At 36.8% G+C, this 288,358-nt stretch overlaps 2 protein-coding genes across 2 annotated transcripts; both read left to right on the top strand.

Moving 5' to 3' along the window:
• Positions 1–5,123: 5,123 nt before the first annotated feature.
• Positions 5,124–105,469, top strand: LOC131063249 (uncharacterized). Its single transcript, XM_057997037.2, has 7 exons — positions 5,124–5,375; positions 5,466–5,703; positions 6,201–6,493; positions 83,504–84,043; positions 84,205–84,339; positions 84,482–84,577; positions 105,455–105,469. The coding sequence occupies exons 1-7, from the start codon at positions 5,124–5,126 to the stop codon at positions 105,467–105,469; spliced, it is 1,569 nt and encodes a 522-aa protein (XP_057853020.2).
• A 26,981-nt stretch (positions 105,470–132,450) lies between these two features.
• On the top strand, positions 132,451–253,620 carry LOC131063258 (nicotinamide adenine dinucleotide transporter 1, chloroplastic). Its single transcript, XM_057997046.2, has 9 exons — positions 132,451–133,082; positions 173,355–173,450; positions 174,781–174,887; positions 189,032–189,083; positions 189,258–189,367; positions 252,124–252,218; positions 252,322–252,410; positions 252,528–252,622; positions 252,979–253,620. The coding sequence occupies exons 1-9, from the start codon at positions 133,007–133,009 to the stop codon at positions 253,342–253,344; spliced, it is 1,086 nt and encodes a 361-aa protein (XP_057853029.1). The 5' UTR covers positions 132,451–133,006; the 3' UTR covers positions 253,345–253,620.
• The last annotated feature ends 34,738 nt before the right edge of the window (positions 253,621–288,358 follow it).

The raw sequence follows: 288,358 nt of genomic DNA, 5'->3' as shown, positions 1-288,358 counted from the left end.
AATTTTAATATCACTAGAATTGTCTTGGGATCTCCTAGCAGGGATGTTGACTTACATAACTTCCAAGTTAGTACAACCAAATTTATGGAAAGAGTATAGAAATATAAAATGGATAAAGAAAGTTGGAAGCCCATGGTAGAGGTATTATTTAAATGCCTAAAGTCTATATTGAATCTATCAACATCACAAGATTCTTGTTTCTGAAAGACTATATTAAATCTATTTTCTGATGTAAATAAGGAATTGCTCACTCAATTACAGGTCAACAGTCATTTTGGTCATGTTGTTCAAGAGTGGACAAAAAAGTTAAAAGTTAAAAGTTAAAGGTCTTCCTTTCATTGACAACTTGAGCAAATCATATAATTCATTAATAATAGCAAGGAATGGTGTATATTTTAGGATTACTATTTCAAAAATGGAAGAGACCACACACAAAGAAACTTGGAGGTTGTTGTAGGAGATCATCAATGTGGACACGAATAGAAGCATAATTCCTTAAAACAACACTCGATGTGGTATGTGAATTCAAAGTTTACATTGTAAATGTGTGTGTCTATAAAATAACATTATGGAGTAGAGCAAGTTGTTGAAGGAGGCTGACAAAATGATCACTTAGGTAATTCAAGAATTCAAAGACATTAGTTGTCAACTAAAGAGAAAATATAATTTTGGTATTGCCTTAGCAGATGAAATGAAAGCATATTTTCAAAGTAACATAGATACATTGGTTGAACCAAAGACCTTTGATGATGATAAGCTTGATGAGTTGGCAAGGATAGATACATCCTTCATTTGGTGCATTAATCATCATAAGGTGTTCATCTTAAAGGCCAAATAATTTTTAAAAAAAAAGGAAAATCTTATTGGACATTGCAAAACAAGAATGTAATCATTCCTGATGAAGGTGGAATCCCAAGTGTCATCAAAGCTTTACATTATTTCAAAGGTGAGCAGGCTTAACATAAATCTACTCAACTAGGAGATGCAACCGCCATGCAATGAAGCCATTTCTAATGTTGTCATTTGTTTTCTTCATCTTTATTTTTGTAACTCTTGTTTGAAAACTTGTAACAGTTCTTCAAAGAATCATTTTTCTTTAAAATTTGTGGGACAATTTTTTTGGGGGGTTTTATAAGAGGAAGTAGAATATAACATAAAGGATGGACAAATTTTGATCCCTCTTGTCCTTTGAGACATGAGTGAGAAACAATCAGTTTTTGTAGATCATTTGTATATGTCTTGAGCAAGTAATTATTGAGTTGTGATATCTAGGTGCATATGGTTTTTAATGAACTCATGTTGATATGGAACTTGTTGGCAAGAGACACTATTCTGATGAAGATTGGTGCATGATAGTTGCTTAGGGGTTGTCATTGATGGCAACTCAATTCACAGATCGCATCCGATGTACATAGAATTGGTTTACCGGAAGTCATTTTGCTCACAGGCATAAGTCTAGAAGATGGAACATAGTTACCGGTAGAACATGAGATCATGGTGCACATCTTGATTTTGGTGATGTATTTTGGGTTGCGGTGATCAAGGAAGTTAATTAAAGGTTTGAGATAGATTACTGCATGATCTTAATACCCAGTGTTGAATTGTGTGCAATTTTAGGGCTCTGATATCTGGTAATTCAGTTAGGGTAGAGTTATTTTGGAGTAACGTGTATTGTGGATCTATTAGCATGATTTTGGTGATTAGTTTCATGTTTGAGATGATTGGGATGACTTATGGGAATCATTTTACCAAATTTTTTTTGGTCCACATTTGGATTTGTGATCGGATTGAGCCAACTTGGTGGAACACGTTTCATGTTGCGTGTTATGTGGTTTTTGGAAGCCGACCTAGTAAATTATTATTTTTTATGATGTGGATATATAATATTAATTTGGTTGATTATTTTGGTGTGTGTGGTGAGTGAAGGAAGTCTCTATAAGAAAGTTTGTAATTTTGGTGGAGTTTTTCTTTCTCTAGTATGTGACAGAGCATTTTTACAGAGAAAAATGACAAATCGGTTGCAGGAGTCAATCAGAGCTTAATCAGAACTGTATTTTGGCATAGTTAGATGCTATACTTCAGTTCAGATACCATTGTATTCATTTTTAATTAGCCTATAAGGAAGTGAGCCTTCCTCTGATTTGTAGACCCTTTTGTAATTGAGCAGTGAACTCTAGGCAGTGAGCCTGAATGCAAGTGCATTGCACCTTTGTAATATTGTTTTACTACTGGTCATAGTATAATAATATTGTGGGTACTCAATCCCACCGTGGTTTTTCCCTTTTTGGGTTTCCATGTAAAAATCTTGGTGTTATGGTTGTGTGGTTGTTCATATTATGTTTTTGCACTTTGATTACTCTCTCATGCATCCGGTGGTTTAAGAATCAGCTTGATAAGTTTGCTAAATATAAAACACTGATTCACCCCCCCCCTCTCGGTGTTCATTGATTCCAACAATTGGTGTCAGAGATTTGTGCCTCGAAAGAAGCCTAATAGCTTGAGGAAGATCCAAGAAGATTGAATCAATGGACTCTGGTTTGTAGAGACAGCTTAGCGTGGCACTTGAAGATCTTGATGCAGCAAGAAAAGAAGTTCCCTGAAAAGAAACCTGAATGCAGTTGAAGATTTCACTGAGACATTGAAAGATCAAGTAAGCACATCAAGAGAGAAGAGAAAGGAATTGATGGATAAGTTGAAGGAGAAAGAAGATCAAAGTGTTGGCAATCAAACCCTACAAGACAAGACAGATGAATGTGAGAAGTTGGCCAAGGAGATTGCAGTTTTGAAGAATGAGATGCAATCTATTGTAATGAAGCTCACAAAGAAGATTGAAGACCAAAAGAAGAATGAAGAAACCCTAACTCAGTCATTAAAGGATAGATCTAATGAATGTTGCAGATTGACACGTGAGAATGATCAGTTAAAGCTTGAATTGATGCAAACAAAGAATGATGGACAAGAACTTGAAAGACAGATCATAATTTTGAGAGATGAGCGGACTACTGCAAATGAGTACAAAGAAAATTTTAAAGATAGTTCAACCCAGTTGGATGAGATATTGGAAATTCAAAGACATGTGAGGACTTGGATTTGAGAAAGGAGAATCCTCCAGTTTTGGTCAAAGCAATCATAAGAGGAACAAGAAACCTTCGGTAAGACAGCCTAATGCTTACAAATTCAATGGTAAATGTTTTGTTTGTGGTAAATTTGGTCATATGGAAAGTCAATGCAGAAGTAGGATGAATAAAGTGATGAACAATGGTCCTACCTTTACTGATCAATGTTTCATATGCAACAATTTTGGTCACAAGTCAAACATGTGCAGAACGGTGATAAACAACTTTCTAAATAAAATATTATATTCTTGTGGTATGTCTGGGCACATTTCTAACCAATGCGGGATAAGATCAAATCATATGAACTTTAGGCCTATGCAAAGAAGTGTTGTTTGTCATGAATGCAACAAACCTGGTCATCTTGCAAGATATTGTAGAAGTAGGAATGCTCTGATGAACAAGAACAAATCAGATGAAAAAGGAAAAGTTGAAGTGGAAGAGATCAAAGATCAGCATAAGAAGATGTGGGTGTAAAAGGAAGATTCGAATGTGCAAAATGGCTTCACACTTGATTTTGGTGTAGGAACCTCATCCGGTAACTAGGGCATTTTTTCCTTAGGAGGATATTATCATGCAAATCTTTAAAAACCCCTTCTGGAGATCTGTAACCAGCCAAGGATTGTTGTAGATGATGGAGATTAGTTGTCCTATTGTTATTTGGAAGATCTCATAGCAGTTTGATAATCTGATGAATGAATTCATGAAATAAAGTGTATCTGAAAGTCATTAGGGTTGTGCATTTGTTACAACTTGAAATTAGGATTTCGGTGAATAAAAAGACATATCAATAACTCAATCTTCAAAATGTGAACAAGAGAGAAGAGCAGAGTAGTAGAGCGAAGGAGTTTTAGCAGCTAAATCCGAGCTTGAAGCAATTTATCAGCGATTTCTTGCACCCAGTTGAGAATCAAAAAGTAGTTTTTGTTTGCGAAGCTATCTTTTCATATCCATATTTTAAAATGGCATCTGCATCTGTATCTAGTGTTGTGACACCATTGGTGGTTGAAATTTTTAAGAGAGAAAGACCCGTTTTCAAGAGGCACCCATTCAAATCCACTGAGAATGATCCAAAGGGTGCATTTTCCTCTATCCCATGTGGCGTACTTCACAACAAAGATATTAGGGCATATATCCATTGCAACATTGAGGAGCTTGGGAATGTAGACATGATCTCACTTTACACCAAGCACATGATGGATAGTTTGGGAAATTTAAAGCCAAAATTCAAGTTACTGCACAACAAGGGTTTTATTCAATTTATTCACTTCCCGATGTTCAATGAATGCAAATGGGTCTGTTACATTCTTAGTCGAATCCATGATGAATTCATGTGGTTGGACCGACCTCATAAGATCACCAAGTAAGCCATTGAAGCAGTTACCTATTTAAGTGTAACTAGTGAGGTCCCTAGATTAAGGAAAATATAGAATACAACACTAACAAAGATTACCAGATCTTAGTTTGATAGTCGGTTGATGACTATCAATGATATTATTGAGCATGATGTTAGATTTGCCTCGATGGTGATTGGATATAAGGTATATCAATCAAGCGGGCATAATTTTGTATCTGGCATGGCTATATTTGTAGCTTATGAGATGTTGAAGGAAGGCAAGAGGTATGATCTTTGTTTAGTACTTTTTAGTGAGTTATTAAGGAACCTAAAGAAGATTAAGCAGGACAAGAAATATGTATTCAATTTTGGTTCCTTGGTAGTTTTCTTGGCTTTATATTTCCTAAATGAGATCCCTGGTATTGGAAAGATTCGATGGGGATATGATAAACTGGTGGTAGTTCAGATCAAGGAAGGATTGCAGGGATTAGGTGATACTGTTGCTCAAAAATCCGCCTTGTGGGGATACTTCAAATCCTTTCATGAATCAATGAATAATAGGGAAAGGATCCCTAAACAGACTGTAGAGAAGTATGAGAAAACTATCTGTTTCATGATTGACAAGGACCAATGTCATATGGAGGTAGTTGAGCCGAGAACTGTGGATCATACCCATGGGTTTTGAAGTGGATGTTGTCACACTTGATGCATATGCTCAACATTTGTTGATTCAACTGATAGATGACAAGGAGGAGAGGAGAGGTACTTGTCAGGAAAAAGACCTTGATTTACACAAAAAGTTTACCGAACTTGCTAGGAAGAGGAAAGTCAAGAAAGAGGTAGAGGAGTTGGCAGAACAGATGGGTATATCCAAGGAGGTTGTACAAAGGGAAAGAGAACAAAAAATTCTGAAGGAAGAAGACATGGCAAATCCAAAGAAGACTAAACCTGTTTCCACCCCTCTAAAGTAGGCCAAACCAAAACAGTCTCAGTCTACACCTACTTCTGGTATGTAGAAGCCCATTCCTCCACCCAAATCACAATCTACATCATCAACCGATGGGGAAAAGAAGAGGAAAAAGGAGAAACCTCAAAGAGTATATGTTGCTACTACTGTTGAGGACATGGAGACGGAGTCTGATGAAGCAGTAAGAGAGGTGAAAAAGATAGCCACCTATGCAAGAGTGATGATGAAACCACAATCTGGTGGAGGACAACCATCCAAGAAGCCAAGAGTAGAAAGTGAATCATCTAGTAAGGCCAAGGCTATCAAGAAGCAAAAATCTGAGATTGATACCGCTCTGAAATCCGATAAGATTGAAGGAACATTTGAAATAGTGCTCCCATTGACTTTGAAGGAGTTTTGATGAAATTCTTAAGGATGGGAATCTGAATAATTTATCTATGTATTATAAAAATTTTGATGATAAGGATCAAAGGGAAATTGAATAAGCAATTGTATAATATATGGATGTATATAGTAAGACATTAATAGAACTTGCATCAATGATCCCTAAAAGTCTATATTACATTTAGGATCCAAGAAGGTTTACAGCTAGTCAAGAGGATGAGAAAATAAAAGAATATGTGCTAGTAAATATATCTTCTATTATTTCTAGAGATGAGGTTATCAGATTATTGAAGCTTGCCAAGGATAGATTCTGAAGAAGAAGAGGGTGAATAAGCTTATGGTAGGGAAGAAAGATGAGGTGATAAAGGAGACTGAAACAATTTTGAGACATTTTTTATAGATCAAAGAGTTGATGTAAATTCAGAAGGACGGTCTAATAAGCAAACTTGGGTTGAAAATGTTGATGGAGCAAATGATACCTCTGGTGATGTTGTACATGATCCTCCTGTTATAGGAGTTGTCTCAAAAAAACTAGTTGAGGAGATATTGGATGTGGAAAAGGATAAGGGTGATGGTGAGAAAGATGGAAAAGGTAAGAGTGCAGAAGTTGTAGATAAGGAGAAAGGAGAGGAGAAAGAAGATCGGGCTCTAACAACAGTGGCAAGAGACATTGGTGTTGTTAAAGGGAAACAAGTTGTTATTGATCCAAATGATTTTGGTTAAGGGCCGATTGACTTGAGTTCCTTATCTCCCATTCAATAACTTAAATTGGCAACTCTAGCTCAAGCCAAATCCAGTGAGGACCTTCTCAAGTCTCATTCTGCAGACAAGGAATTAATATCATTGGTGGGGGATATATTGGAGAAGATTATCCCATCTTTCAAATTGGATACATTTGATCCCTCCGATAAGCTCAAGGGTTTGTTAAGTGTTGTTGGTTCTCATTTTGAGTCTTTGGAGAAGGCAATAGATATTAAAGTTTTGAATCGGTTTAATGCTATGAGGATGAAAACATTTTTGAAGATGATAGAGTCATTCTAGTTACTGCACTAAAGAATATTCAAGATGCAATTGATGGAGGTAATATATAAAAGTCATGTCTAATTTTGCCCAAATTTACTATGGGCATTGACAAGAAGATAAGGGAATGTGAAGATCAGCTAGCAAGTATATCATAGTCATATGCAGCACAATCTGCTCCGGCTAGCAATTTTGAACCCCAAGTTTTGAGTTTACTGAATAAAATCAAGAGTCTAAACCATGAAAAGGATATAGTTTTGGGTAGAGTGTTTGAGTTAAGAAGCCTTATCACTCCCCAGATAGATTCTTTAATGAGGAGTATGCAAGATGCTAAGGATGCTCTAGATTCCAATGTTACTGAAATGCTCGCTTATCTTTTCAGTGGGATGATCAACATTTTGGAGAGCTTGAGGAAAGCATGGGATAAAAATTTGTTGTCCCTTGGGACAGTTTTTGCAGACATCTTCAAATTTTTGTGAACAGTTATACAAACCTTTGTATATCAATTTTGGTGGATCATTTATCTTTGGCATTGTTGTCAAAGGGAGAGAGATCATAGTGAAAAATGGTGTAAATTATTAGGGGGAGCTTGCATATTCTTTTACATTCTTTGAGAGTTTGAAAATTTTGAAAATTTAGTCTTGCAGTATTGAGTGTACAATTCATTTTTCACAGTGTTGCCATCAATGCCAAAGGGGGAGCTTGTTGGCAAGAGACGTTGTTCTGGTGATGATTGATGCATGATAGTTGCTTAGGGGTTGTCATTGATGGCAACTCAATTTGCAGATCACATCCAGTGTACATAGAATCAGTTTACTAGAAGTCATTTTGCTCACAGGCATAAGTCTGGAAGGTGGAACACAGTTACCGGTAGAACGTGAGATCATGGTGCACATCTTGATTTTGGTGATTTATTTTGGGTTGCGTTGATCAAGGCAATTAGTTCAAGGTTTGAGATAGATTACTTCATGATCCTGATACCCAGTGTTGAATTGTGTGCAAGTTTAGGGCTTCGGTATCTGGTAATTCAATTAGGGCAGAGCTATTTTGGAGTAATGTGTATTATGGATCTATTAGCACGATTTTGGTGATCAGTTTCATGTTTGAGATGTTTAGGCTGACTTATGGGAAGCATCTTACCATTTTTTTGGTCTGCATTTGGATTTGTGATCGCCTTGAGCCGACTTGGTGGAACGTGTTTCATGTTGCGTGTTTTGCAGTTTTTGGAAGTCAACTTAGTAAATGATTTTTTTTATGATGCAGATATATAAGATTGATTTGGTTGATCATTTTGGTGTGTGTGGTGAGAGAAGGAAGTCTTTGTGAGCAAGTTTGTAAGTTTGGTGGAGATTTTCTTTCTCTGGTATGTGACAGAGTAGTTTTATAAAGCAAAATGACAAATCAGTTGTAGGAGTCAATCAAAGCCTAGCTAGAACTATATTTTGGAATAGTTAGATGTTATAATTTAGTTTAAATACCATTGTAATCATTTTGTATTATCATGTAAGGCAGTGAGCCTTCCTCTGGGTTGTAGCCCCTTTTGTAATTGAGCAGTGAGCTCTAGGTAGTGAGCCTGAATGCAAGTGCATTCCACCTTTATAATATTGTTTTACTACTGGCCATAGTATAATAATATTATGGGTACTCAATCCCACCGTATTTTTTCCCTTTCTGGGTTTCCACGTAAAAATCTTGGTGTTATGGTTGTGTAGTTGTTCATTTTATGTTTATGCACATTGATTACTCTATCATGCATCTGATGGTTTAAGAATCAGATTGATAAGTTTGCTAAATATAAAACATTGATTCACACCCCCCCCCCTCAATTTTCATTGATTCCAACAAAACTTTGATTTCATTTTAATGAATATTATTGCTCTTTGTGGTGTCAATTATTCTCATGAGTAATCTTCTTTCCTCATAAATCTGTTTTAACTTAGAATGTTATGAAGTGTATCTGAGTGTGGTTATTGATCATTGAGTTAATATTGCATTCAAAATCATTTTCTACAAAATATTCTTATGAAAACAAGTTATTTATCCTCAAAAGATTTATTCAGTTCTTTGTTGTTCACATCCCTTCCATGGTGATGAGTAGGTGTTAGTTCCTTTACTACTTTCTGGTCAAAAGTATATCACCTTATCTATTTCAAAATTAAAAATTCAATTGATCTTAAGAAGGGAGTTGTATCTTTATAAGGAAACTATTAATTAGTTTACCCAATGATTGCTTGACTGATTAGGTCTTTTTGGGGGGATAAAGTATTGATTAGAATTTATTTGCTAAAGACCAATCTTGTTAACCAACAATTTTTTGTCGACTCTGTTGGGGAATGAATTAATAATTTTAAGATTAGTTTCCTATGATGAGCAAAGATGGCCCTTCCACATGAAAATGTGTTTCCAATCCTTCAACCTGGTCTAGATTAGGTTCATGTAAAACAAGAAGATATTGTCTAACAATTGAACACCCTTGTTGATAACATAGGAGGAACACCATTGAATAGATGTGAGTCAATATTGTGTTAGAAGAGGAAGAAGAAAAAGCAAAACAACTAGTTGCAATATTTGAAAGGGTGATTCAGAGGTTCCTTGTGGTAATCATTGAAAGAAAACCCAAAGGAAATCCAAATCAAGTACAATGGAGAAACCTAAACCAACAACAAAATCAATAAAGATAAAAGGATTTCTCATCTTGGAAATCGAGAGGTTTACAAGAGGGGAACATAGTAGAGGAGTGATTGATCCTATTTTCAAAGAATAACAAGAGGCGAATTTTTCTCATATTTTGAATTTGAGAAGGGCTAGGAGTAGACACCCTCCTCTAGCTAAGAAGTTTTTACAATCACCCACTTTCTGAGAATTGTTGTTGCATGACATAAAGCTTCCCACTTCTGTAGTTCTCTTTCCAACCATGGCTCAGCCGGTACCATGGGGAGAAACAATAAGTCCCCTTAATTTGAGAGAAATTCTAAATGAGCTGCCTAAAGGCTTAAGGAAAAATTTGCCAAAATTTATGGGAGATGGAAAATTGTTATAGATGAACACCTTGCTCCTTTTTTTCTACATGTGGATTTTTGAGAATGCAACATGAAGATGTTGCATTCAAGTTGTTTGTCGAATCATTGGTTGAGGATATTGATAAATGGTTTTATCATCTTCTAATTGCGTCCATTAATTCTTAGAATTCAATGAAGACTCAGTTTGAGGCTAGATTCAAGAGTGTTGAAGATGAGCATTCATTATTAGCACAACTCACTCAAATAAAGAAGGAGATTCATGAGCCTATGAGGGAGTTTGTAGGTAAATTCAATAGAATTGTGAATAAAATTAGATTATCCAAGAGGTTGATCATAGACAACCAAAAGTGCTTCCTTTATCAACATCGTGCCACCTGATATAAGTTCTCATATAAGATGAGCCAAGGTAACTAATTTAACAACAACTTAGAATACTGCTATAGAGGTTGAGGATGATTTCATCACTATAGGAAAATGAAAGAAGGAAATTCAATCCAGAAATCCTCATCCAACTACATCTTTGGGTCCCATGATCCACAGCCTTGCAAATGATATTATTGCATTGAAGAGACAATTACCTAAGGTTGACTAATATTTTCAACAACCTTACCAAGACCTTCCAAGATAAGATCTGGGCTATAAACCTACTAATAATAATGGAAATAGATAGTTACATCTTCCACCAACTCAACAAAGGTTAGCAATAGAAGCATCGTTGGGAGCAAGTAAAAGTAATATGTGCAGAATTCACTTTACGATCAATCATGATGGCAACACCTATCCTGAAATGAGAAAATACATGTAGATAGTTGTTGTAGAATCCTAAATTGTACTCACCTAAAACAAATTCCTTACTTAGGCCTGACTTTGGTGTTTTGTCCTTCAAAGCCTAATTGCAACATTGAATTTTCTCACACCACTCGTTTACCTCACATTTTCATCAAATTTCTAGCTTGATCCCTAGTTTGGAGTCTTGATTTGTAGGACCAGGATGTACCACACCCCAGTCCCAAATTAGGACCAGGACATACCATGCCCTAGTCCTAAATTAGGACAAAGGTGTATACATTGTGGGCCTCCTAATCTGGCCCCATATTGGCCCCCTCTAATGGTGACCTTTGATGAGTGGGAAATCTAGCCTCATGTTGGCCTACTGTAGATTTTTAATCAGATTTTCTACAAGTATAAAAGGAGGTCTACCCCTCTCATTTTAACCCCAATTAAATTTGTAATCAACTCAAAAAAAAAATTGAGATCCTACATTCAAGTCAACAAACAATTTATTTTATATCGAATGTTGCAGCAAAAGTGAAGTGAATATTAAGCATTAGAGATGGAATTCATGTTCTATGTTAAACAAAACTTCATTACAAGTATATCTTTAGTGTTTTAGTCATTTTCAACCTTTCCCTCAAAAGGAAAGTATTTTACTGCAATCTTTCAATTCAATTTCATGGTTAATTACAAAATCGAGGTTTGACCTAAGGCAAACCCCTATTCCCAACATATTTACCCTTTTCACTGTGTGCAGGAATAGGTACATAGTTGTGTTTGGGAGGATTGATAGAATTCGTAGAGATGAACATGTTCATCTTTTGATGATGAGAAATTCATAGGACCATGGTGAATTGATACTACCCGATCTTCAAAAAATCAAGTCGATCTTCTAGGAACAGATCCAAAACATCTTCTTCTTCTCATTTCCATGTTGGTGGTTCCATACAACATCTGTAGCTCAATGTTTCTATCAGATTGCTTCAATAGTTCACTCTCTTCCCTTAATCTTCTACAATTCAATTCAAGGAGGATAGAGCCTTACCAAAGGATCCTGGAATCTAATTAGAATCTTGATCTATCAAGGCTAGATCTATTAGATTCATCTCTTCCCCAATGCAATGGTTAATTAGGAGATTTAATGGTTTTATTATTTTAATTTAACCTTAACCCTAATTTTCCACCATTACAGTTGCTAACAATGAGAAAATAGAAGAAGTTGTAGATGAATGACATATTCCAGATACCAATGACGACTCTATAATTCACTACTAGGAATAAAAATCTAATTCTAAAAAAGGAGGTGATATTTTCACAACTTTGGATGAGCCTGCATGCATTGTACTCACCAAGAGTCAACAAAGAAAAAACCAAAAAGGTACATTAGCTTTCTAGAAATCCAAACCTGTACAATCAAGTAGTGCCCCTCCACCTAAAACTACATAAGGTATTCCTAAGATTTTGATAGCACAACTTATAGGTAGGAATACCAATAGTACTTTTGATATTTTTGAGTTTTGTGTCTTCTAAAATTCAAATTTCTCCTACTAAATATTAAAAAATGACCCCAAGTGAGTTAGATAGGTTAGTCAATTATGTCAAACTGGAAGCTACTATGGCTAACTTATGCAAAGACCAACCTACCAATTCTAACGCATCTACCTTGGGCCTTAAATTAGAAACTAAGCATAATGCTCCCACTTTATCAAATATCAAGCCAAAACCATTTTATGTATCCCTTTTCATTAATGGTCATAGGCTTAAGAATTTTATAATTGACTCTGGAGCATTTGATAATGTAATGCCCGCATATGTAGCTAAAGCCTTAGGTCTCTCTCTGACTAAATCGTTCAATAAATGTTTTGATTAAGTAAAAGCAGGTATTTGAAAGGTACCCGAACCTTTTACAAGCCAGGAAAATAGAACTGATAAAAAAAGTGTCTAATCACTTCAAAAAGACAAAATGAACCCACCGGAAGGGAATAGCTTAACACATCATTACATTAAAAACTCAAAATAGATAGCAAAAGGAAAGCACAAAGACAGCAAAGAGATAGAACCAAGGATAGCAACTGAAACTAAATACTATTTAGAATTTCCTCAACGTGAACAACCATTTGTTTCATGTTGTTCGCTGAGGTCTTCATATCCTCCAGCTCACGACCTTCGATGTCGTCCTTATTCTTAGTGTTAGCTCTGGTCCTCCTTTCATGACCCTTCTTATTCACCTGCTCTTTATCACCATCCTTCTCTGCATTATTCTTGAACCTGTTGATAAAGATGTTCATGTTGTCCACCGAAGATTTGAGGATTTGGAAATTTTGATCAGCAATCTGCTTGACGTTGTGCTCCAGCCTGTCAATTCTGCTGCCAAAATATTTCATTTTGTTTTCCATTTCCTTTCTATCTCCCATCTCATTGACCTTTTTTTCCATTTCTAAGATTTTTCCAACCATACATTCAATAGCTTCCGCATTATGTAGAACGGCTACTAACTCTTTAACATGCTCCGCCAAGGGCTTGTCACCAACTGTAATTCTTGCCATGGCCTGTGTATCAATTTTCAAACTGTTAATATCCTTCACCATAGTAGCTATGGTCTCACAAAAGGCCTTAATAGTATCTTTGTCACCAATGTCACTTTGACCCCCTTTTTCCTCCTTATGCAGACTAGTGGTATTCACGGTCTCCAAATTGTCCTTAACTGGGTTACCCTCCCCTTCTTTGTCCGGACTATCAATCCTCTTATTTTCTTCATCCTCCTCCTTAGATTCAACCAGAACATAATTGAAATCAAAATTGCTACCCTTTTTGGTGTTCTTTTTCTGAGCCTTCTTTCTAGTGGCTTTCCCTTTCCTCTTTTTAACAAGTTTTTCCTCAAGGGATTCAGTTTCAGAATCCGACATTTTAGATTCCACAATAATCCTCCTCTTCTTGGCCCTAATCCTCCTTTTTTTGCTAGTTTCTTCTGACTCTCCCTCGGTCTCCGAAACAAAGTTGAAACCACTATCCTTACTTGACGTACTCTCATTTCTAGCATTTTTGCCTTTAATAGGCTTTTCAATGCACTTCCCCTTTAGCATTTTATAAACCAGGACCATAAGCCCCTGGTGGAGGGCATGATCACCTTTAGGGTCCTTCTAGATATCCTTTATAGTATGATCCATTGAACAGGCAAGGTAATAGGGAAGCCTAACCCTTTCTCCATGATGGAAATGGTTGAGAAGGATGAAGTGATGCCCATATGCCCTGGTAAACCTACCATCTAAGGTAATGTATTCAATAGAAGCAAATAAAACAAACCTCCATGGCCTGCAGATTCTCTTCGGGGAGGGGTACGAGTTGTCAATTTTGATCATCTTTCTTCTCTCACCATCCGTAATAGGAAACTTGTCTACTACTTTATCTGATATCCCTCTGTCCCTATAAAATTTCATACCCTCGGTAGTCATCCCCGTGGCCTCAGCGATAACCTCTTCGTCTACATTCATCATATGTGATCCAGTCAGAATTTTTCCATTTTTCCAGTTCTTGATGAAATAGCTGGTGATTGTGGGGTCCTTCCCATTTAGTCGCTCCATGAAAACATTGGGACCCCCCTGCTGAAGGATATCCCATACTTCTTCGTTCTTTCTCCATTCAGAGCAAGAAGCAGGTTCAAATATTTTCTTGTTACCTCCCATTTTTCCAACACCTTCCTTGCAATGCCTTCTCTCATTTTGATAACTTTTCCTCTAGTTTCTGTGGTTATTCTGTAAGAGCACCCATAATTTGTGCCAAATAATAATGATAAGACACCTATTTAATAGCTCATTATCTTCAAGCAAGCCCTGCATCAAAAAAGGCAGAAAGGTCATTATAAATAATGATTAAAAGTACCACGTTGCCTTGTATAGCTTCGGTCCTGATTGAAAAAGGATTTCATTTCACTTGTAATCTCCATTTCACCATAACTAGTAATGATGTCTCCCGATTGGCAAGCCAGGTTGGCTGCCCAATCAGCGCAAGAGTTGGCCTCCCTGTAAACATGTGTAAAAACACACATTTCAAACTCTTCGCTGATTTTCCTAGTAGCTTTAATAGCATTACTAATTGACCAAGATGGCAGGAATTTCATATTTAAACAATTGATAATGTTTAAGGAGTCTCCTTCACACCAAACTTTAGTGCAATTGGCTTCCTTGGCAAGGATAATCCCATGATAAGCCGCCATGGCTTCGGCAACATGATTTTCTGATTTCCTATAGGAATAGATTTTATGATTTTGCATATTCCCCATTCATCCCTTAGGACCACTCCACATCCTGCAACCCCTGGGTTTCCCTTAGAGGCCCCATCAAAATTGATTTTCATCCATCCCCTAGGCAGGCTGATCAATATCACTCCCTCTCTAGGATTACTCTGGATGCTCTCTTGAGCTTTTAATCTCCATTTTTTATAGATAAATTGATCTTCCTTAGTGTTAGGATTATCAATACCACCTATAATATTCATATTTTCCACTATACTTCTTATTTTTTCAAACACAATGTTAGCCTTAGTATTCTTTTCTCTGAAAATTCTATCATTTCTCTCTTTCCATAAACCCCAGCACATGTGAGGTAAAGCAATTGTCCATAATAAGGTAGTGGTTATGTTTTTTGAAGGATGATACCATGACTTGAAAATCTCCTGAATCGAGTTGGAGAAGCTCCAACTGATATTGAATTGATCCAGACAACTTCCCCAAACATCAGCTGAGAAGGGGAAATGAAAGAGCATATGATTTATAGTCTCCTCATTCTGCTTACAAAGAGTACAGAAACTTGGCATGCTGATATCTCTTTTTCTGATATTCTCAGTAGTAAGAATTTTGTCTTGAAGGGCTATCCAAAAGAAAATGTTGATCTTGGGGGTAAGACCTTTCACCCAAGCTTTAGCCCAGCAAGGACTTTCCATGTTATTGTATTGTTGATGATATAGAGAGGCCACAATAAAAGTACCACTAGCTATGAGTTTCCAAATTAACTGGTCTTCTTCTTCAATCCTCACCATTGAGTTCATGACTTTGTTCAAACTACCCAAAGACTGATCCACTTGGGATAAGTCTTTCCACTGTCCATCTTTCCAATAATCCTCCACCTTGGTTCCAAATATTTCCTTGCATTGGTTCTGATATCTGTTCCACTCAGGGTTTTCATTTAAAGGGGGCTCCAGAAGCCAAGGGTCCTCCCAGAACTAAATAAGATTCCCTTTCCCCAACTTCCATTTTGTGCCTTTGATAATTAAGTCTCTAGTCCTAGAGACATTTTTCCAAATATTGGATCCAATTGGGATAATCTCCGCTTTGAGGAAACTTTGAAGATTCAGACATTGGCTTTTATATTTGTTGTCCCATATTTTTTTCCACTCTCCTTGATTTCTATATCCTCTCCAAATCTTCTTAGCCATAAGGTAATCATTTATGTCTCTTATTCTTCTAAGGCCCAGACCGCCTTTATTCATAGGCTTACAGACCTTCTCCCAAGCAATTAAGTTCATTCTCTTCTTCTCCTCAACCCCTGTCCATAAAAAGGATCTCTGAATTTTTTCAATGGCCTCAGCATACTTAGTAGGAATCCTAAACAAATTGATGGCATAAAGAGGGATACTTTGAAGAGTGGTTTTTAGCAATTGAACCTTACCTGCTTGACTAAGAAGAGCTCCCTTCCATCCAGACAGCCTTTTATGGAATCTATCCACCAAGGCTCCCCAAAAGGTATCTGGAGGATCTTGGCCTAAGGGGAGCCCCAAATAGGAAGTAGGCAAGCTCCCAATTTGGCCGCCTAGAATGTTACTAATTTTAATCCTCCTTCTCTCTGGGGTATTGATAAAATAAACAAAGCTTTAGACCAGTTTATAAGCTGACCAGTAGCCTCTCCATAGTTATCCAAAGCCTTTTTTAGTCTTCTAGCGTCCTTCACAGTGGCTTTTCCCATTATTATAGAATCATCAACAAACTGCTAATGAGAACATATTTGATCTGTCGAAGAAGGATTCAAACCACAAAACTCCCTTTTCTCAACTAGCTTTCCAATACATCTCCCCAAACGTTCAATAAATGTTATTCCATGGAATTTAAACAAATTCCTCTAATAAGTCAAATTAAGGATGCTTGAGTATCATTAGCCTCTTATCCTAGAAAGGTAATTAAGTTAACTATTTTGGTTGTCGACATTCCGGCTAGCTATGACATACTACTCAGTAGAAGTTTCTACAAATATTTGGGAGGCAAAATTCAGATGGATTGGTCTCATGCTCTTATTCCATTAGGAAATAAAAAAGTCGGGTTAGAACCAAAAACTAAGGCCAAATTCATGGTTATAAAGTCAAATGACCTAAGGTATCAAATTCTTTATGAAGAAATGGATTTTGGAAATTCCAGGCTTTTCTCTAGAGGTGCATCAGTAAAAGAATCATTGGGACCTAACATTTATTTAGAATTGTGGATTCTTAAATATGATGGTAGTTGTTCATCTTTTGGTTTTTGTGCAGGGGTTATATTGATTTCACCAAATGGAGAAAGTTTCCCTTTTTCCTACAAATTGGAATTCTAGAATACAAATAACATGGTTGAATATGAAGCACTGCTTTTAGGAATAACTATGGCTAGAGAAAGGGGTATAAAGGTGTTGGTGGCTAAATTTGATGTTGAACTGATTGTGAAGTAAGTGGGAGGAATGTTTACTATTAAAAATGAAAGGTTGAAACATTACCATAATTGAGTTTGCGATGAGATTGAGTTCTTCGACACCTTTTCCATTGAAGTTGTCCCTGTAGAACAAAACTCCAGCGTTGATTCACTAGTTACATCATCATCTTTATTGCTACCTCATTTAGATTTTGAAACAGGTTCTTACAAAATTGAAATTATCTACAGACAAAACATACCTGGCAATGTGGAATCATGGCAGGGATTTTAGAATGATAGGCAGATCAGAATTTTTCTTGAATATTCTAAGACATTCATGGAGACCTTTTCTGAAAGAAGTGAATTTGATTGTAAAGAATTATGTCTAGATAATAAGGAGCTTGAAGAAGGTGTAATGCAACTCAAAGGTAACAAAATTCATAAAGGCTTAGTTTCTCTTAAACGACTATTTGACAAACATGATGGGTATATCAAGAAAAAAATGATTGAATATGTTAACAACTCTAATGAATTTGAGATTGTAAATATTGAAAATATAGGTGATCTAAAGCTAGTATGCATCAGTAAGTGCTATACATTTAAATAAAAGGAAAGTTGATAAAAAATTTAATTAAATATAAAGATGTCTTTGCTTGGTGTAATGATGATTTGAAGAATTTCAAAAACACCTCTCAAACCAGGAACTACTCCTTTCATATAGAAACAGATGAATTATAATAGAAAAATCACTGATGTCATCTTCAGGGAGATGGATAAGATTCTTAAATCTAGGATTATTTATCACATCCACCAATCCACGTAAATAGCTAATATTGTCCTAGTGCAGAAGAAAAATCGAGAGATAAGGATATGTGTGCATTTCGGAAATCTTAATCAGTCATCCTTGAAGGATAATTACCCTTTCCAAATATGGATCAGGTATTGCAAACTATCATTGGTGCAAAGATGATGTCAATGCTTGATGAATTTTCAAGATATAACTAGATTGGGACGAACAAGAGTGACTAGCATAACACATATTTTATCACACCTTGGGGTACTTTCACATACATTCATATGCCTTTTGGTCTTTTCAATATTGGGGCCACTTTCCAGCGAGATGGATTTTTCTTTTGATGATTTGAAAAACAAAAAATCATAGTGATATACATGGATGATCTAACAGTGTTCTCTAAGAAGAGAGAGAATCACCTTTCAAACCTTGAAGTAATTTTGTAAAGATGCGAGGAACATGGTATCTTCGGGCTTAATCTGAATAAATCTGTGTTTTGTGTCACAGAGGGAAAAATCCTTGGTCATGTTGTTTCAAAATAAGGTATAAAAAATGATCCCAAATGAGTAAGAGAAATTCAACAACTAAGCTTACCTTCTAGTAGGAATAGTGTAAAATCTTTCTTTGATCAAGTAAATTTTTGAAGAATTTTTGTCCCTAATTTTTCTAAAATCACTAAGAACATAATCGATATGTTGAAGGGAATTAAATTTTCAAGTGGAATGAAGCTGGAAAGAAAGGCTTTTGAAGACATTAAGAAGGCCATCACTCATGCTCCTATGCTGGTGCATCTAGATTTTAGCAAAGATTTCATTATATATTATTACATGTCAGAGTACACTATGTCAACCATTCTTTTACAAGTGAATGAGCATTGAATAGAGGCACTCATTGACTTCATGAGTACTCCCTTGAAGAAACATGAATTGAACTACTCCCAAGTAGAGAAGCATGCCTTTGTAGTAGTCAATGCAGTGAAGCAATTTAGATTCTACACACACGATAGTGTTTGTGCCCGACCTAGTCATCAAGAGTGTCCTTACCCAACAAAAAAATGGTTGTAATAAAATAGGTGCATGGGTGATGTAGAGAGTCTTGGAGCTAATCCTATTCACCTTCTTGGTTTCTTGTCTTACTCAACCCTCTAACTCCTCAAGCCCATCCAATGGTACTTGGTTAGGGTTTTTCTATCTAGACTTCCAAGGTCTAATCCACTTTGGCTTTCCTCCAAGGTATATCCACTTAACTCTTTCAATCAACTCTTCCTATTGAGGTTGCCACCTCAATCTCTTCACACCACTCCTAAGGCTCCAACAACTCTTGCAAGGATCACAACACACCAACTCATTCAATGGGTTCAAAATACATTTACTTAGTTTCTTTGAAGTCTTTTAGAGGTTTTAGCACCTTCACACCCATCTCCAAGATTTCCTAACCTCTCTTGGTCTCTACCAGCTCCAAATAGGCCTAATCCAATTAGCCCTCCTATGTCAGTTTTCAGGGCTTAGTTTACAAAATTTCCACACAAGGCCACAAAAAAATTGCAGATTCGAGTACCCTTTTTAGATTTTCATACAATATTGAAGAATTGCATCTGGGTTTTCCATACACCTGTAGGAACCAAAACTATCCTATTTTTAAGGGTTTATGCCTACCCAAGTGACTCACAAATTTGTGCTTGAAAAGGTTCACCAGTCAAAACATCTGCCAAATCTATTTAGGGATTCTTCAAGGGTACTCAAATGGATTTCCAACCATGCCTCATTTGTGGCTCCACCAATCCATATGTGCTCTCAAAACACACTTCTCTAGCTATCCTGGACTCACCCACTCCTAGTTGTGAGCCTAGGGCTTCATTGCATAAACACCAAAAAGGCCTACAAAACAAAAAAACCTACTCTAATCATATCTATATACCCTAACCTATCATTCCACTTTATTTTAAATATTTCCATCAATGGATGCTCAGGTTAGAGCCATTTTGCTCTTAAACCCTACTTTGCAAGGGTTTTGCACCTTGTAACAGAGAATGGATGAAATATCTGCAACCAATCACAATCAGACTTCCTAATCTACCTTTATGGAAGGAAAATTCAACAAACTCTCATGCCCTACAATTAGATTCTACTGTAAAGTTTGTACTGGACCGTACAATGCAACAAAAAACAAAGAAAACTGTCAAACAGTGAAGAAAACTGTCAAACAGTGAAGAAAACAAGATTTCCTTGCAACTCAAAAACTTGTTTTGCATTCCAAAGTCCTCCAACCCGTACAATGAATTTTTTTTGGCTTATATGCTCTTGATTCAGTTGGTTGAACCAACTTTTCAACACCAACATCCAAAAATGCAACTTTTGCAAAATGTTGCTCAGCAACTTTTGCATTTTAGTGTCCTACAAGGCCCTCAAACATCCTAGAAGACCTAAAAACAATACAATATACCCCTATTACATGATTACTATGATCTAGAGTACTACTCCTATGATCAACATTAGCATTACAACCTCCTAGGCTGATAGCATCCTGAACACAAATGACACAACCAGAAGCTTGGACAACTCAACCATGGCTCTACTGAGTCCCAAATGGTTGGTCCATTATTACATCATGAAAGACGACACAAAAACTAAGGAAAAACCAAAAATTTCTTGCTTGGAGTGTTAGGTGCCCTACACCAATGGGTGGTTAAAGTTTAGGAGTATGATATTAAATTTAGACTAACTAAACTAGTTAGAGGTTAGGGATTATGCAAGTTGATGGCAGAAGATTAACCCTTGATAGAGGAAGAAAACCCTCATGTTCTCCTAGTAATTTTACAAGACCCATGGTTTTCCAATATTGCTTTTTATCTCACCTCTAATGAGTGTCCTTCTAGCTTGTCTCCTAGAGGAAGAAGAGACCCGAACTTAAAGGTGAGTAAGTACATGACCTGGAATGATCCTTTGTACAAAAGGGGATTGGATGGAACATTTTTTAGGTGTGTTGATAAAGATCAACAATAAAATCTTTTAAAGGTTTTTCACAATGAAGCCTATGGAGGTCACTACTCATCAACTGTCACAACATTTAAAATCCTATGACAATGTTGTTATTGGCTAGGAATGTTCAAAGATACATGCCACTGGGTATCTAAATATGAAAAATATTGACATTTTTCTAGAAAACCACAACTTTTCTCACTCCCACTAAAGCTTGTGGTGATTGAAGGACCTTTCCAACATCAGGTCCTAGATTTTATAGGGTCAATCAACCCCTCTTCTAGTTCAGGCCACACACATATTCTAATGACAACTAATTACTTCATAAAATGGGTAGAATTTGTCTTGATAAGGTGAACCAGCTCAAAAGTGGTTTGTGATTTTATTAACGAGAATATCTTGGTGCATTTTGGGGTCCCCTTGAAATTATTGACTAACAATACTACTATTTTTTATTCACCAAAAGTGATGCTTTTATGTTATGAAAATGGAATTACTCTAGCTCACTCATCAAATCACTATACCCAAGGGAATGGCCGAGCATAATCTAGCAATAAGAATTTGGTTACACTAATGAGAAAATTGGTTGCTAAAAACTAGAAGAATTGACACAAAAAGGTTTTTGAAGCCTTGCGGGCATATTGAATAACCCCAAAAAGAGCTATAGGTATGTTCTCTTTGAGCTAGTTTATGGGACTAGAACCACATTACCATTGCCATTAGAATTAGCTACTTCCAACTTACATATTGTAGTTGAAGATCAAGAATTTTAAAATTCTTTGGAGAAGAGAATTATGTTCTTTAGAAAAATTGAAGAACAAAGGGATGATATGGTGGAAATAATTACTCTCCATCAAGCAAGAGTAAAGAACATCTTTGACAAGAAGGTAAGACCTTAGATTTTTATGAAAGAAGATATGGACTTGCCATGGGATAAGAGGAGAGAACCCAAAGGATAAAATGGTACGTTTGATTCACTTTGCAAGGGATTGTTCAATATTCATCAAGTTTGTGGGTGCAATGCATCCAGATTGGTGTACCTGGATGGGACTATCTTGCGCCTTACTTTTAATGGGCAAGAACTCAAACTATATCAAATGTAAAACATGTAACAACTACCTTGTATTATAGTAGTTTAGGTTTCTCTTCTTTCTTTTTCGTGTGCATTTATTTCTTTTGTTGGTTCCCTTTTTGTGTTCTATTCTTGTCCTAAGCTTTGAAAAACTAGTGACTCTAGGTTTATGACTTCATCATTTCAGTCTTCATCTACAATTAGAGCCAGTTGTTCCATATATTTCACTCCCCATTTAATTATAGCCTTGTCATTTTTGAAGTTCAGTGTAATTCATTTGACTCATCTTTTAGTGTGTTAGTTTTTCAAATCAGTTATTAAAAACTTGTTGGAGTTCGCCAAACCATTTGGAACTATTTCAAGTCCTTTTTTTTTTTTAAATTATGTCCTATCAATCTAGACCGAGTTCCACTTCCAATGTCACTTCCCAATATCTACTATGGTCCTTTATTAAGCCTATGTTCTTTATTGTTCAAAATTTGTCGACTTTTTCTTAGTTACCAATGTCATGTCATCACTCGACGCCTTATGTTTCACTAAAGATCTAACTTATTTTTCCTTGTTTGTCTTGAGTACAAGTTTTAACTAAGCTTTATTCAATTTGTGGAGATTTGGCTTCAAGTCTTGCAATAAAAAATTGAGCATCAAACTCTGACAATGATTCTCAAACCATGTCAGAGCTCGATCTTTCAAATGAAACCTAAATGGAAAATAAAATAAAGTTCTAGTATTGCAAGAATGAAGTTCAAATGGCTAAGTTGGAACCCAATGGCTTTGTAAAGGCAAATTAACAATAACTTCAGGCCCAAAGAAGAGTTCAAAAACTAAAGTCTCTCCTCGACATTACAATATGAACTCTCCTTTTTAAAGCATAAAAGGAGAAAAAGATAGAAGATTTGAGGAGAGCTTCACTAAGGTTAGTTGTTGAACCAAATGCAAAGACTGATAAAAGTAGTTTGTGGAAACTCTAAAAGTGATTGAGCGACATTAATGGTGGGAGATATTGAACATTAATTGCATAGAGAGGTAGTAGATGTTGAATTGAATGAGTGTGAAGAGATTTTGAAATCCCTTCTTAAAGATGTTGTTAGTGATTACATTTGCATTGAAAGGAGAAAAAAGAAAGAAACCATCTTAGGACATCAAGAAAGGTCATACTATAAGTGGTGGACCTAAATCTCCCTTTCCTTTTTCTATGCAAGATATTCATAAGACTCCACCAATCAAGAGGACCCTCTTCCTTATCCTGGATGCAATGTAGTGTGCTATAAAGACTTTTTCTTCTTCTACTTGGCTTGAGACATCATTGTCCAATAGGATAAATATGGAAGCCATAAGTAACCCCACAAAGGATGTCATTTCTCAAGTTTTACAGTTTGCCCCTTTTCCCAAGAGAAAAGGGCTTAAAACCACCTCTCTCTTAGTAGATGATGATAATTCAAATAATCTATTCTTAGAGATTTCACAACCTAATTCTAAAAAGGATCCTAGCCAGGCTACTATGGTTAATTTCAATATCACTAGAAGGACCTCCCAATAGAGATGTCAAATTACATAACACCCAGGTTATTGCAACCAAAGTTATGAAAAGAGAAAACAAATATAAAATGGATAAAGAAGGTCTGAGGGACATGGTAGAAGCATTGTTTGAATTCCTAAAGTCTCTATTGAATCCATAATCATCACAAGATTCCAGTTCCTTGGAGACTATATTAAACATGTTTTCTGATGTAAACAAAGAATTGGTCACTTAGTTATAGGCTGACAATAATTTTGGTTGTGTTGCATGAGAGTGTATCAAAAAGTTAAAAGTTAAAGGACTTCCTTTCATTGAAAACTTGACAAATTCATATAATGCATTGATAATGGTAAGGAATAGTGTATCTTCTGAGATTACTATTTCAAAAATGGAAGAGAACACACACAAAGAAACTAGTAGGTTGTTGCAAGAGATCATCGATATAGGTATCGATGTGACATCGACTAGAGGTATAATTCCTTCAATTCACACTCAATGTGGTATTTGGATTTAAATTTTTGATTGAAAATGTGAGTGTTTTTCAAAAAAACATTATGGAGTAGAGCAAGTTGTTGAAAGGGGTCGATAATATGACCACTCAGGTAATTCAAGAATTCAAAGAAATTGGTTGTTAGCTAAAGAAAAAAGATAATTCTAGTATCACCTCAATAGATGAACTGAAAGAAAAATTTCAAAGTAACGTAGATACATTGCCCAGCCCAAAGACCTTTGGTGATGATAAGCATGATGAGTTGGCTAGGATAGATACATCCTTGATTTGGTGTGTTAATCATCACAAGGTGTTGATGTTAAAGGCTGAAGAAATAAAAAAAGGAAAATCTTATTGGGTGCTATGAAATAAGAATGTAATTGTTCTTGATGAAGGTGGAATCCCAAGTATCATTAAAGATTTGCAAGATTTCAAAGGTAAGTAGGCACAACAACAATCTACTCAACCAGGAGATGCAACTACCACACAATGAAGTTATATCTAATGTTGTCATTTGTTTTCTTCATCTTGATTTTTCGTAACTCTTATTTGGAAACCTATAATGGTTATTCAGAGAATTGGGTTTCTTTTAAATTTTTGGGGTGATTATGTTTTGGGGGTTTTATAAGAGGAAGTGGAATAAAACATAGAGTATCAACAAATTTTGATCCCCCTTTTCCTTTGAGGCATGAGTGGTACATGATCAATTTTTTTAGATCATTTGTATATGTCTTGAGCAAGTAATTTCTAAGTTGTGATGTCTTGGTGTATCTATTTTTTAATGAACTCATATTGATATGGAACTTTGATTTCATGTTAATGAATATTGTTGCTCTTTATGGTGGCAATTATTCTCATGAGTTATCTTACTTAGAAATTAGTTTTAATTTAGAATGTTATGAAGTATATTTGAATGCGGTTATTGATCTTTGAGTTAATACTGCATTCAAAATCATTTTCCATAAAAGATAATCTTATGAAAACAAGTTGTTTTTCCTCATAATATTTATTTAGTTCTTTGTTGTTCACATCTATTTCATGGTGATGAGCAGGTGTTAGTTCCTTTACTTCTTTCTAGTAAAAAGTATACCCCCTTATCTATTTCAAAATTCATAATTCAATTGGTTAAGAAGGGAGTTGTACCTTTATTTCAAAATTCAAAGGGAAACTATTAATTAGTTCACCCAATTGTTGCATGACTGATTAGGTATTCTTTTGGGTATAGAGTCTTATGAAAGCAATGAAAATGTGAAAGGTTAGTTGAACATGTTAAATTTATAAAACAATGCAAATAATCAAAATCAACTAAACTTTAACCTTCCAAGCTCCTCCGATTTAGCTAGAAGTGGATGCGTCCAAGATCCACTTGATTTTCTCTTTTGATGGCTTTGATGTGGATTGCTCTCCAATTGCTACACAAACATATGCTCAAAAAGGATAGATTGATGAAGAGATGAATGGATCATAATGATGGATGAAGATGGCAATTGGGCATTATGATTGTAAGATGATGGATTGAGTAATAAATTAGGCCTAATGGTGATGCAAAAATGAAATTGTTGTGGATGCAAACTAGAAAAATGCAATTGCTAATAAAGTGGATGATTTGTGAAGGGAGGAGACACTAATTTATATATTTGAGAATTGAAAATGGATGGTTGAGATCAAAAGTTAATGGAGGGTTGAGATTGAATGTGAGGAGGTAAGGTGGCTTGGGCTCTTAGTCTTGTGAAAAGTGTCACAATTTTAAGTGTCTTGGGAAGAACATTTAGCATGGTGAAGAGGGAAAGGTGTGCTCACACATGTGTGAGCACATCTTGGGAAGAACATAAAGATGACAAGTGAAAGCATTTTTGGCAAAGTGTAAGAGTCCTAGGTTTAGGGAGGATGACATGTGGTTGGAAAGGGAAAGTGTAGGGTGGCTGTCATGGGGAAGAGCATTCTCACACATGTGTGAGCACCCTTGGGTCAAATATGAGGTGGAGGAGAAAGTGACCTTTGAATGCAAGTTCATTTATGAGGGGGAGTCGCATGTGGAACTAGGTAGGTGGGATGAATTTAAAATTGGGGAAAATGCTAATGATGATTAGGCTTGGGTTAATTAAGCTTAATGAAGGGGATTAAACAAAGGACTTTTAGAAATTAGGATATTAGTTAATTAATTGTACATTAATTAACTAGTTGGGCTTAGAAGAAATATTGAAAAAATTGATTAAGGTTGGGGATTAAATCAAATTTTAGAAGAATTAGATATTTATATAATTAATTGATAAATTAATTATATGGCTAGGGGATAAATAAATATAATTAATTAATTTCAGGAAGAATGAGGACTAAAATAGTTAATATAATTAATTATTTGGGGAGAGATTAATTAATTAATATTAAATTAATTAATTTTAGGTATTTACATCTTGATTAGAAATCATTTGCAAAAGGCTAATATGCTAACCAACAATATGTAAACCAGATTAAACATATATTTTTTACAAAGTTTTTTTGATTCTCCAATCATCAAGGATGTAGGAGAAGAGAATATTGTGTTTTTTAGGAGATTTTGGCAATATATTAGCCTCAAATCTCTAAAAAAATTAGATAAACAAATGAACTGTACTTGAAAACTTGGCTTTGATACCCTATTAGATTCTTCGAGAAGCAATAATCAAGCCAAGATTTGATGTCAATCATAGATCACATGCAAATCCACTTGATAGATGACTGGAGATCAAAATGGAAAAGTGAAGAGAAAATATAAATTGGGAAAAATAAAAACAAAGAAAGAGAAATTTTCTCAATACTTTCATTGAGTTGTCACCTAACTAGTGAGGTGAGGGGAGAGTTTTGTATATATAGCAATAAGGGAATATTTATCTAAGAGGAGCATTAAATCCTACTACCCATATAGGTGAGAGGTTTTACCTACTTGGTAAATGTCAAATCATGTGGCATAACCTCCTTAAGTGAAGATATAAAAGAAGTTAAGAGAGGTGACACATAAATCCAAAAGAGGGTGAGAAATCATGATGAGTTATAAAGCTTAAGTTTATCATGAAATTCTCTATTATATTTCCTCAAGTCCACCCCTCTTCACCATTTAGCTTTCCTTTCCTCTCTTGTCTCCTGAAGCTTGTCATCTCTCCTCTTTCTTCCCCTTATTTATTTTTTGCTCCCACTTCACCCCCCTCTCCTATTTTTTACATAACTCTATAATTTGGTTCTTTTCATCTTTTTGTTCCCACCTTCATTTCTCTCATTCAAAATTTATCCTTCCTCCTTTTTTCCTTCTATCTACCTCTCTATATCTTGTGGTTTGTGCATACCCTTTCCCCACTTTTCTCTCTTCATTCCCCATATTTGGTTTCACTTAAATAACTCTTAGTTTCATCACCTATTCCATCTCTCTTTATTATTTATTTTCACCAATTATATAGCATGATCCTCCCCCTTGTTCCTTAACCCTTTGTCTGCTTGCTTTAACTCTCTTCATCCTTCTCTTGGCTATATTGTTCTTTAACATTCTTTTCCAATTTTTGAAATTTTTTAGCTTGTTCTTTCTTATCTAATCCTATTTTAGTTTTCCCTCTTTTTTATTTCAATTTTTTCCTCTTATTTTTTTAGCTCTTCTAAATTTTTGGTATCATCCTCTACAAATTTTGTTAATTATACTTTTTTGTTGCAAATGTGATGTTGATGGTTGTCATTAATGATTGTCATTGATGTCAACATATGAGTTGGTGATCTAAAAGATGCATTCCCGAAATCTTTGGTGCTCCAGAAGATGTGCTACAGTTGATATTCAGTGTTGATTTTTTGTGATGTTGGTGATCCAGATTTCTCTATTTACCAGATATGGTGTTGAGCGATTGTATCCATGAGAATGTTGGTCCCATTCTTATTTTTTATGGGTTGGGCAGTGCTATTTTGGGTCTAGATTAAGTTCAAAATTTGAGGATGAGTAACGGCATTTGTGTAGCATGTGAATCGTGATTTGGGTCCAGAATTTGTGATGGATGTAGCGTGTTGATCTTATCGTTGATGTGTGTTGTGGTATGGTATACTTCTCATTCCTTCCCACCACCAAAATCTTTAGTGTTGACCTATATCAAATATTTGTCTTGTCTGACTTAGAAGATTATGTTTCCCATAGATAGTATAAATATGTGATGATCTAAATGTATGAGATATGGAAGATGTGTGAGACTGAAAAATAATCCGATTGATGATGTATGAAGTGTATTATTGCTGAGGCACTGGAAATAGTTTTGGTATTGCAAATTGTATTACAGTAGTGGATTCTCTTTTTCTTCCTTCTCCCTTCGGAAGTAAGCCTTTTTTTGGGCAGTGAGCCCTCCTACAATGAGCATTCTGGTAGTGAGCCACCCTTTGTAAAAATCACCTTAACCGGTGTCACTTTAACCAGTGCTATATATTGAGAACTAACATTCTCTGTGGTTTTTGCCTCCTTGGGTTTTCTACATCATATCTGATGATCATTGTGTTATTTGTTTTGTATATTTTCTTTCATGTTATATATGTTTTAATTAATTATGTTGGGTATTCCAGATGTGTGAATGTATTGAAGAAATTTTTTAAGTTGTCAACTAATTAACCCATCCCTCTCAATTGCTTGGATATTTAAAAATTGGTATTAGAGCTTTGGTTCCTTGGAGAAGAGCTTAACCACTTGAGGTAGATCTTGATCCGATGACACATAAACTAACCATTCATGTCTTTGAAGGATCCAACTATAGCTTCTGGAAAGTGAAGATGAGAGGTTACACGATCTCCTTGGGATGCAACACTTGGAAAGCTATGGAAAATAAGTATGCACAACCAACAAATGGTCTTACCACTCTAGATGAGATTCAATCGTATGAAGAGAATGAAAAAGTAAGGTATGCTATCTTTAGTGCTTTATCAAAGATTGAATTAACAAAGGTTATTTCATTGAATACTACTTATGAGGTTTGGGAAAAGTTGAGAGATATCTATGATGGAAATGACAGAGTCAAATTAATAAAGAAGCTAACAACTAAGCGTAGATATGAGAACTTAAAAAAATGAAGAAGGAGAAGATATAAAAAGCTATTTTCAGAAGGTTGACAGTGTAGTAAGTAAAATCAAAGAATTTGGTGGCACCTTGATAGATGAAGACATAATTGAGAAGATTTTAATGTCTCTACCAAAAAGCTACAGTGATAAGATCTCTGCTATTGACGAAACTTATGATCCCAAAAAGTTTACTAGGGAATAACAATATGGCACCTTGTCTACATTTGAGATAAGGAAGTTTAGAAAAGACAAAACTAAATCTGAATCTTCTTTTAAAGCCTCTGAGGAAGATTCGGAAGATGAAAGTTTAGATGAGATGGAAGCAAACTTTGTAAGGAAACTAAAGAAAGTCGCCGACAAATATAAACATATGTTACCTCTAAAATACTTTAGATGTGGGAAGATTGGTCATATAGCTACTAGGTGTTTGGGAAAAGGAACAAAACAAAAGTTTAGATAAGGTAAAAGGAAGTTTAATAAGAGAACCTACTGTGTTAGAGATGATGTTGCTATTTCAGATGATGAATCAAACTATGAAGATGGTGATTGTTTGTTTTTGGTAGAAAAGAATGTACCTAAGATTGATATTCCTAAGACTTTTTCTATTGCCTTACATGGTAGAAAAGATAGAAATGAATGGTTGATTTATAGTGGATGTTTAAATTATATGATTGGTGATAAAAGTAAGTTTGTAAAACTTGAAAAGTATGATGGAGGATCTGTTAGTTTCGAAGATTATCAGACAACACAAATTGTGGGAATTGGTTCTATGTCTTTTGATGGAAAACATAATACTGACAATGTTTACTATGTGAAGGGTTTGCATCATAATCTCTTGAGTGTTGGGCAACTGTGCGAAAATGGTTACAATGTTGTTTTCCAGGATGGTTGTTGTGAGATCTGGAAGGGATCGAAAATCGTGATTGCGACAGGGAAAAAGACTGGTGGAAACATGCATTTGCTATGAGTTACAAGACATTGTTTGTTATCTCAGATCAATGATAGTTGGCTTTGGCACCGGAGAATGTGTCATATCAACTTTGATAATCTAGTAAAGATGAGTTCATCAAGTGTTGTGAGAGACTTACCAAGGTTGACCAAACCAGATAACAATATTTGTAGAGAATGTCAAGCTGGAAATCAGATGAAACGAACAATGATCAAAGGAGTATAACTACCAAAAGTCTACTGGAGAGAAGCAATCCACATAGTAGTATATACTCTTAACAGAATTTTATACCAGAAAAGACATGGAAAGACATCATATGAGCTATGGCATGGTTGAACTCCAACAGTAAAATATTTCAAGGTATTTGGAAGCAAGTGCTATATCCAGAGGGATGAAGATAATCTTGGAAAATTTGATAGCAGAGCAGATGAAGGTATATTCCTAGGATATTCTACAAGGAGCAAGGCATACTGGTGTTATAATAAAAGGTTGAACAAGATTGTTGAAAGTGAAAATGTGAAGTTTGATGAAGACATTCCTAAAGACACTGACAAATTGACAGGTTATGAATTTGATGAATTAGCTGATAGAAAAAGATAAAAGAAAACTAGAGAGGAAGAAAAAAGAAAAGGAAACTTAGGATGCTCTGGTATTTACATCTAAAACCCCAAGATATGTTCAGAAGAATCATTTAGTAGATCAGATTATTGGAGATAAAAATAAAGGAATTATCACAAGAAGCAAAGTATCTCAAGAACAAGTTCTTATATGTTTACTGTCTAAAATTGAACCAAAATTAGTAGAAGAAGCTTGAAATAATCAGAATTGGATAACAGCAATGAGAGAAGAGCTGGATCAAATTGAGAAGAATCAAACATAGGAACTAGTTCATAGACCGGTAGACAAAAATGTAATTGGAACAAAATGGGTATTTCGAAACAAGTTGAATAAGGATGGAAATGTTGTGAGAAATAAAGTAAGGTTTGTTTGCAAAGGTTACACATAGGTTGAAGCCATTGAATTTGAGGATACGTATGCACTTGTTGCTTAGATGGAGGCAATCGGGATGTTTTTGGCTTTTGCAACTTTTAAAGATTTCAAGGATTATCAGATGGATGTGAAGTCAACATTTTTGAATGGCGAACTGAAAAAAGAAGTCTACATTGAAGAAACAAAAGGATTTAAATTGAAAGATGATCTGAACATTGTTTGCAATTGAAGAAGGTCTTGTATGGATTGAAACAAACTCCTAGAGCTTGGTATGGAAAGTTAGATAAGTATTTGATTGACAAGGTTTTCAAAAGGGATCGACTGATAGCAATTTATATTTCAAAACCGACTCAGGTAAAATCTTGTTTCTTGTAGTATATGTTGATGACATAATATTTGGAGGAAATGAATGCATGTGCAAGAAGTTTGCAATGCAATGCAAAAGGAATTTGAGATGTCCATGATTGGTGAGTTAAATTTCTTTCTTGGTTTGCAAGTAAATCAGAATGACAAACAAATTTTCATTTCCCATTCTAAATACATTAAGGAATTGTTGAAGAAGTTTGGGTTGGAGAATTCCAAACTGATGTGTACACCTATGACCACCAAATGCAAGTTAAACAAAGAGGATAAATCTCCTAAAGCTGATGCAAGTCAGTATAGATCAATGATTGTAGGACTATTATATTTGATTGCTACTAGATCAAATATCATGTATGCAGTTTGTTTGGCAGCTAGATTTCAGCAAAAACTAAAAGAATCAAATGTTGTGGCAGTAAAAAGAATTTTCAAATATCTAAAGGGAACAAAAGACTTTGGTTTGTGGTATCCCAAAAATTCAGATTTCACTCTAACAACTTATACTAATGCAGATTGGGACAAAAGTGTTGATGACAGGAAAAGTACAAGTGGTGGAGCATTCTTTCTTGGCTCTCGGTTGGTTTCTTGATCAAGCAAGAAGCATGATTTTGTATCTTTATCTATAGGTGAAGTGGAATACATTGCAACATCTTCATGTTGCACATAGATTCTATGGATGAAGAAGACTTTGAAGGATATTGGTGTAATCTTCAATGAACCCCTCTGAATCATGTGTGATAACACTAGTGCAATAAACATTTCTAAGAATCTGGTACAACATTCTAAAACAAAGCATATATCTATTTGGTATCACTTCTTAAGGGAAAACGTGTTGGATAATAAATTAAAGCTTTAGTATGTACCTACAAAAGAACATATTCTGGATATCTTCACAAAGGCATTGTGTAAAGATACTTTTGAGTATCTTCGACAGAAGTTAGGGGTATTACCCCTTCCTATTTGTAAGGAAGTTAAGTAGCGGAAACAACTTCCTACACTAACCTTGAGAGGAGGGTAATGCAAAACTTTTTCAGATTGTTACAACAGTTACAGAAAATAGAAATAGATATAATAGCATTCATACCACAACACAGTGATTTATGTGGGGAAAAACCTTTCGGGAGAAAAACCCCACACTCCAAAAGCAGCTCAATATTTTATTCAGCAATCAAAAATAGATTACAACATACTTGCAGAGCAAGCTCTTCGCAGGAGTACCACTAATCAGAGATTCAGAGGCAATTCAATAGCCATAAGACTCTTACACACAACCTCTATCTCACACACCTCATAAATAGGAGATACAATACAGGAAACCGTCAAACGGTATTACAAAACCATGGGCTAAAACCACCCAATAAGGTGTAGCCGACCTTATCTCCCTTCTAGATGCCCTATGACATGTTAAAGCACACATCAACACGTGTCGCTCCCTTTTACAGCTCATTTATGTATCCGATACAAATTATTTTTTCCTATTTCAGGAGTACAAACTTCCAGAGGCCATAACTTGAGAACCGGGTGTCCGATTGACGAACCGTTTGAAGCGTCGGAAAGCTCGCGAAGTGCTCTATCACCTTGTAACCCACTGCGCTGGTTATGGCAACTTTTCAGGGCATTTAGGAGCCTCTAAAGCCCCCAAAATTAAGTTTAAACATTTTATCGCACCCCTCCAAGACGAAAACTTTAATATCTTCAAAACTAGTTGTGACCTTGCGACGCAACTTTACCGGAATGCTTATCTAGCCAACCAGAAGCTTCAGGGAGAGTTTCGCACCATTTCGTGCTCAAATGAAAACTTACTATAAATAGTAACCTCGCATAAATGCAAGGTTGAGACACCATTTTTCCCAACACTATTTTGAATTGATGTACATTTGGCCTTGCGTTGGTCCAAAGAACTATTTGTGTATTCTTATTTGGATTGATGCTTGGGTGCTTCCTCTTGGGGGAAGCAGTTGTGAGTTTCTTAGGGAGATTTATGCCCGCCTTTATCCTTGATGTCAAAGGGGGAGAGTTGGAGAGATGCAAAGAGATGTATTGGTTTACAGAGGTGCAAAGTAATTGATCTAATGATGCAGATAAAGTTATGTGTTTGTTGTTGATGGATGTTGCCATCTATGACAAAGGGGGAGATTGTTGCAAATGTGATGTTGATGGTTGTCATTAATGATTGCCATTGATATTAACATATGAGTAGGTGATCAAGAAGATGCATTCCCGAAATCTTTAGTGCTTTAGAAGATGTGTTACAATTGGTATTCAATGGTGATTGTTTGTGATGTTGGTGATCCAAATTTCTCTATTTACTAGATATGGTGTTGAATGATTGTATTCATGAGTATCTTGGTCCCATTTTTATTTTTGATGTGTTGGGTAGTGCTATTTTGGGTCTGGACTAAGTTCGGAATTCAAGGATGAGTAATGACATTTGTGTAGTGTGTGAATCTTGATTTGGGTTCAGAATTTGTGATGGATGTAACGTGTTGCTATGGTCGTTGTTGTGTGTTGTGGTATGGTCTACTTCTCATTCTTTCCCACCACCAAAATTTTTAGTCTTGATCAATTTCAAATCTATGTCTTGATCAACTTAGAAGATTATGTTTTCCAGAGACAATATAAATTTGTGGACGATTTAAACGTATGAGATATGGAAGATGTGCGACACTAAAAAAGAATGATTTAATAGATTATGTATGAAGTGTATTTTTGCTTAGGCACTGAAAATAGTTATGGTATTGTAGATTGTGTTACAGTTGTGAATTCTCTTTTTCTTTCTTCTTCCTTTGGCAGTGGGCCTTTTTCTGGGTAGTGAACCCTCTTGTTGTGAGCATTCTGGCAGTGAGCCACCCTTTGTGAAAATCACCTTAACCGATGTTATATATTAACAACTAACATTCTTCATGTTTTTTCCCTTCTTGGGTTTTCCATGTCATATCTAGTGTTCATTGTGTGATTTGTTTTGTGTATGTACTTTCATGTTACATCTACTTTAACTAATTCAGTTGGTTATTCTAGATGTGTGGATGTATTGAAGAAAAAAATTAAGTTGTCAACTGATTCACCCCCCCACCCTCTTAGTTGCCCGAATATTTAACATTTTTATCTTCCCTATTATTTTTATATAGAATATTAGTACTTTAATAGTTGCCTATTTCATATTTTTTTATCCCCTTTCCCAAATTCTATTATTGACTATTATGATAGATTTTTTTTATTTCAATCTCTACATTCTTTAATTTAAATTTTTTATTGTATTTATGCCTTCCCTTTCTTTCTGTTATTTATTGCATTTTATTTATTAACCTTATTTAGGGTTCTTTTTATATCTATTATTGTTGGCACATTATTATTATTTAATATTTTTTTATTCATATAATCATCTTGTTAGGATAGGATATGATCTTATATAGTCCATGATGCCAACAATCTGTATATGGGTCACACATGGGTTTGAGTAATATGGGACTACCTTGTAATCCTTATGGGAGGCACCTAACTATGCTACAAATGAGGCGTGCATACCTTACCCCCCTATGGGATTTGAACTTGTGACCTCTCTTTTAAGAGCACAAGTTCTCCACCACTAGGCCAACTCAGGCTATAATGGTACCAACGTGCAAGCCGATCATTCATAATATAATAACTTTCTTTTCAATTATTTAAATTATTTCTCTTAGCTCTAATAGTACTTTAAATCTACCAAAATAAAAAAATAATACTCCTATCACAAAATGTGAAAAAGAAAACGTGCAAATGCAAAAAATACAAACATACGAATCTTACACCCTTAGGAAAACAAAACAAGCTAAACCTTGTGATAGACATTTCAGACTTTGTTGAGCTTGAGCCAATCGTTTTGTACAAATGAGAATAATTTGTAGGGTCCTTGGGAAAGCACGAAGAAGGAATGATATTAGGAAGTGGATAAAAGAAAATTCGGATAACGACTCCCTAGAAACCTACTTTTTACTAAAAAACTTCTTTTTGGTAGATTTTAATAACCCTGGCGATAGGGATCTCATTTTGCATAAAGGACCATGGTGCTTTGAAAAACAATACCGCTTTGTGCAAAAATGGATACCAAACTTCAATTCTTGTGAGGCGCTACCACTTGAAGGGTTGGTGTGGATAAGATTATGCAACCTTCTATTTGAATATTGGTTGGAGGCAGTTTTGACAAGTATAGGAAACAAAGTTTTTGAAACTCTAGAGATAGATATGGGCAATAGTGAGTCGACCCTGTATATGCGAATTAAGATCATCTCTATATATAAAAGGCCAAAAATGATTCATCTTACTTCATCCTCTGGGACATGGCATCAATAAATTGAAATTGAAGATAACAAGTTTTTTTGTTTGAGATGTGAAAGTAAGTCACATTTTGAATTGGGTTTCCCTTGCCCTCTCACCCAAATATGTTCTCTAAGAAATAGGCCACCAAGGAGAAAATAGTTCTAAATTAAAATAATTGATGTTTAAAGACATTTTATAATGATAACAAGAAGTGGAATGTAATGACATAATGAGTTAACTAAATTCTTATATTTTACTTTAAATTTGATAGAAATTTACATGTCAAAACATTGATATTTAATATTTTTAAAATAATCAGCTCATAACATTTATGTCTACATGTATTAACTTAAATAAAATAGTTCTAGATTCTTCTAATCCTATCTTAATTAACCTAATCCATCTCTTAAACATTTGCACATTCCTTAAGAGAAGTCGCTTCTCAAAAATGTCTCAAAGGCTTTGAAATGCATTAAAGGCTTTATGTCCTCAACAAGTTAACCTTTAAAGTCTTCGAAACCATTAATGGTTAACTCAACTCTTCCCACATGGTTAGAGACTTTCTCTCTAACTTAACCCTCATCTAACCCAAGGGTCTCATCAAGCACTTATGGCTTTGACCCTAGTTATCCTATTAACCCTTGCACAAGAGTTTACCCCTTGGGTAAAAGCTTTATCCAATGGATAACTCTAACCTAACCTTAACCCTTACCTCCTAAGGTAAACTTCATGTCTTCTCAGGCATTTAATGCTTCTTGCATCTCCTCTCAAGTAACCTCTTGCTGACAATTGTCACCATTTCATTGGTGAAAATTGTAAACATGGATTGAGTAACTTTCAATCCTAGCCCTTGTTGAGATTATTCAATCTCAACCCTTCATTGCCCTATTTTCCCTATAAATAGATATCTCATTCTTAATTTTTCAGATATCTAAGTCTTTGTGCATCAAACTTATAGTATCATTTCATCAAACATTGTTAACCTGTCTTTAATAATAATAATTAGATCATTTAGTTTTGTGTATCATTTAGCAATATCATGTTAGCTTCATTTTATATGCTAGTATTAACATCATCATTTATGCTAGTTAGCTTCATATCAATATCTTGCATCCTACCATCATCTAATTTCACATCTAAATCATCACTAAGATCTTAGTTGCATTTCCATTTTGATCTTAGAATCATCATATATCTCTCGCTCCTTTGGTTGTCATCCTATAGGTCAAGTGCTCTTCCAAGCTAAGAGCCACCTTGATTTGAAGGATCCTTAGAGATAGAGAACAATGAGACATGCTTAAGATCTTTACTTCATTTGTTATTCTAGTGATTTTGATCTGTAACATAATGTCCCATTGGTGTGTTTGTGTTGTTTGCCTCTCTCATGCAAGTACCACAATCTGAGCTCACATTTATGATGCCCACCATGGGGCTCAAACCCTATTTTTTTTTAGACATTTCTATTACACAGGATTCACACCTATAGGTTTAAACGCAGAATAGCGCATACAACAGTTCTTTTCGCTCATACGACGGTTCTTATAGCGTATATGATGGTTCTTTTCATGCATACAACAGATCTTACAGCGCATACAACCTCTAGTATTGCGCATTTCACTGTTTCTATTGTGCATTTAAACTATTTTTCCTCGTGCTTTTAAATGTTTATGTAGCGCATTTAATTGTTTATGTAGCGCATTTAACTATTTTTGTAGCGCTTTTAACTATTTCTATCGTGCATATAATCTATGTTTTCACGCATATAATCTCTATTTTTTTGCATATGAAACAGAGGCAGAAATTTGTAATCCGATGTTGAAAAAAATTAGGCTTGTAGAAGCTCACCTGAGTTTTTTTAGATTTTGCTAATAGCTTTCTTGTAGATTTGAAGGAATTATGATAGGATTTAGTAGTTTCTTTTCTAACTTTTTAAGTTGGTTAAAAAGAACTCATCTTCCTATTGGTATAAAAAGAACTTCACACCTCAACTTTGGGCTTAAAATGAACTAAAAATTTCCTTTTGACTTAAAAATAACTTCATTGCAAGGTAAAAAGAACCACAAAATCACACTTTGCTTTCTTGCAAGTTAGGATTCACACTTCAGATTTGGGCTTAAAAGGAATCAACAAATTTTCAATTTCTTGCAAAGAGATAAAAAGAAAAATTCATTTTATTATTGCGAGTTAAAAAGAACAAGCCACAAATTTTCAATCTGACAAGCAATTTACTTTCAAGAAAAACGCACTTTCATTTGGTTGACCAGGATTTCAGTTTCCTAGTTAGACAACAAATTGCTTTGTGGGATAAAAAGAACACCATTCTTGTTGGAGCAACATCTCCAAAATAGGACTTAGCAAATCATTACTTTGGAAAGTTAAAAAGAACTTTGTTTACTTTGTCTAAGTGGTAGGTATATGCTCTCCCCTTAATTGGGTGATCAAAAATCCAAATCCACTTTTTCATTGCTTTATTTACTTTCAAGCATTAAATCCTTTAGAGGGCCTGCCTTCTTGAAGCCTCGAAAAGGCTAGTGTGAAGGGTACAACCCAAGTGGGGAACGACTTTATCGCCAAGTTTACAAACCCATTATAATTAAATGTGGAGGCTAATGAAAATCCCCTCCAACAGAAGTGTGTATTTGATAGCCTTCCCCTAGTATCCTTGTGATGTGAAAAGCCTTTGTTCTAAAGGTTAGGAAGCCTCTTAATTGAGTTTATCATTTGCTACGCCGAACGAAATCCTTACTACGAACCTAAGCATTATAAGCCTTGAATCGATTCAGTTACCATACATTGGCAATATCATAGTGCAAGGGTGGGGAAGACTTTGCCCCCAAGATCACTCACCATATATCTCCCAAGATAACTACTCAACTATGAAGCAATTCGCTTTAGGTTAATTTCTGGAAAAAGGCAAAAAAATGGGTGCCCTCTAGGGGGTGACAAGGTTGTTTGAGCTGACGGAGTATCGAGACTAGTGGGCTATGATATTGTCAATGACCTTTGAATAAAGAGTCTATTGGATGTGTCTTTTGTTGTAAATCAAACCAGTAATAACATCGGGGATTTGAAAACATCCTCACAAAACATACACTCAATGTGTAGCATAGGGATGATCATTGTTTTCATGTTTGCTATGTCTTCTTGTCATTAACTTTAAAACATCTTGCAAGTTACAAATCAACTACTTCAACAAATCAGTTCAAGACAAAGAGCAAACCTTAGAGAAAGGAGAATTTCCAAATCCAACTAAGCACCCTTAGAAAGAGGTATCAAATCTTCAACTATCTTAGGATAAGATTTCATCCAACAAAATTGAGGAATATCAAAACAGTGATCAAAGGTTCCATCATCCAACATATCCTATCAAAACAATACCTAGTTAGGTTCTCAAGTTGTTAAATTAAGTTTCTACATCTTGAAACTTGACTCATATCATTTGAAACACTTTATCGTAGAAGTGAATCAAACTAAAATTCTACTTGACAAGTAAACTTGAATTTCCAAAACAAAGTATCTGTATCCAACATCAACATCAACAATTGATCATTTGTGTATGACCACTCCCCACATTTTGAGAAGAAGAAGTCTTCATCAAAAGACTAAGTTGAAGAAGAGACAACCTAGTTCTAAGTCACTTATCAAGAGGAGTAAATTTCTCTATATCAACCTTCAACTCTTTAAATCACATCGTGCATTTTTGCGTCATATACGGTTGTATATCCAAGGAAAAACCAACGAATTTGACAAAGAACCTTGGAGAAGAAGGGCTTATGTTCAGAAAGAAGCATTCAACCAACACCTTAATATGGGAGAAAGGATTAACCTTGCCTTGTTTCCAAAGTTTCTTATCACTTACAACGAAGCTTGACCTGAGCCACCAACTCCCCCAAGAACCCCAATAGAAGAAGAAGAATTCACTACTATAGAGATATATTAATGCCCGTTGTCACCCAATCTCAAAGAAACAAAAAGAAGGAATCACAACTAGAATCAAGCATGAGTCATAGATTGTCCAATCCTTTTGATGAATATGCAAATATGGGACAAACATAGATCACTGAAGAGATTCTCCAAGAATGTCAAGAGAATGCGGCTTTCCAAAAACTTGTAGAAAGACTCATAGAAGCGGATAAGAAAAAATATCTAATCATGCTAACTAGTAAAGGAATTAATATTCCTAATGATTTTGACACATAAAACTTAAGGAATACAGATGAGAGAATTTCATGAAAAAGGGCAAGAAACTATGCTTACAATCAAGAACAACCTAGAGAAGAAGAAGCACATGATCAAGAAAACATACGCAACCGAGATCACACCCATGAACAAGATAACACTCACAAACAAGACAATACCTACAATCGGGACAATCTTAATGAACAAGGGGAAGCTCCCCATCAAAGGACAAATGTACACTTAGCTATTCTTACACAACTCCAAACACTTCAAAGACAAATGCAGGACATGCAACAAGGAACCACAACACGATACTCATTAGATAAAATTTGTCCTTATCCTTTTGATAGGAGATTGAACATGGTACCTGTAGACACATAAATTTGTCCACTTAATTGAATGTATATTTAGTATTTATTTGATTATTTAACCATCAGTCAACAGTTAATTAAATTGATATTTAATTCATTCATCTTAAACCTCTTCTTCTATTAATTAAATAAATTATTCAATTTATTTAAATTAATTCATTAAACCATACTCTAACAATTAATTAAATGAGTAAATCATATTTGTTTAATTTAACCCCTTTCCTCGTATAAATAAATAAATAAATATTTATTTAAAATCTCTAACCCCCCCCCCCCCCCACTTGCATTCTCCTACAAATGCAAGTTGCACCAATAAATAGATTTTATTTAAATAAAAACCTATTTTCTCTCACCCACCAAACCCACTTGCATCCTAAACCCCTTCTAGATTCTTCTAATCCATTCCAAATTATCCTAATCCCCCTCCCTAATTATTGTCACATTCCTAAGCAAAGAGAAGTCACTTCTCAAACCCTCCAAAGTCTTTGAAATGCATTAAAGGCTTTTTATCCTTCAACAAGTTAACCCCCAAAGTCTTCTAAACCATTTATAGTTCTTACATAACCATTTATGGCTCTTACATAACTATTAATGGTTAAACTCAACTCACCCACATGGCTAGAGGCTTTTTCTCTAACTCAACCCTCATTTAACTCATAGGTCTCTTCAAGCATTCATTGTTTTGACCATGGTTATCCCCACTAACTCTTGCACAAGAGTTTGTCCGTTGGATAAAGGAATTATTCATTGGATAAAGGCATTATTCCTTGTACCCCTTTTAGCTTGGTACAGTAATCGGATGCTAGAGAGTGATTTTGAGACAAACTCACATGAGTGAGAGTGGGATTCAGTGTATTTAGATACTTCGGATGAGGAATAAACGTCACCCCATCCACCTCATAAGGATATACCAGTTTATGGAGAAGCATGGATTAAAACTTTTTGGGTTCCTGAGCTAGAAGCAACTTCCACAAGCCCTACGTCAAATCCTACGCCTGAATCTGACAAGGAGAGTACCATTGATGAACTTCATGCCTCCATATTAACCCTCACTGATGCCTCATATGAACTCAACTTAATCGATGAAGTAATGCCTATCATTCATCTCGAACTCATTGAATGGAACCAACCAAATCTCCCATGCCTTGACCATTTCCAAAACGACGAGTTACTCATAGACTTTCTAGAGTTACGGAATAACATACCAAGCGGGGATCATAAAGTTGGGTTTGCCATTGAACTTAATAGCACAATATACTTTGGGGCAGATGCCACACCTTTCGGCTGCAAAAATATTACAATAAAGCATGGATCTTCTAGTGAAAACCACACGGTGGCACTTTTTGATCCCAAAAGAGTAAAAACAAAGAGCATATCCAGAGGTGAAAACCTCTTTGAGGCTCCTGAGGATGAAAGGTTTGACATCCTCCCCTTCAGTATGAATCAAGAGATATCAACCATCCTAATAGAAGACACAAAAGAATTCAATGTGGGGACCCCTTAGACTCCTCATAAAATACATTTGGCATCTCTATTAACTCCTGAATAGCAACCAAAATTTGTGGAATTCTTCTAGAAGTGCCAAATCAACTTTGCAGACATGCCTGACTTAGATCCAGATTTGGTCATGCATCACCTAACTGTAGCAGAAGGAGCTAAACCTGTCAAACAAAGCTCAGAAAGATGTACCCATAGATTGTCGTTCTTGTCAAGGCTGAACTTAAAAAGCTCTTCGATGTTGGTTTCATCAGACCAATTGATAATGCAAAGTGGATCTCCAATATTGTACCTATTGGTAAACCTAATGGGGGTATCTATATCTGTACAGATTTCAGAGATTTAAACAATGCATGTCCTAAAGATGACTTCCCCTTAACAAACATTGACATGATTGTCGATCTAACAGTAGGTCATACGATGCTTTCTCTTATGGATGGCTTTTCAAGGTACAACCAGATTAAAATTCCTCCAGAGGATCAACATAAAACTACTTTCACATTACCGCGGGGAACATACTATTGGAATGTGATGCCATTTCATCTAAAGAATGTAGGGGCAACATATTAAAGAGACATGACTACCATCTTCCATGACATGATGCACACAATAAGGGAAGATTGTGTGGATGATTTACTAGCTAAATCATTAACAATAGAGGGTCATCTTGCAGTATTGGATAAAATCTTCAACAGACTAGAACAATACCACATTTGTCTCAATCCAAAAAAATGTGTCTTTGGATTAAGTTCTAGGAAGCTCTTAGGATACATTGTCTCAAGTAAAGGCATTGAGGTAGATCCTGTGAAAGTCAAGGCAATCATGGAAATGCCACCTCCAGAGAATATCAGTCAGTTAAGGACATTACAAGAACAGCTACAATCCACTCAGCAGTTCATTGCACAATTGGCTGATAAATATCATCCCTTCACCCATTTGTTACATAAAAATATCCGCTTTCAATGGGATGCAAAATGCCATCAAGCATTCCAAATGCTTAAAGACTACCTAATGAATACACCACTGTTGATTCCACCAGATCCAAGCAGACCTCTATTGTTATATATTTCAGCTACAACCACGGCATTAGGAGTACTGCTAGCACAACGTAATACGGATGGAAAAGAATGTGTTGTCTACTACATCTCTCGAACACTCGTGGGCTATGAACTCAATTACACACCTATTGAGTGAGCTTGCCTAGAAGTTATCTTGGCAACCACCAAATTAAGGCACTATATGTTAACGTACAAAGTACAACTTATTGCCAAGATAGATCCACTCAAGTACCTAGAAAGCAAGGCAGCATTGACAGGACACTTGGCCAAATGGGTTATGATCCCAAGTGAATTTGATATTGAGTATGTGGACCACAAAGCTATCAAGGGACAGGTTATTGTAGATTAGTTAGCTAATGCACCACTCAAAGGCAACCATTCTCTTATTTCCAACTTTTTGGATGAAGAAATTTTCATGATCACAGCTACACAACCCTAGAAGCTATATTTTGATGGCTCATACACCAAACATGGCTCGGGGGCAAGTATTATTTTTATCACACCTCAAGGTGACAGTATCCCGAAGTCTTACATACTCACTTTCCCATGCACAAATAATATAGCAGAATATGAGGCCTTGATCACAGGACTCGGGTTGGCCATACAATGGAATTTAAAAGAGCTACAAGTATATGGAGATTCCCAGCTGGTCATCCGACAAGTCATCGATGAATACCAAACAAAGGATGATAAACTCATGTCGTACAAAAGGATGGTGGATAGTTTAAAAGAATCATTTACAACTATCACATTTGAGCAAGTACCAAGAGATCAGAATCGAGCTACCGACATAATGGCTACAATTGCATCTCTCCTGAATCTTCCACAAAATTCAACATACTATGAGTTCTTGATAGAACAGCTCTAGATCCCCGCTTATGATATCCCTGAATCTGAAATGATATGTCGCCTTACTAGTTCCAACTCCCCATGGTACAGTGAGTTTTTCACCTACCTACATGACCACACACTTCCCCCTAACCAATCAAACAACCAACTAAAAACCTTTATCCACCAAACCACTAGATATACCATCATTGTCGAAACCATATACAGACAAAGTCTTGATGGTACTCTCATTCGATGTTTGGAACAAGATGAGATAACGAAAGCCTTGGAAGGGGTACATGAAGGAATTTGTGGGGCTCACTCAAGCGGTCCTTCACTAGCAAAGAAAATCATGCGAGCCATATACTATTGGCCCTCCATGGAAAAATACTCCTACTACTTTGTCAAAAAGTGCAAGAAGTGCCAAGTTCACGGAGATCTGATACATGCCCTAGCACATGAATTATAACCTATCACAATGCCACGACCCTTTTGTCAAATGGGGACTTGACCTTGTGGGTAAAATTCATCCATCTTCATCCAATGGTCAAAAATTTATCATTACCACCACAGAGTACTTCACCAAGTGGATCGAAGTCATTCCACGCACCCAAGTCATCGGCAAGCAGATCGCCTCATTCATCCTCAATTACAGCATCTACTAGTATGGTGTACCCATGTCCATCATCACAAATAATGAGCTTCCTTTCAAAAATCAAGATGTATGTGAACTCTGTGAGAAGTTTCATATCCAACACCATTTTTCCACCCCATATTACCCACAAGGAAATGGTCAAGCCAAAGCATCCAACAAGAATATATTGAGGATCCTCAAAAAGATAGTCAATGATGTTGGTCGTGATTGGCACATTCGTTTGAATCCAACACTATGGGCATATCGAACTAGCATTTGAACCCCTTCAGGCACAACCCCCTACTCACTACTTTATGGAGTAGAAGCCATCTTGCCTATTGAGGTTGAATTATCATCTCTACGGGTCTCCTTGCAAAATATAATAGATGATGAAGAATACCGAGTCTCGCGTCTTCAAGACTTGGAACTGCTTGATGAAAAGCGACAAGCTGCCTACAATCACCTAAAATCCTATTAGCAGTGCATGAGCAGAAGCTACAATCGTAGGGCCAAACCTCTCACATTTGAAGTAGGAGATCTTGTTCTCAAGGAGAATCCTCACAATCAACCAAACAGAGAACACCAAGCCAAATTTGAATCCAATTGGTTGGGTCCATATGTCATCATTGTCGTCTTCGTGTCTGGGGCATATCAGTTAGCCACTTCAAAAGGAGAACCACTAACAGATCCGATCAACAACATGCATCTCAAAAGGTTTCATACATAAGTTGTGCAGAGAATCAGGCTCATCCAATATCAGAAAATACCAAAAACATTTAGAAAATAGTCCTGAACAAAATACAAAACTACAATAAATCAAGAAAATAGTAAAGAAAAATCATTCATCCAAACGGTGAAAACCACTTCGGTGTCGCCTTGGGTAAGTATGGTAGTAAAAACCTGGCAAACAGGCTCCATTCGTAAAGGTTATGGCTTCATTGTCTTTCAAACTTGTTGTGATCACATCCATTGCATCCATTCACCCATAATTTATACCATGGATTGTTACTTCATGTGTCCTGCGTCACGCTTTCATAGCGACACCTAACTGGGGGAAAATGTGCTTAAATCTACTGATGGGAGTGGATTATCCATTGCTTGTGATTCATTGAGTTGCGCATTCAAAAATGTCTTGAAAAATACTAAAAACATTCATAAAATCTTAGCAAAATCCCCAAAAACATTTGCAAAATGTCCTAAAGAAAATACCAAAAACATTTACAAACATTCAAAAAATCCAAAAATATGACAAAAACATCAAAAATCAATCGAAAATATTGCAACGTATATTATTCCTTGTACATACACATAGCAAAAGACATAAAACAACATTTTGAGCTACTCAAACGATGACCAACCAATCAAAACATTTGCACACAACCGTCTTCACAAGGATGCATCCTTCCTCACAAACAAGACATGATAACATTTTCTTTGACAAGAAAATTTAGTTTGGCTAATAAGTACTTGTTCAATTTCTTATTTGTTTCTTTATATTAGGTTCCTACTTTACTCCAAGATATCCACAAGTGATTAGAGTAGCTAGGATGGTTCCTGATATCTTTTCTTTGTTTGTTGTCTGTGGATTGTTCCAATGAAGTTCTAGGGCATATACTAATGGTGTCTATGTGGGAAGTTCACTAAGCTACACGATCCTACACAAAAATACAATCATGGATCACTATGGCTTACTGACTATAGCGTATACCTCGACCATTTGTACATGAACCAAAATGGAGTCGAATTTTCCTTGTCTGCAATGTTTGCTTATAGGTGAAACTCTCAACCTTGATTTCTGATACCTTGGCCAAGATCGATACTACCATGCTCGATGATGAAAATTAAATACTGTGAATAATCCATGGATCGCCATTTCATCTCATCTATTTATATTGCATTATGTTGCATTCAATCCATTCATAAATCCATATCGTTGCATATCATTCATTCATAGTCATGACAATAGATACTCTATTTTGATCCTCTTCCATAGGAATGAGTCCTAGGTCCTCCATACCTTCTATCTAACATTGAATCCCCCCCCAACCTCCCTATCTAGGTCATCATCATACTTGCATACCCTACATCGTGTCCCATCAAACCAATCAAGCCATGTTCGTTATCGTCCATCTCTAAAAAGAGGGGCTGCATAACCTATGTTATCCTAGGTCATCCTATAAGCAAAGCAAGTTACTCTGTGTACATTGGTACATCACCTCACGCACACCTAGACTATCAACAGATATTTTTTTATCAAGTATCTTTGGGTCTCAACAGGTAATCAATTATGACAATCCTAGACTACAATAGGCATTTACATCAATTACCTAGTCTCAATAGGTACGCTAAGTCTAGAAAACGCCACAAACAACCTACAATGCAAACACTATCAATTAATCAACCAATCAAACACAATCAAAACAGACAATTACATCAATTGTCTAAGTCTTAACAAGTATTTTGCTTCAAATACCTTGACTTCGTTGGGCAATTACATCAATTGTCTAAGTCACAACAGGTCAATTTGACTCACTTACTCAGACTTTATCCTGTCCAAGTGAACAACTGACATCAATTGTCATGCTTTGACTCAACCGAGGCAATTAAACCAATTGCACCAGATTGTCGAGCCAATTTTGATCAATTGTACAGTATCAATCAAAAGCACAAACACCGCATTTGCACCATATCTCCTGCATGACCTAAGGGTACTCATTGGCTTGCCATTTCTCCGTATTCACTTTGTTTTTTCCCATTCTTTCACCATTATTTCTAATTTCTTCTATTCTACCTCCCCCCCAACTTCTTTCTCTTTTTTGAGAGATTGCCCGATTTTTGGAAATTTTTTGGCCCATCTCTCGAGGGGGCATACCACCCACTAAATTAACATTTCTAGGGCATATTTCTCATACCTATCTTTCTTTCTTTGAAACGACGCAATAAACTGCACCATCTCAAAGAGGGGCAAATGTAGACACATAAATTTGTCCACTTAATTGAATGAATATTTAGTATTCATTTGATTATTTAACCATCAGTCAACAGTTAATTAAATTGATATTTAATTCATTCATCTTAAACCTCTTCTTCTATTAATTAAATAAATTATTCAATTTATTTAAATTAATTCATTAAACCATACTCTAACAATTAATTAAATGAATAAAGCATATTTGTTTAATTTAACCCCTTTCCTCATTTAAATAAATAAATAAATATTTATTTAAAATCTCTAAACTCCCCCCCCCCCCCCCCCAACTTGCATTCTCCTACAAATGCAAGTTGCACCAATAAATAAATTTTATTTCTAAATAAAATCCTATTTTCTCTCACCCACCAAACCCACTTGCATCCCAAACCCCTTCTAGATTCTTCTAATCCATTCCAAATTAGCCTAATCCCCCTCCCTAATTATTGTCACATTCCTAAGAAAAGAGAAGTCACTTCTCAAAGCCTACAAAGTCTTTGAAATGCATTAAAGGTTTTTTATCCTTCAACAAGTTAACCCCCAAAGTCTTCTAAACCATCTATAGTTCTTACATAACCATTTATGGCTCTTACATAACCATTAATGGTTAAACTCAACTCACCCACATGGTTAGAGGCTTTTTCTCTAACTCACCCCTCATTTAACTCATGGGTCTCTTCAAGCATTCATTTCTTTGACCATGGTTATCCCCAATAACTCTTGCACAAGAGTTTATCCATTGGATAAAGGCATTATTCATTGGATAAAAGCTTCATTCACTAACTCAAGCCTAGCCAAACCCTCTCAAGGTAATCTTCATGTCATCTCAAGCATTTAATGCTTCTTCCCTCTCCTCTCAAGCCATCTCATGTTGACATTTGTCATCATGGGATTGGGTTGAAAGCTATCACATGGATCATAAACCCATCAATCATGGCCCTTGTTAAGATTACTAAATCTTGACCATCCATTTCCCTATTTCCCCTATAAATAGAGCTCTTATTAATCATTTTCAGGATCAAAAGTCTTTGTGCATCAAACTTATAGTCATTTTAAAGAGAGCATTTAGAAGCATTTGCATTGTTATTATATTAGTATTTACATAGACTAATTAGGTGCTTTCTCATAGTAAATCATTCACACTTGCATAAGCATTTGTTTTCATTTTTACAACCATCTTGAATCTTCATATGGCATCCATGAATAGTGCAAAAAGATGAGAGCTACACTCATGTGGAACTTGGAGAGGAGAGGAACAAGGGAGGAATATCTATGAGCATTTTGAGGAGTATCTTCGGGGGTCTTCTTTCCCTTTTTTGTTTATGTAGGCTTCTTATTGTGTGCTTTATATCTCTATTGATGTGCATGTTAAGGCTTTTAGGTTCATTCATCTTTGGTTTTGGTTGTGACTAATCTAGTAATGTTTGAATTGTATCTTTTGTGCCTTGTGCCCCTTTTAGCATTCATCAGTACCTTTTCCCCCAAATTCAAATATACCAAAGTATGACAAATACGATGGTAAGAGTGACCCCTGTGATCACGTTTGGGAATTTTGTACTCTGAGCTTGGATTTTTCTCACAGTGACACATACTTAATGAGATTATTCCCAAGAGGTTTGGGAGGGAAAACAATAGAGTGGTTGTCAAAACTCACACCTCGCATCAGATCATTTGATGAGTTGGTGAATAAATTCATAACACAATACTCCTATAATATCCAACATGCAATCACCATGTTGGGTGTATGCAATACAAAGAAAAATAACAATGAAACATTCATGGTATTTCTACAACGATGGAGGCACATGGTCGCAAGATACCCATGAGATGTGGCTGAAAAAGAAAAGATGGAAATCTTTATAGACAATCTGAATGGTGAAATGAGTTATCATCTCAGACTACAATGTATACCATCTTTTGCAAAATTAATAGAGAATGGTATCCAAGAAGAGGAAGCTTCCATCAAGAAAGGAACTTTGGAATTCTTCAAGGAAGGTATTAGTTTGTCAAACAATAATACCTTTAACAATCAAAACAATAACAACAACTCAAACAAGTCCAAATTTTGGACAAGGAACAAAGAAGTTGTTAATGATGGGGTAATCGATGCCAACAATGTAAAGTCTAAACAACCATTATTGACTTTATTAGGAAAATCACCATCCAATAATGATCAAAGAAGTGCTAATCAAGGCACTAACACTTATCAACAAAATACCAACCAAGGAGCTTCAACATCAAACAACAATAAGAATCACCAAAGCAACAACAACAAGGAGAACAACGCAAACCAAAGAGGCAACACTAATACTTTCCCGTATCGACGAATATACACACCATTAGGACAAACCTTGGAATCGACATTTCGAGAGCTATTGGAAAATAATATCATAACATTGCCAGCCACAAGCAACTTTGAACCCCAAGTCAAACCACAATGGTGGAATGACTCACATTATTGTGATTATCATAGAAACAAGGGGCATAGCACAAATGATTGCATGAGGTTGAAGAACATATTTAAAGACATGATAGACAAGGGGGACTTAATGGTTAATGGTCATAAAACCAATGGGGACCATGAAGCTTTCAAAAATCCTCTTACCAATTACGACAAGGGAGGAGCATCAACGTCAAACAACACCAAAGGAGCTCGTATTAATCACATATACGAAAACACCATTAATCACATATCGGCATATGATAATCAATTGAATGTCATAAAAATAAAAGACAAACAAGAACATGTGTCGATAAATGTGACAACAAGAGCTCAAAAATATGTCTTTTGAAAGGGAATGCATCAACATCAAAAACTCTCCCCAAGACTCAATATAACTTGGTCGACCAACTACAAAGAACACCTGCTCAAATATCTATACTTGATTTGCTCAAACTTTCACCAAAACACAAGGATATCTTGGAGCAAGCTCTTGTCGAAAATACAGTTCCAAATGATCTGGATATTGATCGATTTCAAGCCATGGTGGCCCATTTGGCGGTGCCACACAACATATATTTTTCTGAACACGATGATGTCTCTTTGAATCATTCGCATAACACCCGACTCCATATCGAGGTCTTAGTCTATAAAAATCAAGTAAAAAGAGTATTAATAGATGGAGGAGTTGGTCTCAATATATGTACCCTCAAACTTATCCATGCATTGGGCTTCTCTGAGCAAGCTATTGATCCCAAATAGAAAATCACTATCAAAGCCTATGATGATGAAGAAAGATCATCTAAAGGAACTATGATACTACCCATTCAGGTAGGTCCTATACAAAGAGACACAATGTGCCAAGTCTTGGACATAGACTTGACGTACAATATACTATTTGGTCATCCCTGGATACATGAAAAGCAAGCAATACCTTCCACGTACCATCAATGTATCAAGTTCCCCTACAATAGACAGGAAATTTCAATATCTGCAGATACTAACCCTTTTCAGTACTGCAATGCTATGGGGATAGCTCAAGATAGCCTAGTTCCACACAACAGGGAGGGCCCAAGATTCCTCATCATCTAACCATCAAGAAGAACTCAAATCACTATCCATGAACTTCAAGCAAAAGATGAAAATAAATGACCAAGGCATGGGGGAGTACTCTTTTGAGCCTTTGTGTCTATCTAAGTTTCCAACTTCACCAAGGTCTTATGGACAACCTTCCACATCAAGACATCAGGCAACACAACCCATCATAAAGTTTGATGGTAAATTTATCCAAATGGGCACACTGGCTGAAGAATTAGAAGATAAATACATCCTTATCTTGCTATACAAGGATGAAGAAGAAATCAGAGCTGCTACCATAGAAGTAGCCATACCAATAGAACAGTATGGAAATGGGTTCCGGATCATGCAACGAATGGGATACAAAGGAAATGAACCTATTGGCAAGCACCAAGAAGGCATCATAGAACCCATACAACTTTGTTCATAATTCGCAAAATACAAAACAAGACTTGGGTATGGCCAACATGTTCCACCTGTGCAAAAGAAAAATCACCATCAAAAACCTTAATGGAAAGAAAAGAAAAAACATAATGAAGACTCATGGCAAGAAGCACTGGACCAAGCAGCAGAAAAGACAAGAAAGGAGAAAACACATGAAGAAAATGAAAGACTACAAGGAGAACTCACTATTCAAAGGGGGGAAGCTTCTTATAAGAAAATACATTATGTACAAGAACCTGATCAAACCAAGGTTGAGCCACAACCTAAGGAAATTGTTACTCAAAGAAAGGAAATAGTGTATGAACAAATTTCAAAGAGTACAAACAAGCATTGATCCCGAATCAGAACAAGCTACTAAACTTGTGTCAATTATCAGTGATCTTTTCTCACCATACAATATACCTGTTAGATTCAACGAGGTAACCTGGGACAGTGATTCTGAAACCAATTCCAATGAGTATGAGTGGAATATTTGTTCTGATGTTACTAAAGATATTGAGCTGGATACAATCCATGCATACACACCCATTTCTCATGAGGGATAAGGCTCAAAATCTCGACCGATTGAATTCGGACCACAACATATCTATGAGGCTAGTGAGAACGAGCAGTGACAATACGAACAAGGCAATGTCATAGACCTCACCAACATCTCGAACAACTATGACGATATCTCCATCATGACACTTACAATAGTCGATTTTAACCCGCCAAATGACTCCTTACCGCTCATATATCCTGACCTCATAGATTGGGAAGAACCCGAACATCCAAATTTCAAGATATTTCCAGAAATGTAAGAAAATCCAAAAAAATTGCTAATTTGCTCCAAAAATTATTTTTTTATGAAAAATCATAAAAAATTCATATAAAATGCAAAATCAATCCAAAAAATCTGAAATTTTTACTAGAGAGTCTTGATGGTCTTCCAAACTTGCATAAAAAAATTTCTGCAATAAATCCAAACAGTTTGTGAGATATGAGTAAAATAATGCAAAACCCTAATTTTCAAAGATCTTATTTTTGAGCAATGATTTTGCATCAAATTTAAAATCACAAAGAACAGATCCTGTGTATAATTATGAGATATTTCCAAAAATGTAAGAAAATCCGAAAAATTCACTAATTTGCTCTCAAAAATAATTTTTTATGAAAACTCATAAAAAATTCATATAAATCTATAAAATGATCCAAAAAATCTAAAATTTTTACTAAATCCTTCAAATACTTTTCCTGACCTGCACAAAAAATTTGATGTCAAAATTCAAAGCCATTTTTGAGATCTGATCAAAATAAGGAAAAACCCTAATTTTTAAAGATCCGATTTTTAGGGAAATATTTTGCATCAAAATTAAAATCACAAAGAATAGATCCTATGTATAATTATGAGATATTTCCAAAAATGTAAGAAAATCTAAAAAATTCTCTCATTTGCTCTCAAATTTAATTTTTTATGAAAAATCATAAAAAAATCATAGAAAATGAAAATGTGCTCCAAAAATTTTGAATTTTGGATTGAGAGCTCCTGATACTTTCTTCAACCTGAAAAAAAACTTTGGTGCAAAATTTTCCTAGCCGTTTGTGAGATATGATCGAATCTCTCCAAGATCTTGATTTTGTGTCCAAAACCCTAGCTGCACAAGATTATTCTCCAAATTGTTTTACAAAACAACAATATAGGGTTAGAAAAATTTGCAAAAAACATAGATCTAACAAAAATCCATGTCCCGCCGGGCATGCCAAAATGTATATGGTGAAAATGGATAACAACAATATTGAAAGACTAAATAGATTCAACCACAAAACCCTAGCCTAACAACAACAAAGATCCACCATAACATATGAAGATTACCTAAGACAATGCAAATCAAATGAAATCACAAAAATTATACCATCACATGTCCAATAGGGTTTAGATCTCCATTCTTCCTATCTCCATTGATCTTGCTTGATATATTTGCTCTCAAATTTTATGTGCACAAGAGCTCAATAAAGAACGGAAATGTGGTTGCAAGGAGGATCGCCTATGTTCAAAAGCGTAGTGTAGTCAAGTAGTCAATGGGGGTTGAATGCATAGTTTGATTAGAATGATTGATTAGGGTTGATAATGAAGGAAGCATCTCCTTATATAGAAGACACTATATGAAATGGAGGGATAAGGTTGAGAGGTGTAAAAGGAGGTCGGCTATGATTAGAGGGTAGGTAAAAGAAATAATAAAATAATGAAAGGGGTAGGTAGTGTATGAATTAAGAGATGAATGACATGTGTCATGGGTAGAAAAGGTTAATGAATTAATTAAATAAATAAAGATTTATTTAGTTAATAGAAGAAGTGGGATAATTAAATAAATAAGATATTTATTTAATTTAGGAAAAGGATAATTTAAATAAATAAATGTATTTATTTAAATGAGAAATAAGGCTAGAAGAGGATAAATGAATTAATTAAATAAATAAAGATTTATTCAATTAATAGAATATTAAGCTTAGATAATTAAATAAATAATTTATTTAATTAGACTGGACAATTTTGGGTGTCTACAATTGCTAACATTGGTTTCATTGTCAAGACCCTTGTTAGGTTTTGTTGAGGTTTTGGTAGGAAAATTTTTAATTTTAAAACTAATATTGGATGAAGAAATAAAACATCAAATGAGAGGTGGTACAGTCACAGTTAGGAGGGACCTAGACAAGATCTATCTGGACCGTGCATCAAGAGTAACACAACAAAATCAAGATAAGATGATGGAGGCAATGCAAAACTGAATGAATAAGATCATGAAAACTGTTTACAAATGACCGGTAACATCCGGATTACAAGATTCGGCTCACTGGCCTGCTACATACATGCTCAATTACAGAATCAGTCAACTTCAGACCTTTAAATCTTAAGATATGTCTTCTATATTCTCTCTCTGATAAATTGTGATGCTAAATTACATTGATTTATATGGTCAAGAAGGATCTGTGTCGGCCCAAGAGGGATCAAATGTCGAAGAATAAGATCAAATGTGTAAAACCACAAGGTTGGCCTTCGCCAAAGAGATTCCTCTAGAAAATCCAAAGGATGAAGTGTGGATTAGAGGGAAGGTTGGCCACATGCCAAGGAACATTGGAATCAATGAACTGGGGATCCATAAGCTATGGAAAGGATCCGCAAGATTCACCCAAAATAGGTCCAGGTGGTTCCAGTGTTCTAGGCCAAAAAACTGTCTCGGAATCTGGAAGCGATAACTTGTCGAAAAATTATCCAAACGTTCCATGGTTTAGGAATAAGGAAGATGATCATGTTCACAAGCAGAAGCCATCTTTGTAAGATCTGGTGAGAAAATGCAATAAAATGCAGAAAGAAATGTTGAAACTGCAAAATAGAGAACAAACTAAAAAGAAATATTTTTGGTTGATGCAAGATTGCCAAGAAATGGGGATGCTCTTGCATCAAGTGGACACATATATGATTATCAAAATTCCATCTTCTTTATGTATAACCTATGAGAGGGGGTTAGGAACTAAGGGGATGGAAAATTGAAAGGGGGAAAGGTCTAGAGAGACCTTTGAAAGGATGTGACCAATAGTAAAACCAATCAAATAACCACCATGGAACATATTTTAGGAGTAGTGTAATCACAAATCTTAAACACTCATGGCCAAAGGTGACAACAAGAATTAAACAAATATTAAGGAGTAATTTTAGTTAGAGAATAAAGAAAAAATGGCTATCCCTAATGGAGTATAAAGGAGGCAAATATAGAATTCAAAAAGAGAAGAAAGACATAGAAGAAGAATGAAGATGGCAACAAAGACAAGACTTAAGTGTGCCAATATGGGTGTTGTTGAGAGTGTCGATGTGGGTGTTGTAGGAAAAGGAGAGAAAATAAGTAGACACAAAGAGGACAAGATCCTAGAAAGTACATATTCATGCTTGAATGAGGAATAATGGTTACTAGGTAGCTTAGAGATTACTCTAGATGGATATGGAAAGGAAGGAGATTATTGCTAGGAGATTATAGTAGTAATGAGGCTCATACCCTACCACGAATCTCTAAGAATACTAAACCTAAAATTGAATTTAGCAATATAATAATCAAAATCGATGACAAATTTAAGGAGTTCCTAGAAACTTTGGACAAATTCATATCTATAATTGATTAGTATCTAGAGAAATTATTTAACAAGAGTATTAGAAAATTAAAAGATGTTCAGAAAATCAGAGAATAAATTAATCAAGCATTAAGCATAGGGGTGTGGCCAAATAAGATATTGTTTACTAATATGAGGATGAAAATAAACTTTGAAGAGTCATAACATGTGGACTAGGACCCATCCCTCTTAACGTCTAAAAGTAGGCAAATTGTGATAGAGAAATCACCAAAACAAAAAGAAGAGAAGAAAGAGAAGAAAGAAGCAAGCAACAAAAAAGAAATTCCTTGGAGCAATATATTAGGAGAAAAGTATTTTGATATAAAAAAATTAAGAGACAAGGATAGAGAATCAATGCCTTAATAAGACAACTAGTATCAAGCAATGGATATAGTCATGAAGATCCCTGAAGCAATAGAACATATTTTTCTATCAGATTTAATCTGAGAGAAATTGGGGAAGTTTGTAGATAAAGAGAGACAGTTGGAATTTGTAGGGTCCCTAAGGAATGAATAACTTGAATGGTATATTAAGAGTTACCCCTATTGGCAACAATGGCGCAAACTGAGAGGGGGAGGTGAATCAGTTTGTACAAAAGCTTTACTTAACTTAAACATAGATTTAGATTTGATAAATAATAGTGAAAGCACAAATCAACACCACATCAATAACACACATAAAACCAAGATTTTTGACATGGAAAACTCGGTCAAGGGAAAACCCATGATGGGAACCTACCCACAATGAGATGATACCCTGTTAGAAGTATATGAAATATTACAATGGGGAATACACATGCATTCAGGCACACTGCCTAGAGCTCACTGCTCAAACAAAATAACAAAGAGGGATATAACCCTTAGCAAGACTCGTTGTCTTACAGATAGATTTGGATTACATTCGGAAGATCATGAATTGATAGAGTAGTATCTCTCATGCCTGGTTACAGTTTTGGTTAAGCACACAATCTAATCTTCTCTACCACACTTCTTCACACTTCTAAAGGATCAAAACATTTGTTCGCACACTTATCTGATCACGCACATTCAGATACCACACAAATACATCTCTCACATGATTATTACATTTATTTATACAAATCATCAACCTATATTTCAAGGTCGGCTCAACACACTTCCCAAATTACAAAGATAAACCACACACACTACAATAACAATATACAGACCAAAATAATGTAGGCTAAGACATAGTTTGGATCCAAATCAACTCCTCGAACATGCAACACCACCAAAAATTATGCCACGAACATCTGCAACATGCTAAAATCATCCAGTCACCAAGAAAGTCGCATAACACGAACATACTAGAGAAATTACCAACAACAAGCACAATGATCAATGCGGACCAACAACACAAATGAACACAATCTAGAAACATCCATAAATAACGTGAATTACCACAACAATAACCGCAACATCACCACTTACTAGAACCATCATCACCATTATACTGAACATCAAGAACACTCACTGAATTGACTAACAAACTAAAAAATTCACTTGCGGACAATCAAATCATGAACCATTTGAATTGAGGACACACCAAAATATCCCAAACACTTTGCCAAATCTGCAAACTGAAATATTGCAATTTTGGAGCAATGCAGAGAAAAATTCAGAACACTAAAAAACCAACCTCAATACAGGACCACACAACTGAATCAAATCACCATGCGAACCACATAAACTTTTTTTTAATCAACTAGATATACTTATCTCAAAACCCTTTAATCCACATCAACTTATTTGCAACACACTGGCCAAACCAACTCATTTAATCTGACCGCAACACTGCAACACACAGAGGAATATGTTGACAATATTGGCATTCTGGTACATTTTGTATGACCGGTGAATGATATGGTTGTCATTGTTGGCAACATCATTTCTCAAGTCCTCATAGACTATCATAAATAAGTTGACCAGTATACAGTGGTTAACCGGCTAAACAATGTGTAGACAAGCTAAGTAGTGAGTAGACCGGCACACAAGAGGACAACCAACAAGTAGCGAGTAGACCGACATAAAAGAGGTCAACCGGCAAGCAGAGAGTAGACCGACACCATTGTTATACAGAAGGTAATCAGTAAGTAGATTTTATTCGCTACACCGGTAGAGTCTGTAACCGACAGACTAGTAACGTTCAGTTAACATCCAGATAAATTGACAGTCTTCTCCAGTCAATCGGCGAACTTATCGGCATGAATGACTATTTTGGCAAAGATTCCTGGAATGATTTCTGAAGAGTGATTTATGGCGTGGTAACAGAATTTTGAATAGAATGTTTTGGAGGGAAAAGTTGGTGACAGATCCAAAGGGTATTAAATTCACTTAATTCATTTTGATGAGGTTGTTGTTAATGTGGAAAGCTATGTGAGAAAGTGTGAACACGGGGGGAGTAGAGAATAGTATAGAGTCGAAGGTCACAGAACTGGTAGAGTGCAAAGCCGAAGGATAGAGAACCGATAGAGTGCAGAGCTAAATGTATAAGCAGGAAATCAGTGTTGTACAGAGAAGTTACAACCGGTGCAGATAGAGTTTGGTTTTTTAGTGTGATTTGATCAAGTTATTGGTAGCTACTCTAGCAGATCATCTTTATGTTTCTCTCTAACCATTACAACTAAAATCCCTTAATAGGGTGGACTTTAACAGGTCCCAATGTAAAAATCCCTTAACCGAGTGTCATCTTAATTGATGATCTTAATGATAGTTCTGATACTTAATATAAGTACAGATCCAATAGCCAATAAGATGAGAGGGGGGGGTGAATCATACAAACTTAATCTTCCATAAAAACATTAGATTCAACTTCGGTAATATATACTTCAGTAATATAACCAAAACTGCTAAACATACAAACTCAAAAGCATATAAACATCATAAACCTCATAACACCAGATTTAACGTGGAAACCCAAATAGGGAAAAACCACTGTGGGATTTCGGACCCACTAAGAAATATACTCTTCTAGAGTATGCTCGGTTAAAAGCAAATCTTGTTAAAGATTACAAACACATTGCTAGATGTGACTTGGTTAAGGGATTTCCCTCAGATCTGTTAGGATTTTCACCTTGTTAGAAGTGACCTTGTTAAAGGATTTCAAACACTCAATCAGAATGTCACCTTGCTAGAGGGTTTTACAAATAAGACTGTTAAGTCCACTCGGTTAAGAGATTTTCTGTCACTTTCACAAAATAACAGTAATAAAATCTATCTGCAACTTCACATCTAAAATGCTAAAGCAGATTCTTATTTGCTCAATACAATCTAGACATAGAACTAATCTTGTCCATCTTCTAGGCTTCTATACTCTTTTATTCAAACAAGTCTTCAAGCTTTTGTGCTCGGTAATCACTATGTAGCATCCTTGTGCATACATTTGCCTGCATACATTGTTTATCAATAGTTCTCTATTTATAAACAATTAGCTAACCGCTTAATCTCCTTGATCACATTTCCCATGACCAATCATAGCCATCAGATCTTCATGCTTGACCAGGTTCAATGCATCTTTCGAACTAAAAAACATTTTACCTCGCCTTGGAACTTGCATATATTTCTTGGAACTTGTGCTAGGGTATTGTAGTTCAATCTGAACTGTAGATCTTCATGCTGATCTTCTATTGCCATAGATTCTTAACAAACTTTATTTATGGCATAGCAATCATTTAATCAATTCCAGCTCATCAACTTCCTTCATTAAATAATGCATGTAACCATTTAATGCATTCTGTTACAGCTCGATTACAACTCGGTAATTACTCGGTGAATACTAAACTTCACTCGGTAGACATTCTGCCTTCATTAACTGATAGTGATAACCTTAGGGTTTACCGACTAGGTTCTTTGCTTGGTACCATAGTATAGTATTAACCTTACAATTTACAACATATGTATGATGTCAAAACAATCTAAACATCATGATCTCATCATTGTCTGACTCGGTAATAGTTGCCCATTGAATACCTTATTCATCCTCTTATTCATCATAATCTTTCTGTGTCTTTTACTGACATCTTTATACTCTTTAAATCATACTTCTCAAGATATGGCAACATCATACTGAATTAGAAAATTAATTTCTTGACATCAATGACAAAATAATAATATTAAGACAGTAAACATCCTTAATCAATTATATCCATAATCATCAACAACCTTCTCAATATCCTTATTGAAATGCCAACAATCTTCCATTGTCTATTATAATGCCAAATGCTAACAATCTCCCCCTTTTGCATTGATGGCAAAACCAATTGATTTGACTTTAAAAAGATTCGGATTGTTGTGATTTTGAAATGCTGAAATGCTCTCTTGCTGTCATCAGACTTCTCCCCCATACATTAGACTTCTCCTATTTTCTTCAGTCTTTTCAATCAGTCTTCTCCCCTTATATTAGTCTTCTCCACCTTTGACAAAAATGCCAAAAAGTAAAGAACTAAAACATAATTTCTTCCTATATGAAGTGAATTCCTATTGTTGTGTATCAACTGAGTCTCAGTCAGAGCATTTTGTCTTCAATTCCTGTTCCCTGTATGGTATCCTGTATTGTTTCCTACACACCTTTAGAAAACATCCTAAAGTGTGTAAATCAGCATCAACTCTAAAAAGATATTCGATAGGGTCATTGAATTGATACTTTCACCGAACTCGGTCAGTGAGTAGAAGATAGGGGTAGGACCCCTAACTTACTTCTGAGATATTCAAAAGTGTCCCTTGGCAGTGGTTTGGTGAAGATATCTGTTATTTGTTCCTTTGTGCTAACATACTCCAACACCACTTTCTTCTCGTGAGCTTCTTCTCTAAGATAATGATATTTGATAGAGATGTGCTTTGTCTTAGAGTGCATAACAGGATTTTTTGAAATGTTAATGGCACTAGTATTGTCACAGAATATAGTTACTAGCTCGGTAACTTTCTCATTTATACCTTCCAATAGTTGTTTGATCCATGCAATGTTGGTACAATTCAATGCTACAGCAACGTATTCAGCTTCTACTGTTGACTGTGAAACACATCCTTGTTTCTTGCTAAGCCAACTCACTAGTCTTTCTCCTAAAAAGAAAGCTCCTCCACTTGTGCTTTTTCTGTCATCAATGTTGCCTGCCCAATCAACATCAGTATAAACTGTTAAATCAAAATCATTTCCTTTCTAATATACTAAGCCATAATCTTCAGTGCCTTTCAAGTATCTAAAATTCTTTTGATTGTTGTCATGTGTGTTTCCTTAGGATCTACAGAGAATCTTGCAACTATACCTATTGCATGTGCTATGTCTGGTCTACTGTGAATAACATATTGTAGCTTTCCAGTCATGGATTGGTAAAGTGTCTCATCAATAGATGCAGATTCATCATTCTTTGATAATTTACAATTGGTAGTCATAGGAGTACTTACTGGTTTTGAATCCTCCATTCCAAATTTCTTCAAGATTTCCTTTATGTACTTGGATTGAGTAATGAAAATCTCATTTTTCATTTGCAGTATCTGTAAACCTATAAAATACTTTATCTCACCGATTAATGACATCTCAAATTCTTTGCTCATTTCATTTCCAAAGTTCTTACATAGAGAGTCATTTCCACAAAATATAATATCATCAACAAATATGGCTGAGATCAGTATTCCATTTTCATCATTCTTCATGTACATATTGTTGTTCTCACTTGTCCTTATAAAACCAATCTTAATCAAATAAGAGTGCAATCTTCCATACCATGCTCTAGGTGCTTGTTTCAAACCATATAAAGCTTCGTTCAATTTACATACCTGATCTTTATTATTGTCTTCTACAAATCCTTCAGGTTGTTCAATAAAAACTTCTTCTTCTAATATTCCATTCAGAAATGCAGATTTGACATCCATTTGATATACCTTGAAGTTTTTGAAAGCAGAATATGCCAACAATGTTCTTACTCCTTCAAGTCTAGCAACAGGTGCAAAAGTTTCACCATAATCAATTACTTCTTCTTGAGCATAACCTTTGCAAACTAGTCTTGCTTTATTTTGAATGACCTCTCCTTTTTCATTTAGCTTGTTTCTGAAAATCCACTTTGTACCGATTACATTTTTGTCCTTCGGTCTTGGGATTAGTGTCCATGTGTCATTCTTCTTGATTTGATCAATCTCTTCTGTCATAACATTTATCCAATCTTCACTGTTAAATGCCTCTTTCACTATTCTCGGTTCAAATTCAGATATCAGACATGTGTTATGTCTCAGTTTGTTCCTTGTCATCACTGGATCATCCTTATCTCCTATAATCTGACTTGGTGCATGATGTCTTCTGACATACTTGGCTAATACAGGCTCGGTAGGCTCTGTATGATCTTCTTCATCACTCGGTAACTGGATATTCTCTTCATTTTCTTCAACAGTCTTCTCGGTAAGACTTCTCGGTTGAACGTAGACAAATTCATCATAGTCTTCTGGTTCCTTAGAATTTCCTTCATCATTTCTTTCTGCAAATTCATCAATTTTCACATTTGCACTTTCTACTATTTTGTTAGATGATTTGATCAAACATTTAAATGCTTTGCTTCTAGAAGAATAACCTAGAAATGTTCCTTCTTCACTCTTTTGATCAAACTTGCCATTTCTATCATCTTTGTGAACATAGCATCTACTTCCAAAGATTTTAAAATAACTTACATTAGGTTTCTTATCATACCAAATTTCATATGGTGTCTTCAAAGTACCTTTCTTCAGTTGTACTCGGTTCAGGGTGTAAACTACTGTGCTTATTGCTTCTCTCCAAAATGTTTGTGGCACTTTCTTTTCAATCATCAGTGTTCTAGCAATATCCACAATAGATCTATTTCTTCTCTCAGCTATTCCATTCTGTTGTGGATTTTTCGGTGCAGAGACTTGTCTTTTAATACCATGATCATTGCAGAATAAGTTGAATTCATCAGATGTGAACTCTCCTCCTCTATCTGATCTAAGACATTTTAGTTGTCTTCCTGTTTCATTTTCAACTCTTGCCTTGTACCATTTAAACATTTGAAAAGCTTCTGATTTTTCTTTTAAAAACATTACTGACATCATCCTTGAATAGTCATCCACAAATAACAAGAAATATTTATCACCATAATAACTTTGAACTTTCATAGGACCACAAAGATAAGTGTGCACAAGATCTAAAATTCCCTTAGAAGTGTAAGACTTACTTGTGAAGCTTGATCTTGTCATCTTACCCATCTGGCATCCTCAGCACATAGCATTCTCAGGTTTTTCAAGACTCGGTAGACCTCTTACTCGGTGCTTCTTGCTTATTTTGATCAGATTATCAAAATTTACATGACAAAACCTTTTATGCCATAACCAGGTATCATCTATCTTTGCATACAAACACTTGTTCCGAGTTGAGTCAAGGTGAAATGTGTTACCTTTTGTTTGTGTCCCGATAGTAGCTAACTTTCCATTCTTGTCATGAACTTTGACAATTCATTTCTGAAATTCTATTCGGTAACCTGTGTTGTTTAGCTGTGCTACACTCAACAAATTGTATTTCAAACCTTCAACCCAATAAACATCATTGCATCTTGCATTGTCAAGAAGTGTTATAGATCCTTTACCTTTCACCGGACATGGTACATCATTACCAAATCTAAGATAGCCTCCATCATAATCTTCTAACATAACAAACTTGTGTTTATCACCTGTCATATGATTTGAGCATCCACTATCTATGATCCAAGAATCATTAGTGTTTATGTGAGATATTAGGGCTTTTTCTTCATACCTTTCTTCATTTGATCCATCTTTGATAGCCACATAATCTACTTCCTCTGTATCAGTTTCATCTAATTTATCATCATTGGATTCCTCATCAGCTATTAAGCATGTCCTTTTATCTCTTCTTCTGAAGTCTCGGTATCCTTTGTAATGATTGTCTTTCTGTATGTCATCTCGTTAATCTCTCTTTTCAGTAGAATCTTTGTCAAGACAGTTAGAAGCCATATGTCCTATCTTATCACAATTGAAACATTTCAAAGATAGTTTTTGTTAGGGTTTCAAGCAGATCCGAAGCAAATATGAACTAACAATTATATGCAGATTTAAATACAAAAGATAAAGAAATAAAACAGGACACAGATAACACAGAGATTTAACGTGGTTCACCCAGAATGGGTTACGTCCACCATACACAGCCGTCCAATCTTTCTTATTATCTAGCAAAAATAGTACATCAACCTTACAATGCCTTAAGCATCCCAGCCGCTTATAACATGCATTTTTAGGGCAACAAACAAAGTCGGCCTTTTTTAGGGTTTTATTACAATGTCGGTTTTCATCAACAAAAAACGGCAAAAAAAATTTTCTCGGGGGCTGCCGCCCCCGAACCCCTGCCCGGGGCCCGGCCTGGCTCCAGACCCCGGCGAGGATACGTGCTGAGTGTACAGTACTTTGCTGATCAGTCACCACATTTCAACAATCTCCCACTTGGAGACTGATCAGGCTCCACACCGAACAATCTCCCACTTGGAGACTGATCAGGCTCCACACCACTGTACATGCAACATCCGTTGGATAAAACACTAGGACTTGACTGGTATAAATTCCACAATTATTAATCAAAAAGACCAACAGAAATTGATGAAGAAATCAGCTTCTCCTGTGGAACTGCCTTTGTGAACATATCGACAGGATTCTCACTTGTGTGAATCTTCTCAAGCCGTAACTGACCCTCCTCCAAAATAGTCCGGATGAAGTGGTACCTGAGCTGAATGTGCTTTGTCCTTGAATGAAAAGCAGAGTTCTTCGCAAGATGAATGGCACTCTGGCTATCAGTATACAATGGGCTATCCTCTTGTGTCTGACCCAATTCCTTCAGAAAACATTGCAACCAAATCATCTCTTTGCTGGCTTCTGTAGCAGCAACATACTCAGCTTCAGTGGTTGAAAGTGCAACAACCTTTTGTAGCCTAGAAATCCAATTGACTGCAGTTCCCCCTATAGTAAAAACATACCCTGTAGTACTCCTCCGTGAATCAATATCACCCGCCAGATCAGAGTCAACAAATCCACTTAGAGCAACATTAGATCCTTTGAAACATAATGCCTTCGTAGTAGTTCCTTTCAAATACCGAAGAATCCATTTCACAGCATTCCAATGTTCCATACCCAGATTACTCATAAACCTGCTCACAACTCCCACTGCATGTGCAATATCTAGCCTTGTGCATACCATTGCATACATCAGACTGCCAACAGCTGATGAATACGGGATGTTAGACATTTTATTAACCTCTTCCTGTGCCTTTGGACACATCTCCTTAGTCAATTTGAAATGACTAGCCAAAGGTGTACAAACTGCTTTTGCATCCTGCATGTTAAATCTTTTCAACACCTTCTTTATATACTCACCTTGGGACAAATTCAAGGTTCTATTTTTCTTGTCCCGTGTAATCCTCATACCGAGAATTTTCTTAGCTGGACCCAAATCCTTCATAGCAAATGACCTGGCTAATTTCTGTTTAAGATCATTTATATGTTGCATGTTAGACCCAGCAACAAGCATGTCATCAACATAAAGCAACAGGATAATATAACTGCCATTATCAAATCTCTTAAAATATACACAATGATCAGAATGACATCTATGATAACCATGTTCAGCCATGAAACTATCAAATTTTAAATACCATTGTCGGGGTGCTTGCTTTAGGCCATACAGACTTTTCTTCAACCTGCACACCAAGTTCTCCTTACCTTTGACCTCATATCCCTGTGGTTGCAACATGTAAATTTCCTCCTCCAAATCTCCATGGAGAAAACCTGTTTTGACATCTAATTGTTCAAGATGTAAATCATCTGCAGCCACAAGACTAAGTACAGTTCTAATTGAAGTCATTTTTACAACTGGAGAAAATATTTCATCATAATCTATACCCTTTTTCTGTGCAAAACCTTTTACCACAAGTCTGGCCTTATATCTTTTCTGACCTCCTTCCTCCTCCTTCAGCCGATAAACCCATTTGTTAGGCAAGGCTCTTTTTTCTGCAGGTAAAGGGACTAAGTCCCAAGTCTTATTTTTCATCAAGGAGTCCATCTCCTCTTTCATGCCTAGTTGCCACTGTTGTTTGGCATCCACCTGCATTGCTTCTTCATATTCTTCTGGTTCACCAAAATCTGTTAATAAAATAGAATACAAAGAAGGAGAAAATCTTTCAGGGGGTCTACTTGTCCTCGTAGAACGTCTAACACTTGCAGGAGTTTGTGGGACAATCTGTTGTTGCTGAGCATCAGGTACCTGTGGCATTTCATTTTCAGGAATCTCATCCAACACCACATATTCTTGTTTGTCCTGTTCATGCTTCTTTTCCTGCATTTTTTCTTTATACATAACCTTCTCATTGAATATAACATCTCTACTTCTAATTATTTTCTTATTTTCAAGATCCCATAACCGATAGCCATATTCATCTATTCCATATCCAATGAAGGTACATTTCTGAGATTTAGCATCAAGCTTGGTTCTGTTTTCTTTATCAACATGGACAAAAGCTTCGCAACCAAAAGTTTTTAGAAAAGAATAATTTACCTTTTTACTAGTCCATGCCTCCTCTGGAATACCACCATCCAAAGGGGTTGAAGGTCCTCTATTTATCAAATAGACAGTAGTATGTACAGCATCTGCCCAAAAATGTAAGGGCAATCCAGCATGCAATCTCATGCTCCTCGCACGTTCCATGATGGTCCTATTCATTCTCTCTGACACACCATTTTCCTGTGGAGTTCCTGGAACTGTCTTCTACTTTCGAATCCCATTTAAGGAACAGTAATCTTCAAATGCTTTGCTGCAATACTCACCTCCATTATCCGATCTGAGACACTTCAACCTTTTTCCTATCTCATTCTCAACCAAAGCTTTCCATTTTTTAAAAGTTTCAAAAACATCTGATTTTTGTTTTAGGAAATATACCCATGTTTTTCTGGTTGAGTCATCAATAAAAATAACATAATAACAAGAGCCACCAAGAGATGATACCTGAGCCGGTCCCCATACATCTGAATGTACAAGCTCTAACTTCTCACTCTTCTTCTCTTTCCCAACCTTGAGAAATCTGACTCTTTTCTGTTTACCATAAACACAGTTCTCACAAAACTCTAAATCAATCTTCTTTAGTCCTGGCAATAGATTTTTGGAGTGAAGGATTTTCATCCCTTTCTCACTCATGTGCCCAAGCCTATGGTGCCACATTATCGAATCTGTTCTTGCAACATTTATTGTTGTTGTCCCTGCAGTAACTTTATCTGTAGCAGCTAAGGTAGAGTAAGTGTTACCAGTACACAGATATAATGTGCCTACCTTCGCACCTTTAGCTACTACTAATGATCCTTTAGTGACCTTCCACATACTGTCTGAGAAGGTAACTATGCAACCTTCACTACCTAGTTGCCCTGCAGAAATTAAATTTCTTCTTAAATTAGGAACATGTCTTACCTCCTGCAGAAACCAGTCATTACCATTCTGCAACTTGATCTTTATCTTTCCTTTTCCAACAATTTGACAAGGCTCATCATCACCCAAATATACCTATCCAAAATCACCTTGAACATAATCTAGAAAATATTTTCTATGGGGTGTAGCATGAAATGAAGCCCCAGAATCTATTACCCAGGAATCATTAACATTATCCAAACATAAGATTAAAGCATCTTGTAAAGTATTACTTGCAATATTAGCTTCCTTACTGTCATTTTCATTTTTGTCTCCTTCTTTGTTTTTTCGAGACCAACAATCTTTCTTTAGATGACCAGGCTTTCCGCAGTACCAGCAATCTTTCTTTCCTCTAGATTGAGAGCGTCCTTTCTTTGACTTCCCTCGTGACTTCTCATTCCCAGGGCCTTTTCCTCTTTCCTTTGATCTTCCTCTGTTCTCCACATTCAAAACACTACCCGATGATGTTGGAGTCTCACCTGTACTTTTCCTTCGCATTTCCTCGCTTAGGATAACACCAACAATATCATCAAATACCAAAGTATTTTTACCAAAGACAGAGTTACTTACAGCCATAACCAAGCTATTCTAGCTTTCTGGCAAAGAACATAAAATCAAGAGAGCCCTAACCTCTTCTGCAAAGGTAATTTTTACCGAAAACAATTGATTGGTAATTGTATTAAATTCATTTAAGTGCTCTGCTACAGATCCTCCCTCACTCATTTTCAAATTAAACAAACGCTTCATAAGAAATACCTTATTTGAAGCCGAGGGTTTCTCATACAGCTTAGCCAATGTTGCCATCAAATCTACAGTCGTTTTTGCTTCTGTTATATTGAATGCTACAGACACCGCAAGGCACAATCGAATGGATCCCAGTGCCTTTCTATCTAAAATGTCCCACTCTTCATCTGATATTGTGGTCGGTTTCTTTGCCTTTCCTTCCAATGGCCGCCACAAATCCTTTTGATACAGGTAATCCTCCATCTGCATTTTCCATAACTGATAATTCTGGCCGTTAAACTTTTCGACCTTGAATTTAGAATCCTCCATTGCTCCCACTCAAATCTGAAAGTCCTGCCAATTTACAGAAAACCTCGCTCTGATACCAATTGTTAGGGTTTCAAGCAGATCCGAAGCAAATATGAACTAACAATTATATGCAGATTTAAATACAAAAGATAAAGAAATAAAACAGGACACAGATAACACAGAGATTTAATGTGGTTCACCCAGAATGGGTTACATCCACCATACACAGTCGTCCAATCTTTCTTATTATCCAGCAAAAATAGTACATCAACCTTACAATGCCTTAAGCATCCCAGCCGCTTATAACATGCGTTTTTAGGGCAACAAACAAAGTCGGCCTTTTTTAGGGTTTTATTACAATGTCGGTTTTCATCAACAAAAAACGGCAAGGATACGTGCTGAGTGTATAGTACTTTGCTGATCAGTCGCCACATTTCAACAGTTTTCCTTTATACTTACCTTTGCCTCTCGGTAACCTTTTGGCTAATAGTGCTTCAAACTCTTCCTGCTTTCTGATTTCCTCATACAATTTGTGTACTTCTTCCATGTTCTTACGAAATCTTTCACTTGCTCCACTGTGATCTCCTTCAGAGTACTTATACTTTATTTCATTTTAATCATTAGATTCATCAAGATGAAAAGAACTAAATGCAGATTCAACTTTATTTACCAAAGATCCACTGTTATCAAAGTTACTTAACTCAAATGCATGTAGCTTACCAATAGTAGCATCTAAAGAAACTGGCATATTAGGTACAGACCTCAATTCATTGATTGTAGAAACTTGGATTGCATAAGCTGGTAGAAGGGTTCTTAACAACTTACTTGTTATATCCTTTTCTTCAATAGTTCCACCTGCTCCTTTGATTTGATTGACAATCTCCTTTAGTCTTGTACTGTACTGAGTTATGTTCTCACCTTCATTCATCCTCATAGATTCAAGTTGTCCTCTTAGACTATCTACTTTTTCTCTTTGAACATGTTCATCTCCTCCATATACTGATATGAGCTTATCCCACATTGCCTTTGCATCATTGCAGCCTTCTAGGTCATTAAACTCTGAGTCGGTCAATGCAGATGTTATTTCAATCATTGCTTGGATATGTTCTTGCTTTGCCTTTATCTCTTCCATTATCAATGGATAGGTGTTCGGTGTAACAAAATCATTCTCCAGATAGTATACAGCATATTCTCCAACTCCTGATAGATGTAGCTTCATCCTTTTCTGCCATGTAGAGAAACTTGACTTGTTCAGCTTCGGTGCATCCCTCTTATGCATCTTTGGATCTTTAACTCAAGTGCCTTTAAACTTTTCTTCCGGAGTCCAAAGCTCTGATACCAATTGATAGTTTGATACTTAATATAAGTACAGATCTAATAGCCAACAAGATGAGAGGGGGGGGTGAATCATACAAACTTAATCTTCCATAAAAACATTAGATTCAACCTCGGTAATATATACTTCAGTAATATAACCAAAACTGCTAAACATACAAACTCAAAAGCATATAAACATCATAAACCTCATAACACCAGATTTAACGTGGAAACCCAAATAGGGAAAAACCATTGTGGGATTTCGGACCCACTAAGAAATATACTCTTCTAGAGTATGCTCGGTTAAAAGCAAATCCTGTTAAAGATTACAAACACATTGCTAGATGTGACCCGGTTAAGGGATTTCCCTTAGATCTGTTAGGATCTTCACCTTGTTAGAAGTGACCTTGTTAAAGGATTTCAAACACTCAATCAGAATGTCACCTTGCTAGAGGGTTTTACAAATAAGATTGTTAAGTCCACTTGGTTAAGATATTTTCTGTCACTTTCACAAAATAACAGTTGTAGACGTATAAAAATGACCATAAGGGACATTGTGAGATAGAGAACCATGGGACCCTCCTTGGGAAGCTCAGTAATACTACGTTACTCCATAGCTTGCACCAAGAAGTCCTGTGTGTGTGTGTGGACTAGTATTATAATAAATTTTCACATATTTAGTTTTATTTACCCACTTTTCCCGCATACAACAGTAATAAAATCTATCTGCAACTTCACATCTAAAATGCTAAAGTAGATTCTTATTTTCTCAATACAATCTAGACATAGAACTAATCTTGTCCATCTGTTGGGCTTCTATACTTTGTTATTCAAACAGGTCTTCAAGCTTCTCTGCTCGGTAATCACTATGTAGCATCCTTGTGCATACATTTGCCCGCATACATTGTTTATCAATAGTTCCCTATTTATAAACAATTAGCTAACCGCTTAATCTCCTTGATCACATTTCCCATGATCAATCATAGCCATCAGATCTTCATGCTTGACCAGGTTCAATGCATCTTTCGATCTGAAAAATGTTTTACCTCACCTTGGAACTTGCATATATTTATTGGAACTTGTGCTAGGGTATTGTGGTTCAATCTGAACTGTAGATCTTCATGTTGATCTTCCATTGCCATAGATTCTTAACAAACTTTATTTACGGTATACCAATCATTTAATCAGTTCCAGCTCAACAGCTTCCTTCATTAAATAACACATGTAACCATTTAATGCATTCTGTTACAACTCGGTTACAACTTGGTAATTACTCGGTGAATACTAAACTTCACTCGGTAGACATTCTGCCTTCATTAACCAATAGCGATAACCTTAGGGTTTACCGACTATGTTCCTTAGGGTTTACCAACTAGGTTCTTTGCTTGGTAACATAGTATAGTATTAACCTTACAATTTACAACATATGTATGATGTCAAAACAATCTAAACATCATTGTCTGACTCGGTAATAGTTGCCCATTGAATACCTTATTCATCCTCTTATTCATCATAATCTTTCTATGTCTTTTACCGACATCTTTATACTCTTTAAATCATACTTCTCAAGATATGGCAACATCATACTGAATTAGAAAATCAATTTCTTGACATCAATGACAAAATAATAATATTAAGACAGTAAACATCCTTAATCAATTATATCCATAATCATCAACAACCTTCTCAATATCCTTATTGAAATGCCAACAATCTTCCATTGTTTGTTATAATGCCAAATGCTAACACTTAAGACCTTTGACAAGGCTACCTTTAACAGGGTAAAGGCACTAATAGGCCTTAGACAAAATCCCTTAACCGGGTGGCACCTAACATTGTCTTTGTAATCTCCTAACAGGGATGGCTCCTTATCGGGCATACTCCAGAAGAGTACAAATTTTGTGAGTTCCTACTCACACTGTGGTTTTCTCCCATTTGGGTTTCCATGAGATAATTCTTGGTGTCACTGTGTATCTTTTCATGCATGCTTATTCTTTTGCAGTAGTTATTTATATTGATGAATGTTAAGTTAATGAGAACTTAAGTTAAAAGTTTTAATTGACTAAAATCAGTAAAGTGTTGATGCACCCCTCCCCTCTCAGCACCGGTTAGGACTAATAGACAAAAATGACAACACATCACTCAACCAATCCAAACACATATTTGCACATTATCCCAACAACCCCAACCATGTAGCCACCTAATATATGGTTTAAGAAGAATCACTAGCCAATTTCGATACCCCAAGAGTTTTGACAAGGAGCATTACTGAGATGAGAAATCTAACATAGGGTAGCAATGAATCTATCAAAAGTTATGATAAAAAGTTCAAATAAGTGTGTGGGAGGTTAGAAGAGCCACTAACTAAAAAAAAAAGATAGAATGGCTCATTATTTAGATTGAAAAAATAATTCAAATGAGGCCTAGATGACAAAGAATTTGAAAAATACACCGATTTAATTGCAATGGCCTACTGGATAGAGGCCCAACCATGGAGGAGACCAGAGAAAGATGGGAATACTTAGATATTAAAGGATCTATAAGAAAAAGTAAATAGGTTGGTGATACAATAGGAGATATGAGCCACAACGCCTAAACAAATAGAAAGGATATGGTGCACATATTGCAACTAGGAAGGGAAAATCTGGAAGAAATGCCCAAAATATATAGCAGAGAAGACCTTAGCAGTAGTAGAAATAATTAGACAAAATTTTATGTACTATACTACATGTCAGGAATGGGACTTGCACTTAACTAAATAATGCCTAAAGAATAGAACTACAATTTAGAATAGAGGCATCCAATGTTGTCAAAAGCATAATTATAGTGTTGATGAAAGGAGTGAGGTTGGTTATCAGATCAGACCCTAGCAGGACAACTCAAATTCCTATCAATGCAAAACAATCAATAGGGCTATTAAGATAAAAATAGAAAATCCAATTATAGAGGGGGAAGAGGAAGAGACCTGGACAACAAAAGGAGGAATTGTGCCACTTTTTCCAATTGTGGAAAATGGGCCATTATGCCTTAGAGTGTTATATAGAGAAAAGGCAAAAATGTACATTTTGTGGGCAAGATACTCACACTGTGTTCTATCAGGAATTTCTATTAAAACCAAAATAATAGCCAGCAATCCCACGTGATGACCTACAAAGAGGACCAAGGGTGACCTAGAGGATTCCATGGTAGAACATAAGAGGTTTCCATTGCATGGATGTATGGTCCTTAAAAACCTCTACAAAAGATAATTTTGGAGAAAAGAAGAAAAATAAATATGGAGGAAAGAAGACAACTAATGTTCTCACCAGACAAGGAATTGACACAAGGAGACATAAGAAGAAAGCATTGGTATAAGAAGGATTTTATGAATATTATAGTACAAAAGAAGAAGAAGATGAGGAGTAGGAGGAAGAACAAACACAATTTTAGCCTGATAAGAAACAATATGAAAAGGTAGTAGAACAAGTCTACCAAACAATAATGCAACAATTTCAGGAGGAAGTAGGCAACTCCACAGAAGAAAAGGTGGAAATATTAAAATACCTATCTACTATGCCTACATAGAAATATATAGTAGTAAAATTAGAATTTTGTTGTAAGTATTCAAACAAGAAGAGACTAGTAAACCAGATATAAAATTAGCATAACTAGAAAAATTGTCCATTGTTGATTAATGTACAATTAAATGATCACAAGGTGAAATAGTCATGGTGGACTTGGGTGTAGACCTAAATATAATTTCATCCATCACATGGGAGAAGTTAGGAAGATTGACGCTTGTTAAAAAAATGTAGCATCGTAAATTATAATCTTGTACAATTCACATCTCATATATGTGCTCTTACTTTAGTGTGTCCTATCTTCATTCCCCCAGGCCCATTTTGGTCCTTTTTACTATGGATTTGATGTCACTTGTGTACATGGATAAGTAGAGCCCATCCTAAAGCTATGCCCTCTTTATTTGATGGATCCTAATTGAAGAGGACAAGGGTGTTGTGGCGCCACTATCTGGACCATCGTGCCATGATGCACTGGTCCTCCTTAAATATGACCGTTGGAGGTTGGACTTATAAAAATTATACCTAGGGAAGCCTATATAAGGACATCCTATCAATCCATTTTAGATCTAAGAATCCACTCATAGCATTTGTGCATTGATCATCAACCACTCAAGGCAGTTTTTCATATCATTCAAGTATCATGGAGAAAAGTCATATCAATATTCATGCAAGCATGTGTGTTTAGGTCATTCATGTTCATATGTTTATCATGTTATTGCTTTCAACATTCGTGATCACATTTAAAGAGCATCGCATCATCAATCTTCTATCTACCATTACAGATTTGACTTATATCTTCCAACATTTACTTCAATATTTACATTTCATACTTCAATTCATTTCAAGGTTAATTCATAAACTAGGGTTTGAACCAAGGCAAACCCCTATCCATAACCCTTTTTCTCTCTTTCTATGTGTAGGAAATTGATTCAAGAGCTACAATCCAAGATTCTAATTGAATTGATGATGATTTTGAAGGAATAAAAAGCAAAGGACAAGGATGACCTACCACCATGGTCCTAAGGCTTTTTCTCGATCTTCCAACTATGGATCCTATGTGTCTTCTTCATATAGAAAAGATCTCATTTGCCTGTCAAAAAGTTACATGACCAATGCAACCTACCACCCTAGTCCTAATAATTCAACTCGAATTTCCAACAACAGGTTCATATTCTCTTCTTCTCAGATCTCTATCTATGGCTCTTTTTGACATGTGTAGAATTATGTTATAATTGTTTCACTTCAATTATCCATTGCTTTTCCCTAAACTTTACAATACAAATCCAATTTCAACTCAAAAAGGGGAGACAAACAAACAAGTGAATCTAATCAGTATTTTAGCCCTTTTTCTAATCGAATTGTGGATAGATCTATTGGATTCACCCCTCCTTTTTCAATGTAATGGTCTACTAGGTAAGATTAGTGGTTTTATTATCTTAATTGGTGAAACTCTAATTTTACCACTAATACAAACACCCATGAATATTAGTTTATTTGATAGTTTTAGAGTGGAAACATTATATTCTTGGAAAAATGTTGAGGTGAATGTATAGGGGATTAAAGAAAATGTAGATTTTGAAGTGGTAGAGATGAAGGATCCATTCAACATATTCAGAGCTATAGTTGAACTAAGATGATTTGTGAATGCCAATGAATTCATATATTATAGGGCTAAAGAAATATATTTTGTTAATAATGAACAAATAGTGCATATCCCACTAAGCATTGAAGATAGGTCATATGTAGAGCCACTATAAAATATCCCTACCTAGCCTTTATGCAACATATCTCAGACCTCCATACTCAAACACCAACACACAATATTTGGATTCCACAAAGTATTTGTGATTAGGAGCCATATGCCTATAACCTTTGGGAATGAAGCACTAGTATTTAAAACACATAATATTAAACATGGGATTTCACACATTAAGCTACTGATATTTTTTGAAATACCTCAAGAGATGTTGAATATATTGTATAAATGGAGAAGACATTCAAAAAGGAAAAAGTGAGGATGACAACATTACAAGACGCATTGGTTTGAAACATTGCATAATGGTGAAATACACATAAGAATACTATTATAGATTGGTCTGCATTCAAAATTATCATTAAAGCCTCGTATGTACAAGAAGGAGAGTACCCCACTATCCTCAAGTATCAAGGAACTATCACCCTAAAAGATCATCTTTACACTTGTGTTTTGCATGAACCAAAGACAGAGAATAAAATCACTACCTCCACATACAATTATTCTATTGGACATTAAAATCGGTAGTACAAACATGGTATATCAGTCAAGAAAGGGGACTAGAAACCAGGGAATGGGAAGATGTTTGGAACAACTTTATCTACACATTTTCATTCTCACATGAAAATGAAAAAACATACAAGTCATTGAGTAAAATCAAGGAAATTATATTCAAACGAGTACTAAAAAATGTATACTTAGAGCCTAATCCACCACTCCAAAGTGGAGTATGGAAATTAGTACAATGGATGGATAAATAAACATGACCAGTACAAAAAAGATGTTACAAAGTCCACAAAGATCAAGAGGAGGTAGATCCTAAAATTGATATTAAGATAGGAGAAGAAGAACAAAAGTTATAACTAAGGAAAGACTTTGGTAAGCACTATTACAACCAACAATTAAATCTTAGGGAGGAAAATATAGCTCCATCAGAAAACCCAAAGATGGCAAAAATTGGAGACTACTCAGAAGAACTGGTTGTCACATTAGCTATTGAATTACAAATAAAATATAAAGAATTATTTACAGAATGAAAGGTGTAGTGTCGTAAATTGTATCCACATACAATTTCATCCTTTCTTAGACCTCACTTTGGTGCTTCGTCTTTCAATACCCAAAGCTTGTTCTGATTCTTCTCACACCATCCATAGACCTGCATTTCCACATTCTTCCAAACCTTCCCTCAAGTCTAAGTCCTGAAGGACAATACCAGGGTGCCCAACACCTTGGTCCTCTCAATTAGGAACCATTTTTTGTCCTCATAATGGTAATCTCAAATGAGCGGAAAATTTGACCATGTGTTGGCCTACTTCAAAAATTCAATTAATTTTTAGGCAGTCAAGTATAAAAGAAGGTCTACCCCTCTCATTTGAAATATAACCTCAATTCAAGATCTCAATACACTCTAGAAAATTCAAGTGAGCAAGGAATCAATCATTCATCAAGCATTGAAGCAAAAGTGAAGTCTAGTTATGCATTCAAGATGGCATCCATGTGGTCAATATTCTTTGAAGAAATTCTACAAGACATCCTAAAACCCTTGCATGAGGATCAAACAAAACTTCATAAAGGTATAAATTTTGTTTACAAGAATTTTACTTCAGATTTGTCCTTTCTCTCAAAAGGAAAGCATCTTGAAATAATTTCCATTTCAATTACTATTTCAATTTCAAGGTTGGTTCCTAAAGCAGGTTTGACCTAAGGCAAATCCCTATCCACAACATCTTTCCTCTCTTTCTATGTGCAAAAAACAGGCTTAGGAGTTGTACTCAGGGATTTTGATAGAGTCGATGGTGACACATAGGTTCAGCTTTCGACAAAGCAAAATTTGGAGGACCAAGGTGAATCTGTACTACTGGGTCTCAAAAAATCAAATTGAACTTCTAGGAACAGGTTCTAAACATCTTCTTCTGCCTAGATCTTAGTTTGTGGCTCTGTGGGATATCTATAGTACTTTGTTTTTGACAAATTACTTCAATTATTCATTGTTTTACCCTAATTACACAATCGCCTTGCAATTTTGACTAAGAAAGAGGGTAAGAAACAAATAACCAGTTAATCTAATTAGAGTTTCAATCCTTTACCTATTTGGATTGTGGCCAGATCTATTAAATTCACCCCTCTTTGAATGTGTTGGCTAATTTGGCTTGTTAGTGGTTTTATTATCTTAATTGAACTCCTAATTCCAACTTACACCCAAAACAAAAGGTATTAAGGAAGAAATGGTGACCATGAAAATACAACTATAGGAGGGTACCAAACCACACCAGAAAAGACTATATTGCTTAAAACATAATATGAATAAAAGGGTGAAGAGAGAGTTAGATAAAATATTGGTGGTCAGAATAATAAAACTGGTAGAAGAACCAAAATGGATAAGTCCAATGATGATATAAATAAAAACATGAGAAATTTGGGTATGCATAGATGTTTAGGAATTAAATAAAGCAAGTATACATGACCCATTCCCTACACCATTCATAAAAAAAATCTTATAATCTATTGTCAGAAGGGAAAACTATTCATTCACTAATGGGTTCTTTGAATACCATCAAGTACAAATAAGAAAGGAAGACCAGCCTAAAACAATATTCATCATTGAATGAAGATCTTTTATGTATACAATAATTTTGTTCTAGCTAAAAAATGTCTCTACTATCTTTAGCCAAATATTGGTCAATACTTTCAAAGATTTTATTCATGATTTTTTGGAGGTATACTCAAATGATTGGATGGTATATGGGTTGGTGAAGGATCATATTAAAGCACTCTAAACAATGTTAGAGAAATTTAGGAGTATGCAAATATCTTTAAACCTAAAGAAGGGTATCTTTGCAGTCCCTTTTGACACATTATTGGGACTTATTATTTGGAAATAAGGTTTGATAGTAGATCCAATGAAAATTTCTTTGATTATGAACCTACCACCCACTAAGACAACCCCAAAAGTAAAAAAATTCTTTGGATACAACGGTTATCATAGGAAGTTCATCAAAGGGTGTGCCACCATAAGTGCACCATTAAAAGAGTTGTAAAAAAATGAGAAGACCGATGCATTGGTGAAAATTTAGAATTAGGGTTTCAATTAAGATAATAGAACCATTGATATGCTAAATTCACCAAAACATTGAAATAGGGGTGAATCCAATAGATGTAGCCACAATCCAAATAAGGAAAGGATTGAAATTCTAATTAGATTCATTGGTTGTTAATAGTTACCAAATCAAGACTCGGGCTTGGACGAAAGGTAGAGAAACATATGAAAATGCAGGTCTATGGATGGTGTAAGCAAAAACAAAACATGCATAAAAAATCAAAAGATGAAGCACTGAGGCAAGGTCTAAGAAAGGACAAAATTGTATGCAGATACAATTTGTGATGCTACATTTATCCCCTACTTTAGTGGGAGCACGAGATTAAGAATACTCATGGTAAAGTACAAAGTCGCATTGCAAAAACTTCAACAAGATATCAGAGAGACAAGTCACACCAAACCCCTAGGGACTTTAGGATCTTACTAGTCTAATATCAAGATAAAAGGGATAACACATGAAAGGAAAAGAAATAACATGACTATATTAGCCAAGTAATATTTGCTTACTATGAGTCATGAAAAATTAAAATATCAAGTTACAAACAAAAAGTCTCGGTTTTCAAAGTAACCTGAGTATCAAAAACATGTCATGGTGTGTGCATAAAGTGTAACATTGAGCAGAGTGTATACCCCCATGTTAAAGTGATTGCATACACCTTACTGGGAGCATTTTCTTTAAGGTGGCATATATCCAAAAGACAAGCATGTTACCACAATGAGATGCCCCCAATAAAGGACATATTAAAGGATAATGGTCACAAAACATATAGAAAAAAGCACATAAGGGATCCACTAACTCTAGGGTCAGTATGCTCTTATGATAAATATGCAGATCAAGAATATTTATATTGGATTGACCTCACCCTCCAAAAGTAGTGGAACTATGAACACAATGGAAGAAGAGCACAAGAGATAACAAACAAATGTCTTATTGAGTCAACATGAGAGAGACCAAAAATAGATCTTAACGCTTTGCATCGTCCCCAAGTAAACAACACAAGGCACAAAATATAAAATAATTGAGATACAAATAGAGTAATGTCACAATGGATTCAGTCTCTTTATTACCTTGTACCAACATAGTAATAAGGGTCATCCGAAGAGAACCTAACATAATAGAAAAACATGTCAAATAACACATCATAAGGGAAGCACATTATGAACAATAAAACACACAAAAGAGAATCTATGGTAGGAATGAAGCTAGTCAAGCAAATCATACACTTGCTAATCTTGTTGAACATCATCTAGGGATTGTGGACAAGATGCAAGAGGAGCCACTTCGAGTACAACAAATGGAGCTATTGCAAGTTGCAAACAATAACCATGCTCTAATGATGAGTCACTTTGTTTGTCATTAGTAGCTAGGATTAATGCCTTTAAAAAATGTGAAGATAACCCACATGATTAATCTCAACAAGCTCATACATATCTTCAAAATAATTAGAATCAACATTGCTAGCATGAACAATATTATCATCATCTAGATTAATAAACATAGGATCTCCAATATGAAAAGAAGTTGAACCATCATTTTTCTTGAGCATTTTTAATTTAGGTGATTTGATGTGAACTTCCTCCCTAAGGTTAGGTGAAGGTAGGAAAAATGGGATTAAGTAAATATTTGGTGTCTTCGGGGAGGAAATGGTTTGGGAAGAAAGATTACAAGCCTTAGCATGACATCTTCATTGGTGTTCCCTCGCACACTAATTCCTTTTAGTTCTAGTCAAGACTTGTAAAGGTTGAGGATCAATGGACATAGGCTTCTTTTCTTCTCTTATATGAGGAGGAACAAAAGAAACCTCAATAGGTTGAGGAAGACTAGATGTTAATTTCTTTCCTTTGTAAGAAGGATGTTGGATTGAGGCATATATAGGAGGAATAGAAGGAGTAGGAATAATACCAGGTTCATTATGAGGAGGAGGAATATCCATGGGTGTAGAGTCTCTAGGTTTACTCAAGGACATGATCATCTCATTTTTCCATTTTTTGGAAGATAAAAAAAAGATGTCATTTCAAATTTTAAGAGACTCAATTTGTTTAGGCCAAGTGTAATCAAGTGTGAAATTTCCATGCTTCATCATGGGTTGGTAAAGGCTGTGATTAATTATTATAATAGTACCATTATGAAGGAATTCTAAATATTTATGAATTGTAGAAGGGATAACTTTCATGGAAGAGAGCCAAGGATGTCCCAGCTTCACACAGAAATTGACTTGATGTAAGAATAATAGCAAAGGTGACATCTAAGCACTTATTACCAACCTAAATAGGAAGAGTAATAGAACCACTAGTAAGGAAAGAGAAACCATCATACACCTTAATCATAACATCAGACTTATCATATGTTATTTGATGCAATTGCGAGATATAAAGATGTTCTTCAATTATCACAGTCACCATACACACTGGATCAATGAGAATCCCTCGTGAGATTTTGTCTTTGATCTTCACAGTGATATATAATGGGCCATTAGGTGGAACAATAGTCTCACTAGGATAAAAAGGTAATGCATGTCTTTTGGAGGTGTAGGTTTGTCAACAAGGTTCACAACATTATTAGAGTCTAGGACAAGGTCATTAGGAGAAAAATCAAGAGACTCGAACTTAACAACATTGGTAGAATGTTGTTAAGTTAGACATGTCTAAAGCCTATGATAGAATGAACTGGCATTTTCTTTTCAAGATTATGAAAGCCTTTGTATTTGGAGAAAAAGTTATACAGCTCTGCTCTCAATTGATGGAAACTTCCTCATCTGTTGTTATTGTCAATGGATCTCCTTCTAGTTTCTTCAAAAGCACTAGAGGTCTAAGACAGGGGGATCCCATCTCCCCTATCTTGTCTACTATATTAGCTGAAAGTTTGGGCAGATTTATTTTTTTTAATGTGGAAGAAGGTAATCTCAAAGGATTGAAACCTTCTTCGTCCAATATTACTTGTACTCGTGAACAATTTGTTGATGATTCGATTACCATGGGGGAAGCTACTATTAGGAAAGCAAGAAATATGAAGAATGTTATGGATATTTATGAATCTGCTTTTGGTCAAAAAATTAATTGGGATAACAACTCGTTGTTCTTCATCAAAACCCCTATTCAAAGACAATTAAGGATTGAAAGAATTCTTGGATGTAAAATTGCTGAGTTTCCCTCTACTTACTTGGGGCTTCCTCTTTGTATTAAGCATGCAGATAATTTATGGATTAAGTTGGTTGACAGATTCAACACTAACCTGGCAGGTTGGAAAGGGGTTATCCTTAGTCAAGCGGGCAAGGTGATGCTGCTTAAAGATACTCTCCAAAACTTGCCTATTTATGCTCTCAGTTTGTTTAAAATCCCTAGAAATTTTGCGGAGACAATTGAAAGAATCCAAAAAAAAATTCTTTGATCGGGAGTGGAAGACAAGAATAGAATTCCCCTTATAGCTTGGAACAAAATTTGTTCTCCCAAGGCCTCTGGGGGTTGGGTTTAAGGAATATTAGCTCTATGAATAATGCCTTATTAGCAAAACAAATATGGAGAATGAAAGGGGAGGAAAGAGAGTGGAATTTAATCTGGAAAAAGAAATATATTCATATGCAACCTTCTGAGGAAGAATTTTTGGATAAATCTTTTACTGTTGAAGGTTCTGCAATTTGGAATGCAGTTCAATCGGCTAAAAGTTGGGCTACTACTGGAAGAATGTGGAAATTGGGGAATGGAAGAAGTATAATATTTTGGGAAGACAGACGGCTTATGGATAAACCTTTGGAGGAAATTCCAATCCTTAATGATGGGAAAGATTGGTTCAAAAAAAGGCATGGGGGTTTGGTTAGAGACTACTGGAGAAATGGGAATTGGATTGAGTTTAGCCAGCATTGTCCGGGTTTAAAGTTTCTTGAGATTTTGTTTTCTTCTAAAATTTTGAGGGACAACAAAGAGGATAGTTTGATTTGGAGGGAGACCTCGGATGGGAATTATTTTGTGTCTTCGGTTGTGGCTATCCACAACAAAGTTATGGAAGAGATTCCTATTTGGGCTAAAGTGTGAAATAAGAAGTTAATTCCTAAAGTTAATATCTTTTTTTGGATCTTTATCCAAAATAAGGTGTTGACTTTGGACAACCTTCAAAAGTGAGGATTTGTTTTTCCTAACAGGTGTTCTCTTTGTTTCAAGGAAGAACAATCTGCTTGCCATATTCTCCACCAGTGTACATTCAGCCAGGAAATTTGAAAAATTATTTTTAGTAGGTGGAAGTTGAGCTGGGTTTTCCCAAACTCTCTAGGGGAGTCCTAGCAGCAATGGTATTGTCCTAATTCCAACCCTAAGATTGTGGAGCTTTGGAAACTTACTTTCCCTAATGTTATCTGGAACATCTGGAAGGAGTGCAACAATAGGATTTTTAGGGATAAAAGTGCTAACCCTGAAGTTGTGGTGGATAAAATATCTAGAGGTATATTCGAATGTCTCAATGGTATTGATCATGGTTTAGCAGCTAAACAAGACTTTAATGATAGATGGAACCTTTCTATAACCAAATCCAGTAAGGAGAAGGGTAGGGAGGGTCTGGCATGGTGCTTTCCACTTCATGGATGGATAAAGGCCAACTTTGATGGGCGTCGAAGAGGAATCCGAGTGAAGCTGGTTATGGGGGCATTGTCAAGAGTTTTGCTAGAAGTTGCCTAGTGGTGGTCGCTTGTCCTCTGGGTAGTCAAACGAGTCATTATGTTGAAGCTTCAGTAGATCTGAATACTTTTATTATTGCTAAGAACCAAAATCATGACAACTTATGGTTGGAGGGAGACTCACTAAATATTATCAAGTGCTTGAAGGGGGAAACCCAGCCATCGTGGTCTATAGAAAACATAATTTTTAAAGCTAGAGAAATTATTGCTAGCTTCAAAGTTATCATAATTGAACATGCCTTTAGAGAAAAAAATCTGGTTGCGGATGGCCTGGCGAACCTAGGCGTTAATTCCAAAGCTCAAACTATTTGGCACGGGGAAGATAATATTAATTTTAGTATTAAAGATCTCCTAAGAAAGGATAGATTCATGGGGAAAGAAGGACCACAAAATTATGATAGTTGAAATGAGTAATTTATGCATTTATAGAAAGGTTATGATTACTTGGCAAAGTGGCAGAATCGTAATCAAAGATATTAACCCTCCGCACACTTTGTGGGTTAACATTTTCAAAATTTTGAGAGACAACGGGAAGGAAGCTTTGAGTTTGCAGAAGAACAAAGGTGACATTTTGAAATTGAATATGGGAGGGGATCTAAGGAGGGAGGAACCAGATAATATATCTAGATGGAAGGAAATTCCTAAAGTATGGACGAAGCTGGAAAAGGGGTCCCTGACGAATTTTATGGAGAAGCTGGTTGATTACGATAAAGGTAGGGTTAATCTTATAGTCTCCAAAATAACTAAAAACTGGAGTAACGAGTCTTTTAAAATTCATGGTGTGAGGTTCAAATTGGATGCGGGCCTCATTGTGACTGTAATAGGTATGCCCCACTCAGGTCTCAATTTTTTTAGAGATCTTAAAGTTTCCAATAACGCGGTTAAACTTTTTCCATGTAAGGAGAAGGAGAGGGCTAAAATAGGTAAAGCCATAGGGGGTTATTATGATGCCTCCAGCATCAAGAAAATTTGGGGTTGTGTGTTGAATGCTATCATGGAATACATAAAAGTGGAGGGTCATTTTACTAGGGCCCATACATATCATTTTGTGCTATTAAACCACTTCAGGCATGAGAAAAGGGTTTCCCTGCCCTACTACCTCTTCAGGTCTTTGTCGAGGTCTCTCAACAAACACAACAAGAATCCTTCGAACCCGGTGCTTCATTGTGGCCTTATTCTGCTCATTTATGAGCACTGCAAAATCCTTGCCATTTAGGAAAACAAGAGATTGTCTGCTTCTCTAGGGAAAGGAAAGAGAAAGTTGGAGGAAGGCGAACCCAGCAAGGAAGAGTTGATTCAGAGCAAAAAGAGCAAGAGTGCTTCTGGGATGAAAACCCAAGAGGACAAGAATAACACAGAGGATACCGAAAAAGATGGCAGTGAAATGGAAACGGATGAGTCTGGAGGTGAGGAAAGTTGGAAAGATGAGGACGTGGGAGCAGAGGAAGATGAAGCTGAGGATGTATCTGACCAAGATAGTCCAATTCACAGTGCTAGCTTAGGCAATGTCAACAACCAGCCTATGGTGGAGAAGGATGATAAGGTTAATGAGGAAAAAGATATGGATTCTGAGATGGAGAAGAATAAGGAACCTGAGAAGGAAACGGCTAAGGATAGTCTGAGTAAGGATAAGGAGGGTCCTGGAGAAGGATTATTCCTAGATAACCTCAAAAACCTTACCGAGGCTAGATTGGGTTTTGACAGGTGGACATATGAGTTTTTGAAGAATTTGGAAAAAAATGGGAAGCAGATGGATGTGAAAAGGAAGGAAGACGATAGGAACCAGAGCAATGGAAGCAGGACATGGAGGAAAAAGCTAAGAAGATGGAAGCTCAAATTGACTATCTGGAAGATGGTAAAGCGGCAATGAAAAACCTGTTGGGAATGATTCTGAATATCTTGACTGATGTTACAAAGAACCTAGAGGAAATATCTAAGGTCCTTGAAAGCTCCAGCTCTCCCAAACTGGTAATGGACCTCGACATTGATGAAGATGCTATCGAGACTGGGATCAGGGAATCTACTCTTGGTGGAGTGGCAAAGAGAACTAGGGCGAGCTTGAAGAAATTTGTTGTGGCGTCTACTAAGGAAATCCCTAATCTTAGGGATAATATCAAAGAACTGTATGGGATTAGTAGTAACTTGGCTAATGCCCTGAAAAACATAAAATAGTTCCTTTTCTATGCTTTGTCAGGTTTGGCTAGTTGTAGCTGGTTTTTTGGGGCTTTTTCGTTGGTTTTTTCTAGTTGCTATGCTGGTTTTTTCTAGTTGCTATGATAGTTTTTCTTATGTATGTTCCTTTTGGTTTCTTAATGCTTTTCTCTCGTAAGGATCTTTTGTAAAAGGGTTTCGGGGCCCCTTCAAAACCTGTTTTTACCTTAATCAAAAGCATTGGTAGAATGAGAAAGAAATATATTAGTAAATATTTGGAGGTTTTGATTAGGAGGAGCTACGGATTTATTCCCTTTGTCATTGACACTAGCTAAAAATATAGTATTGTTATTAATGAATTCTTGGATCTTATTTCTCAACTCGTAACACTTCTTGGTATCATGTCCAAGTTGACAGTGATATTCAAAAAAATCTTTAGGATCATGGTATAGTGGCAATGGTTTAGAAGTGTCAATTGGCTTGATGGTAGGAAGTTTCAACACATTAGAATTCATTAGCCTCAATATTATGTTATGCAAAGACTTGAAAAGAGAAGTTAATTATTTTCTAAAGTATTTGGATAAAGGGATCACACCTAATGTCGTGGCTACCACTTGAGTGTTGATGTTGTCATTTATCTTGATGAAACCTTTTTTGGGTTTGAACTTAATAAATTATTGTGGAGCACTCTCATTCTTATCAACTAGAGCCATTGAAGAGGATGATTCAAATTGACTCACTTGAAGCTGATAATTGTGAAGCACTGCACATAATTGCATAAAAGAAGTAAACTCAAAAAATAGAAGATTGTCTCTAATGTCCTTTTATGAATTAGCAATGCAAATTCTTTGAACATCATCATCAAGCACTTTATAAGCAATTTGAGAATGCAAATGTTTATATCTACCTATAAAAGTAGTCAATTTTTCTCTAACACCTTGCTTACAATGAATCAAATCAGTCAAAGCAATATTAGGACCATTGTTATTTTGAAATTGTTGAATGAAATCATTAGCCAATTATTGAAATGAATTAATAGAATAAGGAGACAAAAAATAATCTCATTGCAAATCTTTATCTCCAAAGGTTCTAGTAAAATATTTAGCTATAAGTCTTTGGTCGTGAGAAAAATCACTAAATAAAGTTTGAAATGTCTTCACGTGAATCAAGGGGTCACCAAGTTTTCATTATACAACTCTAGTTGAGGGACTTCCATATGTTTAGGGGGAACCACATGGACTATGTCATCAGATAGTGGGCTTGCTACATCAAATGTGGGAGCATTGAACTTACATTGAGTAATGGAAGCTAATTGATGTTGTAAGGATGTAATAATTCAAGCTATGTTATTGATGGTTTCTTTGGTGGATGGATTGAAATTAGACATATTGGATTGTGATGGAGGAGTAATATTGTTGTGAGTAGGTGGAAGTTAAGAATAAGGATGCTATGTAGGTATGAGAGATGGTTGTAAAACAAATGGAAGACTCACAAAAGGAGGTATGTAAGAATATTCGTCAATAAGATTTCCTCCATGACTAACATGTGTAGGATTAACATTTTGTGTGGAAGTAGTCCTGATAGAAGTGTTGGCAACAATGCAACAAACTGATAGCGGTGGGTGAATTAGTTTGCACCAAAACTTTAGCAAATTAAACCACAAAATAAATCTGATGATTAACAATTAAAGCATGAAACAACACCACATCAATAACATGCATAACACCAAGATTTTTTATTTGGAAAACACGGTTAAGGGAAAAAAACATGGTGGGAACCTACCACAATGCGATAATACCCTGTTAGGAGTAAATGTGAATATTACAATGGGAATGCACATGCATTCAGGCACACTATCAAGAGCTCACTTCTCAAAATAAGAAATATAGAAAGGCTACAACCTTTAGGGAAGACTCATTCCCTTACAGGAAGTCTCACTGACTTACAAAAGCTTTTGGACTATAATCCAGATCATATGAACTGTGAAAACAACATCTCCGTATACTTGAACTTGATTCTACATTGGCTTCCCTTTATCTAAACTAGCATCCTGATCATCAGAATCATATTTGGAAGATCTAATCTATCTTATATTACCTTCATCAACCTTCACATTAGCACTTTCAACCATCTTTCTCAATCTTTTATTATAATGTCGATAGGCTTTACTTTTAGTAGAATAACCAAGAAAGATTCCTTCATCACATCTAGCATCAAACTTTCCAAGATCTTCATCTCTTTTGATATAGCATTTACTACCAAAAATTATGAAATATCTAATATTAGGAGCATGACCAAACCATAATTCATAAGGACTCTTACCAGTATCACCTTTGACATTTACTCAATTAAGAGTGTATACAACAATACTCACAACTTCTCTCCAAAATATATGTGGAACATTTCCTTCAATCATCATGGTTCTAGAAACTTCTTGAATTGTTCTATTCTTTCTCTTCACAACACTATTCTGATGTGGTGTCCTAGGAAAAGATAATTGTCTCTTAACTCCATGCTCTTCACAGTATGCATTAAACTCACTAGAAGTGAATTATCCACCTCTATCAAATCTCAGATACATCAGCTTCATTCCAGTCTTAGTTTCAACTTTAGCCTTGAAAATATTGAACTTCTCCAACGCTTCAAACTTCTCCCTTAAGAAAGTAACCCACATCATTCTTGAATAGTCATCAATCAACAACATGAAATACATGTCACCCTGCAAGCTTCTCACTTTAGAGGGACCACACAGATCAGTATGCACAAGTTCCAACAATCCATTAGAATTAGAGTGTTTGCTCGTATAAGTAACTCTTGTTTTCTTCCCTAATTGGCATTCCTTACATACCGGATTAGAAGGCTTTATTAACTTTGGTAGATCTCTTACTGCCTAAGTAGAACTTATCTTAACCATGCAATCAAAGTTTACATGACACATCCTCTTATTCCATAACCAAATTTCATCAATCTGAGCAATCAAACAATGTTTACTACCAACATTCAAGTGATATATATTACCTTTATTCTTTTTACTTGATGCAATCTCAGTTTCGGAGCTACTCAAGATCTCACATTTCACATTCTTGAATTGCAAGTTATATCCCTTATCAACCATCTAACCAACACTCAAAAGATTATTCTTTAAACCTTCAATATACAACACATCATCAGTATTATGCTTACCATCAAGAGAAATAGAACCTCTACCATCGATTACACAAGATTTGTTATCTCCAATTCTTACTATACCACCATCATACCTTTCCAAGTTCACAAATTTACTCTTATCACCTATCATATGATGAGAGAAACCATTGTCAATTACCCATTCATCTTTCTCCTCAACTTTAGCAGCTAAAGCTTTCTCTTCATTAGTGCAGCTTGTAGAATTTGTAGTTACAGGATCATCTTCCTTGATAGAAATGAACACAAATTCATCTCCTGAATTACCCTTATCTGATTCATCATCTGTCACACCTTCATCAGCAACATAATAATACTTTTTCTGAAATTTAGGCTTATATGGCTTAAATGGTTTCTTAGGATTTCTATTTCTTTCTGGACACCTTTATGAAAAATGTCCCATCTTATTACATGAAAAACATTTAAGAGGTAATTTCCCTTCATACTTACCAAAACCTTTAGGCAATCTTCTGGCAATAAGTGCTTCAAGCTCCTCAATCTATCTTTCTTCATCTTCCATCTCTTTCATCTCTTTCTCATATCTAGATACTATTGTAGAAATTGCTCCTAGATCATATCTCTACTTCCCGGAAACAGTAGCTTTGAATGCATATTCAATATTAGGAAGAGGGTCTCTAAACTCACTCAACTCAAAAGAAGCAAGCTTTCCAACCAACATATATCTTGTCACATTTGTCACAGTCCACAGCAATAACTTTATCCTTGTAAGTACGAGGCAAGGATCTCAATACTTTAGCAACAATCTCAGACTCTTCAAGGACTCCACCGACACATCTGATTTTGCACACAAGTTCATGCACTTTCTGCATAAAAAAGGTAATATTATCATCTTCACCCATCTTCAGGTTCTCATACTTTCCTTTCAAGCTCTGCAAATTAGCAACTTTCATACGATTGTCACCTTCATGTAAGGTCTCCAACTTTACCCAGATCTCATGAGCGGTTTCAAGATCCATCACATTAGTCATTTCAAAATCTGACAAGGCACTTAACAATGCTTCCTTGGCTCTAATATTATGTTTTGCTTCCTTCAGCTCATCTGAAGTAGAAGGACCATTCTGAGGGACATTATAGACATTCTTAGTGATCTTCCAATACACTTCTCGAATACATCTCAAATGTACTTGCATCCGGCTCTTCCAGAGAGTATAGTTTATTCCATGAAATCTTGAATTGTTCTTCTTGAAAGAAATGGTTGTCATCCCGGATCTCCTCAAGCAATCAAGCTTCTTCCAGAGGATTTAGCTTCGATACCAATTGTTGGCAACAATGCAGCAAACTAAGAGGGGGGTGAATTAGTTTGTACCAAAACTTTAGCAACTTAAACCACAAAACAGATCTAATAATTAATAATTAAAGCATGAAACAACACCACATCAATAACACACACAACATCAAGATTTTTGACGTGGAAAACCTAGTTAAGAGAAAAACCATAGTGGGAGCCTACCCATAATGAGATAATACCCTGTTAGGAGTAAATATGAATATTACAATGGGAATACACATGCATTTAGGCACACTGCGTAGAGCTCACTGCTCGAAATAAGAAACCCATAAAGGCTACAACCTTTAGGGAAGGCTCATTGCCTTACAGGAAATCTCATTGACTTACAAAAGCATTCAGACAACAATCTGGATCATATGAATTGTGAAAATAGCATCTCCATATGCTTGAGTACAGTTTTGGTTAAGCACACAGTTTTACTCTGCAACACGTCTCTTCTCCTTTACACTTCCAAAAGATCAAATCACTTGTTTGCACATCCAACTCAATCAATCACTCACATATACAACACATACACTCGCAGACATATATCTTACATCATTGTTACATATATTTATACAAGTCGTCAACCTATATTTTAAGGTTGGCTAAACCCTCAATACAAATTATAAAATAATATCCTCACACGCTACAACAATACATGTTGACCAAAATAATGTCGACTAAGACATAGTCTTGATCCAAATCAATACCGCAAACACGCAACACCTCCAAAAATCACGCCTTGATCTTCCGCAACACACTACAACCACCAAGAATATCACATAACACAAAGAACATCACCAGATAAGGAAAATCTTCAATAACGCACACAATAATCAATACAGATCACCAATACACATAGAACATGATCAAAAGACATTCACAAGCAACATGAATTGCATCACAACAACCACAACAACTCGAACCATCAGAATCATTAACATCTCTCTATCGAAGCTCAAGAACATCAATATAACTAACTGTCAAACTGAAAGATTCGCTTGCGGATATCCAAATAATAAACCAAGCTAACTAAAGACACACATAAACATATAGAATACATTCCACATATCCACAACCAATGATATAGCAATTCCAGAGCAATACGGATCACAAACCAGAATACCAGATAACACAAACAACTACATAACATCCTCAATACCGGATCTCATAACTCAATCAAATAATCATGCAGACCTCTGCAAATGGGAATGAACCATCTACAGACAACATACCAGAAACCTTTTAAACCACATCAGCTCATCTGCAATACACAGGCGAGACCAACTCATCCAATCAAACTGCAACACTGGAATACAGAAAAAACTTTCTAACAATCTCTTCATAAAAAATATTCGCATATGTCACATATGTTATCATCAATGACAACACATCAATGACAACATATCAGCCAATATACAACAAGAATATGTAAATGTAGGCACACTAGGCTAGGATGTAGGTATAGGAATGGAATGGTTAACTTGGATAGCGGGTTGAGAGTAACCAAGGAATTTGGAATAAATTTTCATTGGTATAATATTAGTGTCAACAATATAAGCAAGGCCATGCAACAAATCTACACCTCTCTTATCATTTTGCACCATTCTTTTTAATTCTTCAATCAAGGGGATATTGCCTCACTTTTTGGGTATTGTTGACTCATCAATAGTTGAAGATTCTCAAATTCATTTTCAATCTTCTCCAATTGGTCAATGGTAACCCTAATTAATGATTCATCCACATCATGAGAAGTGTGAGGAGAAGAGGGATAATTGATGTCATTTGTTGGAGTAGAGGAAGCACCAACATTCACATGAGATAAGTCATCCACCTAAGGCTCCATATCCCTAGTGTTTAAACCTTGGAAAGCCTTAAGTCTACAACTTCTTCTCACTGGAATATTCTATGTAGGACTAATGGTAACAAAACTCATGCACAATATAGGGAAAATTGTATGCAAAAACTATGATTAAGTAATGCATTTTGTTTTAAAAATGATTGATTAACCAATTAATTAAGAAATTTGAATTATGCTATTGAATATAAGATGCATGTAAGTCTGAATATAACATGTTATAACAATGAGATTTGAAAACATGATTGAAAAATTATCTAATCCACAAGTCAATTTTAGAATAATAAATTAGGGTTTTTGTGAATTTAACCTCTAAATTTATGCAATTCAATTGAAAATAAGATTTATGAGTGCAAATTTGAATGTTAAAGTGCATACAAATCATATCTAAGACAACAAATAAAAAACAAGCATGAAAGAAGTTGAGTTCACCAAAATGTATTCATGGAAATTTGGAATTAGGGTTTCAGTTAAGATATAATACCACTAATACATTAAATTCACCAAAACATTGAAAGAGTGGTGAATCCAATAGATCTAGCCACAATCCAAATAAAGAAATGGCTGAAATTATGACTAGATTCACTGGTTGTTAATAGTTATACTCTTTCTTTGTTGAAATTGGAAGGTAATTGTGAAATTAGGGTGAAACAATGAATAATTGAAGTAAACTATCAAAAATAGATTGCTATATATATACCATGGATCCACAAACTAAGGTTTGGGAAAATAAGATGTTTAGAACTCGTTCCCAAAAGTTTGGCCTAATTTTTCAAGATTAGGTAGTATAGATTTGCCCCAGTCCTCTATATTTCTCTCCATCAAAAGCTAAACTCGTTCGTCACTATTGACTCTGTCAAAATCCCTGAGTATAACTCTTGAACCTATTTCCTACACACAAAAAGAGAGGGAAGGATGTTGGGGATAGGGGTTTGCCTTGAGTCAAACCTCGGTTTAAGAATTAACCTTGAAATTGAAATCAAAATTACTGCAAGATGCTTTCCTTTTGAGGGAAATGCTAGATTTGAAATGAAATGCTTGTAATTAAAATATACCTTGGTGAAGTTGTGTTTGATCCTCATGCAAGGGTTTTAGGGTTTCATGTAGAATTTCTTCAAAGAAGGTTGATCATGGATGCCATTTTGAATGCATAAACTTGATTTCACTTCTTCTCTAATGCTTGATGAATAACTAATTGCTTTCTTACTTGAATTTTCTAGTGCGTAATTAAGATCTTAATTTAGGTTAGGTTTTCAAATGAAAGTGGTAGACCTCCTTTTATAATTGACTGCCTGAAAATTAATTAAATTTTCAAAGTAGGCTGACATGGGGTCAGATTTCTCGCTCATCTGAGATGACCATTATGGGGACCAAAAATGGGCCCTACTTAAGAGGACTAGAGTGTTGGGCACCTTGGTCCTACCAATCAGGACTCGGGCTTGAAGGAAAGGTAGAGAAGGAGATAAAAATGCAAGTTTGGTGAATGGTGTGAACAAAATCAGAACATGCATCAAGCATCAAAATTTGAATCACTAAGGTGAGGTCTAAGTGAGGATGAAAAGTATAAGGATACAATTTAAGATGCTGCAATAAATAAAGTCATCAATTACATAGAACAATGTAACAATCTTTCAACACTCTAAAATAGAAGATAGTAGAAGCACCCATTTTTATCTTTTTGAACTAGTATGTACCCTTCCATGTTCATGTAGATGCATTCAAAATAGACATAAGCATAGTATTAGCTCAACCTAGAGAGAAAAAAGGACCATCCAATAGCATTCCCCAATAGGAAATTGTCCCAAGCAGAAAGAAACTACACCACTAATAAGCAAGAAGTTTTAGCCATTCTCTATGCATTACACAAACTTTTACATTATTTACTATCTACTCTCTTCACATTTTATACAGATCACAAGCCCCTGAAATTCCTCCTAAATAAATTGGTGATACAAGGGTGTATATGTAGATTAATTTTACTATTTTAGGAGTTTAACTTCACCACGATGATCAACCTTAAGAGAAACAATCAAGGACAAGAAATCTATCAAGAAATGATATAGGAGAAGAGACTGATGAAGCAGATGAAGAAGACCTACCTGGGAGATATCTTTTCAACATCACAATAGTTCTAGGGGAATTACATAATATTATTGAATTGATTTTAACTAAAACATACCATCTAGATATAAATGCCCATGACAAAAAACTATTGTTAATAAAATCATTACCATTCACTTTGATTGAGGAAGCTCTATATAACAGAGGAAGAGATATTGTAGTCCATATAATCATTTATGCAAATAGAGAATAAATTGTAAGGGAGGCACACAAATGAATAACAAGAGGACATAATAGTGGAGATGCTACAACCCAAAAGATTTCATTATCTAGATTATGGTGGTGAACCACATACAAAGATTGCAAATAATAAATAAAAATGTGTGTTATCTGTCATAGAACGAGATGCCCTACAACTTGGGATGAGATGCCATTGCAAAAAGTCCTCGCACAATATCTATTTAAAAATTGGGCAATTGATTTCATTGGCCTTATTGGCCCTATGCTTGATTGTTCTCTATTATATACACAAGGTTGGTGTAGCATTTCAAGGCACTTATCCTAGTTGGAATTTCCAACAAAATAACCTAGTGTCCTAAGTAGAGGCTCATTTAATTATCAATTAGGGGCTTATCTTCTTGGATGTTGTTGATATTGTATGTGAATCAAAGGATTCTCAATCATTCTATTGATTGTATAAAGGGAAATGCTAACTATTGAAAGCGTAAGCAACGTTGGAATTGAAAATATATTTGTACAACAGTTGTTGTCGGTAACTTAATAAGTGACTCCATTGTGGTTGCGGGTTGTATACAACTCAATTACAAATTGGACACTAACCATTAACTATATTAACAAAGCACCTAACAATAATGGTTCTAGTAATCTAATTAATGTTTTACATAATTGAAACTAACTAACAGAAAGAAAGAAGAGATTTACACTACCTCAAGTGGTCCTTGCTCAAGGAAATTTAATCTTTAGATAGAACAATACACTAACTCAAAGGGTAACAAACATTAATTTATTCATGTCGTAAGTCAATAATATCAACAACAATAATATTCATAGCTATGAAGAGAATCTAGAGACGAATCTAGTCTTCATCATGCATAAATGTTTAATTGCTAATATCAATCAGAAGCTACATGAGAAGAATAATTAACTCGAGCATAACTCTCTTTTAAAACAATCTGAGAGAGTGGAGAATTTACTTTTTTAGAAATAACCTAAGGCATGTGCCATTCGTCCCTAATGTTGAGGACAAATTATTCACAAGAAAAATACAACAGTAACTAGTTCAAATAGGAGTCCTAATTTGGAGTGTACTCTTTTATTCAACAACAACATCAAATTGGGGACATGTGGAGATTTAGTTAAATAATTTATGAAGTATTACTTCATCATTATTTAAACAGTAGATAATAAAAGTTATGCTGTAGATAATAGGTATATCCTCATTATTGGTATAATGAAAAATGTAGAACTTAAATTGACAACTTTCCTAGAAGTTATTTACAAGATGGATATCATAGTTGTTGATATTCCACCCCCCCCCCCCCCACCAATATGGAATTTTTTTATCAAGGAAATGGACAAGACCAATGGGTGGTAATGTCCAATTCGATTTATCATTTTTTATCATTCATGTAAATGGGAAGAATGTTAGGTTGAATAGGGAACCAAGATCTCCCACAATTGTTGAACACTTTGATCTCAATGAACTGATTTTTTTGTGTGATGTAGACATGAAAAATTTGAGGGTTTAATTTGTACTTGACCATTGTTAGACAATACCAATCTAATAACTATTGAATTGTAGAATGATCATTATGGTTTATGGTAGATGTACTTTGATGAAGCATGCTCCAAGGAGGGATCAAGGACTTGTGTGATTTTCATTGCACCTAGTAGAAAATCGTTAAGTACTATTTCTTGCTATCTTTTGAATGTACAAATAATCTTGCTAAGTATGAGGCATTTTTACTTGGCCTCAATCTTGTTGTGAAACATGATATCAAATTATTGAGTTTTGGGAGATTCATAATTGATTATTTCACAGGTCAAATCAAACTATTCTACAAAGCACAAGAGATTAAAGCAATATAAGGTTGTTGTCTAAGACTTATTGGAATTGTTTTATGTACTCTTTGTAGAATGTGTGGAGAGGTCAAATAATATCATAGCAGATTTTCTAACAAATATTACTTTGAAGAATAATGACATTACACTGGTAGGAATATCAAAAGTAGAAATAAAGGCAATACCATCTATCCCTAACAATGTTTGCAACTAGCAAGTGTTTAATGAAGATGATGATTTGTTTTAAATTTCTTCAATGTATAGATAAGTATGAAACACAAGAAATTAAATTCAATGCCTTTGTCGAAATGGTTGATAGCAAGGAAACTATCTTTTGGAATGAGGTTGTACAGTCAAAGACAAACAAAATGTTGAAGGGACTAGTTGCATTGAAGATAGTATTTAATAGCAATGATAGTAAAAAAATTAAACTTGGACTAGTGCACAAAGAAGATTATCTCCCAAAAAGGTTTACATTGGCGAGAAGATCAGTCCTAAAGATAGAACAATGTTGATAGCATAGTTAAGGAAGTATAAACATGTCTTTGCATGGTCTCATGATGATCTAAAGGCCTATAGAGAGGATTTATTCCAACATGAAATCTCTCTCAAATTAGATGTCAAGCCTTTTAGGCAAAAGAAGTGACCTAAAAACCCAACATTGGCACCTAAAATGCAAGAAGAGTTAATCAAACTAAGAGATGGTTGGATTATAAAGCCAATCATACATTCCTCTTAGGTTTCTAATTTGGTACTAGTTAGAAAGAAGAACAAGGACATAAGACTATGTGTGGATTTTAGGAATCTTAACATGTCTTCATTAAAGGATAACTAACCACTACCCAATATGTAAGCAATGCTACAAAATGTAATAGGGCGTGAGTTATTGTCCATGATGGATGGCTTCTCTAGGTATAATCAGTTGAAGGTCAAGGAGTCTGGGCAATACAATGAATTTTGGTAAAGCATTATTGTATTTTCAATATATCAATATCAATATCGGGTTTTGAATAGAGACGATGAATTTCTTACATAATCGTCTCCATGGATGTACACACAAATTTACATGAATACATATGTCAAGAATATTTCTAGTTCATCTTTGCAATGCTTTTGTAATGTGTGTTTTGTTTATTGCTTTCTTCCAAAGAAAGAATTAAAGGCTTTAAAAATTTCACAATGAATTTATGTATGTTGTGGATTTAAAGAAGAATTATATAATATTTACATAAGGGATTCATTAATGTAAGATATTAATGTCTTGTACCCACTAATTTGAATTATTTTCGTAAGAATATACTCTTATTCTTAGCATTTGGACTCCATACACTAGAATAGGCACTGATCGAGCTAAAGGCTCACTCACAGTTTACAAACACCATCAAATAATCAATCCATTTTATTTTCTTATTGTGTAGGTATAGTATAGATTAGGATCATGTTCTTAGTCACATATTAATTCTTAATGACCAAGAGTGAAGCCAATTTACAAGTTAAGCATGCTTTCCTTGGTATATTTTCTTTGAAAACCCATCTACTTTTACAATAACTGAGCAATAGTTGTCAAGATCATTAGATATTTTTAGGGAAACCACCTTGGTTTTGCAAATCCTAAAGTGTATAAGACATCAATATTTAAATTGAGTCTTGTCAATTAGCCACTAATCGAGGAATCTAATAATTGAACATGACTAACTCATATGAATTCCTCGGCATTCAATTGGAATAACCAATAAAGTAAAAAATATGTACAACATTGGGAGATCATAACAAATAATTACCATCCATCATATAAAGGTTGCATTCCCACAAATTCATCTAGCAATACTAATGATGTGTTTCTTTATGATACAAAAGATGCACTACAATAATGTGATCTTGAAAAATGGAAACTCCTCTCAAGGATTTTTTGAAGTGTAGTTATTCATCAAAATGAACTCAACAAGCTTTATTGATATGAATTTAACTATAGCAAAAACTAGGATGATTGTCTTATTAATTTATTCTCGCAAGTATTAGCAAAGATTTCATAAGCATTTTACTTCATCTTTGCTTTCTTACATTTATTGTTTTCTCACACTCTAGTTTTCATATCATTTGCATCTGAATCTTTCAAATCTCTATTTCCTCATAGCCTTTTGTGCATGTGCTTCTAAGAGAAATATTGTTAAAATATAAAATATTGAGGAATAGGAGGGCAATAGAGTGAGTTTTGTGTTTGCATGCATGTGTTTTTAGATTAGATATTTGTATTTGCATGTGTGTGTGATTTGCAAGAACTCCAATTTTGATGTTGGAAGTTTTGAATCTTTGATTCGAACTGTTTCCCTCATCTTCACAAAGTAATTAAGGGGAGTGTTGTGATAAAATCTAGAGGACAAATAACTTTATGTAAACCTTCTCTTATGCAATGGCCAATAAGTTATGCTCAATTCAAACTTGTATGTAGGAGCAAATCTCACCAATGATGTACTAGTCTAGGTTGAAGCAAGCGTATACACAAGTAAAAACAAACTACTCAACATTCCTTTATTTGTTGAGATAAACTGCAAAGATTACATAGGACAAGGTTAGGACCCAACCGAACCAATGTACATGTCAATAATCTTGATAACTCAATATAGGCAACATGAACTAGCCCTTAAAACAACAATATGCACTAACAATCCATATTTCATAAGTATTGATGGTTGAAAAAGAAGTAGTTGACATTCACAATATTAATTAGGAAGGGATTGTATTCAAATTTGTATCAAGGGTGTGTTTTCTTGTAGATCTTTGTAGGCACCTCACATTCACAAACTAAAGATGTGTATGCACATGAAGGATAGTTCATATGTTGCACTACACAAGTAAGAAGATGGATACTTACAAGCACTTCCAATTAGAAAATCCAATAAAATTATCAAAATATTAAGTATAATACTTATTTTGAGTTAAGGATCTATAAGCAAATATATATTTATTTTCTATTGCAATGTAAATACATTTGCTGAAAAGTAGATGAATTAGTTGTGTTAAAAGAGAGTCAAAATTATAAATAAAAGAGTAAAATCTTTCAAATCACATCATCAAAATTAATAAATAAATCTTTAATTCAAAAAATAAAAAAATTGATTTTGTTTATTTATTCAAATTTGTTTTACATATTTAATTTCATGAAATTCACATTTCTTTTTAAATATTTATTTAAAATAAATAAATAAAAAATTGAACTTCTAAATATTAACATTTTTATATATCTGTGAACATTTTACAATTTACAATAACTCATCTTTAACAATTTATGCTAATTCAAAATTGTTAATTATATTTAAAAATTCTACAAAATTGATTGTAAAAATAAAATAAATGAAAAAACGCGTTTTTTTTTTAAATCATAAAAAAGAATCTTACTTTTCCTTTTCAACTATTCAATATTTGATTTTTCTCCATATATCTTTCGATTTATATTGGTGCCATTGGGTAGAATATTTTTATCCATATTTTTGTCGTCTACGAGAATTACATTTCTGACATATGATTGAGAGGGACGCCACCTTTCATTTATAATTAATATGAATTTATTCTCTTGTAAACTTCAGACAAAATCCCAATTTAAAAGGGAGGAGGTTTAACCTTTAGAATAAGGACCAAAAGCTCTCTTATAACCACCACAATTTTTTTTAATAAAAAATATTTTTTTAATTTTATTTTTAATTTAATGATGTTTCATTATAATAAAATAAGTATTTATGAAAATCATAAAGATTCAAAGTATTAATATAATATTCTTTAGTTAATTGTTTTAAAATACAAATAATAATTATGTTGTAGAGGTAAAAATGTGTTTATTTTATATTTTATATATTTTTAGTACTAATTTTTAGAGATAAATAGATTAATTGTGATTATATCATTTTTATTTTATTTGACATATTAATTATTTAAATTTCACATCTTATTTGCATTCAATCTTTTTAAAACTTAAATATCTAGTTCTATTTTAGTTCTTAATATTTCTCTAACTTGGATAGTGCTAGACCTATAGTTTCATGTTTGAGATGAAATCATGTATGGTCATGGCTATAACATTAAGATGATTTTTTTTTTAGTTTTGAAATCTACATTTCTACTTCATTTCATATGTTTATCCCTTATTCACATCCAAATGATCATAAATAGTCAATTTTTGTTTATTAAATAGAGGATAATTAAATGAAAGTATAAACAATAGATGCACATTTATTTATTAAATAGAGAGTTATTGAAAATATATAAGCAACAAATAAATGATAATATACAAAATAAACAATAAAGCATGAGAGCCTAAGTAGGTCTATGAAACTTCATTGTTCAACATTCCTAATTACTCCTATGCATGCCCATATAATACACTTGGGCATCTTAACCCTTTTTATATTCCTTGAAATGTTCAAATGTGCAATTTATCAAACATATTTGTGGGATTTGACTAAGGAAAAAGAGGGAAGTTAAACACTTCCACATTATAGCACAAGTGTCTATAGGTGTCCACAAAAACACGTAACTCAAATAATCAAGTTCTATTGCACATAATGGGTTGCAATTTCATGGAAGGTAGTATAAGGTCCTAAATTGTACTCCCTTTTTGTCCTCATTTGGGCCCTCACCTTAGCATTTGTCTCTCGAGGCCTGATTAGAGCACTGATTCTGCTCACACCATGCACCACACTTAATTTTTTCAACATACACATTGTCTCCCCTAAGATTTTGTATCCTTGATTGGTTAGGACTAGAGTGCCATCGTCTTGGTCCTTAGGGACCAGAGTGGCCTTGCTCTAGTCCTCCTAATCAGGGCCCATTTTGGGGCCTCTTAACAGTCATTTGAAATGAGCGGGAATCTTGATCCTGTGTCGGCTCAAGTCAAAAAATTAAGTTGTTTTACTACTGGCAAGTATAAAAGGAGGTCTACCCCTCTCATTTTCATAGATCTGAAAAAAGTAATCACGCATCCATCAAGCAAACAAGCATAATTCAAATTCAAGTGACCAAGCAATCAGTCTTCTTTCAAGCATTGGAGCAGAATTGAAGCCAAGATTCAAGCATTGGAGATGACATTCATATTCTATGTTTTATGAAGACTACGTAGAACCCTAATTCCTTGTGAAGACAAACAAAACTTCATAAAAAGGTATATCATTAGTGTTTCAGGCATTTTCGACATTTCCCTCAAAAGGAAATCATTTCCATCACAACAATTCATTTACATTTCAATTCTATTTCATGGTTAATTCCAAAACCGAGGTTTGACCTAAGGCAAACCCCTATTCCCAACCAATTTCCCTTCTCTATTGTGTGCAGGAGCAGGTATGAAGCTATTAATTTCATGATCGACAGTATTCACAAAGATGAACAAATTCCCTTTTGGATGGCGAAAAGTTCAGAGGACCAAAGCAACGGGCATTCTAGTCCCAACAATTTAGGATGACATTTTGGGAACAGATCTAAACACTCACATATTGCTCATATACAGGTTTGTGGCTCTGTTTGACGACTCTAGCTCATTGTTTATGCATAATTGCTTCAATTTACATACATTTACCCTAATTTCACCATTTTCACAATTTAACTTAAAAGAGGGAATCAAATCTTAACCATTGAATCTAATCAAGATTCTTAGCCCTATCTTTATTGGATTGAGGCTAGATCTATTAAATTCACCCCTCTTTAATATGAAGGTCCATAAGAAAAAATTAAGGGTTCTACTACATCTATTGGGTGAAACCCTAATTTTTAACCTTTTACATGTAGGACAATGATTGTACAAGACATCTATATAGCCAAAGGGTAGGGTCATAGTCATATAAGACACCTTTATAGTCGAAGGATGCCCATTTCAAAGAGGAAAAGATTGTATGTGATAATGTATAGATAATCCTAAATCTAAGGGTATAAAAGAAAGAAAAAATACAAAATAATAGTTCCTCATCTTGAACTTTGTCATCTACTAGAACTGTCATAAAGCATCAAACTAGATGTGCATCTTTCACCCTCTCCATTTTTATCACATTTTCTTTTATGGACAATCTCTACTCTTTAGTTTAAAATTTGAAAGTATTTAAATATTCTATTATGCTTAATATGCATGTTGGCCACACGTGGATGCTTGTAGGAATTTTTTCATGGAGAAATTGATTTTGCAGTGCCTAGTCCTGCAAGATATTGAAGTCTAGTTAAAAATGTGGCCACAACAAGGTAGGAAGACCATCTTTGGTAGTTTGTTGCTTGTTTCTCCCTCCACAATTATCTGGGAAATCTGGAAGGAGTGAAATAGAAGGATCTTCCCAAATAAGGAAATGGATAGTGAGAGGATTTGTGGAAAGATAGAAGCACAATTATCATAATTAGTCAACAAAGCAGCAAGAAATAAGGCACTCAAGAAAAGTATCTTTATAAACTAGGATGATAGGATATCTAAAACACTCACTAGACTGGAAAATCCCCCTATGTAGGGTGGTGGTGTGGGTAACAGACTTGAGAGGAACAAAAGAGAGGTAAAGTGGACAACTCTTGATTCAAGGTGGAACAAAATCAATTTTGATGGTGCTTCTTTGGGTAGTGGGATGAGCATGGACTAATTGTTGCAGGGAGATCTATCCCACTGAGAATTTCCATAAATAATGTGGTGGAATTTAGAGCATCTTTGATAGGATTGCAAATGGGTTTGGAGATAGGAGACACCCACATTCACTTGGAGGGAGACTCCCTCATAACTATTAATGTTATTTTCCTTAATGACACCCCAAATTGGAAGCTCTATCAATGGCTCTGACCCATCAAAGACTTGCTTAGCAAACTCGAAGACTACAAAATTAGCCACATATGCAGGGAAGGCAATGAGATGACTAACAGGTTGGCAAAGGGGGCAGCAGAAAGGGCATAAAGTTGAGGTGGCAGACGGGGTGCTAAAATAATAAAAAATATTTGATGAGTGCGATAGTATTTATTGCATGTAGGATGAGATGTGATAGATTAAGTTCCTTTAATAATCATAAATGGAAATAAGCAACCATTTAAATCTATGAGGCAGAGCTAATCACATATAGAACAAGGGCATGTGACAAGACACGGGTGGAGATGATTTTTCGATGGTGACTCGTCAAATTGAGGGACTGTGTCGAGTACTTTGGTAAGGTAATACAAGTTAGCTAGAATCCCATAAGGTAATTCAAAGGTCTGGGGTGATGTATCAGACAATAGAGCATTGAATGTGTGTGCCAAAATCTCATCATGACAACACAAGGTGAGTGAATATTTATAGGTGTTATCGGAGGTGGATGAATCACTTTGTTTTATGTCACCTTTAACTAATTTGAGTGGAGAATGATGGACACACCAATACTATTGGAATCAACCAAGAGGCAAATTTCATTCTTGGGAGAAATCATTGACAAGCGTATGTAGGCCATACTCATTTCGGGCCACCCCTTAGTCCTGCATGGAACTAAAAGGGTGTTGGGGGAGGATTTTCTTAAAACCTTTCACCACTATAGGGTTAACATAGATATAACAACTATGTTTTTAGTTGTCCTATTATACATGGGGGTGACAAAGCCCAAGGCCAAACGACTATGCCAAATGGTATTCAAGAATGCTTTTCTAGGGGAAATCGATGCAACCCTAGACAATGTGGATAGTAATCTCCTCATTTCACATTCACATAACTACTATATGTTGATCAAGGGTGAGGGGAAAAGGTGATAAAATTACCCATTGTCTGCATCCTCATGCCAAAGATGCTAGAAGAGTGATGGGAGGGTATGGGGTGTAGCATTACCTTTTTGCCACGACTAGCTAAAATCAACCAAGAAGTAAAAGATGAATGGATGAAGAACTACATGGAGGATGAAGGACCGTTGTTGAAAAATGACCGTGAGAGTGGGGTGGACTAGGGCTTAGGGAAGGGAGAAGATTAGGTGGAGAATGACTTCAAATAATTTGAGAAGATGTCGACCAACCCAACTCATGACACATGTGGCAACGACTATCCAATGGTGGCTAGAGCGATTATGACAAGGAACTTCAAAGCCGAAGAGGAAGATTGGCACTGGGAAAGCGATGGTCTCGTGTGGTAAAGACAATTTTGTTTGTTTTTTTATAATTTCAAAAACTCTAGTTAGTGCTTTCTATGGGGTGACAAGTTTTGTATGAAGCTAGACATATTTTTATAATATGGGGTGCCTAAGTTCAAGTAGTATCTTGTACTAGGATGTATAGCGTAGCAATGTTCTCAGTATTTCACAGTCTGTAGACGATAGTGGAGTTTTTATTATTCTAGAGTTTGCTTATCATAGTAGATTTCTCGATGAAGATAGCAAGGATCAAACAGATGTGATTATGGGACTTGGATATCTCATATGATAATGTATACCTTTTTTAAATGAATATAATGGATGCTACCCCTTAGCAGCTATTTATTTATAATAAAAAAATTCATGTTGGACACTATAGTAACATAAATCTGTCCACTTAATTAAATGAATATTTAGTATTTATTTGATTATTTAACCATCAATCAATAATTAATTAAATTAATATTTAATTAATTCATCTTAACCCTCTTCTCCTATTAATTAAATAAATTATTCAATTTATTTGATTTAATTCACTTAACCAAATTCAAACCATTAATTAAATAAATAAATCATATTTGTTTAATTAAATCTTTTCTCACATTTAAATAAACTAATATTTATTTAAATCCCCCAAAATCTCATCTCTCACATTTAAATAAATTAACATTTATTTAAATCACCTTTATCCTCCACCCACTTGCATTTTCCTACAAATGCAAGTTGCACAACTATTTTAAATAAATAAATTATTTATTTAAAATCCTATTTATCCTCACCCACTTGAAACCTTTAATGGTTTCCCTTAAATTCTTCAAACTTAATGGCTTCCTTCTAGAGTCTTCTCAAACCTTTAATGGTTTCCCTTAAAGTCTTCAAACTTAATGGCTTCCTTCTAGAGTCTTCTCAAACCTTTAATGGTTTCCCTTAAAGTCTTCAAACTTAATGGCTTCCTTCTAGAGTCTTCTTAAGCCTTTAAAGGTTTCCCTCAAAGTCTTCAATCATTTAATGCTTTATCTTCATTTTTCTCATGTAAATAAATTAAGATTTATTTAAATAAAATCCAAAATTCACATTCACATTTAAATAAAATAAAATATTTATTTAAATATCTATCCAAATGCAAATTACACCATTTAATTAAAATAAATGATTTTATTTCAATTGAAAATCCCAAAATTCCTCCCACTTGCATTCTCCTACAAAATCCACTTGCATGCCTAAATCCCTTCTAGATTCTTCTAACTCCTTCTAATTAGCCTAATCCTATCCTAATCATTGTCACATTCCTAAATAAAAGGAAGTCACTTCTCAAAAACCTCCAAAGTCTTCAATAACCATTAAAGGCTTTATGTCTTCAAATGGTTAACCTTTAAAGTCTTCCAAACCATTAAAGGCTCTTACATAACCATTTATGGTTAACTCACCTTTTACATTTGGTTAGAGACTTTCCTCTAACTTAACCATCCTTTTGACTCATGGGTCTCTTCAAAGCATTTATTTCTTTGACTAAGGTAACCATTTAACCCTTGCACATTCATTTATCCCTTGGATAAAAAGAATATCCATTAACCTAACCCTAACCCAACCCCCTAGGGTAACCATCATGTCCCCTCAAGCATTCAATGCTCCTTATCTCTCCTCTCAAGCCTCCTCATGGTGACACTTGTCAACATGGGATTGGGTTGAAAGTCTCACATGGATTGAATATCTTTCAATCCTAACCCTTGTTAAGATTTCTCAATCTTAACCCTTCATTTACCCATTTCTTCTATAAATAGAACCCTTCTCCTCAAGCAAAGAAGGAAGCATTAGAGTATTGTTGTTATACTGGTATTAGCATAGAGCTTTTTCATTTCATCACTATCTACACTTGCATAGCATTTGTTTATCATATTCAACCATCTTGAATCTCCATATGGCATCCATGGCTGGTGCTAAAAATTGAGAGCTACACTCATGTGGAACTTGGAGAGGAGAGGAACAAGGGAGAAGCAACTATGAGCATCTTGATTAGCATTTGGAGTATAGTTTATCTATTATATGTTTGTATGCTTTCTATTTCATGCTTAATATCTTTCTTGATATGCCTGTTTAGGATAATATTTTGTTGTTAACACTAACATTTGTTTCTTGTACTCTTGTGTGTGTTGCCATCAAATAGATTTTCTAATCCTTTTTGCAGAGCATCATTTGGTGAACCCGACGTGAATCCAACACAATATTTCTCTACAAAACTACTAACTTTTTTGTTTAAATTGCCACAGAGGTTGCACTTTAGCACTTTCGTGTTAAATAGCACTTATTTGTTTACACAAAGTGGCGCTATTGTAACAAAGAGTTGTAATTTTTTTTATTGTCACCGAAAATCAAAACCTAAGCTTGTAGAAGCCCACCAATACCTCATTTTTTTTATTTTTTGGACAAACTGTTTGTTTGTTTATGCAGGATTGGAGGAGTTAGATTAGAAAGCATCGAATTCTTTTTTTCACTTTGTTTTCAAAGTTGGATTAAAACAAATTCATTGTCTCTTTTGGCTTAAAAATTGAACCTCACATTTTTCATTTTGGATCATAAAAAGAATCACATCTTTAGTTTTGGTTTGTAAAAAGAACCCCACTTGCAAATTAAAAAGAACCACAAACTTCAAAGTTTATTTGCAAGTTAGGAACAATCTTTATTTTGGTGCTTAAAATCAACAACACAACTTTCATTTATTACATCAACTTAAGGAAATTCACAATCAACATTTCGTTTTGGGGCCAACTAAAAAGGACAAGCCATTTTTATTTTTTTCTTCAAAGTTCAAAAGCGATTTTACTTCAAGCAAAAACGTGTTTTTCAATTCAGTTGACCAGGATTTCAAGTTCCTAGTTTACAACACATTTTGCCTTTGAAAGTTAAAAAGAACACCATGATTGTTGGAGCAACATCTTCAAATAGTTAGATCACATTGCAATGAAAATCAGTTAATAAGAACAAGTGCTTTTCGTGATTGGCACACTTGTGCAAAGTTTGTCGAGTGGTCCTACTTATAACACACACTATCCTCTCCCTTGGCTTTCGTGGTCCTAGGTGCAAGAGAAAAGTGTTAGTAACACTCATATTTTATATTTTTAAGAGAGGCCTGCCAAGAGACACATCACTCTTGGGAACGACCTCGCGCGGTAAATCGTTCGAGCCGCTATAGAAATCAGGTGTGAGCGAAATTTGTAGCCTTGGGTATAGTTGTTCCTACAGTGTAACTTGCTGAAAGGACAAATGGGCCCCACCACAAGTTACAAAGCTCTTAAGTGAGTCACTGCAGAATGAACTTATGTCCAAAAACATCAAAAATTACTAAACACCTTTATGTAGTAGCCCACCCATTCTATTGATTGAGTATATTTGTGATAAATTCAGTGCAAGAGCATAGATGGTTTTGCTCCCAAGATACTCACCATACATATTTCCTTGAGTAGAAACATAGCTTTTTGAAAGGTTACTTGTAGCCCGATAAAAGTGGTGACTCCCCCATCATAGGGATCATCTATTTGTTATGCTCACGAAAGACTTAGTATATCACATCCTTACCTGCCACGGTGGGATTCATAAAGTATGTAGTACCAAAGTCGAAGAAATATCAAGATGTGGGCTAAAATTATCGCAACTAGCCATTTGACCTTAGGGATAAAGAGTGTTTGAAGTGTTTTCATTTTTTAGTCAAGACCAGTGCAAATTGAGTCGACTTCAGGCTTTGGAAAACACCTAAAATACATTTGAAGGAAAGGGTCATAAAAAGTTCAAAAGATTGGGTTAATCTAGACCCATACTTACTTGTGCCTTTTGAGGCAACATTCTTGTGTTTGTGTGCTTGCTTTGTTTTCTTGTCAAAGAAACATCATAAATCCAAAACCAAAACAAAGTATTCATCCAATACAAACATTTTTCAAAAACAAAAGATCAAAAACGAAGAGCAACAACAAAAAGTATCAAACTATATGACCATTCTTCACATCTTGAGAAAAAAGAATCTTTATCAAAATATCAACTTGAAGAAAAGACCATTGAGCTCAAAGGTTCTTATCAAAAAGAGGAAATTCTTCTATCTTAATAGACAAATCTTTGTCTCTCATAGAACCTTCCTACGTCGCATGCATCTATATCTTCAAGGGAAATCAAACGAATTTGATCAAGAGTCATTGAACCGCAGAGCTTTTATGCAATATCGAGCTTTGAGTTATCATCAAAATAAGGGAGGCAAGATCAATCATGCCTTCTTTCCAGATATTTGTATCACATATAATGTAGCTCGGGAAGAACCACCAACTCCCAAAAGAGAAGAAGAAGAAATTATACCATATGTGACACAAATCTTTTATTGAAGTTCACATTTCATCCATTATCATATTCATATCTGATCAAATCCATTCCAACTCTCAAAACGTCAAGAGGTTTTTGTCCTAAGTTTTATTTCGATATTGCTTGAATCAAACACAAACACATCACTTTTAGAGTGTCTCTACATCTAGGATAAACTCATCCTAAGAGGCATTTCTACGCAAGTTAAAACTAGTCTATGAGCGAATCCTCTCATTACTAGGTAGTTGGGTCTGTAACACATCTCAGATCTCTCTAAACCTTATCACATCAAACTTTGTCAATCAAACACAACAAGTAATTCAAGAAAATACCTTTGGTAGCATCTACCTTTAGTGCTAGAGATTCATATGCGAAACACTTCACCAAACATCAATCTTTCATTTCATCACCAACTCATCATCATTTTCATCAAACTTCAACAAAAACTTATAAACAAAATGGCTCATATTAGATCAAGATCTAGACAACAAGAAATTGAAGAGGAAGAGGAAGAAAATATCAGTGAGTTCCAAGAAGCCCTAGGAGGAAATATAAATGATGAAAATCCAGGCACTCCTACTCTGGCGGAAATAGAAAGGACACAACACAACCCTCTCTTTAATAGACTTTTTGATGAAATACTCAGGAGCAACGTTGATGCTCACTTTTTAAGACTTGTTCGAGAGGGGGCTAAACTACCCTCTGACTTTGATGTTGCACAACTAAGACAAGCATCAGAACGCCAAAGTCATAATGAGGATGAAAGAGGTTGAGATCACATCAAATATAACCTTCCTCAAAGTAATCCCCCACCTCCTCCTCCAAATGAAATAGACATGTTGCGGCAACAAGTTGAAAATCTCGCCCAAAAACTTCATAGTGGTGTAAAAACTAATCAGTTTTCACTTAATGACATTTGTCCCTGTCTCTTTGATAGGAATCTTCATATGCCACCTTTTCCGCGAGGGTTTGAAACACCCAAGTTTGAAAAGTACCAAGGAAAAGGAGATCCTCATGATCATGTTAGAGAATTCCATTCAGCTTGGCTCGAAGTGGCATACGAGGATACATACCTAATGCGACATTTTCCCCAAAGCTTGGGAGGAACAACCACATCATGTTTTTCCCGATTACCAGGTGGCATTAGGACATTTGAAGAACTCATCCAAAAATTCCTAGCACATTACTCACACAACATTAAATGTGATATCACAATGGTTGATCTATGTAACACTAAACAAAAACCAAGTGAGCTATTTTCAGTCTTTCTACAATGATGGCATCAAATGTCTAGCAGACGTTCTCTTCAGTTACCTGAACAAGAACTAGTGGAAATATTTATTTCCAATATAAATGATGAAATGGAATTTCACCTAGACGTAAAAGACACAAACTCTTTCAATGACATGATCACAAAAGGCTTAAAATGTGAGAGGGCTCTCATCAAAAAAGTGCTTATCAAAATATATAATGAACCAAAGGATGGCCCTCACCCACGCTTCAATAGTGACAAGCCTAACTTCTGGAACAAAAACAAAAACGTCGTCAACGGCAGGGTTGTGGATGCAAGAACTATCAAAAGTGCACAACCTGTGGTACAATTTGCAAGACAGAACCCCCCACCCAAGAATAACATAGTTGCTCCTCCAAGTCAAGGACGCAATACATCTCAAGAGGAACCCAGACAATGTCAACAAAATTTTAAACCTAAATGAACATACACTCCCTTAGGGGAACCCATTGAAACGGTGTTACGTCAGTTGGTTTCTCAAAATCTGGTGACCTTACCCAAAACATCAAATTATGAACCTCAAGTCAAACCTTCATGGTGGAGGGATACTGAGCATTGCGACTTCCATCAAGGGAAAGGACATAAGACAAGCAATTGTCACAGATTGAAAGATCTTATTCAGGATCTTATTGACCGAGGTGAAATCGAAATCGAAGGACATGACCCAAAGACAACAAACAATGATCATCTCATGTTTAAAAATCCACTTCCATCACAAGATCAAAGGGGTCCTTCCACTTTAGGGCGAAACACAGATACCACCAATTATACGCAAGCTGCATATAATTACATTGTGAATCACCTATATGATGCCAGTGAACAAATTGCAACTATTACCATAAAAAATCCCAGCTCCACTTGCAATGTTGTTACATGTCGCAACAAGATTACCATAAAAGCAGCTCCACAAGGCATCACATCTATCCCAAAGCAGTATAACCTTGTGGACCAATTAGATAAAACACTCGCACTGATATCTATCTTAGAGCTATTGCACCTATCTCCATCTCATAAAATAATCTTGGATCAAGCTTTCCAAGAGGCGTCAGTTCCTGCAAACCTAAATACAGATCAGTTCCAAGCCATGGTCGGAAATCTAAGTTCGTCACCTTGTCTCACTTTCTCTGAAAGTGACAACACATCCTTCCAGCAACCTCATAATGCCTCACTCCACATTGAAGGGTTTATCAACCAGCATAGAATCAAGCGAATCTTGATTGATAATGGAGCAGGCCTGAATATTTGTACACTACAATTAGTCACTGCATTGGGATATGTAATTGAATCAGTGGATCCCCGCAAGAAGATCACAATCAAAGCTTATGATGATGCAGAGTGTTCATCAAAAGGAGCTATTGTGTTACTAATCCGAGTGGGCCCTGTGGTGAAACACATCATCTGTCAAGTTTTGGACCTTCCTCTGCCATACAATTTATTATTAAGAAGACCTTGGATACATGCCATGCAAGCCATTCCATCCACCTACCATCAGTGTATCAAGTTCCCACATAATGGTGTAGAAATAACAATCCTGGGCGATGCAAACCCCTTTGCATATTGTCATAATATAAGTCATCAACCATAGATTACCATTCCCAACAATAGAGAAGCCATCTCATCCACATCATACGTAAGTCCAGCCTCTCTTTCTAGTTCAAACACCACTATACCCAAGCAAGAGAAGCTCAAGATGAAAATAGCAGAGGAAGGTCTTGGGGAATACAATCTCAGCCAACTCTTTTGTGTTGGACAAATGCCCACTTCTCCTAGAACACATGGTAAACCTCAACGGTTACTTCAAACACCACTGGACAAGCCAGCATGTACTTTGACGCCATTCATCCTTGGAAAGAGTGAAGAAGAATAGACCAGAGATGAGGACTTAGCAGAATGGATCTATAAAGATCCCATCACCATCGATATTCTGCAAGCTAAGCTTCCCACATATCAGTATGGCAAAGGCCTTCTCATTATGCAAAGAATGGGTTATGATGGTCAAAGTGCTCTAGGACCTTGCAAGCAAGGACAACATGAACCACTGCAGCCGGAATTAAAGCCCAAAGATAACACTGGCCTAGGCTTTCAAAGGAGATCTTTCCTAAGCTCAGATTCAAAGGAAAACCCAGCCAACCTCTATATCAGCCTATTATAAAGAGGTCACTTTTGATTATAAAAGTAGCATCAAACACCATGGCAACTGCCCCATCAAGGCTAAAAATCCCAGCAAAACCATCCACAACACCCTTCATTCCACCAATCAAACCAGTGATCCCATCAGCAGCAGCAATAACATCAATAGCACCATTAGCAGTAGCAACTATATCAGAACCCACAACAGTATCTACGACACCAGTAGTTCCAACAGAAGTAGCAGAGTCAACACTACCAATACTCCTCGTATCGGATTCATTGATCCCCATAATCCTTCCTACAACACCAATCATTTCATCTACAAAACTGATCACACCTGCAGTGTTTAACTCAAAGGACATCCCAGTATGGTATAGTAATCGGATACTGGAAAGTGACTCAGAGACTGACTCACATGAATGGGAATTTGATTCCATCCATCTTAATACTTCAGAAGAGGAAGACACATCACTACCTCCACCCCACAAAGACATCCCTGTTTACGGAGAAGCACAGATAAAGACCTCTTGGGTTCCTGAGCTGAAAACATCTTCCACAGACCCTACATCACATCCTACGCCTGATTCTGATAGGGAGAGTACCATCAACGAACTTCACCACAACGTCTTAACCCTCACTAACACATCTAATGAACTTAACCTAATTGATGAGGTAATGCCCATTATACATCCTGAACTCATCGAATGGAACCAACCTAATCCACCATGCCTTGACCACTTCCAAAATGATGAGGTGATCATTGACTTTTTGGAACTACGGGATAACATACCAAGCAGGGATCACAAAGTTGGATTCGCCATATAACTTAATAGCGCAACATACTTTGGGGCAGATGCCAAACCTTTCAGCTGCAAAAATATAACAATAAAACATGGATCTCCCAGTGAAAACCACACTGTGGCACTGTTTGATCCTAGAAAAGTAAAAAGAAAGAGCGTATCCAACGGTGAAAACCTCTCTAAGGCGCCTAAGGATGAAAGGTTTGACATCCTCCCTTCTAGTGCACAGCAGAAACGATCGACAATTCTCATTGAAGAAACAACAGAATACAACGTGGGGACTCCTGAAACTCCTCACCATATGCATCTGACATCTCTTTTAACTCTAGAGGAATAGCCTGAGTTTGTAGAATTCTTCTAGAAGCACCAGATTAACTTTGCATGGTCCTATGTAGACATGCTTGGGCTTGATCCTGATTTAGTCATGCATCACCTCGCCGTAGCAGAAGGAGCCAAGCCTGTTAAACATAAACTTCGCAAGATGCATCCCCAGATCGCAATACTAGTCAAAGTAGAACTTAAGAAACTCCTAGATGTTGGTTTCATTCGACCAATTGATTATGCAGACTGGATATCCAACATTGTGCCCGTTGGCAAACTAAATGGGGGCATCCATATCTGCACTGACTTCAAAGATCTTAACAAAGCATGTCCTAAAGATGACTTCCCCCTACCAAACATTGACATAATAGTAGACCTAACAGCAGGACATGCCATGCTTTCACTCATGGATGGATTTTCTAGGTACAACCAAATAAAGATCGCACCAGAGGATCAACATAAGATGACCTTCACATGTCCATGGGGAACATACTACTGGAATGTAATGCCTTTTGGTCTAAAGAATGCAGGAGCGACCTATCAACGAGCAATGACCACCATCTTCCATGACATAATGCATACTATAATGGAGGATTATGTGGATGACTTACTGGTGAAATCACTCACAAGAGAAGGTCATCTGGACATACTGGAACAATATCATGTTTGACTCAACCCAAAGAAATGTGTCTTTGGAGTAACTTCTGGGAAGCTTCTAGGACACATTGTCTCAAGCAAAGGTATTGAGGTTGATCCTGCAAAAGTCCAAGCAATCATGGACATGCCACCTCCAAAGAATATCAGTCAGCTAAGGACATTACAAGGGCGGCTCCAATCCATCCAAAGATTCATTGCACAACTGGCAGATAAGTGTCACCCATTTACACACCTGCTACACAAAAACATCCGCTTTCAGTGGGATACCAGATGCCAGCAAGCATTCCAGATGCTTAAAGACTATCTCATGAATACACCATTGTTGATCCCACCAGATCTGAGCAGACCTCTATTACTCTATATTTCAGCAACAAGTACAGCATTGGGTGTACTATTGGCACATCATAATGCAGAAGGGAAAGAATGCGCTATTTACTACATATCTCGCACACTGGTTAGCTATGAACTCAATTATACACCTATTGAGCGAGCTTGCCTAGCAGTAATCTTGGTAGCCACTAAACTGAGGCACTATCTGTTGACACATAAAGTATAGCTCATTGCAAAGATTGATCCACTCGAGTACTTACTTAGCAAAGCAGCATTGACAGGCCGCTTGGCCAAATGGGTGATGATTCTAAGTGAATTTAACATCAAGTATGTGGACCGTAAGGCTATCAAGGGTCAAGTTATTGCAAATCAGTTGGCCGATGCTCCCCTCATAAGTGATCATCCTCTCATTTCCAATTTTCCAGATGAAGAGATATTCATGATCACAACAGCACAACCATGGAAACTATACTTTGATGGTTCATACACTAGACATGGCTCGAGGGCAGGCATTCTGTTTATCACACCTCAAGGTGACAGCATCCCGAAGTCTTACGAGCTCACCTTTCAATGCACAAACAACATAGCAGAGTATGCAGCCTTAATCATAGGACTCAGATTAACCATACAATGGAAGTTACAAGAACTACAAGTATATGGCGACTCCCAATTGGTCATTCAACAAGCAACAGATGAATATCAGACCAAGGATGACAAACTCATGTCGTGCAAACAAATGGTGGACAAATTAAAAACATCATTCACTACTATCACCTTTGAGCAAGTACCTAGAGATCAGAATCAAGTTGCTAACGCTATGGCTACCATCGCAGCTCTCCTAGATCTTCCACAGAATTCAACACGCTACAAGTTCTTGGTCGAATAGCTTTGGATCCCCGCTTATGATATCCCTGAATCTGAGATGATATGTCGCCTTATTGGTTCTGAATCCCCATGGTACGGTGAGTTCTACACCTATCTCCCCGATCACACACTTCCTCCTAACCAATCAAATAACCAACGTAAAACCTTCATTCACCAAACCGCTCGATATACCATTATTGCTGAAACCCTATACCGATGCAGTCTTGATGGTACTCTCCTTCGATGTCTAGAACAAGATGAGATAACAAAGGCCTTGGAAGAGGTACATGAAGGAACTTGTGGAACTCATGGAAGCGGTCCTTCACTAGCCAAGAAACTCGTGCACACTGGATACTATTGGCCATCAATGGAAAAAGACTCCTACTATTTTGTCAGAAATTGCAAGAAATGCCAAGTTCATGGAGACCTGATACATGCACCAGCATAGGAATTGTAACCAATCACAACACCATGGCCTTTTTGTCAATGGGGCCTTGACCTTGTGGGTAAAATCCATCCATCTTCATCCAATGACCATAAGTTCATCATTACCGCCACCGAGTACTTCACAAAGTGGATCGAAGCTGTTCCACTTACCCAAGTCACCGGCAAGCAGATCGCCTCATTCATCCTTAATTACATTATATGTTGATATGGTGTACCCATGTCCATCATCACAGATAACGATCTTCCTTTCAAAAATCAGGATGTCCGTGAACTCTATGAGAAATTTCACATCCAACACCGCTTTTCCACTCCCTATTACCCACAAGGAAATGGTTAGGCTAAAGCATCAAACAAGAACATATTAAGAATCCTCAAGAAGACAGTCAATGATGTCGGTCGTGATTGGCACATTCAATTGAATCCAGCACTATGGGCGTATCGAACTAGCATTCGAACCCCTACAGGCGCAACTCCCTACTCACTAGTTTATGGCACATAAGCTATCTTACCTATCGAGGTTGAGATACCATCTCTACGGGTTTCCTTGCACAATCTCATCAATGATGAAGCATATAGAGTATCCCGTCTCTAAGACTTAGAGCTACTTGATGAGCAACGACAAGCTGCATACAATCACCTTAAGGCCTATCAGCAGTGTATGAGTAGAAGCTATAATCATCGAGTTAGACCTCATACATTTGAGGTAGGTGATCTTGTTCTTCAAGATAGTCCTCATAACCAACCAAACCGAGAACATCAGGGGAAGTTTGAATCAAACTGGCTAGGTCCATATGTTATCACTGTTGTATTTGGGTCCGGGGCATATCAGTTGGCTACTTCAGAAGGAGAACCGCTAGCAGATCCAATCAACAACATGCGCCTCAAACAGTTTTATACATAAGTTGTACAGAGCTTCAAGCTCCCATACATACCGGAAAAATACCAAAAACATTTAGAAAAATGTCCTAAAGAAAATACAAAAACATCAAAATAGTAAAGAAAAAACATACATCCAAACGGTGAAAAACCACTCCGGTGGCACCTTGGGTAAGTGCGATGGTGAAAATCTGGCAAACAGACGCCACTTGTAAATGCTATGGCTCCATTGTCTTTCAGGCTTGTTGCGATCACATTCATTACATACACACATCCATCCGCTCAAACCATGGCTTGTTATTGATCTGCAATCAAGAAAAGTACTTCATGCATCTTGCATCCCGCTTTTTTTCATAGTCATGTCTAACACTGGGGGCAATGCCCTTAACCTGTTGATGGAAGTAGATTATACATTATTTTTGTGATTCATTGAGTTCTTCATTCAAAACTATCTCACAAAATCCAAAAACATTAGAAAACTATCTCACAAAATATCAAAAACATTGGAAAACAATCATCAAAATCCAAAAATATTGGAAAACTATCTCACAAAATCCAAAACATCAGAAAACATCAAAATCAATCAAAAACATGGCAACACCTTGTACATACGTTTTTCAAAGAAGCTACCAAACAAACACTGTGACATACTCAAAACGATCACCACTTATCACATCAACCCAACAATCAACATCGACGCAAAAAATGTCTTCACAAGGATGCATCCTTCCTTACCAAAACAAAGACAAGATCACGTTTTCTTTGACAAGAAATTTCTGTTTAAAGCTATCAAGTACTTGGTTTGAATTGTGGGTTATTTATTTATATTAGGTTCCTACACTACTCCGGGATATCCACAAGTGATTAGAGTGGTCGGGATGGTTCCTAAGCATTATTTGTATGTCTTCTGCGAATTATTCCAATGACATTCCAGGGCATGTACTAATGGTGTCTACGTGGGAAGTTCACTAAGCTACGTGATCATATGCAAAATACAGTCATAGATCACTACAGCTTGCTGACTACAGCGTATACCTCGACCATATGAGCATGAACCATTGTCGAGGGTCCATATTCTTTATTCTTTATATATGATGTTTGCTTACAGGTACAATGCTCCATCTTGGGTTCCTACTGCCTCATCCAAGCTCGATAATGGTTTATCTCTTACTACGGTATGAACTTGTCTCGGGATATGATCAACAAAAGATTAAGGAGGACGTTCCAAGTCATGCATGAAAGGAGATAATCCTTGTCTGTTCCGCAAGCAATACTCAGGTCAACTCGATCCATTATATCAAGTTGCTTGTATTAACTTGCTATATCAAAATCCATGTAAGGAATACTCAGGTCATCTTGAATCATTATGTCAAGTTGCTTGTATTTCCTTACAACATTTTAAAGCTCAATGATGAAAAATAAAGCACTATGGATCGTCATTCCATCTCATATGTATATATTGCATTCTTGTTGCATTCCATCCATCCATACATTCATAATAGATGCATATCATGCATACATAGTAATGACAATGGATACTCTATTTTCCTCTTCTTCCATAGGAATGTGTCATAGGTCCTCCATTTATTCTATCTAACATCAAACCCCACCCTCACCCTCCCCATCTTGGTAATCAACATCACATACCCTACATTATTTCACATCAACCTAGTCAAGCAAGTTACTCTATCTGCACAGGCACATCGACTCACGCACACCTAGACTATCAACAAATACTCTGATCAAGTATCTTCGGGTCTCAACATGTAATCGATTATGGCAAACCTAGACTACAATAGACATTTATCATAATGACCTAGTCTCAATGGGGTTGCCATGATTCCCCACAACCATCCATCACACACACACACACACTATCAATTGATCAACCAATCAAACACAATCACAACGGACAATTACATCAATTATCTAAGTCTCAATGAGTATTTTGCTTCAAATACCTTGACTTCATCAGGCCATTACATCAATTGTCTAAGTCACCATCAGGTCACTTTGATTCACTTACTTAGACTTTATCTTGTCCAAATGAACAACTGACATCAACTATCATGCTTTGATTCGACCGGGGCAATTAAACCGATTGCACCAGATTGTCCAACCAAATTTGATCAATTGTACAGTATCAATCAAAAGAACAACACCACATTTGCACTATATCTCCTACATAACCTACGGGTACTCACTGGCTTGCCATTTCTCCGTATTCACTCTATTTTCTTCCATTCTTTCACCGTTATTGCTAATTTCTTATATTCTACCTCTCCCCAAATTCTTTCTCTTTTTCGAGAGATCGCCCGATTTTTCAAAAAAAATTGGCCCATCTCTCGAGGGGGCATACCACCCACTAAATTAACATTTATGGGGCATATTTTTCTTTCACACCTATTTTTCTTTCTTTGAAACGACGCGGTAAAACTGCAGCGTCTCAAAGAGGGGCAAATGTAGTCACATAAATCTGCCCACTTAATTAAATGAATATTTAGTATTTATTTGATTATTTAACCATCAATCAATAATTAATTAAATTAATATTTAATTAATTAAATTAATATTTAATTAATTCATCTTAACCCTCTTCTCCTATTAATTAAATAAATTATTCAATTTATTCAATTTAATTCACTTAACCAAATTCAAACCATTAATTAAATAAATAAATCATATTTGTTTAATTAAATCTTTTCTCACATTTAAATAAACTAATATTTATTTAAATCCCCCAAAATCTCATCTCTCACATTTAAATAAATTAACATTTATTTTAATCACCTTTATCCTCCACCCACTTGCATTTTCCTACAAATGCAAGTTGCACAACTATTTTAAATAAATAAATTATTTATTTAAAATCCTATTTATCCTCACCCACTTGAAACCGTTAATGGTTTCCCTTAAAGTCTTCAAACTTAATGGCTTCCTTCTAGAGTCTTCTCAAACCTTTAATGGTTTCCCTTAAAGTCTTCAAACTTAATGGCTTCCTTCTAGAGTCTTCTCAAACCTTTAATGGTTTCCCTTAAAGTCTTCAAACTTAATGGCTTCCTTCTAGAGTCTTCTTAAGCCTTTAAAGGTTTCCCTCAAAGTCTTCAATCATTTAATGCTTTATCTTCATTTTCTCATGTAAATAAATTAAGATTTATTTAAATAAAATCAAAAATTCACACTCACATTTAAATAAATTAATATTTATTTAAATATCTATCCAAATGCAAATTACACCATTTAATTGAAATAAATGATTTTATTTCAATTGAAAATCCCAAAATTCCTCCCACTTACATTCTCCTACAAAATCCACTTGCATGCCTAGATCCCTTCTAGATTCTTCTAACTCCTTCTAATTAGCCTAATCTTATCCTAATCATTGTCACATTCCTAAATAAAAGGAAGTCACTTCTCAAAAACCTCCAAAGTCTTCAATAACCATTAAAGGTTTTATGTCTTCAAATGGTTAACCTTTAAAGTCTTCCAAACCATTAAAGGCTCTTACATAACCATTTATGGTTAACTCACCTTTTACCTTTGGTTAGAGACTTTACTCTAACTTAACCATCCTTTTGACTCATGGGTCTCTTCAAAGCATTTATTTCTTTGACTAAGGTAACCATTTAACCCTTGCACATTCCTTGGATAAAAGGAATATCCATTAACCTAACCCTAACCCAACCCCCTAGGGTAACCATCATGTCCCCTCAAGCATTCAATGCTCCTTATCTCTCCTCTCAAGCCTCCTCATGGTGACACTTGTCAACATGGGATTGGGTTGAAAGTCTCACATGGATTGAATATCTTTCAATCCTAACCCTTGTTAAGATTTCTCAATCTTAACCCTTCATTTACCCGTTTCTTCTATAAATAGAACCCTTCTCCTCAAGCAAAGAAGGAAGCATTAGAGTATTGTTGTTATACTAGTATTAGCATAGAGCTTTTTCATTTCATCACTATCTACACTTGCATAGCATTTGTTTATCATATTCAACCATCTTGAATCTCCATATGGCATCCATGGCTGGTGCTAAAAATTGAGAGCTACACTCATGTGGAACTTGGAGAGGAGAGGAACAAGGGTGAAGCAACTATGAGCATCTTGATTAGTATTTGGAGGAGTATAGTTTATCTATTATATGTTTGTATGCTTTCTATTTCATGCTTAATATCTCTCTTGACATGCCTGTTTAGGATAATCTTTTGTTGCTAACACTAACATTTGTTTCTTGTGCTCTTGTGTGTGTTGCCATCAAACAGATTTTCTAATCCTTTTTGCAGAGCATCAGACACTAAACTAAAAAAGTATGTAGCTAAGATATTTTAATTTCATTTGGTAATCTGATCCAATTTGAACCCAAGAGACAAAGGATAACCTATAATCTTTCTAAGTGATGATAATTGCCTAAATAGTATTATGAATCATAGAATGTGTAATGAAACAATAGAAAGCACAATGATTAAAACCATATCATATTTAGAAAGCTATGCATTAGTAAAAATGTCACCTCTATTCAATATCAAAATAAGGATAGACATAGAGTGTATTCATTGTAGAGAAGGTTGAAAATGATAATTCTCGTGATTAGAAAAGGATGAGACATATTTTCTTAATTATCTAGATTGTACATGTAATATTGTGATACATGTGCAAAACATGATAATATGTAAATGTTAGGTAAGAGAGTTGGGCTCATTGGATTACCAATTTAGATGCTCAAATGGATTACCCTCTATTGGCTCTTTTTGATAGGAATTTTGACACACTTGACAACTAATAGATAGTCATAAAATTATTTTACCTATCCTAAAAGGTTACTAACTTTTGGAATTTATTTAGCCCAAGGTCTATATTATTAGGCCATGATGGTGCGAGATAAATTATTGATCTATGTAGATGTCTCTTTTCAATGGGATTGTAGTATATAAAGGTTTCAATATATAGTCAATTCATAGTAGATTCTACCAAACAAATGGTTAATTAAAAATATGATGAAAAATTTGATTTAATAAACATAAACAATAATATGTAAATACTTATGATTTTTAAATCTAATAATTTTTTATATTTTTAAAACTTGGATCTAATCTTTATAACAATAGTGGCTACACATGAAATGGTACTATGGATATTAATTTATATGTAATACAATTGAGCATTGTGCTAATGTACAAGTGGTTATACAAGAGATAGAGACTGAGAAATGGTGCAATGGTCTAATACACAAAGTTATACTTGGATAAAATAAATAAAAAATCTCGTTGAAAGTTGAAATGATGAAATAAAATCCTTAGTTGTGATAGGATATTTTTCCCCTTCTCAACGAGTAATGATCCCCATTGTGCTCTAGTGTGCACTAAAAAATTGTCAAAACTTGATGAATTAGCACACATGGTTTTGCTTAAATAATTTTTTTATTTCTCAAGGATTAGTGGTCGCCCATTACATTTTATTTTTCTTGGAGACACTAGCATAGAAATGGGGTGCACCTAAATATATGTGTATTAATTTAGGGTGAGCCAATTAGATGTGCTAGTTTACTTGTGATGTGTGAAATTTATATTTCTTGTCTATTGATATTAGTTGATCCAAGTAGATTGTACAAATTTGGTTCATAAGAGAGTATATCTCTAACTAAGAACTATTGAGAAAAGCCCACATATTAAGTTAGAATGTTGATCATTTTTCCTTTCTTGAAGAATGAATGTCCCTAATTATGGTGAGCCTTAAAGTTCCCATGAATGTTACTGTTATTGATACTAAAAGGGTGATGCTATTATAGACACTCAAATGTGAAGGGGTCATGTGATATCCACATACTCTATGTTAAAAATGAGAGGGTGTAAATGTACCTATGTTACCTTATTGAGGAATGTGTGAATACTTCTTATACGTGGGATTAGAGTGTAGAAAAATATGCATACTAGGAATATGATGATTCAAGGAATGTTTTTGATTATGGCAAAAATAAGTTTTGAAGGGACCCAAAACCCTTTACATTATAAAATCTCCATAAAGTCTCAAACATCAGTTAAGCCAACAAAGAACACAACAACAAAAAAGCCCCATAACAGAGATAATCCTTAAAATAACAAAAGGGGCACAAACCAGAGAAAGCAAAAAGATAACACAAAACACAGGAAAATCAATAGAAGACCAGCACAGAAGCAGCCAGGAACTAGCCCTAATCCAACAGTTTCATAGTATGTTCCATCTCTTTCTCAATCTCAGTCATATTATCAGCAATCTTCTTGAGCTTCTGAAAATCAGGAGGAGGTCCAACTACCTTCCTCTTCAACGTACCTTTGGTCCTTTTGCTGGGTCTCAAAGAAGTAACTTGTTCAGATTGGCTTCCACATACACCACATTCTTCAACTGAAATTGTTCTTCAAAACTACTAATCATACTTTTAAGGCTCTCCATTATGGAACCAATCACTCCACAACTAGTCTTAAAAACATTCTTGATGGATTCCTTTATTTTAGCATTTTCATTTTCTAGAGCTTTCATCCTGGCTTCGTAGCCTCTTTTGAAATTGTCAAAGGCCTCCATAGTGGATTTAAGGCTATCTGTGAGAGAGGAAATCTCCTTCTCAGACCTGGGGAAGCCTCGTCCAGCACATGCCCTTTATCCATCTGTTTAACCTTATCTTTAACAATTTCCATATTACTGCTATCAGCTCTTTGTTTGAGCTGAATCTCCTTAATTTCATGGAAAACCCATTTGAAGATTTTAAAAGTGTCAACGGCCCCATCTCTGGCAAGAGAAAGAACATCATTGACAGACTCCTTCTCGGAGGACAAAAAATGTGAATTAGGCTCGAGAGATGTCGGGAATGGTTGTCTTTTCTCAAGGTTGAGCAGGACGAGACTCGCTAGACGCAGAGAGAGAAGGGCTATTACCTTGGCTACATGGCTTTCTAGGCGAGGCACAAACATTAGTAGAGGGAGGGGTGCATGAGTTGCGAGGGTTTTAAATTTTAGGGCTTATACCAGAACAAAATTTTCCTTTATTTCTTGTCGAAGAGGGAATAAATTCCTCATCCTCAGATGCGGTATTAAAATCATCCTCCAAAGATTGAGCATCTTCCATCTTAGAATTGACCTCATGGATGGAGGCAGCCAAAAGCAACATGGCTTATGCCATAAATGGTTAAGAAGAGAGAAATGGTAGGTAAAGGCACATGTATACCTTCCATCAAGAGTCACATACTCCATGATCACCTTCAGAACAACTCTCTGGATGAAATTTATCTTCAAAGTATTGTAACTGGTAGTTCCATCTCTCACTAAATTTCTCTTCTCCATCTCCTTCTTAGGGAAGAGTTTAACCGCTTCCTCGAAAAATTTCCTGTCTTTATAAAATTTAGCTCCTTCTGTAGAAAGACCAGTAACCTCAACAATGAGGTCCTCATTAACAACAATGTCTCTGCCAAATAGTTTGACATAACCCTTATTGTAATTTTTGACGAAGTCCTTAGTCACCCTTGCTTTTACCCCATATAGATTCTCAATGTAGATGATAAAGCCGCCTTTCTCCAGTATCCTCCAAATAGTTTGATTGTTTCTCAGAATAGTGCAATTCATGGGCTCCACTCTCTTCAAATCTCCCCCCATTTTACCACGCCTATACCCCACAAACAGTCTACAAATTACTCAGCCACTGCAATTCTTCAATTAGGAATAGGAAATGTGTTTGGATCTCAAATTCGCTCAGAAAGTGTGCGAGAAGAAGGCCTAGAATAGCAATAAATTCTAAAATCCCATGATATGTCCTTCACACACCATGCATCCTTACTTCTAATAATAAAAAATCTGACAGGCAATTTATATATCATTTTTATCATCATTATAATTTAACTTCCCAGCTGGTGAGGTTATCTTGCCATATTAACCCCCTCACGTTGTCATTCAATTTGTCCCCTTTTATCCACATTAAATTTTCATTGGCATTAATACCTAGGTTGGAAAAATAGTCTGACACCTTATTGTTTTCTCTATAAGTGTGAGATATATAACATTGTTCAAAGGATTGAATAATTGAAAGTGAAAGATTTATCCAATTTGCAATGTTTCATGAGGGACTTGAGACTTTTTTAAGGCATTGTATAACATTTTTAGAATCCCCTTCAATCCAAACCTTAGAACAATTCATCTGTTTAGCAATCAGAAGTGCCTGGTAGGCTCTAATGGCTTCGACAATATGGTTGGTCGAGGTACCCAAGGGGAGTGCCATAACCGAGATACAAACGCCATTACTATCCCTTATCACTCCCCCACACCCAACAGGACCCAGATTACCGTTTGCTGCCCCATATGATTCAAGGAATGTTATTAGAGTTGCAATGATGTGAATTCTAGGGTTTTAAAAGTATGACAATAACTTTTGGATAAACCAATTGGACTAGCATTTGTAGATGTTATTTTGTAGCATGATGCTTGTCTATTCAAAAATGAAGTTGAGAAATCTTACGTGTTTCAGTCCTAACAAGAACTATGAATCTTTTCAATATGTGAAAATATTGGAGGTTGCATGGGTTAAGCCTCAAATATGAGAAAAAATAATTTATTCCAAAGTATGGACAAATGTGTTGGTATATGATTTAATACCAACATGAGAGGAGGTATGCTTATAGGTGCATTGTAAATAGTGAGCGACTCTTCCCCATATTGTTGGATTAATACATTGCATTATTATATAATTATGTTAATGTATGTAGTCTATTATGAATGAATTTTTGAAAGCTAATAAGTGCATTATGAATGGTTTCTCTTTTGATGAATACATCATGGATGCAACGTCCAACAATCTATGGTTGTATGTCCCTTGTGTAGGTAAGATTGAATATTTGGCATGATTTTCATTGAATAGTCCTTAGTCACACTTCTAACATAATAGAATCACATTTGTAAAAAGATGGGAGGAATGAAGGAAGCTTAGGGGTGAATAAGGGTTAGTGAAATATAATTTTGAAAAATGATTCAAATGAATACAAAACATGTATTGTTTGAGCCTTTATGTTTCTTTGCTTCAAATTTATATTTATATATTTCTTACAATATTTTTGTTTGCATGCATATTGTATACTATCCATTTATTGGTTCAATTAATATTTTAAACAAATAATTGACTTGTTTCTACTAAGTTCTTAGTTTTTTTTAATTGTTAGATTTTATAATTGATTTATCATCAATAATTTTAAAGGCTAAGACTTTATAATTATCTCCTGATAAGGGATAAAATGGTGATAAAAAAGGTGGAATAAATACTTTAAAATAAAATAATAATAAATATTGGCTCGTGAATGGGCATCATTGGGTGGATTCGAGTATGGATAAGCAGAGTAAGGAAGGATGTTGTAAACCAAAGGAGGGTTGGATCAAAATAAACTTTGATGGAGCCTCAAGGGGTAATTCGGGACCGTCAGGTATTGGATTTGTCACTCGAGATTGGCAAGGAAATATTTTGGCATTTGGAGCGAAATGGATAGAGGATGGGACTAATAATATAGTGAAGGCAATGGCAACTTTAATGGCAATTCATTTTGGAAAGAGTTTGGGTTTTTCCAAGCTTCATATGGAAGGAGATTCTCTAGTCATCATAAATGCGATAATTGCAGGTGGATGCAAGGTTTTGACACTCGAGTAAGATAATCTCAGCAATCCGAGATGAGTTGGCTCAAGTTCTACAATTTCATGTGGGTCATGTCTGGAGGTCAGCGAATGACGTTGCTGACACCTTGGCAAAGTGGGTAGTTGGTTTTGAAGGGGTTGGAGAAGTTTGAAATTATAGATTTGTGTATCATTTCGTTTGATGAAATTTAAGGTGGCGCTAATTTTCATGAGTGGGACATTTATGAAGTTGTAAGGAGATTTACTCATTGATGGGACTTCACATGTGTGGGTGGCATTATATTGGCGAATATTTGTTGTCGTGTCATTCTCATTCTCATCTGTGCTTGCAACAATTTGAGGTGGTAGGCAAATATGGAGGCAAATTTTCCTCTTTACATTGGCATACCACACGCTACCTTTTTGGGGCTAATTACGCTGTTGTGTATGAAGCGACTTTTCAAGGTTAAGGATGATGAATTCATCCATTTAATGGAGATGTTGTTTGGAGAGGTTTTTCTTGATGCGAGACATAGATACTATTCGAATATGGATGTGTTGACCATGGTGGTGGTATGGGGTCTTGAATTGGGGGACTCCACAAACAATGTTTTGTGGGTGGTGAGGTTGATTCTGGATCGGTATTGGAATGGGCTATTCCAGGCACGGGGTTTCACGTGCTGGTCGATGGGGTATAACATAAATGAGCATCATGTTGAGGCCGTAATTGGATTGGATTTCTTGAAGAATTTCCTTTGACATCGGGAGGCAGTGGGTCGTGGAGTGGTGATTTCGGTGAACAATGCGAGTGGTGGAAATGAAGAATGATGGAGGGGAAGGCATCGAGGCAAAAGGGCTTGAGTTCAGTGAACAGGAAATGTGTGAGGATGTTTGGTTTTTGATGATTTTGGTTGATGGCCCCCATGTATGGTTTAAAATGGTTGTTTGAAAAATGTTTTGATCTCTGGTTTCTTCTGTGCATGTGCAAAGTAAATTTCGTATAATATGTATTTGGTCATGACAATCTTTTTGAAAATTTTGCATACTATGTAAAGGTTTGTTTGGAGTCTATACATTGTTAATGGTGACTAGGGTTTGGTCTGTAGAATCAATTATGTTTCTTATAGTCAAATGGTTTGTGAATTTGGCTCTAGATCTCCCATGATTGCCAAATTCAATTTTGATGTTGTTACAAAGTCTTTTGGTGGAACGGTGGTGAATTATGGTGGATTTTTGTCTGATAGGAGTCGAGATATGGTGGATGATTATGCTATTGGTTTGGAGGCTAGGGTGAAGGGTATTTTGGTTCGGCTCTGTAACTTTCCTCTTACAGAGACCGTTTGCATAATATATTAAAAGCAATGTAATATCTTTTGAATTAATATTAATAAAATACCTTTATTACTGATAAATAATAATAATAATAAATACTAAGGAGCTAAAATTGAATATTTGATTTCTCAAATCCTTATTTCTCATACCAAGTGCATACCTTCGTCTGTAGATATAAACATGTTTTTATCATGCCAAACCTTTATTTATAATAAATATAGGAGATACAAGTCATGTGAAGCAAGGAAGCTAAAGTAATGACATCAACTGAAAGTAGTTACAAGTGGTAGATGAGATGCCAAGTACAATAACCTATATAAGTAAATAATCAAAAACTGGGTCCATTGTATTCTCTACTCAGTATAATCATCCTAGGTCCATTATCCTTCTAGTACTAATGACATGTGTTAGTGTCCATCTAATTTGTGTGAATAAAATCTAAATTTAGCATATTATAATATCCCATCTCATACTTTGTAACACTCACATTCTAAATCCATGATAATTGATTTGACCTTTAGCTATACTTCATTTATAATTAGATTGACACCCAATCAAATTTAAATTGATAAAACTCAACCCAAGACAAGTTAAAATTATTGAGATCTTGCAGATGCTCTATCATGAAATTTACTATCTTAAGAGAAAATTTAGGTTTTTTCTTTTGAGAAAACTTTTATGTCATCATCAAGGATTGCTCCAAACTCATTAACATGATTTTAAAATGGGTATCTTGCAATGTAGAACAATTATCTTTGATGTGCTTCTCTTCTCATAAATTATTTGATAATACCTTGATTAAAATATCATAGATATAAGGTCCTTTGGTTTGAATAAAAAAAATGGGACTTTGTTTTTGATATTAGAAGTAGCAAAACAAGGGTGTTGGCCCCTTTGCACTAACAACCCATAGGTAGCATTAACAACTGACAACACACTTACGAACAACATACTTACAACATGTCAAATAATGTCATAAGAGCATTACACACACACACACACACACACACACACACACACACACACACACACACACACACACACACACACACACACACACACACACACACACACACACACTTAAATATGACCATATAATCATCAAATTTAAGCCTTAGCTATATCTTTTCTATCTTAAATTATGCCAATTAATCACATAATCTAGGTTTTTTTTTGATCGGTAATAGATATTTGATATTAATTTTATGTAAAATTATATATGCATTGTAATAAAATCATCAAAAACTAAAACCCCATCCACTGTCAACCCTACAACTATCACCCGTCATTCTTAAAACAACAATCATAGACGACACCAAACCAAAATCGAAGGAATTCTCCATATTGCACTAATCCTAAACCTCACTTTCCTTACAAACTTACTAAAATATACTATAAACAAATTTCAACATTCAAAGGGTTCCTCAACAAACCCTACACTAACAAAATAACACAAAAAAACCGCAACATCCAAAGGCCAACCTGATCTAGACTTTTTGATGCTTGCCCTTCGAGCCATAAGGCTCTTGGGTCACCATCTTATCTTTGCCCCTTCTGCCTCACAATCGGTCACATTCCACAAGCTGAGTCTTCCTCTCTAGCTCTTGTGCATTCAGGTACTCCTTCAGTGACACCCAACCCATTTGGGCTTCTGCCCTATGCTCATCCCTATCTCCAAACACACTCCACACCAGGAAAGGTTGCACTGGAGTCTTCACATAGACAAATTGGCACCAATCTTCGTGATGCGCCCACAAACCCACTCTAAGCTTTGTCAATGCTAGAATAATTGTCATGCCACCACACCACTCCGACTTCACACATTCTTTCATATCCCTCAAGACTTACTACTTGGACTCCAATTCTAATTCCTACGCCATGAAGGTTGAAGTTGTATCAATGTTGGAGCGATACCAATGCTCCGACTTTAGAAACTCTTCACCTAAAATCCATTCAATAATCTGCCACAATACAGGGTCGTCAATCTTGAACACACTACGAAGTCTCCTCTCTGTGATCCTGGCACAAAAACACTATTGTTGCCTTACAATTGCTAATGAGAAAATTTCCTCCATAGCACCTGTCACCCACCCACACTTCAAGTTATCACTCATGCACAATGAACATGACATATTTTCAATGGGGTTATAAAGATCTATCGCCTTTGCTGTCCATACCATTAAATGACAGTATGGTCCACTGTCACCAAGCTTACCAAGTCATGAACGCAAATCTATTGGAAATCCTTAAACAAATTGTGGCCGTTAACTATCAATGATGACATTTCTATATTTGACAACGTGTCCACCACTTGGTTTCCACTTCTTTTCACATGTGTGTAATGGTGAAAAATTAGGGTTTCCACCATTAGATGTATGAAAACCGCTAATTTATTACTTATGTACCATTACATTAGGGAAAGATAGGAATTAGATAGATCTAAACTAGGTAATAGATCTAATTTCTGATCTAATTCCAAGGGTGTTGAATGTGCCCTCTTCTTTCCCTTGAGTTGAATTGATTTGTTAAAAATGCTGAAATTAGGGTAAACAACGTGAAATTAATGTAATTATGTGCAAAGAGTGAGCTATAGTCATCAGATTGAGCCACAAACCTGGATCTGAGAATTGAAAGAGGATTCAGACCTGTTCCCAAAAGGAGCTCCTGATTTGTTAGGATCTGTATAATAGTCGCTCTGGTCCTCCACACTTTTCATACTCTAATGGGGGATTGATTAGTCTATGTAAATAAAGCTTATTCTAAAGATGGCAGCTTTGTACATGCTTCCTACACACAAAAAGAAGGGGAATTAGGTTGGAAATAGGGGTTTGCCTAAGTCAAACCTCGATTTGGGAATTAACCTTGAATTAAATATTGCAAATACTTGAAATAAATAATGGAAGGATATACCTCAAATCTGCAGTGACTGATAATGATGCTTTGCTTCTTGAATGTAATCACATTTGTTGTATGAAATGACATGAACATGACAAAACCCTAATCACACACACATGCTTGCATATGAATGTTCTAATTCGCTCCACAATGGTTGAATGGAGAATATGCAGCCTTGAAGACCTTTGAAAATGCTTGATGATGAACACTTTAATGCTTGAATGCTTGATTACTTGAATGCCAAGACTTGGATTGGATTGAATTGATAAAGTGCCTTTATATATGAGGATCTAGGTCAATTTACCAATTAGGCCGACCTCCAACAATCATATTGAGCCATTGACTTCATTTACCACCAGAGAGATGGGTCTCACCCCCTACTTAAAAATTGGGCCCCAAAGAGGGGGACCAAGGTGTTGGTGGCACCCTGGTCCTCCTCAATCATGGATCAAAATTAAGGCCCAGGGAGGAGGGCATACCTCCAGAGAGTCATTTGGTAGGTGTTTGAGGCATAAAAATCTTGACAATTTATTGACAAATTTCAACAATAATATATTATTTTTCACTCACAAACATATTATATAGGACAAATAAAAATATATCAATATATCAACATTCTTAAAACAAATTAAAATTAAATAATATTATACAACAACTAGAGTAAATCTAATGGTAGAACAAATTAGCATGATGCATTGCAAATATACTTGCCATCTAAAGTAACATGAGATTTGGTCTTACATAATAATTATGATCTATCTTGAAATTCGTCTAAACTAGGAAATAACCATTTGTTCCTTCCCAAGTAAGGCACCTCGTGTCAATTCGTGAGGCAATATATTTTGTGTCTATGTTATAGTTTAATTATGTGTCGATAGTGAGATTTATATAGGAAAAGTAAATATGAAAATAATCTTTGGATTTCCACCTCTTTACTTCTTTTTGAGTAACAAAGAATAAATAAACTGGTTCGATGCAAATTCTTTTCACCATTGAATTTAATTTATATTATTTTATACATTTAATCATTGTGACTTCAATTATATTATATATAAAAAATTGAATTACTTATTTTAGGAAAATAATTTTTTTGGACTCTAATATAACATATCTTTCTTCCTCCATACTATAATTATGCAATGCTTGAATTTTAGAAGCATGGAACCAAAGAATTCTATCTTTAATAAAGAATTTATGAACTATTTGTACAAATCTATGAAATGAACTTGGCTATAAATCTTCAATTGAACTTTGACTTTGAGGAGACCTTGTCTTGGCTAGATTAATAATTGCATCTAGGGCCTAAATTTGACATTCAATTTTACCTTTCAAGCAATTTTTTTATAGTGATTATTCATTAGAAATTGTCATGAAGACCTTTTTTTATCATAAATAAAATCATATATGAACTAAACATGTATCAAAATAGTCTTATATACATTTTGACAATTTACTCAAAATTTTCCCTTTCAATTGATATATTATTCTTACAATTTTGATTGTATGTATAGAAAAAATACTTAAACACAATCATATAACTATCAAATTTAGGCCTTGCCTACATCTTTTCTAGCTTAGCTTAACTTTATCACATAAATCTAGATTTTACTACAATGTAAGAGCAGATGACTTTAATACTATTTTAAATATCAACTCACAAATTCAAAAAATCTTTACAAATTTTTCTTGAATCTAGCTTAAGTCCGCAAAGGAGCATAAGTAGCCAAACAAGAGCAATTGCTGGCACTTGCATTTTTGCATCATTCTCATGTAGGTTGACCTTTGATTTTGTAAAGGAACCCTCTTTTGAGGCCTCATAGCATAGTTAGCCTAAATTTATTGGCATTAAATTATCGTTATTCATGAGTTCATGGTGATTAGACAAGTTTTGAGGCTAATTTTAATGTTTTAACATTTTATAATAGATTCAGGACCTCATGAAAATGTGAGGATTTATCTTACTTGATAATTGTAGAAGTATTTAATTACTATCACGAATTTCCAATTTTGATTTCATAATCATTATATTAATTTCAAAGTCAAAATCATTATATAACAATAAATAAAAAACATCCAAAATATAAATATTCTCAAAAACAAATTAAAATTAAACAAGTGCCACATAGTGGTGAGTACTTACCTTAATAATTTTTAGTTTAATAATAATATTCGTTATAATTATTAGAAATATTTATTTATTGTAACTAATATTAGCCAATCATTTACAAGTAAAATAATTTTTGTAAATTATAAAGTTAAAAAACATGCATCTATATTATAGAAAAAAGTTGAAAAATATAAAACAAAAGAAAATATTTTGTTTTCATTGGTCTAAATAATTTTATTTAATAACCATTTAAACATGACAAATGAATTTTCATTACAATAGTATTGCCTAACGACAAGTACGAAAAAACGGAAAAAAGAAATAACATATTAAAAAAACCTCTCTTATTTGAAAGGGATAACTTTTTCATTTTGTGAATATATAAGATTTTGATTATTATTAATAATTTATATTATTAAAATAATATATTGTTTTTATTTTATTTTTTAAGTTGTAAAAATAAACTTTTGAATAATTGATTTGTTTGGAAAAAAAATAAAAAATAAACTGATTTAATTTTTTTAAATAAATTAATAAATCAAAAAATGTCATTTTTATAGCTTATATTACATGTGAATAAACTCATAATTTATATTATTATATTATAATGCAATGAATATTTTAGATCAATTTTTTTTATGTTGCTTAGGATTTTTTCACAATGATTTAGTTTCATTATCCTCGTTTTTATAAGATTTAATGTTTTTTTGGTTTTATGATTAAATTAATATGAATATTTATCTTTTTGTGAAATTTAGTTTATTTTGATTATAAATTAAAGAACATTTTAAATATAATACATATTTTTAAAATATATATATATATTTTTAAAATATATATATATATTTTTAAAATATATATATATATTTTTATCTTGTTCATAGGTTAACGAAACTACCTATTACAACAAATAATGAAGTGAAGTTAAAATTTAAGCACTTATTTTAGATTAAAGAAGGTAAATAATTTTAAAATGCGTGGTGATTCTTAAAAATCCTGTAATAATTTGTTTCCAGAAACCCACCTATAATAGGCAAAATAATATTAGCCAATCGTTTGCAACAAAAAATTTTTTTGTAAATTATAATGTTAACAAATGTGTATCTATACTATAATTTTTCATTGGTCTAAATAATTTTTTTAAATTTTCATTACAATAATATTACCTAACGACAAGTACTAATAACATCACAAAACAACTAGATTAAATCTGAAGGTGAAAATAATGAGCAAGTGACTAATTTTATTTAATTTTTTACTATTATAATATTGATAAATGAATTTGTTTACGCAAACTAAATCACAATAACCTTTCGAGATTGCTACTAAGTGACAGTTAATCCCTTTTTCTGGTCTTTTTAGAAAATGAATAATTTAAACATGCGGTATTTATATTTATTTTTAGAAAAAACCGCATCTTGTCCTATCAGTCGTCTTCCCGAATCCCGTGTATAACAGATTCCACGTTTTTTTTTTTTGACAAAAACGGAAAGCTTGGACTTCTCCCGATTATATTTATTTACACCTGAGAGAGAAACCCAACACCGTTACCCTAACGCCGTCAGATGACATCTCCGTCTCTGCACGTTGGTTTCAACGTCACCGTGGGATGATTTTGTTATCGAATAATAATCATAATAATTACAGTACATCAGAGGAACAAGGAAGCGGAAGCAGAAGCAGAGAGCAATTTGGACAAGGAATTCTGTGAATAATTTATTCATATATACTACATATTTCTTTATAATTTTATTTTTAATGGGCTGCAGGATATAAAGCCCATGGTCACTGACACCCTAATTTGACGTTGCCTCTTAATGACCGCCGATGATTGTTGAATTCATCTGGTAGGTGCTGAGTTCGAATACCCAGAAGGCGTGCCTTGGCCATGCTACGCCAGATCGGCGCGACGTCCCTCTGGAGAGAGGCCCCTGTTGTTTCTCATTTCCAGTATTTTCAAGATTTTGAGAGATTCTTTTATTTTTTTATAGTATATGAAAATGACGGGACAAAATCACGCGCGCAGTAGCAGGGAGCTCCTTTGCAATGCCACCGCTGGGGCTGCCGCAGGTCAGTCTCTTTGGTTATCTCATATTTCTAATTTAATCTAATTTTGTTGTATCACTTAAATAATTTGTAGCAGAACCATATATTCTAAGGTTTTGATGCTTTTTTTGCCTGGAGTGCATTAATAGAAGACTTTCAGAATCAATTTATATAATTATCTCCCATCTTTAATTGAATTCATGTTTCTCAGTTTCAATTTGTATATGATAGATTTGTTTCTGATTGGCGAATTTCCCCTGCCGTGTTTCCTTCGGCTTGGATGCCGGAACCAGGGGGTAACTCTTTCCTCAAATTCAATCGGGTTTGTTGGTGTATGCCACACCCAGAATTGGATTGATACAGGGTTATCTCCTCCAAATTCATCCAGGTCCGATGCAGCATAGGCCTGTTATGGTGCACTTTACCCAAAATTGGATATGGTAGTTTACCCGACTCAACGTTCAATATATATTTATAAGTGGACTAGAATTTGAATGCGGGTCTCTACTAGAAAATTCCCATTAATAGTACAAGAAAAATATGTACATGTTAAATTCGTATTGCAGGAAAATTATGTATATGTTAAATTATATCTATCTTGAAGGTAGTTTTCTCAAGTTCAATTTTTATGTGTAAAATTAGTAGTGCAATAAATTGTAAGGCTTTGAGTCTGTGTTCTTAGTGCTCGAATACTGGAAGAGTCTCGAGAATTAAGGATACAGTAAATTTGTTAGTTCCTCTACTTGTAGGAAGTTTTAGGAATTAAACCCTGGCATAGGAAACTGTCTGTCCATTTGAGGAAACGATGATGACACAATTTCATCTTCCTGGGTATGTTTGTGTAGAAAATATCGTTTATGCTTAGTTCACTCGATTATAGAAAATCTTATTAGGAATTAAACCTCAAGTATTAGAAATTGTTTGCCTGCTTCAAAAATGATGATGACAACATCTTTTATCATTTTTAATAAGACTTCTCGGAATTTTTTTTAAGGCTTATTTCATTTTATTGTAGCAGATTTGAGGATGTAAATCCCCAAATCTGGAAATTATATCTTCACTTGCGAAAATGATGATGACAACAGTTTATAACTGTGTCAAAAATTTTGGTAACATCTTGTTCCCTTAATTGTAGTGAATTTCAGAAATTAAATTCAATATTGCAAATTGTCTATCCATTGTACAAAAGGATAACAATGACTTTTTTTTAATGCCCTCTAGACCAAGTTGGTATGTAAGACCTATCAAATTGTGTGGACAATGCAATTTGTCGATATTCTTGCAGAAATGTTCTATGTAGAGTTGTCATTGTTGATGCCTATCATCACAAACCTCTTTCTTATATTTGAGCTCCTCTGAGCTGAATTGTCTTGGCAAGGTAATGAATAATAAAGATATTATAAAACAATAAATTCTGTTTATGTTCCAATATTAGAGATGATTCTATTTCTTGTAATTCCCTTCCCTGAATCCTCGGTTGACTTATGTTCCTCAACAGTGAAAGAATTGACTAGGGAACCTGCTGGTTTATTTTTTCAGAGGAACAAACAAAAACTGGTTTACCTACAGTGAAAGAATTGACTAGGGAACCTGCTGGTTTATTTTTTCAGAGGAACAAACAAAAACTGGTTTACCTAGATGTTGTTATCAAAGATGAAATTTGGGTGCTATTTGTTATAATATTCTTATTGTTATTGATGTTGATTATGGCGGGTCTAAACATATTTTTTGTGATGAGCTAGGAGAATTGAGTAATATTAAAGAGAATCCTTTGAAAGAGGACTCTGAGGCAGACCTCAAGAAGATAAAACTTGGGTACACTCGTTAGGCTAGCTCTAGAAGTAGGAAGAATCGCAAGGATGTAAATGTGCCTGTTGTTTTGACAGACTTTTCAAAGGATGGGTCAACTCCCCTTTCCATCCGTTAAGAAGATGATTAGTTGCAATGTGAGGGTGCTGGAGGTTCATGATAGAAAAGCAGTTTATAGAATGTTTTGTAAGTCCTTTTAACACTTTAAAACTTTTGTTTTGTTACAAGAAGTCAAGCTAATGATTTTTTGTAGAATGTGCTCTGAATTTTATTTGGCCTGTTGAGTTTGGTTATTCTCCATGTAATAAAATTGCTTGGGTTAGGAAGTTCCTTTAGGGTTTAGAATTTGGGGTGTGTTTTGATGGACATGAATTTTTGAATTGGTTGGCCAGCCATTTGAAAAAAAATCTTAGGGTCATAGGGGGCAATTTTAATCATCAAGGACATGGAGGATGGATCTGGAGGGTGTCAATTTGACTAGAAGAGTAGGGAACAATTTTTGGTCAAATTGAAGGAGGTTTTTGGTGTGAATAATTCCATTTGGAGGGGAAAAAGGACAGTACCGTTTTTATTTTTTTTAAATAAAGGTTTTTATTTAATCACAGAATATATTACATGCTGATTTATAGTTCAAGAGACAGAAACAGATAAATATGTTAGGCTATGATGGGTCCACAACACAAAAGATGGTCAGCAAGATCAACCGAAAACTGAGGCCTCAGATATGAAGGTTCTTGACGTGAGCTGAATGAGGATGAATAAGTAAGCCTTATTGGAAATTGAGTCAGCAAAGGAGTTGAATCTACTAAGAACATGTTGCCAGCTAATCTGGTCAAAATCATGAAGAATCCCAGAGACTTTTTTTTTGCAGAAGATATAATTGGACTGATTTGAACTCGTTTACCAGAGAGGCATTGAATCATCAACTTGGAATCTCCATATATAGTAAGGCTTATAATATTTTTCTCGATTGCAAGAATTAGACCAAACTTGCAGCCAATATGTTCACCAATATTGTTGGAGGCCCGTCCAAGATTTATGTACAAGTCCAAAGTTTTTTCCTAAGGATTTAGGCACAACACTCCACCAACAGCTACAATGCTGGGATTGACTTTAAAGGCAACATCAAAAAGAGGGTAGGATAGTTTAAATGAATATTTTGGAGTGGGGCAGACAATTGGAGAATTGCTAATGAATTCCAAAAGATTCCATTTTGATAAAGTGAATCTTAGCACTGGTTAGAAGATTCAAAGTTTGTTTCACTTTGACAAAAGCCTTAGCATTTTTCACCATAACCAGCTGAATTTTGTGGATCAAGGTGTGCTTTGGCATGGTATTATCTTTAAAGATTCTTTTATCCCTATCAAGCCAAACGAATCACATACAAAGAAAGGAAGAGAAGGCCATAAAAATATAATAAGTAGGTTGCTTGAGAGTGGTTAGAGTAGCAAGAGTTCCGTCATTGGCTACAAACTTTTAAGACTCAAATGGTTTGGAACCAAACCCCAAAATAGAGAGAAAGGAAGATTCAAATAGAAGCAACTTCTTCATAGTTGAAGAACAATGTTTACTTGGGTATGGTTATGTTGCTTAACATATAGAGTGATTGAGAATGCAACTTATAGAACATAGAACATCAAGTATGAATACAATTTCTAGAAATATAGAGCATTTATTCCATTCAGCAATGTGTACATGACAAAAATGACAGTCGGTCCCTGACACATTCAAAATGAGCACATATATAGCAGCCCTTGGTTGGTTAAGACTACCAACCGTCGGAAATTGTCAACTAACAAACCACTTGTTGGGGACTAATAACACGATTACATAACATAGTCTACTTGCCAAGTAGTCGATTAACTTTTAACACATTTTTTACTTGACCGACTAATATTTAATACTTATTTATTAACATACTCAGCATGTTCGGCTTACTACATCGGCCCTCTCAAAAAGGAACTCGTCTTCTAGTCAACAAGGCAAAACTGGGGCTGGCTACAAAAAGAACTACTGAGAAGGAGGGTGAGAAGACGTCCTTGGACAAGTGGAAGACGTCAATGTGGATATGGCAGTGGCAGAGAGCCGTTGGTGAAGACGCTGCACCTCCTCTATGCAGATCTTCAAATCTCATTTGGCCACCAATTCTCGCTCCCTCGACCCCTTCACCATGAGGGCCGCATCCATGAGGTGTGCCTTCATTTGTTGCTCCTTTGCTAGTTGTCTACTTAGCTTAGCCAGTTGTGCATCACACTCAACTAATTGCTTTTGTTGCCGCTCCACAATGGGCTCCATCGCCACTCGTCACTCATGCTCGATAGTGGCGAGCTGAGTCAGCTGCGCAAGTTGCTCTTGAAAGTGTCTCAAATAACTTGCCATCTTAGCTTGAACACTTTCTGCCTGTCGAAGTACCCTATCCCCGACCTCCTTTGCCTCCTCCAAAGAGGCTGTCATAGAATATCTCCCTATAACAGCCTTCCATGCTGTGGAGTGCAATAAGCACTCTGCCATGTTGTCCACTTGTGGCTGGTCTCCATGGGTACCATAATGCCAACATAGCTGGCATGTCCACGCTCGACCATCCCTAAGATGTGAAACATCGAGAGAACTCTCCTTCACACTCTCTACATGAATGCCATATCCTCTTGGCTTTTATAGCCACCAAAGGAACATGACCCACATCCAATTGGCAGGATAGCTAGGCAACCTTGTGCATCACTAATGCCATATCCTCCAACTCACCTAAATACCATTGCCAAGTATATCTTGTGGATCAGGTTGGTTGATCTCAATGTTGATCTTGGCCGTCTCATCCCCTCTGGATGATCCCTCTAACTCCTTTGATATGTTAGCCTCTTGAGGTTGCTCTCCTCTTCTAGAGTGTCTCTTGTTACCTCCTTTGGTTGTTGGCTCTCCACCCCTGGTGCATTGGACAATGGCCCTTGTGGTTGAGTGAGCATAATCTTTGCTGTTGGCTTTGCTAGTATGTCCAGAAGACTTGGTGCCGGTCCAAGTGGAGTGTCAACTAACACTTCGAGTAGGCCCAACCAACCCTCAATCCTTGTGGCCTCCACTCTCCCTTGTGTCTAATGCTGCTGCCTATTTTGTTGTAATGGCCACAGGTGGTATGTTGACTCTTGGCGAGAGTGTGATTGGCAGAATTACCTCTGCTGAAGATGAAACAATCATCGATTTTGGTATGCCTGCTGGAGATGGCACGACTGAGAATGTGGTTGGTGGAGACAGAGTTGGTGAGAACATGGTCTTGGCTATTGGAATGGCTTCCTCTACCTCCACCCGTGATGATACATCTACTTCCGAAACTTCCTTGGGAGTAGCCACGTCAGGTGTGGTCGTCTTGTAGAACACAATGCTACTACTGAGATTGGGGGTGGGGGGGTGAATCAATAGTAGATTAAACTTTCAAATCCTTAAACAATTAGATATTTTGAAAAAACTGAGAAACTTAACATCAGAACTGAAAAGAATGCAATAACAAGTAGAGACTAGTACACAAGAAATACATGGAAAACCCGGAATGGGAAAAACCATGGTGAGAAATGCTGCTATGATCTATTGTCCTAGTCCAACCTCACAAATCAATAGTGTATACAAAGCTTTAGGGCACCAACCCTCACCAAACTCCTTTTTAAAGAGCACCAACTCTTACAAACATAAAATTCTCAGTCTGAGCACCAACTCAGCACCCTTAAGGCACCAACCTTAAGAATGTCACAAATAAAAGAATTTCTTACTTCAAATCTGAAACAACACAATATTGGATGCATAGTTGAAGTTTTGAACTGAACATCATAACTTTTCAAATATATGACTCAGTCTTATATTCGAACTGCAGATAAACTTTTGTATCCTGTTTGCATTCTTTTAGAAACACCCTCTTCACATCAACTCAACACAACTTCATCAAGCAAGGTATGGCATATATATATATCACTGCTGATCTTGTTTATAATCTGAATTGATTAAACAACATAAACTCATAGCACTGTTTTGCTCTGTCAATAAACACATAAGTTATATAGTCACAGTATACCTCAATCTTCCACCATGATCTGCATGCTTTCTGCATCTTACAATGGCAAGATTCTTCTCATCATTTCATCTGCATTCTAATTCAGATTCTCAGTATCTTAACACAAAGTCTTATTCATGAGTTTTTATGTTTTGAAAAACACACAATCTTCTGCTCTTGTAAATACAGATTTTGTTAGTTTTCATGATCAGATTATCCACAATAAACAGAAAACTAAAGTTGCACAGTAAAGCATACAAATAGAGGATCACACAACACAAGACTACCCTGGGAAAACCTCCCTCTTGGAGGAAAAACCCAGCAACAAATCAGATCTAGATCCTTTTATTAATTGTAGAATACAATGGCAATAAAGATCAGATTACTTATCTGATATAACTGTCAACCTAGGGCAGAATTAGAGTTACAGTCGTAACCCAGCTAGGGCACAATGTAACAGCAGAAGATAGCAGACTTATCTCTTTCTTATATAAGAATATCATCAGCATACAGCTTCCAGCTCTTCGTAGTTCTTCACTAAAGATTGCAGACCTAATGATGTTTGTAGACCTTCAAGAGGAACTTGCTATCCTCTTCAGTGTATTCACTGTCCAAGATTGCATGTATGGCAAATGCTGATGGCAGAAGTAATTCGCTGATTCCTTGATCAGAATTCGCATTGACCTTTTATTGCAGAGCACAGGGTCTTTACATTGATTGTCTAATATTCGAATTGCTTGATTGCATTCTCGACTAGTGATATGCTTGTGCATATATACAAGAGGTGAGCCCTATCTTGGGTCGGCCCAATCCATCCTTGGGGCCAACACTATTTATTAGTTCCACACGCCACCATAAGCATGGGACCTAAGCAATATAGTTTCCACGTTACAAGAGCCCACGCTACATAGAGATGTGCTAAAATAAGATATAGGACCACACGTTTGGAGAAGGGATGCGTCCTTTTAATAATACAATCATTTGGGTCCAGCCCATCATAAATGATCAATACATAAGACTATATGCCACAAAATGTGTGTGCTGGAGATAGGTCCACACGTTGGACCTAGAGATGCGCCCCTTTACATGTTAGGTCCAGCCCTTAATGGTTTTACACATTACATATAAATACAATGGATAGGGCCCTGCCCTATAAGGATTCGGATGATGCCTTAAGGCAATCCGAATCCTATTTATTTTCCTAACCTAGTTACAAAATCAACAGATTTTACTATCAAACTCTCAGCATTATTCAACACCACACACACACACACCAAGCCTTGAACTTACATCCATATAAATAGAACTTGATAACTGTTACAGCCGGTTATAACTGATTAGGTTGGCAGTTAACAATTAGTTTATAACTTCTTTCAACCAACCTTAAACAATACAACTGCTTAGATAATATATCTTCCCGTCGATGACACAACCTTAAACATTGTCATGAAAAACAAAATGAGTCGTATCTATTCACAACCTTCAAACTCCACGGGTATAACTGCTTTTCCAATCATGTGTTAGGAAACTTATCAATGCTTAATACATTCGGTAAAACAGGTAGACCAACCATTTCTCAACCGAACCCAACGGATATTAGTGCTTAATACATTTGCCATGCATTCTTAGTTTGCAAAACTTTTATGGAGATACATTCCAAGATACAGAAGACATAATGCTAACGCAAAATCTGATCCAACTGATAATCTGAAATCACAGTAAATATAGAATGTATTGTTTTGTTTGTTGGCACAATAACATGGTTTCCTGTTTGTTGCTTCTGTCAGATTCAAGGTCAAAACAAACAGTTCCAAGACACAAAATCTGCAACAACAACATGGTGTGATGCTATCATAGAAGATAGGTCTGTAACATCTATACTCTACCAACCGATTGCAATTCCAGTATCAATATAGAGTTTCAGAATCTCTTGACATCAATGACAAATATACAGACTTCTAACACGTCTTTGTAGATGATGATGACAGCTCGATGGCCTCATCCTCACCACTCCTTGCCGACTGTTCCTGTTGCCTCCTTTTCTTCAGTGGCTGTGCTCTTGGCTAAGCCGCTTCCTCAACACTCGCCTGGACTCCCAGGTTTGCCCAATAAAATATTGCCAGCCATGTGGGGTCTAACTATCCAATTGGCTGGAATCTTTCCCACGCATCTGGAGATACCTATGCGTGTATGGCATTGAGTAGTAATCCAATGGTATGTTGGGTCATGTAGAAGGCTTTGTGCCTGAGGTACACAAACTCATGTATTCGCTTAGATAACCCTCGCACCCAATTCTACAACTTGCCAATGCTCAAAGCCCACATATAATCTACCATCCAAATTGCGACTTCTGATGCGCGGCTAGACCTCGTCAACTTGCATTTTATGAGATCTAGTTTGCATCACCATTCAGTTGTGGCAAGGAAAGTCTTCTTGAGTCCTTGGCATCCTGTGTAATATCCCATCCTTGAACTAAGATTAGAAAATAAATTATAATAAGACTTAAAAAAATAAAAGAGGGCAAAAATAATAAAAATATATATATATATATATATATATATATATATATAAATAATATAAATAAATAAGTAATAATGAAATATAATATTTAGACAATAAAAAATAAATGAGTTTGAGATTATTAGTTAAATACAACTCTCGGCTATATTATTGTGGGCATGAAGAATAAAAAAGAATGTCTCGGATAATCATTACGTGGGAACTATAGTTCGAGACAACTACCTATTCAACGCAAAGTCTAGTGCTGAGCAGAGGTGGGTCTGCAAGTGATCATGATCTGTGGGAATCCAGATCATACATCGGGCCGTGGAACCCATATTATCACTAACGTTGTAAGTCGGGAATTGAAACAATATTTGCGACATATGAAAATACGATAGACTTTGCTTTGTCTTCGACATGCAAAGTCCAGTCATCGAAATCTGAATGTTAAGCACCATCATCCATTGATCATAGTGTTGAGCCACATCACTATATCATCGCCAATTATATCGTTGTTGATAATCATCAAAGTATGATGTAAAGGAATTCCGACAGATCATTATTCGCACGGGTCTCATTCTACCATAACTTCGCTGAATATTTCTATATGGAGCGATTAACAAGAAACCGTAAATATCTCTGCAAGGGATGCAATCGGAATTAAAGACCAACAAGGGTGCTTAGGATGCAAGACTAATGAATTACATTCGGAGTTAACTAATGACCACCGTGTATAGTGTGATATATACAAATTCTTAATCAGTGAAGGCATCAATTAAGGGATATCAATAATCATGTATGTAATAATCCAATTGACATAGAGATAAAAGACAAGACTCTTGGAGTATCCTCTCCCACCATATATGAGACCATCCATAGTGAATTTGAAAAGAAAAACTATCAATACATCGCAGAAGCCGTTAAATATGAATATTTGAAAACACCGGCACTTACAGATCGGATACCTTTGTTTCTCATTCCTTTGTGGACTCGCTCACTTGGAGCAAGTAGTCGTTGACATCTGTATGTATATTTACCAGTGAAACATATCAGCATACCGCCTATCTGACTTACCATAAGTCACGAGGTAAAACAGGTAACCACCTACTTCTGAAGGTTGTTACTACTCCATCATACATATCAGACAAGCACTCATAGATTGAGGATCTTGTCAATCCAATACAGTGTGCTATTGCAGACATCAACAGTCTAAATCAGGGACAGCAAACCTAAGCAACGTAGTTTTCGCTGTCATATCAAAGACAATGAGGATACCCTATACATACTTAACATTGATTTCATTACACTAATCATAGCAAATACGTTATTCATAAGGAATCTGGGTTTGGATAAGAAAGAAGTCCCTTGCAATTGATTTTCAAGTTAATTGTTCCCTCATTCTTGAGTATTAACATAAAGGGGACATTACAAGTGGTATTAGAGCCCGATCTTGCCAACCTGTAGGGTAAGAATAAATTGATTATGCATTATAATCAATGATAAGGGGATATATTAAATCTGTCCGAAAATATGGCAACAAATAAATGACAATGGCAAGACAATATGAGAGATTGTTAAACATACGTGTATTGTGTGAAGAAGACAATCAAGTATATAATATATACACTAGATAAAGAGAGAATATTATGGAGATCTAAGGTGAAGTATATGAAGAGACTGTAACAGACTTTTGAGAAGATACCGTGGATACTTAATGACAATCTTATGATCGGATTATGGAAAGTTTTATAGCAGACTTATGGAAGAGATTTATTATGGAATAATGATTACCCCAAGAGATAGTTCTGGTCCTGGTTGGACGCTCCTGCCCCTTGTGGATAAAGTGAGTTGGCCCAAGAGATGGTTCTTGTCCTGGTTGGATGCTCTTGCCTCTTGTGGATAAAGTGAATTGGCCCAAGAGATGGTTCTTGTCCTGGTTGGACGCTCCTGCCTCTTGTGCATAAAGTTAATTGGCCCAAGAGATGGTTCTAGTCCTTGTTGGACGCTCTTGCCTCTTGTGGATAAAATGAATTGGCCCAAGAGATGGATCTAGTCCTGGTTGGATGCTCCTGCCTCTTGTGGATAAACTGAATTGGCCCAAGAGATGGTTCTAGTCCTAGTTGGACGCTCCTGCCTCTTGTGGATAAAGTGAATTGGCCCAAGAGATGGTTCTAGTCCTGGTTGGATGCTCTTGCCTCTTGTGGATAAAGAAAATTGGCCCAAGCGATGGATCTGGTCTTGGTTGGACACTCCTGTTTCTTGTGGGTTAAGTAGACTATATTTACATGTGTATGCTTGTATCTATCCATGTGTCTACTTTGTGTTTTTCATATGTATGCTCTGTGTTTTAAGTGTATTCTCCGTGTTTCATGCATTCATACGAATACTTCATGTTGTTTCTTATGTTCCTATGTATACTATGTATTATTTTTTGAAAAATGACTCAGTCTAAGAAAATTGTCAATTGCTTGAGGACAAGCAATCTTGAGTAGGGAGGGCTGTAATATCCCATCCCTGAACTAAGATTAGAAAATAAATTATAATAAAATTAAAAATATAAAAGAGGGAAAAAATAATAAAAATAAAAATATATATATAATAATAATAATATAAATAAATAAGTAATAATAAAATATAATATATACCATAAAAAATAAATGAGTTCGAGATTATTAGTTAAATACAACTCTCGGCTATATTATTGTGGGCATGAAGAATAAAAAAGAATGTTTCGGATAATCATTACGTTGGCATGAAGAATAAAAAAGAATGTCTCGGATAATCATTATGTGGGCACTATAGTTTGAGTCAATTACCTATTCAATGCAAAGTCTAGCATTGAGCAGCGGTGGGTCTGCAAGTGATCATGATCTGTGGGAATCCAGATCATACATCGGGCCGTGGAACTCATATTATCACTAACGTTGTCAGTCGATAATTGAAACAATATTTGCGACATATGGAAATACGATAGATTTTGCTTTGTCTTCGACAGGCAAAGTCCAGTCATCGAAATCTGAAATGTTAAGCACCATCATCCATCGATCATAGTGTCGGGCCACATCACTAATATCATCGCCAATTATATCGTTGTTGATAATCATCTAAGTATGATGAAAGGAATTCCGACAGATCATTATTCGCACGGGTCTCGTTCTACCATAACTTCGCTAAATATTTCTATATGGAGCGATTAACAAGAAACCGTAAATATCTTTGCAAGGGATGCAATCGGAATTAAAGACCAACAAGGGTGCTTAGGATGTAAGACTAATGAATTACATTCGGAGTTAACTAATGACCACTGCGTATAGTGCAATATATAAAAATTCTTAATCAGTGAAGGCATCGATTAAGGGATATCAATAATCATGTATGTAATAATCCAATTGACATAGAGATAAAAGACATGACTCTTGGAGTATCCTCTCCCACCATATATAAGACCATCCATAGTAAATTCGAAAAAAAACAACCATCAATACATCGCATAAGCCATTAAAAATGAATATCTGAAAACATCGACACTTACAGATCAGATACCTTTGTTTCTCATTCCTTTGTGGACTCGCTCACTTGGAGCAAGTAGTCGTTGACATCTGTATTTATATTTACCAGTTAAACATATCAGCATGCCGCCTATCTGACTTGCTATAAGTCACGAGGTAAAACAGGTAACTGCCCACTTCTGAAGGTTGTATAGTATCACTACTCCATCATACATATCGGACCAGCACTCATAGATTGAGGATCTTGTCAATCCAATACAGTGTATTATTGCAGACATGAACAGTGTAAATCAGGGACAGCAAACCTAAGCAACGTAGTTTTCGCTGTCATATCAAATACAACAGAGATACCCTATCCATACTTAACATTGATTTCATTACACTCATCATAGCAAATACGATATTTATAACGAATCTGGGGTTCGGATAAGAAAGAAGTCCCTTGCAATTGATTTTCAAGTTAATTGTTCCCTTATTCTTGATTATTAACATAAAGGGGACATTACATCCTGGACTCCTGATGCTATCTCTCTCCTCTTGTGTTAGGTCTTTCCTGCACATGTGCTTGGTGAGGTTTTCCCTATGCTGGTGAGAAGCCTTGGTAGGTTTCCCTATGGAGCTCCTCATCGAAGGTATGCTGAATACCCTTGTCGTAACTGTAATGTATTGTACCATTATTGCGTGTAGATACTGTTCAAAGTTCCTCGAGTTGAAGAATGGAAGCTGCACTACTTTATCTACCTGGCATGGCAGAGAGTAACCTTCAACATGCGATTATCCTACACACTTAGCCACCAACTTGGACGCTCACTTCTTGCCATATTTTTCCATGCTAATGAGTCTATAATGATGTCATCGCCTTTTGGCTTCCCTGTTGCAATCTGAGGCTAGAAAGGTCTCTTTCCCTTGCTACTACTTACTACTACTTACCATTACTAGAACTTGTGCCCTCGACAAAGTTTGATTCACTTGAAATAGGACGCTCCTCAAACAGTTATAGTAATTGCTTCTAAACTGTTGTACTTGGATGAACCAACAACCTTGTTGGATCGACTTCTTCTTGCCTATATTTGCCTCTACTTTGTATGGCCTAGGTAGGTACGACCTTTTGTGATATCGTATGGTGACTTTGTGGTTTTTGTTCTGTACGACTTGGTTTCTCTTCCTTCGTACGACCTGTGTAATTCACTTCATTCTTGCAACCGTATCAATTTTCATGAAATCTTTCGGCTAGCTAGAGGGGACTTTTGTCCCTAAAACCAGCAACTCCAAGAGGTTTTTCGTCCTCAAAAAGCTTTGGAAGAACTCAAGTTCATTCTAACAGCATTAGAATATCATTCACAAGTCTAATTGTTTAAACTAGCCTACATCCTCCTATAGCATTTTGGAGAGAAATATTCAATTTAAAAACATAATAGCTTCTTTTTTCCCTCACAAAGACCTTTTAGGAGAATTAATATTATTTTTCATGTGTGAAGTCCTCCAAGTCTAGGCCTCCAACTTAAAACACATCTCAATACTTCCCCAATGAGTTATTACACTAAGTTGCCCTTTTAATATTTCCAACATTAGACAACTCAAGTGAATTACTTAAATAATAACTTAATAGCTTACCAAAGACGTGAAAAGTATCCAAATGACATAATTATGCAATTCTAATCATACCACAGTAATGTTGGAGTCATTGGATGATGAATTGAAGCAATTGGGTGACTTAGATAACTTACTAAAAATAGCCTACACCTTGAAGAAGTTTGGAGAGCTCCCAAAAGAATGGAAATCGATTCTGAAAGCATCACTAGGCTCACCAAGGCCAATTGAGCTCACTGCCAAGAATTACTTTGAAAGATTGATCTTGAGCACTCCAAGAATTTTGGAGTTCTCCCCAACTCATTTAGTAGCCTACAAGAAATCTTGGAAGCTAGGCTATATGCTCACAAAACTATATTGCTTACAATGGGAACATTACATAATGTCTTGGGAAGTGGATCAAGGGTGCCAATAAGTGCTTGACACATGTCCTAACATGCCAAAACGTGGGGCAGTTGTGCCAAATCCTTGATGTTTGCTATTTAGTTGGGATTTCTAGTCATTTTTGAAGGAGTTTGTTGAAGAGTTGAACTAGAGGAAATTATTGAATGGTTGAGAAAGTTGTCTAGTTTGAATAATGCTGTAAGGATTGAGAGCCAAGGCATGTATGAAGGCAAGGGAGGACATTGAGCTGTGATTTCATTTTATCATCATTTTACTCCTACCGTAATAAGTTTATTGCAAATTAAATAGAGATTCCTTCAACATTGTGTTTTTAAGTTCAATTTTGCTGATTAGTTCAGTAGTTTTTTAAAACCCTTGGACCTTGACTTGCATTAATGGGCAACATAGCAGGTTGAATCCTGAAGATTGTGGAAGGTTGAGCTGAGAGTCCTAAAGAGATTGTTGTAGGAAGAGTGAAGAACTTGTTACTGCAAAGGATCTAAGGAAACATCGCACAGAGATGAAGAGGTAGAAGAGCAGTCCCATGAGTTGGAAACATGGCTATTGTAGAGATGCTAAGAGGAATCACAACTAGGTTTTATGCAATGGAAAAACCACAGTGCTGATGAGTACTTGTAGAGGATGTGAGTGATAATGAATAGTCAATGAAGAAGCAGAAGAAGGGGCAGATGAACATTAAAGGAGTTTTCCGGGTGCAATGACTAGAATTGCCAACAGCTGTGTAGACCCACCAACTTATGATGGCAACTTAAATGTAGAGGGGTTGGTAGACTAGATTTCAAAGATGGACAAGTATTTTGAATTGGAATCCATTGAGGATTCTAAGAGTGTAAGTCTTGCAACTACAAGACTAAAGGGACATGCATCTCTATGGTGGGATCATGTGCAAGTTGAAAGATAGAGGAAAGGAAACAAGAATCAAAACTTGAGAGGGAATGGTCACAAAAGTCTATGCAAAGTTCTTACTAGTAGACCGCCAACTCACCATGTTCAAAAAGTTGCAAATCTTCAAATAGAAGGAGAAGAGTGTGCAAGAGTATATAAAGGGATTTTACAGACTGAACTCTAAAGTTGGACACATTGAAGATGATGCTGAGAAGGTTTCCAGGTATGTTACTGGCTTACATTACTCAATTCAATATGAGATTAGCATGGTGAGAATTAGCAGTGTATGAGAAGCATATTAATTTACATTGAAGGTGGAAGAAAAGATCTCTAGAAGAAAGAAATAATTCTAGGGGAAGAGGCAAATCCACAAGAGGTAGAGGACAATCCAATATTGGACAATGTCATCTACAAAAAGCAAGGAGAAGCAAGTACTTCTCAAACCAGTACCCAAGAGGTAGAGGAAGGGGTGATTACCTTAGAGGTAGAGGAAAGTTTGGAAGAGGAAGAGGATTTAGTGAAACAACTTTTTGGTGTGGTTAGGCTGAACATTGGGCATTTGAATGTCCTCAAGTACAACATCTAGCAATAGGATAGGAACAAAAACAAGGGTTCATATTGCACAAGTTGAGGAAGAGAGTGTAGCTTCAACAAGATGTGGAGCAAAACCTAAAGATGGATAATCATTGATGCTGAGAAGAGTTCTTCTAAAATCAGATAAGGTGCAAGGAGAACCAGAGCATAGAAGAAATCTGGTTAGAACTAGATGTATGTCTGGAGGGAAATGTTGCAGATTCATTGTATACAGTGGCAATGTTGACAATTTAGTGTCAAAAGAGATGGCGGAGAAACTAAAGTTGAGAAGGCTGAAACATCCAACTCTCTACAAGGTTTCCTGGCTGCAAAAGGGTCACTAGGGGTGAGTGAACAATGCCTAGTTAATTTTCATATTGGGACTTATAGAGATGAGATAATGTGTTGTATATTTCCAATATATGTATGCCATATTCTATTAGGTAGACCTTGGCAATATGATAGGCAAGCCATTCATGATGGCAAAAATATTTGTTATAAAATCAAGAAAGATGGGAATGAGTATGTTCCAAATCCCTTGAAGGATAAGGATGAGGAGGTTGAGAAAACCAATAGAGTATGTTTATTGACTGGAAAACAATTCTTGAAAGACACAAGAAAGCAGAAGGTATGTTTTGCCTTCTTCCCTAAGCATGCAAAGTTAAGGACAATAGAGGAGAGGGAAGGAGCTTCCATGGAAGTCCAAGAAATTTTGGATGAATTCTTAGAGATTATCTGATAGATTACCACCAATAAGGAGAATAAGTCATTGCATGGACTTGATATTGGGTGCAAGCCTACCAAATAAGGCACCATACATAATTACACCTACGGAGAATTAAGAGGTGAATAGACAAGTGCAAGAGTTATTAGACAAGGGGCTGATTAGGGAGAGTCTTAGTCCATGTGTTGTACGTTCTGTATTGGCACCAAAGAAGGGTGGAGAATGGAGAATGTGCATTGATTCAAGGGCTTTAAATAAGATCACCATAAAGTATAGGTTTCCATTATCTCAAATGGATGACTTGATAGATTGTTTGAGTGGAGCAAAGTACTATTACAAAGACTGACTTGAAGAGTGGGTATGATCAAATTAGGATTAGAGAAGGTGATGAATGGAAAACAACATTCAAGACCAAGGATGGGTTGTATGATTGGCTAGTAATGCCATTTGGGTTGACAAATGTACCCAACACCTTTATGAGATTGATGATTGAGATACTAAAACCTTTCCTTGGCAAATTTGTTATTGTTTATTTGGATGATATCTTAATTTTTAGCAAAATGAAAGAAGAACACCCATTGCACACTAGTAAACTTGAAGAAGTGTAGTTTTATGAAGAGAGAACTAGTGTGGTGTTAAAGGAAGGGTTAAATACGAACTTAGAGAAAGTTAAGGAAATAATAGGTTGGCCTTCACCTAAGAGCTTCTATAGGAAGTTTATAAGAAATTTCGGTGGGATATGTGCACATATCATGGAGAAACTGAAAGGTGGTGGGAAGAAATTTTAGTGGACAATTGTAGTAGAAAAGAGCTTTCAATTGTGACAAACAACTGGCATTGTTGAACTTTGGCAAATTATTTCAGGTTGGTTGTGATGCTAGTGGGTGTGCAATAGGAGGGGTTTTAACTCAAGAAGGAAGACACATTGGTTACTAAAATGAGAAGTTAAATGAAGCAAAGAGAAAGTACTCAGTCTATGATCAAGAATTCTATGCTATAGCGCATGCCTTGAAGAAGTGGAGACATTACTTGTTGCCAAAGGAATTTGTACTGTACATAGACTACCATGCCTTGCAATATATCAACAATCAAGGTAAGCTAAACCTGAGACATATGAAATGGGTGGATTTTTTACGGAGTTGTTCTTTTGACTTGAAATATAGAAGTGGTAGATCAAACATGGTAGTAGATGCACTTAGCAAGGGATAATTATCGATGAATGAGTTAAGAGTCAATGTTGTTGGCTTTGATGCAATGGAGGAGTTGTATTCAAATGGTCTTGATTTTAAGGAAGCATGGACAACCAATAGAAGTCCAGTGGAAAAGGACAGGACTCCATGGTTGGAGCATATCATCCAGGATGGCTTATTGTTCAAAGAGAAAAAAGTTATGCATACCTAGAGGTTCAATGGGAGAGAACCTTATGAAAGAAAAGCATAGTGGAGGCTTTATTGGACATTTATGAATGGATAAGACATTGACACAACTTTGTGAAGGATACTTTTGGCTTGATATGAGTACAAATGTGAAGAGGTTGGTGCAAGGATGCAAAGTTTGTCAATAGGCCAAAGGAGTAGGACACATACAGGTTTGTAACAACCATTGCCTATACTAGAGAGACCATGGGAGCACATACGTATGGATTTTGTTTTGTGATTGCTTCGGACATAGAGGGGTAATGATTCAATTTTTTTTGTAGTGGATAGGTTTTCAAAATTGGTTCATCTCATATCATGTTGAAAGACTAATGATGCATCCCACAAACAACAACTGTTTTTCAAAGAGGTAGTTAGGTTGCATGGATTGTCCAAGAGTATTGTCTTAGATAGGGACACTAAGTTTTGTTGGCCATTTTTGGCATACATTGTGGAAGAAGATGGGCATTGAGTTAGGTTTCAACTTAGCCTATCATCCTTAGGTTTATGGGTAGATAGAAGTTTTGAATATAAGCTTGGGAAATTTATTAAGATGTTTGGTGGGAGACAAACCACAACAATGGGGCCTTCTTGGCACAAGCAAAATTTGCTTACAACAATTTAGTGAATAGGAGTGCAAGAAGGAGCCCATTCCAAATAGTTTATGGGTATAGCTATATGGGTGCTTATGAGTTAAGGGATAATGCGAATTTGAATAGGAAGAGTGTTGTGGTAGAAGATTTTGCTGAATACATGCATGAGTTACAGAAGGAGGTGAAGGAAAAGTTGGAGAAAGGTGCCATCAAATACAAAGAATATGCTGATATACATAGAAGGGAACAAGAGTTCCAAGTAGGTGACTTGGTTTTGGCACATTTGACAAAAGAGAGGTTCCCATAGGGAACATACAATATATTAAAATGGGAGAAAATTGGCCCATACAAAGTGTTGAGGAAGTTTTCCTCCAATGGCTATGAGATTGAGCTTCCAACAGGGATTGCCATATCTCCCATTTTCAATGTTGTTGATCTACACAAGTTTTATGAAGGGGAGACAAGTTCACAAGGAGATTCACACCCAAGTTTGCAAGATACACAAGAGTGGATACATTAGTTGCCCGAGAACAAGGATGAAGAAGTAGAAAGAGTGATTGATCCTAAGTGGTTAAGAGAACAAGGGGAAAAGAATATTTGAAATACTTGGTCTATTGGAAGAATAAAGCTGCAAATGAAGTCTCTTGGGTAAGTGTTGTAGAGCTAACCAAGTATGGAATTTTGATTCTAGACTTGCTAGAACGTTCACGAGTTTCTAACACATGGAAAATTTCACTTATCTGATATGTTTGATTAGGAGCATGCAGGTCCATGAGTAATCCTACATCAACCAAAAACATCTCTGTGCTTTTTGCTTGTTTGTTTTTTCTTGTAGGAGTTGGTGATCAATTTTTAGAGAATTCCAATAGGTTCATGGCCAAGTGATGACTTGGATTTGAAGAAGGGCCAAATGGGTATCTACATTCCAAATCTGGTGAATATCTGAGCAAATTTGAACAAGTTATTCAATTGCAAAACTTTTGCATGCTATAGGATTTGTGAAACTTTTGCCTACTATAAGATGTTGTGGAACTTTTGCCTACTACAAGATGTTGCAAATTTTTTTTATTCTATAGGATGTTGTGAAACTTTTTCTCGCTATAAGATATTGTGGAACTTTTGCCTACTACCAGATGTTGTCGAACTTTTTCCTTCTACAAGATGTTGCGAAACTTTTTCTTGCTGCAAGATGTTGGGAAACTTTTTCTTGCTGCAAGATGTTATAACAGCTTGGGAAGTGGATCAAGGCACTAATAAGTGCTTGACATGTGTCCTGACATGCCAAAACATGGGGGGGTCGTGCCAATTCCTTCATGCTTGCTATTTAAGTGGATTTCTATTCATTTTTCAAGGAGTCTAAAAGAATTGAACTAGAGAAAATTATTGAAAGGTTAAGAAAGTTGTTCTGTTTGAATGTTGTAAGGCTTGAGAGCCAAGGCATGTTTGAACATTGAGCTCTATTTTGATTGTATCCTCCTCTTATTTTTGTTGTAACAAGTTCATTGCAAATTAATAAGAGAATACTTCAACATTGTGTTTTCAAGTTCAATATTATTTCTTGGTTTAGTAATTTGTCAAAATCCTTGGGCCTTGACTCACATTATAAAAATTTCTTATTATTTAAATCAAGAAATGGAGAATAGAAACCAAGGCATGATAAGTCATGAGTTGGTAAATGGGAAGACTAGAGATGATTGGTTTGGTTAGGACTGATCGACTTGCGGGACTAAGCTACCCATTGCAAAAAATTTGGATACACTTCTGGAACTTTTTAGAAGATTGAGCCAACAGTTATAGCTCTTTAGCTTGAAACTCATTGAAATGGCCAACTAATTGAAGAGAGTAGCGCTATCATGAGCAAACATAAGAATATGAATGGAGATTTGCTTTTCAAGAGCAACAAAGTTGGTGGTGTAAAATTTGCACTTGTTGGAGTTAATGGTTGCCTTTGAAGCTTGCAAAAATATAGTTTAAATTGCTCTTTAGTCTTCTACCATTTAGTTGAGAAGCTCCCCTCAGTAGGATGGTATCATTTGCAAATTGGGTATGAGTGATTTTCTTGATCGTGTTGGCCACCTTGATTCCCATGATTTTTGAAACCCTTCTTTCAACAAAAAAAAATCTTTGAGGGTTTCAACAAGAATGATGTAAAGATAAGGGGAGAGTGGAAAACCTTATCTTAAACCCCTATTGGCTTTTAAAAAACAAGCTAGGGATCCATTAATGATTGGGGCAACCCAAGGATTAATAATGCATCCAAAGATCCATTTTCTAAAAGACACAAGGAACACAAAGGCTTGCAAGACCTGTGTCAAAAAGTTGAGATCAGCCCTATCAAAAGCATTAGCCATGTCCAATTCAGGCAATCCTTTTCTTATTTCCTCTATTGCTATTATACATATGGTCATAATATTGTCATAAATTTGTTTGCTAGGTATAACTGCACCTTGTTCCTCAAAGATAACTAGACTCAAAGATTTGTTAATTTTGATTGCTAATTTTTTTGTGATAATCTTGTAAGCGGATTTATATAGAGAAATAGGCCTAAACCTATCAAAGAGGCATCATTCTTTTTTTTTGGGTGTCAGAGCAAAAAAAGTAGAGTTGATGGCATTGATGAGTTTATATCATTTGCAAATATATTCGACCAAGCTGAGAAGGTCATTTGGAATGATATCAAAAATTTGGAGGTAAAAAGAGTTAGAGAACCCATCAGATCTATGTGCCTTGTCCTTGGTAGAGTTGAATACAAGCCCTTGGAGCTACTCCATGGTAACTGCTTAGCAAAGAAGATGTTTTATGTCCTTAGAGATGCCATTAGGAATGTTATCAAGTAGACAAGCTTGTATAGTGGGGTCTCTTGGACACTTTTGATAAAGAGCTACATAGTGAGCATGGGCTTGCTTTAATATCCTAATTGTTAGTAAGAGAGTTACCACTACCCAACTCAATTGATGTGATTGTATTCCTCTGATATCTTTGATGTGCGTGTTTGTGGGAGAATTCAGTGTTAGAATCCCCTTTATGAATGTAGATCATAAAAGATTTGAGTCTTTAGTGTTGCTTTTCCCATCGAACTTTTTCATGTTGTTGAGAGAGGAGAGAATCTCTCTCAAGCTTGGGAGCATATATAAAGGGCTTAGTTTCGGTGATCTCTTTGATTCACCCAAAGCTTAAACAAAAGCGAGTCCTTTGGCAGAGTAGAGGAAGAGTAGTCTTCTAACTATTTTCTAAGGTCAAACTTCAATTCGGAGGTCTTAGGTTTCTGAATGCCTTATTGGAGAGGCACGCAGAATCCTAGCTATTTTTCACCTCTAAGAGAAGCTAGGTAGATGAGTCCAATTAGCATTATATTTGAAGGGAACGAGGCCCTTACTATTGTTGCACCCACGTCTGAAAGAATTGGGTTGTGATTAGGCACCATGCTTTGAATTGTTTTATTGGTGATAGAAGAGAAAAGTGTGAAAATATCTTCTTGAATAAAAAATCTATCTAGACTTTAACAACGAAGTTAACCCCAAATCTTCTATTGGACCATGTGAATTTCCCTATTGTTGGTTGGATATCATGAAGCCCTACCAAGGAAAGATTGTTTTCAACATACTTTCTGCATGGGTCATGGATACTCAATTTGCCTCTATTTTTAGAAAGAAAAAGAACAAGGTTAAAATCACTAGCCAAAACCAATTTGCAAGGCTTCTGATCTTCAACATAAGAGAGAATAGAGAGCCAACATCATCTCTTGATTACAAAGAATTGGGGGTATAAACATTGAAAAAGGTGAAGAAAAGAACCCCTTGCTTGAAAGTAGAAGAAGGCCAATAATCATTTTGATATTCATTGATCTTGTTGAGACAACTATCATCCCAAATCTTAAGAAGGCCTCTAGACACTCTATTGGCATCCACTTCAAAATTGTTCCAAATGGATTAACATGAGTTGATGGTATTGGATTGGTTTCTTGAACACATATTAGAAGAGGAGAGGGATCTTGCTTGAGACCTTTGATGTAGTTTTTCTCTAGGGAACCGCACAAACCTCAATAATTCCAAGAGAGCCAAAAGAGTTTCGCTAGAGTGAGCCACTTTTTCAGTAGGAATCTCCACCAATTGTGTGGAGTCAAGCTTGGACGCATAAGTGTTTGAGGCCATTGCAGTGGATTCGATGATTGTAGGAGCATCAATATGACTTGCTTTGGGAGGGAACTTCCACTTGAGATTGTCAATGTGAGCATAGGAGGTCAATGAGGGCGGAGAAAAGAAGACAGACATAGCAAAGATGAAGCCCTACCTATTGTGGCAATAGCCTAGGTACAACTAGGGTATGTAGGAACAATAGAGAGCACATTATTTTTCCATATTTGAAATTGCCTAGCATTATGGCTTGGGAAAAAATAATATTCATTAGGGATTAGGGTGCCTCAAGTTGTAAACTTTGATTGCTAAATGAGAATGAACAAAGATTAGCCAAAGAAAGCCAAAAATGACAGTTAAATATGAAACCGATAAACATCATTTAACAACAATTAAAGAGAAGAAAAAGTAGCGCAAAGATACAATCATAGGTTCATCATATCTACAAACCCTATATATATACACTTGGACAATATAGTTAATTTGCTTAGATGGTGTAAAAATTAGAAAGGAAAGAAAAGGGCTTATCCCAAATTAGATAGCTCCTTTGTTAACAAGGATTACTTTATTATACCAACCAAGGGAATGTTTATGAAATTCCATGTGCAGCTGATCACCTTCATTGTCTAGGGAATTTAATCTGCTGACATCTCCAATGCTAGGTTGCAGGTTGCCGGTTTGGTGTTTGGATCCAATAGTTTGACAATTGTGCTCCCTAGGTTTTGTATGGTTGGGTTCAACCATCCAATAAATCATATAAATATAAATATATTAACAACAAATTCAAATATATAAAGATATTAGTAAAACAAGAAACATATTTAATACCCATCTATATAAAATTATAAATAAATAAATAAACACACACACACACACACACATATATATAATTAAAAGGTTTATTCCTCAATTATATATAATGTTTCAGAATTTAGCTAGAGAAGACCAAATTAATCTTCTGCAGTGGCTGCTAATTTATTTATAAATCTGGAGCAATCTACTTTAATGAAATGCCTTTGAAATTCCAAATCTGCATGATATCCACCTTAGAATGCCATGATCTGCTGCTAGTTGAAAGGATATTTTAATTCAAACTGAAACTAATCAAATTTGCACATTGGCAAATTCCATGTGAAATCACTCTAAAGAATTGTTTTTTTTCTTTCTCCAATTCCAGACCTAGAGGGGTTTTTGTCCTTAAGTTAATTGAATTGTAGCTCCATGCTCCGCAAAGAGTAGAAATCAAAAAATGAAATTTCTTCTCAATATGCTCTTTCTTCTTGCTTGGTCTCTCTTAAATACCTTTTCCCTCCAATAGGCATAACTTTTCACTTGCCTGTTGATATTATTATTTTTTTTGATCGGTAATGGGCCAAAGCCGAATCGCTTTTGATTGGTGCTATGAACCAGTGAGACCACATTTTTAAGGTGCCTCATCCTCATATTTGTTCGACATTAACACCCTTATATCTCCTTGTGTCGTCCTATCTATTTATCCATGCTCGTGCACCCTTATCTCTCCACTTCTCCTTATCCCTCCACTGCATCGAGCATATCACCTTATCTCTCCATTTTACTTTGTCACTACCAATTTTGGAGGTATTTACACCTCAGCTTTGCAATCACCAATCGTCGACAGGGGAAGCATAGGGGACCACCAGTCATCATTGTGTTGATGGGGCTGTCAGTATTCATCGATTGCATCGACCGCCTGAGCCAAGACTCCAACATCACCTATGCATGTGTGCCTGCCACGGGGTTCAAAGCAACATGAGCATGCTGTGTTTTGAACTCAAGACCTTGCATGAGCAAGGTTCGCAACATACCATTGCGTTGTGGGGTCATCCCCTTGCTCGTTGATATTATTAAAAATAAACTTCAATTATAATTTCATTTTATAATTTTGCTTAATCTCTTTTTGGAAGTGGCAAACTTTAAATTTGAATTACTACCCAAAAGGTGCTGCGGTCACTAATTAACAATAACTTTTTGACTTAAAACAGCTAGCTTGCCGGTTCGGGTTTGAAGAACCGGTACGTTGGTATGACAAAATTTTGAAAAGGGGTTTGGGTTCGTTTGGGTTCGTTAGTACAAAAACATGTAAATTTTATATATATCTGTATATTATATATATATATTTTAATATTTGTGCAGCCTATAAGTATGAATTAAGATTAACATGTCACATAGCATCGTATAAACAACAAAACAAACATAAATTTGTAATCATAGCATCATGATCATACCATAATAGCATCATATACATCAAGTTTAATATCAAAATGACAAAATATTCAAGTATCATTGTTTCAACTTTCAACAATATAAAGTTTAGTCATCAAATGGATCGGCTAATTAATCCTCCTCCTCCTCCTCATCCTCCTCACCATTGACATTGACATTAGATGAGCCAATGCCACTTGCACTTGCACTTGCACTATAAGTTTGCTCGCTCTCCAAGTCATCAAGTGTCAATGCAAGAAGTTGAGAAGCGGGAGCATCCAAATCAGTATGCTCTGGCTCTATATCCCACATCTTCGTTTCCCCTTGTGTGTAGTCACGTTGTTTGTGTGAAAGAAGATGTAGGTTGGAATGCACATATACTAAATTCTTCGCTCTTTTTGATAGCAACCTATTGCGCTTTACTGAGTGGATGAAAGAGTATGTGCTCCAATGTCTTTCTGAAGCAGATGAACTAGCAACCTATGAAGACAAAGTAAACTATAAATAAACTTGTGATAAATTTAAATTAATTAAACTTACTTGTGATAAAACTTTTACAGCGAGGGGTTGTAGCTGTTGGAAGCATGCACCATGGAAGTACCACCAGCTATGAGCATCCTTCTTGGATCTATGACGAAGTGCATCAACACTTAGACCATTCCCATTTGCAAAATCAATGAACTCATTTTTAACAATATCTCGCAAATCAGCAAATCATCATCAGGATATAGTCTAAGAAATGCTGCCTTCTAGATCTCTCCATGGTGGAATCCTTCCTGGTTTATCAAGAAACTGATTGCTATAGTACTTTGGTGTCAAGGCATAGGCAAAAAGATGCAAAGGAGTGGTCATCTTATTCCACCTTTCTACAATAATTGCTTTCACTTCTTTGAAGAATTTCTCCTTGGGGTCATTCTCTTTTGCATTTATAGTGAACTTTATTTTTTCAAGCATTGAATCAATGCCATCATAATCTCACCAATGCAAGGCCTATCCATGTCGGTATAGCAAATCATACTCATAATGGGCTCAGTGATACTTAGGAGATATGTAACAAGATCCCACCATTTCCAATTCAATATTCTGTCCCTAATTTTTTCTGCCCTCTCACAGCTACTCTACTTCCATACAGTCCAGTTGTTGTTGATCATCATATTGCATAGTGCCACTCTAACTTTCACAAGTCGTCTTAAGACGATTGTGTTTGATGCAAAACGGGTCTCTGCAACCTATAACACAAATTAATGCCAAAATGATTAAAAAATAAACCCAAACTTTAAAGAAGAATACACAATATATCTTACACAATGATATTATGAACATTGAAATTAAAAAAATCAGAAAATGTAAAATTAAATTACTTTTTCGCTTACCTTCAATAGCTCCAAATTCAAAAAGGATCTAAAAATCCCTTGAGACATGTGGTGGTTTGTGATGAACATTTGAATCCTCAGCCTCTGCATACACATCTCTGATCCATTTTATTTTTGTCCCAATTCTTTGTAGCATAAGTTTGAGTGAATGGACCGCACAAGGTGTCCAAAAGATGTGATCATAGCGTTCCTCAATCAACAAACCAGCAGCTCTACAATTTCTTGCATTGTCCATTATGACTTGGACAACATTGCGGGGTCCCACTGACTCAATGGCGGAGATGAGAATTTCTGCAATAAATTGGCCATCTTTTACTTGGCCCTCACAATCCATAGGTTTCAAAAACATTGCCCCTTTAGGGGACACCACTATGACATTGATCAAGGGACGATTTTTAGCATCTTTCCACCCATCTGAAACAATTGTTACACCTGTCTCAGCCCATAAATCCCTTATTGGTTTCAATGAATCTTCAACCTATTGATGTGTTTTTTATGCACAAAACATTTCAGAATAAAGTGCCAAGGTAATTTACCCTCTCTTGAACAAAATCACCTCAGATGCTAAGAATGAGATCAACTAAAATGATTCCAAGGTTTCTACATGTCAGGTCTTGACGAGTGGGTAACTCAATGGTCGATGTGAATTGCTGTGTTTCACTTGGGGACTTACACAAATGTTTGGATTATCATGAATGATGCGGAATAGGTGTGCTGACAACTTAAGATTTATCAATATGGCTCTGGATTTTACTTCTTACTAAAAAATGGGCAAAAGGAATAGGGTTCAGGAAGTCTATTCTAAGCCTAGGAATGTAGAAAATGATGAATGGATCTAGTGGAATCAAACCAGGCAAGGTCTCACAATCAGGTATTGACACAAGCTTAGTGCAATCGTCTAAGGTATACTTAAAGATTTTTCAGGCTATCACCATCAAACATTGACACCATCCAAGTTGATGCTTGTCAAGGGAGGCGTAATAGTTGAAGTTAAGCTTACTTAAATTCCAGTTGACCACACAAGGCGCACTTACTAGCGGCAAGAGGATAGTGGTATGGACTAAGGATTCCACACAAATAAATTCAACAAATCTTCCACTCAATCTAACATACATGAAAATAAATTCTAAACTAAAATCTAATCTAACTTGGAGGAATTGAGAACCATGAATTTCAAATACAACACTTGAAGAGCAAAATCACCAACAATTGAACAATGATTATGATTCAAATAGCTGTAGTATATACCAACAATTCTACAAAAACTCTCTCTTACAAATGAGAGACAAGGAGGCATATATAGAGTCTCTTAAAAAATGGATGGCCCAGATTGATCTAAGATCAACGGCCAAGATCATGCCAACAAAACCCTAGAATTGCCCTAATTAGGGTTTACATAAAAATGGTGCTACCAACATATGGCCCAATAAAAAGATACCTAGTCATCAAGTAGGGAATCTTCTAGAAGATTCCTCCCTGCATCTCTCTCTCTCTCTCTCCCCTAGCGTACTCCAAGAATCTAGCCAATACTGAATCTAACTCCTCCATGGAAATGCTAGGCAAGGTATCTTGTTGTAAATCAATCACGTCCAGTGAGTCTGAGCAAGCATTCAAAGTGTTCTCCCATTCTGGCATGAGCTTCTGCGAACTATGAACATGAATCAACAAAGAGACCAAGTCGTCTATCTGACTCTTCTTCAAAGGGTTCAACTGGCAAAAATACATAAGTTTCATCTTGTCTCTTAATTCGGCTAAGTGTAAACCACTAGCATCACTAACATCAACACCCAATAATTTCTCAATCGAGGCAAGGATCTTCATTTGAATGTTCTGAATTAATCCTTCCATCTCCATACAACTCGACTGGGCGTTCTCATAAGTTGATTTCTTCATGGCTAATGAACAATACCAGCCATGAAAATCATATCTGTCTCCACTGTGCACAATGTTCTTGCTGACCAAGGTGGAATTAGGAATCTTCTTCAAAGCTTGGAGGCGTGGAATAGTCTTGTCTTGAGTAGGCCGGAATTATTCCCAAACTCCCTCCAAATACTGAATTCTGAATACGAGCCCTGTTGTCCTATCATATGCATGGACAAACTGAGTAAGGAAATCATCTGCTTGCTTTCTTGTGCTCTCAATCCACTTTTCCACCTCTGAGAGTGTATCTCTCGCTGCCTCACAGTGTGAATGCATTCCATGGTCAACTGCAATAGGGGAAATAAGGGTGGGATCTTCACGCCTTGTCCCTGCAATAGACTCTCTAAGTCTGATATTCTCTTCTCTGTACCTTTCTTTCTCTGCAATCTCTTTGTCTAACCTTGCATCGATTGCCTTGAGGTTTTCACCAACCTCCTGAAATTCTTGCTTTCTGGACGTACGACCGAGGGCAACTGAAGTGATCTGGAAATCCATAGGAGTAACAATGTCCGCTGTCACGCTTGCAATAGGAACAACAATCTGCGCAATCCGCATTCCTGTCTCATGTCTAGCTATGTGCGACAAAATCTCCGCTCTCTTGGGCTCTTTCTCCTTAGCACTCCTAGCTAGGTAGTCATCAATATCATCAATAGGCTGTACCTCTATCATTTGTTTACTTTTCTCCATACTTCTCATCAGCCATTCAGGAATAGCGGCCATCTCCATAGCATCATCGAGACATATTTCTCGATCAAGTCCTCTCAATGCCGAGATAACATCCTCATTATCATCAAGGTTGTTCCTGGTCCAATCATATACCTCATTTCCCAAACTAACTTCCAAAAGGATAGTAGGGGATCCCGGCTGATCATCATTATCATTCGGAGGTGCAGATGTCGCTGTGACATGGAATTCCTGAGTATTTCCTGGTAGTATCACTGTGTTGGAACACTGCTAAGTCTCCTTGTTCTGCTTTGTAATTTCAATCACTTCGATTGATGAGACACTGGGAGGGGGTGAAGGAATGATAAGTGGAGGAATGATAGTCTTCTGTTTCTTCTTTACCTCCTCAATCTTCTTCCAGCGGCATGGAAAATGCCACTCTTCATAATTTTCGCATAGGCTTGGGAAGGAACTTGATCTCTGACTCTGAACATCCGACGCTACATTTGGTCGAAGTCTAGGAAATGCATGTTTGTATCTGTGATCTCCTTCCATCTAGATGAAATTCTGAGCTCTGGATAAAATCCAGTCTCTAGCATCTTCAATAGTTCTTTCCTTTTCTTATATCCAGACTTTGACATCGCACCTGTACGAAGCTCGAAGTTAGACTTAGGAAAATAAATAATGCTCTTAATAAAATTCTTGACTTTCTAAAGATTTAGCTAATTAGAGCATGGAGTCAGGAAAATAATCCATACACTTGGTAAATTTTGACAATTAAGTTCAAAGTGTGACAACACTAAAGCATGGAAACCTTCCATAAAATTCATTGATACCTCCTTATGCTTAGAAAATATGCAAGCTAAAATGCAAAGTAGTATACCGGATTAATGATGACTAAGGAAAGGTGTGAAAAGTTGTGTTTTCACACAATGGTATGTCTGAAGACACCTTCCGCAGTCAACAATGGAGGTCAACAATTCTGAAGACATCTTGAAAATCATACTTTTAAAACATGTAATCTTAAAAAATGTGCATAAACTTGATAAAAATAAGTTCTAATGAAGAAAACAATCATATTCAGCAATGTAAGTGTGGCTGGTAAAAAATTAATTTCTGAGGACAAGTTTGAAAATTGATTACTTCAGATTTACCAGCACCTTGCAAAGTAGTTAAAAATCCTTGAAAATGATGGAAAAATGGCTAAGGAATCAGCTCCAAGCAAAATTGCCAAAATGGTTAGGTGGCTGGAAATGAAAATTTCTGAAGACAACCGCTTAACAATGGAGTTTTCAGACCTGCAACAGCGATAAGATGGTCCTGAAAATGCATAGAAAACTCCACAAAATGCCTCCAAATGCAAATCGCCTAAGTTGGAATTGGTTGGGCAATAAAAACTTAAGTCTGAAAATTAATGGCAGCCATTAATGGAGGTCAAATCTGAAGCAAACCTTAGATCTGAAGCGAATCAGCAGGCTGGAAATGATGGCAGCCACCAAGAATGCATGGAAATCCACCAAAATGTGGCACAAGACTCCTCCCAAATAAAATCGAAATTCTCCCAACTAAGGTGCCAAAGTCAAATTCTGAAAATGTTATTAATGGCAGCTTAGATCTGCAACAATGGAGGTCTGGAACAACAAGCAAAAAATGGAGGAAAATATCGCCCAAGTCTCCAAACACAAAATCGCCACTTTTCACCAAAAATCGCCAAATTTGGAAAATTCGCCAAACTTAGCAAAAATCGAAAATTTGGAACTGGTCTTTAATGGCAACAAAGGGGAATAGATCAACAAACTGGAAAAAATAGAGGAGGAAAGAATCCTCAACCCAACACTTCACTTCAATCACTTGCTAAAATTCGCCCAACTTGGAGAAAAATCGCCTTTCATGGAGACACCTGGCAGATTTAATATTAAAATAATGCTAAGGCTCCTCTCTTATACTTGCTTTTACCTCTCACTTTCACCACACAAGCAATGTGGGATAAAACACTTGTATATATACTTGCTTGGTAAAAAACTAACTTGCTTCTAGAAGGTTTAAAATATTAAATGTTTATTGCAAGTTATTTAATTTTGCTTTTAAAATTTTAAATAATCATTAATAATTATTTAAAAGTAATTAAAAATGGGGCTTACTTATTAAAATATTGCAATTTAAATCCAAATTAAGCCTCCAGGGGAAAATCGACTTGGGTTGGATTGGAAAATCCCTTAAAAAATCATTAAAGTGTCAAAAATTTCCCCATAAGGGAAAATCGACCCTAGCTTGGATAAAAATCCATGCATAACTTCATCAAAAATGCATACAAAACTCCCCAGGGGAAAATCGATGGTAGTCTGGATTGAAAAATCCACACTCCAAACTCACTTTACTTGGAAAAATACTGCCTGGTGGAAAATTGACCTCTGTCTGGATGAAAATCCGAATTCAAAACTCTTCATAATGCTCTCAGTGGAAAATCGACTCTGTCTGGATGAAAATCCAGACAAAAATCCACAGTCACTTGTCACAAAACATCCTGGTGGAAAATCGACCCAGGCATGGAATTATCCTCAACGTTGTCCGCACTTTAGTCCACACTCCAGTCCGCACTCTTGGGGGAAAATCGATGGCAGACTGGATAAATCCTGACATTTAGCCAAATTTTAGCACTCCCAGGGGAAAATCGACTTGGGTATGGATAAACAGTGGTGGAAAATAACAACCAGTATGGATTTCAAGGGAAACCCATGTGTAGTGTGGATTTTGAGTGGGGGAATGGGTTGGGTAGTCTGGAATGTGAGGGGAAAAACACCTCTAGCATGGAATTTGACCCTTTTACGCTTGGAATATGGATTTCCCTTTAGATTTTAACATTTTAACCACTCAAAATCACTTAGAAACATTAAATTTAGATTGGACGTAGGCAAATTTTCCAAAAATATGAGCAAAACGCTAGGAAAATATTGGAATAAAGTGCGAAATCAATTTAAATAATACCTTAGGAGTGAGAAAACAACTCCAAAAGGTCTGTGAATACCTTGGCACTTTAAAATCACTGATGCGCGTGTTTAAAAACACGTTAACGCCCAAAAGGTCAAACACTTGGACAAAATTTAGGATCATTAAAATATCAACTTTTGCAACTTGATCCTATAACTTCAAAAACCCTAGACGGCACTAGGCATGATCAAAACTCCGAGACTCGAGCACGGGAAATGCAAAATTGCCCACTAAGCAGCCAAAACCCTAACCTAACAACGTAGAAAGCCGGAAAAGAGGGGGTCCCTGTTAGCAATGGGGCGATGTGTGAAAAGGTCACAACACAACCCCCTTCACCTCTTTCTCCAATAATGTTCCACGTACTTTCTCATAACTTGGGCCCTTATACCCTCTTGGAGCTTCATTAACACTTTTCAACATTTGCTTCCAATATGGGGAGCAGAGAACATTGAAAGCCAACCCATTTGCATATATGCACCTTGCTACATCTTGGTTAGGAATGTTTCTACTCTCATTTTGAAATGCGGTTTCTAAAGGCCCCTTTGTTCTTTTGTGTGTCAAGGGTGGTTCACTTTCAAGTTCATTTGTGGAAAAGAAGGGGTGGTCTTCTACTACAACATCGGGATTAGATGGGGCTTGCATTCCCCTTGTTTTCTTTGGTGCGGTTTGATTCAATCTACGGGCTTCTCTCTCTTCTGCCTCCTCATGCTCCCTAATATATTTCTTCACTGTTTCATTTGGTATAGGTTTACCATCTTTTCCAGGGCATTTTTTGATGCCTCTTCCTTTTATTCCACACAAATGGCCTACCACTCGATAATATGAACTATTACGTTCAATATCACATCCTTGGCATCTCCAATGGAATTCCCCACCTCCTGGAAGTGGGTTTAAAATGTCAACATACTTCCATAAGGGAGAACTTGGATAAGCACTAGTGGTATGATGTGATTTGTTGGAATCACAAGGGGACTTACACTTGATGATTGAACGTCTGATTTGCTAGAATCACGAGTCCTATTTACTAACTGGAAGACAAACAAATGGCAAAAGATGCAAGGTTCAGGAAGTCTACTCTACTACCTAGAATGCGAGAAGATGGATGAATGACTAGGTGGAGTCCTACTGGGCTGGGTCTCACCATCAAGCTGAACAATTCAACACCAACTCAGTGCGATCTTCTAAGGGATGCTTCCAATATGTTCAAATCGTACACCATCTGACACTGATCACCATTCAAGATAATGCATGAAACAATAGACGTGTAACGACTTAAGATTAAGCTCATTTTATTCCAGTTGACCACGCAAGGCGCACTTACCATCAGCAAGAGGCTAGTGGTTTGGATTAGACGGATTCCACATAGGTGCATTCAACAATTTCGTTCATTCGATCTAATCATCTACCATCTAGAATTGAAGATTCAACAAGAAACCATGCATATTGCAAGAAACGACACACTTCACCATTACTTCAATGAAAATGGAGTTTATTTACAATCAATGGCAACAATTTCTTGCCTTGTCCGCCTATTCTACTCTAATTGCTATTCTATCAACTGACTACTCACCTTCTAACTATTGACTAACTATTTTCTATTCGCCTTTACAAATGAAGAGCCGGGGTTTATATAGTGCCCTTAATACAATTCAATGGCTAAGATCAATTTGAGATCAATGGCCAAGATTCTACAATGAAAACCCTAATCAGGGTTTGTTACAACAAACTCAATTCTGACCAATGAAATAATTGTATTAATTGGACACATGTCTTCTTTGGAATATTCGACCAATGGATAGCTGGGGTAGGTACATTGAAGTTTGTGCCATCTCCCATGAGTCAGGTACATTGAATCTGGACACGCCGAGGTGGACCAATCCGACTGGAGGAGTGATGACTGGGATGCCACCTTGTTCGACACTTGTAACTTGGTAGATATTCAATTTGATGTTGCTGAGAAGCTAGCTTTAATTAACTCTTTTGAAACTATCTGCTTCTTCAACGAACCCTTGCTCTGACTTCTTTTGTCTTTGATGTGCAGGATGATAATGTACCTCGCCTTGGAATGATGGATCGGAAGAGGTTATTCCTGATGATGCTTGACCGAAGAAGGCCGTCCTTGTCGATGTTAGACTGGAGGAGGTCGCCCTTGTCCTGACTTGATCTTCTTTGATGAGGGTCCGCTAAGTAGTTGATTTTCCGACTCCGGGGTCGCCATTTGATGCCTACACAACGATTAAAGTTAGTCTTTGAGCATCAAACCTTAAAGCATAGAATTTAGGATCTTCCAAGAGAATGATTTAAGATATTAATTTGAAAAAGACATGATAAATCAAGAATTATACATTTTCAAATTAATTATGAATGGAAATTGGATTTTCAAGACTTAGACTTCACAAAATTGCTATGAAATCACAATAAGTCTTGAATAAGAACTTCAAAAAATTCTTCATACCTCCTCCTTTGAAAGCCTAACTATACAACCTTTGAAAATGATGAAAGAAGACCAGATTTTGCTGGACAAGGGTTGAATTGTGGTCTTCCCTTTGGATGAATTACGCCTCCATTAGCCTCCAAAAGAGCTTCTCCTTCTTTAGCCTCCAACACTTAGCAAAATTTCGCCTCCACTCTGCTGGATTTCGCTCCTCAAATTGCTCCTCAATTTCACACTTAGAAGGATGAATGAATGATTTGAAACTTGAAGCAATACTCCCCCATTATATAGAGCGCTCACCCAACTCAACCATCAGGCCGACCTAGTTTTTTAATAATAAAATAAGATAAAATCCCACCTAAAAGGAGGCCGACTTGCTTGTAAAAGCAAATAAATGCTCTTGAGCGCTCACCTTTATTTTTTTTAAATTTCAAAATTAATTACAAGGCCTTAAAGGTGGATTTTTTAATTATTTCAAGGCCTAAAAATTAATTTATTAAATTTCCAATGCCTCAATTAATGCGCATTTAATTCAACCTCCCAAATGTCTTGAATTTGGCAAATTTGGCGAAATTTGGGAATATCAAGGTTTGTTTGAGGCTTAGTGAAGTTTCTTCAAGATTTCGCCTTGGACCCTGTGGAAGGGCCAGGAGCGATTTTCAATTTTAGGCCAAAATTTCACCTTAGTTTGATCATTAAACTCCTTCAAGACGATCTCCAGGGTTCATTCACCTCCATCACTGGGCTAGCTCATCAAAAATTTGAAGGAAACATTACATTTTTGGGAATTTCGCTCTGGACCCTTTGGAAGGGTCAGGAGCGATTTTTCATAATTGGGCTCAAAATTTCATCTTCCAAAGTTCAAAAAACCTCTTCAAGGCATCTCAAATGGGCTTTTTCATTGCATTCCAAACTTAGTCTCATTCAAAACTTGGAGAAAAAGGTGGATTTAGGGTTTTTCGTCCTGGACCCTCTGGAAGGGTCAGGAGCGATTTTTCCTCCTTGGGCTTACTCTTTCATCAACTTTTCTTGAATCCACCCCTCAAGGCTAGGCAAAGGTCTTCTTCTTTCACTCCATCCAAGCTTGGTTCGTTCCTGCAAGGCAAAATAGGGGATTTTGAGATTTTCGCCCTGGACCCTTTGGAAGTGTCAGGAGCGATTTTTAGGTTTTAGGCCTATTTTCCAATCCTTTCATCCTCAAATCACTTCCATGGCATAAAACATCTTGCCTTACTCCCCTTCAAGTCATAAAAACCAAAATCTCATCTTGAAATGCAAGGAAAATAGGAGGATTTGGAAATTTCGCCCTGGACCCTCTGGAAGGGTCAGAAGCGAATTTGCCTTTGGGCAACAAAATTTGCATCTTTAGCAATCTAACCCAACTTCAAGGCAATTCAAATGTCATTTTACACCCATGTCTAAGTTTGGCCTTGCTCAAACTTTGGAGGAAAAGGTGGGTTTTAGAATTTTCGCCCTGGACCCTCCGGAAAGGTCAGGAGCGATTTTCAAGTTTTGAGCATGCTCCTCCATCCTTTCAACTTCAATTCACCTTCAAGGCTAAAAACCACTTCTCTTTTCACGTTCAACCCAAGATTCACTTGATTTCGCAAGAGCAAATAGGTGTTTGAAGAATTTTCACCCTGGACCCTCTGGAAGGGTCAGGAGCGAATTTGCCTTCTTTGTCCAAAATTCATCATTCTGCATGCTTCCAAATCTTCAAATGTATCAAGTGACGTCCAATCTTCATTCCAAAAGACCCTGCACATAAAAATTTAGCCAAAATTAGTGACAAATAAGCTCAAATAAGATTTTCGCTCTGGACCCTCTGGAAGGGTCAAGAGCGAAATCTTCATCCCAGGCTAAACTGCTCAATTTTTAAGTTCCAAACCACTTCACAAGGCAAAATTAGACCACTTTCCAAGTTAGGAACAAGGTTTCAAGCTCAAACAAGGTGGCAAATGGAGTTTATGATGAATTTCGCTCTGGACCCTCTGGAAGGGTCAGGAGTGAAATTCCTAATCTTGGCCAAAATTCTGACTTTATTTTCACATTTTTCCATCCAAACAAGTGTTTTGCCCTCAAAGATGCCTGGGAACGAGTTGGTTCTAAGTTTGGGTCAAACTAGAATGTCATATGGAGATTTTTGCTCTGGACCCTTCGGAAGGGCTAGGAGCGAAATTCGCTTTGGACCCTCTGGAAGGGTCAGGAGCGAAATTTTGACAATTTTAAACTCTCCGTCAGGACTATTTTATGGAATATAACATTAAAGTATAAGTGCTTATACTTCAAGTTATATTCCATATATACTTTCAGGATGTTTGAGAGTGGTTTCAGACCTCCAAGAGTTATATTGCAAAATCTAGTTTTTGGAGGATTCTTCAGTTTTCCAGACTTAGTCAAATTTCAGGATTAGGACATTCTAGACTTAGCCAAATTTCAGGGTCAGGACATTCCAGACTTAGCCAAATTTCAGGGTAAGGACATTCCAGACTTAGCCAAATCTCAGGATCAGGACAATCCAGACTTAGCCAAATTTCAGGGTCAGGACATTCCAGACTTCATCACTCACCAACTTGACCTAACTCAAGCAGAACCTGCTATCCAGGTGATCCCCTTGGCGACACTCGAAAGTTAAAGGCTAACAGACAAAACCCTAAAAGACCTAAAAAACAAACCCTAGAAAGCAAAAAAGAAGGGGTCCCCATTTGCAATGGGGCGATGTGTGAAATGGTCACAACACAATGGAGGAAGAGATAGATGCCATTCTAGTTCCTATGGCAAGAAATAACATAAACATATTCAAAAACCAAAAAAAATAATGAAAAACAATTAATGTTTCATGTTTGACAATTTGTGAAACAAAAATAGTTGGAAAAAAATGTTAAAAAACCTACCTCTTGTAGCCAATGGGAGCTTGCAAATGTATGGAAATGATGCTGCAACACTTGTTAAAGCTTCAAAAATCAGTCTTCAACTCTTCCTATTTGATCTTGGAAGCCAAACTTTGTTCATCCTTTCTTCAACCTGCTGTCAAAAAACTTTTGTTTGCAACACAAATGAGGAGAAATGAGCCAAGATTATGTTTTAGAAGTCACTTTTAGGGTATAAAATTAACTTTTTATATGGTGGATTCCAAAAAAAATTAAAATTTGCATAAAATATGCCTTTTTGGGCCGCCCAGTCGCCCGGGTTCGACCTGGGTCCGCCCGGGTTCGACCTGGTTCAATCTTGGTCCACCCGGGTTCAAGCCAGGTCGAACCCCAACTAGGAAACATGAACCTTGGTCGAACCAAGGCCGGACCGGACACGAACCAGGGACCCTGACTGTACCGGATCCGAACCAGGGGGGTCTAGGGGCGAACCCAGTAAGCTAGTAAAACAGCGATCAAGTTGAAATATGATTAAAAAAAAACCAACCAAACCCTGACCTGTTGTCAGAAATGGTCTCCTAAACTGCAGTGGCTGTCTTAAGAATCAGATTGCCAAAGCTTTTCCTTGGATTAACTAAAATAATCATTATGCTGTTGTAACTTTTAACCATGCTCAGCTTCAAACATATATTAAGTGGCCTCCTTGGTTAATATTTTATTCTAAACCAACAGCAAATAGCAAAAGGGAGTGGCAGATTTAATCTAATTAATATCTTTCAAAAGGGACATGGTTGCTTGGAATATCCATGCAATTATATAATTACTGACCAAAAATTAATCAATCTGCACCTATTTCTTCTTTGTTTTTTTCTATAATATTTAATTGCTGATTTCACCTTGCATTTTGCCCTATAAATTTTCAAACTTATTGTATATTTTAATTTTCAAATTGAATTTGATGAAGCCCAATTGTAATCTCAGAATGTAATTACTAAATCGATTTGTAGGGTTTAGTCTAGGTTTAGTTTTGAAGAGGGAACATTTCAATCCTCCCTTCCGAAGATTGCTTGCCCTCAAGCAATTGCAAATTAGGATGTTGAAGAATTTTTGCACCCTCCCATGTGGTATCCTCTTAAGGAAGATCTTTCCATCAGACTAGATGTTCTGTCATTGTATTGTTCCTTAGCTTTCTTTCTTTGAAATTTATAATAGCCTCAGGAATCAAAGTCAGTTTTCCTTTATGTGCTTGTTCAATATTTAATATTTCAATAATGTTGGAATCTTGAGTTATGTTATGCGCAGCTTAGCACTTTCTAGATGATATCAAACATATGGGAAGAGATTTGGTAATCCCAAGTTTATAGCTTCTATTTCCATGGTTGAATACTAATTTACTACTGCCATCTTTACGGCAGGCATTCCATTGGTTTACAAATTGTTCTAGTTGTACTGGTATCACCCTCTGAACCCCCCTCACATAGGAAATATTCTAAAGTGGCATAAAAATCGTTTCTTGCGGGAGCTTCTTTAGCATCCCTTATCCTCTGGCAAGCCTGCCATAATTTTTCTTTTCCTTTTATCTGAGTTAGCACATGTGCCACTTCGTGTGAAATCCCAAGACCCTTCTTGTAAATGTATACACAATTTTCATGCTTCGACAACCTACTGACAACTGATGTCTTATCTAACTCTCTACCAGAACCATGTGTAATAAAGTATAGGCATGGTGAAGACCATGTTGTATGCTGCATGATAGGCAGGTAGCTTGGAACATCTAATGGCAGTGCCTCGTATCTTTTTATAATTGCTAGATTCCCAGCATTGACATGTCACGGAACGGATCATTTACTTCAAGGGCGTCTCTAACATTTTTAATAGGGCTCAAATCATTTTTGGCTAGCTTGCATATTGGAAGTAGCAATTGCCCCTTTTAAAGTATTTTGCTTCATCTATGGTTAGACCTTTAGAAGCTTGTCTACAGTTGGACCTTCAGAAGCTTGTCTATGGTTAGACCTTCGTTTATGCATAGATTGCAACTGCATCCTTCCAAAAGCTGTACTGGTCCTCGTATGTTTTTTATAATTGCTAGATTCCTATGGTTAGACCTTTATAAGCTTGTCTACAGTTGGACCTTCAGAAGCTTGTCTACGGTTAGACCTTCGTATATGCATAGATTGCAACTGCATCCTTCCAAAAGATGTACTGGTCCTCGTATGTTTTTTTTAATTGCTAGATTCCCAGCATTGACAAATGTCATGAACCAAATCATTCACTTCAAGGGCATCTCTAACATTTTTTATAGGGCTCAAATTGACATCATTTTTGGCTAGCTTGCATACTGGAAGTAGCAATCGCCCCTTTTTAAGTAATGTTTTGCTTCGTTAATGGTTAGACCTTCAGAAGCTTGTCTATGGTTAGACCTTCGTCTATGGATATATTGCAACTGCATGCTTCCAAAAGCTGTACTGGTTCCTTAGCCTTGTGAATGGCCTTTTCCCCAGATTTGTTCTCGAACTGATTACAAGTGTTATCCATATCAATGGTTGAATACTTTAAAATAGTTCTTAAGACTTGTAAAATTGGAAAAAACAATAACCAAAGGTACATTCTGGAGTCTTCATAGAAACATGGGCTAATTTGTTTCCATTTGTTTTCTAAGTGGCTAATTTGATTTTTGATATCTTATAAAATATTAAGATATCAGCAGGAGATCCATTGATTAAAACAGAGAATTTTGAACTTCTGTAGCCCTCATTCACCTAGGTTTTTTAGCCTTCTCCAAATCCAAATTCTCTAATACTTTGTTTCATGAATTGCCAGTCTACTTTTTCATATGACTCATTAATCCAGTTAACATAATTATAATTTTTTTGCAAAATCTAACCTAATTACAGACTACATTTTTCATAAAAACTTAGGGTAATGTGTTTTAGATCATTTTTCTGATCAGCTAATCTAATTTCTAATATCTTCTAAAAAATAATCAATCAAGAAAAATATAATCCATTAAAAACTTGGCTGATCTGTTTTGGTATATTTGCTATTGGTAATTGGCTAATTTAAGTTCTTAAAATTTTATGCAGAGAATTAGTTGATCAGAAACAAATCTCATTTTTAGCTTGGCTGATGTGTTGGAATATTTGCGAATTTCTGAAAATTATATGGAAAATTAGCCAATTTGCAATATAATAGCCAATTTAAATTTCTTGTACATGAGTAAAAGGCCTGTTATAGTCTTTTAATTCATTACAGAAATTTAGTTCATATTGAGTAACATTTCTCACAGATTGTGCTCATCTTGTATAGTTTTTTGTACAGTAGTCCATTTGCTTGTACCGTGATTAGTTGACCTTACTTCAGGCTCATGCTACTAGAGGTATTGTAGAAAGGAAATAGGGGATACATTTTTCTTTTGAAATTAAAACCACAACACTATCTACAAGCATCCTCTATGCAAGCCATCGCTATTTCAAAGTTAGTTTGCACTCTATTGATCATCTTAGAAATTTTGTCACTGTGCTTAAGTTACTATTTTGCCATCCTCCTTGTGTATTTCTATTGAATCATATTGGATATATGGCTTTGATGTTTCTAAAATAATGCACAGAAATGTTCTAACCTTTAGGTGAGTTGTTGAAATGATAAATTGTGCAGGAGCTATTGCTGCAACATTTGTGTGTCCACTGGATGTCATCAAGACAAGGCTGCAAGTCCATGGATTACCTAAGCAGAGTCAGGCTGGTGTTAAAGGTATGGTGGTTAATTATTTTCTCACAATCGTTGTAACTAGTTCTCATTCTGTCTGCAAAGAATGGTAATCTGTTTTAATGAATCTGCTAGTCTGGTAGTTTGTCACTGGTGATCCCCCTTCCTTGCAAGTGCAAATAAAGGTAACCTACTCACGATTATAACATATAGGTTACAGCTTGTTTTGATGACACATCTGTAGGCTAATTTTTGACTTTAATTTATGTCAAATGAAATAGGACCCTACTAAATGGTATCACGCCTTCAATTTTGGTTAGGGTGCTATCCTATCTGTCAGGCAGGTTAAAGGAGACATTTTGCCAAATTCAAGTCAAGTGGAGAACTTCTTGCTTCATTCCTAGCTAGCATTCCATTCATTGAACAAATCCGGGTCTTCTGTTCATTCAATTTGAGGGGAAAAGCTGTTTTGTCGGGCATAGTTAAGTGTCAATATATTGCTTTTTAGAATTCTATGACCTAGGATAGAGAGAAATTCTTAAAATGTTCAAATGTTGCTAATATAGGAGTCTCTCATAGTATTTGACAATCAATGCATTACAAAGGCAGTCCATTGATTCCCTATGCCTTACTCATATATTAGTTTGTACCTTTAAAATATATTTAAGTGCATTTTTATGCTGACTGCTTAATTGTGGGATGGTTTATACATCAATTACCCTAGCTAGTGCCTAATGATATAGGTTTTGATATTATATTCACTGCTTCCTAACACTCGTTGATGTCTTAATACGGCATATTGAATTTTAAGGTGCTATAATGTATGCCATACTTGTGCTTATCAATACCTTTATATACAAATTATTTCTCGTAGCAGTGCTGTTGTATATTCTTTAGTGTAATCTTTTCATTCCTTTTCTCATGCCATACTTCCATTTGCAGTCTTTAATTTATACTGCTTTCGAAAATTTTTCAGCTGTCTCCATAACTGGACTCTACTGCCTGAAATGATGTCTTGCATGCTTGTTGCAGAATGCCACTGTACAGTTGTTAAGGATTTATGAACTTAAGTATGACGTGAAAGGGTTTTTTGCACTGCTATCATGCACTATCTCTACTAGCAAGCTTTACATGTGAACTATATTTGCCTGACCTTTAGGAGGAAGCTCTTGACACAATTTTAGACTTATAATATCTATTCACACCAAGTTTATGTTACAGTAATTTTTATTAGATAATATACACCAATATAGTTGAAACTTAAACCTTAATACATGTACTCAGATTTCTATTTGTTCTTTCTAAAGCAATTATTTTTGGCTCTATGTTTGAACTTTGAAGCAGTAATGATTCTTTTTCCAATGGATGAAAGCAGGCAGCCTTGTTCTTAGTAGTCTGGAGAAAATATTCCATAATGAAGGTTTCAGGGGCATGTACCGTGGGCTTTCACCAACAGTTCTTGCGCTGCTCCCAAATTGGGCGGTGAGTTTATTTGACACGTTCATTGCCAAGTTTATTTGACACGTTTATTGCCAAGTTTATTTGACACATTTATTGTCATGCCCCGATTTTGTATTAACAAATTAGATTAATAAACAAAACCATACACATCCTAAGGTGATAATGTATATGCAAACCTGACAACATTAGTATTTAATATTCTTTTAAATCAACTGTTTGAAAGATAAATTGGATTAATTGTCATAAAGTAATAAACATGTATTAGTAGTGGCAGACCAGATCTGACGCATGTCAGATCTGTCTGCCTTTGCAACAATTAAATAGATCACTAATGTATGCCGCGATGTGAATGTTGAAAATATTAGTTGTTAGTTAACACATTAATGAAGAGGCACGATTTGTCTAAAGGGAAGGTGCGAATTGGTCTGGTTTAAATCCTTAAAACAATATCTGAAGGCTTAAGGGCTTGGATCTGACTACTTGAGGGAAGCCTTTGAGTTTGGTGTCAAAGCAACCTGTCTCCGCCTTGTATCTTCTCTCAGACTGGGCACATAATAAGACTGGCATGTTACTGATGATTTATTAATATTCACAATACTTAGCATCTTATGTTTACCTCTCGAATTAAGTTAAAAATTAAAAATTTTACATTACTTTCAATTCTTGTACAATGAACATAGTATAATGATGACTAAATTGGTAAAACTTACTCGGGGACATTACATTTATTGCCATTGCTTTCATTTCTGTTTTGCATAGAAAATCACAAAAGGACTAGTATGGACTGCAAGGGCCTCATGATGGAATGTGTTGATTTGTGATTTATATAAATGCCAGAGAAAGAAAATTAAATGTAAAATTTCATAGCTTCATGGAAAACTTTGGTACTGACCTTATGGGCAAATAAATAGCTTTAATTAAACAGGGAACTTTGGCCTGGCCTATATAAACTTTAGTCACCAAAATTATTACAAAGTTGATATACCATAATTTTGAAAACCAAACATAAATTAAAGAAAAATGTGAATGTATTTCAGAAACTGAAGCTGTCTACTGATAATATTGAATGCCACCTCCTGGAACAGTTTCTAATTCATATCTCAAGTCAATTGGTTAACTTATAGTTAACGATGACTTAAATTGAAATGCACTCTGACTTTGAGAGTCTTTTCTTAAATCCCAATTTTGCTGTGACTTTTTCACTGACCTGTAGAAAGAACTTATTCAGTTAAAGCCAAGCATTACAAACTTGTAATCATGCTATTGTCAAATAGAAAATTTCGAAATTGTGTGCATCATTGGTCTTCTTTTACTTGTGTTTAAAGCCACATAGGAGCACTAGTAGTTAGCAGATATTTTAGTGTTGAGCTTTTTTATTGTTGAGGTTTCTAAGAGGAAATTGTACAAGTAGTTTTTTTTAGTGTTCAGAACTTGATACCAGAAGTTTCAGAAACTAAGTAGGATATATTTTAACTGTAAGGCATTCCTATATCTTCAAGAGGTGTTAGCAATAATGTGAAATTGTAAACCAGGTTAGTAGGGTCTTGACGATTGTATGAAACCAAATTGTAATTCAGAGCTTCAACAATATGGATGCTTATCCAAATCACAAAGTGCAAACTAGTAATATACACCAAAGAAAACAATGATTGGTGTTTTACTCCAGGAATTTATAAAAAAAACATTTCTGTGCATTAAGCTTTGAAAGTAATAATATCATCAACTTTAATCTTTTATCATCAATTAATTTTTAGATTTAAAATATGACATCGTTATTTTCTCTTTCAGTAGGTAAGGATTTCTTACATGCTAAGTCACCAGGTTTGCCGAATTTTGTGGTTGAAGTTCGAAATTCGACGAACATTTAAAAAATGTATGAAGTTCGTTAAAATTCGTCGCTAAATTCATACGGAGCATTATTTATTAGGTTTTTTCAGAACAAAATTCCTCTTGCTTGCGGCTAGGGCACAACATATTCTTCAAGGCGTGACAATAGAGAAACGGTGGGTGAGAGGAGATGTTTTACGCAACGAGCTATGCCACCATGGGATCAGTCTGCTCGAAGTCGCGATAGCTGTCATGATCTTGGCTTAGCTTTCATTTGTTCCACGGGTGCTCTCTCTCCCGTCACTTTCATTCGTTCCCGCTACTGCTCTCTCTCCCGTCGTGACATAATCTGGAGTTTTTTAAGTTTTCTTATATTTAGTTGATTTAAAACCTTTTCATTCAATAAAGGTATCCCCTCGCCACCCACCCGTCTAAGCCCTCCTTCCTGACTGGTGCCGCTTTTGAACATAATTCTTTGGCGGTTGCCATTGGGTCTGGATCTGGGGTTAGCTACCCATCGTGATCATGAGCAAGAAACCGGTGCAGGCCTCTAGTTAAATTTTTTTTAAAACATACATTTAATATTTTAATAATTTACATATATTAAAAAATTAATATTATTTTATTTATATTAACATTTAATATATTTAAACTTAATATTACTTATTTATTTTTATTTTTATTTATATATTAATATTTAATAGTAATTAAACATATTTAAATATTTGAATTTAATTTTGGAGCTTATCAACTTTAATATAATATTATTTTAAACTTTAGTATTAATAAATTATAATTTTGTGAATACATTATTTATATTTTAAAAAATAAATAAATTATATAAGGTGAATTTAATGTCGAATTTTTTTTCTGAATTTTTGCCGAACTTCATCCGAAATTTAAGGTTGCCGAACTCGAATTCGAATTTGAACCTGGTGACTTAGCTTATATGTAATGCCATTTTTTCTCATTTTACGAATTGTACCACTGTTATTGTCTTCTAAATTTCTTTTTTTGCCTTCCATAATTCTTTTCAAGTCTTTTTCCAGATAATGCTGAATACATTCTTTTTCTTTAGTTATTGAGAAGTTTGAGTCAAGATCATAAAAATAGATGAATAGATCACACAGTAAAGAACACTCACTTAAAATGGGCATTGGTGTACTACATAATGTGTCCACAGCTCTATTAATTTCAAGGACTCAAGATACAGCTTTCCATAACACTAAGTACAAAGTTCCATCCATGGCTCTTCATATATAATCCAAGGGTTAAGGTATGTAGGCATGGTCGGTGAAAAAGGTACTTGTATGATACAAGTTTGTAGGTTGTCAGTGGAGATAAGATTGGTCAATGGATGGCATTATTACATGACAGGTGTCACACTTTCATTGTCCAACTTGTTTAGAGCTTTTGCATTAAGCTGTATCATGTATTATGCATTGTTGTCTCGGAGACATTGACTTTAATGTTCAGTGAATTGGTGAAATATGAGCCCAAACACTGATCAGCCAGAGAAAAATTGATAACAGTCAACATTAATGACTGTAGTGAGAAGCTCTCTCATTGTGCATTCACAAAATTAATGTATGAAATCAACTTTCTTTTGAGCCATGCACATTTTTCTTCCTTACATTCACAGTTTATCATTATTTTTTGGACAGGTAAGTGAGGGTTCTATTGGGGTTCTCGCCTTTGGAAAAATTGAAAACATACCAAATTCAACCAGAGATGGTGGAGAACATGCTGGAACAAAAACTGAAGTTTCACCTGTGAAGCTTGACTACTAAATAGACAACTCTGCCTCAAAGGACATAAACTAGAAAAATGCTATTACAAAAAATAGCCTGAGGCCCAGATCAGCTTTGAACAAAAAGACTTAATTGACTACCATTTGGGCTTTATCAGCTGGACCTGACCCTGACTCAGCAGAAAATTTCTATCCACCATCACCTCTTGTTGAATCCCCTGTTGTGTCTGTAGAAGCACCTATCGTGTCACATTGATGTGGTATAGATCTAGGCATTCAATTTTCATGGTAACAAAAGTAGGCACTCGGCACCACCTCTCAGTTTTTGTTAGAATCTCTATCTGCCATCTACGAAAGAGGGCAAGGTAAATAGACTAATAATCTCCCACTTTACCACTCTAATGAGTGATAGAAGATGCTTAACAACCATTGCTAAGTCCTTACAAAAATCAGTCAGATTCTCTTGTTAACAAAAACTGCCAAATTCTCCTACATAACTTCAGTTTTTCCCTGCAAATTGAGAAATTGGGGTTCCTGAGCACCTTTGGCAACCTGCTGCACCTTGTGCCTGAAGACAATGGGCACTTGACATCTGGGAGTGGTGCATGATTGATCTGATATCTGATCAGTTTGGATGATAATATTTCCTTCAGTTTCACTTGTACTCTGTGACAATTGCAGCCCAAGAGCGCAAAATGCCCAAGTTTCCTCAGAACTTGGCAACAATTACAAGGTTCCTCCTGCTCTACTTCTACTTCTAACTGCTTCTGCTATCTCCTTACTAACTATTAACCTTTACAGATGAGAGACTTGAGTCTTATGTAGAGAGCTCTTTACATTTCAATGGCTTAGATTGGTTTTCAAATCAATGGCCAAGATCTTACAATAAAGCCCTAATTAGGGTTTGCTACAACAAACTCCATTCAACCAATGAAATAATTACATGGAATTGGACACATCCTTTTTTGTGTGTCTAACCAATGAGAAAATAGGTTAGGTATGTGAAACAATATTTGATGTAGTGCCATGTGTCACATGCTTTGCCCTTGGATGAGTCAAGTTCAATGTATGTGGACATGTTGATGTGGCACATTCTAACAGGTTAGATGATGACTAGGATGCCATCTCAGCTTGTTCATTGTGAATTTCTCTCTTCAAGTTGATCTTCAAAAATTGTGATGATATTGCACCCTGATCCAATGCGATTACTTGGTGTTGAATCCTTAATCCTCATGCTCCTGGTACCCGGCTATCGATCTCAAACCACGAACTGCAGATTCCACATCAGATTAGTGCTGGAAATAGATGAGAATAACTCTGGAATTCGTTCTAAATCAACCCTCAACAGAATCAGTCCCGTGTTTGATTAGTAATTCGCTCTAAAAGGTGATGGAATGCACTCTTTAATGTCTATGAATCTGCCTAGTTCGCTTTGCTTCTTGTTTTTGTTTGATTTGAAATGACTATTCATCACTGTTGGTGTCTGTTTTATCATCTACCAAACATTAGAATAGGATACCTGAAGGTATTCTATCCTCTCTTGAAAAATCACTATTGATTCCAAGGTCTATATGTGCGAACAAGCGACTTTAGTGGAATAGCTTCTTGGGTAGTGTATGCTGAAATTTCAAGGGGGACTTACGTTGACAAGTATCTTGAACTGCTGAACTTAGATGGATTTAGCATTTTTAGGCTCTTCTTTTTTTGGGATTTTCTGGGATTTAGACTTTCAAAAGAAAGGGAAAAAAGAGATAGGGTTTGAGGAGGCTAATCTAAACCTACGAACTTTGGAGACGGTATCAACTGGGTGCTCTCGAGAAACCAAACCTTGCTTCGCCACACTAGGGACAACTACACAAGGCCGGTGCAATCTTCAATGGGTTGTGCTTATGATCGAGATGTTGGGATGCACAGGGGATGGGCTCAGACTAACTTTGCACGGTAGAATGGAAATCATCCATTTACCAAAAGTATGAGCGGAGATACACCATCAATTGACACTTATCAAATCCTTCATTCAAATTAACAACAACGAAAGCAAATCTAAATTAATTCTAACTAAGTGTTGAGGCAATTGAAACCATGCAAATCATTCAAATAATAGAGATTACAAAGCAGCGCACATGCAATATATTATCTGGAAATGACCTTAAGCAAAAATACATCAAAAACCTCACCCTCTCAAAATGAGAGGAGGTAGCCTTATATAGTTTTCAAGAATAAATGAACGGCCGAGATCAAACAGTGATCAAGGGCCCAGATTGAAAGCTATAAACCCTAATTAGGGTTTCCCAAAACTAACTACCCTCGACCAATTACATTTGGGACACTTGTCCTTCTTGCTAAATATGAACCATCAATGAAAATAGAAGGTTGTTGCATTGTGAAGTGTGCCCTTCTAGAAGCTTCTGGATAAGTCAGGTTCATCGAACCTGGACATGTTGACTTGGAGCGATTTGATTGGTTGGAAAATGACGAGGCGCCACCTCAACGTGTTGGATGTCTTCCTTGAATTCTCCAATTTGTGTCAAGAAATTGTCTAAGTATGGAAATTTGATTCCTTCTTGTCACCATTTGATTATGCTTGGGAGCTTGTCTTTTTAATTCCTTCAGGAGATGAAATCCTTCAAGAAGTTGGAAGTTTATCTAACTTTTCCATATTTTCACCAAGTCTGAGAACTTTTCTTTCTTGATGCCTTGAGATTCTTTCAAGTGCCTCGAATTTGGGGAAGAAATCCCCTCGTGAAGTTTTTCTCATACTTAGCCAAATTTTGGCCCTCTCTATACTCGGACGAACCTTGCTCATGGTCCTGTCTTCAATTCTGAATTTGGCTCAAAACTCCATTTGTGTTTTCTGTGACGATCCTGCCTTCAGCTGCCAATTTATGTTGCGTGGGAGGAGGGTTAAAAAGCTCTGGGTAACCCCTTGCAAATATGAAATGACGGGATCAAGCTGTTCAGGCATTCGCTGTGATCATGTCCTTCTTGATACCCTGACATGCCTTCATCATAATTGAGGAAATTGGAATTTTCTTTGTGAAACATTTCCCATACTTAGCCAAATTTTGGCTATCTTCACACCCGGATGAAACTTGCCTATGAACTTGTCCTTAATCTTTTGTTTGGCTTGAAACTCCAACTGCGATCTCTATGATGATCCCGCTTCTATTTCGACCTGTAAAACCAAAGGAAAATAAGTTAGGAATCTATCTTGGATTAAAGAAAATCGAGGCTGTGAACGGCTAAGTGTTTGGAGATTTCATTTCATTTTCATACTTAGCCATAAAAACTGAAATTTCATTTTCATACTTAGCCATAAAAACTGAAATTTCATCCTCAAAACCCTTCAGTCTTCAAGGGTGGTTGTGATCGTAAATCAACACCAAGTGTTATAACTCCGAAAATTTCTTATACTTAGCCAAAAAAAAAATTTGATTTTCTTCCTCCAAAATTTTCGAAAAAATCATTTATTAAATTCTGGAAAATATTCAGAAAATTCACAATTTTAATTTCACCTCTGACTTGGATAGAAGTAAGGCTAGAATTTTCTCCAAAATATTCAGTAAATTCAGAAAAGTTTGGATGATTCTTCCTCGTACTAGTTGCCTTTCTCCAGAAATCTGTAAACCTTCTGCCAAAAAAAATAGTATCCCACTTCCAGCAATATCTAGAATTTTCTCCAGATGATCTTCAAACTGACATACTTTACTTAGCTCTCCTTAGTAACTTTGAACTTCTTGGTGTAATAATGAAGTTGACAATGAAGTATTTGTAGACAAGGTTAAATCTTCAAGTAAAACCCCTAAAATCATCCAACTCATACTTCTAATTTTTTTAAAAAACTTTCCATTTTGATTTAAGTTTGAAGATATTCATCAATTCTCCAATTTTCCCTTTCAAAAAAAACTTTCCATTTTGAATTAATATCTCAATAATTTTCCAATATTCTTTCAATATTCTCTTTTTCCAAAAAAGCTTTCCATTTTGGATTTAATTTTGAAATCTCAGTGGATTTTTGTGACATCACTGGCATCTTTGTTGATTTTGTTTGACTTTTCAATGCGTAGGTGGACTTTTGAAATTTATCTCCATCTTCTCCAAGTTATGGCGAACTTTGGAGACCTTTCCTCATGGCTCTCTTCAAGGCGAAATTTTTGGCTAAGGCATGGGGCGGACTTTAGCCTTTGCTCCCCCATGGTGAAATTTTGGCTAAGGCATGGGGTGGACTTTGAAGGTCTCTCTTCATGGCTCTCCATCAAGGCGAAATTTTGGCTAAGGCATGGGGCGGACTTTGAAGGTCCCTCCTCATAGCTCTCTTTACCCTTGGCGGACTTTAAACTTGGCACCTCCTACCTTACTCTCTTACTTTGGCGGACTTGGGAGAGGGCTCCTACATGACCTCCATCTTGGGCAGACTTTGGTGGCGGCTCCCATCTTGGGCGGACTTTGGTGGTGTCCCCAACTTGGGCGGACTTCTATCACTCCTCCTCCTTAGCCTCCCAACCTTGGCGGACTTTGGAGGGCTCTCCACCTTGGGCAGACTTTGGTGTTAGCTCCCCCATGACCTCTTTAGCCTTGGCGGACTTTGGTGAGTGCTCCCACGACCTCTCTAGCCTTGGGCGGACTTTGGTGAGTGCTCCCACATGACCTCTCTAGCCTTGGGCGGACTTTAGAAGGCTCTCCACCTTGGGCGGACTTTAATCATAGCTCCTACATAACCCTCCTAGCCTATGGTGGACTTTAGAATGTTGGCCACCTTGGCCTCTTTAGGCTGGGCGGACTTTGGAGAGTCCACAAGACATGGTGGAGTTTTGAAGCCTCTCAAGGCGGACTTTAGGAAGGTCTCCTTGAGGGCGGAGTTCTATGCTCCCTCTTCATAGCCTCTCCAACATGCATGGCGGACTTTAGACACCTCTCAACATGGCGGACTTTTGGTCTACCTCCCAACATGGCGGACTTTTAGACATCTCCAACATGGGTGGACTTTTAGACCTTTGCTCTTCAAGGCGGACTTTTGGAGGCTCTCGAGAGGGCGGACTATATATGAAATATAACATTTAAGTATAAGAAAGAGAAAACTTATGCTTTAAGTTATATTTCATATATATTGTCAGGATGTTTGAAAGTGGTTTCGAGCCTCTAGGACTAATAATGCAAAATCTAGTTTTTGGAGGATTCTCCAATTTTCTAGACTTAGTCAAATTTTAGGATCAGGATGACATTCCAGATTTAGCCAAATTTCAGGACATTTGAGGATCAGGATGATTTTTCGAGCTGATTATCTTTTGAAGGTGCCATGACCCCCTAAAATATAGGAACTTAGCTTTTTAGGTCAAAACTTGGAATTTTCGAGTTCCGGTCAAAGCTGGTCAGTGGTGCAAGTGTAAACCCTAGGTTTGCATCCCGAAAAAGCAAAAAGCCTAAAATCTAGGGATTTAGCTTTTTTTAGGTCAAAACTTGGAATTTTCGAGTTCCGGTCGAAGCTGGGCAGTGGTGCAAGTGTAAACCCTAGGTTTGCATCCTGAAAAAGCAAAAAGCAGACATCCCTAAAAAATAGGAAAAACTTTCTAAAAATAGCCATACCGGGGATCGGGCTGAAAATGCCAAAAACGAAACTTCCTAAAAAATAGGAAAAAGCAAAAAAGCAAACTTTCTAAAAATAGAAAGTTGTCCAAATTCGTCCAAATCGATTGCGATCTTCATCCTTTGGCCTTTCTAAGCACTCTGGTGGTGTTCACACTTCGGAATCACATAACTTGCAAAAACTAACTTTCAATCGTCAGGGCCTGACATGCTCTGAACTAGACAAGGCTTGGTGAAACTGTAGCAAAAGGACACAGGACACTAACAAAACCCTAGAAAGCAGGAAAATCAGAGGGTCCCCATTTGCAATGGGGCGATGTGTGAAAAGGGTCACAACAATCACCTTGCCTAATATGATTCTTCACGTTCTTGAGATGTTCTTGGACATGGTGAAGATATCCCTCGTCTTGAAAGTCCTTTGAAATTGTGAAAATTGTCTCGAATGTGCTGATACTGAATTCTGCATTAGTGAATATCCTTCCTAGGCCCTTGAGGTGTTCTTCCTTTCTAACCTTTTATCCTCACATCAAAACCCTTTGCTCAGGTTTGATGGGAGAAATGAAAGAGATGTAATGTTCCCATTTTTGGTGGCAGAATAATTTAATTAATTTAATTAATTAAGTTGTCCCAATTAATGATATTTCTTATGGATAGCTTAATTAATTATTTTAATTAAAGTATTAAGTTAATTATTTATAAAGTTATCAAATAAATAAAAATTAAAAATTAAAAAGTGACTTTATATTTAATTAATTAATAAAGTGACTTTAAATATTATATCATAAAGTCACATAATTTTAATATTATTTCTAGAAGCTTTTGGAAATGGACTGAAAAAAAGTATAAAAGGAGATCTAGTTAAGCTTTTAAGCATCCAAGATTTGATATTTGATTTTGAGATCTTGTGTGGAGAAGGAACCAGATTGGGTTTCTGCCATTATTGATCCTTTGGGAACGGAAACTCTCGTAGGTTAAGCAATTTTGAGGCTGTGAAACTATCAGCTGAGATTATTGCAGATTGGGAAGGATAACTCAGTCCTTTCATTGGAGCTTAATTGGTGGCCAAGGGCCAAATATTGTTAGGGTCCGATTTGGAGAACATTGGAGACATTTTGAGGTTAGGAGTCTTCATCAATTTTACTACCTAAGAGCTGACTGCATCAATCATTTTCTGAGTTCTCATCACAGGTCATTTTCAGACTTTACATCAGCTGGAGGAATATCTCGATTTTATTCATATGGCCTCATTTGGATGTTGTTTCTTTGTGGGTATTTGAGCATTCATCTTGGGAGGTCGTAGCAATCATTTTGGAGTATCTTGGAGGAGCTATTAGATTGCTGATAATTAATTCCAGGGGTCTGATAAACTGCTGCTAGGGCATCACTGAAAACATATTTTGTTCATATCTTCACTTGGATGCATCCTTTGGTTATGGGTATTTGAGGAATCAATTGCTATTGTCCCGGCAATCATTTTTACACCAATTTGGAGACCTTTTATTGCTGCATTTATTTATTTTAAAAGTTGCCAGGCAAGAACAGGAGCGGCATATGTAGAGGCATAATTCGAGCTTAAGGAAGATGTTTGAGGACTGTTTGGTGGCTGCCATATCGTCATTAGTATAGACACTGCAATAAACCAGGTTTTTCATGTTACTTTGCATCCATTTATGTTTACATTAAATAGTTATAGTGGCTTCCATTTGTACTTAGATTGTAGAAGTGCCTTCCATTGTAAAGCCAAGAGTCTTGATTATTCTAATCAGCACATTGGCATCTGAGCTTGTAACCAGTCCATTACATACCAGTATTTCAATTTGAATAAGAAGGATTGAAACCAATTTTGCATCCCATATGTTTTACTAAATGCCTATTGGCTGTAAGTGACTATTTGCATAGAGTTTTACATGTCATGACAAAGTGTCGTTGCTGTACCTTCATTTCGGAATTGAATAAATGCTTGCCAAGTGTTTGCATCAATGTCTAGTTGCTGTAGGAGCATATTGGCTAACTTAGGATGCATGCTATTTGTTTGACAAAATGTCAACTAGCTAAATATGATGTATGCATTATTAGTTGGCAAATCTATTCTTGATTCATTGCATTGCATTCATATGTTCAAACAAGCCAAACCCAAGAAACTGCATAACACGCAGAGTTATACAAAGCTGTCCAGTGCCAATAACACACAGGTTATTCAATCTGAAAATCAGAACAGCAGATTGAAGACTAATAGACAACTGTTTGTCAATATTCCTTGCACATTTCAGTCATATAACAGCAGGGGATATTACAAGAGATCTGCACAATTTGCCCCTAGGGCTGCTGTTATTTGGCTCAAATCAGGTCTGATCTTCAGTTTGCTGTATAAACTTGATGAAATCCACCTTTATTTTTTGCTGTGAAGCTCGTTGCCTTTCTGCTTCTGATTTGCCTTGCTGAATTCCTTTTGCGCTTGGTTCCTCATCTTGCATATGTTGAATTTCTCCTTTCTTTTGCTTCACTCCTTATCCATTTGCAATCAGACCTGCAAAAGAGACATAATGCGAATTAAAACATCATAAATAATCATTTAATCCTATTAAATTAATCATGTCCTCAAGTGTGGAATTATCCTCTACATGCTTCATTTAGGCCTAGGCCTAATTTCAACCTTACACGCTCCATTTAGGTCCCTCCATTCACTTAAGTTTACTGCAATTACAACCCCCCACATTTGACATTATCATACATGCTTTGAAAGGGTAAGACTTAAGTCAGCCCTATGTTTAATCTTCCACACACTTCGTGTTTTGGGTTTCTGCCTTAATTTTAATTTCATTTTAGGGTCTCCTTAACACCAGTCCCTTACATGTTATACTTTTAGGGCCTACTTATCTCTCACGTTTCAGTTTGGGACCACCATCCACACGCTACCCTTTTAGGTCCTCCTTTCATACATTTCTTCTCTCAATGACTTAGGTTGGGTTCAATGAAGATTGGGCCACATGTTTCATGTAGTTCAAGCTGTTCACACACCAAAGAAGAGACCTAAATCCTCATCACACGTTTTGCAATCTCCTTTAGGTCCACACATTTCAATTTTTAGGCCAGGACCTAACCTCCCACTTTTGCCTCTATACGTTTCAATTAGCTTCTTCCAATTTAGGTCACCCCCATTTTGCTTTAGACCACACGTTTGGCATTTAGATCACGATGTAAATTTAGGTTCACACACTTGGTGAGGACCTATCTCCATTTCCTAAACACGTTTCAAAGGTTTTAAGGATTTAAACTAGACCAATTCGCATCTTGTCACATGTTTTAGTACTCCAAGCCAACTTTGCAAATAATCATTCAAGGTGAAGTACTCAATAAACATTTTGTGTTTTTCTTGCCTTCGTTTTAATCGTGGTCCAAATTTCCTTGTTTTTCATGGAAGATCGCTTAGGGCAATTCTTAAATTTCCTTGTTTTTTAAGGAAGTTCGAACAAGGCAATAAAAGGTTCCTTATTTTTTGAGGAAGACTTCCACGTTTTTGGAGGTAGATTTTCACTTCCACATTTTTGGAGGTAGATTTTCACTTCCACATTTTTGGAGGCAGATTTGCATAAGGTAAATAACCTTGTTTTTTGAGGAAGTTTTGATCACTCATGTTTGAAAACTTGTTTTTGGAGGAAGGTTGCTTCCAATACTTAGTTGCATATGATAAGGAATTTTAATTTTCCTTGTTTTTGAAGGAAAGGCGTTTGATAAGGGAGCTATAATCTTCCTTGATTTTTGAGGAAGATTTTTCCAATTTCCTTGTTTTTTAACCTTTCAAAATTGCTCGTCAAATTGCTAAGACGAGGAGTGCACAAAATATGGAAGGCTTAAATTTCCTTGGTTTTTTAAGGAAGAATCTCAAATTCATTGAAGGCTTGTTAAATTTTCCTTGTTTTACAGGGTAGTTCATTCCATTGCCTTAAAACTTCGCTCTCTCCTAAGGGTGAAAATGGAAATACACAAGGGAGATTTTTATTTCCTCGATTTACAGGAAAGATTCTTATTTCCTTCAAAATTGACCCTTTAAATTTTGCTCAAGAGTGGAGAGTCAATCTCCATAAGGAAATCTCAAATTTCTTTTTCACTTATCCTTCACTCTCTAGGGGTGGAAAATCGAACCTTAATAGGAAATTTCCAATTTTTTCGCTCACTGTGACTTCTTCCTAACAACCTTGCAACATGACAACATTTGACAAGTCGTGACATTTTTACAATTTTGCAAGACGACAACTTTCTTGCTCAACCTACACACCTCTTCCTTACTAGCAAAGGTTAATGACTAAAAAAACTACTGCCAAGCGAAAACCAAACTAAAACACCTACCTAATGCACCTAATCTAAGCAAAAGGTGGGGGTCCCCATTTGCATTGGGGCGATGTGTGAAAACATCACAACAATGTCTTTTATGTATGTTTATCACCGAATTATAAATGCTTACGTTTAATGTTTCTTGTGCAGCACTATAATCCACCTTGATGCACCTTGAAATTGATTGTATAGATGCATAGATGCTGTTGGCTTTTGTGTATTTCATGTTTTCTGAAGATGTCTCGAGTTTGTTTTTGGTGTCCTGATTCTTTTATACACAGTTGTGGGAAATTGGTCCATTGACCTCATTTACATTTCCCTGATCTGAGCTTTATAGCTTCTAACTTATTTAACTGTTGCTTAAGCAATGTAAGAATATTGTGGCATGTTGTAAATTCTTAGCTACATTGTAGTAGAATGATTCATTAATTCTCTTGTTCACAATGGTTAAGGTAGAGAATCCAGAATTTGTTAACCTTTATTACTTGAAGTTGCATGTACTTTATTTTTATCTTCTAAATGCTTGTTTAGTTTCACAAGTCATGACTATTAGGCATGTTTTAAAATAAACTTATTGGCAAGAATTTAATTATGAGGTGATTCCATGATGAGTGCGTTATGGCAATTTAGTTTTAAAATGTCATCAAATTAATGCATATTTTGCCAATTACAGGTGTACTTCACTGTCTATGAACAATTGAAAAAATTGCAACAGCCTCAAAATGGTAATGTATACTTATGTGCTTCCATTCAATTATATTTTGTTTATTTTGAGATTTATGAATAATTTGTACTGTAGATAACTAATATTTCCTTGATCTGATATAACTTAAGTTTAGAGAGTTTTTGGTAATAAATCTAGTCTTATATTATTGTTAACATGATCATACTTCATTCAGATCCGCATCATGAATTTTCAGTAGGAGCCAATATGGTATCTGCATCAGGTGCTGGTGCTGCCACTGCTATTGTTACTAATCCTTTATGGGTTGTAAAGACTAGGCTTCAGGTAAGTCAAGTTATTTGTAAAGCACATAATTGGATGAATAATTAGGGTCAATCCTTTTTGGACTATATGTGCTTAAACTGAATCTATTACGGAAGTATTGAAATAAATAATTCTATATAAATTGGAGGCAAATCTAAGAGGGATATATATTTTAATATATTTTTGTCCTAAAACAGCTCTTCTGGTACATGCTTATGTCTGGGGCATCAGAAGTTTGTCAAAGAATCACATATAAGTAGGACATTGAAAGACTACCCATATTCATAGTCTGCATTTAAAATACAATGGTTTAGGCTTGGCTGCTTTAGCATGAGTCCATACATTTATTAATATTTAGTATTTAGAAGCTCTTCACAGGATTGTGTGAGAGATGCTCATGCCAAATATATCAACATGAATTCAAGGTGACTCACAATACAATAGTCATCATTCAGCCTTCTCACACAATAAACTGAACATCGCACACACTATAATCGCTATCTTCCTAACATTTCATGCTTCAAAAACTTTTTCTTACCCACTCCAGAATTGCACAACTTTAGACTTACACCATCAATACTAAAAGTATCATCTTCACCCATCAAAAATTACTCCAAAACATTTTAATCTAAACTTTGAATTACTCAGAAAATTGCTACACACCAATATCTGTTCTTGTTCACCTCTATTTTTTTACGGCTCAAAAAAAATAAAAATCTAACTGCCCGATACCACAACCGAAGAATATTGCAAACTGATCACTTGCTGAACAAAAACGTATCACCAATAGCCACCGTAGTCTTTTTCTGAGCAAACCAATGCATAACACCGAATGCAGAATAAACAGAAACATTTTAAAGAATCCCCAGCAGTCTACCAGCACAGACGGTTTATTTTGTTCTTAAAAAAAACATTCAACACCGTAAAGGAAAAGATTCAAAATGGTTCTGCATACACTCCTAACTTTCCAAACTTAATCACTCAACCACCTGTTTTGAAACGGCACCTTCTGACAAAGGAAATGACACTTCTAAAAAACTCGCATCTATCTCAGGCAAAAATAATAAACGTGTACACCTCTAACGTGGGAATTCGAAGAGCCAAACAAAATACAAATGGTCTGCTATCACTGAATAAGTCAAAGCATATATGTGTAGCACAATGAGGCTTCAGCAAAGATAATAACTTTATGTCTCTACAACAAAACTACGTGAATAATCTCGTTCAGTGATGTCAAAGATAAATACCGTCACTTCTCTTTTCAAACCGTAGCCTTTCACTTGAATATTAAAAAAAAAACTTTATTCGACAACATGAATAATCTCATTCAGTGATGTCAAAGATAAATGCCAAAAACTTACTTTATTGAAATTCAAGTCTTTGCCTTAAATACACTCGATGACATGGCAATACATGGCATATTAATATAATAGGTGAACATGCAAGCAGCTGACAAGCAGCTGATACAGACACACACCCAACTGAAGCACACACATAAGCTACTTAACTAGACAGACAAGAAGCTGAAGAAAGTAGGCAAGCAGCTCAACTGAAACTTCAATTCAAACTCTGAATCTCAACAATTGACCTTCGACATCAATGACAAAATGTTCAACAATCTCCCAAACAGAATCTATTTGAAACAAAAACCAGCTCTGAAACAGTCTGAACCACATTGCTCCCCTGTCTCACTACTTCCCCTTTGACATCAATCACTGAACTAGGTCTGCATTGGGGCATAAAATATGACAATAAATATCCCATGAGTCCAATCTGTAGATCAGTGATGGAGTGGAATCACCCCCATCTTCTGCCTTAAGAACTCAAATGTCTCCTTTGGTAGGGGCTTGGTAAATAAATCTGCAATCTGTTCTCTAGAGGGGACACATATTCCATCTTAACTTGCTGATTAGTAACTTGCTCTCTCAAAAAATGATACTTAATGGGAATATGTTTGGTCCTAGAGTGCATGACTGGATTTTTTGAGATATTAATGGCACTCGTATTATCACAAAAGATAGAAATAGGGTGATCATATTCTACCTTAAAGTCTTGCAATGTTTGCTTCATCCAAAGTACTTGAGTACAATAGGATACAACTGCAATGTACTCCACTTCTGCTGTGGATAAAAAGATAGAAGCTTGTTTTTTACTCAACCATGAAACAAGGCAACTACCCAAAAAGAAAGCACTACCCCTTGTGCTCTTTCTATTATCTACTGAACCTCCCCTAACTGCATCAGTATAAGCTATAAGTATAGAATCGTTATTTCTAGGATAACATAACCCAAAATTCATTGTACTGTTAAGATATTTGAAGATCCTTTTTACAACTTGAACATGAGTGTCTTTTGGTGTAGCCTGGAATCTAGCAACATAACCAACAACCTGCATAATGTTAGGTCTAGTATTTGTAACATATAACAAACTGCCTTACCATAGACTTGTAATAAGTCTGATTTACATTAGGAGACTCATCATCTTTACTAAGCTTGCATCCTGTTACCATAGGTGTACTTGCAGGATTGCAATCTACCATTCTAAATCTCTTCAACATATCTTGAATGTACTTGGTTTGAGAGATAAAGATACCTTTTTCAGATTGAAGAATTTGTAACCCGAGAAAGAAAGACAACTCGCCCAACATTGACATTTCGAATTCTTTCTTCATGTTAGCAGCAAAATCTTTGCACATATCTACACAATCACTTCCAAATATCAGATTATCTACATAAACCACTACAACCAAAATGTTTTTGCTTTCTTCTTTGACATACAGGTTGCTGTCCGCCATTCCTCTTTTGAATCCTTGTTGCTGTAGATATTTATCCAACCTGTGATACTAGGCACATGGGGCTTGCTTGAGGCCATAGAGTGCCTTTTTCAGCTTACACACAGTCATGATTTCTTGACAAAACAAATCCATTAGGCTGTGCTATATACACTTCACTCAAATTTCCATTAAGAAAAGCAAATTTGACATCCATTTGAAAAACCTTAAAATCTTTGAAAGAAGCAAAAGCGAAAAATATTCTAATTGCCTCTAGACGTGCAATAGGAGAAAAAGTCTCATCAAAATCGATACCTTCCACATGTGCATACCCTTTGCAAACAAGCCTTGCTTTATTCCTAACCACTTGACCCTCTTCATTCAATTTGTTTCTAAAGACCCATTTTGTACCTATCATGTTCTTATCCTTGGGCCTAGGTACAAGCTCCCATGTTTCATTTTTCAGTATTTGGTCAAGCTCTTCTTTCAGTTGCTTCTTCAAAACACTTAGGTTCAAACATGGACTGCAAGGAAATATCCTCATCTTCATAATAATTTACGTTTCTTCTAGTTGTTCTAGTTCTATTCTCAGGTAAGATTTGATCAAGAGGATGATTCCTTTGAACAAACTTAAGAGTCTTAGAAGTAGTCTTACCATGATCAATTTCAGATTCATTTTCAGAAAGAGTACCTGTTGTCTCAAGCTGAATACTTGAAGAAGTGTTTGTTGCCTCTGGTTAAACATTTTTTGAAGTATTCTTTGCATCACCACTTGCTGTTCCAGCTTGTACATGAGAAGAAGGTTGAACAACACCTATTGTCATCTTTTTGAGTACTATTATCACCATTTTCATGCTTGTTACAAGTGTTAGTAATCTCATGAATTTTTACATTAACACTTTCAACAATTTTGCGTGATCTTTTATTGAAGCATTTATAAGCCTTATCTTAGAAGAATAGCCCAAAAAGATACCTTCATCCGTCCTAGGATCAAATTTACCTAGGTTGTCTTCTTCCCTCTTAATAAAACAGGGGCTACCAAAAACACTAAAATATCTAACTGTAGCAATCTTACCTTTCCACAGCTCATATGGTATTTTATTGTGCTTTGCTCTCATCATTCCTTTGTTTTGAATGTAGACAACAGTATGAAGTATGAACTACCTCTCTCCCAAAAGTGTCTCTTACCTTTGACTCATTCATCATACTTCGAGCCATTTCTTGGACTGATCTGTTTTTTGTCTCAACAACACCATTTTGTTGAGGTGTCCTAGCTGCTGAAAACTGTCTTTTAATACCATTTCTCTCACAAAAACTGATAAACTCATTAGAAGTTAATTCACCTCCATCATCTGAACGTAAGCATTTAATTTAGTCCTAATTCATTTTCAACTAGAGCCTTGAAAGCTTTAAAGTTCTCAAGTGCTTTCGATTTTTCCTTTAAAAATGTCACCCAAGTCATGCATGTAAAGTCATCAATCAAAAGCATGAAGTATTTCTCACCTTATAAACTTGCAGTCCTTGTAGGACCACACAGATCAGTGTATACAAGTTCTAGACGTCTAGTATTGGATAATTCCTTTGATTTGAAACTAGCTTTAGTTTGTTTGCCCATCTTACAGTCTTTGCAAACAATATCTGAAGGCTTAGCAAGCTATGGCATGTCTCTAACAACTTCATTCTTATTGATTTGAATTAGATTATCAAAGTTCATGTGCCCAAATCTTCTATGCCACAACCAAGCTTCGTCAAGCTGATTTAAACAACACTTTTCACCATTAGTACCATCAAGAATATATAGATTGTTAACCGCCCTACTAGCATCAACAACATTTTTCCATTTTTATTGATAACACAACAATCTGAATTAAAGATCAAGTTATGTAATTGATCACACAGCTAACTAACGCTTAACAAGTTATGTTTCCACCCTTTAACATATAAAACATTTTCAACTTTGGTTTCACCATTATTCAACAAAAGTGTTCCTTTACCTACAACTCTTGTAGAAGAATTACCTCCATTCATCCTGTTAAGAGTAAAAAATTTACTCTTATCTCCTGTCATATGTTTGGAGTAGCCACTGTCAACATACCAAATATCCTTTTCATTTTGTGCAAGGAAGGCTGTTTGCAAAATTAAAGACTTTTCAGAAGGTTGCTTCTCCTATTTCCTCCACACTTTGGTATTCTCCTGTGTCTTGCTCTTCATTTCAACCTTCTTAGTGAACCCTATCAAGCCATTCTTACAAATTCTTGCAGTATGACCAAAGTTATTGCATTGATAACAAATAACATTGTAGTTCCTTAGAGGTGCAAAAGAATTTCTGTTTTACAAATCTGAAATCTCTCCTAGCAAACACTCTACAATTTATGGCTTTGTGACCAAAATAATTACATGTAAAAAATAACCATAAAAGGAGTTATTAAACCTTCCCATATGAGTTTGTCTAGCAGTAGGGAGCATTTTGAAGGTACTATTTTTGTTCTTAGAGAATGAATCTCTTGTGTGTTGTGCCTATCACACACACACCTTTGCTTCACAAGGAACCCCCGATTTTACTTTGCCCGTGGTCTGCCCGATTTGCATAAGAGAGAGAAGAACCTGTTCAAAATCGTGCCTTTGAAAAGCCTGTCAAAGTCCCGAAAGGCATCGCTTGAAGTTGGAACAAAAAATGGTGAAGTTAGGCAATATAAGTCCTTGCCGCCATAGCTCCTTGCAATTGCTGAAAAATACCCGACGAAAATATTAGGCCCTAAAGTTGAAAACGAAAATAGCGGGTCAAAGTTTGGCCAAAGGAGGGTTGTCGTAGGAGCTTTGGACTTTGCAAAATCGTGCCTTGGTAAGCCCCAATAGAAACCCCAAACAAAATGATCATGCGCGAAATCCTTAAGGCGTCAAAACGTAGAAGGAAAAGTCACGATTTCCCACCATCATCCGTCGAAATAATCCTGAAATGGTGAAGGCAAAACGAAATCTCTTTTTTTCAATCCTTGCCAAACGACTTTGCATTTGCCAATAGAAACCCTATGGAGTATAAGTTCGAAACAAGTCAGAAGAAATAAAGTTCGAATGCCGTAATAGGCCAAAGCATGCCTTTCCAAATCTGTTGCTAAACTCGAGAAAATTCCCCAAAATGTCAACCAAAATAATAATGAAGGGGCGGGGGGTCGATTCAATTGAATTAGTGTGTCTTAAGACAAAATCACATTTTTACAAATTGACCTTAATTCGTCGAATTTTTTCCCTTGTTTGACTTAGGCGCTGAATGACATAAGAAGGGGAGGGGACTCGGTAATTTTTGGCAAACTTCAACTTCAAAAGTGCCCTTTGTGCACTTTTGTTTAAAATCACCGAACTTTCTCCTTAATTAGGCAAAGTGTGAAAATAAAAGAAAGAGGGAATTCAATGGAACTATAGGCATCAAAGCATTAACGTTTTTGTTTGCACTTTTGCTCCAAATCGTCGAAGTTTTCCCTTAAAACACTAAGAGCAATCATAAAAACTTCTGGTGCAAGTTGCGCTTCAATCGCCTAACTTTTCCCTTGTTGAGTTAAATATTAAATGAAAGTGGAGGTATAAAGTTCACATACTTTGCACTTTGGCTTGAATTCGCCGAACTTTTCCCCTTAAAATGGCTAGATGTTAGGTAAAGTGAAGTACTTTCGAGTTACAATGTTTAAAGAGCATTTCGCATTTTTGCCTTAAATCGCCGAAGTTATGTCGATGGAGCATAAATGAACTTGAGCGCAAACTGAAAAGAAGTGTGATGTTTTAAAGCTCGAAGCCCAAATCCTCTAATGCGTTTAGATAATGAAATCTTACAATTAGAATATGCAAAGATATGATGGAGTTCTATGTTGGGGGCGTTTTGTTTATTGGATTTTAACTATGCACATGAATTTGCTCCAATTATTTATATATTCAAGGTGATTGATTTAAGTTGAACTTGCTTTTGTAGAACGATGTCGCTGCAAGGAGTCAAGGGGAAACCTAAAACGCAGGTTGAAGATGCAATCGCAATCAAGCCAGAAGGTGAAGGCGAAGCACGACAATGGTGATAATCAATTCGACCAGATTAAGGAAACAATCACAGCACAAAGGACCAAAGGGATGTTATTCCAAATTTCTGGAAGGCATTAGCAAGATACTCAAATTACACAAGAGTATGCAAATTCAGAAGAAATGTATAGTTAGAAATTCCAGAAAATCTGTTTGTAAAACAGAATTACCTTATTGTAAAGTGACTACCTGTGGGCCCCCATTAATGCAATTAAAAAACAAGGGGACACAAGTCAGTTATTCCTCATCTACCTGATCTGCCAAATTGATGTCAAACAGTTGCTGGTAGTTGAGGAAGTGGTTGAGAGGGCAGCTGGGAAGTTATGGAAGTTACTAGGTATGGGTTAAAGCTGCCAGGCTTGTAGAAGGTAGATTGCAGCCCTTGGATGAAATCAATCCTGGCCATTGATTCAAATTGTAAAACTTATAAAAGGCCAGTGCCTCTCTTTTGTAAAGGGTTAGATATATTTTTAGGAGTTAAGGGTTAGAATAGTTGGCAGTTTGCAAATTAGGAGTAGAATAGAGCCGCTGGAAGAAATTGTTGTAATGGTAGTTGAAACAAATAGATGAACATTGAAGTATGGTGTTAGAATCAACTATCCTTACCATAGTAATTAAGAATTGGGGGCAGCTCTCTCCCGCCCCTATCCCCCCTATCAATACTGAGAAGGCTTGAAAACCGTAGGGCGCCCAGTCTGCTTGGAGAGGCACTCTTTAGTTCGACACCCTATCCATAGTAGTGGAATAATAGAGGGAGAGGTCCCCCATTGATCATAGGTCGTCGAGTTTGCAGAGATCCAGGTTCACTTATTGGTCTCTTAGCCACGAATAGGCCAGGCCCCCCGACCCTTCATGAATAGGCCGGGGGGGTAGTTGTAGTGGTCAATCCAGTCGACTTTGTTGATCCATCGGTTGAACTAGTATCAACAATAGTAGATCCAGTGCTTGATCCAATAGTGTTTGTTATTTTTGTTTTCCTTTGTTTGCATGGTTTCTTTTCATTTAACTAGTTAAAGTTAAGTGGTTTTAATGGTGAAGTGTGGGGGGTATCTGATTTGATTTCAGGTTCATATCATTGGGGGCCTACTGATTGTAGGTCACCGTGTATGGTTAGTCTGAACCTTACTATTGTGCTTAGTTAAACTGTAGGTATTTGTCTCAGGCTGCACCAAAATTGGGTGCCTGGATGAATGCCCATAGTTTGAAAATCCATTTATCCCTTGGAGCTTGCACTATTCTTGTTGAGTTGTGAGGGTGTCTCTGGCGAGACAAGGATTAGTTATTTGAAATCTATCTACCCGCAACACCAGTCATTACTACCTGTTGTCATTTTATGACACCCTTGGTCCATCAGTGAAAATCAATCAGAGATATGTTCCATGGACCAGCACTGCCCAGTTGATCAAGGAAAAAAGCAGTGAAATCATGGTTTGAAGTGTTGTCTTGTTGGAAGTTCCTTGGCCCTCTCTTCCTCTAGCCCGGAACTTCGGACCCCCGAGGTTCCGAGTTTCTTTGCCTTAGCTTCTTTCTTTCCTGCTCCGGAACTCCAAGTCTCTGAAGTTCCCTTCCTTACCTTAGCTTTTCTTCTGTCTTCTACCCCGGAACTCCGGAACCCCCAGGTTCCGAAGTTCCTTGTCCAACTACGGAGACCCCGGTCCCTGAAGTTCCCCAACTACGGAGACCCCGGTCTCCGAAGTTCCCCAAGTTCCTAAGTCTTCTACCCCAGAACTCTGGAACCCCTAGGTTCCGAAGTTCCTTAGTCTTCAACCTCGGAACTCCGGAACCCCCATGTTTCGAAGTTCCTTAGTCTTCAGCCCCGGAACTCCGGAACCCCCAGGTTCCGAACTTCCTTGTCCAACTACGGAGACCCCGGTCCCCGAAGTTCCCCAACTACGGAGACCCTGGTCTTCGAAGTTCCCCAAGTTCCTAAGTCTTCTACCCCAGAACTCTGGAACCCCCAGGTTCTGAAGTTCCTTAGTCTTCAACCCCGAAACTCCGGAACCCCCAGGTTCTGAACTTCCTTGTCCAACTACGGAGACCCCGGTCCCCGAAGTTCCCCAAGTTCCTAAGTCTTCTACCCCGGAATTTTGGAACCCCCATGTTCCGAAGTTCCTTAGTCTTCAGCCCCGGAACTCCGGAACCCCTAGGTTCCGAAGTTCCTTCCCCAACTATGCAGACCCCGGTCCCCGAAGTTCCCCAACTACAGAGACCTCGGTCTCCGAAGTTCCCTAAGTTCCTAAGTCTTCTACCCTAGAACTCCGGAACCCCCAGGTTCCGAAGTTCCTTAGTCTTCAACCCCGGAACTCCGGAATCCCCAGGTTTTGAAGTTCCTTGTCCAACTACGGAGACCCCGGTCTCCGAAGTTCCCCAACTACGGAGACCCCGGTCTCCGAAGTTCCCCAACTACGGAGACCCCGGTCTCTGAAGTTTTTCAAACTACTTCCGACTTGCAATACTTCCGGATGGCGTGATCGACACTCAAGGCTTGAAATGCTCCGACAGTTTGGTGATTTATGCACTTTTTTTTGTGGAGCCACAGGGGTGCATTTAATGTTTTTTGTAGGATTTCCATCAAGTTACGGGGCCATGCTTGGTGACTTATGTCATGCCTGACTTTGGAAGGTCAGTCAATCTATCCTCCCGAGAATTGCGTTTGGAGGTATGGCTAGGTTGCTTGCATGTACAAGTCAAGTGCATGCACTTCCCTGCACTTCCAAACTGACATGCAATGGTCATGATCACCATTGTAACCCATTTTTCTATATAATGGCTTTTAAGCTTCATTGTAAAGGGTTCTCTCCCTGTTGCCTTGAGTTTTGCTTATGCTCTCCTCTTCTCTTGAAGACTTGTAATCTTTGCATTTCTGCAACTGGAAGATTGGCGTTTGGTCTTATGATTAATTGAAGAACACTATTTTTGCCTTCTTTCAACCTATGTATGTTGTGTATGCTTTCTTACCTTCATCATAGGTGCATGTTGTGGCTCTTTCTCTTCATATATGCTGTGTTAACTGGTTTTCTGAGTGTGACTTGTGGGAATCCTTCTCCCCTCTTGGCATTCAGTGGATTCTAACCTTCATCTATGCATTGGGGTTACTCATATAACTGAAAGTGGTGCATCTTCAGGGTGTTTTAGTTAATTACTTGTGTCATTTCAGTAGGGAGAGGAACTATCTCTTCTTGGTGCATCACCTCCTTTTATTTCAAGCAATTCCCTCTTCCTTTTGCCTCTGCAAGTTGTTAGGATAGGCTTAGTAGTGAGTTTTGAAGTGTTGAGTTGGTTCAACACCTGCACCTGGAATGAGAAGGAAGCCGGCCTTCTCCGGAGATTCAACCCCCTTGCACAAGGTCCCACACTTCGGGGTTGTTTCCATGTTTCACAAGGTTGCTGAGTTGATAGCTTAGCAAGGGTGCAAGCTTTTGTGATAACACTACCATTGTCCATAGGATCCCTAAACCCTATCTCTTTTGCTTTTATTTTCCCCAGCATGAGATTCAAAGTATCAGTAGATGTAGACCAACTTGTTGCATTCGTAAGTCCCCTTGTGTTTACCAGCAAAATACATCAAACCGCTGAGTTATCCTAAGTCATCAAGCCCTGACAGTAGGAACCTTGAGGTTGTCCTCTTTGATCATCTTAAACAACATTAGGGATTTCCTTATTCAAGAGAGGATAGGATACTTAGCATTCTATTTTGTGTTGACCGGAAAGAGTAGCAATACGAATTTCACCATCAACATTGTGTTATCAGCATTAGACTTTTGTTGTTCATCTTTAGCAGATTTTGAGCATTGGCCTTCTTCATGTCCAACCCCACTTTTATCAAGTGACTGCTTTTGAGAGCCCAGTAGATCATCTAAAGACAAAGATCCTTTATGATTAACCTTCTCATGATTTAATAACTGTGAAGTTTTATCCAACTTCCTTATAGAAATTATTTCAGCTTCAAGCTTTTCACAGTTATGTTCTTTATCCTTGAGCTGATATCTGATTTCTTCTTCTATCTTCTTAGATTCCTCAACCTGTAGCTTCAAATCAGCTACCAACTTTTTTGCTACCTCAAATGCAAGAGATTTTTCAGAATTTTTGTTAGTCTCTTCTTGTAACAGCACCTTTAAATTCTGATTTTTCTTTCTTAGCTTCTTGATTTCATTAATAGCACTTATCAGCTCTTGCTCAACATCCACCTCATTTCCTCCTTCATCAAAATAGTCTTCATCTTCTTGCTTTTCAGATACTGTTTCTTCAAGGGCCATCAATAAAATCTCATCATTCAAGAACTCTTCTTCACTTGCCTCTGATGAACAATTTTCTTCTTTATAATAGAAACTTCTCTTAAAATTACGAGTCTTCTTTTCTTTTCTTGTAAATTTCTTTTTACCAAACTTAGGTTCCTTCTCATAGCTGCTGTTCTCATCTTTTTCATACGGACATTTGGTTGCAAACTGTCCTATTTTTCCACAGTTAAAGCATTTTAAGAGCGGCTTACCCATATACTTTCTAGAATCTTTTTTTAATTTTCTCACAAAATGTGCTGCTTCACAATCAGATTCTCCATCAGAACTCTCACTTGATACATGTGCCTTCTCTTTACTTTTCTTTGAAGCTTTGAAAGCAGTTTCCCTTTTTGAAGAGGATTCAACATTAGTTCTCATTTCATAGGTTGTCAGAATACCACGCAGCTTGTCAATTGTCAACTTATCAAGTTCAACCATCTCTTCTATAGCTGAGACTTTTGCATCAAACCTTAGAGGTAACGATCTTAAGATTTTTGGAACAACAGTTTTGTCTTCAATCTTTTCTCCTAAACCCTTTAGAGAATTTACAATTACATCAACTCTTAAAAAATAACTAGCTAAATTTTCTTCTTCCCACATTCTAAGACTTTCAAATTGCATTCTGTGCATTTGAAGTTTAGCATTCTTAACTTTTACATCTCCTTCATAAGCATTTTGGAGTTTTTCCCACATGGTATGAGTTGTTTCACAATGCATAACCTTTTAATGTAATAGCATTGGTCGGTATCCTTTTGGACCGACATAGTCAACTAAATTGCCTAATTGGTCTATCGGCCTTAGTCAATTTAGTTACATCGATTTCTTCTATTTGTTAATGTGGCAATAATGTGTAATCCGCCACCCTTGGATTATAAGATGTGTTTATTAAGATGTAATCTATCCCTAACTAAAGATGTGTTAATTAAATATAAATGAAGAGACATGATTGTTATAAGGAGCCGACTCTTGAAGGGGACATGTTGATTGGCATCTCCAATGCATGGGTATATATTTCGGTTCCCCCTTCTCTTCCAAGGCATCGAATTAATACATCATTATCTCTTGCAGTTCACATCATCTACACTGCAAGCAAATCATGTTTTCTCTATTGAAGATCAAGTTTATTCTGAAGCAGATCGGATTCATTCCTTGCATCATATTGATCATTATTGTGTGGAAGTCTCCTTCGGCAGATCGACTAATATAGAAGACAGATTCATCAGCATAGAAGTTCGGATTCGTTACTGAATTTGTATCATCACTTAGCTTCAAAGTGTGAAGCATTTGTAAAGACATTTTGCTAATTCATTTCAAGAGATTAATTGCTGGGTTTTTCACCTTCAAGAGGAAGGTTTTGTAAATTCTGTGCATTTGTGTTTGAATTATTTCTATCTAATCCGATCACTAAAATTAACATGGTATCAGAGCCACGGTAAAGAAAGATCGTGATAAGATTTCCCTGCAACTGCAAAGTTTTCTCTCCTCTCTCACTTTCAAGAAGAAACTTTAAAGCCTCGAAAATGGTGAACGGTCTTAAAGTCGAGGATAGGCTTGAAGGCGCATCAAACTTCACCTTATGGAAGTTTAGAGTGCTTATTGCACTTGAATAAAATGATCTTCTTCAGTTTGTGGAGGAAAAGGATTTAACTGAGCCAGAAGATCAAGAGGAGAAGCTTCAATTGAAGAAGAATGCCATAAAAGCAAAGAAGATATTAATTGACTTCATGAGGGATCACTTAGTGCCTCTCATCTCCAATATGACAACTGCGAGAGACATGTTCAAGGCCTTGGAAGGTCTATATGAGATTAACAACAAAAGTAGGGCTCTTGCGTTGAGGCAATAACTTCATCAAGAAAAAATGGCGAAAGGAGAATCGGTTATGTCATTCTTCATGAAGATTTCAGAACTAAGCGATCAACTAAGCGCTATTGGAGACCAAGTGATTGATAAAGACCTTGTTATGTTGGCATTGAAAGGTCTTTCTCATTCATGGGAGCCATTTATTCAAAGTATAAGCGGGAGATCCAAACTGCCTAAATTCGATCGTCTTCGAGCGGATTGCATTCAAGAAGAATCAAGGTTGGCGGCAAGGGGAATTGTTAAAGGTTCTCAAAATGAAGACACTCATGTTCTTGCCACCCAATCCACCAAGAAAGGAAGAAATTGGAAGAAGGGAAACTTCAAAAGGAATAGAGATCATAGATCATATTCCACACCTGATTCAAAGAAGAAGAAGAAAGATCTCTCTCGCATCCAATGCTTTAGGTGTGACAAGTTTGGTCACTATGCAAGGGATTGTTTGACAAGGCCTAAGCAACAAGGGGCAAACATTAATGAAGTCTCAACTTAGAAGGAAGCTGAAGATAACTCCAATGGATTTCTCTTCATATTAGCATTGTCTAGCAATGTCCCTACAGACAGTGATACCTGGCTAATTGATAGTGGAGCCTCTAGACACATCACCAACTATCAGGAGCATCTTTTAGATTTGGTGGAGGAGTCTAATCTTCAAGTAGTAGGAGGGTTTGGTGCTACATCACTCAACCTAGAATCTAGAGTCTCTCTTCACCTAAGTGATGTCTTGTTCGTACCGGGAATCAAAAGAAATCTTGTGTCTATTTCAGCCTTGGAGGATAAGGGCTATCAAATTGCATTTTCAGAAGGGAGAGTTATTGCATGGCCAAAGAACTCCAACATCAAGATTGCTCGTGTGATCGAGAATCGACATGAGAGTTTGTATAAGCTCTCCACTCATCCAGTTCAAGCTCTTTTTCATGACTTCCAATTCCAGCGGACTATGGCATAGAAGACTTGGACATCTTCATTTCAGGGCTCTTCCATCATTGGAGAAGATGGTGAAAGGTATTCCTAAACTTAGTCATGTTCATGATAGTACATGTAAAGGTTGTGCTATGGGTAAAAACACTAAGAGTCCGTTTCATAGTAGTGAAAGTAGGTCTAAAGGAGTTCTAGATCGTGCACATTCAAATTTATGTGGTCCAATGTCAATTCCATCCCTAAGTGGATTTTTGTATTATGTAACTTTCATAGATGACTATTCTAGGAAGACTTGGATTTATTTCTTAAGGTCTAAAGAATCTGATGAAGTCTTAGGTAGATTTAAAGAGCTTAAGGCTCAAGTAGAAAATTTATCTGGAAAGAGAATTAAAGTTTTAAGGTCTGATAATGGAGGTGAGTACACCTTTGGTAGCTTTTGTGATTTTTGTATTGAGACAGGAATCAAGAGGTAGTTCTGTGTCCCTTACAACCCTTAGCAAAATGGGGTTGCAAAAAGAAAGAGAGGAATATTTGTGGGCTACAGTGAAACCTCCAAAGCCTACCGAATTTACATTCTTGGTCAGAAGCAAATAGAAGTGAGCAGAGATATCGCATTTGAGGAAGATGTTGCATTCAGAAAATCAAAGGGGTCTTGCATGGAGATAGATGATGAAAATCATGAGACTCCTTAAGACATGGACATTGATCATACTCCTGAGATTTAGAGGGAGTCCACTGAACTTATAGCAGATGATGATCCATTTGAACCTTTGGATCCTACTGATGGGCCTAGAGATATTATTGTGAGCCGAAAGAGACCTCTTTGGGCAAGAAACACTATGTAGGAGGCAGAACAGTTTGCTGCTCGTAGAGGCACATTTAGAGAAAGTAAAAGACCACAAAGATTCTCTAGCTATGTTTGCATTGATGTGTAATCTTATTGAGACTGAACCATCTAGTGTTGAGGAAGCCTCAAAACAACAAGTATGGAAAGATGCAATGGATGAAGAGCATCAATCCATTATCAAGAATGATGTGTGGGATATTGTTCCTAGATTCGAGGGGAAGTCCGTTGTATCTTCCAAGTGGCTGTACAAGATTAAGCATGTAGCTGAATGAAGCATTGAGAAGTACAAGGCTATATTTGTAGCTCGTGGTTTCTCTCAGAAAGAGGGAATAGACTATGAAAAAACTTTTGCTCCTGTTGCTCGCTATACTTCCATCAGAACCATCATTGCCATTGCAACAACTAAGGGATGGAAGTTAGATCAGATGGATGTGAAGACAACTTTTGTCAATGGTGTGATTGAGGAAGAGGTCTACATTGAGCAACCTGAGGGTTTTGTGATTCATGGGAAAGAGTCTTATGTATGCAAATTGAAGAAAGCATTATATGGTCTTAAGCAGGCTCCTCGTGCTTGGTATGAAATAATTGACAAATACTTAGTGGGTTTGGGTTTCTGCAAGAATGATGCTGATCCAAATCTTTACTTCAAGGTATTCAATGGTGAAATGTTGATCTTGGTATTATGTGTTGATGACCAATTTGTTACCGGGGAAGATCATCCCATCCTTGGATGCAAGAAGATATGGCTTGAAATATTCTTCCAGTGTGGACCCGAATCTAGAAGGCTATTCTGATTCTGATTGGGCAGGGAGTGTTACTGATCGAAAGAGCACCTCTGGTCGTTGCTTCAGTTTGGGATTTGCTATGATTTCCTGGTGTAGCAGGAAGCAGTCTTCAGTGGTACCGAGCACCGTAGAGGCATAATACATTGTAGCATGTGTGGCAACTCGTGAAGCAGTGTGGCTTCGGAAGCTCCTTGCAGGATTGTTTGGACAATCGTTGGAGACTACTACTATTCATTGTGATAACCAAAGCTGTGTGAAGCTTTCGGTTAATCCAGTGTTCCATGACAGAACAAAGCATGTTGAGATCCAGTACCAGTACATCAGAGATAGGGTACAAAGGAATGCTGTTCAATTGAGATACATTTGTACTGAGGAGCAGATGACTGACATTCTCACCAAGCCTCTTGCCAAAGTGAAGTTTGTGCATTTTCGAGACAAGCTTGGAGTTGTGGAGAATTAAGCCCTTGCTGAGCGGGAGTCTCAGCATCAATGATTTCTTGAGATGTATTATAATGCATTCTTCTCAGTGAGAGAAGTTTGAGGTTCAAGCCCTTGTTAATGCATTCTTCTCTATGGGAGAAGTTTGAGGTTCAAGTCCTTGTTAATGCATTCTTCTCTGTGAGAGAGAACTTTGAGGTGAAAGCCCTTGTTCCATCCTCTGTGAGTAGGTATGGTGGATCCACCTTTTGGGAGTAGCCATGGTGGATATCATGTGAGAGACTCCATGACTCAACACTTGTGTTTATTCACCCTCTGAGAGTAGCCATCAGTATTTCAAATCTTTAATACTTTTAAGCTTTGAAACACACAAAATATGAAATAAGCAACCATAAAATATCAACACAGATTTCTCGTGGAAAACCCTTACAGGTAAAAACCCACGGCATTCGAAACTTCCATCATTCAAATCTGGGCACCAACCCATATTACAAAGGAGAGCACCATCTCTCTGATCACCTGACGCACCAACTCCAGACTGTTCAAATACATATTTTGATGAAACTTATCTAGGATACTCTGAATAGAACTGTCAATAATCAATTGCAATATATTATATTTTTTAGCTCCAGTAATAAAAGACTTCACAGGATTTGCATTAAGCTCCTACAGGTACAATCGATTTATTCATTCCCAGAATTGTGAGTTGCTGCATCAAATCTGTAGCTGGACATTATCAATAATTAGCTTTGGAATGAAAGCTTCTGCAATTACCAGTGAACCCTGATTGTGTGAGAGATGCTCATGCCAAATATATCAACACGAGTTAAAGGTGACTCTCACAATACAATAGCCATCATTTAGCCTTCTCACACAATAAACTGCACATCGCACACACTATAATCGCTATCTCCCAAATGTTTCATGCTTCCAAAATTTTTGTCTTACCCACTCCATAATTGCACAACTTTAGACTTACACAATTGATACTAAAAGTATCATCTTCATTCATCAAAAATTACTCCAAAGCATTTTAATCTAAATTCTGAATTAGAAAATTGCTACACACCAATATCCGTTCTTGTTCACCTCTAACTTTTTACGGCTCAAAAAATATAAAAATATCTGACTGCCTGATACCACAACCGAAGAATATTGCAAACTGATCACTTGCTGAACAAAGTATCACCAATAGCCACCATAGTCTTTTTCTGAGCAAACCAACGCATAACAGTGAATGCAGAATAAACAAAAACGTTTTAAAGAATCCCCAGCAGTCCACCAGCACTGCCGTTTTTTTTGTTTTTGAAAAAAAACGTTCAACAGCGTAAAGGAAAAGATTCAAAACGGCTTTGCATACACTCCTAACTTTCCGAACTTAATCACTCAACCACCTGTTTCGAAACGGAACTTTTAAAAAACTCACATCTATCTCAGGCAAAAATAATAAACGTGTACACCTCTAACATGGGAATTCGAAGAGCCAAAAAAAATACGAATGGTCTGCTATCACTGAATAAATCAAAGCATATACATGTAGCACAATGAAGATTCAGCAAAGATAATAACTTTACGTCTCTACAGCAAAACTACGTGAATAATCTCATTCAGTGATTTCAAAGATAAATACCGTTACTTCTCTTTTCAAACTGCAGCCTTTAACTTGAATATTTAAAAAAAAACTTTTTTCAACAATGTGAATATAATCACATTCAGTGATGTCAAAGATAAATGGCAAAAACTTACTTTATTGAAATTCAAGTCTCTTCCTTAAATACACCCGATGACATGGCAATACAAGGCATATTAATCTAATAGGTGAACATGCAAGCAGCTGATGTAGACACACCCAGCTGAAGCACACACATAAGCTGCTTAACTAGACAGACAGGAAGCTGAAGAAAGCAGGCAAGCAGCTCAACTGAAACTTCAATTCAGACTCTGGATCTCAACAACTGACCTTCGACATCAATGACAAAATGTTCAACATCACATGCATAATGAAAAAGGTTGACATAGGGGAAAGTAACTATAAAAATAACTTAAAAAGTTATCCCACGTTCACAAAGTAAAATTGTCACAAGGGGGAAATCATCATAAAAGTACCCTGATGATTTAAGAATGCTATGCTTGAGAAAGAATATATTGTGCATGTCTGAAGATTGTGTTTTGGGCCAATGGCAGGATCCACTCTGCCCTGATATTTAGGTCTGAGTTATTGTTCAAACTTCATACTGTCTTAGGAAAAGAAAGTTACTATTTCCACTTATTTAATCTTTCATCTATGGATAGTAATATTATTGAAGTTTAAAGTTTTTAGCATTACTTATTTTTACTTTTTAATAAAACGAAATTCTGTCAGATTTTTCAATAGCTACATTCTATATAAATGGCAGTTCCAATAATTTTAGATTTCGGATCTCAGTTTTCTGTTGTTAATAGTATAGTTTCCAAGGTTTTTAATTGTTACAATTTTTTCAAGTAACTACAATTCCAGATATTTAGCATTTGAGATTTTCTATCCACAAATCAATTTTCTTCCAGGTTTTAGTATTCAGGATACAGCAGTGGGTTATTGGAGCTATCTTCTTGGCCTCATGGAAGAAGCCCTGGCAAAGGCAGAAGCTCTTAGAGAAGTAGAGAATAAACTAGTTGCATTTATCAATATTTGGTCTTATGGAAAGTTTATAGTAGGAAATCTTTTGAAGTTCCTCTTTCGTATAATAATTTGAGCTCTAAGCAGATAAAATGAAGCAGTTATTAGAACATGAAGAATTTACCAAGCCCTTGAGAAAGGATGAAAAATTTCTATTTATGCTCCCTAGGGATGTCCCTTGCCAACAATAACCGTGTCACCCATAGGGGATATTTCAGGGATGCGGGAATGGGTAGGAAACATCCTTACTGTTTTTTGCAAAATCTTAGGAAACACACATTTTTTAAAAGAAGGTGACACTTGTATATGTCAGATGATGGTTTTTTGCTGTGTCTTTAGAAAAAGACATTCATAATCTTGGAAAAAAAGGGATGGGTGGTCTTGTTGTGACCTTTTTCACACATCGCCCCATTGCAAATGGGGATCCTCTCCTTTCCTACTTTCTAGGGTTTTTGTTAGTGCCCATGGCCTTCCGCTTCAAGTTCTGCTCAAGATCTGTCAAGTTTTGAATGGTTTGAGTCTAAAGATTGAAAGTCATTTTTTGCAAGCCAAGTGATAACAGAATTCGGATACCATCAAAGTGCCTAGAAAGGGCAAAGGATGAAGAATGCAATTGATTTGAACGAATTTGAACAACTTTCTATTTTCCTATTTAGAAAGTTTGCTTTTTTTTTGCTTTTTCCTATTTTTTAGGAAGTTTCGTTTTTGGCATTTTTAGCCCAATCCCCGGTATGGCTATTTTTATAAATTTTTCCCTACTTTTTGCTTTTTCAAGTGGGGACCTAGGGTTTGCACTAATACCACTGACCTGCTTCGATCGCGATTGAGAAATTCCAAGTTCTGACCTAAAAAGCTAAGTTCCTACATTTTAGGGGTCATGACACTTCAGATGGTTTGCCTGAGTATGGATTTCAAATTTCAAGTTAATCTGGTTAAAATTGAAGAAATTGTAGAATTTTGAATATTTTCTAAGTCTGGCTAATGATTGATGGTGAGTGTTATGGCAGGTAATGAATAGTCTGCCCAAGGTGCTGACAATGGAGATGCCTAGAAAGTCCGCCCTCATGGAGATGTCCTCAAAAGTCCGCCTTGGTGAAGTCATGAAAGTTTGCCCTCTTGGTGGTCATTGAAAACTCCGCCCTATGCAAAGAGTCATGAAAGTCCGCCTTAGATGGTCTTAAAAGTCCACCCTCTTGAGGCCTTCCAAAAGTCCGCCCTGGCAAAGAGTCATGATGTCTATGAAACTCCACCTTATGCAAAGAGTCTTCAAAGTCCACCATCCTTGGTGAAGGCTCAAAAGTCCGCCCTCCATGAAGTTGCCAAGCCTTCAAAAGTCCGCCCTATGGATGAAGTGAAAGGTAGTCTAAGGCAAACAAAACTCCGCCCATGGTGATCTCCCAAAAGTTCACCCTATGGATGAAGTGAAAAGGTGTTCAAGGCAAGAAAGTCCGCCTTAAGGTGAGGAGATAGCAAGCATGACGATGAAGTTCTCAAATGCCAAGTGGTGGTCTTGTTGTGACCATTTCACACATCGCCCCATTAGAATGGGGACCCCCTCTTTTTGCTTTGTTTTTGCTTCTCTTTGCTTGTTCTTCTCTCTGTTTTTAGGGTTTTGAGTGAGTGAGTTGTCTGTCTGGACTAGGGCTAAACCTTCGGGGTTCTTTTTGGGCGTCATTCAGGCTAAGTCTAGTCAAATTTTGGAAAATTGTTAAGTGTCCTCCCGACGAATTGAGATGATTGAAATTAGGTAAGTCTTTCAGGAGAGTCAAATAGGTCTCAGGTTAGGTCTAATAAAGGTTTTTAGGGTAAAATCCAATTTTTACTAAGTGTTAGCATTTTTGAAGGCGAAATTGTGTGTTCTTGCCTAGGTGAGTTTTGATCAATTTTTTGAAGCAAGATGATGCCTGAAACAGAGAAATCGCTCCTGACCCTCAGGGAGGGCCCAGGGCGAATTTCATCCTGAGTGCAATTTCTTATTTTTGATGGACTTGTTAACTGGTTCCTGGCCTTGAAAATGACCTGACTTTGCCTTGTGAAGCAGTTTGAGAATTAAATTTGAAGCAGTTTGGCCAAAAAGGGTAAAATCGCTCTTGACCCTTGCTGAGGGTCCAGGGCGAAAATGTTGTTTAAGTCATATTTGTCACTGACTTTTCTAATTTGCTTTGTGCAGGGTCTCCTGGAAGGATGATTGAATGTGACTTGATGCTTTGGAAGGTTTGGAGGCGTGAAAGATGGTGAATTTTGAAGGCTAAGGGAAAAATCGCTCCTGACCCTCAGAGAGGGCCCAGAGCGAGATTTTGATTTCCTTCATTTTAGCATAGGAAAGGGAACAAGGTTCTAGAAGAAAGGTTGTTATAGGATGATGTGGCATCTTAATTATCATTGGTCTATGTTTCCTCGACTTTCGTGCCAATTAAATATTTGGCTATGCATTTAATAATGTTCGTCTAAAAGGGGAACTTTTTGTAATAAACCCTAATTAGGGTTTAGGTGTCAAAATCTCAGCCATCGATCTTCTTTCGATCTAGGCCGTTCATTGTAATTGAGGATGCTATATATACCCTCACTCATTTTCATTTTGTCATGAGATTAGATGAGAAGATTAGAAATTAGATGATTAGATATTAGAGAGAGATTAGAGAGCTTAGAGAGAAAGTTATTGTGTAGCAAGATTGAGTAGTGAAGAAAGAATTTTGAACAATTGTTGTCCATTTGGCTTTGAGATCAATAAAATATTGAAGTTATGGTGTTTTATTGCAATACTTGTGGCTATCTTCATGGTTGTTTATCTTCTTGAATCATTCTCAGTCGAAGTAGTATTTAAGTTTGAAGGACTAAGTGTTGTGCTTGATCTTTGGTGGGATTCATATCCAAACCACTAGCTTCTTAGTGATTGTAAGGACGCCTTGTGTGGTCAACTGGAAATACTGAGATTGCTTGAACATTCAATCATTATTGGAATATTGATAGGTATCTTTATGATAGTATCTATAGTCTTTGATGATTTGAAAACCACTAATCACCTTAGAAGATCGCATCAATTTCAGTAGAGTTGTAATTCCTTGGCAATACTGAAATTGGTAGAATCTTACCAAGTCTAGCCTACATTGAGTCATTCGTAGGATTAGAGTAGAATTCATCTCTTGAAAACCCTATCTTTTGATCTTTTTTGTGAATTTGTTAGTATTAGGAAAAATCTTGTTCCTGCAGTCGAGTGAGACCAACACAGACTAGCTTTCAAAGTGCGTAAGACCCCTTGAAGAAACAACATTCACAACGACCACTGGTGCTTATCCACACGTAGAGATCCTACAATGAAGAACCTTGAAGTCACCCTGATTGATCCTTTTCGCGATATCTTCAGCATTCAGAGGCTTTACTCAAGAGAGGATAAGGTACCCTTGGGTATTTTATTCTGTGTTTGATAGTGTACAAAATACACGTCAACAGAATTGGCGCTAGAAGGAGGGCTACATACTTGAACCACACGAAAGTTGGATTATCAAAAGGAACAAAAAACTGTCCAAAAATGTTCTTTAACATGGTCACGTATCACGATGGTCTTGCCACATGCAGGATTGAATGAGGTAGTGCAACCTAATTTGGGAATAGGCAACATTCAAGAAGATATTGTTTCAGGATTGAATCACCTAGCGTGGAACGTAAAGAGAAGTGAAGCTGAGTATAACAGAGTTAGAGTCGTCTTGGAACAAGAAGAAGACAGAGCTGAAGAGCGCCAAAGAGCCGCTGCCAGAGAACTTCACAATCGGAGGAACCTGCAGTAATCACACTGGATCGTATTGGTTCTTTCTCGCCCGAGAAACATCAAAGAATATTGAGGTCTACACCAGGTACCAAAAATCTGAATGAGCTTCAGTTCACTTCAAGGTCAAAGCGAGTTAAGAGAGAAGATACCCCGAGAGAATTTGAGCCAAGATTAGAAGACGCTTCTGAGCCATCACAAGCTCCATCTCTTCAAGAACAAGTACAAGCAGCAATTCAAGCAAGTATCCAGGCAATTTCTCAACCAACAAGTCAGGCCAGTTCATCCAGTCTCTTGTCAAGCTTTCAAACTTCAGGAAGCGCGATGGCTCACAATGCTCCTCCTCCTCCTCCTCCTGCTCATGCGATCAAAGGAGCTACTTGGATGATCAACAACCCATCACCATTGGAATTTGCAATCTATCACGACATGCCAAAAAATCCGGAGAATTTCTGTCCCAAGTTCAATGTCAGTGATTTCAATCGTACAACAGAAGATCATATTAAGATGTTCGAAGATCTTCTTCGTAACAGGCGAGTCGAATATGGAGATGTAGCATGCAGACTCTTTCCCTACTCATTAGGAGAAGAAGCATATTTTTGGTTCATTCACTTGCCCATAGGGTCAATCAAGACTTGGGATGCAATGAAGGATGCATTTATTGCAAAGTTTGGTATACCAACCACACCATCAGAGCTGTATAGACAGTTTGTTGAGATTCGAAGGAGAGAACATGAGCCAATCACTTCTTTCAACAACAGGTTCCACCGCGCGTACACGATGTTACGACATCCCTACCTCATTGCTGACCCAAGGGAGATCTATTATGGAGCCTTAGATCATCTTACCGCCATGTTCGTAAGGACACATCCTATCCCAAATGATTTGAACGCAGCTTATGCAAAGGCTATTGAGGTTAGTAAGCACATGGGGCAGAATATTACTGGGCCACTTCTACATATGGGACCTGCTGCAGCACCAAACCAAATACAAGCAGTTAGTATGGCATTAACCAACCAGACTCCAGTTATGAATCCTATTCCACAAGCAACATATCTTAGCGTATAGCCAGCAAACCAGCTAGTGCTTCATCCCGGAGTTGCACTTTCACAAGCCCCACCAGCACAACCTGTGTACTTGCAAAATGCAACAAACTCTTCAAGAACACAGGAAGAAAAAGATGAAATGAAAGAGTTGATTGAACAAGTCAAGAAGCTGTCAACCGAGGTAACTCATTTGAGGAATCGGAATAATCAACTTCAAAGCATGCAAAGGATCAACCAAGGCCAACATGCAAACAATCAAAATTTCCAAGGAAATAATAATCAAGGTTTCAGGAACAATTACCAGGGAAACAACAACCAGGGCTTTCAAAGGAGAACATGGAGTACAGCTCCTAATAATGGCAACGTGGTGACGCCGCTAGACAACCCATCAAATTCTCAGAATCAAGAGAATCATCCTACCAGTAAAGTGTTTCTAGCATAGGCGGCCTTGTCCAGTTGGTGTAGACTCAACAATACAAACTAGCATTCTGAGTTGCAGTGTCCTGAATTCAAAATTGCAGCCGACATATTCCAGCAGGAGATGCGCAGCAACGATCCACCTGACAATCTGCCCACAACAGGATATGAAATGGTCCCAACTACGCGGTATGATCAAGCCATGATTGTGGAGAGCTACAAGCATTCACTAGGAGGAGAAAGTAACCAAACTCAAAATGGGAGATTTCCACCAGAATTAGCTAATGGACCAATGGTACCTCTAGGTTCCCAGTTTCCACCTGCATCAGCAAATGAACCTGTTGAAGACTCAGAGTATTATTTTCCGCCCTTGAATAATAGTGTCCTTGTTTAAGGGATAAAGGAGGTATTTCACCAATCCTCAGGAGGCATGGGTTCGAGAGTCTATCATAGGAATCAGAGGAATCAAGAACCTTTGACTACATCGATCCCTCCAAACAATTTCTCTACTCCTCCAGATCCACAGGCTAGTAATAATCCAGAGTATCCACAAGACATGCAAGAATATAGGCAAAAGAATGTTGCGCCTCCCATGGGGGATGAAATGAAGAGACTGGCCATGTTGGTATTGGAAGAACTCAAGAAGGTCAAAATTAGCCTACCCCTCTATGAGCTACTGAAGGTCTCAGAGATTAAGGATGCTGTGATTAATAGTCTGAATGGTTCAAACACAGTAAGGCCGAATGTTCAGAATCCGTCCAAAGAAATGGCCAACAATGTCCAAGCCACCATCAATGTGATTCAAGAGGAGGCTGATAGCAAAGAACAATCTGAACAAGACGAATGTATGGTCCAGACCGTAGCTTTCCCAGCCAAAAAAGAAGATATGTTAGAAGGTAAGGTATTACTCAAAAGGGGCGAGGCTAAGAAAACTCAACCCGCCATCAAAGAAAGCCTCACCACCAGTCAGATTCTTCCAGAGAAGGGAGTTGCCGTTAAGAAAGTTGTGATCAAGAAAGGAAAGTCTCCAAACAAGACGGACAATTCAAAAGAAGAAACATCAGAAAAGGATAACAATCCGAGGATCAATGAAGTAAAGCATCAAGAACACAGTAGGGATTCCTTGATCCTTTCCCAAGGAAAAGATGAGTCCGCCCCGTTCCTGCTGTCAGTCAGAATTTTTGGGAAATTATTGCATAACTGCCTCTATGATTCAGGAGCTTCTAGTAATGTGATGCCCCTGGCTGTCTGTCAGAGACTAGGTATAACTCCTGCTCCTACCAGAAGAAAAGTCACTCAGTTAGATAAGACAGAAGTCCCAGTCATGGGAGAATTGAACAATATCCACATGCAATTGGCTGCAGACCCAAGGGTTCAAAATTTCATAGACATATCAGTCGTAGATATCCCTGACTCATATGGAATGCTTCTGAGTAGAGATTGGTCACGAAAGTTGAATGGGTATGTGTCAACAGACTTTGCACATATGTGGCTACCCTGGAGAGGGGTCCCAAACCAAATCAAAATCGACAGTACTCCAAGATTGAGACTTATGATAACTGAGTATGGGGAAGATAATGAAGTCCTATTCTTAGAATTGGATTTAGGGACATACAAACCTAAAGTGGAAGAGGTCTTGATGATACAAAACCTACAAGACAAAGACGGTCAACAAGAAGTGATGGAATCTACAGAAATTGTCGTGGAAAGTGACCAAGGATCCGACCAAGAGGATGATGGAATGTTTGAAAATTTTAGAAAATTTGTTCACAACAACGTGCGACAAAGTGTGCAACTTGGCAACATGGCGTCCGTCCGAGACCTACTCCTCCCCAATTGGTGTAGGATACATAATGCCGTCCATTCAGAACTATCCTGTGCTTTGTGCCAGTCTCTAAAGTCCGCCTTGGAGGAAGAAGAAAAGTCCGCCATCCTTGGTGAAGCAAAAGTCCGCCCTCCAAGCAACAAGAAAGATGCCTAAGTCAAAGGTGAAACCAATACTTGCTAGAGTATTGAGAATAAGGAATATTCTTTGGTGATGTCATCCAAATCTTCATGGAACTCGAACTGAATCCCAAATTAGAAAGTATCTAGGAGGATATTTGAAAGATCAAGTTCGGGTATATAGACTTGTTGTGACGTATTCACACATCGCCCCATTACAAATGGGGACCCCTACTTTTTTCGCTTTGTGGGGTTTTGCTTTCTAGGTTTTAGAGTTTTGTTTGTTAGCCTTTGCTTTTCGAGTTTCGCCAGGGGGATCACTAGGATGGCAGGCTCTACTTGAGCCAGGGTGAGTCCGCGGGCCCCAGAATTAGGGTTTCTTTGAGAGTCTTCCTTAGGGCCTGGTTTTGCTCTTGTTGCTAATTGTGTCTTGCTTGGTGAGTGAGTATCATTCTTGAAGGTCTGAGTTAGGTCAAGTTGGTGAGTGATGAAGTCTAGAATGCCATCCTGATCTTCAAATGCCCTGAAATTTGTCTGGAATGTCCTGATCTTGAAATTTGGCTAAGTTTGGAATGTCCTGATACTGAAATTTGACTAAGTTTGGAAAATTGAGGAATCCTCCAAAAACTAGAATTTGCATTATAACTCCTGGAGGTCCGAAACCACTCTCAAACATCCTGACAATATATATGGAATATAACTTAAAGTATAAGAATATCTTTCTTCTTTCTTATACTTAAATGTTATATTCCATAAAATGATCTTGACGGAGAGACCAAAATGTCAAATTTCGCTCCTGACCCTTCCAAAGGGTCCAAAGCGAATTTCGCTTCTGACCCTTCCAAAGGGTCCAGAGCGAAATTCTCCATAAGACATTCTACTTTGACCAAAACCTAGAACTAACACATTCCTAGGCTTGAATGAAGGTAAAAACGCTTGTTTGAATGAGGAAATGAGATTTTGAAGATCAAGATTTTAGCCAAGAAGATGAATTTCGCTCCTGACCCTTCCAAAGCGTCCAGAGCGAAATTCACTATAAACCTCTTATGCTACCTTGTTTAGGATCCAATCCTTGTTCCTTAGGTGGAAAATGATCTAAGTTTGCTTCTTGAGGTAGTTTGAAGTTGGAAAAGTGAGTGATCAAGCCTAAACTAAGATTTTCGCTCCTGACCCTTCCAAAGGGTCCAGAGCGAAAATCTTCCTAGACCTCATTCCCTTCCTTGTTTGACCAAATTTTGACATTCAAGACATGATGAAAGGGAGATTGGACATGTTTTTTGCCTTTGAGAATGTTTGAAGCGTTGAAGAGTGAGGATTTTGTCCAGGAGAGTGAATTTCGCTCTTGACCCTTCCAAAGGGTCCAGAGCGAAATTCCTTACACACCTATTTTTTGACCTTGCTTAGACCTCAAACCTTGTCTCTTGGGTGAGGAATGATGTTTAGCTACCTTCTAGAGAGGATTGGAGGTGGAGAAATGAAGGATTCTAGCCTAAAAAGTGAATTTCGCTCTTGACCCTTCCAAAGGGTCCAGAGCGAAATTCTTGAAAACACTCATTTTTCTTTTAGCCAAAGTCAGGACCAAGGTGGAAATGAAAGGAAAGTAGTCTATGATTGCCTCCCAAGGAAGATTAGAGTTTGAAAAATCAAGAATCAAGGTCAAAACATGATTTTCGCTCCTGACCCTTCCAAAGAGTCCAAAGCGAAAATCCTTATATCTCTTGTTTTCTTCCTTGTTTTGGCTAGGCGTTGGCATGATGGAGGAATTAGTATGTTCTTGCCCTGAGAGGGAGTGGGATGCTTTAGAAAATCAAGTTTTTGCCTAGGAGATGAATTTCGCTCCTGACCCTTCTAAAGGGTCCAGAGCGAAATTCATTATATACTTCATTTGCTCCCTTGTTTTAGCTTGAAACCTTGCTCCTTTGATGAAGAATGATCTATATTTGCCACCAGGAGAAAATTGAAGTTTGAAAAATGAACAATCAAGCCCAAATTGTGATTTTCGCTCCTGACCCTTCCAAAGGGTCCAGAGCGAAAATCCTCCTAAGGCTCATTTCCTCCCTAGTTTGACCAAATTTTGATTTGCAAGGCATCTTGAAGGGAAGAGTGGACATGTTTGGACTTTGGAAATGTTTGAAAGCTTTGAAAAAATGAAGGATTCTAGCCAAGAAGGTGAATTTTGCTTCTGACCCTTCCAAAGGGTCCAGAGCGAAATTCCTTACAAGCCTACCTTTTTGACCTTGCTTAGGCTTAAGACTTTGTTCCTTGCATGAGAATGATGTTTAGTTACCTTCTTGAAGTGGTTTGGAGTTGGAGAAATGAAAAAATCAAGCTCAAAACATGATTTTCGCTCCTGACCCTTCCAAAGGGTCTAGAGCGAAAATCTTCATGGACCTCATTCTCTTCCTTGTTAGGCCAAGTTCTTAGTGTCCAAGGCATGATGGAGGAGGGATAGATATATTCTTGCCTTGAGAAATGATGGAAAGCAATAAAAGATGAAATATCAAGCCTAGAATGAGATTTTCGCTCCTGACCCTTCCAAAGGGTCCAGAGCGAAAATCTACCTAAGATGCATTTCCTTCCCTGTTTGACCCAATTTTGATGTTCAAGGCATGTTGAAAGAGAGAATGGGCATATTGAAATCCTTGGGGATGTTTGAAAGCGTTAGAGAATGAGGGTTTTGGCCAAGAAAGGAAATTTCGCTCCTGACCCTTCCAAAGGGTCCAGGGCGAAATTCCTTCCAAACCTATATTTTCAACCTTGCTAGGGCTTAAAACCTTGTTCCTTAGGCGAAAAGAGATGAAATTTTACCTTGCAAAGAAGATTGGGATTGAAAGAATGATGATTTTGGGCTAGAAAAGGAAAATCGCTCCCGACCCTTCCAAAGGGTCCAGAGCGAAATTGTGCAAAATCTATCTTTTCCCTCAAATTTATGCCAAGTCTAGTGTGGGTCAAGATTAGAGGTGTCCTTAGGCATGTCCTTGAATGGTCAATAATTATCAAGTTTGAAGGAATTGAGCCAAATGAGGAAAATCGCTCCTGACCCTTCCAAAGGGTCCAGGGCGAAAATTCTTCAGCCACCTATTTTCCCTTGTAAAATCAGGTCAAACTTGGGTTGGATGTGAGAGGGGAAGTGTTTTCTAGCCTTTTGAGGTGAATTCAACTTGAAATGATGAAAGAATAAGCCTAAATTAAGAAATTCGCTCCTGACCCTTCCAGAGGGTCCAGAGCGAAATTGTAAAATCCACGTATTCCTCTCACATGTGTGCCAAGCCAGGCCTAGACAAAGATGATAGAAGCCCTTGAGATTTCCCTTGAATGGATTTTTGTCTCCGAAAATGATGATTTTGGGCTAGAGGAAGAAATTCGCTCCTGACCCTTCCAGAGGGACCAGAGCGAAAATCTTAAAATCGCCTATTTTCCTTGCAAGTCTAGTCAAACGTTAGGTTTTCATGGCTTGGATGGGTGCGAGGAGACATGTTCTTGCCTTTTGAAGTTAATTGATGTTGAAAAATGATGGAAATTAGCCCAAACCAAGGATTTCGCTCCTGACCCTTCCAAAGGGTCCAGAGCGAAAATCCTAGGATCACCTACTTTCTTTGCAAGACAAGTTAAAATTTTGATTTTTATGGCTTAGATAGGAGTGAGGCAATGTGTCCTTAGTCTTGGAGGTGAATTGAAGTCATCAAATATGAGGAAATGAGCTCAAAACAAGAAATTCGCTCCTGACCCTTCCAAAGGGTCCAGAGCGAAAATCTTTGTAGCTCTCATTTCCTTTCTAATTTTGACTAAGTGTTGGTCTCTAAGGCACATTGGAAGATAAATTAGTATGTTTTTGCCTTGAGATGTGGTTGGATGGTTTTGAAGATCAAGATTTTAGCCTAAAAGAGAATTCGCTCCTGACCCTTCCAAAGGGTCCAGAGCGAAAAACACTAAAACCATCCTTTTCTCCAAATTTTTTGCTAAGTCAGGCCTAGACTAGGGTAAGAGAAGCTATTTGGAATGCCTTGGAAAGATGTTTGATCACCAAAGATGCAAATTTTGAGCTAAAATTGGAATTTCGCTCGTGACCCTTCCAAAGGGTCCAGAGCAAAATTCTGGATAGGTCCTGTCCCTGGCTAGTTTTTTGAGCGAATTTGGCTTTTTAGGCCTTGTGGAGATCAAACCAATGTTACCAAGTTGGGAAGTGGATTCCATGTGAGGGAATCCAGATGAAATGAAGTGAAGAAAGTCAAATTGGGTGTGAATGGGCAAGCAAAAAGTGAATTTCGCTCCTGACCCTTCCAAAGGGTCCAGAGCGAAATTCATCAAAATCACTATTTCCCCTTTGTGTCAAGATAGGATTTTGATTCCTAAGGCATGAAAAGACTGGAGGGAGGTTATTTAAGCCTTGCAAGATGAATTGAGGTGAAGGAAGTGTAAAATGAAGCCTAAAGAAGGAATTTCGCTCCTGACCCTTCCAGAGGGTCCAGAGCGAAATTCCCAAAATCACCTAGTTTGCCCATGAGGAAGGTCAAGTTGTGGATTCCTAGCCTTTGGTGAGGAGAAGGATAGCGTATGCTTGCCTTGGAAGGCATTTTGGAGTAGAGACGTGATGGAATTTGTCCAAAGATGCAAAATTCACTCCTGACCCTTCCAGAGGGTCTAGGGCAAAATCCTTTGAAACTACTATTTTTCACCTTGTTTGGGCCAGGCAAGGAGCTAATTGTGAGGTAATTTTGAAAAGAGGTCTAAATTGGCCAGGAATGCAAAATTCGCTCCTGACCCTTCCAGAGGGTCCAGGGCGAAATTCTTATGGAGCCTATCTCTGGGGAGAACCTTGAGCAAACTTCATTTTGATGTCTTCTTTTTGCTGATTTAGGGTATAAAATGCTATGTTAGAATAAATATATTATGTGCCCTTAATCATTTTATGGTTTGTCTTGCAGGTGAAAGAAGACTAGGCCAGGGCAAGGACGACCTCCTCCAGTCCAACATCAGCAAGGACAGCCTCCAGTCCAACATCAGCAGGGACGACCTCCTCCAGTCCAACGTCAGCAGGGACGATCTCCTCCAGTCCAGCATCATTAAGGACGACCTCTTCCAGTCCAGCATTTGAAGGAAAGGTACACCATCCATCCTGCACATCAAAGACAAAGGAAGTTAAAGCAAGGGTTCGTTGAAGAGGCAGACAGTTTCAGAAGAGTTAATTAAAGTTAGCTTCTCAGCATCATCAAATTGAATATCTACCAAGTTGCAAGTGTCAGACAAGGTGGCATCCCAGTCATCACTCCTCCAGTCGGATTGGTCCACCTCAGCGTGTCCAGATTCAATGTACCTGACTCATCAAAGATGGCACAAACTTCGATGTACCTACCCCGGTTATCCATTGGTCAAATATTCTAGAGAGGACATGTGTCCAAATAATGCAATTTTTTCATTGGCCAGAATTGAGTTTGTTGTAACAAACCCTAATTAGGGTTTTCATTGTAAAATCTCGGCCATATAATTGATGTGAGCCATCGAATTGTATTAAGGGCGCTATATAAGCCTTGGCTCCTCATTTGTAAAGGCTAATAATAGTTAGTCATTAATAGTTAGAAGGTGAATAGTTAGTTCATAGAGGTTAGAATAGCTAATGATTAATAGCAAATAGAATAGCAGTTAGAGTAGAATAGAAAGAGAATGCAAAGATTGTTGCCAAGATGATGTTGTAAAAGACTTGTAAACTTCATTGAAGAAATGGTGAAATCTATGGGTCGATTCAACAATTTGCATGGTCTCTATACTTCTCAGATTTGATTTCATGTTATTAGATGAGTGGAAGAAATGTGTTTGATTGATGGTGAAATTCGTATATCCATACTACTAGCAGTTTGTTGATTGCAGACTTGCCTTGTGTAGTCAACTGGAATCATCCAGTTTAAGCTTAACTTCAATTGTCGCTTCTTCACTGATATGCATCAGCCTGATGGTGTCTATGCTTGTAGCGATGATCTGAACATCATAAAGTTTTCCTCCGAAGATCGCACTAACCTTGTGGAGATGGTCTTGGGATGTCAAAACAAGACTTAGTTAGAATTTCATCAAAGGTTATTCATTGCTCCTACATTCTTAGCGTCAGAATTAGATCCTTTCCTCGCCCTCATCCTTTTCCTTTTTTTTCAAAATCTAGACTAGTGAAATCCCGTGTTCCAGCAATATTCAAAGCAAATCAGACATTCAGTCATCAAGTGTAAGTCCCCTTGTGATTCCAGCAAAATCACATCATACCACGAAGAGCTTATCCACACGTAGAGATCCTACATAACAGAACCTTGGAGTTACTCTGACTGATCCATCGGCGAGATCTTCAGCAGTCGGGAAACTTTACTCAAGAGAGGATAAGATACCTTTGGGTATTTTATTCTGTGTTCGCATGTGCATAGAAAAACACATCAACAAGACTATAATCAATTTAGAAACTTGCACAAGAATAAGATTTTCGAACTTAAGGAGATGACAAGCCAACTGAAGTATAAAATGGAAACTTTCTTTGTGGATACAATGGACTGAGGATGAATTAGAAAGATGAATTGGAAAAGATCTGCGTGTTTCTAATTGCAGATTTGAACTTCATTACAAATACATTCTTCACTTCTTCATTCTCACACAAAGTTCAAACTTTTTGCGCAAGCTTAGAGAAATATTGAGAGTTATTTTGCAGATTGAGGGTCATTTCGAAGAAGATTTTATAGATTGGAGGTGTTGCAAGGTGATCTCTTGCAGGTTGAGCAAGTTTTTTAAGAAATTTTGATTTATCAACTTCATTCTTATCAAATATCTGCAGATTTTTGGAGTTAAACCAGCTGATAGAAGGCAAATTCGTCAAATTTTCTGAGTTTTCTTGAAATTCCTTCTATCCTCTCACCTTATTCTCATTCATTCGAAGGTGAAGTTGGTTTTAAATGCAGATTTGTTACATTTTCTGAGTTTTCCAGATTCGTAGGAGGTGATTTTGTGGATTTATCCTAATTTTCAGTAAGAAAGATCATTTTTGGACTAAATGGGATAAGGGTTTTCAAAGTTATAAAACTTGGTTTTTGGATTGCAATCATAAATGTCCCTAGAGTGGGGAGTTTACATGTGGAGATTCCATTTTCATGACTAAGTATGAAAGTGAATTAAAAGCTCCAAACACTTAGCTATTCGCAAACCTCAAATTTTTTAATCTAAGTTCTGATTTCTAATTTAAGCTTCATGTTTATTTGCAGATTTCAGGCACGATGAAGTTCCAAGTAGACAAGGATGCTCCTCCTGAATCGAGAATGAACTCAAAATGGAAGAATATCAGCAATACCAACCTCGGGCATATCAATCTGAGGGAGTTCAAGAAGCGGATGTTTGGCTTAGATAACCTTGTGCCTACCGTGACCACGCGAAAGATGATGAAGAGTGGTATCGTGCATGCTGCCGGCTTTCTCCCTACCATGCAGTGCACAGAGTTGGTAGCTGAGTGCGCTAGGCACTACAACCCTGTCAGTAGGGATATTGTCGCACTAGATGGAAGAGTGTTGGCAAACATCAACGATGAGGCCATAAGGGAAGCTTTCAGAATTCCAAAATATCATAATGCTATATATGTGACCAAGGATGAGGCTGATCGAATGTATCAAGATCATTTGGAGGAGTACGACACCATCGTCAATCATTCCTGGCTAGACAAGCCAAGGAAGGGTGCCTCCAAATTGCAGAGGAAGAGCTTGGTAAGGGCGTATTTCAAAGAGGATATCGGAGATATGATTGTCTTGTTGAACAGGATAATGGGTAATCCCCAAGGCGCTCCATTTGAGCCTTGGATGTATTATTTCATAAATGAAATAATGAGCGGAGTCAAGATGATAGACTGGGCTTAGATGATAAGCAATAACTTGGACAACCAGCTGAGAAATCTGGAGGCGGATAGGACCTTTTACATGAGCTCATACTTGTTCTATTTCTTGGCTAGAACCTATAGATATAGAGGCCTCACCTGTAGAGAGGAAGTGGGAAATAAAGAGAATCAATTTCTTGTCTATGACTGTTATCCCCAACTTCACATGGAAGAAAAGTTTCATTTCAAGAGGGTAAATGATACATTCTTGATGCACATCACACGAACATTGCAAGGTGGATTGCATCAGAGACTCTCTCAAGAGTCTATGGACTTCATAAGCAGATTCGGGTATTGGTATATTCAATACCTGAAATTCACCTATATCAGAATTCAGGGGTTTTTCGGATCTCCCTATAAGCTTCCAACGTACCCTACCAACTGAGTTGTGCTACTGGAAGTTGTGAGGCAACTAGAGGGCTATATGACAGTTCAAAGAGATAAGCAGAAGAAGGCAGGAACCTCCTCTCTCATGATTGGAAATGGACTAGAGACGTGCCTGTCATCACAAGCTGTTGCCACTGCAGAGAAAGAGCTGGCTTGGTACCCTTTCTACTAGTACAAAGCAAGAAAGAACTTTGATCCATTCCATAAGGATGAAAAGGGTAGAAGGGATGGCATTAGAGCACAAAGCTGATTTGGAAGATTATTGGGCTAACGCAACCGATAGTTTTGAAATCAGGATGAGATTTTGGTCAAGGATTCCCTTGAGCATGGTGAGAGCAACGAAAGTATTTAGTGTTGCTGATCAAGTAGAAGACAGTCTTGAGCTTCAGCTCGGGCTTTGAGAAGATGAGGAATGAGCCACTGGCCTTGGTTGATTGGTCAGAAGGAGAGAAGTCAGATTTGGCAAATCTCATGAGATCAGTGGTTGAATACTCCAAGTGGTGGACATCTGAGAAGACGAAACAATTGAAGTCCAAAGGTGTTGCCCTGACTTATGATTTAATGGGAATAGATGACTCTCTATCCTCCAACCCTTGTATCTCTACAGGTAATGCTCGGAATCCAGAGAGTGTTGGGTCCTGGAAAAGGAAGGAATTAGTTGGAAGCTTTGGAAAGGCCAGCGGAAAGAAAGTTGTTGGGGAGAGACGTGAGTCCAACGAAGATCATTCCATTTTGAGTGTCGCATCTGCTGTGCCTGACCAAAATGCAGTTGAAGAGCAAGAGATGGACACAGATATGGGGAATAATGAAGTGAGAGTGCCTTCTCCTTTGATCGAAGAAATAATGAGAGAAGTTGTCCAAAGCCCGGACAAGGAACAAGTTTTAAATGCAGCCACAAAAGTTGAAGAGCCTGAGCCCCCAGTAGTTTTCCTTGATGTTATAGTTACTAGACCAGGAGGGACAGATGTTGGATTTGATGAAAATACTATGGAGTAGTCAACCATTCCTGATTGGTTGAGAGAAAGGATAAGGGCTAAGGCTCCTAATAAAACCCATTCTGAAGAGAATACAATAGCATTTTTGGCAAAGGTGAACGAACCAGTCGTAGTTAAGCCGCCTAAGCCAGCTAGAAAATTCTCTTTGATTCAGAGGGATAGTGCAGGGTTTAGGACAGTTCAGATAACTGTGCCAAAGGAAGGAAAAACTCGGGACAATATTGCCCCGAAGGATTATAAGATCACTACTGTAGAGTTGGTTAAGCCTACCTAGGACCAAGAAGTCCAGTACTTTGACGACTCTTGCAATGCCCTCAAGGCAAGGCTAGCCAAGGAGAAGGAGAAAAGAAAGAAGGTTGAGGAAGAGAATCAACAGTGGAGGAAATATGTTCTCCATCTAACCAAGCCACTCAATCATGAGATACCACTCACCCCTCCGCAGCCTCTTTAGCAAGAGTCAATGAAAGATTACGAGGACATGAAGGGCACATTCACACAGGCTAAGGAATGGATCTCAGATGCTTCGACACGTGCTGACAAGTGGTGGACATCTGAGAAGACGAAACAATTGAAGTCCAAAGGTGTTGCCCTGACTTATGATTTAATGGGAATAGATGACTCTCTATCCTCCAACCCTTGTATCTCTACAGGTAATGCTCGGAATCCAGAGAGTGTTGGGTCCTGGAAAAGGAAGGAATTAGTTGGAAGCTTTGGAAAGGCCAGCGGAAAGAAAGTTGTTGGGGAGAGACGTGAGTCCAACGAAGATCATTCCATTTTGAGTGTCGCATCTGCTGTGCCTGACCAAAATGCAGTTGAAGAGCAAGAGATGGACACAGATATGGGGAATAATGAAGTGAGAGTGCCTTCTCCTTTGATCGAAGAAATAATGAGAGAAGTTGTCCAAAGCCCGGACAAGGAACAAGTTTTAAATGCAGCCACAAAAGTTGAAGAGCCTGAGCCCCCAGTAGTTTTCCTTGATGTTATAGTTACTAGACCAGGAGGGACAGATGTTGGATTTGATGAAAATACTATGGAGTAGTCAACCATTCCTGATTGGTTGAGAGAAAGGATAAGGGCTAAGGCTCCTAATAAAACCCATTCTGAAGAGAATACAATAGCATTTTTGGCAAAGGTGAACGAACCAGTCGTAGTTAAGCCGCCTAAGCCAGCTAGAAAATTCTCTTTGATTCAGAGGGATAGTGCAGGGTTTAGGACAGTTCAGATAACTGTGCCAAAGGAAGGAAAAACTCGGGACAATATTGCCCCGAAGGATTATAAGATCACTACTGTAGAGTTGGTTAAGCCTACCTAGGACCAAGAAGTCCAGTACTTTGACGACTCTTGCAATGCCCTCAAGGCAAGGCTAGCCAAGGAGAAGGAGAAAAGAAAGAAGGTTGAGGAAGAGAATCAACAGTGGAGGAAATATGTTCTCCATCTAACCAAGCCACTCAATCATGAGATACCACTCACCCCTCCGCAGCCTCTTTAGCAAGAGTCAATGAAAGATTACGAGGACATGAAGGGCACATTCACACAGGCTAAGGAATGGATCTCAGATGCTTCGACACGTGCTGACATACTTGTAGAAAATTCAGTATCAGCACATGAGTCGGCTTCTTCATTGGTAAGCCGAATTCAGGACTTAGGTGCAAATTGGGAAGATGTTGAAGAAATTCAAGATGAAATACTTCCACAATTGAAGGTTTTCCGAGGTCTGTCAAAACGAAGCTCGGTAGATGCAGGTGTCATACAGGTTGGGGATAGGTATGACTTTAACACTTGGTATTATGCTTTGGTCACTAGGATTGAAGTCCTGAAGAAATCCGAAACTAAGTGTTTTGAGACAGAGGAAAGTGTCAAAGAAATTTTGAGTAAGGTGTTTCGTGTAGCATCAGAGATTTGGAAGAAAGAGGGTATACGAGAAAAACACCTGCAGGCAGAGAACTTGAGAGCCAAAATTCAGTCGAGCTTTTTCAAAGACTCAGGGATGATTGATAAGGGTGATCTCTCAAGGATTGCAAGTTTTCTCCTCATTGACGAGAATTTTCTTGTCCAGGCAGTTGAGTGGGAAGGCATCCTCGCCACGTGTACTGATGATGTGGACATCGCCGACTTCCAGATTAGTAACCTGCCAAGTGTCACTATGGAAGAGGTTAGGCTTATCATGTCCAGATACATTGAATTTGCGAAAGGGGAAACTAGACACTCACCTCAGTGACAATAGCAGTTGTGCCACTTGTCATGTTCTCATTCTTTCAAACTGATAGTGTTTTGGGAAACCCTAATTAGGATTTGTAACTTTCAATTTGGGCCCTTGATCTCTGTTTGATCTCGGCCGTTCATTATTTTTTTGAAAACTATATAAGGCTACCTCCTCTCATTTGGAGTGTGTGAGGTTTTTGATATATTGTTGCGTGAAGGTCATATTTTCGATTAATATATTGCATATGCGCTTTCTCTTAAGGCTTTGTAATCTCTGTTGTTTGAGTGATTAGCATGGTTTCAATTTCCTCAACACTTTAGTTAAAGTTAATTTAGATTTGCTTTCATGTTGTTAGAATTGAATGGAGAATTTGATAAGTGTTAATTGACGGTGTATCTCTGCCAGAGAAACGAGAATCACCTGGACTCGCCCAAACTTGACGAGTTTGGGTCAGAGTCATGCCTCCCGAGTCTGTAGAGCTTGGACTTGGACTCGGTTGAGTCCAAGAGGCAAAATCGTCAGACTCGCCGAGTTGGCGAGTTTGACCTAAAATCGCCAAATTCGGCGAGTCCAGTGCCTGAAACTCAGTCGTTGGTTGGGTTAAATAAAATGACAAAAAAAAACATTTTAAAAAGTTTTTTAAAATGAATGATCTCGTCTTTGTTCACTACAACCTCTGCCTGAGAATGAGAAAAATTAGGGTTACAACATGTCAGCCAATAGAAAAATAACACCCGAGGGCAATGCCCCTTGACCCCACCTTTGGGGCGCTGCCCCCAAATGCCCGTCAAAAAATATGGGGGGAAACTGCGTCAATAGAAGTAGGGAAAATCTAACCTCCGAGTCTGACACTGATTGGATCGACCGGGTGGATATAGTGGCTGAGATTGTAGCCATGGCAGAGGAGGAACCGAAGGGTGCAGGCTCCTCCGAGCCATAGGCTTGTAGTTGTATTTACCTTTGGTATTTGTATGGAACATTTGATGATGATCATATGATGACATGGATTTTTTATTCCATGAGTTTTGTAATATTGTATACATTTGACAATATTTATATATCTACGTTTGTTATTTCCTTTAGCTACAATTTGCGTTTATGCTTATGTGATTGATGTATACTTGTGTATGTAATCAAATGAGCCGAGTTTGATGATGTTATTGTGTCTTTAAGGTGTATTGAATAAAGGGTGCATGAAACAAGTTTTAAATCTTAAAAAATCTATAAATTTCTTGAGTTTCTCACTTTCCCGAGACCAGCCGTGTCTGAAGCCGAGTCTAACTTCGAGTCTCGAGTCCGAGTCCGGATCGGCCTTGCCAAGTCCGAGCCGAGTCCGAGTCCTGTTTCTTTGATCTCTGCTCATACTTTTGGTAACATTCCGATCATAAGCACAACCTGTTGAAGATTGCACCCGCTTTGTGTAGTTGTCCTCAGTGTGGCGAAGCAAAGTGCGGTTCCCTGAGAGCACCCAGTTAATACCGTCTCCAGAATTCGTAGGATTAGATCAACTTTCCGAAACCCTATTCCTTTTTCCCTTTTTGAAAGTCTAAATCTCGAAAAAGAAAAAGAAAAAAGAAGAGCCTAAAATTGATAAATCTATCTAAGTCCAGAAGCTTGAAAAGACATTAAAAAACGTAAGTCCCCCTTGAGATTTTCAGCAAACACTACCCAAGTAGCTATCTGTTGTGACGTATTCACACATCGCCTCATTGCAAATGGGGACCCTTGCTTTTTGCTTTCTAGGGTTTTTTTTCTAGGTCTTTTAGGGTTTTGTCTGTTAGCCTTTGCAGGATGAGTGTTGTCGAGGGGATCGTTGGATTGCAGGCTTTGCTTGAGCCAGGGTGAGTCCATAGGGCCCCAGAATTAGGGTTTCTTTGAGAGTCTTCCTTAGGGCTTGGTTTTGCTCTTGTTACTAATTGTGTCTTGCTTGGTGAGTGAGTATCATTCTTGAAGGTCCGAGCTAGGTCAAGTTGGTGAGTGATAAAGTCTAGAATGTCATCCTGATCTTTAAATGTCCTGAAATTTGGCTAAGTTTGGAATGTCATCCTGATCTTTAAATGTCTTGAAATTTGGCTAAGTCTGGAATGTCCTGATCCTGAAATTTGACTAAGTCTGGAAAGCTGAAGAATCCTCCAAAAACTAGATTTTGCAATATAACTCTTGGAGGTCCGAAACCACTCTCAAACATCCTAGAAGTATATATGGAATATAACTTAAAGTATAAGACTTATACTTAAATGTTATATTCCATAAAATAATCCTGACGAAGAGGCTAAAATGTCAAAATTCGCTCCTGACCCTTCCAAAGGGTCCAGAGCGAAAATTCACCAAAGACTCAAGATCTCGCCTAAGTCAAAGAGTGGTCGAGCAAGTCTAAGACAAAGTCAAGTCAGTTTGAAGGTGAATTGAGCCTAGAATAGAAATTTCGCTCCTGACCCTTCCAAAGGGTCCAGAGCAAAATTCTTGAAAACACTCATTTTCCCCTTTGCTAAAGTCAAGACCAAGATGGAGATGAAAGGAGAGTAGTCTATGTTTGCCTCCCAAAGAAAATTAGAGTTGAAAAAAGCAAGAATCAAGGTCAAATCATGATTTTCGCTCCTGACCCTTCCAAAGGGTCCAGAGCGAAAATCTTTGTAGCTCTTATTTCCTTCTTTGTTTTGGCTAGGTGTTGGCGTGATGTAGGATAAATTGGTATGTTCTTGCCTTGGGAGGGAGTTGGACACTTTGAAAGATGAAGATTTTAGCCAAAAAGTGAATTTTGCTCCTGACCCTTCGAAAGGGTCTAGAGCGAAATTCATCATAAACCTTTTTTGCTCCCTTGTTTTGGCTTGAAACCTTGCTCCTTTGATGGAAAACGATCTATATTTGCCTCCAGGAGAAAATTGAAGTTTAAAAAATGAACAATCAAGCCCAAATGGTGAATTTCGCTCCTGACCCTTCCAAAGGGTCCAGAGCAAAAATCCTCCTAAGGCTCATCTCCTCCCTAGTTTGACCAAATTTTGAGTTGCAAGGCATCTTGAAGGGAAGTGTGGACATGTTTGGACTTTGGAAATGTTTGAAAGCCTTGAAAAAACGAAGGATTCTAGCCAAGAAGGTGAATTTCGCTCCTGACCCTTCCAAAGGGTCCAAAGCGAAATTCCTTACAAGCCTACCTTTTTGACCTTGCTTGGGCTTAAGACTTTGTTCCTTGCATGAGAATGATGTTTAGTTACCTTCTAGAGAAGATTGGAGGTGAAAAGATGAAGGATCAAGTCAAGAATGAGATTTTCACTCCTGACCCTTCCAAAGGGTCCAGAGCGAAAATCCTAAATCCACCTATTCCTTTCACATTTGTGCCAAGTTAGGCCTAGACAAGGATGATAGAAGCCCTTAAGATTGCCCTTGAATGGATTTTTGTCTCAAAAAATGATGATTTTGGGCTAGAGGAAGAATTTCGCTCCTGACCCTTCCAGAGGGTCCAGGGCGAAATTCATTATAGGTTCTGTTCCTGGCCATGATTTTTAGCGAAATTCTCTTTTCTAGTCACTTTGAGGTCAAGCGAAATGTTGCAAGCATGGGAGAGGGATCCAAGGATAAGAGTCCAAGTAAACAAAGTGAAAAGAATGGAATTGAATGAGGATAAACAAGCAAATCATGAAATTCGCTCCTGACCCTTCCAAAGGGTCCAGGGCGAAATTGTGCAAAACCTATCTTTTCCCTCAAATTTATGCCAAGACTAGTGTGGGTCAAGATTAGAGGTGTCCTTAGGCATGTCCTTGAATTGTCAAGAGTCATCAAATATGAAGAAATGAGCTCAACACAAGAAATTCGCTCCTGACCCTTCCAAAGGGTCCAGAGCGAATTTTCTCAAAAACCACCCTTTTTCCCAATTTTGTGCCAAGCCTAGTGCTGACTAAGGTGAGTTTTGATGGAAGAGTTCCTTAGAAATAACTTTGACTTATCAATGATTATCAAATATGAAGGAATTGAGCCAAATGGTGAATTTCGCTCCTGACCCTTCCAAAGGGTCCAGAGCAAAATTCCTAAAATCACTTATCTTCCTTGCAAATCAAGTCAAGCTTTTGGTTTTTATGGCTTAGGGAAGGATGGAGCAAAGTTTCCTTGACCTTGGAGGTGAGTTGAATGGTAGAATCTGTCCTAAAAAGTGATTTTCGCTCCTGACCCTTCCAAAGGGTCCAGAGCGAAAATCCTAAAAACCATCTTTTCTTCCAAAATTTGAGCAAAATCAAACCTGGACAAGGGTGAGAGAAGTCATTTGGATTGCCTTAGAGTGGATTTTGGTCACCAAGAATGCAAATTTTGAAGCCAAAATGAGAATTTCGCTCCTGACCCTTCCAAAGGGTCCAGAGCGAAATTCCTAGGATCACCCTTTTTTCCTTGCAAATCAAGTCAAGTTTTTGGTTTTTTATGGCCTAGATAGGAGTGAGGCGATGTGTCCTTGGTCTTGGAGGTGGATTGGAGTTGAAAAGATGAGGAAATAAGCCTAAAACAAGATTTTCGCTCTTGACCCTTCCAAAGGGTCCAAAGCGAAAATCCTAAAAACCATCTTATCCTCCAAATTTTGTGCTAAGTCAGGCCTAGACTAGGGTGAGAGAAGCTATTTGGAATGCCTTGGAAAGATGTTTGACCTTCAAAAGTGTGAATTTTGAGCTAAAAGGTGAATTTCGCTCCTGACCCTTCCAAAGGGTCCAGAGCGAAATTCTTCATCTACCTATTTCCTCCTTGTGTCAAGTCAAGACTTGGAGTCCTAAGGCGAAGTTGAGGTTAAATTGATGTTACTTTGCCCTACAAGATGAATTGAAGTGAAGAAAATGAAGAGTTGTGACCTAAAAGGTGAATTTCGCTCCTGACCCTTCCAAAGGGTCCAGAGCGAAATTCCCAATTTCACTCAGATTGCTCATGATAAAGATCAAGGCGAAGAGTTGGTTGTGAGGTAATGTTGAAAAGAGGTCTAAATGAGCCAAGAATGCAAATTTCGCTCCTGACCCTTCCAGAGGGTCCAGGGCGAAATTCTTATGAAGCCTGTCCCTGGAAAGAATCTTGAGCAAACTTGATTTTGATGTCTTCTTGTTGATGATTTAAGGTATACAATGCTATGTTGAAATGAATTTATTATGTGTCCTTAATCATCTTTTGGGTTTGTTTTGCAGAGGAAAGAAGACCATAACAAAGACGACCTTCTCCAGTCCAGCATCATCAAGGACGACAATTGCTTGAATTCCTTTCTCAAAGCTCAATCTTGCTACAAAAGTAAATTGCTTCTAAACTCTAATCTCTCTAATAATTTCTAACTCTCTAATTCTCTAGCTATTCTAATTGACAAAATGAAATGAAATGAGGGTATAAATAGCATCCTCAATTACAATGAACGGTCCAGATCAAAAAGCAGATCAATGGCCAAGATTATGACACCTAAACCCTAATTAGGGTTTGTTACAAATAGCCTCCTTTTTACTGAACAATATTAAATGCATAGCCAAATATTAAATTTGGCACAAAAACCTAGGAGACATAGACCAATGACAATTAAGATGCCATGTCATCTATAACAACCTCTCATCTAGAATCTTATTCCCTTTCCAATGCTCCTTTTTAGCATATGCAATGAGTCTTGATATGATTCCTTCGATCTCAGCAATTGGAATCTCGGGAAGATTCTTCGTTCTTTCTTCCAAGTGGATGACCTGATCAAATGCATCTAGAAGAGCAGCGTCCCATCCAGGTTCAAGTTCCTTAGTCTTTTCAATCAAGAGCATGGTAGCAAACATCTGGTCCTGTTGCTCATCTGTGATATTAGCATCCTTGCAAAAGATGACCTTGATTCTATCTTCCAATTCCTGCAAATCCACATCTGTCTCAACTTCGATCCTCCTGCCAAGAATGGTACGAAGTACCTCAAATGCCCTGTCCTGGATCAGGTTGATCACCTCCTCAACATGACTGCATCTAGTACTGATGTCCTCGAAGAGAACCTCCTTCATCTGGAGTAAGGTTGACCACTGAAGTAAACTGTGAGGTCCTCCATCCATAATCTTTTCCTGCGCTAAGACCTTCCTCGATGTTTGTCTGATTACTTTCAAGACAGGAATGATAACATCCTCGGTATGAGCAAAAGCGGCCACTGTTATCATCAAGTTGTGGATGATCTCAAGAACCTGAATAGCTCGGTGAATGGTCTGCATCATCCTTGTTGCAAATTCCGTGGCGACTGTATGAGATTTATCCATCCAAGTGCTCATACGCTGGACCATACTCCTGAATCTCTCTGCCTCACCAATTGATTGAAGGGGAAGTGCCTGTATGGGTGATCTTGCTGGATCCCGACGTCCTAAAGGCTGATTGAGATGGCTGAAATATGTTCTCCATGCACCGACCTCTCTCTCAAGCCTTCTACTCTTCTCCATTTCTTCCCTAAGCTTATCTTTCAACACCTCAAACGAATCGGTGGCATCATCTAGTGTCTGCTCGGCTGTGGATGGACCTAGCTCAAATGTCTCTATATCATATTCCTCTGCTAGGATCTCACCTTCATACTTGTCCACGGCCGGTGTAGCTATCTGTAATTTTCTGGATCCAGACTCATCTCTAATCATCTTGGACATCTTGGTAGCCTTTCTCTTCTCTGTCACTTCCTGGGAATGTCCAACAAGGCTCTCTAAATCAATCACATTGTCTTCGTCCTCGATCACAATCACCTTCGTTAATCTTTCCTTCAACCAATCTGGGATAGCCGACCTTGTCTCTTTAACCTGTATCTCCTTATGCAATGCTTCTTCTTCTCTAGGAGGAGATGTTACCTCGTCATTGTTCTTGTCTTCATGTAACTCATAATCTTGGAGAGATCCACTTGGTGACCCTTGAGGTACCTGTCCCTCTTTATCATTCTGTACCATCGACTCCATAGACTCCTCTACCTCAAGTGTCTTTTTCTCTTGTCGAGAAGATGTACCGGATGAACGATCTCGGCTGGCCTCTTGTTTCTTCTTGGAAGATTCTCTCTTTCCAGGTCTCTCTTTCCTCTTCGAGCCTCTTGGATGGAGATTGCCTTCACTTACACTTCGAAGGTTGCCTTCACTTGAATTTCTAGGATTAGGATTGCCTTCGCTTACACTTGCTCCTCCTTCAGCTGGTTTCTCCTCCAAGGTGAAAGTCATAGCTATGCCCTGCTCTCTCAACTTCTGATGCTGCACATCAACCCATCTGCGAGTACAAGACAAGACTGGAGCCATTAAAGTATCCAGATCCACAACCTTGGGCTCATTCCAATCTAACCTTACTGATTTGCTTTCTCGATCATAGGATGACTGGAGATGTCTGCCACTGTCCTGAGCTTGGTCGGCCACTCTGTAAATCTTGCATTTCCTGATGAAATCCAAGGGCAATCTAGAATGCATCTTTCTTTTTACTTCAAGATCATCCAAGAGATTCATCATAAAATCTTCTATCTGAAACTCATGCTTAAACTTCCTACCGTCTGTCTCCTCTAAATATCCATGTGGATCAAAGCTTTCTCTTAAGGCAAAGAATGAAAAAGAATACAAAGCTAACTCCTTCTCTGCGTCATCCATGGCTAAAGCATTAGGACATACCTCAACTGAATTGCCCAATATGATAGGTACAGGAACTCCATTTCCATGTCTGTGTCTGAATGCCTTCGCATAAGCTGCCAACTGTCTAGTTACCTCAAGTAACACTATTCTGTCTGTCGGATATCTCGGCAACATGTATGGAGGTGAAGGACATCCATGAACTCTGATATAAGTAAACTTCGGAAATTGGATAAACCAAGCACCGTACCTCTTTACTAGTTCCTGCGCATCGTGAGATAATCTGTTGTGAATCCCGCCTTGCAACGTCCTTGTGATGTTCATAGTGAAGGTATCATTAACTAACTTGTAGTTGCTTCCTGGCGGATGATGCAAGTGAACATAGGAATCACAAACTCTGACCTCGCCGGGTCCTCTTCCAATCACTCCTCTGTGAGGTAGTCCTGCGTACTCAAAGCTCCTAATCAAGGCATAGATGACGTATGAACTCATGTGGAAGGACTTGGTAGCTTTTAGTCTCCTCAACTGTACGTCCAAGCAATGGCTAATCATTCTAGCCCAATGTATTGTTCCTTTTCCCTGAACTATCACTTGGATGAAGTAGAACATCCATTTTTCAAAGTAAAAAGCTTGAGGGGCTCCTGTGACTCGGTTGAGCATTGTAATCAAATCTCTATACTCCTCCTGGAAATCAATCCTATGCGGTGTGTTCGGTATCTTGCTCAGGCGAGGACGACTCTTGAGTAACCAGTTCTTGTTGATGATGCTTAGGCAAGCATCTGGATCATCTTCGTACATGGACCTGGCTCCTTCTATGCTCTTGTAGATCATATCTTTGTGCTCTGGAAGATGGAAAGCCTCACTTATAGCTTCCTCTGAAAGATAAGCTAAAGTGTTTCCTTCCTTGGACACGATCGTTCTGGATTGAGGATCATAATGACGAGCACACTCGATCATCAACTCATGGCACTCTACTGCTGGAGGGAAGCCGACCGCCTTAATGATGCCACATTCAATTATCCTCCGGGCGACAGGTGATGGCTTGCCAATGTAAGGGACATCTCGAAACTTCTTCGTACTGAAGTTGCCCAAGTTGGTATCTCCAATGTTGCTCCATTTAGACACGATCTTGGTCTCCACTTCTTCGGTCTTTTGATCTTCCTTCATGAGAGCTGGACGACTGGTGGATACTCCCGCCTTCGGGGTCGCCATACCTACACAACATTTCATAATAAGAACTAGATTTTGCAATGTATAACATAGATTAGATTAATTTTAGGAAACTTCATGATAAATCCTTGAGTTATCATTTCCTAAAAAACGATCGAGCTATTGGAATTCAAAATTTCAAAATTCAAAATTTGAAGCAATGACGATCAAAATTCAAAATTTAACACAAGGGACCACATCGCCATACCTCTCTTGAGAGCTAACTCTAAAATGCAAAACAAGAAATTCGCCTAGGCAACAATCGAAATTTGGTGACTTCAACGTGATCTCTCTCAAGCTAGCAACTTCGCCACCTTTGGGATGCCTTTGACGTAGTCTTTGGCAAGTTTGCCTCACTTGAAACTAAGCTCGCACTCCCCTTTGAAGATGATGTTCGCACCTTCCTTTAATGAAATTCGCACTTCTCCTTTATGAAATTCGCTCCACTTGAATACCAATCGCACTTCTCCAAAATCGCATATGAAAGATGATAAAATGATAATGTGAAAATGAAAAATTTCACCCTCCTTTTATAAGCGCTCACCTCTCATTTACCTCTAGGCCGACTTTGCCAAAATAAAGAAATTAAAATGATTTTTAAATAAATAACAAGGGCCGACATTTATAAAATAAATCCAAGCGCTCCAATTTTCTATAATAATAAATTAATTAATTGCCTTTATAATTAATTTTTTCGATTTTTAAATAGGCAAAATTAATTAAATAAATGTTTTGCGCAAATTTTAAATGCTATCAATTAAATATTCCAATTTATCGATTTTTAGCATTTAATAAAAATTCAAAAAAATGTTTAGTGCCAAAATTGGAGGAGGGAAAGATGCAAACCATTATCGCTCTGGTCCTTGACTGAGGAACAAGAGCGAATTACCATTTTAGCCTGGAATCTCGTGCTTTCGACGTTCAAAATATCCATCCTTACATTGAAATTGGCATTTTTGCTGGAAATTTCAAACTTGGTTAACTTGACTTTGTAAATGAATGCCTCCTGAGGTGATATCGCCCTGGTCCCTTGGCGAGGGACAGGAGCGATCTTGGTGTTTTCTCCTTGATCTTGCTTGTTCAATCACCAATCTTCATCATATGGCAAGTAATGACGTTGTCCTTTCATTCCACGCCTGCTTTATTCGTCTTAAACAAGGCATTTAGATGTTTAGATGGATTTCGCCCTGGTCCCTTGGTGAGGGACAGGAGCGATCTTTATGCTCTTAGCCAAAATTCTTCGTTCTTAACCTCAACTTCTCGTTCATCGCCTTCCAAACGATATCTTTGATCTTGTGTACCTTGGCTTTGACGTGATCTTGAAGGATAATGAGTGATTATGTGAAAATCGCCCTGGTCCTTGCCTGAAGGACAGGAGCGATACAGCTTCTTGGTTCAATTTGATCACCTTTTGACGTTTGATTTTCTCGCATATCATCTTCTCAAGATCACCTTAGACCCTGTGCAACCCTGTACAACCTTGACTTGGCGTGATTTTTGAAAGAATTGGCTGGTATGATGATTATCGCCCTGGTCCCTGACTGAGGGACAGGAGCGAATTTGGGTATTCTGGGCTCAACCTTGTTTGTATCAACTTGCAATCACTTTCACCATGTAGAATGAGGTCCTTTGATCCCTCTTGGACACTTGAAACTTGATAAACCTTCAAAACTTAGGCCCTCATAGGAATTTCGCTCTGGTCCCTGACTGAGGGACAGGAGCGATCTTGGATATTTGGTGCAATTCTCCCAATATTGGCGACCTTTGATACTTCGTTCTTCGTCAAGACGCTTCAAAACGTCCTTGCCACCTTTCACCTTGACTTGGAGTGGTTTGAACTTGAGTGAAAGACATAATAACAAACATCTCGCCCTGGTCCCTGACTGAGGGACAGGAGCGAATTTGTACTTGTAGGCTCCATCACAACTTGCTAACTTCGAAATTTATCTTCAATGGACTCATTGTGTCCCCTTCCCTTCATCTTTGGCCGGGAGTTTGTTCAAACTTGGCGAGAAATGGTCCTAAGGCAAAAAATCGCTCTGGTCCCTGATTAAGGGACAGGAGCGCCTAGGCCAATTTGAGTCTCCTATTGATGTCTTGTAATCTTCAATTTGTATTCAACGGGTTCATTTCACCCTCCTTTCTTGCCTTCAAACTCAAAACTTGCTTGCTTTTGCTTTAATTTTGCCCTATGAAGAATTTCGCTCTGGTCCTTGGGAGAGGGACGGGAGCTACACTGAATTTCGCCCTGGTCCCTGACTGAGGGACAGGAGCGATTTTGCATTTTTGGTCCATTTTCCTTCACGAAGGCACTTCAAGTTATATTCAATTGATAAAACATATCTCCTTTGATCTCTTCAAATCGTCAAGTTGTTCAAATCCTGCAAGGACAAGGCAATGTTTGATTTTAAGCTCCGGTTCTTCACTGAGGGACAAGAGCGATTTTTACTCCTGGGGCATCTCCGTGCTCATGAAATTCTTCAAATTATATTCAACGGAAAGATCATGCCTCCCTTTACCACTTCCACTCGAAAGATCATCTTGATCCTGCAGGGACAGTAAGATTTTTGAAAACGAGCCCCGGTCCTTCACTGAGGGACAGGAGCGATTTTACTCCTACAGGCCAAAATATCAAGATTTTGGGATTTTAATCACTTCACAAGGCAAAAACAAGTCATTTCCAATGCCCGGGATCAGTTATCAAAATTCTCAAAAATTGGTCAAAATTACTCAATCGGACAAAAATCAAAATCTCATCATCAACACTTAGACAAATTCATTCAAAATTCCAATTGAAAATAGACCAACTCACTTAGCCTCTGGCGAATTCACTTTATTCAAAATTGCATCCTGCGAGAGGAAGCTCAAAAAAGCTCTCAAGACTGACTGGACTTTGGCCTGAAAACGACAAAACAGAAAACCCTAAGGCTTGACCCTAAATCCAGACAACTGACAAACTACCAAAACCCTAAAAAGCAGAGAAAAAGAACAGGCAACACGAACAAAAAGAGGGGGTCCCCATTTTAATGGGGCGATGTGTGAAATGGTCACAACACTACCCCGGCTATCCATTGGTCGAATATTCCAGAGAAGACATGTGTCCAAATAATGCAATTATTTCATTGGCCAGAATTGAGTTTGTTGTAACAAACCCTAATTAGGGTTTTCATTGTAAAATCTTGGCCATTGATCTCAAGTTGATCTGAGCCATCGAATTGTATTGAGGGCACTATATAAGCCCTGGCTCTTCATTTGTAAAGGGGAATAGTCAGAGAATAGTTAGTCAATAGTTGATAGTAGATGAATAGTTAGCTAATAGTGAATAGTCAGTTGATAGAATAGCAATTAGAGTAGAATAGCAAGAGAAGGCAAAGATTGTTGCCAAGATGTTGTTGTAAAAGACTTGTAAAACTTCATTGAAGAAATGGTGAAATCTATGGGTCGATTCAACAATTTGCATGGTCGTTATACTTCTCAGATTTGATTTCATGTTATTAGATGAGTGGAAGAAATGTGTTTGATTGATGGTGAAATTTGTATATCCATACTACTAGCAGTTTGTTGATTGCAGACTTGCCTTGTGTAGTCAACTGGAATCATTCAGCTTAAGCTTAACTTCAATTGTCGCTTCTTCACTGATATGCATCAACTTGATGGTGTCTATACTTATAGCGATGATCTGAACATCATAAAGCTTTCCTTCGAAGATCGCACTAACCTTGTGGAGATGGTCCTGGGATGTCAAATCAAGACTTAGTTAGAATTTCACCAAAGGTTATTCATTGCTCCTACATTCTTAGTGTCAGAATTAGATCCTTTCCTCGCCCTCATCCTTTTTCTTTTTTTTTTCAAAATCTAGGCCAGTGAAATCTTGTGATTCCAGCAAATCAGACGTTCAGGTCATTGAGTGTAAGTCCCCTTGTGATTCCAGCAAAATCACATCATACCACAAAGAGCTTATCCACGAGTAGAGATCCTACATAACAGGAACCTTGAAGCTTCTCCGATTGATCCTTCTGCGATATCTTCAGCATTCGGGAGCTTTATTCAAGAGAGGACAAGGTACCTTTAGGTATTTTATTCTGTGTTTGGTCGTGTACAAAATACACATCAACACTATCCCACTAAAGTCGCTTGTTCGCACGTATAGACCTTGGAATCAGCAGTGATTTTTCAGGAGAGGATAGAATATCTTCGAGTATCTTATTCTAATGTTTGGTAGATGATAAAACAAATACCAATAGGTCCCACAAGGACACCCCTACCCTTTACTAAACCGAAACCTAAAACAGGCCCAAAAACAGCTAAAAACAAAAAAGCAAACTCATTTTGACATTTTCCAATTCACAATTCACAAAGAAGAGAGAGAGAGAGAGAGTTAGAGCAGTAGTGAGATGAGGAGAACAGCAGTGTAGAGAAGGCAATAGAGCATCAAATACACATCATTTGAGGTATGTTTACTATCCATTATTCATTTGTTCAAATTCCTTTGCATTTCTTTTGGCTTTTGAAAAGTTCCAAACACTTAGGGAGCTTTTTTTATTTTATCTTTTGTTTATGTTTGCACTTGTAGCTGTGTTATAGATTTTCAACAAAAAGAAACACTGAGCAGCAGTGAGGGTGAAGAGGTTAAACTTGTAATTTGACTAACTACTACAGGTCATAGAAATATGACTGCCATTGGGGGTTCTTTTGGGTGTGGAAATGTTGTAGGAATACGAGTTCACATGACCCATTTGAATGCCTTTTTGACCTCCTCAAACAATATACAAAAGGCCCATTTAATCCCATAAAACCTCCCTTATATTTTACGTGCATAGAAAAAGACAAGAAAAAAAGTTTTTGGGGGCAGTAGAGTATGGCTGTCATTTGTACAATAAAGACTATAGGGGCTGTTATACAAGAGTTTATTTTCATCTTTTGTGGATATGTAGACTGAGGATAACAGGTTGTAAGGAAAAAACCCTAGCCAAAAAGGTTGTGGTAACTTGCTTGCACATAGAAGAGAGGGCTTTTCTTCCAAGGGAAAGAAAATAACTACTATTGTTGTAGGGTTGTTTAATTCGCAATCATGAGAGGTGGTGAATTCTTCCATTGCTAAATTTTATATGCCCATGCCATACCATCACATATGTCACTTATCTTTATTTCAAACAATTGTTTAATGATGTAATTAGTTTTTGGTCTCTAATTTGGCCCACCTAGAGAACATAAGTTACATGCCACCTTCCTTGATAAAGAATATTCTAAGGTCAGTGTGTTAATAGAAAAAATGAGACAAAAATTTGGATGACGACTGCTTCATTATCATGGATGGACGGATCGATATCAAACATTGACCACTTATCAATATCAGTGTCATATGTTCTACTGGCTCTTATTTCTTAGAGATATTGATTTTTTAGAGAAGTGGAAGGAATCAAACTTCCAATTTTAGATTTTGAAGGATACCATAGAAGAGGTTGGAGCCTTTAATGTTGTACAAGTGGTGACTGGTTCAACTTGTGTATGTAAGTTAGCTAACTTGATGGTGGAGGGCTTACAAGCATATTTTGTGAACCCTATGTTGTGTTTATGCATTGATGAGCACATTGAAGGATATTGGGAAGATAGATTAGGTGAAGGTAGTGGTGGTAGAAGTTAGAGATATACATATGTTCATTTGCAACCATCACACTTCCCTTGTTTTGTTTAGGAATTTTTTGAGGAAAGAGTTCCTCAAGCTAATGGATACTAGATATGCCAGTTACGTCATTTTGTTAGAGAGGATGGTAGAGATGTAGGAGCATCTTCAATTAATGGTGGCTAATTAAGAGTCGGGTAGATGGCTACAGGCAAGCACAAGTGAAGGAAGAAATCTGATACAAAAGATCCTTGATGATGATTGGTGGCCCATATTGAGGTAAAAATTGCTGGTATTATTACTAAATTTTAAAAAGTAAATTTATTAATTTTTTATTTTTTTATTTATTTTGTTCTTTGCAATAACATTCGCTTTTTGACATATTGTTATTTGAGTCCAAAATTCTTAATCTTTTTTGAAATTTTAAGTTTTGTAATTTGTTTGCACTTGTCGATATGTTTGCTCCTTTATCACAATTGTTGTGAAAGTCATAAGATATGCTGATATAGACTCTCCTCGCCTTGGAGAGATATATGAGACTTTTGATAGCATGCTTGGGCAAATGAAGCATGCCATTCATAGTAGGGATCCTACTCTGAGATTTTAAGAGGAGTATATTAGGCCCATTTTTATGTAGTGGTCGAATATTATGAACACCCCACTTCACATGGCAGCCTATGCTCAAAATTTTTAATGGTATGTAGGTAGGTTTGGAAGATTGCTTCTATATCAAAATGAAGATGTGAGAGAAAGGCTCATGAAGGCCCTTCAAAAAATATATATTGATGTGGAGTCTTCTATATCGGGCACATAGTGGCTAGCCTTTGTTAATTTCTATGGTCCAACCTTTAGCAAATTAGAAGTGAGGATGAATAAATCTATGGTAGCTCAAACCAACCCTATTGGACACTGGATGTGGCATTGCGTTGATGCACCAGAGTTGAGGATACTTGCCACTCACCTCCTTTCACATGTTGCTAGTTCCTCTACTATAGAGAGGAATTGGTCCACATATATCTTCATTCAGTTAATTAAGAGGAACAGCCTTATCTTTGAACAACCAAAGAAGTTGTTGGCCATGCATAGTACTTTGTGGCTACAGGATCGATAAATCCTTGCACCAGACTCTAGTGTCACACTATATGTTGATCCCAAAGATGTTATACATGTTGATGAGGAGGAAGCATTGGATAAATTGGTTGGAGTTCCATTGGATGAGGTAACCCCTAATAATGGTAGTTACTTGGACTTGGACTTCTAGTTTGATGTAATCCTACCAAAAGCAGATGCTTATTAGGGACATCTACATATTTTCTATGTTTTTGTCTTTTTGTAGTTGAAACTTGCTGCCTATGGGTGTTTTGTTGTAGTTCTTATATAATATATATGCACATTGATGATAAAAGCATTTTAAATTTTGTTAAATTTTTTTTGTCAATTATCATGTGAAATCTCAATTCAAGTCTAATGCTATGTATTAAGGTTCTATAATGTCTATGATAAATGCCCCTTCAGCCTTATCATATGAATATTTGGAATTATCTTTGTTTTTTTAGTAGACATCTATTTAAACTTGGGATAGCATAGATTTCTATCCATGAAGTTGTTGAGGAAGATTTGAGCTTTTGTGATGATGTTCATGAACATGAAGCTAACAACAAATATGTCGCTGAAAGCTTTCAAGATGGTTATGGCATTCAGCTTCATATTGTTGCTGTTATAAAAGAGGCTTGAGCAAAGAAAGAGGATAAGGCATGGAATAGCTCATGTCCCTATTCTAGTTGTAGGGTCACCTGAAATATAAGAAAAGTTGCCAACTAATTTTTTGGCTTTGAAATTATGGGTACATGGTTGAGAGACATTTCAATAACATTTCCATTAATTCCATATGCTGAACCATAAAAGCATACATGACAAAAGATCCTAATCACTTTATTTAACATATCAAAATGCATCATAAACTAACATACAAAAATTCACAACACTTAACAGCACGTGTATAATCACAAACACATCCATAATATATATAGGAACATACAAGACATAACCAAACAAAGACGTAACTATACACATCACAATACTCATAATGGTATCTTAACGAACACTACGATCCATTTCCCACCACTCTACACATCACAAGACTTGTAATGGCATCACAAGCAACACTAAGTTCCATTTCTTATCAAGTTATTTATGACTCATTTATAGAAAGAACAATAGCAAACTTTAACCTTTGATAGAGCACCCTACCTCCTAGGTAGAATCAAATTGCAATCTTGCAAATAGACTATAGGTCTTCACCCAAGAATCTCATAGCATGTAGTGTTAGATGAATGAAACGATGCATAAACAACTGTCATGCCCCCGCCAAATTGCTACCAATTGCAGCATGCATAGTTGCCCATCTCTAGTGACGAGGCAATAAAAAAGAGGCACCGAATAAAATACTAAAAAGTAGTGCTAGCAATATAATTAATTAAAATAAGATTATGTTTTCAAGAGCAGCGATGTTCTAAGAAAGGTTGGGACTTTTCAAAAGGAAGATAAATATGGGAGATTATTCCATGAGAAGGCATTAATTGGGAGAAATCAGAAAACATGAAGTGACTTTTCAAGTAAATAATTACAGCCAAAGAGGATGCAAAGCGTCCAAGGACAAACCCAGAGCGTTAAGGATGAAAACCCTTAACTTTTCTGACTAAGTAATCAGACAAAAACCCATAATTTGTCTTAGTTATTAAAGGCAAACATTTAAGGAAATTGCTGCAAATTGGAAGAAGAAACATAGCAGAAAATCAAGATAAGATTATTTCAAATTATTTGAATATTATAATAAAATTCGTGATTTTAAATATAAGTTATGTTCATAAATACAAATGTAATTATACTTTTAGAATTTAAAATATTGGTTTAAGACAAAAATAAGGAATGTTCTAGAAAGGGACATTACAATTGGTATCAGAGCAGCAATCTTGTCAACCTGCAGGGTAAGGCTAAAATCACGGATGCATTCTAATCAAAGAGATGTGAAGGTCTACGAAAGGAAGAGGACATAGATCCTGTTCAAGAATTATTGTACAAACTTGAGGCCCCCAACATTATTGACAAGTACCAAAGGTTGTCACAAGATTTCAAATTTAGTTTTCCCCTTGATAAGTACTTCGAGGCACTCGGGAACCATTATCTCAACAAAAGAGATCTATATGAATACATAAGAAAAATGGCCAAGGAGGAGATCAAGGAGCAAGATCCAAGAGAATCATTAATTACAGCAGAATAGAAGTTAGAATCAGAATCACAATAATTTGCTTAAACTAAAGAAGAAGAAGATTATTTTGTATCACCCCAAAAAGCATCACTCCTCACTACATCCTTCACCTTCTTCCACTGCTCTTTCTTGGACTCGGGCCACTGATTCCATTCTGTTGTCATAACCATATGTTGCAATGCTTTTTGCAACTCAAGCATTCTCTCCAAGAGAATGAAATAGGATGCATATCTAGTGTCAACAGGGTTCAGGAAGTCTTTAGAGAAGCTCCTAAAGAGTGCATTTGAAGTGTGGTGGTTGTAGATAAACATCTGCACATCTCTAGCATCATTGAACACTACTTTGATCCACACAAGAAGTCCACCAAATATGTCTATAAGCTGCCTCAATTAATTTCCTTGCAGCTTTGCACACATGGGCTGCATTTGTCACTACTTGGACCACATGTTGTGGCCCAACCTCAATAGAATCCTTGAGGATTTGAAACTGAAAAACAACATCTTTTCGATGCCCTAAACAATCAACTTTTTAAAAAAACTATTGGCCCTCTGTACATGTAACCATGATATTGATGAGTGGATGATGCCTAATGGTCGTCCACCCATCCATGATTATATTGCATTAACTTTGTACCCAACATTCCTTCGTTTTCTCCCTAACACATTTATCTTGGAATAGTTTTAATCCAAGATTGTGGTCCTCAATTTTGTCTCCCCTAGTGGCACATATGATGGACCTGCCCTTGCTACCATTGCCATCATCTCCTTATAATAAGGAGATTGAGCCACATGAAATGGAATGCAATTGGCAAAGAAAAATTTGCCAATGGCATCATCTATATCATCCTTCAACTACACATTGAATAAATCAGCTAGGATTACGAGCATCACTTGTCAATTTGCATTCCCCCCTAGCCTCTCTTGCATGAGCCCCTGAAGAACCTGACATCTCTATTGGTCTCCTTTCCAGTGTATAAGTACAACCATGTAGTTGGCTCTAATGATGTAATGCCCCCTTTTGGCATGATCCTAAATCTTGCCCTAAATTCACAAGTTCAATTGAAATAAGAAATTTAATTTAGTTAAAATTATAACTTTACCAATAAAAATGTCTTTAGCAAGATAAATCCTGGTTTAAGTCCTGCAATCATGTTAGACAACATTTGAAATATAATTCAAAGACCAATTATTTCTATAAGGGTTAGGGATTGAACAACACATAAGTGCATATATATTAATAATCATCTTAATCTATTTAGATAAATCATGCAATGGCTATTTGAACTTAAGAAACCTAAAGCATATATAGCCTGTTTCCCATAATCAACCATAATAGGGGTTGGAGAAGAAGTACAATAAGGTGCCCGAACATTTGCCACAACTAAGCCCAAGGGTGCAGAACATCCAACCAAGACACTCGACCCCTTGGTCTCAAGTGGCAGGAGCTCTTGTCCATCCAACATGAGGTGGGCTACTTAAATGGAGAACTCGTATCTGCTCTCCCAATTGTGGCTCCACAATAAGGCACCCAATGTACACTACAACTAAGCCCAAGGGCACAGAGCATCCAACAAGACACTCAACCCCTTGGCTTCAAGTGGTAAGAACTCTTGTCTATCCAACATGAGGTGGGCTACTTAGAAGGGGGACACGTATCTCTCTCCTTATTGAGGTTCCTCTCTAATCCTTACATGATGGCTTATAGGAGACTCAATTGAATAAATAAATAGTTATATAGATTAACTACTATCATTATTACTATGACAAAATAGTGAAAGATTATATGTCAAATATCATCATTATGTTACATAGCACAAAATGATTAGGACACAAGACTGCCGTATTTTTGAATGCTGAAACCTAAATCAAAACTTATCTCCTTTGATGAGTGCAGATTAAATATAATGATTTCTGACCCTGATCGATATCCTTGATGCCCCTTTAACCAAATGAGTTTCTCCCTTCTTTATAGTCTTCAATAGGTAGTGGAGGGTTATGTCCCTTCCTTCAGTCACATCCTTTTCAAGAGTGGTGTCTCCTCATACTGTCCTTTGCCCTTTAACAACTCGTTTTTGTTAACATAAAGAGATTGCTGCCTTAATTAATAATGAGATTGCTGCCTTGATTGGTATTGCTCCTTAACAATAATTATATGTGCCTTTGTATAGTGATCGCTGTTATATCAGCCTTGCATTGGTGCTGGGTTAGATTGCTAACATCCGATGGGATAGAATTATCACCTTCTCTTTGCTGTTTGTCTTGGTCTGATCTAAATTACAGAATATTTTGAAGTCTTAGGGATAGAATTATCACCTTCTCTTTGCTGTTTGTCTAGAATTATCCCATATTGACCTGAGGATGATGTGAGTATTTGGTATCATGGTGAGGGCATGATAGATGAGCTTGTGGCCTATGAGAAAAAGAAGCAGAAATAGGTGCAGCTGCACTGGCATCAATAACACCCCATAGCTTATATATCTCAGCTCTGTATTTCAGGTTTGTTGGTCTGCCCCAAAATTCATATGCTTCCACACCTTTTCCTTGGATATGAAGAAGGTGGGCATTAACTCTAGTAATGCTTCCATAAAAGTTAACTGCACATAAGTGGTACTTACAAAACCTTGTGCCCCTAGATGTACCAGTCTTGGTTGGCAATTTTGTTGCAAATTGTTTTAGAGGAGACTTACGATCAAAAGGACCCTTAGCATACTTTAGTAGTAATGTGGAGTGGCAATTTATACTTGCAGCTGCACTTGCCATGGAACTAGTGGTTTGGATTTCAGTCTCATGGTCACCCCTCTCAGCCTCAGCCTCAAAAGCGCAATCGGATTCAATACTTTTATTGTGAATCTTGACCTCATCCTCACTCATGCCGTGAGAACTCATCGACACTGCAATAAACAATATAAAATTTATAAGTTTATAGTTCAAGAATTATAATTCAAACTAATCTTTGTCAATCAAGGATTTCACTTTTGTTTTTATTACTTAAGGTTGCACAAATCGGAGAAGCAGAGGATACACAAAATTTTAGCGTAGTTTGACAAAATTAAAAATAAATTTCAATGTTGAATCTTAATATAACAATAAACATTGAACAATGAATCATTGACTATACACTTGCAGCCATGCTTATGAAACAAATAATAAAATTAAAATTTGAATATGAAACTAATTTAAAAAATTCAAAAAATAATTCTAGAACCCTACCTTATGCCTTTCACTTCACTCACTCTTTTGCTCCTCTTCAACCTAGCTGTTCAAATGAGTTTGTGAGTAAAAATAAGGAATTTGGAGTGTTTTGTAGAGTTTAGGAGGCATTGGTGGGGCCCATTGGCTATTAGGGTTCGGCCTTGGGATATGGTTTCGAGGCAAAATTACTGTCTTGATAGCGTTGGTGGTCCAGCGAGGGGATGTCCCTCCCCCCAGTCCCAATGTCTCAGGGACGTCCTTGTCCCCAAAATGCTTGGAGTTCGGGGGGTGGGGGTGGGACGCGTCCTTGTGGTTCAGTGGTATTATATGATTGTTTGTCTTGCATTCACCATCTGATAAGTGTCCATAGATAGCTGCAAAATTCATTGAAACATGGTAGAGGTACATTTTTATCACATATTTTAATGGAGATTTTTATGGTGAATATATATGTAAAGTTAAAATATGGACAAAATAATTTATTAGAAGTGTCAAACATATATATATATGTGTGTGTTGGCCTTGTTCTTAGTCTTCAAGACCATTGAAAGGGCCTCTTGAATTTATTGGGCAAAATGAATTATTTGAAGGCAAAATATAAGTATTGACCGTTATATTATGGTTTTGATAACCTCAAAAGAGGCCAATAGGCAAATAATGTTGGCAGATTTGCTTTTTTTCTATGTTACCAGGTTTGCTTGTCGCTAGGTTGGATTTGGGTTTGGTTCGCACCAGATCTGAGTACTGGTCTGGTTTGCCTATGGGTTCTGCAATTTGGCTAAAAGATTATTTTTACATACCTGCTGGGGTCTAAGTTAAAATCAGAGCTGAATATTATTAATAATTGAAGGTTTTTGTTGTACCTTGCTACAATATCAGTTATAAACTTATATCATTTGGTAATGTAATGGTTTCATAAAATTTATTGTTATATATCTGCTAGTTGCATTTGCTGTCACATTATACCAATATTATTTATTGTTGGATTTGCTGCAATATCCGTGATAATTTGATGTATGAGGGTTTCCCATATTTATTGTTTTGCTATCAATTAACATTGATCAGCATTTATTAGAGCAGATAAACACACTGGCTGCATATATATATGATTCTTACCTTTTTTTGTGTGGACGAACCCAAAACGAAACCAAACCTCATTTTTTTTTAACTGAACCCACGAACCGGATTCACGAACCCGAACTAGGATCAGTACCAGAACTGGCAATTTAGCCATTTTGATAACCTCCTAAATTCACATCTTTCAAAGTTGTAGTTTTGCTTGTTCTTAAAACATCCCAAATCACCATCACAGTCTTAATCGGTAGTTTTAATCTAAGTCACAAGATACGGCGATTTTCATGGATGAGGTTCGAATTTAATCGAATTTCAAACTTCTATAAAAAAAATCGAATTTAATCAAATTTCAAACTTCTATAAAAAAAATCGAATTTAATCGAATTTCCTCTATAAAGCACTGCTATCCGCCTCTAAACACAACTCAGCTGGTCGTGGGTATTCTTTGTATATGTTTTGTATCTATTGGGTCATGGGTGTCTGCAACTGCTGGGTCGCCCTTGGATTTTCTCCAACAAGGGTCGCTATTCTGATAATTTATTAGAAGTATACATATATTTAAAAATAAACAAAATTATAGAAGGCGAATTTTATCCGATTTTTTTTTCGAATTTTTCCCTTGTCGAATTTCATCCGAATTTCATGGCTGTCGAATTTGAATTCGAATTCGAACCTTGTGACTTAGGTTTTAATGGTTTGCTAGCTCACAAATATTTGGGCGGCATTCAAATTGAGGATTTCATGGTTTGCTAATCTTTTAAAATGGCGACAACAAAGGAATATGGGTTTGCCCTAGAAATGTTAGGGCAAAAATGATTTGTTCTGCAAGTTTTCTCCGTTCCAAATGCAGAGTTTGTGCTCATTGCCAAAATCTAACCTTCTAAAATGCTGACAGGAAAGGTATATGGGTTTGCCCTAGAAATGGTGAGGCACAATTGATTTACTCTGCACATTCTCTCTGCTCCGAATGCAGACTTTGCACTCATTCTCACACATTTGTACAGGAGTGGAGAGTCTTTGAACTCTCCCGTGTTTTAACCCAATAAGGAAGAATATTGCTAGTATATGAGCTTGTGTATTGTTTCTTTATGCTGTAGATTTTTCTTATGTTAAATTTGCAGCCATTCTCTAAAATGTTTTTTGTTATGTGATGAAAATAGTCTTGTTCAAATATACATGTTTTCTTCTCAATGCAACACTGAATATAATATTGGGTGTTTTTGGATTTGTGAGTTTGGAAATCATAGGTGAAAGTCTCCTTTCTTATGTTTGCTAACAATTCTTCATTTAAATCCTTATTGCAGTTTTATTTCGAAATAATCTTTTTATGGGAATAAATCTTTGTATTTGTTCCTCTTTTTCAGAAAATCTATTCATTATTTTCTAGGAAAAACTAAGTTGTTGGTCCCTTGTTAGCATTATTTAGGGTTTGCTTTTTTGTTTTAATTTTAGTATTTTTACCTTTCCTGCTTTCTAGTTAAAAGCATGCCCCCTGAAAAATGTTCAAACCAATAAATTTCACTGATTGCAAACAAAGAGAACCTAAACATCCAGCATTTTTCTCATCTCCTTTCATTAGTCTTATTCTTTGTACAAATATGTCAAACTCTGGACACTCATTTTGCAAAAGCTGCTTTAACATGCATCCTAAGGCCTTTAAGGTCTATAAACACCTTGAGGTTGCTAGAGATTGTTTCCTTGTAATGTCAATGATGGTTATCAGATTTTCTAAGTCCAATGTTCCTCTCAGAGTGTAGTCTCTTCTCGCTTTTTGACAAAGGGGACTGTGGGGATGTCTGGCATTAGGGTTCTCAGAGTTGGAACTCTTGGCAAGGGGCCACAAGGGCTCCGAATTTGCAGGTATTTTTCCTTTTCTGGGTTCATGTTTATGAGGTGCCATAGGTTTCCATGGCCTTTAGAGAGCTCATTCATGTCCATCTGTTGATAGGTTTGGGTTCTTTCTTTAGCAAGAGTTGGTGCTATCAAATTTTGTAATGAAAAAATTAACACCTAAAATAGATGATGGTGAAATTAACAGTGAATATATCTAAATTGTTTCATATCTATGTTATGCGGATACATGTTGATGTTTACGTAATTCTGTTATATGTTATGCATATGCAGTATAATAGTGAATTTCCTATCAGAACGATGCACTAAGAGACTAATAAACCTTATGAGATGAACTGTGTCAAGGATGCATACTAAATTTTGGACCAATGTAAATTCTTTTGCTGGGAGGAATGTAAATTCTTTTATATTCTTTTTTTAATAGCTCAGATCCACCTCCCATGTGCTTCCCAATTGTCACTTTTCCTAGCTTTGATCAAGCTTTGGATGTATTACACCAACAAATTTAACGCAATGAAGTATACTGCTTCAAAATTCTGGAAGATTGGGAATAACAAATAAGTAATAACATCAAGAAAACATCTTGTGAGTTTGATACATGATCGTTACATTGTTATACATTTTGAGGACAAGCTTCCCAATCCATTTGGGACCACCCTTCTCCTAACCTGCAACAGGAACTACAGTACTGCCTGTTGTGAGAAGGATCGAGTCATTAAAAGATAAAGGTAGGATGTGACAGAGTGCAGATTTATACCCTAGGCTCTATCAGTAGCGTTCAGAGCTCCTCTTCTTTTGCTTTAATTAACTACAACCGAATAATCAATTCATCTAGGTATCTATATTTTTATTTCAATGGAATTTCTGTTTGTTTCTAATTTTCTTGGATGATTCTGTCTTGATCTTTCCTTGAATTAGCCTTTCTCACATCCTAGACACTGACCATGTTGTGAAATCATTACACATATTTTGAATGATAAAGTCCATGGGTAAACACCTTCTGCTTTAAATAGTGTTAAAAGGATGAAGTCTATGGCTATACATATTGTTCCTATGGTGGTGAGGAGTCTATACTAGATATGAAGTATGTGTATTGTCTTGAGTGATAGAGCTTAACATTTTAGGTTCTGAACAATGCAGTTTGCTAATCTATGTAATTTTGGAATGGCCAGTTGATGGCAACTAGTATTGTGTGGACGATTCTCATCAGCTTGTATTTACCCTCTTATAGAAAGCTAAAACAGTAGAACCCAAGAGCCTGTGTGTAAATATTAAAATTAGCCTCTTCAGAATGACAATTAATAAGTAATTTATGATGACCAAGACAAGGAAATTCTGCCAATACCTCACCTCAGACTGAACACTAAATTACTGAGAGGAAACTGGTTTTTCACTATTAAAGTAAATAACAACCTGATATGATCTAGACCTGGAATGCTTTCTATAGCAGGCCAACATTGTTTTATGAACTTTTGGGAGAGGATTTGACAATGCAGATTTGTTACATAATGATTATACATAGTCTAATTTCTGCAATTATCTGTTGCCATTGCTCTATTTTTTTCTTCTTGAAAATTTGCCTCATGTATGAATTGCTTACCGTCTAACCAGTATGTTTGATCCATCTTATACATTGTTAAATTGCAAGGTATCATATGGTAGCACAACATACCATAGCAATCAATATGAATTTTGTGCTCATTCAGAACTATGGTGAAATTTGCTAATAACCCCATAACTATTTGGTGTTTTTTCAGACACAAGGAATGAGGCCCAAAGTAGTTCCATACAAGGGTACTCTTTCTGCACTCCGTAGAATTGCTCAAGAAGAAGGAATCCGGGGTTTGTATAGGTCAGTATGCAAATATGATACTTTTTGTTTCCCCTTGTTCACTGTTCCTAATCTTTAAGTGAATCTTACTATCACTCAATGATGTATCAAATTTCCTGTACAGTGGACTTGTGCCCGCATTGGCAGGAATCAGTCATGTTGCTATTCAATTTCCTGTATATGAGAAGATGAAGGCTTACTTGGCAAGACGGGGTGAGATCCCATTCCAAATTTATCCATGCTCAATTCACTTAATAACATTTTATCATTTTGTACCCTGGCTCATTTTTCTGCTTATCAATGTGTGAGTTATAAATTATAATGGTGCAGGTGGGACAACTTCAGACAAGCTTGGTGCTGGTGATGTTGCTGTTGCCTCTTCTGTGTCCAAAATAATGGCATCAACAATGACTTATCCTCACGAGGTAGAATTATTGACATCAACACAGAGAAGCTGTTTTATGGTCCAATTTGTTATGAGTTTTTGCATACTACGTTCATTTGCATTTTCTCTTTGGAGGGTAGTTATGCTTCTCCATTCCTGAATTATAATTAGAATGGATGGATCTAGATTCTGTTGTTTGACTTTGGATAACTGTAATGGAATCGTTTTGATAGAGTTGCTGTAGAAATCTAGGGCATATTTTGTTAGTTTTTCCCTTCTAAATTTTGCTGTTTAGATTTTTTCCCTAAATATCTCTTTAACATCCTTGTGGATCATCACTGAAACATTCTACTGTATTTTTGACTCCTGTTTGCTATTTTTGTTGGTTTTCAACAGGTGGTAAGATCAAGGCTTCAGGAGCAAGGTCATGCTAGGGATTCAGAAATACGATATACAGGTGTAGTTGATTGCATTAAAAAAGTGTTCCGTAGGGAGGGTGTTGCTGGTTTTTACCGTGGCTGTGCGACAAACCTTATGAGAACAACCCCAGCTGCTGTAATAACATTTACTAGTTTCGAGATGATTCTTAGGTTTCTACAAACATTAGAATCTAGTCCATCCAATACTGGCAATTCTGAACAACAGCCAAGTTCTGCTGGTATCGAACAAGAAGATGATTCTGTTTTCAAATCTCACCAGGCAGCATCCAAGATGGGATCTTTGGCCTTGCCAAAGAAGGATCAGTTGACTGCAAGACATTGATTTAACTTCAAATTCTTCGTAGACTTTCTGGTCCAATGACTCGGCTATGTACCAAAGTTGCTGGGCTGGGATATATGGTATTGCGCATGTATTTGTATGATAATGGCCAGGAAGCATTACAGAGGCCTTTAATGTTATATGTAATTCAGTGTCAGATGTATCTTTGTTTCCTCTTTCCTAAAATTCGAGTAGAGGAGGATGGTAATCATATCACATCATTTTTTCTGGATACCATTGTAAACTGGCTCTTGCAATTGAACGAACTTATTCTGCACAGTTTTTTTTTGTTAAAATTTTGAGGAACTTTGTTGTAAGTGAACTGTTAAACTTTGTACTTGAATTCAAACATTTAATTAACACTAGCATAGATATCCAAATATATCTATCTTATCAGTTTTGAGGTGCCTATGTATCTTATGTTACAAATGTAAATAGGTATAATAGATTTACTTAGGCTCTTACATATCTCTTATGCAGCAAATGTAAAATAATCCTTTTTCAGATATATTTAATATATCAATGCTATTATTACATATACACATGGACAGTAGAATTTTTATTTTTATTATTATTTAAGAGCTATTTTATTTACTTTATTTTGACCTAATGAACTATTGTTTTTTTTCACAATTTTCATAAACTAAATGAAAAAAATAATTCACCACAGTACATAGCTATTTTAATATTGTAAAAGATTTTAAAAAAATAAAATGTCCATAGATTATATATTGCATACACACATAAACACAAAATTTTTAATGTTTATTTGAAACTTATTTTATTTTATCTACCTTTATTATTTTATTTTTCCTTAAAATGTTATTATTATTTTTCTTAATCCTTAAAAATTAAACAAGACAATTATTCCAATAGAATTTTTATTTTAATGATGTGAAGCATTTTCAATAGTTTTACATATTATTCTATTTAAATATAAAGTTGTTTTATTTATTATTTTTGTTTATAAACTATTATTCTATTTAAATATAAAGTTGTTTTATTTATTATTTTTGTTTATTTTTTCTTTTCTATATTTGTAGTAAATATATCATTTTTGAGTCTGGCCGAAGAAGGTGAAGGAGATTACGAATTAAAAACTGGGTGCATGCAGTGGCGAGAAGATTGCAGAGCAGTCTCCTGAATTTTAATTTGATATTTCCCAAAATTCAAAATTATATGTGATGATTTGAATCACTCTAATTTTTTAGTAGTTTAATTGGCAAAGATGTTTCTTATGACTAAGATTTATTTTCTGCAAAACTATCCTTCATTATTTATAATATCATTTATTTGTTGAAAACAGTTTTTGCTTAATAATATCATTTATTTGTCGAAAACAGTTTTTGCTTAATATTTGTGTAAAATATAATTTTGTGACATAATAATGACATTAAATTCCACCCTTATAACTCTCCACCTTTGCAAGGCCCTTTGAAACAAACATCTTTTTTTGTTTTTGCTAAGCTTGAAACTCAACAAAATACCAAAATCTATATGTATCTGTTCATCACCTGTATGCCCATGCCCATGCCCATGCCTGCTCCACATGCTCACTTTTTCTTCATTAAAGAGAGTGGTGGATGGTTTCAAGTTTTTCCAAAATGTTGGGCAATACCTTGAATCAATCAAAATATTTTTTTTTCCCCTTTTCTCTGCTTATAAGCTTTTATGCACAGACATTGGAGTTCTAACTCATTTTTTCTTAAAACTGAAAAAGTTTGCATACGTTACATCAACCCTTGGTGCATCTTGACTAAAAGATCTGTTATTTTAGGTATAGTAAGGCTTTTCATACATGTAAAACAAGTTTAAGGGCTTGCTGGAATTGAAAAGTTTAGTGGGTACAATGTTTTACGAATGATACCATTGTATTAGTTCATTTATTTTACGTCTTTCACTGATAAATTTATTGTATCTGAATTTGTCATTAAATTGAATTGAATGAGTTTTAATGATGTCTAGGAGACCATCACTATATGAGATCAAGAGCAACATCATTAACAATTTTCAGGTACTTTTCATTGTTAGTAAATTGGTACTTTTCATTGTTAGTTCTTTTATTGTAGATCTTGATCAAGAAGCCTGCAATCCTCCTCAAATCAGATCCAAAATGTCAGTCACACCTCTTAATAATACTTATGGTATTCCAAACATATAAAAATTGCTGTTCCGGGATGACATGGATATCACTCGAGTGAAATATTGAGGGCATTAACAAACAAGAATTCTTATAACGGCAGAAATCACTTGTAACCTATAATGACGTGAAGCATTTTCTCATTTTTGGGGCTGACACTGACAAATCAGTTGTTTGAAGATGCATGAAAGGTATTTTCCACTTAATGTTCTTATCTTCATTGGTAACTGTTTTCTGTTACAACCCTTAATGATCATTAGTTTGTTGTGTGGGTCGATAACAGCTGTTAGTTTCTGATCACTGGGGAATGACTTCTACAATGGGGAATTGCTGCAAATTGTTTTATTTTTCTTTTCTATTTTTATTCTAGTTTTTAAGTTTTTTTGGGTTTGAATGAATGAATGTTTTTAATAATGTTCATACAAGATCAAACAGTCTATGATTCACGGGCAGTCAGCAAATAGAAAAGCATTCAAAGAATAAAATACCACGCTTACTAAATCTGTTTTTCCTTCTGCATCTTGAATCTTCTACTGTATATCTTGATGGGGAAATTTCAGCTCTTGTTTTTGATCAAGTAAAATAAAGTTTTAAAGGGACCAGAAACTCTATACAAGACAGGTTTTAGAAGGACCTGAAACCCGAACCCAAAAAATAAACTTGAAAGACCACTCAAAGAAACAGAACACAAGAGAGAATTGGCCCAGCCAATCAAAAGAAGGGGAACAACATTAACCCCCACCCAAAAACCAACAAGCTGCCAAAAACCAACAGCCCTACCCCAGCCAGGAAAGATCAAGAATTTGACCTACCCTTATGGGATCGAAGGGTCATATCAAAAGAGGACTGGGACAATTTAGATTTTTTACTTTTAACAGTAATCCATCCCTCCTCAACCCTAGCAGCAGTCTTTTGCCAAGAGGAAGGGTCCAAAATAGAGGACCTCCCATCACCAGGAGGACCAGAGCCAGCATCCACAGATGTAGAGATAGCAGAAGATCCAACAACAATCTGAGATGCGGGAGGGTCATCCATCGAATCATTTTTCTCACTCGGGGTGCCACCGCATGCATTCACACATTCCTGAGGCACAACAACACCAGAAACATGAGGCGTACCCTCAGTCTGAGGAACCTGTGCCACCACCTGGGAGAAGCTTTTCTTTTTAACAAAATAATGTTCAGAGGATGCACCTTTCCACCAAGAAGCAGATCTTTTTTTCTTTTTATCTGTTTCACACCCTACAGCAACATGTCCAGTCTGGAAGCACTTTCGACATCTAAAGGGAATACCTTCAAAGTCAAGTGGTTGGACCCAAGATCCCAAGGAAAATTCAATCTCTAACTCAGCTGGAAGCCCTTTAGAGACATCAATATTAACCAAAATACGAGCATAAGTAGAATGATAAATTTGGTAGGATTCCTTATCAATCATTAGGAATTCACTTAAGGCCTCCCCTACTTCCTCTAGCAGAGAATCCGTCCAAAGATGAAGGGGAAGGTTGGGGAGCCTAACCCAAATAGGAATCTCATTAAATGAATCAGTAGATGGATTAAAGGTTGAGAACCAGGGTTTAACTATCAAAACATATTTGTCCTCCTAGCTAAAAGGATTAATCCCTAAGATTTTCGATCTGTCCTCTGCAAATTCAAATTTAGCAATGAAAAAACCCTTGGCTGAGGGAAAAATGTTAACTAAACCTTTTATGATCAGTTCCCAGCTTTGGGAGATCCAAGTATGCAGCTGAGGAAGGCTTGGCCAAAAACCCCGGAACCTGCAAATCAGACCATGAGCTTCAAACACTGAGGAAGTGTGGATGATCTCCATGTCCGTATCTGCAGACACCTTGAAAACCAGAGGTTTGCAAACAGAAACCGCCACAGGCCCTAAGCCACGGGTACCCCAATCAGCTGCAGAGGGCGCAGGAAGCACCGTACCACCATCCGAAACCCCCGCAGAGCTCCCAAGAACAACACCAGGACTAGCCGCACCAGGGGTTAGGGCAGAATGCAAAGGGTCAGCATCGCGAACAGTAGTGGCGGCCTTGGCAGTAGTCGCAGACGGCAACGCGGCGGCCTTAGCAACAACCGTAGCCGCACCAGGGGTTAGGGCGGATTGCAGAGGGTTGGCCTCGCGAGCAGCAGCGGCGGCCTTAGTCGCAGTCGCAGATGGCAACGCGGCGGACAACATCACAAACATGGAAGCCCTCGCAGTCGTGGTGGAAGCCCTCGCAGTTGCGGCGGAAGGCATCGCAAAATTTTTTATTTTTTTTATTTTTTAAATTTTTTAAATTTTTTTATTCAGGTGTTCACGTTTAGAGTCCATAAATAAACTATCTTAATTATTGGCACCTACAAACTCGATGAAGATAATAATATAAAAACTGTTCCAATAAAAAGAAAAAATCAAATATGAATTTTGACTTTCATATTTTTGTATTAATTTAAAATGTGTGTTTTTTTAATAATGTTTTGTTGATGTATGTTGGTAATAATTACAAGTTAGGTAGGTGGATCTATTTAAGACAAAAGTACTTTCAAATATTTGTTAGTGGGAAATGAATGACAAATATAGTCATTGTTTTGAGCTTTTCCATCTTAATTTCTTTTTTCATCTATGGTAGAAACAAAAAAATAAACTATGTGATGTCTTGTAAGTCATTGTTGTCTTACATTTTTAACTTATTTAAAAGAAAATAAAATTCCCTTCAGACCTAATCTAGGTTAGTCAAACCAAACCATATCAAATCAAATCATATACTTCAGCACAATCGAATCAAATCCATATACTGAAGCCTAACTCTATTTAAATCAAATGATAATAATTAAGAGTGATAAAACCATGCAAAACAATGCTATTTTAGGAAAGCAAATATAAAGGGGATCCAAATACTTAGATTTAGGATCCATGTAGATGAATAAATTTGGTCTTTGAATGTGTCTATATATATATATATATATATGAGAGTTTCGATTCATAACTTTAGACAATAGACAAATTTTATGTCGTATGGATCTTATCTATTTGAATTTTGGTTCACAGAATTTTTCACTTTGTATTATTTGTCAAGGATTGGTTATGTTTAGAAATATCTTGGGAAGATGTCAAATTGCAATGTTCAAGTTTATTTAGGTTGACTCTCTTGATTGACAATTCCATATGATGTGGGATTGATCTCTATTATGAGATTGACCCAAGACAATGAAAAACTCACACCAAGGTATAGAATAAATGTTTGGACATGAGGTATGATAAATGTCAAATGTATGTGAATATAGTAGAAATGAATGAGATAATATCAAATGTGAAAATGTGTGAAGATGGGAATATATGAAAGATTGAGAAATGAGTTGAACTTTGTACAATATTATACCATTTATCAACATATAATTAAAATGAACCCAAAACTAAATAAAAATCGACATACATTTATATCATCTTTAAATCTCGATCATGCAAATTTGAATCTTCTAATTCCTTGAAATTTAAATTTGTTATCATTTAAGCTAAGGGGCTGTATAGATGTATACACATTGCAGCTTTTGTGCTAAGGAATTACCCAGGAATGTTTGACCAGTTTTGATGAGAAGGCCCTCGGAGTTCTCAAGGTTGTCAAAACTGTTTAAGTTTGAAGTTCCTCAGGTTTCGATCAGCATCTCAGATGTCCTCATCGATGACAGTGAAGCTCCATGCTTTGTTAGTTTACTGCTAAGTCACATGTAGTGGGCCCTTCGCTTTCTATTTGTTTGTGTGCACATGGATTACGTTAGCAAAAGGCTCTCAAAGGCACAAATGCACAACGGTTTTGGCGTAAATTATGCGAGCGCCATTGATTTTCATATGATGCAGAAGATTGTGTGGACTTTAGTATCGCCAAAAGTGTCCTGTCCCTAGTAATCTCAAGATGCTAGATGCAAATGTGATGAACGATCCTCGAAGGTTCTTTGAGCTCAAATGAAATATTGGAGACCACATTGGTTAGTTTCGATTGATGATGGGTTCCATTATTTGGTTGGTTGGTTTGTGTACACTAGTTGTAGTAATGACAGAATGAATGAGACGTTCATGAGATTAAGTAGTTTTAGAGATAAGAGACACAATATGAATACATTTTTAAGTTTTTTTGGATGTAGGTTTTTCTATTATGAATCTTGATCAAGAAACTTGTCGTTTTGTGAAGCCTTGCCTCCTTAAATATCTCATTTAAAGTGTCAACTAGTAAATTGTTTTCAAACTGAGTACGGATATATTCATACTTTGCACACTCTATGATGAAGTGTTGTTCAATTTCAACCACCCCTTTGCTACAAAAAATGCAAGTTCGTTTTTCCCATTCTTCCTTGGGGACTATCCATCTGCTCGTCCACACTTAAGATAATGAGAACTGATCCTTTGTTGTGCAAATAAAGTTTTAGCCTTTCCCTTAATTACAACCCTCAAATGAGTTGTTTCATTATTTTCCCACATTGAGTTGAACTATTTGGTATAGTGCACTTTTTTTCGACCTATCTATTTTGTCACATGATAATCATTATTTTTTGTAACACAATTATTTTAATCTCTTCATTAATGTTAGGAAATTCTTGTAAATTAATGTCCTATTTGCTCATCCACTTGTTCTACTTCATCCAAGTCTTATTCTTACGATCTAAATCCTCCTAAACAACTATTTTGAACCAACGATGTTTATCTACATTTTCCATTATTTTTAATTAGCTTATCAAACAAATAATCGCTAATGGTTCCATCAGAAACATTCCCGCTTCAACCAGGAGGATCTCATATTGGATCATTGATTTGACCTTAAGATGACTAGTGATTAATTTTTTTTGAACTCTTTCTAATTTTGACCACTTGAGGTTTGACATGCTACTCACCCAAACCTTACATCCATAGAGGGCCATTGACATGACCAACAAACCAAAAACGATTTTCTTGGTTTTTCAATCCCATAACTTCACTTTCTTGCACTTGTTCTCAAGTAGGTAAGAAGCTCTCCATCCTTGTATCCTTTTTGTTTAACATGTCTCCCAACTGGCCCTATTGTGAAAATAAATTTTTAGGTACTTGTATTCTTCCACTATATCTAATGAGCTTCCCTCAAAGATAAAGTTAACATGCCACTTCTTCCTTTTCAAAGAAAAAATCATGACTTTGGTTTTGCTGGTGTTCACTTGCATCCCAACCTCTTGGCAAAAGAGTTCTAAAGCCTTCAAATGTTCTCTCAAACCACTGACATATTTTATAAATAGAATAATGTCATCTATATACAAAAATAACTTCATCATGAAACCCGCTAGCTGGATACCCTCTCCCATGGTTTTGTATAGCCATTCTTCTAGTTTATCAATATATAAGCCAAATAATGTGGGGGGTAAAGGACAACCCTGTTTGACTCCAATGCCATTGTCAAAGCATTTAAACATACCCTCTTTAGTTTTAATTTTAGCGCTAACCTACTCATAAAGCTTGTGAACTGCTACTCTATATTTGTTTAGTATCATAATTTCCTCTATTCTAATCCAAAGCTTGTCCCCAATAACAATGTAAGAGGCTTTTTTAAAATCAATGAAGCAATAAAACCTTCTCTTGCTTGGGTATCCCAAAACTTTTCAATGAATTGCCTCAGAGTGATGCAATGATCAATTGTAGGGTGCCTTGGCCTAAAGCTAACCTCCCCCTTTTCTCCTTTTCCCTCTTTTTTTGCCCGCAGACTGATTATGTGTTCTATTATGCTTCCAAAATTTTATCCAAGAAGAGGGTGATTAGAATAGTATAATTGTTAGAAGGATTATTGATATATCCACTTTCGTAGATAGTGATAACGACACTAGTTGTCCACTCAGTTAGAAAATTTCTTTTTGTGAAATTGTTAAAGATTCTCTTGATGTGTGAAGTGAGGAGCTTAGCTCCCCATTTTAATTTTTTTGCATGCAACCCATCAATGTCTTGAGCTTTACCACCTACTAATTCTTAATGCCTTGTTTGATTTTTTCATCGAGAAGAGCTTTGTTGATGTGTCAATCATGGGAGGGTTACCTTTCTCTTGTGGTTGCTCATAAACAAGTTTCACATAATCTAAATAATGGACATCTATGATATTATTTTCTATTATTTTTCTCTTTTGTTGTAGCTCCCTCCATAAGCCTTCAAGGTTGTGTTTCCCTAAAGATTAAATATTTTCTTCTTAAAATCACATCTTTCTTTTTTAGATTTTATCTTGCTTCTTTGTTTGGTTCATTCTCTTTAAAGGATATTTTATTAGTCTTGCATTCTTCATCATATCATGGGTTAGTTGAGAAGTATTTGAAACCCTCTTCATAGGTTGAGATCTTTTACACACCTTTAGAGCCTGGTAGATTAAAGGGATCAACATATTACTGAGCTAATGTCATCATTTTCTTCATTGTTTTCCTCATCTACTATGTTTTTTTGTTGTTGTTTGAAGGTGTTGTTCAAGTGCAACAACATAGAGCTCTTGATTGTCTTAATTTACAAGAATTTTACATTGTTTATGAACCTTATTATGCACGTGTTGGTCTTTCCCTCCTTGTTGGATGTTTTGTGAATGCTAAACTTTACAAGGAGAGGCATATGATTGAATTTCAACTCAATAGGACATCCTGATATTGAACTCCAACATCTTGAAAGTAGAACTTGAGAGCATATTACATAGTCCACCATACTTTTCCTTTCATAGGGTTTATAGGTGATGTCATTGGATCTAGATCGAGTTTTTATGCCATTAGAGATAACTAAACCATTCAAGCTGCATAGACCTAGCAACTCTACTCAAAGTGCAACACACTCCTATTCCCATCTTGTGAAGCTCTTTCCCACAGATAGTCCCTATTTTCCTCTAGCCATAGTGGGTTCTTATCCTCTCTTTTTTTGTGTAGACACCTAAAATTGATCATTTACATTTGGTCGATTTATCATTGTTATTCATCTATTCCAGATATCCTATTAATTAAATAATTCATTATTATTTAATTAATTATTGATATTCTTCTATTTTCTAGCCTACCCTCCTAGGTAGCTAATTTAATTAATTTACCATGTTGACTATACCCCTTACCCCATTTCATCTATTAAATTTGTAGCAATTGACTATAGCAACCCAATATCTAGAGGCCAATCGAATAGGACAAACAAGAGAGAACAATAGAGACAAGAACAAATTGTATTCCTATCACGATGCAAAAAGCTCAATCAAGAAACAATGTACATGAGCTTACTTATAAAGGCAAGGCAAAAGGGAATGAGAGAACACAATAATGACATGTGGCCAAATAAGATGCAAGGGTAGGTAGAAGTTAGTTAGAACTCAATCACTCGATACAAGTAACTATGCATCCTAGAAAAAGACAAGTCCACCTAAAGTGAAAATGCTCCAACTAATCCTATGCAATTCCTTAAGTAAGCTTAAGTAAAGTGTAATTATATCATAGGAGATAAAATAAATAAATAAATTTCACCAACACCCCCCCTTAAGTGCAACTTAGGGAAATATATACTCAAGCTAACAATGCAAGATGGATCCCGACTACTAGGTCATGTTAGGTACCCATGAACAAATGCAAAACAATCTCTCACAAATGGAGAAAAGGAGAAAAACGGGTGGTAAAAAACTCCCCACCAAAAGATAGATGAACACACAAAATAACTCTCAAAGAAGAATGAGGACAAAACCTCAAGTAAGGAAAAAATCGCCCCCCCCCCCCCACAATTAGAGAAAATGGAGAAGTCAACTAACCCCTCCTAATGAAAATCCCACATCCCCAAGAGAGCTTGCAACTAATGAAACTTACTCTCAGTGAAGGATTTGGTGAAGATGTCTGAACCTACTCTGTTGTAGGACAATATTGCAAATCAATGATTTGCTCTTATATCGGCTTCCTGATGTAGTGCATATGGATCTCGATGTGTTTGGTCCTCTGATGGTGAATTGGGTTTTTCAAGATCTGAATGGCACTGATTGTCAAAATGAAGGACTATAGGCTGTGGAGTGGTGAAGACAAACTCAGATAGAATATTTTGAAGCCAAATGGCCTCAGTAGTTTCATTAACAACCCCTCGTTACTCAACCTTAGTTGAAGGAAGAGTAATGTATGATGTGTTTGGCAACTTTCTAATGAAGCTCATGTGGTTCTTGAATATAGTGTGAAACCATGCCATCCACAAAGGAAATATCAAGCATGTGTGTGTCAAGTAGATGAGACTCCCAACAAGTTGATGATACAAAGTGGCATCAACAAGTGGAGTGGAACACTTAGCCTCAAGATTGACTCTTGAAAGAAAGGGAGACAACACAGGATTACAATCAGCCATGTGGAACCGAGTTATAAAATCAAGAGCATACTTGGGATGACCAAGAGTGATCTCGAAAGAAGACTATGATATCTCAATCTTGAGAAAGAAATGCAAATGGCCCAATTCATTCATAGCAAATCTCTCATGCAAAGCATATTTGACATTGCCAATGATGGATGAGGTACTCCCTGTAATTATCAAGTCATCAACATAGAGCACAAGTAGCAAATGAGAGTCATCATATCGCAAAATGTAGACAATCAGATCTGAATGACACCTTATGAATCTTGTTGAGAGAGGAAAGGAATCCATCTTGTCATACCAAGCCCTAGGGGCCTACTTGAGGCCATAGATAGATTTCCTCAATCTGCAAACCAAAGAAGAATCCTCAATGATTCCTTGTGGCTGCTCCATGTAAATCTCCTCCTAAATATTCCCATGAAGAAATGCACTCTTCACATACATTTGATGTACATGCTAACCATGAGCTACAACAATAGAAAGTGTCAAATGAATGGAGTTCATCTTAGCTACATGGAAAGAGGTCTTTGTATAATCAAAACTTGGAACCTGTGACAAATCTTTTGCCACAAGCCGAGATTCGTACTTATCCACACTTCCATCTATTGCAAAATTAGTTTGATAGATCCACTTACATTGAACCATCTTCCTGCCCTTAGGGAGAGGAACTAAATACCATGTGTTGTTCCTTATCAATGAACCGCACGCTTCCTCCATTTCTAAGTCCCACTCAGGAACTCCTGATGCTTCCCAAAAAGATTGTGGGTCAGAAGTTGAAGCAATGTAAGCATGTGGAAGATGTTGATGTTGTGATCTAGTCTTTCAAGTGTCTGAAGGATCCCCAACAAGAGGACCTACTGACTCAAGATTCTGTCGAGCCCAACGAGGTCTTGTAGGAGATGAAGGATGAGTTTTCTCAACTACAAGTGGACCCTATAGAGGTGTGAACCTGTGAGTCGGAGTTGAGGTGGAATCATCATCTGAGTCACTATCATCACTTTCTATTATGGAGGAAGGATGAGGAGGATTAGAGGGCAAGATAGGAGACCTTTCCTCAATGTGAACACTCTACTCAATTAATAGCACATGTGTCAGTAGATCCAAAAGTCTATATTCCTTGATACCCTGGGGATATCCAACAAAGATGCAAGGCCCACTTTGAAGTTGCATTTCCTTGCGCTTCTATGGAGGAATGTGAGCCCATGACGGACAACCAAAAACTCTAAAGTGTCTCACAATCATTTTTCTACCACACCAAGCCTCAAAAGGAGTCATGCCTTTCAATGCCTTGTGGGGAAACCAATTTTGAATGTGTGTGGCACAACTGATAGCTTCTACCCAAAAAGATGGACCAATAGAACAAGCATGAATCATGTAGCTAGCCATCTCCTTAAGGGTTCTTTTCTTCCTTTTTACAACACCATTCTACTGTGGAGTGTAGGAAACTGAGTGTTGAAGATCAATCCCCTGAAGAGTGCAAAATTCCTCAAGTCGATTGTTAACATATTCTCTTCCATTGTCTGTGTGGAGAATCTTGACTTTCTTCCCTAATTACTTCTCAACATGAGCCTTGAAGGCTAGAAACTTGTCAGACACTTCACTCTTGTGACAAAGAAAGTAGACACAAGTGAAGCAGGAGTAGTCATCAATGAAAGTGAGGACACAACGAGCCTTGTTAAATTATGGCATTGGAAATGGGCCTGCTACATCACTATGAACCAATTGAAGAACTTCCAAAGCTCTCCAAGACTTCCCTTTGTCAAAATTATCTTTGGGATGCTTTCCCATAGAGAAACTTGAACATACACCATCTGAAAAGATGATTTGAGGGAGGTCTGTGACCATATCCTTGGAGCTAAGCTGCTGAAGATAGTTGTAATTGAGATGTCCAAACCGCTAATGCCATAACTTACTTTTTGAATTTGAATGAGCGAGCAAGTTTGTAAAAGGAGAACGAGGCACATAGTGGGAGAATGAATAAAGATGAGTGTTGTGATTGGATTGTCCCATTGGTACTGAGGCATCATTATCAATTTCTTTGACCACAACTAAATAAGGTAGAAACTCAACTTTTTTTCCATTTCCAAAGTGAGTGATTTGGTAGATAGATAGAAGGTTGGTGCTCAATTTAGGAACATAGAGAGAACTCTCAAATGTTCCATCATCCATGCCAACCAAAACTTTCCCTTCAACTTCCACTTGTGTAACATCACCAAATCAAATGTGAGGTACCTTGGATGGTGCGAATGAAGAAAACTGTTCCCTTGTAGAACCCATGTGATGAGAGGCACTAGAGTCAAGTATCCACTGCTGTGAAGAACCTGTAGTTGCCACAAATGCTTTCCATTTTCCTTTTTACTATGAGAAAGTGGAAGGAGATGAATCCTCCTTCTTTTAGGTGGATGAAAAATTGATGTTGTTCTTCTTGATGATGTTTGTCAACTCATTAATTTGCTTAAAGTGGCAATGATGCTCATCATGACCAACCTTCTTGCAATATGAACACGTAGGTTTCTATTTCTTGGTTGAATTTTCCTTTTTCGAAGAAAGTTAAGAGTTGCCTTGTTGTGGAGGGGAGGATTGTGCTCTATCTTGGTGTGACTTTGGCTTAGATTGCTTTTGGTTCTTTCCTTTGCCTTGATTCCTTTGATTCCCTTGATTAGCCACCAAATCTTTTGGTTCTTGCCTTTGTGTAGTGAAAGAACTACCTAAAGTTGACCGATGGGTTTGGAAACTAGAAACAAAGGTGGCATAGTCTGATGGAAGCTTGTCCAATAAATTGTAGACCAATTGTGCATTCTTCTTGTCAATGCCACAATCCTTGATTTTTTCTCTTAGCTCAGTTGCTTTAGCTACATAGTCTTGGATTGTATCAAAATCCTTGGGATCCAACATTGCGAGTTCATTGTCAAGCTTATAGCCCCTAATCTCATCAACTTGGCCATACAAATTATCAAAATTTTCCCAAACATCTTTGATTGTCTTACACTTATCAATATGAAAGATAAGATCATGTGATACATGTTAGTCCCAACCGACGCTGAGAGGGGAGGGGCGAATCAACACTTTACCAGTTTTACTCAATTAAAACTTTTAACTCAAGTTTTTACTAACTTAACATTCATCAATATAAATAACCACTGCAGTATAATAAGCATACATGAAAATATACACAGTGACACCGAGATTTATCTCGTGGAAACCCAAATGGGAGAAAACCATGGTTTGAGTAGGAACTCACAAAATTTGTACTCTTCTGGAGTACGCCCGATTAGGAGCCATCCCTTTTAGGAGATTACAAGGACACTGTTAGGTGCCACCCGGTTAAGGGATTTTGTCTAAGGCTCATTAGTGCCTTTACCCTGTTAAAGGTAGCCTTGTCAAAGATCTTAAGATCATCAATTAAGATGACACCCTGTTAAGGGATTTATAAAATGGGACCTGTTAAAGTCTACCCTAATAAGGGTTTTTAGTTGCAATGGTTGGAAAGCAACAAAAGGATGCTCTATACAACACCGATTTTCTGCTTATACATTCAGCTCTGCACTTTGCTGGTTCTTTGACCTTTGGCTCTGCACTCTGCCAGTTCTCTGAACTTCGACTCTGCACTCTGCCGGTTCTCTGACCTTCGGCTCTGAACTCTGTCGGTCCTCTATCACTCGGATCTACACTCTATTATACTCCCCCTGTGTTCACTTTCACATTATCACTATTCACATGAACAACAACATTCTCGAGAATGAATTATGTGAATTTATTATCCTATCAATCTATCACAAACTTTCCCTCCAAAACATCCTATTCAAAATTCTGTTACCATGCCTTAAATCACTCTCCTAAAATCATTGCACGAATCTCTGTCAAGACAGTCGATCATGCCGATAAGTACGTTGGTTGACTGGAGAAGACTGTCGGTTTGACTAAATACTAACTGAACGTTACCAGTCTGCCAGTTACAGACTCTACCGGTGTACTGATTAAAATCTACCTAGCTGATTTCCTCCTGTATACCGATATGTTCTCTGCTTAGCCGATTGACCTCTTCTGTGCATTGGTCTACTCACCGCTTACTGGTTGATTTCCTGTGTGCCAGTCTACTCCCTGCTTACCTTATTTACTCATTGCTTAGCCGGTTAACCTCAGTATACCGGTCTACTTACTTCCGATAGACTGTGAAGACTTGGGAGATGATGTTGCCAACAATGACAACCATATCATTCACTAGTCATACAAAAATGCACCAGAATGCCAACAAACTCCCCCTTTGGCATTGGTGGCAAATACTACAAAAATTACAAAAACTGTGCCGGTTCTGGCCCTTGTTTTTGACCCCTGTAACTCACACTGTACAAGTCTCCAGAATTCCCCCTTTTGTCATTAATGGCAAAGACTATTCAAAAGAATTTTTCAAAGTAAAGCAAAAAGGTCCTTGAAATTTTCTTGAGCAACTTTTATTTTACCCGTTTCATGGTTTTGAAGTGCCCATGCATAACTACAATAAAAACCTCCATATCATCAACTGTTTTGCAGTCAAGTTCACTTATGAGGCGATCGACTTCTTTAATGTTCATTTGCATGAAGTCAATAATTGGTGCCAAGTAGCACTATAGCTCTAACAAACTAAGACCTCGTTTGTCCTCTTCTTCTTTCAACCTTTTGATTTCCTGATTGAGTTGTTTGACCTTGCCAGTGAAAGTTGATGCTGAACTGGTGAGAGGATCAAAAGAACTTATCAGATCTTCAATTTCTTTTTGAGTCTGATTTCTTTTATCTTCTAGATCTCTAATGAAATCGGTAAAACTTGAAGATTTGACCAGTAATTGACCAACTAAGGAGAAGTATATTTCTGACTTCTTTTGTTAGGGTAGAGAGGGCAACCTTTCCAACTGATATTTGTTCCATTAAATTATCTCCTCTCTTTGATTCATATTGTCTTACTGCAACCTTCTTTAGACCGATTGCCTCTGAACCAATTTCTGTAACAAGAGTATTTAACTGATCAATGATGGGGGGCAGTATTATCAACAACAATGTCAGGAATTAGGTCAGAAAGAATTGTTTTGGTAGAATTGAGAATTCTTGCCTTCTTTTTCCTTGCTCTCAACTTAGCCTTTTTAGCTTGCATTTTTCAGTTTTTTTGAGACCTTCATCAATTGCTTGGGAGTCATTTCATTTATATCAATGACCGATTCTCCCTCTTCTTCGTCCTTTGTTTCATCTTCCTTTTCTACAGTCTCAACTTTTGAACTAGTTGCCGTGATGATTCTTACCTTCTTCTTCTCACTCTCATTTTCTAAATCTAACTTCCTCTTTGCCGGAGGAGTATCCATCATTTCTTTCTTATCCTCTGCTTTCTTCTCTTCCTCTTTTCCTTCCTCTGTGTTCTTCTCTTCTTCATTTCCTTCTTCAGACATAATATGATTTTGTGCCAATGAAGTCCTGTGAGGTGTATCCTCATGAGGAATGTCTTCAACTGCCACTTCATCTTGACTGGGAAGCTTAGTTTGATCAGCTTCCTTCACCGGTGAAGTGTGAACCGATTGTTCGACATCCTTTGTTAGATTGGGAATGTCTGACACAACATTTCCTATAATCTCATTAACTGAGAAGACATCAAAACCTTTAGAAGGGTCTTTTTCCTTACCTTTTTCTTTTTCAAGGACAAATGCACATTGGTCCTATTTTGTTTCCTTTTTTATTTCTTCTTTGACTTCCTTTTGCTGATCCATAATTTTCTTCCACAAGGCAACACCTTCAATGTGCACTGCTCCAAGTTCACCTACTGCCACTCCCAATTCTATTCCTTATTTTGAAATGTTGAATGCATGCTTCAACCACTAGTGAAGCTTGATCAAGGTCTAAGTCATGCTGCACTTCCATGAGTGCTTTTATTCTGAGTTCCTTTTTAGTAGCTAGAGCTATTTTCCATCTCCCTTCAATTTGATCTTGCAAATCTGATGGGATTATGCCATATAATTCACTAGGAGTCCTACAAAACTTGTGCAAGTTCCAGATCAGGGCTTCTTTAATTTTCCTTTTGTCTTCTTCATTACTGAGGGACTATGTTCTCCCAACACTGGACATACCTCCAAATTCTTTGATCCCATGGACCAACTCATCAACTATTGGGGCTTTGTTCCTTATACTTCTTCTAACCTCCTTTATTTCCACATCTGATTGGGTTTCAGAGATGCCACCCTCTTTTTCATCCTTTTTAAGCTTTGTATCAACCTTTCTTTCACTCTTCTTCTTTCTGGAATATGTCACTCCTACCGATCTATCTTTACTTGGGGAAGATACAAGAGTACCTAAATCCTTTTCTTTTGTATATGTTGCAGGCTTGGTTACTGCAATCCCCTTGGGTTTTGTCTTTGTCACTTTCTTTTTTTCACCTGTTAATCCTTCATCTCTATTAGGATTGACCCCAGATTGTACACTAGCACTGATGGAGGTAGTGGCACTGGATGCTTCACCTCCATATTTCTTGTCAAGTGTATTAATCATTCTTCTCACTTTTCTTTTCATAATTGGCACCTAAAGTTCTTGTTATATTTTGGAGCTTGCCTCCTCACAGGTTCCAAATCTCTTTGCCTTCAAGTCTACCGGTTTGGACAATAGCATATTGACATGAATTTTAGCAATATTTTCTACAAGCTCATAGCCCATAGGTGGAACCCAAAAGGTTCTGGGTTGAACTGCTTGAATGATACACCAATCTGTGTCTACAAGAAAACAAATGTTGTCTTTGTATTTCTGTACTATTCCAACTGTAATTCTTTTCCTCTTGTGCATCCTAATTTGTAATTCCTTAAAGTATCCCCCCATTGTTTGACCAAACTTATGTCCTGGATCTCTAGACATTTCACCTATCTGAACCATGGTAGGTTTCTCTTCAGACCATACTACCTTACCCTTACTGGGGAAAAAGTTTTGCACATAGAAAAATATACATACCAGAAGTGAGCCATATTTGAAGGATTGTTTCTTGTCCTTCTTAAATATTTTCATGCTCACCATAAATTGAATTTTAATCATCTCAAAAATATCATAGGTTGCATCCTCCTTGATAATTCGATAGCTAGCATGTATGGCACCGCTCGACACACTATTCATTCGTCTTGATTGATAAACCATGTAACCCAACACTGCAGAGGCAAATCTTACTTCAACATCCTCAATATGGGTGATTGTCATTTCTCTATTATCACATCAAGATTTGGTTAACAAGATGACTTCAGATGATGAAATCGTTCTTAGGGTTAATGCTTCAATGGTTGCACTAAACCCTGTCACTCTTCGAATTACCTCCTTTGTAATCTTGATCGGTGCTTGAGCTTCCAGCCATAAAAAATGATCATGAACCCTGCTCAGTACATACCTAACCCAATCATCATGAAATTGATCAGGAAAATCAACAACATTAGCCAAACCCTTTGGTCTTCAGAGATAGAAATTATGCCTTCAATTGATCATTAACACATAACCCTTTAAAATCATTTCGAATGAACTTGTCTCCAAGTTCTTTGAGCTTGCAATGAATGTAGGAGCGAATTTTTTCTACCAACAATACAACTGAGGGAATAGATGATAAAGTACCAGTCATGTCGATCTCACCGGCGTTTGTCGGATGCAGCTCGAACTCAGGTTGGGGTTCTTTGATAGCTTCAACCAACATAGGAGTTGATATTGATGCTGCCATGATGTCCTTCAAACAAGCTTTTCTCATACGAAGTTAAATACCTTCTCCTTAGAAATACCAAACACCACTATCGCTCTGCTTGAACTTTCCGCACTAATATTACTTAGAAAGATTCCAATCGCCTTTGATCGCACAGGAGCTCGAGCGATTTCACAAGAAAAAAGGATAAATGAAAATGTGTTGATATTTCCTTATTTATCCATTGAGATTTATCAGTGTTATAATACAACGGTTAGTTTTGAAACTTACAACTTAAAGTACACCGATTTGATTTTACCAGTTGTTTGTTACTGATACCAATACACAAACAAGTAACTCACAAGACATTCTTCAACCAAGAACTTTTAGACTAGCTTTTATGCATCACAAATATGCAGATAGCCATATCCTTATATTTTTTAAGGGGATTCAAAAGTAATCTTACCATATGTGCTCCCCCTGGGCATCAATATGCCTAGTTAGAAGAGGAACTGTCATCACCGATGGATGATGACTTGGTTTCAGAATGACCTTCTCCTTCTTTTCCTTCTTCCTTCTTGATCCATGTTTTTTTCATTTCATTTCTTACTTCTTCAATTGTCTTTTTTTCTTTTAGGTCATTCTGCTCTTTCTTCTTGTTAAACCGGTTCTTGTCTTCAGACAGGTTGTAGGATCGGTTGTTGCACTCTCTGGCTAAGTGACCGATCTTATGGAAGTTGAAACATGCCATACCAGTTGTCCTCCATGGTCCTGAATTATTTCTCTGGCCCATTCTCATTTTGCAATTTTCTACAACATGACCCAAATTACCACACGTGGAACAAGTGGCATTGAACTGATTACTCCTTTTGGTAGGACTGACCTGTTTGAACAATGATCTTGATACATTTGACTTGAACCTGCATTCTTCAGATTTGTGTGCAAACTTATTTCATGTGAAGAAATATCCATTAAATATTTTTCTATTTGACATACTACTAGATTGAGATCTAAACTCATAAGCAGTGTGGCCATACTTATGACAATTATGACAGTAACCATCAAAGGTGAAAATCTTCTTTTGACTAGCCGATTTATTTCTACAGTCATTAGTCTTATGACCCAATTTACCACAATGATTACAAGAGGATTTGGAAAACTTCACACCTTTCACTTCTGAATGGTTCCTTTTATCATCCTTCATCTTTTTGGATTTAGATGATTCTCCATTTTCCATAGGACCTGAACCGGGGTAACCAAGACCGGTTTTTTCCTTTGTTCTTCTCTGAGCCTTCAACTGTTTATCTACCTTCTCAGAGCTTTCATTGAATTTCCTTAACTTCTCATTTCTCTCATTTTGAGTTTTCAACTCACTCTTGAGTTGTTCAATCTCTTTCATCATCTTCTCCTTTTCTTCTGTGTTGTCATGCAGATGCTTATGTATATATTCATTCTCCTGAGTGAGAATTCAGATTTCTTCATCTTTCTCAATCATGATTGCATCATTTTCTCTCAGGGCATCTTCAACAAGCCTCCTGGCTCTTTCATCTTTTGACAGATCTTCTTCTGCCTCCCTCTTTCTTTCATCAACACTTCTGCTGGCTTCCAGTATCTCAGTCATTCTCAAGGCCAGACCTTCATGTTCTCTTTTGAGATTTGTGACTTCTTCGGTCAACTTCTTGTTCTTTTCCATGAGTTCTGAGACTGCTTCTTCAACTTCTTCAGATCCACTATGTTCAGAGAGTTGATCTATGATGTGATGACTCTCATTTAGTTGTTGAGCTAATTCCTTTCTTTTTGCCAGAGATTTTCTGTGTCTCTTTCAGCTGAGCAATAATTTTGTTTGCTTCATCTATCTACTTCTGATACCAGTATTCTTCCATGATCTTTATCCTCAATCTATCAAGCTTCACTCCAGAGGAATATGGCTTTGATACCAATTGTTAGTCCCAACCGGTGCTGAGCGGGGAGGGGTGAATCAACACTTTACCGGTTTTACTCAATTAAAACTTTTAACTCAAGGTTTTACTAACTTAACATTCATCAATATAAATAACTACTGTAGTATAATAAGCATGCATAAAAATATACACAATGACACCAAGATTTATCTCGTGGAAACCCAAATGGGAGAAAACCACGATGTGAGTAGGAACTCACAAAATTTGTACTCTTCTAGAGTATGCTCGGTGAGGAGCCATCCCTGTTAGGATATTACAAGGACACTGTTAGGTGCCACCCGGTTAAGGGATTTTTTCTGAGGCCCGTTAGTACCTTTACCCTGTTAAAGGTAGCCTTGTCAAAGGTCTTAAGATCATCAATTAAGATGACACCCTTTTAAGGGATTTATACAATGGGATCTGTTAAAGTCCACCCTAATAAGGGTTTTTAGTTGCAATGGTTGGAAAGAAACAAAAGGATGATTTGCTGGAGTAGTTACCAATAGCTTGATCATATCATACTAAAAAACAAACTCTATCTACACCGGTTGTATCTTCTCTGTACAACACCGATTTCCTACTTATACATTCAACTCTTCTCTCTGTCGGTTCTCTGACCTTTGGCTCTGCACTCTACCAGTTCTCTGACCTTTGGCTTTGCACTTTGCCAATTCTCTGACCTTCGGCTTTGCACTTTGCCGGTCCTCTATCACTCAACTCTATACTCTGTTATACTCCCATGTGTTCACTTTCACATTATCACTATTCACATGAACAACAACATTCTTGAGAATGAATTATATGAATTGATTATCCTATCAATCTATCGCAAAATTTCCCTCCAAAACATTGTATTCAAAATTCTGTTACCATGCCTTAAATCACTCTCCTAAAATCATTGCAGGAATCTCTGTCAAGATAGTCGATCATGCTGATAAGTTAGCCAGTTGACTGGAGAAGACTTCCAGTTTGACTGAATGCTAACTAAACATTACCAGTCTGTCAGTTACAGACTCTATCGATGTATAGATCAAAATCTACCTAGCTGATTTCCTCCTATATACCGATCTATTCTCTGCTTAGCCGGTTGACCTCTTCTGTGCATCGGTCTACTCACCGCTTGCCGATTGATCTCTTGTGTGTCGGTCTACTCCCTGGTTACCCTATTTACTCACTGCTTAGTCGGTTAACCTTAATATCTACTTACTTTTGATAGACTGTGAAGACTTGGGAGATGATGTTGCCAACAATGACAACCATATCATTCACCGGTCATACAAAAATGCACCAGAATGCCAACAAACAATGACAACCATATCATTCATTGGTCATACAAAAATGCATTAGAATGCCAACAATACATACCTCCTCAATGTTTTAAGATCCATAGTGTTCTTAGTGAGACATTCTATTTGAGCATTTGGATCATCTTTAGGATTTGGTGGTGCTTCAATAGTTCCATCAATGTAATGAGTTAGTCCTTTTTCCATTAATTTACTCCATGCTTTAATTTTTCATGATGCATAATTATGTGGAGTTAGAAGTGGAAATTTAGGAGAACCCATAACTGAAAATGAAAGAGCACAAGAGATAGAGAAAGGCACAATCACAAAAGACACCCAACAAATTCACTTAATCAAAGAAACCCCCCTCCCCCAAAAAGAAAAAGAAAAAGAAAAAGAAAAAGAAATTGATTTGGCACTTTATACTTGGTTCGTGTACAATGGACCACTTGCAAATCAAGGTAGAGTGGAATTATAATTTCATTGATTACAACTAGCTCAAATAGGCTAGAATAGACTCAAACCACTGATGTAAAAGACCTTTATGAGATCTAAGCATTACATATGCCAAAATAGGCAAAAAAAGACCAAGTTTTGAAAGAGATATTTTTACTCAATGATGAAAAATTGATGGTACCATAGAAAAGTAGTCAAAAAATTATACACTTTAAAAAAATCACACTTGAAAAAGAGGTCATATGAGCTTGAACAAAGCCTTGGAAATTGCAAAAACGAGGATTGGATAGGTATAGTTAAGAAAAATTGAAATTAAAAAAAAAATGTCTATCAAAATCAAAAGCCAACCACACCACAACAAAGTACACAAAAATAGCCCAAATAAAAAAAATCACACTGAAAAAGGTCTCAAAATGACCAAGATATGAGCCTTCAATGTTGGATTGCAAAATTGAGAAGCTCAATAGAGAGGGGTCTACAAAATAAAATAAAAAAACTGATGTAGTGTTGATGTTAGAAAAACATTTGATTAAATTTGACAATTGTTTGACCATTGTACAAAAAACCTCTGCCTATGTGGACTGTTTGTACTGTGCGAACCACTGACTGGGTAGTACAAATGATGACGTCAATAGATGACTTGGAAAGTATGGCTGGATGACGTGGTAGTATAGATTGCTAACTGGGTAGTGATGTGGCATTGCTAACTAAGCAAGTTGACGAGTCCACCTGTGCATTGATTGGGAACCTATGTCAAATCTATTGTATTTGACATGAGGGAGTTGACTGTTCATGTCCACAAATCAAAATGTGGTACATGTGGTTAGGTGGAGTGGTACATGTGGGCTAGTGGCTATTGGCAATTGACACTCATCCGGTGACTTTCGGTGGTTGATTATTTGTTTAGGGTTGTCATTGATGACAACTCTTCTTGGTGGTTTGATCCAACAGTCATGATCCATCTTATCCGGAAGTTGGTGGTAACCGGTAGGTAGTTAACTGATAAAATAGGTATTTCAGTAACGTTTTAATCCAGAATGATCTCCGGTGATTGCGGTGTTTTTGGTGATTATTTTTGTGATCTCGGTGATTAGAAAGACCTTTAGGAAGTATGTGATTATAATATTTTGTTCTGGTGCTATGTTTTGTTCGATATTGAAGCCGACTTGGAGCTACACGTTACACTTATTGAAGCCGACTTGAAGGAGATTGTTTTTGTGGTAAGATCAGATATATAAGACCAATTTGGCGATTGATTTTAAAAATGTTAGAGATGTGGTGATCTATTTTGGTGTGATTGAGCGGAGTTTCACGTGCGCATTTTGCTTTCAAAACAACTGGTAGTTGATTGAGACAGAAATAGAGTATTCAGGAGAGCAGAGACAGTCAGAGATTCAGAGCCTAATCGGAAGTCATTTTTGCATAGTCAGATGTTGATTAAGAGTTCATTTCATTGTATTTACTCATTGTAAACAAATTTTAAGTTATTGAGACTTCACTGAAGGTTGTAGCCTTCCAGGCAATTGTAATTGAGCAGTGAGCTCTAGGCAGTGAGCCTGAATGCAAGTGCATTCCCTATCTATGTAATATTTATGTACTCCTAGCCATAGTATATGAATATTTTGGGTTCCAACCCCACCGTAGTTTTTCCCTTTCTGGGCTTCCACGTAAAACTTTTGGTGTTGTGGATTTGTGTATATGTTATTTTCTGCTATACATTGCTAACCAGTGGATAAAGAATAAGTTTGTGGTTTTAACTTCTGGTAGATCACTGATTCACCCCCCCTGAGTGATCTTGGATTCTAACAATTGGTATCAAAGCCTAGTTCCTCTGAGGAAGCTTAACCACTTGAGGAAGATCTGGAAGATTGCTTCAATGGATTTCGGTTTTCAGAGACAACTCAATATGGCACTTGAGAGTCTTGATGCAGCTAGAAGTGAGGTTTGTACCTTTAAGAATTTGAATGCTATTGATGAATTCATTAGTGAGCTGAAGGATCAAGCAAGTATCTCTAGAGAAAAGAGGAAGGGATTAATGGACAAATTGAAAGAGAAAGAAGATTAGATCATGGAATACCAGGACAAAGCTGATGAGGTTAACAAGCTTGAGAGAGAGAATGCTACTTTGAAGAATGAGATGCAATCCATTGTGATGAGACTGACTAAGGAGATTTAGGACCAGAAGAAGAATGAAGAGAATATGGCACAATCATTGAAGGAAAGAGCTAATGAATGATTTAGGCTTACCTATGAGAATGATCAGTTGAAACTTGAATTGACAGAACAAGGAATAATGGTCAAGAACTTGAAAGATAGGTTACTACCTTGAGGGATGAACTTGCTATTGCCAATGATTATAAAGACAAATTCAAAGCTAGTTCAACAAGACTTGATGAGATGCTGGAAAGTCAGAGACATGGAAAGGATATGCAAGGTCTAGGATTTGAGAAAGATGAATCCTGCGAATCTAGACAAGGTAATGCTAAACCTGATCAGAAGAAGAGAAAGAATCCTTCAGTAAGACAACCTAATGCTCATAAATTTAATGGTAGATGTTTTACATGCAACAAATTTGGTCATATGGCGAGTCAGTGTAGTAGTAGGATGAATAATAGAACAATGAACAATAACAATATGATGAAAAACATGAATAATGTTCCTACCTTTACCGGTCAGTGTTTCATATGCAATAATTTTGGATACAAGTCAAATGTGTGTAGAGCAGTAATGAATAAGTTTCAGAACAAAAGATGCTATTCTTGTGAAATGTTTGGACATATCTCTAATCAGTGCAGGACAAGACAAAACTAGATGAACTTCAGACCTATAAAGAATAATATTGTTTGCAGAGCATGCAACATAACCGGTCATATTGTAAAATTCTGCAGAAGCAAAAATAGTGCTTTGGCTGAGAAGAACAAGTTAGATGTAAAGGGAAAGGCAAAAATAGATGAGATCATAGATCAAAATAAGAAGATGTGGGTAAAGAAGGATGAATCTAAGGAAGATAATAGATCAGTACCTGAATCAAGTGCAAAATATTCATCCGGTAACTAGGGATTTTGGCCTTAGGGTGAGGCAAACCGATGCAAATATTGTAGTAGCCCTTGATGAGATCTATAGTCGATGGATTACAGATGGTAGAAAATGAGCTTCATTTGATATCTAGAACTCAGATGGCTAATTATGACCTCTGGTAGTGGAAAAGGGCATTCGATTGAATATTTGAGGTGCTTTTATTTCAAAGTCAAATTAGGGTTTGCAAAGTTAAAAGGACAAATACGCGAATCATTCTTCACTTTGTGAATAGTGTTTTCGAGCTAAAGAACAAGGTGATAAAATTTTCCAAGCGACCAGAGAGCTAAAAGCAATCTGACGAAGCGATCTAGGGCATCCGTCAGTTGGTTAAGGTATTTCTTGTAGGGCATTTTTCTGAGTCTGATTTTTTGAGATTTTAAAATGGCATATGCATCTTCCATTGCTACTCCATTGGTGGTTGATGTTAAGAACATGACCCATCCTGTATTTAAGAAACACCCCTACAAGTCCATGGAAGATGACCTGGATGGAGCATTTTCTTTCATTTCGCACCGTGTCTTGCACATTGATGATGTTCGAGCCTACATTCATTGCGAAATTGAAGAAACTGGTTCAAAGGACATCTTCGACCTGTACACTGATAGGATCATGGATCGGCAATCCTAAGCTAGAATTTGTACAACTGCAAAGAAAGGGTTTCACCCAATTTGTGAACTTTCTGACTTTTGCTGAGAAGGAATGGGTAAGATATGTGCTGAGTAGGATCCACGCTGAATTCATGTGGCGAGACCAACCATACAAGATCACTGCTGATGCGATTAGAACAATCACCTACTTGAATCAAACCGGTGAGAAGCCAAGGTTGCGGAAGGTCACAAACCCTATTGTGAACAAACTAACTGGTGTAGAGTTTGACAGGCAATCAATGAAGATCAACACAATAAAAGAGGATGATGTTAAATTTTTCGCAATGGTGATTGGCTACAAAGTGTATCCATCTAACAGACTGAATTCGATATCCGACACTGCTATCCATGGAGCTTACAAAATGGTCATTATGACCTATGCAGTGTGTTATCTTTAAATTTGGATCTTTGATTTACTGTCTGGCCCTCTATTTCATGAACCAAATCCCTAAAACTGACAAAGTACAATAGGTTTATGACACATCGGTTGCATAGAAAATAAAGCAAAGAATTGACATACTTGGGAACCGGGACAATCAACATGCTGCATTATGGGTTTTCTTTAAAACTTTTCAGGATAAAATGAAACAAAGAGTGAGAATCCACAAAGAAATTGTCAAGAAATATGAGGGGACAATCTGCTTTATGGTAAACAAGGATGAATGTATGATGGAAACAGTTCAACCCCAGATAGTATGGATAATGCCAATGGGGTATGAGGTTGATGAGGCTACCTTGGATGCTTATGCACAACACTTACTGAATGCTTCGGAAGACACCAAGGAGGAAAGGTTCATAACATGCAAAGAGAAATCAATGGAGTTGCACTCCAAGTTCTCCTAACCGTCGAGGAAGAGGAAGGTGGTAAAGATTGTAGAAGATATTCTTGTTGAGGAAGGTCATCCCTGAGAGAGAGTTAGAGTTTCTAGGGCAGAAAGGGATGCAATTGAAAAGGAAAAGAAACAAAAGATTGCACCTTCTCATGTTAAAATAAAGGTGACAAGACCTTCTCCCGCTTTGGTGAAGACACCTCCTGCTGAAGCTGAACCCTTTGGTGTATTTGCAAAGGGAAAAGGTGTTCTGAGGAAAAAGTAGAAGACTCAAATAAAGTATGTAGCAGTCTCTCCAGTGTAATAAGAGACTGAATCTGATTCAGATATTCACAAGGCACCAAACAAAGGTGAATTTTCTAGAGTGATCCAGAAACCTCAATCTGGTGATGAGAAGGAAGAGCCAAAGATGGAGAAGACAAGATATGATCATGTACTGACAGGCAAGCCCAATAAAGGTAAAAAGACAAAGTCATATATGGACGAGGCTATATAATCCGACAAGATGAAATCTTCTAAAGTAGAGTATCATATCGTTCCTCCATTATCTACTCAGGAATTAATTCATGAAATTACGAAAGATGGAAATTTTAAGAAAATCCCTGTATATTATGTAAATATGGATGATAAGGATCAGAGGCAGATTGAGGAAGCTATAATTTTGTATATGGATGTATTTAATAAAGGATTGATTGAATTAGAAAAATATATTCCCAAATATTATACAACCTAATTGATGCTAGGAGAAAATCTGCTAGCCAAATAGATAGAGAAATAAAGGTGAGTGAACTGGTTAATCAGTGCACCAGTATCACTATAGAAGAAATCAATAGATTAATTTTGTTGGAGGTTAAAAAGGAATTCAGAAGCAAGCACATGGTCAACAATCTGATGGTTGACCGAGTTGAAGAAATAAGGAGAGAAACCAATGAAATCTGGAAAAAGTTTCTTACTGAGAACTAACTTGTAGAAACTGTCTCTCAAAATGATGCCACTTAGCCAGAAAATCCTCTAGTAGATAATGTAAATAAAGAAGAGGATACTCAGGATGTTTTTGATTAAGTAAAAACAAGTTTTAAGGGACCCGAAACCCGATTACAATTCGAAAGATGAGCATTAAAGAGATGAAACAAAACAACTGCAAAACACCAGCACAAAAACCAACAGCTAAGAAAAAGACAGCAAGAAGCCAACAAGAAGTTGGCTCCAAACCCAACATTACAAATTAATTGAAAACTTTAATGGATTCCTCAGCATTTTGAACCAAGAGGATACTCAGGATGTTGGAGAACAACGAATTTTGGATTTTGCTGAGGTTGAGCCTCCAAAAGAAAATGATAAATCAACAGAGGCATATGATGGTGCACCAAGTGGTAACACTGGTGCACAGGAGGTACCTAAAGAAGTCAAATCCAGACCTATTGAGGCTGAGAAGAAAGAAGAGGTGAAATAGGATGAACCAGATAGAGATAAGGGTAAGGGAATGGAGACTCCGGTACTTGTGGCGATTGACACTGCAAAAATTGAAAGCCAAGGGAGCTTTCTATATTTTAATATCAGTTTTGATAAACCCTTCAATCAAATGTCTTTGACATAGAGAATGATAGCTGTTGCTGCTCTTCAGGCGCAAGCCAGTCAAGAGTTAGCATAGTCAAAATCTGAAGAAGAGAGACTTATTGAAAAATCGGTTAAAGTTTTGGAACAGGTGGTACCGAAACTGCAACTTGATGCAAGCACCAGTTCATCCAGTAAGCTTCAGAACTTAATTGATCATATATCCACCCTGTTTGATTCGTTAACAAAAGCATCATCCTGGCAAGCTATGGAGAAATTTAAAGATGCTAAAGTTGAAACATTTTTGCAAATGGTTAATAATGATAAGGCCTAGCTAGGCAAAGAGTTGAAACTAATTGATGAGGCCTTAATGGAAGGCGGTAAAATTTATAAGTCTTGTCTATTTTTGACCAATTTTACTACTGAGATTGACAAGCAGATAGAGAATTGTAGAGGACAGTTGGCTAAGATTTCTCAGGCCTATGATCCCACAACTAATTTAACCGACAGTATTGAAGGACAAATTTTGAATATCACAGAGTAGATTAGGAATTTTGAGAAGGAGAAGGAGAGGATGATTAGGCGAATAGGTGAACTCTGAAACTCAATTGGTCCTCGGTTGGACACCTTAGTGTATTATAAGATGGACTGCATTCATAACATGTATCAAGAGACTCCTACTGAGATTGCAGCTATAGAATTTCATGCTTATGTTTTGAATGGTTTTGTTTCAATTTTGGAGAAGTTACAAGCAGATTGGAACACATATCTTGGGTTCCTTAAGATGACATATCCAGATATACTGAAACATGTATAGATTTAATCCTCCGATGAAGGTGTATATATGTACATGAAATTTTGATGCACACCCTATCTTTGGCATTTTTTTCAAAGGGGGAGAGATGAGGTGAAAAATGTACAGACTGATTGTATGTATGGAGTGTACAGATTCTTGGATTGTTGATCTAAGGGGGAGCCTTAGAATTATTTTTCTTTCATTTGGTTGTACAGGTTTCAACACTTAGCCATTTTTCACATGTGTTGCCATCAATGCCAAAGGGGGAGATTGTTGGCAATTGACACTCATCCAGTGACTTCGGGCTACTTCCGGTGGTTGATTATTTGTTTAGGGTTGTCATTGATGGAAAATATTCTTGGTGGTTTGATCCGGCAGTCGTGATCCATCTTATTCGGTTGTTGGTGGTAACTGGTAGGTAGTTAACGGTAAAACAGGGTATTTCAGTAACGTTTTGATCTTGAATGATCTCCAGTGACTGCAATGTTTTTGGTGATTATTTTTGTGATCCTAGTGATTGGAAAGACCCCTAGGAAGCGTGTGATTATAATATTTTGGTCTGGTGCTATGTTTTGTTCGAGATTGAAGCCGACTTGGAGCTACACGTTACACTTATTGAAGCTGACTTGAAGGAGATTGTTTTTGTGGTAAGATCGGATATATAAGATTGATTTGGCGATTGATTTTAAATTTTTTAGAGATGTGGTGATCTATTTTGGTGCGATTGAGCATAGTTTCACATGCACATTTTTCTTTAAGAACAACTGGTAGCTGGCTGAGACAGAAACAAAGTATTCTACAAAGCAGAGATAGTCAGAGATTCAGAGCCTAACCAAAAGTCATTTTTGCATAGTCAGATGTTGATTAAGAGTTTATTTCATTGTATTTACTCATTGTAAACAAATTCTAAGTCAGTGAGACTTTCCTGAAGGTTGTAGCCTTGCAGGGAATTATAATTGAGTAGTGAGCTTTAGGCAGTGAGCATGAATGCAAGTGCATTCCCCATCTATGTAATATCTATGTACTCCTGGCCATAGTATATGAATATTGTGGGTTCCAGCCCCACCATGGTTTTTCGCTTTCCATGTTTCCACATTAAAATTCAGGTGTTGTGGATTTGTGTATTCCTTATTGCATCCTTATTGCATGCATATGCTCTTTTCTGGTATACATTGCTAACGATGGATAAAGAATAAGTTTGTGGTTTTAACTTCCTGTAGATCACCAATTCACCCCCCCTCCCCCTCATGGTTGGCACAGGCGGTGACTACGGGTGAGTGCTTGCCAGATTCTGATAGGTGGAAACTATCAAGAGGAAGTGGGGGTAGAGACCATTGATGCTGGGAAGGAGAGCCGAAAACCAAGAGTTGGTGCTAAAGGATGAATCTTGGGTGTTGGAGGATGCTGGAGTTTGATGCTGCTAGAAGCTAGAGATGCCAAGGTCATTGGGAACAAAGTGGTGAATGTTGCCAGAGGAAGGTAGGAATAGAGTGGTCATTATTGTCGCCAGAAGACATCACTATTGGGAGGAATGGAGAAGTTGATGGGACTGCAGCTATAGAGTACAAAGTGGTCATCAACGAGAGTGTACAAGTCTTTGTCAAAGTGCTTTAGTTAACAGAACAATACAACCAATTTTTTGTGAAACACATATGATATAAAAAAAATTATGAAAAAATAAAAGTATTGGAAAAATTAAAAAAATTGTACTGCCTTGCAATAATGACGTTTGTACGATGAAGAAAAGGATTGTTTTTGATGCCCTGGGATCAACTATCACCCAATATAGGTGAATTTATAGTCAAAATTTGTGAAAACGACCTCCCAGATGTAATGGTGAGATTGGATTTGGTGTAGGACACTCCATAAATTTGTTGCACCCCAAATCTCCCAATATGCCAACCTTCAAATGCTCCAAGGTCTCTCCAAAGATGACTATTAGTGGCATCCTATAGGCTTGGATACCATGTAATAATTGACTATAGAAACCCAAGATCTAGAGGTCAATTGAATTGCACAAACAAGAGAGAATAATAGAGACAAAAACAAACTGTATTCTCATCAAGATGCAAAACGATCGACCAACAAATAATGCACATGAGCCTGCTTATAAAGGAAAGACAAAAGGGAATGAAAAATTCACTAATGACATGTGGCCCAGTGGGATCCAATGGTAGGTAGGAGTTAGTTAGAACTCAACCACCCGACACAAATAACTATGCATCTCCGGAAAGAAAAAGTCCACCTAAAGTGGATATGCTCCAACTAATCCTATGCAATTCCCTAAGTAAGCTTAAGTAAAGTGTAATTATATCCTAGGAGATAAATAAAATAAATTAATTTCATCAACAAAATTAAATAAATCCTCCTATTTAGTTACTTAATTCATTTATCATCCTGTTGTTCTCAAAATCTGATTCACTTTAAAATCCTTATAGTGATATGATAACTCTGTATGTAGAAGAGAGATTAAAGAGAAGGAAACTTTCAAGACAACATATGACAAGGTTTGATTAACCTTCTACACTTTGAACTTATCCAAAGTTCAGGCGAGTATAACTTTGTGAACTAAATTCACACTTTTAAAAGATAAATCCACAACAAACCAGTCTGAAAACTAGTGGATCTTATCACCTTAAAACTAACTGAAACAAAGGAATGAAACTTATACTCATGTTCAGTATTGATCTACAAGATGTATAGAAGATAACCTTAATAGATATCAGTGCCTTATCCAAGGTCACAGAGTCATCTAAGTTCAAACAATACTTCCACAATCAAACATCTCTACATATTCCATCAGTTTGGCTTTTGTAGATCCCTATATATGCCTGACACACATAAGAATTTATTCATACTAGACTATGTTCATCAAAATTCAAAATATCCCACAAAGAATTTACTGGTAAAAATGATACCTGTGTATTTAATTCCCCTCCTGAAGAGAAAAGCTAAGAAACATTTTTACTGAAAATTGCCTTGCAACCCATATTCAAAAGAATAACCCTAGATTACTCCAAATGAAACAACAAACATTTGCAAACATACTTGAAGACAACACAAAGTTTTAACTCAAAACCAATGGTTTGTGTATTAATATTTCTTCTGAAAGTATTACAAAAACATTTGAATATTCTCCATCACAAACTTGAAAAAAGCTCAAATAAATTTCTGCAGCGTTTTCTTACAATTCCTTGAGATCTTCTTTTTTACTAGTCCCGGTATCTATTTATAACAATATGGATGCACACATAGCTTTAGAATTTCCTAGGAGAGTTTGTTACAATTAGTACTTCTTAAGAAGAAGTTACAAAACCTTTTACAAATGCGGTTACAAGTCTCTTTCAACATCCGCGACTTCTTCCTCTTGTTGTTCTGTTGCAACATTTTCTAACTGCTCCACATCAGGCACTGCATATTTTCTTGTCCATTACTGATACACCTCATCAGCAGGCCATGAGAAGTTAATTACTTTTGCTTTTGTCTTAGCTAATCTTTTCCAAGAATTCCTCATTTTATTGACCTCTGAATTCAGGAAACCATAATGAGATTTGATTTTCTCAATCTCCTCAATTGTTTTGACAAATATGGAGGCATCCTCTGATTTAACAATTCCTTTTATTCTTAGTGACAATTTGGCTTCCAATTCCTTAAGCCATATTTGTTTGTCCTTTAATTGGATTGGGCTGACAAAACCTCCTGGGAGTAATTCAAAAACTTGATCAGTGTACTCTTTCTTGTACAAGTTGATCTTTCTATCTACATTATCTACTCCTTCTGCCACCTTTAGTAAATTATTTGTCATATCATTGGTGGATTTAATAATGGGGCCAACCCTTGCCTCATCATAGGATACACAAATCAGTTCTATATCCTGCTCTATGGGTCTCCATTTATCAAAAATAGGCATTAATACAGCCTTGTCCCATTTTAACTCATTCCACATTTCCAAAATCTTACTAATGTTGTTATACATTAGTGAAGACCCTATAGTGTTAGCAAAACTTAAAATTGTAGCCTTTACTCTCTCTTCATATTTCTTTGCATATAGGGCCTGAGCCTGTTTTAAATTCTCCAACTCATGGGGAGTGATCTCAATCAACTAAGAACTAGAAGGTGCTAGAGATGGTGGGAGCTCAATAATGTGGCTGGTAGGCGAAGGTCTTGAAGGAGAAGAGGAGATGATCAATGTTCAGGACTCATCTTGATGGTATTGTCCTGCCAACTAGCTTTGTAGCTTGGCGATGATGCTATCTTTACCCCTTACCTCTTCCTTGGCACTATTGTAAGCTTTCAGAATTGTCTCCAACTTAACTTGGAGATCTGCCTTTTCCTTAGCCTCTCTTTCTCCTACTACAACACTAAACTTTGCAGTCTCTAGCACAGTGCTAGCAACTTCCACTACCCCAGTGCTCTGCTCTCTTTTCACTATCATTCCTCCAAGGTAACTTGACCCTGGGGTGTCCTTATTCCTCTTATTTTCATCTCTTTTAAGAGACCACATGACCAGTGTAGCAATATCTTTGCTGAAAGTGACTCCCTCCATAGCTTTGGACTCTTTTCTTACTGCCTCTAAAACCAAGGCATCTGCTATGTCCCATTCGGGGAGAATGAGTACCCCAACCTGTGCTACTATGTTTCTTCCTTGCTCGGGGGTGCTAGTCTTAAACTCATCAACCATTTCTTTCTTTATCTCTTCCTCCACCACAACTGGATCCTTGTGGGGCTGCTCACCTTTCCTCTTTTCACACCTAGCATTAAATTTATCAATGTTCTGCTTCCACATAAATTGCATGAAAGCTCCTGATGTGACAAAGTCATTATCAGCCAAGAAATCCTCACTGGCTTATTTGATCTCAGTATCCCACTCCTGGCCTTTGAACTCATTAGTAGTGATGTTCATCTTAGTAGTAAGGGGCTCTTCTGGCATTCCCTCTTCCACTTCATCATATGTGTATGCTATCTCTCCAAGACAGCCTAACTGTAACAGTTGCTCAGCTGCTGCCCGTTCATCTCCTATAAGAATAGGGGATTGAGATGGGGAATACAAGGGTTCATCAGATTGTACTTCCTTTCCCACTCTTTGTTTCTTTGGGCTATCTTGAATGTCAATGACATCCTGTATCTTCCTCTTCCCTTTTGAGGTAGAAGGCTCCCCTGTTGTTGGCATCAACACATTGTAGTTGGACTTCTTATGCAACATGTAATCACCAGGAGGGATTGCTCTGGTAGATGCAGACCTATTTAGAACCAGTCTTGCTTTCTCAAGGTTGTTCTTAATTACAACCTCCCTCTTTTCTTTCAATGTTTGCATCACATCCTCAAAACAAAGAATTAAGAACTTTATCTTCTCTTCAAAGGGGTGAAAGCTAGACAAAGGGTCATAGCTAGTGTCAAATTGGTGCACAATGTCTAAAGCCTTTTTGGAGGCCACCCACTTTTCATTCCTCAACTCTTGCTCATCTAAATCAAACTCATTCCTATTGAGGTCTTCAGGAAACTAGAATTGGTGGGGTTTACCTCTGCATATTGCCCTCTTTTTGAACATGCCATTGAAGAAATCTTCAGTGTCAACACATCGGCATATTGCAGTTGACAAATGGTACAGTTGAAGGAAATCTTCAAAATACTTCCAACCTCCTTTAATTATCACAAATTCATGTGCTATGGTAACTGTAGGGAAAATGGTCCCTTTACCTTTTCCTGTTAGCTCTGCCTCTTGGACACTACCAATCTGCCTGAGGATATTTGCAATTCCCACTTTAAGAGGGACCTGATAGGGTAACAAAAATGGAGTGCCTTTGAAACCATATACTCTGAAAACTTTGGAGACAAGGTATAAGTAGATATCACCTCAATTATGGAAAATTTTAATATTCTCAGCAAACTCTTTTGGCCTAATGAATTCCAAAAGAACCCTAGGGACTCTTGGATTCTCTAAACAGATAAGAGTCCTAATATTAGATGCAAAACATTTATCAAACTTTAAGAAGCTTGCATCTTCTTTGTCCCACGATAGAACTGCACTCCATAACTGCACTGGCATCTTCTCTCCATCTTTCTCTTTCACAATATCCATTCCACTTGCAAAATAGTCACCACCCTTGAACAAAAATAAATGCATGAGGACGGAGTACCATCCAAAAGGCCTATCCACTTTCCCATTCTTTATTCCTATCAATCCTTCATGGATAGCATCAGTGATAAAGGAAGCATAATCAAAGGTCATTGCCAAAGAAGGATTCAAAATTTGAGCAATCATTAACATGTAATGAGTCGGCATATTTGCCTCAACATCTTCC

The sequence above is a fragment of the Cryptomeria japonica genome, chromosome 9 (genome assembly GCF_030272615.1).
Source record: "Cryptomeria japonica chromosome 9, Sugi_1.0, whole genome shotgun sequence".
In the NCBI taxonomy this organism is placed as follows: Eukaryota; Viridiplantae; Streptophyta; class Pinopsida; order Cupressales; family Cupressaceae; genus Cryptomeria; species Cryptomeria japonica.
Note: the sequence above shows the minus strand (reverse complement) of the source record. Positions and strands in the feature narration are given on the sequence as shown.

Excerpts from the sequence above, each read along its gene's own strand:
- LOC131063258 (XM_057997046.2), top strand. The coding sequence starts at position 133,007 with ATGAAAATGACGGGACAAAATCACGCGCGCAGTAGCAGGGAGCTCCTT. Across the intron at positions 133,083-173,354 it reads CACCGCTGGGGCTGCCGCAG|GAGCTATTGCTGCAACATTT; the intron begins GTCAGTCTCTTT and ends TAAATTGTGCAG. Across the intron at positions 252,219-252,321 it reads GGAATCCGGGGTTTGTATAG|TGGACTTGTGCCCGCATTGG; the intron begins GTCAGTATGCAA and ends TTTCCTGTACAG.
- LOC131063249 (XM_057997037.2), top strand. The coding sequence starts at position 5,124 with ATGGGTTTTGAAGTGGATGTTGTCACACTTGATGCATATGCTCAACAT. Across the intron at positions 5,704-6,200 it reads AGTAGAAAGTGAATCATCTA|ATCAAAGAGTTGATGTAAAT; the intron begins GTAAGGCCAAGG and ends CATTTTTTATAG. Across the intron at positions 84,340-84,481 it reads GAGTGGCAAAGAGAACTAGG|GTTTGGCTAGTTGTAGCTGG; the intron begins GCGAGCTTGAAG and ends ATGCTTTGTCAG.